This window comes from Talpa occidentalis, unplaced genomic scaffold, assembly GCF_014898055.3.
Source record: "Talpa occidentalis isolate TD23 unplaced genomic scaffold, MPIMG_talOcc4v2.1 talOcc4.10, whole genome shotgun sequence".
Lineage (NCBI taxonomy): Eukaryota > Metazoa > Chordata > Mammalia > Eulipotyphla > Talpidae > Talpa > Talpa occidentalis.
In genome coordinates this window covers 12,769,172-13,027,141 of record NW_023600993.1, presented here as the reverse complement: position 1 = coordinate 13,027,141, position 257,970 = coordinate 12,769,172, and the positions used below count along the sequence as shown (strand labels likewise).

The following is a 257,970-nucleotide window of genomic DNA, read 5'->3' as shown; positions in this document are numbered from 1 at the left end:
CTTGCATCTAGCTAAAGATTAGAAGTTCCATTCTTAAGGAGCAGAGAATGGGCAGTAAGGATGCTGGGAAGATGAAATAAGCTCAATAATGTAAGTTATCCAGCACAGGAGCTTCCTGGCACTTAGTGTGTGCTAGATAAACACTTGTCATAGATCTCTCTATCCCTCTTTTACAAGTTTCCTGGCAAAACATTCCACTTTGGTCATATCTACTTTTATATATGGACAAAAAGCTGATCAAGCACTTTGCTTTTGAAGCTCTGATTTCAGTCTAAGATTTTGTAATAGGAAGGATTTTTTTTTCAATATACCCCTAATGTTTTTAAGTTCCTTGCTGTCCCTGAAGATTTCTTAGTAAAGGGATGGCCTTGCTTCTTCCTGTTGTAATCCTTGGCTCTCTACTCTCGCCATAATGTGCTTAAGGCTCATCTCAGAAGGCAGATAGAAATGATGTCAGTATCAGTGTGATAACTGGGGAAACAAACTCCATATTCACCTTTCCATGGTCTTGCTATCACTGTGGATGTTCAAGCCACTTTCCAAAAGACAGAGAAGGGTCTTCCATGTACAAGCCCCAAGAGCTCAGGCAAGTTGTTTCCCTGCCTATGCCTTGGTTTGAGAATCTTGAAAAGGAGGCAGTGAGGACGAAATGGAAGGTCTGATGGAAGGAACCTCTCAGCAGGCAGCTGGGTACATTGTAAGTCCACCACAAAGGGTGCCTCTTACTTGTTTATTTTTCTACCCAGAAGAATATCAGGCTTAGACGGAGATTTTTATTAAGGCTTTAAGTTCATGACATTTTAGCTTTTGTTATAAGGAAAGAAAATAAGTACTTAGCAAGATTGTCCATAGCAATTTTATTCATAATGGGCCCAAACTGCAAACAGCCCAGCTCATCAACAAAAGAGTGGATCAACTGTCACACAAAGACTCAGCCAGCACAAGCAATGAGCAGCTAACAGATAGAGCAAGGAGGGGTGAATCTCCAGGCCACTATGCTGAGTGAAAAGAAGCCAGACACAAAAGAGGCTGATATGTATGATTGCCACACATTGGTGACAAAATTAATCTATGGTAGAAAAAGTAACAGAGTAGTTGCTGCTCCTGGAGAGTGGAGGCAAGGAATGAGCAAGAAGGGATTTGAGGGAACTTTCTGGAATGATGGTAATATTCTATATCTGGATGCATTTTGGGATATATTTGTTAGAGCTAATCTAACGACACACTTGAGATGTACACTTTTCATTGAATGAAAGTCTTTTTTTTAACATTTATTTATTTATGTATACAAGAGCTGGGGTACAGGCCAGAGGTGCGGGGGGTGAGAGGATTCACCAGAGACAGACTGGGGAACAGAACAGGGAGATCTACTGAAATACACTGCTGAGGGGAGCAGCAAGTGAGACAGGAGAGGTCTGCTACGCTATGTGGGTTGCTTCCTGGCTAGCCAGGGATCGAACTCGTGCTGCAGAGGTTGCAGATAGCTTCATAGGTTGTATCTTAACTCCTTGTGCCACCAGGGAGGCTCACATTGAATGAAAGCCTTAACCACAGAATGGAAAAGAGATACAGCAATGATTGGATTCTAGTTAATGATATGCATGCTGAGATATTCTGTTTAATGATATGCCTCCTGGAGTGTTTAGGGGTGAAGAGTACATGTGTACAGGTAGGTCCTCTGAGTGGCGCTTATGCCATGATAGGGGAACCTTCGAGAATGAGCTTCAGGCCTTTATCAAAGGCTCAGGAGAGCTCCATGGCTCCTCCACCACATGAGGTCAATGAGAAGGTGTCAGCTCTCAGCCAGGAGGCAGGCCCTTACCAGCCACAACACCGAATCTGCTGGCACCACGATCCCAGACTTCCAGACTCCAGAACTGTAAATCGAAGTAACTTTCAATGTTTATAAACCTCTGGCCCTGTGACATCGTGTTAGAGCAGCCCGATGGACATCTCAAGGAAGGCGGTCCATCCGGGCCATGCAGAGAGGAATGAAAGCAAGTCCTACAGCCCAACAGAATGAAGCTCCTCTCCTGAATTGGCAAGGAAGTTGATCTGACTTAGAGAACAGTTGGAGTCAGGAGGTCTCGGTTCTAGACTGTGTCCCAGTTGGGAGACTGGGCAAGCCCCCAGGCCTTCTGGGTGTAACCAGGGGTTAGTCTAAGTGGTCAAACTGACACAGAATGATAGAGGTGAGATGGGCTTCAGAAGGCTTAGTGCATGTCTTTGGTTGAACAGATAAAGAAACTGAAGCCCAGAAATTTCAAGTAACTCACCAGTTCACACAGCACTTGCAATAGCACAGATGGGAACTGGAATGTAGGGCTCCCATTTCAGCCCATTTCCATCGGATCAGGCTGTCACCCTGGTTCCTTCTAGAACAGTATTTTGGTACATAAAGTAATCATGGTGGAGAGACAAACACATACAATTCATCTTAGAGGTTTTTAAATGGCCTCTTAAAAAAGGACAGGAAATAATTACAGAAATTGCAATTGCTTAACAGGAATACTTGCATGTGCTGATATTTCTGAGTGTTTAAAAAATCTTACTAGCTCAATATAAGTACAGGAAGCATTTTCCCTCTGGCAAACATTCTCTAAATTCCAAATAAATGGCATTTGCATTATTGGGTGTTTGTCCAACCTCTTAATTAATTAAAACCCTCAGGTACAATGACTAGAAATTCAACTAAGCCAGCTTGAACATAAAAAGAAATTTATGACTGACAAAAATGGAAGTCTACTCACAGTTGGATTCAGAGACTTAATATTGTAATTTGTTCTTTCTCTTTTGCCCTCGAAAGTGTGCACACCTGTGTGGTTATCTCCTAAAAGATGGGCTCTTTCCACATGATGGGAAGATGTTTGCTAACATCCCATTTTCAGCTCCACCCAAAATGATAAGACTTCTCTTCCTCCAACTCTAAATTAAAATTCTGGGGAGTAATTCTGGTCCTGCCATGATCACCTGCAGCCTAGTCATTGGGACCAGGCGATCAGGTTATGATGAAAATGACTGGGCCTAGGTCACATACCTACACCCATGGCCGGGACATTCTTCTCCTGGGGTCTGCAGTGCACTGGAACCTGATGATTGAGTGTGAAAGAAGCTTCCTCAAACCAAGGTAGAGTCAAACGTGAATGTGAGTATGAGAGACAAGCCATCAGCCTAAGTCCCAGGCAATGACTTCACTCCAGTAAACGCACTGGTGTATTTACTTGTCCACACCACATTCACAGCTTTGTGTTTGCGGCACCATGGATCTGGCTGATTTAACTCCCATGCTCAACCCTTGCCTGTAATTGCCTTTCAGCTGGAGGTGCCTGTTACACAATTCTCGCCAATAAGATACAAAAGCATGTTTAGCTTGTGGTTCTCGGGATGGCACATACTTCCCAGACATAGATAACACTTTTATCCTCTTCCTTCTTCTTTCTGACGATTTGCAGCAGCCATATTGCAACCAAAACGAATCATGAGCTGCAAACCAGGGCCAGGAGCTATTGCCTTGAGACTTTTTGTTATGGAAGAAAAACTCTCCCCCTATTTGCTTAAACCACTTAAGTCAGGTTGTTTGATCCTTGCAGCCAAAATATTTCTAATTGATAAAATAGGTAAATCAGATTCACATGCAGCCATTAATAAAATCTTAAAAGTTACAGAATTTGGTATAGGTCTATGTCTCTGAGAGTTTTCCACTATCAACCTTTCCCAACTTGGGGGAAGGTGAAGAAGACACAGTTCTTTTACCCAGAGGAAGTTTACAATTAAATAGAGCTTAAAATTTAGGCCAATGTTGAACAAAGAATTCCTTCTCATGTTTAATTCCCCATTGCTGCAATTAAGCCCATTTGCTTTTTATTTCATCCTCAGTAGAACTCAAGAATGCTAGCTACCATTTTTTTAAAATAGGGACGATGACTTAATTAAAATACTTGTCTGTGTGTGTGGTTTAGTTTGTTTTCCCTGATTAATTAACACCAATTTCTTTGACTCTCTTCCTAGATCTTATTTTTTATTTCAAACTTCTAATCTTCATATAGATATGATCCCACAAAATCTACAGCTGGAGTTTTTAAGAACTACATATCTCTGGTATATCTAGAAAATAGAGTCATAATGACTTTTTGGCTCCCTACCTTCAAACACCAGCAACCCCCAGCAAAAGCCCCACGGCCTCTCCTGAGTGATTGTCTTCATGGGCATGACTCTGCCTCCAATTTCTGGAATCAAGATTGTCCCTGGACAGAGGAGTTGGATACAACCTTGGCCCAGGGACACCAGACTCTGAATGGAGCCCATGGGCCTGCCATGGGCCAGCTCAGTCTTGTTGTTCACGGTGAAGAGCATTGCTGAACTTGTTCACGGTAACAGCATTCACCACTTGGTCTGGAATTTTCTTTGTTAGGGTATTTTCCCTGTCTTGTCCCCCTTCTTTTGCTAATAGTTCCCTAATTTTCCTGTGGCATTGTCCCTCCTTTATTACCAATCCTTGTTGTTCTAGTGAAATTGATTCCATCTTGAGACCCCAGGGGAGCATTAGCTCACTCCTGCCAATCAGAGCAGCACATCATTTTGGCCATAGTGGTTATTTTCAGAAACAACCAAATCAAGCTACTCAAAGCTGATAACACTCAGTGATGGGACTTTTGTAAGAATTATTAGGAAAAGAAAGATCCTTTTCCATAGGGCTTGCTGAGAGGAAAGGATATGTACCTGGAACTGCTGGCAGACATCAGCCATCTTGCCACCAAAAGGGACAAACCTTCTAAGAACTGAGCCCACAAAAAGGCAGGAGGAGTTGATGGAGAGAGAAAGCCTGACTTTGGAGATACTGTTTGGGCCCTGAATCCACCCTGGATCATCACTAATACTGACTTTCTCGTTTCATAGATCCAATATATTTCCTTTGCTTATGCCAGTTTAAGTGAATTTACTGCCCTGACCCTATGTGTCTTCTGGCTGAATCCCAAAATCATATTTGGATCACCTTGTAATGCCATAAGTACACCTCCTGCTAACCCTGCAATGTCTCCCACCCTGAAGATTGACCTCCAGGACCTACTTGTTCTCATAGAAATCAGCCCTTGAGTGTTGTCTCATATTCCCATTGTGGCAAAGGCCCTTGCACCCCACCCCAGTAGTTCTTTTACTGGCTGCTGCCTAAATGCTCATATGGCCTACTTGCCTGAGATAGGTCCATGGGCAACTAGAATTGCCTCTCTGTAGAGTACAGGGGATTTACGAGCCCTCTCCTGGGCTGATGTTAGACTCCACTCGAAACCACAACCCTGCTGCTTCCCTACTCTTTAATAAATGACTTGCACAAGGATTTCTACTTCTCGCTCTGCTTCCAGGGACCCCAACCTGTGGCATATTGTAATTGCCAAAGATGGCAGCCACGGTGTCTTTCCTCCCATATGCTCTTCTTACAACGTGACTTCTCTCCTGTTTTCCCCTTGAATTTGGATGGATGTGACTGTTTTTAGTACAGTCTGATGAAAGTGAAACTGTGTAACTCTGAAGCTAAGTCCTAAAAAGCAGTGGAGCTTCTGCCTCACTCCTGGGAATACTGTCTCCAGAGGGAAAGACAGACAGAGAGAGCGAGAGAGAGAGAGAGAGACAGACAGACAGACAGACAGACACATACATTCAGACAGACAGACAGAAAGACAGAGACAGAGACAGGCTAGCCTCAGCTCTCCCACCCTCCTGGTCCCAGCTCCAACAGCCATCTGATTATAACCACATGAGCCAGCCTGAGCCAGAACCACCCAGCCAAGTCCTTCCCAAACCCCAGTTCCATAGAAACAATGAGAGATTTAAGAGATGATTCTTAATCATTCTAAGCCAATACATTTGAAGCCTTCCTTTTATTGTTCAGAGATAGAATCTGGAATACAACCTAAGACATCACTGCTTTGCCTTCATCCAAATGCATTTTTCAGCAAGCTTTTCCTTGGTCCTTCTTGGCAGCTCACACAAGCCAGGTTCTGGCAACATCTGTTCATAGTCTTGCTGGCAAATACACTTGGAAAAGCTGTGGCTTTCCAGGTTTCCACCATCTGGAAGTGGGACAACACCAGCATTTGTGGGTTGTCATTGTCGTTCCACCAGTGCCGGGAGGGTGTTTGTCCGGGTGGTGACAGTCTGCTGGTTGTGTGGTCAGGCAGATGAATCAGGGTCTGTGTTTTCCCTCCTGAACACATTTTACTTGTAGTATTAATAATGCTTTCTGGGAAATCCCCAGATGTCAGCGTCTGAAGCAGCTGCTAATTGTATCTTGGTTTTTGTTTAAGTAAAAATGCTAATTAAAGTTTCTTCTAAGTGTCATAATGAGAACCAAAAATAGGACCTCGAGATAAGGTAAGCTAGGAGTTCTCAGAAAGCAGCAGGAATGCTTTCTGTCATGGCCCCTTTGTGGGCAAAGGGCTCTCTCTCCAAATTACCAGGCGACTGATGAGTTTTAACCACAAGTCCTGCAAAGTGTGCACTAGGCCACGTCTGTGCATGCGTATATGTGTGTGTGGAGTGTTTTAAATGGGATTTTTCTTGCATATTTCAACTAATATTTTTTAACTACAAAAAGGAGCATCTAAAAAAATCTCTTACAAGTCTCATTTTTGAAAAGAAAATATGGTCACATTGGTATCCGCCCAGAGGACACTCCCTGATCACTTTGGCATAGTTTGTTTCGTGATGGGGCAAGTGGGAAGGCAAGAGGGACATGAGACCGGGGGATTTTCACTGCAGATAATCCCCTTTGCACTGAAGAAAACAATCTGTAAGTCACTGAAATGTCAAGGCTTATGTTCGTTGCTCATTTTCCTTGGTAGTTGTAGAGAACCAGGCACTCAGCAGTGTGATGTCTGGGGGAGGTGGCGGCCTCCAGCTGGAGACAGAGGGTCCTGCCTGAACAGTTTCAGATGGATCCTTTCCTTCCCTTCCTTTTTTCCTTCCTTTGTTTGTTTCGGGGTGACATAACAAGTCACCCCAAACCCAGTAGGTTAAAACCACCACCATTTTGTTATTTCTCATGATTTTTATGGGTCAGGATTTAGGGGAGGCTGGCTGGGTGGCTCTGACCTGGCTCTCTAGCAGGCTAGCAAGGCTGGGGCCCGGCTCGCTTGCTTTCTCTATTTGTGGGTCTCCAGTCCTCTCTGTGTCAGCCAGTTTGGGTTTCTTAAAATATGGCGTCCTCAGAGCAGCAGCACTCTTTGCATGTTGGTGTGGTAGGTGAATGCTTCCTGGGGGAACTCCCGCTGCCTGGGTGAAAGCGCATTCTCTGCTAGTCAGAGGATTCACATGACTTCACTCTTGCCGCATTCTCTGGTGACAGAGGTGTGACAAACTGCCATGATAAAAAAGAGGGAAATGAGACTCCGCCTTTTGATGAGGGAATCACCAGTTTCTAGAAGAGCCGGTGGGGCAAAAGATAGTGTTATGGGCAAACTTTGGAAGATACAATTACCCACACTGCCTCAGTCTGGGTCCACAGACTGTTCCCATCTACTCTGTAAGCAAACCAGAAGCCTTTTATAATTTTTTTTACACCTTAAGATAACCAAAGCCCATCTCTCTGGTATGCAACAAGAACTCACCAGGCACTCGACTCTTAAAATGAAGTTTACTTCTAGACTCTTGGTTGGAGCCTGTAACTAGGATTCAAAAAAGTGGAGAGGAAAAGTAGCTTTGGGATCAGTTACCTGCGTTAAGATAATCAGGTCTGGATAATGACCTTGAGAGGAAAGGAAGGATGAGCATAAAGTCATGCCTTGTATCTTGACTCACGAGCTGTCTTTTCAAGAAGTGATAACCCCTGTAAAATACTGACAATTCCTTACTAATAGCAGTAGCAAAGACACTTGATGCTAATGCCTAGAGAAGAAGGCAGATGTTTCAGTCTGGCTAATCGCCATCCAGCTGTTGCATAGCAGAGGCTGGGTGCCAACACCAGGATTTAGGCCTCTTCAAAAGTCTTTCATGAGCCGTCAGCCTAACTCTCGATACTTGGGCCTGGAAACACTAGAGCGGAGAGAACAGCCTTCAATGATGATTGACAGAGAGCTCTGTTCCAAAGCCTCCATTTCAGCTGAGTAGGGAGATGACTGACAATAAGAAGGAGGAAACTGGGCCTTAGCCACTAACATTTAAGCCCTCTAAATGCATTTCAAAAAGGGATGGGAGAGCAAAATGAGTTAGGAGGATGGAAAGAGCAGAACTGGCAAGAAATGTCACTAATCCAGTGTATAGAAGTGTTAGCTCTTGATATGAATGGAGCCACGGTGTGACTGTTTAAAGCCCCTCAAAATTCACTGTTGAAATCCTAGCCCCAAAGAGGTAGGGTCTTGAGAAATGATTAAATCATGTGGGTGGAGCCCTCATGAATGGGATTAGTGCCCTTATATAATAAGTCCCAGAGAGCAACCTTGTTCCTCCCGACATGAGGTTATAGTGAAGAGATGGTTGACTAGGAAGTGAGCCCCACCACACACTGAGTCTGTTATTGCCAAGATTTTGGATTTCTCAGCCTCTAGAACTGTAAGAAATGAATGTGGTACCCAATCTGTGGTACTTTGTTATAGCAGCCTGCGTGGACTAAGAAAAATGGAGTTCATGGTAAGAATAAAACTTATGCTATGTTTCTAAATAATATTTCAGAGGGAAATCAAAGGGGCAGAAACTTCTTCTCAGTCAATTTCAGGATTGGCCCCAGCAATTCTAGAGCTGTGCATAAGTTTTAGGGGGCTCACATTGTGCCAAAGCGTGAGCAGGATTTAGCTCCCCTGATCTATGTCACTGACACCCAGGATGGCAGCCAAGGGGAACTCTTTGCATTGTCTAGTTGTGACTGTTGTTTCACCACCCTTGGCTGTGCTATCCCTAAGATCTGCTACAAGGCTCCCAATCTCTTGGCTCACTCCTCTGCTTCTTTCAGAACAGGAGAGTATTTTTGCTGCTTCACTGCTGCCTGGGAATCTTTGTGGGACTATTTACAGCCCTTTTCACTTCTCTGCTTTCCTCAGGAGCTGTTCTATTTCTTGCATAGTATGTTATGGTCCAGGGAAGCTGGAGGCGTCCTCAAGCCCATCTGCCCAGACATGCTGGGTACACCCTAGTTCTGCTTGGGGAAAGAGACACACTTCCCCTCTGTATTTGGGTTTCCCCGAGGCTATCTCTGTTTTCTATTATACAATCCATCATTATTTTCATTTTTATTTAAGATATTACTTTTATCATTTTCAGCTGGTTCCTTCTTATGGTTTCTGCTTCTCCACTATGATACCCTATCTGTTCCTTCATTACACATATATTTCCTTTTATATTTTCAAGCATAGTTATAATAGCTGCCTTAGCACTCTAATCTTATTTCAACCTGGCTCATCCTGTGGCCAGTCTCTATTGCTCTAATTTTTCTCTTAGATACAAGTTACATTTTCCTTTTTTAAAATATCTAGTACTGTTGGATTGTATTGTGGACCATAGTGAATGATACATTATCAAGACCCTGGATTCTGCTATGTTACTCTCAGGAATATCGATTTTTAAAAAATGTTTGTTGAACTAGAATTCCAAACTCAGTCTCCCTTGCCCTTTGCAGGGAACACTGTCTAGAGTCTAGCTCAGGGGTTAGTCTGAGGTTAGCACATATTTCATACGCAATTTAGTGATTCTCATCTATGACTCACTTCTGACATTCTGACCCTGCCCCCCTCCCCACCACAACATTCTAGCCGTTGGGGTCACTCTGATTCTTTAGTGGGACAACTGTGGGTTTCTGACCAAGTTGAGTCGCCATGTGAGGCATTTGATAGCCTGCCTTCAGTTGAAAAACCACAGGAAAACGGGAAACCCACCCACAGATGATTCAATTGACTCCCTTCTAATTTCTGCCTATGTTTAATTGATTTCCGCTGGCTTCGGAGAGGTGCCTTTTGGATTTTGTCTAGATTTTACCTGCAGGAGAGCTGGATGGTTCAATACAAGCTCCTTTACCTTGTCGCGAGGGGAATTTGCAGCTGGCTTTTGAACAAACTGGAGCAGGTTCACTTCCACTTACTCACATTCTCTTCACTTACCTTTCCCTCTACAGTCTGGGTAACTTACATGCTCTAAGAGACTTTTTTTCTAGCTCTAATTTTTTTTTTTACTCTAAAATTTGAGTTCCCTGAGGGATCTGAAATTCAAAAGCCCATGTTTTTGAGACATGCAAGACTTCCCTTAGACTTTCTGCTGAAACAACCCTTCCCTGAGCTACAGATGCCAAATAGTTTAGTTGATTCTCAAAGAAGAGGGGAGAGATAGGAAATACTGGGATTCTAAAGGCATCAATTAATATTTTGAGAGACTAATTCCTCCATATTAGGCATAACACTTATGTGGAGGGGTTATTTTGTTGTAGTTTGGTATGAGATTGATTTTATCCGATATTTCAATCAATCAGGTATTCAAGCCTTCTTTCATTTAATGCTTGACTCATTAAAAAATATGTACAGAGTGATTATGATTTGTCAGGTCCTGTGCAAGTTACTAATTATGGAATGAAAATTTGTGCTTATTTAAAAAAATTCAGGTATCTGCAAATATTAAGGTGGGAGGCATAGGCTGCCTAGAATTAAATTCCATCTATTCTTTTGAGACAAGTTGGAGCAATTCTAACTCTGAAATTTTGACACGGTCTTGGATAGTGAAGAAAGCACAAAATTTGGAGTCAAAAAGGTCAAGATTAGGTTCCATTTCACCATTTATTACCTGTATCACCTTGGGAAGAATTCTCAAATTCTCTGGGCTCATTTTTAATATTGGAAAACTGATGAATAAACACTTCAACATTAAATGAATCAGTAAGTCTAGTTCACGCCTTTTTGGACAATGAGTTTTCTAACTGGACAGCTTGACAATTACTAGGTTTCCCGGTTAGCAAGGAAAAGGTTCTTCTGACCAGAACTCTCCTTTGTCCTTCCAGCTCCCAGGCAGGTTCATGTCATCTTCCATATATTGGATTGATTCTCATAGGAAATATAAATCAGGAGAGGTATTATGCCACAGAAACAAAGAATTTATAGTCTCTGGGCTTAAAAATGAGTCATTTCTTGTTCATGTTAACACAGTTACAGGTTAGATGGAAGGCTCAGCTTCTCCTCATCATTCCTGGTTCTAGACTAATAAGCAGCACCATATGGAATGTTCCCAGTGGCCTGGCAGTAGGGAAGAAAGAACTCTGGAGGGTCTCCTGCTGACAAGAAGTTGCCATGGAAACAATAAACATTACTTATGCTCAATGTAGTGGCCAGAACTAGTCAGAGAACCTCTCTAAACCACAAGGAACCAGGAAGAGCAGTTCAACCATGGGACCAAAGGGGAGCACCAGAAATATCTGGGGAACAGCATCGATGGTCACCCTAGTCTTGCCTTGGCTGTCATCAAGGGAGTTCATGCCAATGTCAGAGGGAAGGATGAATAGCATCTTTCCTTCCTCTACTTTCCAGGATTTGTTGTCCAGTTGTCTGCAGGGTACCCAAATGTTCTGGATGGATGGTTCTCGCTTGAGTAGAGGGTGGTGGGTTTCTGAATTATGACTCTGGTCCGTCCCTGCTTCTTACCAGTTGCTTCCTACTGACGTATCTCCTCTGATCTCTCTCCTTCCCTTGTTCCAGCCTGGCAGTCTGGGTCTAGTCTTGAAGGGTACGTGTGTATGTATGGATATTGGGGGACTAGGAGAGTGTAGGGAAATGTGAGTGGGGACAATGGTTTCCCTTGACTTCATATTTTTCCACTATGTTTTTCATTTATATTTGCACTTTGACTTTTGAAACCCCAAAGCCAAAAATTTAACTGATTTTCTCCTGGTAATGTCATGATAACTCTCTCTTGTGGCAAATACGTCTTCTCTAGTTGTCTAAATTGATGAGACAAGGGTTGGCATAGTGTAACAAGGAATAAGTGGGGGAAGGGGGAGGATAGCAGTGAAAGGGAAATCATAATAAAATATGATCCCACCATTTCTTGATTTATTTTCATAATCTTTTTTTTTTTAAATATCTAGATAACCAGTGAAGAATTATGGAGGTGGGCAGCTTTTGGTGAAGCCAGAAGGGAAACTGCAAACAATAATGTGTTTTACATAAAATGCCTGAAATTCAGGTTCTTCATGCTTCTTTGCTCCAGAGAGCAAATTCGATCTCAGCCACAGGAGGGCCCCTGCTCCCCTAAACTGCCTAACAGACTAGAAATTTAAAATAAAATAAGGAGTGGATTAAGTAGCAGAATATACAAAGTAGTGAGCAGACCTTTTTGATAGTGGCATGAATGGAGCATTTGGCGTTTATCCACTGTTTTCTTAAATTGGCGGTGCCAATGAGTGACATGTGCCAAGTATTGGATAAAAGTCCCTGGTCCTGGCCAATCAATGCACGCATATAAAGCATCCTAACAAGCTCCCTGCTCTCGCCCCAATTCACACTCCTGCACCACTGAGGGAGTTGCTGGGCATATCTAGACACTGGCGGGAGTGTGCCCTGCCCCAGTGTGAGAGCTTAGCTTCACCAAGAACAAACAGCAGAGGCTCTGAGGCGCAGAACTGGGAGCTCTGCCACCATCCCTCTCTGTAGGAACGAGCTTGCCCCATATGGGGCCAGCACCCCGCCGCCTCTGGGGCTGGCCAAAATGTAATCTCACAGTAGCTGCAAACCCATCTGAAATATGAACTGTGATGATAAAGATGAATAATTCCTATGCTTCCAGTTTACCAACCTCTCCCTTCAGCGCTGAAATGTTATGCTCAGCTGTCCTGTATAAGATCTGGATTTTGTGGTCCCGTAAATAAGCAATTAGCACAGTAGCTCTTCAGATTTCACAGCTTTTGATGGGTCCATTTTCTCCCTTAAGATGTTACTGCACTCTACAGAATAGTGGGGACTGAGTTATTTGGAGCTGAGTTAGGAGCAGGGGGCGCTGAGTGAGGTAAAATAGGGGGTAGGAAGAAGGTGAGCAGAATAGGGGAGCTGACATTCTCCTTCCCGCCAAGCCTCAGCTGGCCTGGGATGCTGCAAAATTGCTCCGGCTGCTGGTACCCATGGCCCTAATCATCTCCAGAGTGGGGCGTTGCTTCTGAGGCCAAGAGAGAGATTGCTCCAGCGGGGGGCTCCTTTAACTGAGCTTTTATAAGAATTGTACATTCTGGCCACAGCTGCTTCTTACGCTTGCCTAGGCTGGCTTAACTCCTCTCCTTTCCACGGGGGGCGTGAGGAGAACCGGCTTCCCCATTAACTTGGGGCCTGCGTTTTATCGACTGCGAACACTCAGGATCCCGGTTCTGGGGCCATCTGTGACCTGTCGTGCTGTAATAGCTTGGTTTTCCCCGTGTTCGACTCCCTCCCCAAGTACTTAGTGTTAAATCATAGGGGGAGGAAGTGTGAGCAGAGGAAAAACAGCACTATTACATGACCCCCGATGAGACCGCTGTGATAGAATTAAAAGCTGCCGCCCTAGGACATTCTAACAGATGACATTGTGAGGTTGCCAAGGTAACCCACCAGGATACAGTTCCAGCATCTTTGGGGTTGATGCCGAGTAGGCGAGGTCAGTTAGCAGTGAGGCCCAGCTGTCCAGGGTCTGTCCCCTGGTTGGCCAGTCCATGGCGGCCAAGTGGAAAATTGAGGCTGAGCTTTTCATAACACAAAAGCACCCAGTGTTGGCTCTTCAGTGGACATTCAGGTGACAGAATCAGAATACTCCAAATAATTGTTCGTTGTAGGTTTTAAAAGCCTTAAAAGGTCTAAATGCTAATGACTCATCCATTCATTCCATAAATGTTTACTGAACATCTACTATTGAGGATCTGGGGAGAAAGATAAGAAATTCAGATCCAAGCAGGGAGACGAGACCCTTAAGATATTTCTACACTATTTGTACTCAGGAAAATGCTGAGTGGCAGAAAATGGAAATAATCAGAATAACTTGTTAACCCCAAGGACCTGGTGTTAAAGAAAAACAAATTTGCAAAAATTTTATGTTGTGGAAATGATTTGTTTGAAAGAAATCAACCTCACCCCCCTTTTCTCTGTATCGGCTTTCAAATACTCTGTTTGAACTGCTGATTAACATCTATACATAATATTTTCTTTTTCTACTGGAAGGGTCAGAAAGATTTCAGTTGGGCCTGGCCAGCCCTCAGGTACATAAAAAGATCCTTCCGTTTTGGCCTCTCAGGCGGGTGTTCAAAACTGTGGGTGGGCGCTGGATACTCTTCCACACAAGCTCAAGCTACATCTGATCTGAGCCCGAACTTGGGCAGTCACCTGGGCTAGTTTTGTTCCCCCAGATGGCAAGCCAGGCAGGAGAGAGTGGGGCAGGACAAGGGGATGGTGGTGATTGGTGCCAGCAGCACTGGGGTGGGAAGGGAAAGTGACAAAACACAAAAACAGAACCAGGGGGGGGGGAAGGAACACAGACCTAGTCATGGAAGAAGACAACGAGGAAGACCCTCTCCGAGAAGCTGTGGTAACAAGAAGAATTCTGAAAACCAAATAGCTTTATTTATTTATTTATTTATTTTTTTACCTCCTGGCTGGGTCTATGTGTGTGGATTATGAGTACCAGAAGGACCTCATTAAAACACTGTTGGGGTGGAAACCCCTCCCTCCACCCTGTGAGCTCCCATCCCAGGACCCCTCTCCTTGCCTAGCCAGGAAATGTCAGCAACTATCAGATAATTTCAGCTGCCTTTTTTTATTAGCCTTATGATAGCATTAGTAACAATAACGATCATCCCAGCTAAGTGGGAGCGCTTTCTGGACACTTCTCATAGGAGACACGTGAGGAAAGGCTGCTTAACAACGGAGGAAACAGGCCCAAGCAGTTAAGTCAGTACCCGGGTCACACAGGGCGCCCCATGGAGGCCAGGAGGCCGGTTCTGACCGCGGGCGCCACAGTTCCTGCGGGTGCCCCTACTCTGTGATTCGGCGATATTGACACGATTTCAGGAGCATCTTTTATGACGGGCCTCCTGCAGCACAAAACGCAACCGTGGTTTGGCGCCTTTTTTTAAATGTTATTTTCTCCACAGGCAGCCTGAAGTGGCAGGGAAGGTGGCTCCCAGATCTCACACCTGGCCACCCAAACTAGGTAGGTGTCCACCTTTGTGGCAAGGAGATGGTGCTACCCCTTTCCGCGAACACAAACTCCCAGGAAGATCCTGCAGGCATCACCTCAGACGCCTGACGGCCCACCTGTGGCAGGGCCTGGCTCTCGCTCAACGGCCCTTCCACCCCTACCCAACAGCACTTCAGTGCCATCCCTGTGGCACCTCAGCTCAGAACTGGGGGTCCCAACCCCCCCCACACACACACACACACTCCTGACGCACATCAGCTTGGTCAGGAGGGGTCGGGAGGGCGGGTCCCCGAGCCTCGGCCCCGCGCCCAGGGGCCGCGAGGGTCGCCCGCGTGGAGGCGCCGGCGCGGGGCGCAGAGGGGGCGCCGGGCGCGGAGGGGGCGCGGGGCGGGCGCGCGGCTCGCGCGGCGGCTGTGAGGGGCCGCGCGGCTTCCCCCGAAGATGCCGCGCAGCATATTTCGCCCATGAGTTCAGAGGAAGAGGAAGTGTAGCCGGCGGACGCGCGGCGGCCGCGGGGGCGCGTCGGGGCTGGAGCCGGAGCGCGCCGGTCGCAGGGCGCAGCGAGCGGGAGCGCGGCGGCCGCAGGCTCCGCGGAGGGACCGACGCGCCCATCGCCCGAGGACGGACCTACGGCCGCGAGGCGCCGCCGCCCCCCGCCCCGCCCCCGCCCCCGGCCGGCGCCCACGCCCTCCCCGCGCCGCCGCCTCTGCATGGCCCAAACTTTCCTCCCGGGACGGAACGCGCTGTCTCCGGGAGCCCGCGCCCGCGCCTTCTCCTCAGCCGGCCGGGAACGGTAGGTGGGCGCGCGGCTGCACCTGGGGTGTCGCGGGCGGGCCCCCTCCGTTTGGCTCCGCGGACCGGGACCCGGGCGCGCCGGGGAGCCCCGCGCGGCGCCTTCCTGCGGGTAGCCGGAGCTGGGGCGAGCTTCCCGGGCGCCCCGGCCGCCGCGCACCCCACCTTCCTGCCCCTCCTCCTGGCGCGGCTCAGCGGGGGTCGGGACTCGATCTTTCGGACGCCGCGGTCTTGGGTCAACTTTTTTGAAAAACAAAACCAAACCCCAAAACCACGCTTGCCGCGCGGTGGGGAGGACCCCGGAGCGGTCTTTTGGGGGCCGTGAGCTCTGCCTGCTGGGAGGTGCCAAGCGAGGAAGCGGAGGGGAACTTGGAGGCTACAGGTGGGTCGAGGGCGCTGCTGGGGAGTCCTCGGCAAAGCCCCGGGCGGGCTGCCCACGGAGCCCAGCGTTCTGGGGGCGCCGGGCTCTAGCGGGGTGGGTGGGGTGAGGCGGCACCGCTGCCCGTTCCGTGCGCCCTGGGAGGTGGGTTTGTTCCCAGGGCAGAGGGTGCGCGCTTGGAGGCAGCGCCGCCGCCGCTGGAGGCACAGACTCGTGGCGCGGAGAGCCCCTGGCACTGCCACCGGGCATCTTCCCCTCTGGCAGGGGGTGTCTGCACCGGTCCTAACCCACGTTCCCAGGCTCAGAGGACGCCAGGGTGGGTTTGGGGTGGCGCGCGGTGGGGGTGGCGGATATTTTGGGAAGCCCGCTGGGCAGGAATGCACCCCCGCCCGCTGATGCCCTTCACCTAGGGTATCGCTGCCTTTGCCAGTGCAAACCGCGTGGAGGCCGAGGTGCTAGACCCAGGCGCGCTCCCTGCTGCCTCCTGTTTGTTGGTGCTCGTCTACCCAGTGTGCTGTGGGTGGTCTCCAGGGACGCTGGGTGGTGTCAGTGAGTTTGTTAGGGGGCTTAAAAACAAGCAAAAAGTATTTAAGAAAAAAAAAAGCCTGGCACAAATCCCTAGATTTGAGTGGCTGCCCTAGTTTCCAGCAACAGTCCCTTCTTGTAATTGGTACAGCTGTTTTCAGATGCTGGGCTGGCAGTCTGGCAAGGCATCTTCCAGCCCCTGCCATCGTGTCATCTCAGGATAAGTGAGGCCCTGCCAGGAAGGAAGGAGGGTGCGTCATGTGAGCGACCTCTGGGCCTGTGGGCAGGGCGGGCAGTGCACCCCACGTGTCCCTGGCCCCTGGGATTCCTAATTTGTGCCTCTAAACGGCTCAATTCCCTGCAAAATTCAAGTGACCCCAGATGTCATCAAACTGCATAAAGGGGGTTAAGCAACAAGCTGTTTGGGGCTCTTTGGTGCGTGTGTGCTAACCTCAATGAAATCACTTTAACCTCAGACAAGCGCTGCATCCTCTTTTGCCATCAGTGGGGTTTCTGGCCCAACTGAGTAATTCAAGCCCCAGAGCTGGGCAAGTCATTCTCTGCTGTATTTGTCTATCAAGTCACTGGGTTGTCTGTTTTTTCTTTGTCTGTTTTTTGCCTGCATGGACAGGGGGCAAGTGGCATAAAATGTTGTGCCCTTGGCTATTAGATTTGGTGCAGGCGCTGAAAGGGAATAAATTGGGAATACAAGTCAGTGAGTTCTTTTTCTCCCTCTTGAGCAGGAATTTTTGGCTTCCATTCAAATGATTGCTTTGTCTGTAGGGAAACAGGCAGAAAATCTTTGGCGTGAGTGATGTGAGTTCCTGTAAAGCTACTTGTGTTCTTCCAATCTTCACTTTTCAGCAGAATTGAAACTGTGTGGGCCCATGACTTGGTGGACCTGGGTGTTTCCTAAATTTCTAACTCGGTGGGCTAAAGAGAGGGCACTGTGACTCTCCTCCCTACTCATGACATTTTCAAAAATAGAGAAAGTTGCAAAAACAGTGACCACCCAGATACCCTCACCCAGAGTCTAGAATTCTCCTGTATTGGCTTTATAACACATCCATCCATTTACTCACTCCTCTACCCACCCAACTTACTGTTTTGTGCATTTTAGAGTAAGTTACAGACATTAATAAACACACATTTTATTATTGGAGAGTTCAGTGTATGTTCATGGTTTTCTTAAGGTAAAATTTATACACACAGAGTGAAATGCATACATCTTGAGAGTATCATTTGCATAATGTTTTGACAGGTGCTTACACCTGCATAACTCTAGCCTCTATGAAGACAGAGAAGATTGCCATGCCCTAGAAAGTCCCCTCATCTCCATTCTCAGTGGCTTCCTCCCCCACCGACCACTGCTGATCTGATTGTGTCTCACTTTAGGACGGTTTAGCCTTTTCCTGAACCTCACGTAAGTGCAGTTCTACTGTGCATGTTGAGCTTCTTTCATTTAGCATGTTTGTGAGATTCATCCATGTCAGACATATAAGCAATTCTGTCTTTTTTTTAATTATGTAGACTATCTCTACATCGTGGCTGGTCTGTTTACATACTCCCCTGTGGAGGACACATCCGCAGTTAGTCCCCGTTTTAGGTGCATGGTGAATGAAGTTGCTGTGAATATTTGTGTACAAGTCTTCCCGAGGATGTAAGTTCTCATTTCTCATGAGGGAATTCCTAGGAGTGGAATTGCTGGGCCACAGGAGAAAAGGATGTGAACTTTATAAGGCCAGACCTTTTCCCAACACAGTTAGGCCACTGCACATGCCCCCCGGCAGAGAACATGTGTGTGAGATTCCAAGGCTACAACCCTATTTTCCTGTGTCAAAGTCAAGAGTTTGATTTGAGCAATGTTCTTCTGAGGCCAGAGGGACCAGAAATTGGAGGACCTAAGATGAAGTTGAGTCAAATGTTTTCAAAAGTGGAGGAGCTATGACATTTCTTTGACTCTGCCTCTAAATGGGTTTCTACTTAACCTATTGCTGATGATCACAGGAAATGTTTTATTTTTAGAGAGCTTCAGAGCAAGGAATTCCATAGGGGAATGTACCCTTAGTTGTGAAAGAAGATTGAGTGTTTTTTGCATAAGGAAAAATAACCCCGAGGCCCCATAGAATTCCGCTAAACTTCCACTAAGAACCCCCTGAGGGATTGCTGGTGTATTGCTGGCGTATTGGCCTAGTGGATATGAACTTGGTAGAGATTCCCATCAGCTTCCACCGGCTCGGGCAGCGGGCTGTTGGAAGGGTTGTGTTTGCTTTTTCAGGCCGATCAGTCGCAGCTTTCTGAAAGTCTGAGAACAGCCTTCCTGTTAAAGTGATTTGGCCTGTCAGTGAGTAACGCAGGCTGTCAACACCCTGCTCATTGACCTGGCTGAGAAAATGGGCCTGGCCCCTCACACCTGAGTCCATCTCTTGGCTGGCAGCCCAGCTGGTGCTGAGCCAGGAAACCAGAACTGAAACCCCCGCTCATGAGGGACCTCAGGGTGAATTTCTCCATCTCACTCGGATGTCTCAGGGGACTGAGTTTGCAGAGATCAGATGACAGGTGGTGTAGTCTCAAGATGTGGCTTTGGGTAGGGACTTTCTCATCCGCCAGCCTAGTACAGTGCCTGCTGCAGAGCACTTGTGTCTCATGGTGCCCATCTGGGTGACTGCCTCTCCGGAGGTTGACATTGAGAGCTGTGATGTTGGGACCCCAAGGCGTATTTCCCTCCAAGCCACTTGGAGGGAAATATGGGAAATAGGTTTCCAATGTTTGGGTCCAAGGAAAACTTTGCTAACTGTAAACTTTCATTGGAGTAACACCTTTCTTATCTTACACAGATTCTACTATTATTATTAATGAAATAACAATTAGAGCCACCACTTCCTGCTCTTTGCCAGACACTTTACCTGCATTCTCTGAATTCAATCCTTGGGAGAGACAAGTACTGTTAATACCTGCACTTTAGCCTTGAGGAGTCCCAGGCTAAAGTAACTTGCCCTAAATCCACATTTTCATGTTTCCTAGACATTAAGGAGGGAGGCGGTGACATCCTGACTCCCCAAGTGCAGATGCTGTCTACAAACACATACTTCCGCATACACGAAGTCGTCATATAGTAGAAACGTGAACTCCATTGGCAGAAGAAGTTGCAAGAAATAACACAGTGGAGTGCCTTTCTTTAGTCCTTTTTTCCTTCTCTCTTAAGCTTTCTGCCTTTGAGGCTGCTGGGGCCTGGAGAGAGATACTAACTTAGGTGATGATGTAAGATATTACTGGTTGATTATGATTGTCATTTTACAGTAGGGAAGAAAGACCTTGCCAGCTTGGGTTTGGTGTCTGAGTTGAGCTGTCCAGCACAGTAGCCACTAGTTACACGTGGCTATTACCATGTAAATGCCACCGGATTAGAATGAAATGAAATTGAAAATTCAGTTTCGGTCTCACTTGCCGCTTTTCAAATGCTCGACAGCCACATGTGGTTATTGGCTCCAGATCGGAAGGCAGCTTGTTTTCATCATGGCTGGAAGTTCTGTTTGATAGTGCTGCTCTAAAGTAAGCATTTCTCTTTTTTCCTTCTGTTTAAGAAGTGGTGACATACCTAGCCGAGGCTTTGGCTATTTTTCACTGACAAAGAGATAAATTTAGCCAGACATGTCTTTTATATTTACTTTTTAAAGGTGTGTGCGCGCGCGCCAGTGTATGCTGTGATCCTTCTCATTCACATTCAGCTTTTGACATACATTTGAGTTTCCCTTTTTTCCTTGTTCCCCAAAGGGGCTTTCATGATTATCATTGCATATTTTACCAAGATGCTTTCTTTGAAAAGAATGGTACAGCAGGCAAGCTATGGCCACTGCTTGAGCCCTGTTAATTCCTTGCTCTCCAAGTAAGAATTTGGTTCAGCTTTTAAATATGCATTTGTGTGACTTACTCCCTACCTGGGCTGAATTCAGGAAGAAAAATAGCTCTCAGCAGGGCAGAACCTAAGAACTAGAAAATCAGGTCACATTCTATGTGTGATGGCTACTTGCCAAGTCTGGGATGGAGGAGACACCGTTTGGGGTACTTCAAGGCTTCCTTTGGGGATTTTCCTGGGTCTGGCCTGCCCCTTGGTGGTCGGAGTGCTGGAAGCTTCCTAATTACACAGGATGTTGGGGATGGCACCGTGGCTCTGCCCTCTTCTGTGGGGTACACTGCTTTGGTTTTGGGTTCAGAGGATATGGGAAGCCAGCTCTCAGGTGTCAGCAGGGAAGAGAGACCCGCCACAGGTGCCAAGTCAGCATGAGCTCGGCATGTTTGATATTGACCCACTCTTAGGCTACTTGAAGAGCCAGCTGTACTTCACGGACAACTTTCTTTGGCTTTTACACCCTTGGTGGTTCCATAGGCAACCCCCTAGTTTGTCAGCATTTATTCTCTGCAGAGGCTTATTGGCTTCCTTTCTAGGTGTGTGTGCATGTGTGTTTTGAAATTCCCTACTTTACATTTCACCCCAAGGAAATACTTCCTAAGGAGTCCTTCAAATTTTGTGGAATGACTCCCAAAGTCCTCAGATTTGGAGAAACTGCATTAATGGACCTTCTCCCTAAAGTCGGATAAGAAGAGATTAGTTTAATCACAGACTGTGGTGAATGGACTGTGACATATCACGTGTTACCAAATTTAAAAAAAAATAAATAAAAGGTACAAGAAATCAGACTGTTTATTTAAATATTTCTTTATTTTAGAGGGACCATTTGGGATTTTTTTCTCAGTGTCTTAGGACACCTTATAAGTTCTTTTCAATGTGGTGTCATCATGGCTCAAAGTGGGTAAAAAGGAATTTTTATAATAAATAGCAAGTAATATGAAGAATACTAATAATGTTAGAATTTGTACTGCTCTTCTATGTACTTTTAGGCCCTGTTCGTAACTTATGTAATACAAACCTTACACGTAGAGTCTGCAGTTATCCCCATTTTATGGTGGAGAAAACTGAGTTTCCATGGCTTCCTTGAGGTCACGTCGTTAGGAAGTAGGAGCGCCAGCACACAACCCGGGATTCTGACTGCAGGGCCTGTACACAAACCGCCCCCACCCCACAGCTATTCTGTGAAGAATGTGAACTTGGCAGTGGCAGGCAGATAGTTCAGAGGCGCTTTCCCATCCTCTGCCAGACACTGGGCAGTGCACAGCGTGAGTGGTCCACCGAGCCACGTTCCGGCTGTGATGTCACATCTTGTGAAGCTGGAGTTTGAGTGGTTTCTGAGAAAATCGTTGTGGATTGGGAAACGAGAGTGATGGTGCCAGTGATGGCATCCATGATGCCAAGCGTGCGGACTTGAGCAGTGGCCGACAGAGGCACACAGCCCGCACGTGAGGACGGCAGCTGAAGAATGGAGGAGAAAATCGTTCTTTCAGTTTATATGCTCGGTTTTTCCAAAAGACTGCTTAGTTGTTTGGCCATAATTGTTAGCTAGTTTGGACCTGAATACTAAATCAATGGAATTGTAGAGAATGTGTTGAGCCTCGGGGTGCTGTGAAAAAAAAAATGAAAGATGTGCTGAGATGATAAGGAGAATCTCAGAATCTATATATTGCGGGTGAGAAGGGTATGAGGGCTGCGTCCCCAAAGTCATATTTCCTCAGAAGTAAAAGCTGTGAAGCAATTTAAGTAAAATGTAAGCGTTTGTTCAATCTGGGTAGCGGGTTACAGGGTCACCTCATGTTCTATCCTTATCCATATGTTTGAGGTGGTTTATAAGGAAAATAGTTTTAAGAGAGTGACACAGGAGAGCTAGGGATAGAACTATGGGGGTACCTGAGTTTCGGAGGGCAGCAGGCAGCCTGGGAAGGAGACTGCTGAGGTACGTTGTGATTTAAGACATGTGGAGTGTGGACCCAAGCAGGTCAGCAGGACCGTGTTCTTCTAGACGGGGGACCGGAACCCTGGATAAGAGGCTCCAAGAGCTCCTGGGCCCCACTGAGGCCTGGGTGTCAGGAGACTGGAAAGGGTTAGGAAAGGGGATTGTCCCTTGAGTGTTGTTCTCAGCCCTGCCTGCCAGGTAGAATCATAAACGGGGGTTTGAAAAAATACTAATGCTTGGGTTCCACCCCCAAAGCCTGGGCAGCAGGACACTTACACAGTTTTCCAGACAGTTACAAAGCAACCAAGACTGAGAAATGCTGCCACAGCCCAGTGCTTCTCAGACTTCACAGGGATTCAGACTTGAATGAACCACCTGGTTGAAGTGTAGATTCTGATTCAGCAGGTCTGGGGTCGGGCCTGGAAGTCTCCCTGGAGATGCCAGTGCTGCTGGTCTGAAAACCCCACTTGGAGCTGGAAAGGAGCTGTTTGGAGTTCAGGGTGGTTGTGACGAGACCAGTGGAAGGGCAGAAACAGAGTCTGGACCAGACATCTGCCGAGACGCGGGTGGGGTGAGTTGTAAGCAAGTGTTTTCTTTTGATAATGTAAACACATCTTGAATTCCTTATCTTTCACTGTGTAACAGATTACTCCACAACTTGGCAGCTTAAAACAGCAATAAACATTTATTATCTCACCGGGTTTCTGTGGGTTGGAATTCCAGAAGTAGCTTAGCTGGGCGGTTCTGATTCAGGGCTTCCTTGCATTTGTGGTCAAGATGGTGGCCGAGCTGAAGACCCTGCTGGGGGAGCAGGATCTGCTTCCACATGGGTGTGGAATCAGTGCTGGCTGTTGGGTGGGGGCCTCAGTTTCCTGCCTTGGGACTGCTCGATAGGGCCCTGGGTGTCATCCTGACGTGGATCACCTGGCAGTCCCCAGGGCGAGTGATCCAGGAGATGGTAAGGTAGAAGCCACATGTCTCCATCAACCCAACTGTGGCAAGTACAAGAAAGGGAAGACCAGTCTCTGCTTTCAGAGAAACTCAAGGTGAATGGAGGAAAAAGATGTTGAACAAATACGTGTGCTACAGCAAGGCTGACTATTCTGGAAGTCTGGCCAGAAGTAGGACCTTCAGAGAAAATCAGTTACACACAAAAGCAAGCACATCTTGGGAGAGCTGGTTCCAGAAGAAGTTGATCAGCAGTGGGACAGGATGTCCTGGGTCATTTTAAGTGCTGAAGCTTTCAAATTTTTATTCTAAAAGTATTTCTAACTTGTTTCTGAAATGTTTCCCAAGATGCCCATGAAACACTGGAAAACCAAAGAGGACACTTCCTTAAATGGTTGTGTTTTGGCAAGGGTTTCTAAAGAGAACAACTGATGAAAGGTTCGTTTTTACTATCAGCTAGCATGCACGCATTTAAATAATGGGGGCAATAAATGTAGTTATATTTTCAAATACAAATTAGTTTCATTAAGAGTGAGCCCTCATTTACCACACTTGTCGCTAATCTGAGGCAGACTGCAAAGCTAATTTTAACAATTGCCAACAGCTCATGATAAGCAACCAGAGTTGGGACAATTATATGGAATGATGCTGGATCAGCTGGCAAACTCATTTTGTGTTTCTACGTTCCAGTCCCATATTTGAATACTTGAGCATGTTTATTGTATCATTCAGGCACCCACAGTAGAGACTCATCATCCAAACTAAGGATTTTTACCTGATAGGGACATTGTTTTCAACCCTGGAAATAGCAATGAAAATTTGAAAATTCAGTCAACTTTTCAGCTGGTGTCAAATCTTGATATCCCACAAGCTTCATCTAAAACAGACAACCAAAGATAACTAAAATTTATCCACTGAAAGTGTTCCTGATTAAATACCAAAGAAAGAACAATCAGCAGGAAACAGTCTTGTGTGGTGCCACTTCTTTCAAGTGTCTTATGGGTATATCTGTCTCTAAAACTCCACCTTCTTTTTTAAGTGGCAGGACATCGGCCACATGGTCACAGAACAGTACAGGGCCCCTCCCCACCCCTTGGTCCAGGCCTTTTGCAAGAATCTGATGTAAGCAAGAGTTGGGAACCTTGCATAGTAAACAGTAACATTACAAAATGCTATGAAAGAAATTAAATCATACTAAAGTGTTAGTGGCTACTAGGAGCATAGTTTGTTGCCTTTCCTATGGAGATACTTGTGATTTCAAAGGACCTGATAGAGGATGATGCTAATTTCAAAAGGAATCAGTCTCTCATGCTAGAACTTCCTTAACAGGATAGCAGGAGTGGGGGAATTTTTGAGGAAGAGGTTTTTTCTTAGAGCCCCCCCCAACATTTGGTCCTTCATAAGGAGGTAGAAAAATGAGTGACTTGAGCCTCCGTGTTATTTTTAGTTCTTCTTATCTCCAGGTTACCTGTGCCCCAACACTTAGGAGCCTCACTGTCCACTTCTCTTCTACTTTGCCCTAACGGATGCCAGTCAGCTTGCTTTTTGGCAGTTAAATATGCAGCCGCTGTACCTATCAGCTATTATATCTGCAGAACTACACAGTATTTTACAAGTAATCAGTTCATGCAGATTGCACATAAATCATGTCTGCTTGGTCCTTTGGACACTAATGTTCCCTTATTAAGGCATAAGTGAGCCTTCATGTTCTCATCCATCCTTCCAGGTTTTTTTTTTAATTACTGAAAAGTATAGCCTGCTCGTCAGCACACTCCCACCCATTGCTTTTTTGAGACTTACTTTGTTTTTCTGATGCTTGCCAAATTGCCTTAGGAAGCTGGGTACCTTGTGAATGGATTGAGCCAAAGGAAATTCTTATCTCTAAAAGGAAGCGGTCACCACATTTCTGTTTGTGATATTCTTGGCCAGTTAATATTTCTGTGAAACATTTCTGATGGCAGCGCTGGTACCCCAGAGAGGAGGGAAGAATTGGTCTTGCTCAGTGCACAAAAGGAAAATATCTTTCAGTGAAGTCTGGGCACTGGATAAAAAGACATTTCATGAATGTCATTTTGCCTAAATAAACAGAAGAATCTTCATTATCTTTAGTCCCCTGAAAGTCTGGAAGCTCAGCCACCCCCTTGTGCACGTTATTTTAACATTCCTCCATCTTTTCCTTCAAACTCTAGCTTGAAATCTTCACTCTAAGATGTGTAGATGATGTCTAGCTCCAGTTTCTCTGGCCCTGCTAATCATGTTCAGCCAGTTTTCATTTTGCTCAAAAATGACTGAGAGTGTAGCAGCATAATATTATTTCCTGTGGCTGGGTCTGGAGAAAAATAAAAGGGGGACTTTTAGATAAGGTGTATGGAAATACCGCCATCTACTTTTAGAGATGTTTTTGAATATACATTTCTATCTCAATAATTACTGTTGAGAGTAGAGAGGACTTTGGAGTTTAGAAATTGTAACAACAACTATTATTCTCTCTTAGCAACCACAGACAGGACGAAACAGCTCTCTCTCTCTCTCTTTTTTTTTTCAATCGGGCTGACACTATAATGCACCATATTGCTTTTCAGATCCCATTTTTAAATCATCTGTACAGATTATAGTGGGACTGAGGACTCTCGGGTATTATTTTCCTCAGATGGGGAAAAAGAGACATAAAACAGGTATGCTCGGAGTATCACTTAACATCACAGGATGGCTGGGTGATGGCATCATACAGACAGGGACGTGGCCTGAGAAGAAACACCCACACGCTGGTCTGGCCTCAGGGCTAGATGCACACTCTACTCTAGATTCAATAAAGGCCAAGAAAATGATAGGGTCTCTTATATGATGCTGTTTGGAAACAAAATCTGAGGGAAAAAACTAACCCCCCACCCTCCTTACCTTTTTCCCCTTTTCCTGGCAGCTTCTGAAATGGGTTGTGGATTGAACAAGTTAGAGAAACGCGATGACAAGAGGCCTGGAAATATCTACTCGACCTTGAAGAGGCCTCAGGTCGAAACCAAGACAGATGTGTCCTATGAGTATCGCTTCCTGGAGTTCACAACCCTGAGTGCTGGTGAGTAAGGGCCGCCCCAGTTCTGTGAGGGGGAGCTGGGACCCCACTCCCAAGGTGGTTCTACCTGGGCAGGGTCTGTAGGGGGCCACCGAATCCCTGCTGGTGGATCCCTAAAGTATTTCTTGGGGAAGCAGGGGGAGACCAAAAAGGATGGATGTGTCGACAAGGGCTGCATGTAAAATCCAGATTTTTATGTGAAACCTTTCACTTTTTGAAAGCTAGCAATGATTTAAAATGATGACAAATGAAAACCGAATAGTATACCTTGGTATACCTTGCGGGGGGTTGGGGGCGCTGGGTGTGGCCCAGGCCCACAACCTGCAGACTCGGTTTCATAAAAAGCCATGTGGGAAAGGAAAATGGGCCTTATCTCTTATGCTGAACCCAGCCCCAGCCCCTTCCTCCTGGGCTTGCTGGCTGCTGGCGTCCTTGGGGAATATTGTCATCACCATCCTCTTACCACACTGATTTGACACCTCAGTCATGTGACCAGGCCTCCTTCTCACCCTTTTCATCAGCCAGGGCTATTAAAACTACACCCCAAAATGTTTATTTTGTCGCTAATGCATCATGAACAAATCCCAACGCAAAATTATTTGGAGCCTTTGGTCATCATCATTTGTTCGATGAATATTTGTGTGCCCATGATTTTCAAGGCATTCTAGAATTAGATGTTCAATCTGGATTGTTAGGAGGCTGAGATCATGAGGGAATTCTTTTTCTCTTTTTGATTTTTTTTTTTTTTTTGCATTGGGGCTATATTTCTTTTGTTATTAGAAAGGGTAATTTTTGTTCATCAAAACCTTGATGAATTTTGCCCCTCTCTGTTTTCCCCACGCTTCATTGCCCATGTCGCCTGAATGACTTCTCTCTGCTGCCTTGTGCTCCAGTTACAGCACCTACAGGTTTGATTGAATGACCTTATGTTTCCTGATGGAATGTTAGGGTAACACTGGAAAAATCCTAACTGCTTTACCTTTTTCTTTTTTTTTTCTAAAGATTTATTTTTATGCAAGAGCTGGGGTACTGGGCAGAGGCGCAGGAGGGTGAGAGGTTTCACCAGCAACAGAGTAGGGAGCAGAACAGGCAGACTGATGAAATACACTGCTGAGAGGAGCAGCGTGTGCAACAGGAGGGGTCTGCTGCGCCATGTAGGAATCTCCCTGGCTGGCCAGGCATCGAACCCATGCTGCAGAGGCTGCAGACAGCTTCACAGAGCTGCACTCAACCCGCTGTGCCACCGGGGAGGTCCTGCTCTCCCTGTTTCTATCCTTGCCACCTACAGATCACTTAGCTCCTCTGCTTCAAGCCCTGCTGTGGTGCCCTTACATCCAAGTGGCGCCAACTTACCTCTGCCCTCATCTTCCCTCCATTTGTCCTCCATATTCTGCCACTTCATCCTTGCTATTTCTTGAACCCCAGGCTGCCTCAGGACCTTTGCACTGCCTGTTCCCTCTGCCTGGAAGTCCTCCAAGATATATACCCCTTGGCTCAAATCCTTAACCCCTTCCCTATGGGACCTTCCTTGTATATCCATTTAAAATTTCTACCTACCCCCCAACTCCCCACCCCTTTCCGCTCTTCATTTTCTCCATAGCACTTCTTACCATCTAATGTGTTTTCTGTTTTGCTTATTGTTATTTATTTTCTTGTTTGTTGTCTGCCTTCCTGTGTGAGAAGATAGAAACCCTTCTAACGAGCACAGGATAGTGCCATGTGTTTTCTCCTCTGCTGTCTCCTATGTGCTTAGAACAATGCCTGGCACATAATAGATAATAAATATTGTTGATTGAATACTATATATTTATATATCCTCCGTTTTGCAACTTAACTTTGCATAGTAAAGCATGCACCCAGTTTTTCCATGTGTTCCAAAGATAATGATTTAATGGCTGTATATGATTTAATCACCCAACATACCATAATTTATTGGATCTTTAAACTCTTTTGGCCTTTGGGCTGTTATAAGCAATGGTGTACATAAATCTTTGTGTTCATTTCTGATTCTTTCCCCAGGAATTACTGAGTTGAAAGATACTATGTCAGGACTCTTGATAAACTGCTGAATTGCCCTCTAGATGGGGCCCATTTGTGTAAAACACGAATCTGATTGAGCCAAACCCTTTGGGTCTCTGGACAAATGATGTGGAGGTTCCAGCTGGCGCTCAGGGCTTTCCTCAGCTTGGCTTTGTGCTTCCCGGATACTCCCCACCCTGTCCCCTGGAGCACAGTGTGCGTGGCCCCTGGCGTCACCTGCTCCTCCCCTGGGGTCCTCCCTGCCCAGTGTCCCCACTTCAGCGCAGGCCCCTCCTCTGTCCCGGGCCTCACAGAATTCCACCCCCATCACTGTGAAATGGCTCCTCCTTGACATCCGTCACATCCTGTTTTCTGCAAATTCCTCTTTTCTGCACATCTATGATTTGTCCATAACCATCCTCATGACACTTTTATTGCATCATCTATTAAACTTATTGGTACTTACTTGAGGGCTTACCAAGCCTTGTTCATCTTTCTGTTCATGCTTCCTAGCTGAGAATAGCGCGTTCTGAATAGTTGGATTCGAATAAACCTTCAAAGTAAACATTGTGTAGGCTTACTTGTTCCCCTGGGGGCCACCCCAGTTTCCAAACTGGAGCCAACATATGTGAAGAGCCTTCTGTGTGCCAAGCTCTGTTCTGGACCATCATATTCCTGATCTCATTTTCTCCCTAATTTTTTGACTTTACCACAGTATTATTGAGGTATACTATACTCTATACTCTAGTTACTCACAGTCTTCCAACTCATGAAACCATCATCAAGAGAGAGGACAGATCCATCACCCTCAAAAGTTTCTTCATGCTCCTTTGCAATCCCACTTAATTCAGCCCTCTTTCCCCAGATAATGCTTTCTGACACCTTTTTTTGCCCCTCATTTTGCTTTCTAGAATTTCTATAAATGGAATCAGATAATATATACTCTTTTTTTTTCCCCTCCACTCAGCCTATTTATTTTGAGACTCGCTTTTGTCATCTGGTGTGTCAGTAGCTTATTCCTGTTTTGTTGCTGAGTTGTAGTTCATTGTATGGTCAGACCACGGTTTCTTTCCCATTCACCTGTTGATGGTCATCTGAGTAATTTCCGGTTTTTGACTCTCACATTGTTGTAGATGTTCATCTTTGTGTGCTTCTTATGTCATCTTGTCCTCACAGTAACTCAGAGAGGTCTTTCCCTTTCTCAGATGAGGAAATGGAAGCTCGGAGAAGTTAAGTAACTTTGGTAATAAGGCAGTGCTTGGAAGTGACTGGGGCAGAATTTGAACCCAGATCTCTTAGGCATCAAAGTTCTTGTGCTTTATAAAGTGCGAGGTGCTAGACAAATAGGCATTACCTCCAGTTAGAATATTCTTGTTAGAAAACTTGTTCTTCATCACACAGAGGGACTTTAGAATATTCCTCTTCCATAAGGTTTTGACCAGAGAAGATTTTTAAAAGCATTGAATATGCTTATTTTTCTATACAGAAAATGCTCATCTTACTCTTTAACAAATTTCAGCTTGGGGAAAAGGTATTGACCACTTCCACCTGGTGGCTTAGGTGGGAAGGGATCACATGCATTAAATCAGAGGTGGCACCATTTTATTAGCCCCTGGCTTGAAGCTCACTGCCACTGCAGATGCTACTGGAACATGCAGCCTCACTTGCAGGGCTGGCAGAGGCAGAAAGCAGCAGGAATCCCACAGTGTGGCACAGAAGCTGCCAAAAATCTCAGTTTGGGGTGATTTGAGTGGGTCTTAAATTTTCAATTAACTCTGGTCACTGAAGAATGAACCTGCCCTTTCATGGGTTTCATTGCAGACAGAGGCCCATAAAGCATCACAATTTCTGCAAAACGGCACCTCATTATCCCTTTTATGTGTGCATTTTGCCAACTCCTCTGTGCCAGGCCACTCTGACATCACTTGAAAGCTACCTGCAGCAGCTCCATGGGAAGCAACTGTGTTTTTCACATGCTTGGTATGGGAATTGTTGGTCCCGTGAGGCTTGGTCCTTGCTTCAATTATCTAGGCCTGTGCTGTCCAGCCACAAGACTGTTTCCATGTAATAATTCCTTAGAATTAAGTAAAATAAAAGGTTCAGGTCCTCTGTCATACTAGTCACACTTCAGTGGCCACCTGGGCTGGTGGTCACTAGGTAGGACCGTCATCCAGGGAAGTTCTCTGGACAGCTCTGCTCTCATCTGTTTTCAAGGGCAGACCACGGAGTTTCAGGTCAGAATCTGCATCTATAATTCAGAATAATGTGTCATTTTGTCCTGAGAGTTTGCCCTTGGGTTCTCACTGAGACCAGAGGGCGACAGTTCATTGATTCCACAGTATTTATTGAATGTCAGCCTGGGGCTGGAAGGTGTGACCCAGACAGGAGATGATCCTGGCTGTCTTAGCTTGAGCTGCCATGATATGGGGCCACATGGCTGGGCTCTGTGACACTTCTCTTCCTGCGTCCTCACCAAGGGGAGGAACAGAGCAAGAGATCTTTCTGTTCTTAGGATGCTCATTCGGTGGGTTAGGGACCCACCCTTATGACCTCATTTAACCTCAATTACTCCCTTCCTCCAAATATAGTCGCATAGGGTATTAGGATTTTACAGTTGAATTTTGAAAGGACATAATTCAGCTTCTAAGGCACTGGTCTATTCCACTTGTCTAGAATGATTCAGAATCTCTTATGGCAACCAGGTGATTGTTGTGCTTGATGCTAGATTGATGGTTGTAGAGGGGATGTGGTTACACCCCCTCCCCATCTTGTTGGGGAAGGGGGCCATGAAAGAGAAAGAAGGCTTGTGATCTGTAGGTGAACTTGGTATTAGCCAGGCAAGGGATGGGCAAATATGTGGGTGGAAGGAGATCTTTACAGGCAAAGGAGACAGCCTATGGGAGAGACCAGAATCCAGAGCAACATTGCATATATGAGAGGTCGTGGGAAGTTCCCTTTGGTTTGGAAAGTGACTTTTGGGAGAAGTTAGTGGGAACCAGATAAGTAATGGTCTTAGCTCTTGAACTGTGGAGTACAGACTCTCAAGAGCACTGAAGGTTTTTAAGGTGGGGAGAGGATGGGTGATATGATATCATTTACTTTCTGAAAAGACTGCCCTGGGTTCAAAATGAGGAAGGATGGAAGGGGTAAAACTTACGGAGAGGAAATAGTGTAGAAGCTATTGCAGTTAAGGGATGAAGATAGCATCATCCAAGGTAGTGGCAGTGAGGACAGGAGAAGTGGATATTATCAGGAGAGGTTAGGAGGTCATCTTGGGGACTGACTGGTAGATTAAGGACAGCAGATGGTTGAGGAGGTGGGTTTTCTGGGTCCTGGAAGGCTGGCGTGAGGGTCACACAGCGGATCCTCTGATGCTGCTCTAAGGCATTTTCAAATAATGCTCTCACTCAATCTTCCAACTAACCCTGGGAACCAGAGAAAAGGTATTATTTTTCTCTTGGAAGAGAAAATTGCCTTGACAGGTAGTAAGTACTAAGTAGGACCAGAATCCAGGATTTTTCTAGTGAATACAAAAGAGAGCTCAGTGCCAACCTGTCACTCCTACTGAATGGTATCTTGGTGTATTTGTTTAAATAACTTTATTGAGGTGCAATTTATATACAATAAAGTATACACAGATTTTAAGCGTATGCGTTGATGAGTTTTGATAAATGTAAACACTTGTGCAACAACACCACAGTCAAGTCATAGAACTTCCCTGTCATTCCAGAAATTTCCCTCATGCCTCTCCCTCCCCTTGCCCAGACAATTGCTGATCTGCTTTCCATCATCGTGGATTAGTTTTGCTTCTTTTAGGATCACCTCTGAATGGGATCCCACAGCATGTATTGTCCTGTGTCTGACTTCTCTGACTCAACCTCACGCCCGTGTGGTTGGTCTGTGCTGGTGTTTGTACCAGGAGCTCCCCCTCCGTTCTGTGTAGCCGTTTGGATGAGCCACCACATGTGATTCATTGTCCTGTTCAATATCCGGGCTGTTCCCAGTTTGTGGCCATTATGAAAACCACTGCTATGAACCTTTATGAAAAACTCTTCTGCAGACACAAGTTCGCATTTCTTTGGGGTAGATATGTGGATGGGATTGCTGGGTTGTTTGGTAAATGTGTGTTCATCTTTGTAAGAAACTGCCCAAGTGATTGCTGAAGGAGTCAGACCCTTTGACCCTTTCTGCAACAATGTGTGAGTTAATGGCTTCATTTTTTTTTTTTACCTGAGAAAACGTTTGCATTATTGGAGCTACAATTATTTAGCATCTAGTGTTGTATTAATCCACTTTAAACCAACTAACAACAGTCTCATGAAGGGGGTAGAGTTATCACATCCATGGTATAAAGGAATAGAGATCTTGAGTTGGGAGAAGTCATAAAACTAACTTGCCCTCCACCCCAACCTGCCGGGTGATTCTAGCAACTCCCCATCCAGGGGCTGAGCTTGGGGATCTCTTGGCTCCTGCATCTCCCATGCACAGTCAGGTTGACAATAAATCAGAGGGCTTCACCAGGCCCAAGTTGGAAAGTGTCTTATGCCCCATTGCATGTCTCCACCAAGCTTCTCTTGTGCCTCTTAAATACTTGCTTAAGAAACATTCCCAGCACACATGTTACAATTTCTAGGGTCAATTCCCATCACCACATTTTTAAAATTCCCATCTTTGTGGTTTTCCTGTCTTAAGAGGTCTTTAAGAACTGACCTTTGGGATTTTTTAACTTTAACACAGAGCTGACCAGGCTCCTACTTGGGTTTTGGCTGCCAGCATGTTAGCCTTAAGCTCTGTATATGAATTTTGGGTGGTCGTGATAACACAGGGGGACAGTCCTTATCCCAAACATGCGTGTCATGCAGTAACTCACTGAAGGGTCCAGTTTAACTTAATTTCCAGCCTGGAGAGCCTTGGCCCTGAACACTGCAGAAGCAGCTAATAATCATGGGTGACTGAAGTTGTCCCTTCACCTCTCTTTATAGGTAGGGAAAAGATTTAAAAAGATGGGCCATAATTTATCCTAAGGTCTAAAAATTTACAGATTCAAGTCGTGGAGACTAATCACTCGTTTTCAGTCCTGGCACTTCAGCCGATGTGATGTCAGAGTTCACGAGTGGAGGTGAGTTAGGCATACTCCTCGGTATCACCCCAAGTTACGGTCATCTCCAGAGAAAGGCTTTAGAGCTAATCCTGTCTTTAAAGCTGCGGTTCTCAACCTGAGGGTGAGTCAGAACCAGGTGGAGGGCTCTTTGAAACACAGAATCCCAGTCCCAGCACCTGAGTTTCTGACTCATTATGTGGGGGGCAAGAATTTCCATATATTCCCACATGTTGCTGATATTGCTGGTGTGGAGATGACGCTTTGAGAAGCTTCAAAGACCAAATGGAGGGCATATTCCTTTCACCTCAGTAGAGATGGCAGGAAAAAAGACACTGGCATGAATTTTTAAGTATAAAATAAATTCAGTACTTACACACCTACCTATATGTTGGGATGGACTCATAAGTTATTTCCTTGAAGAGACTTGTAATCAATTGAGAAGGACAGGCCATATCTCTAAAGCACAGAGCATACCAGCTGGCACGGTGGTTCTCACACTTAGAAAATTCCCGTGTCTGTTTTGTGTTTCTTCAAGCACAGGCCTGCAGTCCCTCATGCTCTGGGCTACCCTGGTCCTGCCCCCAACGTGTGACAGGCTCATCACCTGTCTGCTACCACTGATGGTGAAGTGGTACCCGTCCCCTTAGCCACAGGCCATACAACTTGCCCTTGTATAGTAAAAATGAATTTTTCTAATCTCTTGCATCTGGGTTGTTACCTGAACATTTCTCACTTCTAACACTCCACCCAAAGCTAAAATTAAATTAAAAAGTGTCACATTTAGTGGGGAAAAAATACCTTGCCCAGACTGTACCTCTGACCAGTTAAGGCCCCCAGGGAGGCGGGGGATGCCCGTGTGCAGCCCTGCTGGAGACCAGTAACCAGGCATTTGTGCAGTACCAGGGGTTTGGGGTCAACATGGGGACCCCACCTGGTGACCCTCGGGTAGGTCACAGTCTCCTGAGGGTTTGTACCTTTGGGCTAAGTGCGTCACCTGTGGGTCACCTTCCACCCCCCGGGAGGGGTTTCTTTACCCAGAGTGCTGAGTGCATGTGACATGACCTGGCATAGCTGGTCAGAGGCCTGGCATTCGGCAGGCTGTAAGGACCAGCCATGCTGAGGGCTGAGCCTCAGGGAAGGCCTGGTGGAGGCAGGCAAAGCTTTTCTTGGACCTGGAAGGAGAGGGAAGACCCAGATCAAAATTGGGGGACTATGGGGGCAAGGAAAGTGCCAAAGCTGAGGGGTGAGGACAGATCTGGAGTTCCATTTCAGGAAGTGTCAGCAGGTTCCTGGTGACTATTGTGGTCCTGGGAGGGACCCAGTCTGAGAAGTGTTGACTCTGCTGATGGACCACCCCTTAAGTTTTGAAGGTGCGCTGTGTCAACAGGGTGTCTCCCAGGGACAGCCGGGCTTCACTTATAACTGGGATAGGGAGGACTCAGGCAAGGAGGGTGTTTGTGGCTGCTGGTGGAGACTGACTGCCCAAGAACTAACCCAATGGTTTGCATTTCTTAGTATTAGCAGCACCACCACCTGGGAACTAGCTGGAAAGGCAAAATCTGGGGCCCATCCCCAGACCAAGAGAACCACACCCTCCAGGAGTAGGGAACTCTCCAGGCTATGCTCTAACAAGCCCATTGGGTGACTCTGGTGTTGCCAGAGTTTGGGCACAACTGGTCTAACAGGCACCAGGGAACGCGGAGCACCCCGAGGGCAGATACAGTGGGGACGAGAGGCTGTGTGGATAGGAATGAGTCTGCAAAGCGGTTGGCAGGCTCAGATGAAGGATAAGGAATGAGAGGTGGGTTTAGGGGACAGTTTCTTGCTGTTAACAGGTTTGCAGCCAATGCTCTGGGGTCTGCTGACACCTCCATCTTGATTCAGGGGCCTTGGCTGGTGAATGTTGTGCCCTTCCCACTTAGCCAGGGCAAGGGGGGGCGTCACCTGGCTCTGCCCAGCACACCCCGGACATATTGGGGATCCAGTTACATCCCCAGCTTCCAGATAAGCCTTTATTTTCAGTTACACACTCATTGTGTGGCGCTCTAGCGGCTGTGCCTTAGAAGCAGGCCTACAGGCGGTGCCCGGCACTTACACGGCACTTACAGGCTCGGCCTCTTGGCCTATCTTCTGGAAACTTTTGCTTGATGGGATCTCTCTACTTCTGTTCCTTCCATCTCCATTGCCCTTGTCTCATCTTTTGCCTTGCCAGGCTGACCAGGCCCCATAGAAATGACCTAGAGTTAACCACCTAGAACAAGTGTTAATGGGCTGAGCTTGCATCTGTGATTTATCAGAGAGTTGGCCTGGAGTGACACCTGCCTGCCCGTTGCCTGCAGGTGTGCGACCCCATTACAAAGAAACCCAATGTAGGAATCTATGGAAAGAAAGGAAAAGAATGGGGGAAGGGGGTGGTTATTTGCATTACAGGAGGATTCTTAGTTTAAAGTGGTTTTCACCATGGGGTCCCTTTAGATGGCGCCTCAAGTGCCCTGAAGTGTTTGTTTTGCCATCCTTAATGAGGTATTTATTTTCTCTTTCTGAATATGATACCTGCAGCTTTAGAACATAACATTCATCTATAACATTTGTGGCTCTTCAGCAGAATTGAATGTAAAGTCACGGATGTTGATAGCATTTTTTTCTCAGATTAAAACAACCAACCAACTAACCTTGGAACAAGATGGCAGAAGCCACATAGGAGGTGGGTAATGAAGGCAGGCCCCAAGCATCTTAATAATGTTACAGCATAAAGCAGGGGGTCCCCTGGTCTGAGTTTAGGGATGACTTCTCAGCTCTCCCAAATCTCAAGGTCAGCCCAAAGGAACAGTCTCCCTCTAGAGCCCTTAATCCTATCAGCAGAAGGGCGGTTCTGGTCTTGTGCCCTGTCTTGGGTTACAGAGGACCACACCCCACCCCAGATGCGGAGGTCTGACAAAGGCAGGGGCTGAATGATAATGATGAAAATATTATTGTTAATAGCAGCAACTGTAATAATAGCTGATGTGCCGGGCACCATGCTGAGGGTAAATTAAGACTCTCAGGTTCTTGATTTCACAGATAGGGAAGGAGTCTCAGAGAGTTTACCCAGCACACCCATGGTCACACAGCAAATACGTGAGGAGGCTAGAATCAGATGTCAGACCTGCCTTCTTCAGAACCTTTGCTCTCAGACAGTGTTAACTGTGCCAAAGGTCTCTCAGAGACAGCTTCAAGATTTGCTTGGTTCTGATCTGTCATTTGAAGACCCCAAATATGACAGCCCTCCCTTTGATTGAGACCTCTTGTGGGGAGAATTTACCTATGTGCTTGGTGAGTCCTAGGTGATGGGGATGAAAATGACAACTGAGAGGTGTGCTGTATGGGTGGCCACATAATCATTTCAACCCTCTAGTTGATTTTCAGTCCTTTTAGAAATGGGGCGGCTCAGTCTAGGGGGCCCTGATTACACTGAGGCTGGCACTTGAACTACATTGGTCCTGTGTGTTGGGTGGCTGCCCAGCCCCCACAATGGCTGTTGGGTGGAAATCACATTAAGGCACCCTACCCGCCATGTTGGGGACCACTTTTGTCATGAATGTTGGTTAATGGCCCACTGGGGTGTGGTGTAGGCCTCCATTTGTTGCTGGTTTTGAAATGGGGCCATTGACCTCTAGCTCAGATTTAGAAGGCTGAGTCTGAACTTGGGTACATGTGGACGTCTGCCACTTAGTCCCAGCTCCTCTGTCACTCTGCCACTCTTGGCGCCTGTCCTGTGCTGACTGTAGACTTCTCTACTGAAAATAGTGCTGGGGGTTGAGGACATTTTTCTTTCCTAGAAAATCGCTCCTTGCTCCTCTAGGTAGCACTGACTTCTGTGAAACCATCTGTTCCTTCCCATATAATTTCCAGGCTATTAGATTAAACCATTTTTTCCTGACCCACTTTTGGCTTCTGTTTCCTTTCACTGTTCATTAATAAATCGTGTAGCAGAGTTTTCATGGAGTGTGTGCATGTGTATATATTTATTTAATTTCAGTTTGGGCAACAGCAATTGTTGGGTGCTGTGAATTGATTTAATTTCCTCCCCGTCTTTCATTTTGTTTTCAGTTTCTGTAATTGATAAGAGTTGGTTGTGTATTCTTGTTTTTTAAGACTCATGAAAGGAAGTCAGTGGCATGAGTTATGAGTTGAGGTTCTGATTGGGAGGGGTGCTAAAACCAGACCCTGTTTTTAAACAGAAAATGCAAAGAATGGTAAGGAAATAGGTTTCCATAAAGCATGTGTCACAGCTGATAACTCTGCTTTTACAGTTTGTGGGGATTTTTGAAGATAAATGAGATAATCTGTGTGACATGGCTTTAAGCTTTTCTTAGCAGAACTGCTATATCCATCTTCTGTTTTGTTGCATTTGATAATACAACCAAGTATGCCCTTAGTGCTAATGTTGTTGTTAAATATTCACTAATGGAGGTAATAAGATTAGATCTAAGAGGAAATGGCATTTTCTTAACAAAAACTCTTTTTGCTCTTTTCCCAGCTATTCCACATCCAGACCAAACAATGACACTTAATCTTGTGTGAAAATGGACTCAGGTGTGTGTGTGTGTGTGTGTGTGTGTGTGTGTGTGTTTGTAGGTGGTAAATTTCAGCAACTTAACACTGCCTTTGGTAAAATGAAATTCCTTGGTGATGACTGTTATCTGTCAAAGCAAAACCAAATTATTTTTCTGCAGGGATTCATAAAAGCAACACTGCAGTCATGGTAATAATTTCCATCTTAATTTGGTTAAGACACAACAGAAAACAAGTGAATGCTCTATGCACCCTACAAATGGTCATTATTAGCGGTATTGCTCCCAAGAGTTTTTCTAAAGGGTCATTATCCATACTTTGGCCAGACCTCACTTGTGCTGCAGAAGAAAGGAAAGCTGGTGAATTTTTTCCATAATATTTTTAAAAGCACTTTTGGTGTGAAAAGGTAGGTGATTCTGGCTTCAAGGTGCAGGTCACAACCACAACGTCTAGAAAGTCCTTTCCTCTCCTCTGTGTCGCACATCTGCCTTTAACTGGTCTTCATTTTCAGGTCAGATCTCTTGACAAATAAAAATTACATAGGCAGTGGGTACCTGCTACACTTAGCAGATGAGATTTTTTTCCATTCTATTGCACTTTTCAGGTGCATCCATGTAATTTATTAGGAGGAGGCTCTGTATTATTTTGACAGCCTTATTGGGCCCTCTGAAAAGAGGAAGAGGATTATTACAGTCGGGCATCCCAGGTGTAAACTCAGAGCTGCTCGGTAAGCATGAGTACAATATGGCACCATATGGAATACATGTTACTTTTGATGCAAGATTGGTAATATATTCCAAAGGGAGCTGGCATACTTGGTGGGGTCATCTTTTCTGAATGGAGAAAGCAGTCTTGTCTGACAGGGTTATTCAACAAAATTAATTCATTGGATATTTATTGATTGCCTGCCCTTTCTCAGGCTCCAGACTGGGCATGCAAAGGTAAACAAGATGGTGAGGGCTCTCAAGGTAGGAACCAGTGTCTAAACCATTTGTTTCATCCAATTCTAAAGTTAATACCCTTGACCATTGTCTGTTTCCCGTGCCTTGGAGCCAGTCCAGTGTAGAGTCTGTGTGTTACCCTGCCTTGACTTTGCATGGTTTATCTTTGACATGGTGGGTCCTGTGTGGCTGGAGATTTGTCTGCTGTTTGGTAGGTACAGGGAGGCCTTGGAAATCCTAGACTGGTCTGGTCCTTGGGCCCACCAGACTGTAGCTTGGAAACCCCCTGGGTCAGTATAACAATCAGCCCAGCTCCCTGGGAGTGAGGGACTGTGATGGGCTGCTCACCCCCACAGGCAGAGCTTTGGGGGGTCTTAACAGATGCATCCAAGTGCCCTGGCCCTGTGCTCCCAGGATTTCAGTCCCAGGGGCTGTTTTGGTGAGAAATGATTTGTTCGGCTACAGTGAGATGAAACTTCTGAACAAAAAGTTACTGCTACATCTTCTGGGCTGAGATAATGCCAGAAAGATGAGTAGCCACGGGGAGAAGAGGGGCAGAAAGGGCTTTGCAGATTGCTTTGCTTATTCCCCGAACTGGGCCCAGCTGCTCCTCCCTTACCGCTGTTTTCTTGCCAATCTGGAAACTGTCAATGAAAACAAAAACTTGGTCGTATTTCTTCTACTGGGTAGTTTCTTACTGTGGACTTCAGAGAAATGAATTAGACCAAAATAACAAAAATCCAAGAAAGCTTATCTTTTCTCCTTATCTTACCCTTTACTTTCTTTACTAGTGACTGAGAAGTCAGAAGTGGCTAAAGGCAGTGGTGGGGGCCAGTGCCCCAGAGAGGGGAGCCAGCCAAGCTGGGGGAATGATGGACGGATGTCGGAGCTGGGAGCCAAGTTAACTGGGGTAACTTGAAACCCAAGTTTTTTGTGCTTCTTAGATATGTGATATTGAGCAGCCTGTGGGCATCCCCTTGGTGGCCCTGGTGACCCCCAGGGGTCATCAGCCCTGCCCCTGAGTGTGGGTGGGCCTAGTGATTTGCTTCTAGCGAAGACAAGGCAGCAAAGTGTTGGGATGCAGTTACACAGAGATGGTGGCTTCCATCTTGGATTTCCTCTTATCCTCTTGCTCAGTCCCTTTGAGGGACACCAGCTGCCATTGGGCTGTGCCTGCCCAACGGAGAGACCCCCAAGGCACGGAGCTAAGGGGGTCTTCTGCTCGGTTCTCGTCCGGCAGTGCTGGGTGACCCGAGTCCTGGCATACCACATGCAGTAGCTGGGAAGTGGGCCCTTCCCCCAGGTTCCTGTGGCCCTGCCAGATGCCTGATGCCACAGCGTGGAGAGGCCTTGAGCCAGCAGCCTTGAACCAGCTCAGCTGCTGGCTTCCTGATACACAGAAACTGTGAGGTCATAGATATTCGTTGTTTTAAGATGCTAGGTTTTGGGGTAATTTTTCACACACAATCGGATAGCTGATATAGGCAGTTAAAAGTCTTGTTATAAGCCTTGCCCCACTGCCAGAGGCAGCATGGTGGAATGTTTGAGAGAACAGACTCTTGAGCCTGACTTCAAATCCCAGCTCTGCCACTTATTAGCTGTGTGACCGTGGGAACGTCACTTAACCTCTCTGTGCCTCAGTTTCTTCCTCTGTAAATGGAAGATGTAGTTCTTGACTTCCAGCCTATGTATTCCAGGAAGATGAGCCAGAAAGGAGGTGGAAATGGGATTTAGTTGGCACAATCCACGGTTTTTGCTCAGTGGGTAGGAAGAAGGGGCCACATTAGTTGTGTTTGTGACTCTCTCAAGCCTCTTAAACTCCTATATTAGGAGGCTCCCAGGGGAGAGGGGTGTTGCAGGGGAAGGGACAGCCAGCACCCCACACCTGAGGGATGGGTGTGCTCAGACACCACCAACTCGAGGGATTCCCTGCAGCGCTCTGCTAGTCTGGAAGCAAAGCACCATTGCCTATTGTTTCCATCATCATCCCATCTCCAGACCACGAGCTGTGTCCTTAGCAGCTCTCTGTCATTTCATGCCACAGGCCTTGCTGAGCAGAATGCATCTCTTCTCAAGACTAAATTATATGTTTAAGAAAAGCCTTCTGCTTCGACCAGTTATTCATCAACTGATGGAAATTGCTATGCCTGGCTTCCCACTGCGGAAGTCAAGATTTGTGACATTTAAACATATTGATGAAATGCAAATGTCCTGTGGTTCGCCTTCCACAAGGCCCGGCCCCCAGATAAATAAATGGCAGAGATGGAGTTCTAAGGGATGGGCCTCTAAAGCCTGCTGTTAAACTTCACCGGGTGCCAGCAGCGGGTACCTGGGCAGTAGAAATGCGGTTCAGCTCTTCCCAAATGACCCAAAAGGCCTATTGTGGGCTGTTTACTTACAGATACAGCTAGATTGTTTCTCTCTCCCTTTAAAAAAAAAACAAAAACAAAATTAGGTTTATCTAATTTAGTTCCACTACTCTAAAAATAAACATCAAATTTTTACCAAGGGAAAGAAAAATATAAATGCTACTGGCTCAATTTTTGAGAGTTTTGTGTCTTCTGCTGTTTGCACTTTCTGTCCTCTCTAGCAAGAAAATAAAATTGCATTCGATTGACATGTTCTCCTGCTGGGAGCCCAAGATATATTACACCCTTTCTGTGTGTTCCTGCTTGTGATGAAACGTTGGAAAATCTCTGACAACCTTAAAGGAGATACGCGCTGGCAATTTATCCAGCATCAGAAGGAATAGAATAATTTACTCATTTTTCCGCATTAAAGAAACACCATCAGAGTTGGGGCATCTGATGCCTTGTGAACATGAGGGCACTTAATGGAGAGGCCATTAATAATTTACCTTAATAATGTAATAGTTGCCATTTTTGTGACCAAAAATATGTTTCAACTCCTGCTTTATGGATGAAAAGTAGGATCAATTAATATTGAGTGATGGCAGCCTCCCTGCGGAGAGAAAATGGGAAATCTTGGTGTCGTCATCCGCCTTGTGACTAAGAAATCGCTTTTCTTAATTGTATGGAACAGAGAAACCCAGAGGGATGTAATTCATTTCTCTCCAGCTTGCGATGTAAATTGAAAGTAAAGAAAAATAACCATATGCCAGAGAGGGGACATGAAGGCAGCTGCTGGGCTTTGTCTGACTTGCAGGGTTGGCTGGAAGCAAGGGGACCGCTTTCCACTGTGGTGGAGTCTCCTTGGACGATGACTTTGCTGCCAGGACCTCTGGTGTCACGTGACCACGGTGCACTCTGATGGCATTGTGGAGCCTGGAAGACTCTGCTCCCAGATCTTCTGCTCATTCTCCCCCTCATGTATCTGCTTAAATGCCTCTGTCTCTGGGAGCCACTATCCTGCCTAGTACAGCCCCATTCACTTCCAGCCTTTACTTCCTGCCTTATTCATGGAACTTGTCATCATCTGAAATCATACCATTTTATGGCTTTGTTGTTATTTATGGTGTCCCCCAGCCATACGCTATGGTCCACAAAGGCATGACTTTGCTTTGCTCACTGCTAAGCTCTCTGAGCCTGAGCGCTGGGGGCACTTGTTGAATGGATGGATAGATAGGTGGTTGGGTGGATGGATGGTTGGATGGGTAGATGGATAATGTAAAGCTCCATTATGTAGGATAATTGAAAAACTCCTGCATGCTCACACCAGCATTCTTTATAGGATATTGACTTCAAGCAGTCTGAGCTGATCCTGAGAAAGTAGTTTGGTGTCATGTCCTTATATAGCTGTGCCAAGAGTGGAAGGTCCAGAAATAACCCTCCTATTGTCATCATTCCAGACCTTCTGTAATATGATCTCAGGAACCCGTATGTCCTCACAGGTCCTACTTTGTTCACTGCCTTCTTCCTCGTTGGAGCTTATGCATGTTGAGGATAAAGGCCATTTCTAGCTCATTGGTTGCTCTGTCCTCAGCATCTACCTCTGAACTATATGAGCTACTTCTGGGAGTATGGGAAGGTGCTGGAGGTTGGGACCAGCTGCAATCAGAAGTTTTTTTCCCCCTCTCTGGCCATCTAATCTTCTCTTAGAGCCCCCTCTGACAGGACCAGCGGGAAGTCAGCTGAGGCAGGAGGAATGAAGTTTGCAGAGTCCTCCCTGAGATTCATTTTATGGCAACAGTCCAGTTTCCCCTTAGAAATCCAGCTCACTTGCCCTTAGCAATCCAGCACAGTAACCACCTGCTTTGCCTTTTATTTCTTTTTTTTTTTTATAAAGATTTTTTTTTATAGAGGCATGTTTTATTTATTTATTTGTTTGTTTGTCTTGTCCATACAAGCACTGGGTACAGTCAGAAGCGCGGGAGGGTGAGAGGATTCACCAGAGCCAGAGCGGGGAGCAGAGCAGGCAGAAGGACCGAAGTACACTGCTGAGGGGAGCAGCGGGCGGCAGGAGAGGTCTGCGAGCCATGTGGGACCCTCCTCCGGTGGCCGGGGAGCAGCCGGGGATTGAACGCGCTGCAGAGGCTGCAGGCAGCGTCGCAACCCAGCGCTCAACTGCTGCGCCATCGGGGAGGCCCGCCTTTTATTTCTGTAGCATCCTTAATCCAAAATGGCCATGGGCAACCTCAACTTACAGTTCATTGAAACCTTTGTGGTGTGGTCACTGGAAACACTCGCCCCTTGGAAACCGAGACCTCCGAGCCAGTAGATCCCGAAGTCATTCAGCTAAGTCAGATGCAGAGGGCAGAGAAGCCAGCCCCCTTGCACCTCTGGTTGTACCCTGTGTGTTCATAGGGTGGAAGAAATAGAACTGATTCCATTTATGTTCTTTCCTAAAAGAGTGAACTCCAGCTTGTCAGAATGTTGTCCCCTAACTGGCTCCATGGGGAGTGTTGGCCCATCAGATGGTGCTTTTTAAGAAATGTGCAGAATTTTGCAAACACACTGGTGACAGAGGCTCTTGTAACGTGAACATTGCCTTTGTGCTGAATCGGTGGCTTCAGAATTGCTTTGGGTGAGGTGCACTCTTTGCTCTACTTCTTGGATACATAAAAATAGCCATTGGGTTCCCCTCAACTCCAGGCTATTGTCCCCAGCTTCGCTTATCACCCCGGGGGTGTGCTGGCATCTTGCTCGTGACCTCAGGATCAGCCTGTGTTTATGTTGGAAGGAGAAGGTGAATAGTGGCACCATTAACTGATTAATCAGTGACGATTTATCAGTCCTTCACCCTGCACGTCAGGGAAAATTGCTGGTGGAGTGATTAAAAACGTGGGCTTTGGTGGACATGCACCTGTGTGAGGCCTGCAGACCTGCCGGAGACCTGTCTCTCCTTCACTCTGTGACCTCCTCTGGGTGTCCTAGTGCCTCTGGGTCTCAGTTCCTTATCTGTAAAATGGCAGCATTGTCCCTGAAGGGTCAGAATTGAATGAAGTCAGATAAGGCATTACTTGGGTCCACCTGTAGATAAGGCTCCATAAATGGGAGCTGTTTTTATTATATCAAATGCAAAGAGGAGGTGGGCCTCCCTGGTGGCGAAAGGGGTAAGTCTCAGCACTCTGAAGCTAGCAGCAGCCACTACAGCACGAGTTTGATCCCTGGCCAGGGAGGCAACCCACACGGTACAGCAGACATCGCCTGCTGCTCACCTGCTGCTCCCCTCAGCAGTGTATTTCAGTCATTCCATCTGTTCTGCTCCCCACTCTGTCTCTGGTGAATCCTCTCACCACCCCCACCCCGCACCTCTGGCCTACACCCCAGGTCTTGTATGCATAAATAAATAAAAATAAATCTTTCATATGCAAAGAAGAGGTATATAAGAATTGTATCCATGAGGGTTTGACAGAATATACTGCTGAGGACTGGAGTGTACAGATGTGAGACTGAAAGTAGCACAGATGGGATTTGAACCTGGTTGCCAAGCTCCAGAAGCTGTGCCCTTGACTGCTTCCCAAACAACTAGAATTTTTCTCTCATACCCAGGGTAGGTACCTGTGGGGTAGGGATGCTGTTATTTTTGAGCTTATTTGGACATGGAGTAGCAGAGGAGCTCAAGGATTGTTAGTGGCCTGTTGCCAAAGGAAACTCCACCTTTATGGCTGCTGTCGGATGTGGCTTGGGCAAGGCTGAGGGATGGGTGCACCGAGGGGGTCTCTTGCCAGCATAGAAATGGTTTCTTGCCTGCCTTCAGGGGTCAGCCACAGGGAGGGGAAGCGTCCACATCCTCCTCTGACTGCGTCTAATTATGAGGCATTTTTGTCTCCATTATTAAGATTTAATTGCTCCATTGTGTTGGGGCTTCGGAGCCTCTTACAAGTCATCTTTCACCACGATTGGTGATAACTGGCCCAGCTTGAATTGGCTTCAGCTAGTGGCAATTTCCTTACCATTTTAAATCTGAGATCTGATTTTAGCCTTCTATTTTTTCCAAGTAGAGTTTTCTTTTTTTAATTTTTTTTTTAACTCAAGTGCTGGCTTGAATGTGAGGAAATCCTTCAGCCTTTTTCTCTACCCCATTGCTCCACTTGGGGTGGGGCATGTGTTCAGCATCTAATCTAAAGATAGTAAAGACATGGAAAAAATTCTGCAAGGGTTCTAGTGACTTAGGATGGAAAACAGCACCCAAATGTTGGGGGAGAGGGAGTGTATCCCTCTTGTTCTGTCAGTGATCTTAGGATCTGAGGCTGGATCACAGATGGGGGCATAGCTGACAGTTCTGCGGTGTAGACAGATAGCATCTAAAGCAAAGCTGCTTATCATGAGAAACTAGAGAGAACACAGTCTATCAAAAATTAACGACAGCAAGGATTTGAAAAATCCTAAAGATAAGTTTCCAAATGAAAAAGATAAAAAGCTTGTCGCCTGAAAGGGAATGAGGTATGAGCCACATAAATTAAGCCGACAGAATTTCTAGAAAGCGAAAAGTGTGCTGAGGCATCGCCAACTGTGGAATACCAATATCTCTCATCCTGTAACCGTTCCAGGGCCTATAGTCTTCGTATCGATGTTCCTGTGTTTTGAGTAAGCACTTCCTGAACGCGCCTGTCTCCGAGTCTGGCGGGCTTGATTTATGAAGAATGGACAGGTTGGCTGAGGAATTAATTTGGGGTTAGTACAAGTCAACCTGCTTCTCCCAGCTTTGCCCCCACCAGGTGTTGGGTGTTGCTGACAGGTGGGCGGGGTGGCGAGGGAGGGACAAAGGCCTGACAACTTCCTTTCGCTGTGGGTCCCTGTGCCGCCACCGATGTGGCTTGCCGTGGACATGAGCTCCTTCTCTGTCTCCTTCCTTCCTTCATCTGAGCATGTTTCCATTGCTTTTACCTCCTGTAGGTTTTGATGTTCCTGAGCTGCTAGGAGCCTTATGAATTTCCAGCTTCCCTTCTGTGACTTTGTGCTGTTTGTCTCTCTCAACAACTCACCTCTGTGCTTTTCTCTGCCCCGTCTTTAGCCCTGGACATTCTTGAGGTGCAGGCCTGCCCCCCCTTCTCTTACAGAAGCCTCACCCGGGCAAAAAGTGGCTGGGGTGTTGGGGTGCAGAAAGGAGCCAGGGTGTCTGAGCAGAGGGCTTGGCAGTGAGGCTGGGTAGCAGGGCCCAGCCCCGCCTGGGGGTCCTGTGAGGGTGGAGGTGGCATTTCCTATGAGGTATGTGGTCAGCCACTGCAGCCACCTGAGCTTACCTGTGTGCGGGATGGCTGAGTTTGGGGGCTGCACGGCCTCTGCATGAGTGAGGTGTTACTGACCTTTCACTGTTTGTTCCCTAAAGTGGAAAAATCAGTATGCTGTGATTTCTCATTTTCTCCCACTTGCTATTTCCAGTGCCACCCTATTCACTTGATTCTTCTTTCCACCATCTTTCTATTCATCACTTGGTCACATTCTTGCCACGGTTCCCTGGTCTGGATCTTTAGCTCAGAAGTGGACTATGGGGACCTCCTTCTTGCCGAACTCTCTCTCCTCCAGCTCCTTGTTCGTGCATCCTACCACATGCCTCAGTGCGGCTGCTAACATCATCTCCACACCCACCAGCTAAGAATCGAACTTCAGGTCTTACGCTTCCTCCCTTCCTCTGTACTCATTACTGTCTCTTGACCTGTGTAGACATTCATACTCTAGATATATAAATCTTTGGTTCTCTTTTACTGTGTTACCAACAGCCCTGCAGTTTCTCTGGAGGCTGTCGATTGACAGGGCTCAGGAGGGTGATTCTTCTGCCTCACATGGTGTCAGCTGGGCCGTCGGCTAGAACACTCAACCAAATGGCTCCATTCACGTGTCTGCCGTTGACACTGGCTGTGGGCCAGGCATCTTTGTGCTGGTCCCTGTGGTCTCATTCTGCCTATGTGTCTCATGTCTCAGTAGCCTGACTTGCCCTTGATCCCGGAAGTGTTAACGTGGAAGCCACCATGTTTCTAGGCTTAGGCCTGGAAAAGGCATGGCGTCGCTTGGTCATAAGTCCCAAGACAAGGCTACATTCAGCAGGAGGGAAGTAAACGCAACCTCTTAATGGGAAGAGTGGCATGCGCCTGGAGGGATGAGAGGGACTGGTTTAGGCCATTTTTTTGATCCACATATCAGTTAGTGGGTCTGCTGTATAGTGGTTGTATAAGAACAGAGGTATCTTTTCTTCATTCACTCCAAACTTGCTGAACAATATATCCTGGGAGAATTTATTATGCAAAGGAGGATATGGCCTTTTTCTGAGATGGCCTCCAGAAAAGGGAAATGTACCTCCAACAGGCCACAACAATCCTCATTCGTCTGAGCCTTTCTTCTGGACTGGCATCTCCCTCTGACCAGCCAAGATGAACTCCATTTTTATCTGGCTTCTCATCATTTGTCTGTTTGAAAAAATAACTAGGTGGTTTTTTTATTAATATTCACGATATTTTCTAAAGAGATACGTGTTTTTGACCAATTTTTAAAGCTTTTGATATATGGGGATTTTTGACCATCCTCACTTTGATAGTCTTTGCTTAGTAATTAAGATATCCATTTAAATGCTCATCTGGGGCCTCCTTGGTGGCAGTTGAGCACCACACTGTGAAGCTGTGCGCAGCCTCTGCAGTGCAGGTTTGATCCCAGCCGGCCGGTGAGAATCCCACATGGTGCAGCAGACCTCTCCTGTCTCGTCCACTGCTCCCTTCAGCAGTGTATTTCGTCAGTCTGCCTGTTCTGTTCCCCACTCTGTCTCTGGTGAATCCTCTCACCCTCCCGCACATCTGGCCTATACCCCGGTTCTTGTATAAAAATAAATAAAAAATCTTTTAAAAAAATGATAAAATAAATGCTCATGTGTCACAGGGCATAAATTCCATGCCCTGTTGTGATGTTAATTCTTCAACTACATCCTAAGTTCCTTGGGCTCAGATACTTGTTTTCGTGTTTCATAGTATTGTGTTTTGTAAGAGCCGTTCATGTTTTCAGCTGTGAGAGAGAGAGAGTGTGTGTGTATGTATACACACTTACTTACCTCAGTGTAACCCCTGCTTGTGGAGCTTGAATTCTTGATGGATAAACAGGGGATATGTTTCTGAAATTCTTAGATAACAAGGTGGAAGAAACTCCCACCTATCAAGAGGGTTCGTTGCTGAGAGGGGTTGGTGCTTTAACCACATATGGATTTGAGGTCAAACTTGAGGTCAGAAGGAAGGGATGGAATGGTTCTCTGGAAACTGCCTTCTTTGTGGCATTTATCTGTGAGCAGAGAGAATCCTCTGCCTTTCTTTATGGGCTCTGGGTGGGAAATTTGGAGTAGACAGTCTCTTTCACCTTTCTAATTCAGTAATTTTTGCAATATTTTTACTATTATAAGAAATAACTATAGCAATTTTATAGGCATTGCATCTGTAAAGTAAAAAATACTGTGACTCTTTTCATGTTAAATTCTGAAGCAGAAATGTGGTCTCAAGGGGGGCCTTGCTCTTCTGCCAGTTGAGGTCGTGGGCTGGCACATTTTGAAGGGGTGCTCCGGTGCCAGAGCAGAGCAGACAGGCACAGAGTGGCTGAAAAGAGAGTTGAGGGAGACACACAGGCTGTGAAGTGTCGTGTGTGCTGCTTTCAGGCCACTGGTCTCTAAAAATGGGCACTCGGGAGCCATGGAGGAATTTAGAGCATGAATGACAGGAAGGGGTTGGACATGCAAGTCGCTCATGTGGAAATGGGGGCTACACTTGGCTTTTGCTTTTCTTTCCCTGAACAACTCAAAACCCCGGGAGAAGCAGACTTGGGAGTCTGTCAGGGCGACCTGGAAAGCCAGCTTGCTTTCCTTTTGTAAATTTTCCCTTGCTGTTTGTTTCCCTTGCTTCTTGCAGGGGTTGCCTTCCCCTCAGTTACACCTGGCTTGGCCCACTCATGCCACAAACCCATTCTCGCTGGGAAAATGGGGCACCATAGTTGGCAAGATGGAGCCACACCCTGCTCAGCCTTATTTCCTATTGTTGTGAAATAATGAAGAGTAGAGAAAGATGAATAGAGACAGTGGTGAGTAGAGAAAGATGAGCTGCCCCAACACGTCTTTACATGTGTGTGGCAGTTTTGGTGATTTCACGACTCTGAAAATTTTAGCCTCCATATTGACATGGGTGCTAAATTGCACTGTTCATCAGATTGTACAGTTTTATTAAAAAGAAGCAAATGTCCATGCATTTATATTAATCATGGTGTGCGTGTGTGTCCGTCCGTCCATGTCCCTGACCCTGTCCTTCTGAGCTGCCATCCTCTCTGTTCGGGGTATTTTTTTCCTCCAGCTCAAGGACTCAAGGAACTGTCTCCATGAAAGTTTTCAGCCATCAAATGGCTAAAAATTGAACAAATCGTTCAGGGTTCTTTTCATTGTTCTGCTTTAATGATCATTTTCTGAACAACATCAACAAAGCCCTATGAAATAGTAGGACTTTCTTTCCTCCAAGCATCCTTGAATACTTGTCTTCTTTCTTCCAGCAGATTTCCAAGGTGAAATTACTGAATTTTCCAAAGGGCCCTTAATTGTGTTTTCCTTGGGCTCCTCCTTTTTCCATACAAGGACTGTCTGGTTCCAGCTCTTCCCTCTGTTATTGTGTTAATCTTAAAAGATTATCATAAATCATTGGGATAGGAAGCAAATTAGAAGAGTGGAGAGGTGCCTGGAATAAGAATCAGGGGGCCTGAGAGAGTCAGTCTTCCTTCTAAAGGTAACTTTCAAATCATTAAATATGCCTGGGCCTCAATTTCCTCCATACCAAGGAGGGGCTGGCAGACTTTTTCTGTGAAAGAAAAGCTAGCAGATATTTTGGGCTGTCCTCAACTACTCAGTTGTGCCACTGTAATGTAAAAACAGCCCTAGACAACATGTAAGTGAATGGGTGTGGCTGTGTACTAATAAAAATTTACAAAAAACAGGCTGTGTGCTGCACTTGACCTGTAGGCCATAATTTGCCCATCCCTGGTCTAAAAGTAATACTTGAGTGTTAATCCATCAAGTAATAAATACTGTGCTGCTTTTCCCCATAGGCTTATAAGGGGAAAATTAAATATTGTAGTTCAAGCACTTTGAAAAATATTAAGGAAGGATTTCTGCTTCTGGGCAAGATTGAGTTGTGTGAGTTTGAGGCAAACTAATGACTCCAAAGAACAAGAAAAGCCATATAAAATAACAACAAAGGAGTGTTTTTTTTTATGAAAGCATCTGAAACCAGACATCAAACCAGTGAGAACTAGGGGGACTGAGATGTTGGGACAGAGGAAAGCCTTGAGGAGTGAGCTGATGACCTGCGCCTGCTTTGTCACTGGAGTATTTCTGGCTCTGAGTGCTGGGGAGAGAATGCAATCAAGGCTCTGTCTGAGGGAGGGATTGCAGGTCTGGGAAAAAGAAGCAAGCAGAGTTTTCGGTGGTCTCATGAGACTGGACTGCAGAGACAAAATTGAGGGCATGTGGACCTTCAAACACAGTAAGTTTTCCTGTCAAGACAGTTACTAAATTCTGACACTGCACGGGATGAGAGGAGCAAAGATTCATCAGAAAACCTCTATTAAAAATAGAGCTCCATATAATCTAGTTATTTTACTTCTAGGTATCTATCTGAAAAGTATAAAAAATCACAGATCTGAAGAGATATAAGACCCCCTTGTTTATTGCAACAGCATTTATAGAAAGCAAGAGTTAGAAACAGCCTCAGTGGCCAATGACAGATGATTGAATAAAGAAGTGTGGTATATATGTGCAGTGGAATACTACGCAGCTGTAAAAGAAAGATGATCTCTTGTATTTGTGACAACATGGATGGACCTAGAGGAAATTATGCTTAGTGAAATAAGTCAGAGAAAGACAAACATCAGATGATTTCACGCATATGTAGTAAAGAAACCAAACAAATGAATTAAATCAAAAACAAGATTTTAGACTATAAGACTAAATTAGTAGTTCATAGAAAAGAAGGCAGAAGAGGGAGTGGGGAAGTTGGGGGTGCGGGGACAACAGAATGAAAGCCGTTGAGAAGCAGAGGAAATGTTCAGCAGTCTTGGTGCTGAGAAGGTGAAGACTGAAGTTCAGAACCTGCTCTGAGAGGTTGGGAGGGAGGGGTTGGGAGGGAGGGAGTCTGTATACCAGACTCTTCAGTCCAAAGTCCCAGAGGCCAAGTCCTAGAAACGGGTAAACCAGGAGTAATTTGGGCCTTGCTCCAGTCCCTCATGGGTTCCTGTGATCAACTCTATCCCCACCTCTATCTGCCAAGTGGGAGAAAGGGTGAGCCGTTTCTTGAGGAGGAGACAGCGTCAGAAATCTCTGATATTAATAAAAATTCCTAGGCAACCAGGTAACCAAAAAAAGCAAGAGAGAAACAAATCATAGAAACAGACGTTAGGTAATCTGGAATTAGCTAGTTATAATTAATATTCCTTACATGAAAAAAATAGAGGACAAGATGGAAAATTTCAGTAGAGAACTGGAATCAAAGAAGAATCGATGAATGCTCTAGTAGTAGAGAAAAATATGAAATTTAGAACTCAATAGATTAGGTTAAAAGATCTTGTGTAGCAGAAAACAAAAAATAACGAATTAGAGGAAAGGTTAATGGAAATAACTCAAAATGAAGTATAAAGAGAAGAAAATGTAATTTACAGAAGGGAACATAAGAGACAATTGGGACATAATGAAAAGTCTAGGATACATATATGCAACTATATATGTACATACATTAATTTATAGGTATACACACATTAATACATGCCTAATGAATCTACTTCCTTGAGTCCCCTTCTACAACTGAATCTGTTGATTCATCATCTGTTATATTTTCCTGTTTTTCTACTTTTGTCAAACTCAATGCATAACACCATTCCCCACTTTCAGGTCCCCTTACCTTCAACCTTGTCTTTGTTGACATCATCACGGTGCAGTTTAAGGGACAAGCAAGAACTGTATCCCTTAATGTGATATATTGGTTTCTACTACAACTGTTAACAAATTTGATGGCATAAAGCAACAGAAATTGACTCCCTGGCAGTTCTGGAGGCCAGAAGTCTGAAATCAAGGTGTCAGCCAGACCACACTCCTGCCAGAGACTCAGGGGGAAAAAATCTCACTTCTAGCTTCCGGCGGCTATCCACATTCTGTGCCTGTGGCTGCATCTCTCTGTGCTCTCTCTCTGCACTGCCTTCTGCTCTGGCTTTGTGTCCTCTCCCTCTCTCTTTAAAGGCTATGTGATCAGTTTTGGGCAACACCTGCATAATCCAGGATAAAGTCCTCCTTCACTTAACCACCTCCTTTATCTTATGAGGAAATACTCACAGGTTCAGGGGACTAGGATGTGGACATAACTTCTGAGGGACCACCATCGAGCCCGTTAAAGGTGGTGATGTTGTCATGATAATGTCAAATACATAAAAGTGCTGGAACTTGCCATGAACTGAGCGAATGTATCCCATGCATTATCTCACTTAGTTCTGGCCCCAACTCGGTAAGGTGGAAGGTACATCACTGCCACCTTTGTACAGATGAAGACTCAAGTCTTCATGGAGGCAAGTACTTGCAAGGTCAAGTGGTTGAGCCAGGATTTGAATCAAGCATTTGGGTTTTGGAACGCCTTCCCTCAACTGCTGTGAGTCAATAAGCTGGATTTCGGGTTGCTCTGATGCTGGTAGCTGATTTTTAGACCTCTGGCCATGGTGGTACTTTCTAGCTCAAAGATTTTATGGTCGTACGAGTTTTTGTCAGGAAATACAAACCTTCAAACCTGCATTACTAAGAGTGTAACAAATTTTTATCCTGCAGATAATGGAACAAATTAGCTTATACATTTTGATATTTGCTGATGGTGGAAGTGTTCTGGAAGGAAAAATTACTTCTGGACTCACAGGCCACATCTAAGTGAGTTGAGGTAATTACTCAGATTATTTAGACGCTGCCTGTCAGATAATTGAGGCAAATGGGGTTATTAATTTGAAGTAGCCAGGTAATTGGGTCTGCTTCCCTTTGATAATGTAAACATGGTCATATTGTATAATTGTATAATTGGCTAAAAGGGCTCTATTCCTCTTGAAGCTTCTGCTATTGTCTGTGCCTGGCCATTGGGTTATAGTGTATTATATTATTACACACAAACCTTGGGTACTTAGCTTGGGTTTCCTAGTGAAAAAAGTATATAAAAAAATATATATATATATATTTGTGTGAGTGTGTGTGTAATGTATGTGTTTGTGTGTGTATGTGTATATATATGTATACCCACGTGTGTGTGTGTGTGTGTGTGTGTGTGTATAAATGGGAATATATAGGGAGTATTTTTAAATGTATGATTGCTTATAATTCATGGGAAGAGTTTTAAAGAAATAAGTGCCTCCAAGGCAAACCACCATAGAGTTTATTTGAGGGGATTGGCTCCCCTTAACAAGAGGTTTCTTTTACTGAGTCCAACTATAATGTCTGGATTTAAATCTTCCAGGAAACTCATTAGAGTAGAACTTAATCCTTGTCAAAGATGGTCAAAGGAAAATTAGGTTCAGTTCATTAGCTTCTTCCTAAACCTCGCCTAATGGGGTCCCTGTTGTGGTTTTGCTGTTGGGCCACATAATTCAGTGGTGCTCGTCTCCCTGGCACTGGTCCATGGTGTTACTGAAGCTGCACTGCTCCAGGGCCCCCGGGACCTTCCACCTTACTTTCCCAAATGATGGAATAATGTGTTCTGAGGCCTCTACATTTCATGTGGGGGCCCAGCCTGCTGTGTCTGTCATTTTGCTGAAGAAGTCTGGCCTTTCAGGATTAGGAGCTGCTTTATGAAGCGTAAGAGATTCTGGAGTGGAGGGAGGGCCACGTCATAGCTGCAGTGGCCACATGTGTCAGTTGTTCTGAAGCCATCTAGTTCCAAGATATTCTTTCTGGTTTTAGACCTTCCATCCTGAATTTTGGTTTGGAACATGAGGCCCAAGTGATGTCTACTCACAAGCCACTCACGTTCATTATTTGTGTAAGTGACCTCTGAGTGGCTATTTCTCCCTTCGCCAAAGAGAAAGGAGAAACTGGGAAGAAATTCAGGCTAAAAATATGTACTCCCCACCCAGCCTCTGATTGAAATGGGAAGCTTTCACTTGGCCAGTACTGTTGACAGTTGATACCACTGAACCGATTATCCTATTTCCTGCCTCTGTTTGTCTGCCCAGATGTGGTCTGAAGAGTCTGAGGGGCTGTTCCAACCAACTGGGCTCAGCACATTCAGATGAAAGGTCCACCTGTACCTCTCAAAGTCTCCCCTCTGGATTATGTGTTTATTTATAAACTGATGGGGCCTCAGGGAAAGAAAAAAAAGAGAACAGGAATTTGTTCCTAAAATGAAAACCAAATATGGTTAATATAAAATCTCTTCATGTGCAATTCATCCCGCCAGCCTCCAATAATCATACCAATATCAAAGTAACACAGAGTAGATAAAAATCACATGAGAAAAAAAGAAAATGAGATATTTCTGGTGTTTTGTACGGTCAGGATTATCCACAGAATCTACTCCTTCAGTGTATATTTTATATACGACATTATCTGATTCGTATATAATATTCATGTGAGATTTCTGGATCGCCTCTAACTCATCAAAATTCCAACCAAAGCTGCGTCCACGGACAGTGGTGAAATAAGCCAATCATTTGGAAAAAACATGCTCAAAAACATCTTGGCTCTAGTTATCTGAGAAGAAAAAGATCACATGTAATTTTCTTGGTTTTCCATTTAGTTTGCAAATGTCAATAGCTCAGTTGTAGAATCAGGAAAATGATAACCCTCTTTCAAAACCTGTTAAATATGTACAAATCTTAGTGTTTACTTTTTTCTATATACAAATACAAATTTGATACAAATCAAGGCCATCAATTAATATCTAATGTTCATTTATCATCTTTTTTCTGTATCGTGATAATAATCATTGGGGCGAGAATTTTTAAGAAAAAAATTTTTTAGAAGATGTATTTATTCATGCATACAAGAACCAGGGTATAGGCCAGATGTGCAGGAAGGTGAGAGGATTCACCAGAGACAGAGTGGGGAACAGAACAGGCAGACTGAACAAAATATACTGCTGAGAGGAGCAGTGGGAGAGACAGGAGAGGTCTGCTGCTCCATCGGGTATCTTTCTGGCTGGCGGGGATTGAACTGGCGCTGCAGAGGCTGCAGACAGCTTCACAGCGCTGGGCTCAACCACCTGTGCCACCAGGGAGGCCCTTAAGAAAAATTTAAAGAAAATTTTAAATGTAGATTTGAGTCTGGTTTTCCTTTTTACATATGTAAGAGTTCAGATGTCAAGAATACTTCGTGACTGATAAGTTCTTTCTGGTTCTGTTAAACCTGAATTTGTTCCATAAAAACGAAGTCATACTGATACTTCATTTTAGAGAATTCAGCTAAGCTTCCTAATTTCAGTTTACTTGTCAGAATTTTCTACTTCAGTCTGCTTTAAAAAAAAATAATAAGTGAACAAACTCACTCCATTGAGCAAAAAATTTCCACTCTGGCTGCAGAGACCCTCCACAAGGGACTAAATGAAGGTTACAGCAAGTATCCATGACTTGAGAATGATTTTGGCTTCTTCGTGCTTTTTGGTTGTTTTTTGTAAGTCTTAAGATTTTAGTTGCTGGAATTTGACATCTAAATAAGAGCCTTGATGTGTAAAATAGAATGTAGGGGCTGTGACATGCTTGTCATTATAGATTTTGGGAGGACAGTTTATGATTGTCAAAGACAGAAAAACTCCATGGGGATTTGTCATTGAAGAGCTGGTGCAATGGGAAGCTGTAGGAGGTGGATTTCTTGTGGGTCAACAGAATAATGGTTGCAGGGGGAGCAGAGGGGAGGGGATGTTTTCCAAATGTCTGTGAGGACAATGTTTTCACCTTCCCTCCCGGGCTAAAGACCCTACTACCTGCAGCCCAGGACCTGAGCATGTCTAGGCTTTGATGGGACAGTAGGATTCTGCTGTGTCAATTTCCATGCCTGTCCCACCCACTGGAAGTTCCTATTTGAGCCACCTACCTTATCTGGCTTCTTTTATCTCTCTGGCACTTGGAACAAGCCTGGCACATGGTAGGTAGTCATTAAATGTCTGCTGCATTGAGTCTTCCTGGCAAAAAAAAAAAAATCTTTTTGAAAGAATTATTTGTATGTTCAGCTCAGTCCCTACACCACTGTGAGAGCAACAGTTTAATTTTAGTTTCAGATAGCATTTATCATTTTTAATCAGAGGGACTGAAATAAAAAATTCAAATTTAGTTATTTAAAATTCATAGAACTAAATAATGGGCTTTGGGGGGGTAAGTTTGGAGTGCTTACACTTCTGAAGTTTGAGCTTGAAGCTACTGTGACACTCTCAAGGCACCTGGCATATCATAAAGTGTAATAATAACTGGCATTTTTGAGTACTCACTGTATTTTATACATTTAACCCTTTTCATATCTATAGAGATCCCAGCAGGTAAGTGCTGCTGTTATCCTTGTCTCTACTTGGGGAAGCAAAAACATTCAGAAATTCATAACCCACTCCACTTCACAAACTCTCCAGTGATCAAGCGAGGATGTGAACCCTGGAAGTCCCACTCCAAAGCCTGTACCCTTAACCACTAGGCTAAACCATCCCCCTCTGGGTGGTCTGTAAACATGCACTTTATTGAAGGGACTGTTTATCCAGCCAGGGAGACATTGCACAACCCTGCATAGAAGAAACAAGGCATCTGTACTAGTGGAGACCAGAAAGCAAATGTGGTGAACCATAAAAGATTAAAGAGTCAGTTTCCTGCCATCTCCCAGAAGATTCCACATAATACTCACTGAAGTTCTTATAGGGCTAGTATCAGTGGTTTCATAAACTTTTTGCTGACACATAATACACAGGGTGTTTTGTTTGCATGATAGGAGTGATTCTTGAGGCCGTTCCCATCTCATAGATATCTCTCTGCCCCCGAAACATGACTCAGAGTGTGGTCTGGGGGCCCTTGGAAGTTCCCCAGAGCAAAACTGTTTTCAAAATAATACGCAGATCTGTATTGGCTGTTTTCAATTTGATTTGCTCCCAAGGACACAGTGGGGGTTTCCAGAGGCCACATGAGGTAGATGGCATCAGCTCTAATGAATGTGGGCTTGGTTATTCTTTCAAAAGTGCCTTAGTTTTAAGTTTGTTGACATAATAAATATCGATAGATAAAACCCACATAATCAAAAGCTCTTGGAGAGTCCTCCATAATTTTTAAGAGTGAAAGTGGTTCTGAGACTACTGTTGCTCAGTTTGGTCCATCTTTACTATCTTTTTATAATAAATTTATTCCAAATATACCTGAGTTTGCAATCCCTGCCAATGACTAGGAAGTTAGGTGGGGTGAAATACACCTTTGCAATATAAACCACTTTTCTCTTGGAGATACTTGGCATCTTTTGGGGCAATCCCCAAAGCCCTGAGCAACTTATTTCCTATTCTTTTTACCTTGGTTTTGCAAGGTTTGGGTCTTCAGGCTAACTTACAGAGCATTATTTTGGAAAGAACAGCCCTCGTTACAGTAATTGTTAATAAGGCAGCCTGCTGGGTGCCAGAATCCATTTTTCTCTGTGATCAAAACTGAGCTGCATTCAATTCTCCTTCCTGACATTTCCTCCACTCTGCTTTGAGGTTTTAAGAATTAGTTGTTCACAGATTAAGTGCCCTTAATCAGCTCCTCTCCTATTACAATAGAAAGTTTTTCTCATGTTCAGCAGAGGACTTGATTTTCATTTGCTATCCATGATCGCAGCATAGTAAGTGGTATCCCAAGAAATTTCATGAAGAGGAATGATAATGCAGAGACGGGGTGGAGGTAGTGGGGGATGTGGAGCTAATTGATTAGTTTAGAATCTTCGAATTTCCATGAGGAATGGAGGAGCCCAATTTGCCTCTCTCCTCCTTGGCTTGGGGTTCTCACAGATTGTCTGATGTTTCATTATCATCTTGACAGAACAGCTGATGTATAATTCTGTTGAAAAGGATATCCGTTGTGTTACTGCCATGTGCATGTATTACTTTGTGATTAGATTATTTTGACTCTATCAGTTGATTATCTGAGAGCTGGTGCGTGAGCTCAGAGCAGAGCTCCCCTGTCTGGGTTCTGAATTGTTAGGGTCACTGCTTCTTTGAGCACAGTGGACAGTGGACTCCTTCTTTGCCAATCGGACATACTGGGCTTTGGGGACCATAAATGACATGTCAGTGTCCCCTCCTCCTCAAACACTTGGATCAAATGCTTCCTTCTTCAGAATCTTCCTAATCCTTACATATGGCCAGCTTGGTTGGCTTCTATCTATCAACACTGCATCCTAGCCTGGTTAATTTGCACATTTGTTGTTCTGGGGCTTTTGTTCTCCTGCCCCCAACCTGTTTATGGCATCTCTTCCCAGGGGGTTTGAAAACACCCGGCTGCTAGTGTGAGGATTGTCACCTACTCACTCAAGTCCCAGGCGAACAAATTGTGTTCATTTGCCAGAAGACCTCTTTGGTGTCACCCACCCCCTAAAAATCACGTCATTCTCCTAGGTATTGTTAAAATCACCACAGAACACATTTTCCTCACAAACACGCACCCCCTGAACAAACCTGGAAGGTTCCATGTGGCTGATTCTGCAGCTGCTTTCTAATCTCAGCAGTGTCCCAACTGTTCTGGCCTGCGGGCCTGGAGGTGGCTGTCACTGGCACAAGCAGACAGAGCCTAGAGGCCACAGGAGTTTCCCCTGTGCCGTCTTCATGGTCAGCCTGCAAGTCCATTTCTCTAGATGAGCCTGGGATCCCAATGGAGGCAACAAGGTGGAAGAGATATCTCTGTACGTGCTTCACCTTTTTTAAATCACATATTCCTCTGCTAAGTATTTATTGATACAGTGGAGGCAGGTGGTAAGGAGGCCAAAATGAGCAAGACAAGTCCCTGCCTACCTGGAACAGGGAGGGGTACCCTAGGGCCCCCAAACTTGCACGCTCTGGTCCAGCCACCTGTGTGCTCAAAGACAAAGCATACTTTGGTGTAAAAGAACTTTAATGAGATTAATGTGCAGGGCCTCCCCAGTGGCGCAGTGGTTGAGCACTGGATTGCGAAGCTGCCCGCAGCCTCTGCAGCGCCAGTTCGATCCCCAGCCTCCGGACGGGGGTCCCATATGGTGGGCAGACGTCTCCTGCCTCCCGCTGCTCCCCTCAGCAGTGTATTTCGTCAGTCTGCCTGTTCTGTTCCCCACTCTGGCTCTGGTGAATTCTCTCACCCTCCCATGCTTCTGACTGTACCCAGTGCTTGTGTAAATAAATAAATAAATCTTTAAAAAAAAGAGAGAGAGAGATTAATGTGCATACAGAGAGAAGAGAAGAAAGGGTAATAGTTTCCCAGTAAAATGCTCAAAGTTACCCATCCCCTTGTGGGTCAATGCCCAGCTACACAGGGTCGGCCCAGAGTGAGGCCACAGAGGCCTGAAATCTTGCCACAGGTCTGAGGCAGCTTCTGGAGGGGAACCTTAGGAAGGGGGCAGTAGGGGCCAGGCCAGTCTGGAACAAAAGAAGCAAAATCAAAGTAGAAATCAAGATAATGGCTGCCACTGTCAGCCTCCCACATGTCTCGCACCCACATCTCTTCCAAGTCCCCCAAGTCTCGGGTGCAAGTCCCAAGCAGAGAAGCAAGCCGACCCTTCTTCTCCTCGGTCTCACCTCAGCTCACCTGGACACTCAGCTCCACCCATCGGTCCCAGGAGCTAATCCCAGGAGCCTCTGTGTCATGGAGGCAGGGGCAGGTAGCTCTCCCTCTTATGGAGGTGCCTCCACTGCAGAAGGAGGGTGTAAGTTGAGGGCTTGGGCCCCTCTTGGTTGTGACGCTATAAACCACGGGGAAATGCAGCAGGCGGCCCTGGTGTTAGAAATAGGACCAGGCTTTGTTTAAAACACACTGGATTTTGATGACTGGTGAGTTTGTAGTTGGAGATTCTTCTGAACCAACTGCAGATGTGGGTCTGAAGTCAGGGATGGAGACTTAGGAGTGTGGGCACATGGAATGGTCAGGAAGGATGTGGGGTTGGAGCCGTGGAGGGCATGAGATGCGTTCTGGGTTTGTAATTCTTCCTAGGCCATTTAGCGTGGCAATCAAAGAATCTCAGGCAAGGTAGCTTTTTTGATGTTGGGGCCCATGACTCTGTATTGTGATTCTCTCCAGCAGTACCCACAGAGTATGGTCCAGGAGGGGAGGAGCCTTAGTATCCCCTTCTGTAAAATGTGGTTCCCTTTCCAACTCGAAAGTTCCAACAGCATGTGTTTTGAATTGCCGACAACATGTAATATTAGGCAAGAACACAAGGAATCTATGATCTAAACTTGAATACAATAGGGGAAAAAGTAAGATATCTCAATAGCTGTAGGGGAAAGGAGGTCCTGGATATTTAGTTCTTGCTTTTATGGGCCAGTTGGCCCTACTCAGACAGATGCTATGTTCCCGGACCTGTGCTCTTGGGCAGAGGTAGCTCCAGCACAGACTGTCACCATAGTTGGAAATCTAGTTCAAAGCATGAGGTTATCTTAAGGGTCAGTGGCATTCCCCTTAACTGTGGAGGGTGTCTTAAAAATAAAGGCATTAGCCCCATTTTTTCCTAGTGTACTGAGTAATCTAGAAGTCTTAACGTTCTTCAAGTTTTGACCACATACAATTTAAACACTTTGAAACACCTGGAAAAATATTCATCATCCCTTTTACAAGGTAGGTGCAGACCAAACCCACAATGATATATCACTTCACCCCATGAGAAAGGCACATATTAAAAAGATCCCCAACAAGAAGTTCTGGAGAGGATGTGGAGAAAGGTGTAGTTAGAAATGGAAATACCCAATGACTCGGCAATCCCTTTTGTGGTGATATGGACAAAGAACATGAGACCATCAGTTCAAAAAAATTATGTGCTGTATTTATTACAGCATTATTTACAATATCTGGGAATGGAAGCTGCTTAGCTGCCCCAAGGGAGGATGTGATTAAGAAGATGTGGTTTATGCACACAATGGAATGCTATTCCAACATACGGAGAGATGAGATGTTGACAGTTATAGCAAAATGGAAGGAGTTGGAGGGAATTATGTGTAGTAAAGCAAGCCAGTGTGACAAATAGAAATATTAGACATTCATGTAGCAGATTATTCAACAAAGCTAAATACTTTTATAAAAACTAGCAGGCGTTAATAAATGAGGCGAGGTCTCTAAGATTAAGAGAGGGGAGAGGGAAAAAAGGTCAAAGGTGTAACAAAGGACTAAGATCTCATAGAAAATCTTACCACAAATCTGTAAGAAAAAGTCAAAGTGGATTATGGAAAACCAGGCAACAGGAATCTTAGCTGTAGAGTCAGAAATATATGATAGATGTTCTCTGTAAAAGGATTCTCACCTTATGATTTATTTTAGAAGTTCAGAATAAAGCCACAGGATCATTTTTCACCTATTGGATTAGTAATGTAGGCTCCAGGCAAGATCTCACTCCAGAGTGGACTGTGAATTGTTGAGGCTAGTCTTGCAATCCCTACGAAGACTTGAGCCTACATGGATATACCCTCATAGGTTTTTTAAAAAGCATTATCAGTGATTACCCCAGGAAAGCAGAGGGGAATGAGGAAACTTTGTTTTCTACCAGGAGTAGCTCACTCTGGCCATTGTCCAGTTTTTTTGTAGGGGCCTGCCGTGATACCCTATCAGCCTTCTGACCTTGACCTTTGACCTCTGCCTGAGGAGCCAGAAGCCTAGGGTCAAGGAGAAGGTCAACTGCATGTTGTTTATATTTGCTCCCCTGAATTCCATTGGCCCCCGCGATATAAATGTCTTTGACTAACAGTGCTAAAATTTCAACTCGAAAATTGGATTTGTTTTTAAACCATTGCTTTATTTTCTTGTCATAGCCTGAAATTAAGTAAGTCTGGTCTCTGGTGGCTATTTATAACCACTGTGTAGCTATTCTTGTTCTGGTTCTCCCAGGATAGACGTTTATGCAGTAAACATGTTGCACGCATTCATGCTGTATTTTTTATCCAAACACGATCACGCTAGGAATTCATTGAAGAAATAAACGTTATGTTTTTAAGAAAGGCTTTGTTTGCCTTGCTGTGATCAGCCTTTCAAGAAAATACTGATGTAAGCAGTTGGCTACAGATGGAACTTAAATGAAGCACAGAGCCTGGGAGGCACACAGCCGAAACCAGAGGACAGTACAGGGTGGTTTTTAAGAGTCATTTTGTTTGGATAATTCCCTCAAACTCCTTCCATTTTGCTGTAAATGTCAACGTTTCATCTCTCCTTATGGTTGAATAGATATCCCATTGGGGCATGGTAAGAAGAGCACTGAATGGCGAGTCTGGGTCTTGTGGAGTCCCAATTCTCATGTAGGCTTGTGTCTGTATTGTTTCATCCCTGTGGACACCATTTGACAATCTTTAAGAGGACTGACTTCAGGAATTAAAGGGACCTGACAGTGTAGAGGGTAAGAGCATAGGCTCTGAATGCTTGAGTTTGAATCTTGGGTCCCCCACTTACAGGCTGTGCAACCTGGGAAAGTTACTCAACCTCTCTGATGAAATGTTTCCACATCTTTAAAAGGGAGATAATACTAGTACATAGCTCAAGGACTGTTTGAAAATTAAAGGAAAATGATTATTTCTGTAGTACTTCTGTCATCCTCACCCTCATCATCCTCTTTAAAGACTCTTTCAGCTATAAAATTCTTTGACACAGCGAGTCTTAGAAATGCAGATTAAAAACCAATATTTAAATGTTAAAACAATCAGTGAAGAAGCATATGATGGGTGGGGAAGGTCCAGCAACGAAATTGTCAGCTAATAGTTGAGTTGTCTCCAGCCTGACTTCAGCCTGACTGCATTTCTCCACTCACACACGCCTCATGCTAAATCCCAGGCATTTTTTCCACTCCTCATTACTGAACTCTCCGGGAACGCTGGCCGCTCCCTCGTTGTCACATTTGAGACCATAATTGGTCAGTAAATCAAAAAAGTTGGTGTAAACAGGGCCTCATTCCAAAAAAGTATATAGAAAGCGTATATAGTCATATATACATCTTAAACATTTTATTTAGCATAAAACACATAAATTTACATTCATTTGCCTATCTTTTTAGCTGTAGAGCTGTGGTCTTTGGTATTGTTTTTATTGATTAAATAAATATCTGCATCATCTTTTTGCATCAGCCCATAATACATCATCTAAACTTTTCATTTAAAAGCTTTTAAGATGGAGCGAGACCTTCGATGCTCGCCAGGCAATCTGAGTATGACATTGTGCATTTAACCATTTCCTTTCCTTTTGTCTTTCATTATTTCCTCTCGCTCAAGCTCCTTGATGGGTATTGCTTCCAGCTGCTCTCTCTTGCAGAATCTTTGGTTTCTTGGACGCCACCCTTGTTCATCACTCTTATTCACCACTCACTCTTATTTCAGTTTATGTTCTGTTTGACCAGTTCAACTGGCACACGCAGATTTGGGACTGTATCCAGCTAGCTTTTCATCAGCCTGTGACCCGACTGTGGAGCAGAAAGTCATGGGTGTCTTAGAGAGCTCCCTCCTAGCCTTGGGGTCCTGCATGTCATGGGGCATGCCGGAGGCATATCCCGGAGGCATGAAGGGCTTTGGTTAATCAAGTGCACTAGGTATAGGAGGTCATTTTCAAGTCTTTCTGCTATTCTCCTCTCCTTGGCTTCTCTACAAACACCCCCTACCTCTCTGGCTGCTCCTCTGCCCACTTGGCAGGTCTGTCCATCTTGACTTGGCCACTCAGTGTCAAGGGCTTGATACACGGTTCTCTTTGCATATTCTTTCATAGTGAAAACTTATCCATGCCCATAATTGCAAGGAGCATTTATGCTCAGATGATTCTCAGGTTTGTATTTCTGACTCAGATCTCCTGAAGTGCAGACCCTGTACTCAAGGGCCTACCTAACGCTCCCTCTCCAATGTCATAGAAACCCCTTGCCATCATCACCATCCATTCCAGTCTGCGCACACTGGAGCCTTAGAAGCTATTCTTACCATCTCTCTTTTTCATCTCCTAGCTATTTGTTTGGCTTTGTTTTCTTATAGGGATAAAAGCAGAAAGAGATTTGAAAATAATGTCTCCTAAGAGAAAGCAAAATAACACCTTCTCTGGCTGATGTGGAACAGATACAAAGTCTGTGTTTTTTGCTTTTTTGTTTTTAGGGTTTGTTAAATTTATTTTTCCTATCCGGGGTTAAGAGTACCTGTCCCATCTCTGGAGCAGGTCGAGACAGCTCTCAATCTACCTGGGGTTATTTAGGGATACTGCTTGTGGAAGTCACTTGAGGCATCACAGATACGGAAAATGTTAACCTGAACAGACTGTGGGTGGAGTTCAGGTCTTATAGCACTGTGGTGCAGAAGGTTCTGGGAGGGGCATCTCAAACCCTGGGAAGTAGAGGCCTTGGGTCCCCAACCTGCCTGTCTTTCCTTTCTGTGGCCACCACCACTCTGTGCCTGGGTGTGGCAAGACAGTTACCCATTCAGTCTCTTCTTTCTTTGTAGTAGTTAAGAGTTACAAACTTTGGGGCCTCCCTGGTGGCACAAGGGTTAAAGTCTCAGACCTATCAAGCTCTTGCCAGCCACTGTGGCACAAGTTCAATTCTTGGCCAGAGAGGTAACCCACATGGTGCAGCAGATCTCTTCTGTCTCACCCACCGCTCCCCTCAGAAGTGTATTTCAGTAGATCCGCCCGTTCTGCTCCCTGCTTTGTCTCTGGTGAATCCTCATACCCGCCCCCACACACACCACTGGCCTACACCCCAGTTCTTGTATGCATAAATAAATAAATCTTTTAAAAAAAAAAGAGTTACAAACTTTTAGGACTCATTTTATCATTTTAAATGTTATAGCTGAAACGCTCCCAGGTAGGGTTACAGGCAGGACAGGCTTAAGGGAGGAAAACAATTACGATATAAGCCCTTGTTAGTGATAGCGGAGGAATTTTGGAGATGTGGGTAAGAAAGGAGAGTAGAGATGCTGAAATGATTACTGGGTGTTTGTCTCTTCATAGAGGTCTTTTCTTCTTGGCCAAATTTTGTAAATTTGGAGTGAGTTTGAGACAGGCATGGAGACTGTTCAGGATGGAGATGTCTGTTGCCTTCCTCTTTACTTTCCCCTCATCATAGCCTCTTCCTGGTCTGCCATGTGCTCAAAGCTCTAAATGTGTTCCCCCCAGGGTTCCTTTTTCTGTCTGAATCATTTCTTCTCTTACTCCTTTGGAATGTGTCTTTTGTATTTCATGGGGCCCTTCTGCTGTGCTTTTCCTGCTGATTCCTCTTAAAGACGTGCCCTTTTCTAGAACTGGCTCTCCAGGATTCTCTAGTCCCATGGCAGACGCTCCCTCACCCCTTCCTCCTCATACCCTTCTCTGTAAGTGCATTTGACTCTTGAACAATGCAGGGCAGGGGTGCGGCCCCCTCCCCCACCCACGTGAAGTCTGCTTCTCATAAGCTTAACAATATAGTCATTCCTTGGTATCTGAGGGGGAATGGATTCAGGACCCTGGAGTCTGCTAAGTCCTCGGATGCTCAGGTCCCTTGTATAGCTTCGGGTTCCCTTCCTGAAAAATATTCCAATATAAGTGGAACCTCCCGTTTCAAGCCTGTGGTATTCAAGGGCCAATTGTGTCACAGAAAGCTCTGGTGGAGACTGCCACAAAGTACATAGGCAGTGTCTTCAACCTGCCTTAGACCTCATTAATGTTTCTGCATCCTGATATTCTGGGTCTCCTTTTGGTTCACATTCAGAAATGAATAAAAATTAAAAGAGAGTTGTAGGGGGAAAAAATGCAGTCTTAGGCTAAGAAATTAAGGTCATATATAAATATAGCTGTAATGCTAGGAGGTTTCAGGACATAAGAATCTGCTAATGGACGTGAAGCTCTGTCATGCCTGGTAATAAGTTAGAGGTGATCAGGGCTCTCAGTAATAGTAACGCTGACAATAATAATTTCAGCAGCTCCATATATGGAAGAATTATGGGGTCCAGGCCCAGTTCTTATGCTGTGTACCTCATGTCACTCAATCATCATGTCAGCTCAGTGAGATAGACGACACTTAACTGACAGACAAAATTGAGGCCCATAAGGGTTCATATCTCATCCAAAGCCATACAGTTAGTTTGGGGTGTCTCTGAAATTTGAACCCAAGTAATCTGGCTCCAGAGCTGGAATCCTGGCCACACACCACCCATCTCTGCCTGCACCAGCTTTGCTACCTCACCAGCTTTAGCCCTGTCATTCCATTCCAGATTTCTAGTCTCTATATCCCTTGATAGGATTTGTATTACTGAGAATTAAGGCAGACTACACTGCAATTATTTTAAAGGGATAATCACAGTCAGTTCTTACTTACAGGGTTACCATGAAGCCCCCATCCCACCCCATCCCCAAAGCAACCAAGCAAGGAGGCATAGAAGGGGAGATAGCTCAGTGAAGTCAAGTATTGCAGATGGGGATGTATTTATTAAGTGTAGGAGGGGGGCTTGTTTCTGGAATGTAACATAAATCAGCTGAAAAATCCAGTACAAAGTACTTCTAGGTGCATAGCAAAACAGACCCACTATCTATTGATGTTTCTGATGTGAATAATCTTGGTGTTGATGCCGACTGGCTGGTTGCCTCTGGCAGTTATTTCCACATTGGCCAGAGTGGGTGGGAGTCAGGGAGAGGTGTGACTCGGGAGGGCGTTTTCGAGCTGCAAGCAGGAGTAGGGGCAGAAAAAGCTCGAGAACACTTTTGTTCCAGAGAGGTAAACACTTCAGACGTTGGTGTGATTGTGTTACTAGAGATGCAGGGTCTTGGGGATCAAAACAACACAGGTGATGGAGTGAGAGTTCGACTTCTCCCTCTAATTTGGAATGTGACAGCTAGCGAAAGGAGAGGTTACTGATTTGATTCCACTGTAAATATTTTGGCAGCTTTTCCCCATTCTTGAGTATTGTAGGTTTATTTTAGGAAAAGGATTGACCTTACAGCTGTAGCTAACTGATGCTTAGGAAGGAATTAAGTTAGTATCTTAATAAAGGTAGAGACAAGATCATAGTTTTTTGGGATGGAAGTAAAATGTATCTATTTAAAACAAAACATTCTGGGACAGACCTGCTCCATAGAAATATAGTATGAGCCATGGATAAAATTTAAAATGTTCTGGCAGCCCCATTAAAGAAATAAAAATAGGTAAATTAATTTTAAGGGTCTATTTTTTTTAACCCAGTATATTCAAAGTATCATTTCAACATGTCATTAATGCACAATTATTAGAGCGTGATTACATATGAAGTTGCCGAAACGCTGCGTGTTATGTCACACTTAGAGCAGACAGTTCAAGCACTCAGTAGTCACAGGTAGCTCACGGTAGGGAAGGAAAGGGAGAAAGAAACAAGGAAGATGGAAATGGCAGAGAAAGACTAGAGATGCCTTAAGCGCCCATAGATGCCTACTGGATGCTCATTAACAGTCTCAAATGCCAAACTTCCTGGTGGTCCATTTCAACAAATGATCATTGGCAACTCTGGAAAGTCCTTCTCCTGCCTGGTTCAGCTCCATCTTTCCCTTCTTATGCCTACTACCATTGATAGATGGCATTTTGCTCGCTGTAAATACAAACATTTTTTAAACCACACTTCTTCCCTGTGTGATTATTCTGAATGATATCCCTGGGCCATTGGCTCTCACCTAATTATTCTACTTAATCTCTAGTTTTTCTTCTCTTTCTACTGGATGCTTGAGAAGGCAGCTGGGAGGGACATACTGATTTATTTATTTATACAAGAACCAGGGTACAGGCCAGATGTGCAGGATGGTGAAAGGATTCACCAGAGACAGAGTGGGGAACAGAACAGGCAGACTGACGAAATACACTGCCAAGGGGAGCAGTGGGCGAGAGGAGAGGTCTCGCTGGCCAGCCAGGATTGAACTCTCGCTTCAGAGGCTGTGGATTGCTTCACAGTGTAGTGCTCATCCGCCTGCGCCACCAGAGAGGCCTGGGGGCCCGTTTTTAGAGTGAGCACCAAAATGTCTCTTAAACTCTGCCACCCCAGGCCCCATAGACCCCCACTTCTGACATGGGCAAAAAAGTAAACAGGAGCGTGTTGATGACAATTTTGCATGCAAATTGCTTAGTGGAGCCCGGAGTTACTCGACATGTGTGTATGATTTTCTATTTCCATGCACCAATTTGGGAGTTTGCGCATGAACACAGTAATTGTTCATGCAAAGCTGAAAATGCAGGTGCACAAGCCTATTTTAGAGCATGAGAACTGTCTGGTCCTGTTCTGATTCCACTGAGCTCTGTTGAACTTTTTGTGATGTCAGACATATAAGAATATTAGTTATTAAAATGCATTTTACAATTGGTGGGACTTTGGTAAGTCTTATGAATGATTTATGTGACTGTGCCAAGCATATGTTGTGTCTCTAGCGAGGAAAAGGAGAATATAGTGACTCTGCTGATGTGGACGTGCTGGCGTGCCGGAGCCTTTGAACCCATGGGTGGGCTTCCCTGTAGGCAAAAGTTTCCCTGTAGGCAAAACCCCCAGAGAGTGGAATTCACTTTTTCATAAGCTCCTGAAACTTGACATGTACCTGGCGAATTTTTATGCTTTCCAACAGTTTCCAGAGCACATTATTTTATATTATTAGACTCAGAAATTTTAAAAGACTCTCCTGAGTAAGATCTTTATTTTGATAGCAATGTGAAACTGCTCTAAAGGTGACAACCCCTAGGATATGTACTCAGGATCAAAAGAAATTGTAATATATCTATTGAATGTATATTTCTCTGCAAAAAAAAATCACGTGGCATGGATAGGGATATATAATAACTCTCGTACGGGGAAGGGGGTGTTTATTAATTGTAAACAATAATACAATCTACCATTTTGATTTTTTCTTTTAATTTTTTTCAGCAACTACATAAACTACCACTAAAATCGATCATATTGCACTGTTTAATGGAACTGTAATTACTTGACAAATAAAATAGAAAAATTAAATATAAAAAAGCACAAAAAATGCTTCTTTGTTTCCTCTGTGGAGGTCAGAGTGATGCGTCCTTAGGCCTCAGGACAGCACACTTTTGGGAAGACTTTTTTTTTTCCAGTTCAGTTTGGGATTCAGATTCCCAATCACTTTTTATATATTCTCAAGGTCTCTGTCCTGTCATTATTTGACCATCTCTGCAAAGTGAAAATTTTACCTTTTTCCTTGTCGTATCAACCTTTGATGTTTTCCGGTGGGAGATTTTCACCTTTGTGTGTTGTATGCCTCTTAACAGCTTCTTTTTAATTCCTGCCACTCTGTAGCTCCTGCTCACACCTGAGGTGTACGCAGAGGTGAAAGGTTGAGCAGCAGGTGTACGGCAGGCACATTTGGTTAAAAGAAGCTTTCCTAGAGTGGAGGGTGGGAATGGTTGCTCAAGGACGTGAATGTATTCAATGCCATTGCCTGTGCACTTAACAGGAGTTAAGATGCAAATTTCACGTTAGGTATATTTCACTACCAAAAAAGGTCTCCAAGAGCCCTCTGAGTTTCACACGGGCTGATGGTTTTCTAGAACCCAGAATCATTGCTTCATCTTGGTCTCAAACTAATCTGCTTTGTGGGAACCTCAAGAATCATCATCCTCAGAGTAGGTACAGGTGACAGTGTGTGATGGACTTTCTTTGATGAAAAAAGTGCTGGTTCCCTCATTACATGGGCGCAACTGTCAGTGGGGAATGTCTTCTTTAAAGAGAGTTTTTCTTAAGCCTTCTCCAGGCACTCAGGGTAGCACTTGTTGATAAATAAGCCCAGCACGGGCTCTGTTCTGGTGGAGTTTAGCTAGTGGGAAAGACAGAAAAAGTAAATGGACAGTTTGTATAATTAAAAGTTGTGCTCGGTTCTATGAAAGACACGATTGGTAAGTGATAGCACAGAACACTGATAGCTGTTCAACAGAAGTATATTGGGAGCCACATCGGGACATTTACATTTTCTAGTAGCCACATTTAACACAGGTAAAAAGCTGACAGGAAACCTGCACTCCCATGTTCACTGCAGCACTATTTACAATAACCAAACTGTGGAAAATACCTAAGTGCCCCCAAACAGTTGAGTGGATCAAGAAGATATGGTATACATTACTCAGCAATCAAAAAAGATAAACTCCTGCCATTTACAGATACGTAGTTGGAGCTGGAAGGGATTATGCTAAGTGAAATAAGCCAGAAGGAGAAAGACATGGGATGGTGTTGCTTATATATGGAATATGGAGAAACCAAAGGTTCAGATAAAGCCAAACTCAAAAACTCATTCTTGAATGTTGACCATAGAACAAGGTGGGAGGGGGGCATGGAGGACTCTGGAGGTGGACTATGGGTGTGTTGGTGGTGGTAGCACTATGGTAATGCCACCAGAAGGAGCACAGCCTTTAGTTCCACAATACAAGCAATGACATAAACCAATATTATCTCAGTAAAATTTAATAAAAAAAAGATCAGGTTAAAAAGAACAGGTGGAATATAATATATTTATTCCTAATACCACCAAAATATTGTTCAATATGTTATCAATATTTTAAAAACTTCTTAAATATTTTATATATTTTTTTTGTTTCATGCTCTGTAAGTCTCTGAAAACCTGGTATATATTTTACCCTTATGGTACATTCAGTGTGGACTAGTCATGTTTCAAGTGCTGAGTATTTTCAGTACTGATTACTTTTATGCAGAATCTTGACACTTTATCATAGAAACCCATATAAGGTCCCATTTACATTCTAAATAATTTAATTTACCTGGTTTTTGTACATATTCATTAGTGGCTGGTCTTTTATGCAATCAGTTTATTGTCCTCTCAAAATCAAAAGAATTACCAGGAGCATTAGCTACCATGCTCGCCTAGGAAAATAGCATGAAATATTGATAACCAGCTTCCCTTCTGACTCATGTTAAACTCTTGTTGGATTTGGTGTGGATGAGTTTGGCTAGAGAGTCTGAGGACTGGGTGATCATCTGTGTCTTCTCTCTAAAAAGTCCTTTTAAGTGTAGGGAATATTTTATTAATAACCTGGGTTCCATTTCTAGCTGGTTGTGTTTAATATTTGAGTACACCATTGCAAATCTGAGCAGCATGGGGGCCTGGTATTTCTTTATAAGCTGTCTTGATGAATCTTAGCTTGTGTCTTTTCTGATAAAATGGGCTGGTGAGGTGTGAGGAGAAATAATGTCATTTTTGGGATTTGATCAATGTGTACAGTCAGTGGGAATTATTCATGCAGTCTCCTTATAAATAACACCTAGACGCTGACTTTTTTTACAGTGCCATCTTGTGCATGTGTGATTCAGCAGCTACGTGACCTTCTGAAATGACAACGAGGCTCCCTCCACCCCTGCCCGTTGTCATGGCAGTCTGGTGGCCGGTATGGTGGCCTGTGTCTTAATTCATGTGATGAACCATCTGTTGCTTTTCCAATTATTCCCTGATTGACCTGTAGAATCTTAGGTTTCCATAAGCCTAACAAGTACTTTTAATCTTCCTGAGATTTCCCCTTTGAGTCTATCATTTATTTAGTTAAATTAAGAATTGTCATTAGAGCTTTGTGTGAAGGGTGAGTGAAGCTTGTGCACATGTTAAGGTGTGAAGTTGACCCCCAAATCATATAGTTATGTATGTGAAGGCATAATAAAGTTTTATTTAAAAAAAATTAAGGGATTTTGTTTTATGGAGGCAGATAGGTGGCTGTCGGGGTGGGGAGGGAAATGGAGGGATAATTGCTTATTAGTGGGTATGGGGTTTCCTTTGGAGATAATGAACGAGATCCCACTCCTACCCAACCCATGAGGCAGCAGCTGTCTGCAGCACAGAGCAAGCTCATAAACAGATGAGGGGTCAAGAGGGTGAGGTGCATGTACACAATGGAATATTACTCAGTGATCAAAAAAAAATAAACTCATGCCATTTGCAGCATCATGGATGGAGCTGGAAGGGGTTATGCTAAGCCAAATAAGTGAGAAGGAAAAAGAAAAATATCAGATGGTTTCACTTATAGGAGGAATATAGGAAAACTGAACAGCAGGTCAGGAAAGAGATAAAACTTGCAGGCAAACTATAGATCTGAGGCATATGGCAGGGGAAGGGGAGAGAGGGGTCAAAACGGGCTGGAAGAGCACAAGGGACTGTGGTGACAGTTAATGGGTGCTGTGGTGGTGGGAGCACTAGGGGGACTACACCTGAGGGGAGAAATCAAATATTATACAAAAATGAACAGCGATGTAAGAAGAAAAAAAAAGAGCAATTCATGGGCATCATTCCCTTTTAAAGGCTCCCAAAATGACCTCTCACTCCACTCCCTTCCTAGCAGCCCCAGTGTGAGGACTTCAGGGGATGGGATTTGGCCCTTCATCCTAATGGGGAAAATCAGCCTGGTTTGTGCCCAGCCCAGAAGGCCACGCTGGCCCTGTCCCGAGGGCCTGGGGCACAGAGCTCAACCACCCCAGGTCACTCGGTCATGTCCACAGATTTAGAAGTGACACATACAGAAGACAATGGCTGCAAACATGATTTTAAAAATTGAATTCCTACTCCTTACCTATACCGTGGAAAACCCTGCTTTGAAAAATGATGGATTTTAGTGTTTTTCAGAATTGGATTGATTGCAAAGCCCAGGCAGCTGGATGTTGTAGAAACAGGGGCCTCCAAGGAACCTACGAGAGACAAAAGATTGGGTTGAACAGTGTCATTAGCAGCTTCACCTGTGAGGGAAATTAGGGCGGGAGATGGTGTCTCTCTCTGATGTTGAGTCCTGGGTATTGACAGAACCATTAGCAGATGTAATTAGAAAAGCAAAGTCCAACTTTGAATAATTAGGTTAAAGTCACGCATGATTGCTGGGGGACACAACAGAAGCTGGGACTGTTCCCTGTTCCCTTAGCCCTTCTAGAGAGTGGAGGGAAATGGGCAGTGGCTCACTCAGAGCTTGCTTTCTGGTGCTAGAAGCTGGCACTTTCCCAATAATAAAGTTTGAAGAGGCAAAGACATTGCTTTGGCTCCTCTGCAGATGTCTGAAGGGCTTCATTTTCTGGGAACAAATGGACTGTGCATTGTTTTTGCTAAACAAAACGTCGTCATAGCAAAGACAAAATCTACTTTATCCCAGGAGTGTTAAGAAATGTGTGGTTTTTGTAGATTATTCCTACCCCCCCCAACTGCGTTTTCATTCCTTTCTTTTGCTTTGCTTTTCATTCTTTTTTTTCACTCTTGGCATACTGGTTTATTTATTTATACGAAGTTAGTTTCTGAAACGAAAGCAGAATGCTTGTTTCGAAAGATCGTTGGACTCTCGTGCCATCCAAAATATCTTTCTGATAGAATTTTCTATATTTTTATGTTTTATGAGAAAAAGGGATTTCCCAGTTTTAGAACACAATGATGTGGTTGTAAAGTCCTTGTTCTTCTCCACATCACTGTGGAGAAGGCAGGAGGCAGGGGAGAGCAGTCCAGTACCTGCTGATGTAGTCTCGAAGTGTGGTGTCAGGTGTGATGATGTGGGAAGGAATGGAATCTAAGGCTCTTTACTTACTGACACTCATACCATGCCTGGTGGCACAAGAAAGGGGGTGGTGCCAGGGAGACAAAGAGGGTAGGGCACCCACACCCTACATTTAACAAATGTCCCATCCAGCCTACAACCTGCTAGGTCTTGGCTTTGGGACATATGGGGTTGAAAATAAAATTGGAATAACTTGCCAAGACTAGGAGAGTTTCTACAAAGTCCAAGATTTCTTGAAGGTAAGAATTAGAAGTTCTGGGGCCTCCCCAGTGGCACAGCGGGTTGAGCGCAGCACTGTGAAGCTGTCCACAGCCTCTGCAGCTCGGGTTCGATTTCCGGCTGGCCAGGGAGATATCCACATGGCTCAGCAGACCTCTCCTGTCTTGCCCACTGCTCCCCTCAGCAGTGTATTTCAGTCCTTCTGCCCGTTCTGCTCCCCACTCTGTCTTTGGTAAATCCTCTCAGCCTCCCGTGCCTCTGGCCTGTACTCCAGCTCTTGTATAAAAATAAATAAATCTTAAAAAAAAAAAAAAAGAATTAGAAGTTCTGGACCCACTGGACCCAGGCTAGGATGACTAGATGAAGTGGGGCTTGGGTGTTCATTTTGGCTGTACTTGACTTTATCCTTCGGGTACCTGCAGACCCCAGGTACCCACCAGCACCTCTGCCAGATCATGAGATGAGAGGCAGCTCCTGCCAGGTTGGTGGGGGATGCCACTGGAGACTGGGCAAATGGAGACTGGGCTTTGCCCCACGTAGGATAAGGTCCCTCTGCAGGATGAAGCCACAGCATTCTGAGGGGAGCAGGAGGGCATTCAGGCCAGACCTGGGCTTTCAGACCAACCTCTGTGGATAAAGACTACAGGACATGACCTATTGGAAGTCGGGGGAAAAAATGTGACCTTCATGTGGAACGCGGGCCCTGGCTCTGGCATTCTTCAGACCAGAGATTAACCTTGGCCAACACTGCGTCATCGGTGCCCCGCATCTTCAGAAGGTGCAGTTGCAATTAGAGATGTTAAGTGTGATGAGGTGGTTTATGTGGCTCAGGCTGTAGTGCAGTTCCAGTAAAAGGCCAGGAAACCAAAGCAACTTCAAATTAGGCACACTGTAGGCCTCTTCCTGCCATGTACCACTGGAGACAGGAACCCATGGTCCCTAGAGATAACTTCTTTTTTTTTCCCTCTAATTATTTTATATAATTTCTTTGTAAACATTTTTTACTGAAGTCATGTTGCATCATGACATCATCTGCGTTTCAAGTGTGCCTCATTACAGAAGCATCTGTCCACATGACATTAAGGTCACCCCTGAAAATGGAATCTTCTGCAGTTTTCCCCTTTTTTCTGATTGTTTCATCCCCTTCTAATTTGATCTTAGAGTTTAAAATCTTATTTTGTTTATTTAGTTCATTCATTTGTTTGGTTTCCTTATCTACCATATATGGGTGAAATCATACAGTGTTTGTCTTTCTCCCTCTGACTTATTTTACTAACATAATCCTCTTAAGGTCCAACCATGTTATTGCACATGGCAGGATTTCATCATTCTTTTCATGGCTGAGTAGTATTCCACTGGGTACGCTGACCACATCTTCTTTATCCAGCCCCCTGTCTTTGGGCTCTTGGGTTGTTTCCAGCTCTTGGCTATTGTGAACAGTGCAGCAGTGAACTTGGGGGTGCAGATATCTTAATCACATATACTTTCTTAAATATCCCTTTTCTTCTCTCCCACCACTACTCAGACTTCTCTTCCCTAGAACTCCCCTGGGAAGCCCCCAGAAATTCCAGGGAACAGGCAGAGCAGCAGAATCCCAGAAGGAGTGGTTTTCATTTGGCCCTAGTGGCAACAGATTATTTCCTTGCCTCTCTTTCCATCTCCCCCCACACACACACTTGTGGTTGTTCCTTAATCTTATTTTGGCCCTGGTTTGGGGGGACTCTCAGTTCACCTGGACAACATTTGTTGTGTGTAATCAATGTTGCTTTAGAATTAGAAACTAGTACCTTAGTCTTCACATTTAAATCTTAAAATCATTGCATTTTAAAGCTGGAAACTCCTTTCAGAATTGCCTCTTCAGGGTCTTCGTTTTATAAATGAGGGACCCAAGAGATGGGGTGGGAATGATATGACTTGCCCTAGGTTACATCACTTATAGATGAGATCAAGTGATGCAAAACAACAATCAAGGAGAGTTACTCTGCTAGGTGGGGTGAAAAGTAGACCATGGACCTGCCTTTGGTCTGCCCACCCAAACAGATAAGTCATCCCTTCATTTATTTTTCTAGTAATAATAAGGGAGGGGACTTGCTCAGTTTCCAAGAACAAGGTGGTTCTTTAAAGGTTATGGTTCAAATCGAAACAGGAAATTAAGGTTTTTAATCATATTTACAATAGGAACCTGGTTGTTTGGTTTTTTATTATTGTGATAAGATGGTTGAATTCATTTTTATTTGTTTTCTAAGCATGAAGCCAAACTTACTTCGACAGCATGCATACCCAAAATTAAAGCCATAAAGTTGCTGAGTTTTGACAGGCGGTACATCTTTAGATTTTAAAATAAAAATTTTAAAGGTATTATGTTTTATTCAGGAAGCATTTAACTCTACAGTGGTTGATTGACTAATATTTTTAGTGCATTGATTGGGGTGCCTGGTGGGTCAGGGGTGTGGGGGGGCAATGGGAAGCATTTAATGGCCCTAGCATCATCTTGTCATTACCATCTGCAACTACCAGCCCCAGCCAGCTGCCAATACCACTGAGTGTGATCATTTTGAACTTTATCAATTGCACTTTCCATTTGGTATTTACTACCACTTCATGAGGGAAGACAGGCTGATGTTATTATCTCCATTTTATATAGGACACTAACTTCACGTACTCAGGATCAGCTGTACTGAGGAATGTTTTAGACTATTAACTCTAATACATAATAATAATCACTCTTAACTATAGTGAGCCTGTATTAGCATCCCAAACACACTGACTCCTTTTATATTGTTTTCATTGTAGTGTGACACGTAAGAGGAAACAAATATAAATTACAAAAATCTTAGTGAAGAGTAAGAGTTTGAATAACTTGAAACATTTACAAAATATTGAACCACAGAGACTGGTTGAGTTGTAGTCTTATATTCCAGGATTCACAGAGGCTTTTTATATACAGTTTTATCAAAGAAAAACGGACCTTAGTGATGCAGAGTATTTTTAGGTTTAATCAGTATTGTGAAATTACTCTTCAGAAAGGATTACACTCCTGCCCAAAGTCCATTTTTTTTAATTAAAGTGTGATGTATACATTTTCTAATATAACAGCCAGCGTCTCCACTGCTTGAGTTGCTCTGTAGTCTTATGACAGCAGAGGAAACCTAACCCCTGATTGCCTTGACATAACCTGAGTGCACATTTGCTGCTGGCATTTGCGGGGTCCTGGAGCCGAGGGCAAGAAGAGATGGGCACTAGGGTGAGGCAACATCTAAGAAGATTCAGGAACAGTGCCCTGCCCAAACACCTGGGACTTGATGCCAACAGAAAATCAGTCATCCCTCTCCTGTCTTGATGAAAATTTCTGATATTTTGTTCATCATGAACTTTTTGTATTAATTCCTTTTTTAAAAAACATAGGCATTGAATATTTACTGATCTTGGTTACTGTTTCATGCCCTTCAAATTTAGCACTGGGGCAAGTGTTTCCTTCCCTTGCCCACCCTAGACTCCCTCCTCATTTTCCCTGGGGTGCGCTTGTAGGGGGCACCATCCGCCCTCATAAGCCAGACCAGAAGTCTGCCCATAGCGGCTCTGTAGCTGTCAGGGCAGGGACCTGCAGGGTCTTGGCTGTGTGAATTTGGGGCGTGGGTCACAGGTGGGTGCAAAGCCTTAGATCCATGGGTTCTTTGCCAGTGGAGGGGAGCATGGTTAGAGAGCCAGTCGGAGCCCTCTTGGAAGTAGTTCTCAGCCTCAGATTCTAGATATTAATCTCGAAGGCCAGGGTGGGACCCAAGAGTATCTATTTCTAGAGTTCCCAGGTGCTGCTGGGCCAAGTTGCATGCAGGAGGACCCCTGCTTTGCAGTACTGGGTGTAGGGCAGGAGCGCTTTGAATCTAAGGAGCCTCTTGGGAGACCCCTTGCCAGGTTTCTGTGAGAGGGGATGGGAGGGAGGGAGCATTCTTTACCAAAGGTACCTTTAGGCTTTTTGTCCAGAAGCTTATCCAGAAGGTGTCCATTCAAGGGAAAGATTGCATGCTTTTGTGCTGTGCTGGCCCATCTCATATTTGTCGCTGTTATTGATGGGGAGTTCTCCAGAAGACCGGATACTTGGAGTGAATCATTGTTATAGATTTTTGTCCTGTAAGTTTCCTGCCTGATGTATGGAAATGAGAGCTACATTATGTGATGTTAAGTAATATTCTTAAGTAGCCCTAGATTCTGCTAAGTTTGTGTTTTTTAAAATCACACATTATTTAAAAAATACATGAATAACTTCCCAATCATAATGTTTTTACATCTATAAAGAAGGAAATTAAAATACTTCCTCAGCACTGCACCCAGATGGTCCCTGTTGATGGTAATAATACTCAAAGTACAAAATAAAAACTGGCTTTCCACTCATCTCTCTCTTCTCCAGTCACTCTCCAATATTATTTTTATGGTTTCTTCCAGAAAAAAAGTTTTAGTCTGTGTCTCTCTATACTTCTAATTTTTTTGTATGAGAGTATCATATGATCAGCACTGTTGTACATCTTGGCCTTTAGCTTCATAATGTAACAAATTTATCTTGTTTTTCTTAATGGGCCATAAGATCCACTATTGGGGTGTCCCAGTGTTTAGCTAGTCCTCTAATAAGAGCTCTTTGGTTCCAGATTTTTGCTAATTCAGTCAACCCTGGAGTGACCCTCTTTGTCCATATATTGTTAAAAATATCCATGATCCAGTCATAGCTTAATACCCTATAGTAAGGTGCTAGACAAAGGTGGTCATCCCCCCAGAAAGGGTCACCCCAGCAACCACAATAAACATACTTGTTTCCCCACCATTCTTGCCATGGTGAATATCAATAAAAAAAAAGTCTATTATTGCAATAGTAATCAATATAATATAACTAGGAAAAGCATGATTAATATGTAGTTTCAAGGTGAAGAAAATTTTATCATGCTCTAGAGAGACCCAAAATTAAGCTCAAATAACCAAAAATTATGCTGTATTATTGAATAGGAACTTGCAGTGTGATGAAAATATCCATTCTCCCTCTGCTAAGCTACAATTTGAATAGAATTCAGTAAAAAATATCAACAAGATCTCCCCCCTTTTAGGGGGGAATTTGATGGGCTAATTTTAAGGATCTTGTGGGAAAACAAATAAGAATATACAGGAAGATTCAGGAAAATAAAGAGGAGTCTGAGAACATTCAGGAAATAACCTGGCCAGATATCAAAACAGATATAAAACTAAAATTGTTAAAATAGGTTAATGTATCACATTATATTTACATCACATTGTGCTTAAATGTATGAAGAATATAGTATTTGTTGGCATGGAGGTGGCACTGAGGTGGCATCTCAAATCAAGGAGGCAAAATGGGTAAACCTGGAGGGAGGATGTTGAATTCATATTGCATAAACCCCAAAGGGATCAAAGATTTACAAGCAAAAAACGAAATATGTACTGCTAGGAATCACAGGAGAATTGTTTATAATCTCAGCTCTCTCTGCTAATTGTTTATAATCTCAGCTCTCTCTCTCTCTCTCTCAGCTCTCTCTGCTCAAATAAAAATTGAGACACCACTGATGACAAGATTGATCAATTGAGCTACATAAAAAAAATTCCTTATGGTGAAACCCACCTTGTGGAAAATAAAAAGACAAACAAAAATTGGGGAAAGATATTTGCAACTAATACCACAAATGAGAACTCATCTTCCTACTATATAAAGAGTGCCTATAAACCAATAGAAAAAAGGACCAAAACAATAGAAAACTAGGCAAAGATTATGAACACTCAACAGAAAAGGCAACCCAGACAGCATTAAAACACGAAATTTTTTTTAAAGATTTATTTATTTTACATAAGAACCGGGGTACAGGCCAGATGTGCGGGAGGGTGAGAGGATTCACCAGAGAAAGAGTGGGGAGCAGAATAGGCAGACTGATGAAATATACTGCTGAGGGGAGCAGCGGGCTAGACAGGAGAGGTCTGCCGCACCATGTGGGACCCTCGCTGGCCGGCCGGGATCGAACCGGCGCTGCAGACTGTGGACAGCTTCACAGCACGGCACTCAACCACCTGCCCCACCAGGGGAGGCCCTAAAACACAAAATGTTTAATACAAAATAAAACAGGGTACACAATAAGAACAAATATAAAATACCACCTCATAGGGATCATTGTTTCATGATGAGATTCTCCAGGGCATGGGAAAGAAATGTCAGCAGCCTTGATGGAAGCTAAATCCAGACTACTCTAAGGAGGAAATCTGGCCAGTCTGAAAAATTGCAATGTGTTGCCCTTTAGCCCAGCAACTCCACACTAGGAATGAATTCTTTTAAATATACTGTCCATACACACATGTGAAATTGTGTAGGGATCATGTCTTTCCTTGCAGCATAACCTATGAAAGCAGAAGTAAGAATAATCTGTGGTTCATCCCACAAAGATACACTACATCTGTGGAAAGACAGCAGAACTCTGCGTCCTGCTTCTGATGGTCTCTAAAAATGTATACAATTGATTGATAAAAATTGATGAAAAGCCAGGTGCATGACTCTGTGCTACCATTTGTATAAAAAGGAAGGGAGGTATGTAGATTTATCTGCTTGTGTATGAATCCAGTGATTGTTCATATGTTTTCAAGAAAATTAAAAAGGATAATATGGATTGCCTGGGATAGGGCAGGGAAGTCAACTTTACATTGTACATATATTTGTACCTGTGGACTTCTGTATCTAGTCTACAATTCTCAAAAAAAACTTTTATGCAAATTTTAAAAGTCAGTAACTGAAAAATATTTATTGGATTTGATATGCGTAATTTTAATGTTGAGTTACTTGAGTGTCTTTTTGATATTGACTAATCTTTTATGTTTCTTAGGCAGTAGCCTTCCCATTTTTCTTTTTCTTTTCTTTTCTTTTTTTTTTTTTTTTTGAGCAATTTCTTTGCAAAGTAATGAAATGACCTATTTGTGTCCCAGTTTGTCTTTTGACTTTGTTTACACCGCTTTTTGCCACCTGGCAATTCTATATTTGCATGTTGTGGTGTCTCCTCTACTTTCTGTTCTTATTTCTTTTTTAAGGGGGCGGGGATGACGTCCAGAGAAGATTGACTCTAGATTTTAAAAATTCCAACTATCAATGCCTTTGGATATGTTGAAAAAATAACTTGCTGTTTATATGTTCTCTTTGAAAACAGTAGATAAAACTTGAACAAGCTCAATTTTAGCAAGAGGTGACCTGACCATCTCTTCGTGGGCAGGGGAGAGAGACTTGCATGGGCCAGGGTGGCGGTTTTGATGGCCTCTGACCAGTCTCTCCTCTCTCCACTCCCAGCGGAGCTCCCTCGCTCCTCAGCGGTGAGGCTGGCCTCCCTGCGAGACCTGCCCGCCCAGCTCCTGGAGTTATACCAGCAAGGCTTCTCCCTGGTGACTCTGCACCCCTTTGTGCAGCCAACCCAAGAGCGGAAGAAGACGCCTCTGGAACACATCTTCAGAGCCATCCTGATCAAGAAAACTGACAAGTAAGGCTGTGTGGGCGGCTGGTCCACATTGTGAGGTGGTTAGTGTGTGTAGAATGGAGGAGGGGAGGGCGAGGACTGGGGGGATTGTGTGTGTTTGCAGTGTGCACGCTATTCCTGTGGTCTCCTCCCTGGGCCAGATAAGGCAAGTGTTAGACAGCCAGGTTCATAGAATCATGCAGCTGCAGAAGTAGACAGCTCTAGTTCACATCTTTCCTTCCTTTAATTTACTGGATTAAACTCCAGAAGAGACCTCGGAAGGTGTACTCCTAGAACGATGGAGCTAATTGAAGCAGAATCCTGTTCATCTGGAAGGCACAACTGGAGAATATACGACTCTTCTAGAAGATTATATGCAAACGTAATGCTTTCCTCCAAACTCTGGAAATCCTTGAACATTGTGAACCCACCCTAAGTTCTGTTGGTCATTTGGGAGGGAAAACCAACCCCTCCTGAAGCAAATGCTGTCATTGATTGGTTGTTGATTTTGCTTTTTAAAGCTTAGAGGGTGGGCCTCCCTGGTGGCGCAGCTGTTGAGTGCTGGGTTGCGAAGCTGCCTGCAGCCTCTGTGGTGCCGGTTCAATCCCGGGCTGCTCCCTGGCCACCGGAGGAGGGTCCCGCATGGCGCGCAGACCTCTCCTGCCGCCTGCTGCTCCCCTCAGCAGTGTCCTTCGGTCCTTCTGCCTGTTCTGCTCCCCGCTCTGGCTCTGGTGAATTCTCTCACCCTCCTGCGCTTCTGACTATACCCAGTGCTTGTATGTATAAATAAATAAATAAATTTTAAAAAATAAATAAATAAAGCTTAGAGGGTATTTTCCAGTAATAGCATCTGAATGCTTACTCATATTTTTATTGGGCCTAATTAGGAAAGGAGAGGTGGATATTGGTTTCTCAGTAGGAGCAATAGTCACTTTAAATGATTCATTTTCAAACAGTGAAGGTGGGATAGGAAGCAGAATGTTTTTTCTGCTCTCATAAATATAAAAATTGAAATAAAGTCTGGCAAAGGAAATCAGATGTGTCCTTCAGCCAAACTATCATGGGAGGGATATTTTAAAGGGAGCCCTCACTTTGGGGAACAGTTAGTTATAAGCCAGTAATGGAGCTGGGATGTTTAATAGGCTCTTCACTTCCACTGAGGACAGGCTCTGAGCTAATGGACTTACTTCCCAGAAGAGGAAAATGGCTCAAGAAGAATGAGATACTGGCTTGAGGGGGAGTTTTCAAGAGAATGAAGATGGCCTTCCCTGTGGGTCTGTATTCATACGTCCAGAGTGCCTGGCCTGCCAGCCTGGATGACCTTAACAATCACCCCAGTTCCTTGATGGGCAGATACAGAGAAAGAAATACCTTGAGGAGGCCTCCTGGTGGCCTAGGGGCTGTCTCAGCACTATCACACTATCACTGCTAAGTCCTGAGTTTGATCCCCAGCCAGGGAGCTAACCCACATATGGTGCAGCAGACCTCTCTTTTCTTGCCTGCTGCTCCCCTTAGCAGTATATTTCAGTAAATCTGTCTGTTCTGCTCCCCACTCAGTCTCTGATGAATCCTCTGAACCTCTGTACCTCTTGCCTATACCTCAGTTCTTCTACACACACACACACACACACACACACACACACACACAGAAATTCCTTGGATTTAACTTTGTCCTGGGTCTTTAAATAGTGCCCTGACCCAAGATTTTTAAAGGAAGTTGTAAAATCTTAGTAGTTTATTAAATATTTTAATAGGAATGATAATTAACCAAGTATGTCATAAGAATGGTAATTTGCCATTATCTTGGCAAAAATAACCAAGAAATTAACCTCCTCTTCTATTCCCCATTAGTACTGGGTGGGAGAAGTGGTGGTGGTAGGAAGCAGAGTCATTATCCAATAATTTTAAGGTGCAGGCATGTTCTTTCGTAGCAAATACAATAACTATGTATTTGCATCGGGAGGAAAAGATCCGACACTATTCAAAATAAACAGAACCCACAGAATGTTTTCTGAATCAGCTGGGAGTTTAAGTAGTAGAAATGGAGCAGAGGAAGTCTTATGTGATTAATTTTTAATATGGACAGTTAAAATGACATTTTTCACAAAGTCTGCCAAAGTTCTGACAGCTGTAGCTGCTTTTAAATGAAATGATTTAGCTCTCAAAAAGGAAGTAAATGCCTGGTTAATGTTTTCTAAGTAGACCACATGCAAAGAGATGTAACTGAACTCTCTCAATTACTGGGATTATTGGGATTAGTCCCAATCAAGTTCACTAGCAAGAAGCAGCCTGGGATCACTCATTGAAACTTGAAGAATAACCTTAAGGTAATTAATAGGTGAACATATGTTTTTAGTAAGTAACTGGTTGTGGGGACTGCAGGAAGACCAGGGAAAAGGACTGAACCAGACAAGCTTGCAGTTACCCATTCACTCATTCATTCAGTTGTTTGCAAATCTCACCAAGCTTGTACTCTGTAAGGTTTGAGCTTAGCACTTTACTGGGTGAGTAAGAAGAGGGGGCAGGTGCCAGGGTCCATAGCACATGAAGCATGCCATCCAGATCCCTAGAGTTTAATTGAGAAAAGAAGGTATGCCCCTCCTTTCACAGTTGTTTGGAAACTGGAACCATCACCTTTTTTCTGGAGGGGCAGCCAAGGAAATGTTTCTGGAAAAAAGAACTTTTAACTTGGGCCTGATTTCTTTGGAGGCAAACAGAAGAATGATGCACATGATTCTTACAATGAAGTGTTTTTTAGTGGAGTTGGATAATTTAAAAACATCATTGACAGTCTAGCCAGATTATTAATGAGTTATTCCAAAAGCTCAGTGCAATAATATTCCACAGAGCTCTTTTTCCCATTGTGACAAATTTCTGTTAAATCCACAAAAAAAAAAAAAAATTCCTGATCTTTTCTTTTGAAAATTCTGATAACTGCTATTTCATTTTAAGATGGCAGGGCAAACCACACATCCAACTATAAATTGTTCTCAATCTTAAGTGTGTTGCATTTAGTCAAAGTCAGTTACTTTGAAAACTGACTCCAGGATGAATAGCAGAATATGAGATACTTAGTGAATAAGTAAAAAGAGAGTTTTTCTTCCTTCTCTCAACACTTTCCTTGGAACATTTAGTGATTTTTAACAGACTATAGAGTTGCACTCACTCTGAATTCTAAGTACAGTTAAGTTGTCCTTCATTTTTTTTTTCCTGGGCACTTTTCTTTAGAACAATTTGCTAAAGATCTCAAAGATCTCAAAACTTGATGGCTAAGAGAAGTCAGTTATTAAAATGTCACTTCTGATGTTTCGTGGTGTGGATTTAATTCTAGGTCGTTTTGTGGTTGTAGACCTAAGTGCAGAAATGCATTGTGTTGTTCCATTTTTCATCGTTGAATTGTCATCATTCACACATAGAGCTGATGGAGGGTGTCGTTGGTGTGTTTTTCATCACTAATGGGCTGAAGCCATTTGGGTTCAGGACCCTCAATAATGTCTGGTACAGTCCAGGGAACTGGGACATTTGTGGACTCTGTTGACATAGGGTGGGATCGGGGGGTGGGACGCAGAGAGGGGCTGCCGCTAATGCAGAGGGGGCTCTGAAACGCATGTAGAAGGTGGAAAATGTATTTAATCAAACTACCCTTGAAAAATCTCTTTAGCTACCATGAGTGTGAAACGGGAGCCTCTCTTTACCTGTCCCAGGTGTGTTTTCCTTCAAAACTTGATCACAGATTGTGGTTTCCAACAGGGAGCGGTTCTTGCTTCCACAGGGAAGTAGGTTGGTTCAGTTTGCGGGGAGCGTGGTTAGAATTACACCCAGGGAGGTGAGATGCTTGTACCTAGGGAGGCGTGTGTGTGAACTGAGACTGCGGGAACAGGATTTCCACGCCTCCCTTCACACTTGGATTCCGGGACACATCTGCCTGTGGAGTAGTGTAACTGGCATAGTTTTAAGTGGTAAAACGTCTTCCCTTTTAGTTGAATTTTTCTCAGATAAACACATGTGATATAACTTCACTATATAACCATGACTCTAAAGAGCTCCTGACTCTCTTCTTTGGGATATGAAGTCTGGGGTCTGGTTTTTATCTCTAAGTTCTTAATGGTAGTACTTTACTAAGAGAGGCTTCCTGGCCGCATGTGATCTATGTATGGAGTGGTGGGTGGATCTGAACAGAGGAACAAGTAGTAGGAGGGACCTCCCAGGCAGGGGGAGTGCCCCAAGGGGGTCTGAGCCCCCCCAGATGATAAGGGGTGACTGGAACTTGAGGTCCAGAGGGAAAGGGAGTGGATGAGGTCTCTGATGTTCAGACAAAGGAGTCTGAGGTTTATCCTGAAGCCAATGGGGAACCATTGCAATGGTTTGGTTTTGTTTTAGTGATGCAATTATTCTTAGAAGTGCTAGTTTTCAAAAGCTCAAGAGGGGAAGAAAATGGAAGCAGAGGAAACATGATGTTAGTTCTGGTGGGAGATGATGGTCGCTAAAGTAGGTTGTAGGAGGAAGGTGAGGAAGAGATAGATGTGAGAGATGTGTTTGATAGAAGGAAATATTGCACTTGACGTTTAACTGCAGAGGGACAGCATGGAAGAAGAGAGAAACGAAAATATGGGTGAGCTTTTTACTCTGGCTGAGATTAACTGGAAGAGGGAGGGGTAAGGCTGGGGAAGGGAATGTATCTGGTGGGGTTCTCCTAGATGCAGAACCTGAAAGGGGGATTCTTCAGACCATGGAGAGACACTTCAGGGAGTGCCTAGGAGTAGGGATTTGCAATGAAGGGGAGCCAGCCAGGGTGCAGTCTCAGCCTCAGCCTGGGTCTGCAGGGGGCATGTCCATCTGGAGGCTGGGGACTGGCTTCCTCACTCCAAGAAGTACCAAGAGGCCACTGGTCATAAGCCCTCCCAGACAACGCCAGATCTAGGGTGTATCCCCGGCAGGAGGACTGCAGAGCGTGCAGATGCGGGGGGTCACACAGAGGTGAGGGGCAGGGACAGCGATGCATAGCTGAGGAATGAGCAACAACAGTTTGAGGTGTTTGCAGCAGTTGCCCGTGGCAGGGTGTCCGGTGGGAGCTGTCCATAGGGCAGCCAGGAGCTGAGCGAGCAGTATGAGCTGGGGGAGCCAGCGGGGTGCCTTGGGGGGCTGAGGTGAATCCATGTTGCTAACTGAGCTCAGGCTGCCATGGATTCTCATTTTCCATACCAGACGCTTCTGGTAAATCTTAGGAGAGGTGCACTGGCTCATTGGGAGCTGTGCTGAAAGTGAGGTGCTTCATTCCAAATTGACCATATGCTTGGAGTGTGCGAAGTTTTTCCTCTTAGACGGCATCAGCAAGATGCGCTCCCGAGTCTCCTGAGCTGCACAGATTGCAGAGTGAGTCAGCTCCGGCCACCCAGTGTCAAGTGATGCAGAGAGAGACGCTTTTTTTTTTTTGGCATTTTGCTGTTTTGTTTCCAGGAAAGCAAGTCTCAGCGCTCAGCCTCTCCCCTCACTTGGGGCTGGGAATCTGAAATCCAGAAACCTTTGTCTTGATCCTAAAACAGGCCTTGGGTCAGATGTGGCGGGGCCCGGCTCCTGGAGTGGGGACTCAGGCGTGGCCAGCCAGTGCCTGAACTTGGTCCCCGTGTTGCCCTGTGTCGCCAGGTCTTGTACTTCTTTATATTTTTTTCCAAGAAAAGCTAGACATCTGAATTTTTATATGAAAATTTCTCTTCTGTAAGCATTGCCTCACTTTTCAAAATAACATTGTGTAGCCCTCGCCCACCCTCTGGCTGCCGTCTGATTTCTGCAAGACCCTTAATTCAGGGGATCTAATCATCGGCCCTTTCAGCTGCTAACTTCTCTGGTTTTTATATGTCTGCCCCCCTCCGTCCCCCTCGCTAAATCTTCCTCTCTCTTTGGATTCCCATTATGTTTTTTTAAGCAACAATGTATTTTATTTTTTATTATTTTTTCTAGTTTATATATGTATATATGTATTTATATCATTGTTCATTTTTGTACAGTCTTTGCATTCTCCTCTCTGGTGTAGTCCCCACAGAATTCCCGCCGCCACTTCACCAGTGCACCATCACCATAGTCCCTTGGGCTCTTCGCTCCCCTACTTTGATCCCTCTCCCTACCTTCTTAGAGTGCCTCATGCTGAGTAAGTATTGCTTAATAGAATTTTCCTGAATGGAATGGAATAAAACCATACCCTGGCATTTTGCTGCCATCATTCACCAGAGGACCATCCATCCATTGCAAGATGGAGCTGTCTTGGGCATCTTGTTAGTGCCCACAGCATGGGCCCATGTAGCAGAACATGCACACCCATGCACACACACACAAACGCATACATCTACACACACAAACACATACACCCGCAGAAAATGCTTTCATTGCCTCAGTAATTTGCCACAGGGTACACATTTTATTTTTCCTTCTCTTTTTTTCCCTTTCTTTTTAAAACACATTCAAAGCATGGCCTTCAAAGGAAGAAAATCTTTATGGACTTTTAAGTGGAGTACAAATGCCTTACATTGCTTTTTTTTTCCCACTAGCCACAAGATAACATGAACATTTTCTTTGGCATTTGAAAAGGGCAAAATTGGGAAAGTGCAAAATCATATAGGTGCTAAAATGAAAATTCTTTTCAAAATTATAGTCAAAAGTGTCCTCTTTAAGTGGCCTTATGTCTGTTCATGTCTAATTTTTACCAATTACTTGAACTCTTGGGAGAATTATAGGGCTTCCAGAAAAAGGCTTCATAATTAAAAGAAATACACAGGGGGGTGGGAGTGCCTACGGGGGTGTGCCCTAGAAAACACTCACACCCGAGGCTGGGGTTCAGCCCTGGAGTGTGCTGATTGCCGGATTCACACACGGGGCAGAAAAGTAACGCCGGTGCAGGGCTGTGATTGACGTGCTACAGGGATGGGGAGCCGCAGGAGTAGGCTTATTCCCAGAGAGCAGAATCGAAAAAGACGGATGCAGAGCTCTTGCTCTATATCAGAATAGGGAATAAAGTGTGTGTTTCGCACCGAGGTTGTTATTTTGGATTCTTCGGATATAGGAAGGGCCCCTGTTCCCTGCTCAAAGCTGCCCCTTAATGCTGGCGTGGAATCAGCCTTCATCAGTTTTCTCACGCTGGCGGAGGTGTTTGGAGGACTTGATTAGCCCTCCTGGGCTGCCACCCCGGCCCCCGTGGAGCTGTCCAGCGCACTGAAGACTATCTTAATTTATTCCTCCTATTTTTCCATCTCACTCCGGAGTGACACCCATTCCTGGTGTGTTGAAGTTTCAGGATTCACTGTTAATTATTGTGTTTGCACTTTCCAATCTAATATGCCGGCATAAAGGCACATTCTCTTGGGGAAAGAGAGTTTTTTTCCAATCCACACCCCTAAATGGCTTGCCTTGTTACACCCCTTCTCTCCCTCCAAAGTGTCGCCTTTTTCCCAGCGGAGAGAACAAGAGTCTAGCATTGTTTGCGTGAGTGCTCATCTCCCCCTGCTTTCTAACTGCCCTTGATTGCCTGTGTCTTTCCGTACATTTTATTTTTTATTTTTTTCCCTCTCCTCTGAGAGAGAGCATTAGCATACCAGTGATTTCCAATCTTCCCCAGAAGTAGTTTGGGATGGCAGAGAACAGACAGCAGGTACCCAAAACACAGAGGCACTGCACTGAATTTCTTTGTAATCTCCAGTTTACCTTAAAGCGTATGCAGACGCTATCGTACCAAGAAATGTCTGTGTTGGTTTTAAATAAAATAAATAAAGCGCCCCCCCCACATGAATATGCAACCTTTCAACAATAAAGGGATCCTAGGAGACCTCTTCCGTGGCATCGCAGGTGGACTCTTGTGACACTTGCTATTTTGAGGGCCACGGATCCACAATGTAGGTAATTTAGTTGCTAATTATTTTACCCAAGTGTTAGCTGTTTGTGTTTATATGCTCGCCCATGTTTAAGTTAGGAACTCTGAATATTCCTGGCAAAGGCTCTTTTGTCTTTTCTCTGTCAATCAGGTAACTTAGATTGTGTGTGTTTTTCAAGGAAGGAAAGATATAATGGGCATTTCCAGTGATGGAAGCTGCAAAAGATGAGTACTAATTGAATTTTGCAGTCTTAGCTATGAATGCCATTGCAGGTGAGAAACAACTTTCAGAGCAATGTAAGTACATTATTAGTGTTTTCAGTGTACTTGAGATTTAGATATAATGATTATCTCCATAATCTATCTAGCTGTTTTCTATAATTTTTTAAATGCTTGAAAGATGGAACCATTAAATGTTATAAATATGATTTAGTGGAGTACATCAATTTCATTTGCTTCCTATTCATCCACCATGAGTTGGAACTTACAATGGCTACAAAGACTTAAAAACCAAATTAGTAACTCATATTCATATAACACCTGTTTCTGAGGGTCTGAGAGCACTTTTTCTTCATTCCTGTATGGGTAGAATATTATAATTTATTCTCATTATGTCTTCATGATTTGTTTTTGTTGTTAATATTTGCTGACAATATTAGTATGTGTTCTGCAGAGTTTTCAGAATTCGCTTTTGTAGCCGAAAGTTCCCCTTATCCTCAACCTCCCATTTTCTATCCTGGTACAATTGGGTGGGACGTGTGGGGAGGGTGAGAGAGAGTGTGTGATGAATATGGGGTTGAAATTCCATCTTGTGGCTTCTGGCTCAGAAATATGCCCTCTCTGAACTTTTGGGCCCTGGAGCTTACTGAAGTGTCTTTAGAGAATGCCTAGAGTCCTGTGAGTGATTTGCAAACAGCCAGGCTGTGGGACCAGAGGTCTATTACCCCCAAACTGGTTTCAGGACAAAGACCCGCCGTTGCAAACCATCTACAGCCTCCCAGACAGTTCCATTCGACAGAGTTTTTTGTCAAGGTCCAAAGTAAACACTTCTGTGAAATGATAGTTCTAAAACCATCAGTGCGCTGTATTCCCTCTGCTCCCTAAAAGCGAAAGCAAAATGTATTTTCTAGGTGTCTTATGTTTTCTAAGGCAGTCACCTTTGTTAGCGAGAATGAGATGCACACAACCCCTATTCAAGGTGGATTTATAACTTATCTAACATGTTGAAATTTTCATTCTCAAACTTCTAGTGCTTAAGTCTCCCATATGTCGAGCAACCTGGCTCTTACTGGGAGTAAAAACACCCACTTTTCTTCTGAAAGATATTTGTGTGTTTGCAAGTACTTCTTAATATGACAAATAATATAAGCCTATGGCTATTTGTAGTGATAGCCATAACAGCTTCATTGATTGCTGTTGCTGGTCTGAGTCTTTGCTCATTGCTCTATAATGTACATTCTCTTTATTCCTGAAAGCCAAGATGAAGAAACAAGCCTCAGAGCAGTGAGTTGTGCAGGATCCCACCTTTGATGAGTGGAGGAGGTAGGGTTCACCTTAGGAATCCCACTGCTAACACTGCTCCTCTCTAATTTTACCTTTAGGGTTAGGGGTTGGCTTCCATTTAGGGTAGGAGTCCTCAACCCACATGGTTTCTCAACTATTGATATTGGGACTAAATAAGTCTGTATGGGAGAGCAGCCTGTGCATTGTAGAATATTTGGCCCATCCCTGATATCTATCACTAGATCCCAAATAGCCCCCACCCTCCAGAATGACAATTAAAAATGTCTCTAGACATTTCAAAATGCTGAGACAGGCAAACCTGCCCCCAGATGAGAGCCACTAGGTTAGCAATAGGGTGTGAGGTAGGGGTTTACCTTTATTTTCTTCCTGATAGCTCCCTTTACCAATAGCATTTATTACATTAACTTAAATTTGCCACTGAGTGAAATGGCACTTTTATTGTAGTTTGGAGATATATACCCTCGTTATTAGTATTGGTTCTTTCTTGTTCTCTTGACCTACTTCTTGATCTGTGCTAATGCCATGCTATTTGGATCACACTAAGTTTGTAGTGTATAGTCACATCTAGGTAGGCACTATTTATCTTGTTTGGGATCGTGGCAATTTTGTACATTGATTTTTCCATGTAAAGTCTAAAGCAATTTCCTCTAGCTCCCAATAAACCCTGCTGAAATTGTAATTACATTTACATACTAATTTGAGAAGACTTTTTGCCATGTGTTTTCTAGAATATAGAGTTCAGTATTAATGTCAGAAATCAAATGTTATTTTAGGGCTTTTTGACCATTCTGAAAATTCATGTACTGTCTGGATCAGTGGTTACCCAAAGGGTGTAGGAGAACTTAGACTTCTGTTTATAATTATGCCACTGAAAATGAGGAGAGAAATGACATGTTGCTAATATTTAGCTTTCAGGTTGAAGGTGGCTCCTGGCTTGGGACATATGTCAGGGGTTCATATGCAGTAGGGGGGTCCTCAAGATGACTGGACTCAGAGGAACCATTTCAATTAGATCTCAATAAAATGGGTTTGTGATTTTTTTGTGTAGTTTTAATAAATTAACTCTCATGAAAGATACATATGGTTTAAAAATTTCCTATAAAGTGATTGCAGATTGAAGAGAATACCAATCATATAAATGTAAAAATCCTTCTCTCTCTCTCACACACACACACACACACACACGCACACACACACACACACACACACTCACACAGAGGAAGTGGCCACACTGACCCATGCTTCACTGTACGTAAGAGCTTTGTTAGTGGTATTAAAAAATAATCCTTACCTGTTCAGATCTTACCAAAGAAATTTGGACGCATTAAGGAGACATTCTGAAATGTGGATTTACTTCCACGATTGTTAACAGTGAAGCTCATTCTAAGTGTATATTATGCCTCCAAATATTAATAATATGAATTTATTGTGATCATACTTTTAATACCACTTCTGTTTTCTGGGTATTGTTTGGTAACTTTGGGAGAAGCCGGGATAGTAGCACTCTGGAGCTGATTCCTGACTGGGGTGTGCCATCTAAAACAGTTTGGAAGCTACTGGTTCAGGAAGCTTTTCGGTCACACTGCTGTTTCCTGCAGCAGCTACCATCCTGCTACTCAAAGTAGCCTTCATACACCAGCTCCACCTGTGTCAGAGCTCCTTAGAAATGCAGATCCCAGGTTCCACCTAGACCTGCAGAATCAGAACCTGCATTTAACAAGATCCAGGTGACCTGTGTGCACACTAAACTTGGAAAACAGAGTTAAAAGTTCTTGGCTCCACGGAGCCATTTAAATCTAAATTGATTAAAATAAAATTAAAAATTCATTTCCTCAGTTGCATTAGCCACATTTTTGGGTGTTCTGTAGCATCCTGTGGGGAGCTGCCAACGTAGTAGCCAGTGAAAATATAGAATATTTAACTCAGTCAGAGGGTGTAGGTAGAAAGATCTAGAAAAGAAGGAAACAGCAAGCGAACTTCATTTGGAACATATACCCTATATGCAGGTAGAGAAGAGACTTTCTGATACTCAAGTCAACATGCGTCTTCTGTGTGTTATTCCTGTTATTTGTGTGTGCAGATAATGTAAGTTTTCTAAGCCAGTAAATACTGTGCACAAACATCAGTGTGATGTTTGAGATAAACTATTACGAATTACACACTGTTACCAATAGTAACCCTCTCCATAGCATTCAAAACAATTGAGGAGCATTGCGGATTCCAGGGAAAGTAGAACCCTGTCCCAGATCCCATTCCTGCAGGTTGCTCTTTTTAGAAGCTCAGTGGGGGGTGGGGAGAGATGTTTTCACAGCTCCATGACACAGGCACTGTTGGGGTAAAGTTGTTTGTTTTCTTCTGTCTTCTGAGGTTGGCGGTGCCTTCTGGTGTCTCACAGCCACTGATGGTTGGTAGGGAGCTGGCCCTGACTCGACACAGCAGACAGGGTGTGGCAAGATTTCTCTAGAATAAATAGCAGCATTGGATGGTCAGATGCCCTTGGTGACTTGTACCCACCTGGCGGCATGCAGCCCTCCGAGGAATGTGTAGTTGGAGTGTCATTTGCCTATCTCCCCATCATTTCCAGAACATTCCAGGTGATCCCAAACCATTACGAGAAGAGAAGAAGTGATAAGTGTCTCTTGTGCATATTTGTGGTGAACGAAGAAGGGAAAATCAGAAGAAAGGACAGTGGCTCACCTATGAGCTATTCTTTCTCTTCCTACTTCAGAACTCACCTGTTGGACTCTATATTAGGTCCTTTATCTAAAAATTCACCAGGATTTGTTTCTTGACTTGCTCCCATCGCCAGATCAAGCATTTTTTAAACTTTACTCTTTGGGGAAACTTTTCATTCCAAGAGCCTCGTTTTTTTGGGGGGAGGGGGTGACATTTGGTTCATTTTGCAAATAGGAGGTTATGAAAAATTTTGGAAAGCTTCTCATTATTTTGAGGGCATCTCTGGGAAGCAGCAGTTTATCTGTCTACCCAACCCCCTCACCCCAATCTACCACCAATTGCAGAGACAAGAAATACCTAAAATCTCTCTTCCTTCCACCCACTACCTCTACAAATATCATAGCTCAGCTCTCACTTCTGCTCTCCCAAAATAGTCTTAATATCCCCTCTTCCTGTGTCATACATCTTCCTAAAATCTGTATCTTTTATCTAAGGCCATCTATGACTCCCCTGTAGGGACGGGCTCAGGTCTCAAGCTGATTCCCACTTCATTGCTCCCAACCTTCATTAGGCTCCTGTTTATTGATCGCAGTAAATTATAATAAGCACCCCTCACCTTTATGTCTCTTACCAGGCTGACCTATTTATTATTTCCATCCCGTAACTCACACTTTTCCTCCATCTTGAGCTATACTAGGTTCAGCTCTCTGTGGTGGGGATGTCCTTTCACCCGTGGACTCCATGAGTAATCTTCCCATGGTTTCAGAGGCTCTGCTCACATGCTCTGGCTTTTAAAGAATTTCCCTCATCCCTGTTACTGGAAATAACTGAACTCTCGTCACACTTCTGTTTCTGTGGGATGTACTTCTTGTTGACTCCAGGTTCCTTGATGTCGAGATCTAACTCCGTGCCTTCTACGCACTCATGGTCAAGAAGACAGTGAATAGATGCAGGAAAGGAGACATCTTTTCATTGTCATTAATTCCAGATAAGCTCATGAACCTGGAATAGTCTTCCTTTCCTTCCACTGACAGATCTCTTTCAGATTTGTAGCTAACTTGCCTCCTACCCTCCTGAAAAAGAAAAAAAATCTTTCTTCTGATCCTTCAATTTAAACCTAGTATTGCCCTGGGGAAAAGATCTTAAAATCCCTTCCTGTTTCCCAGAGGTAGAGAATTTGTTTCTGTCACTTGACATTGAGTCATTTTTTTCTCCTACTTGGAGAAGTGCCTAGTAATCTAAGTGTGTGTTTGTCACCATTTCTTTCTGATTATTCTTAAATGAAGCAAAAATAGACTTTTTGACGAATGGTACATTCTTCTCCTTTTCAGATCTCAAACTATGCCTGGTGTCCTGGGAAAAAGAAGATGTTTAAACTAATGGTCTTTGAAGCTATTTAAGGGATTTATGAGTTGAAGTGAGATGTTACATGCTTATGACTTAAAAGGAGTGTGTATGATGATTTTCATTCACATGTTTATTATCTTAAAGGAGAGTTTATTATAGTTTTTTGACAGACATTTGGGTTTTTAGTAGTCTGATTCTGTATCGACCCACAAGACCAAAATGGTTATTCAACTTTCTGCTTCGCATTTGTCAGAATAATTTGAGGATTAGCCGTTTAGCCTGCCATCTTTTGAATATTTAAAACATTCATAAGTGGTACAGTATTTGTTTGAAAAATATTCTTTTAATGGCTTAGAAAAGAGTCATACCTCCCACCACTGTGAGAGCAGATTGGGGTGGGGAATGCACTGGCCGTGTTTGCATGGGTAGGGGGAGTACCCAGGAAAAGAATTTGATGCGTCATCACCAGGAATGAAATATCAGGGTTGGGTTTATGGGTTAGTTATTCTGCTGATGATCCAGTCAGAGCAGGTCTTCATTCTTGCCTCTTCCCTGACATCCTGCCTTCTGCGGCTCAGCCTGGAACTTGGTGTGTGTACCCAGATGGCTGATTGCCAGATTTAGTCCCATCCATGTTGGCCTACATAATGGTAAAACACTTCATTGAGAGCCAAAAATTGGCAGTATGCCCAACGCAAAAACATGAATGATTTCTTTAAAACAATGAGAAGATTTGGGGGCCCTGAACTGGAGTTCCTACTAATGAAGTGGGATACAAACTACCCAGTGTACATGTTTCTCCATATCCCAGTCTTGTCCCCAGTACTGCAGTGCCAGGACTAGTATTTGACATCACTGTTGTGACTTTTCTCATGAAGACAAGTTTCTGCAGAAATGGGAACATTGAAAGGGAGTCTGATAAGACTGTATTTGAGGCAAAATAGCAGTGGACCTTCCTCTTATTAGACTTGAAGACAATGCCTGTATTTTTTTAATGAAAACAAAGTTTCTAGATTTTTTTTTCCCCTTTGGTCAAAAATATCCTTTCACTGATTGTGGGCCTTTGAATTTGCCACCCTGGTTTGACCTTCTGACCCTGGGGCTGTGGGGAGGTGGGAGCTGTGGGGTGTGGGGGTGGGGCGTGCGTGGGTGGCCACACAACCCTCAGCATCGGGATGCTTATACAGGCACAGCTCTGGGTTTGCAGTCTTTATGAATATTGAGGTTTGTGTGTGAGTAATGAGGTCAGTGTGACACAGAATAGGTGGCCTTTTATTATGAGCTTAAGCAGCACTGACATCTGTGGCCAATAGTGTTGACATCTGAGGTATTTTAGCACATGGGCTCCCGGCTCTTCAGCCTGCAGTCAGAAAAGGTTTGTGCACAAATACTGAGTATCTAAATGTGTGTGTTTGACAAATATTTAACATTTTTTTGTGCTTATTGGCTTGGGCCCAAGTCCCATTGGTAAGGGGCCTAATGAGCACAGACCATGAGGGCTGATGAGAAGGTTCTGGAGACTGAGAGAGGGAATGGATGCACTCCATGGAGGAGGTGCTTCAATGATACTGAACTACATGCTTAGAAATGGTTCAAATGCTAAATCCTGAGTCAGGTATATTTTACCACAATAAAAAATTTTTTCAAAGTGAGGAAATGAAAAAGTTTGAAATACTTTTGAGTTTTTCTGACCGAAAGAGAAATAGAGATACTGCCTTTATTTCTGTTCCTTTTTCTTGGAGGTTTGTCTTTTTCTGAGGATAAAGGTCAAACCAAGGTTGGCAAACTCAAAGCCGCAATCAGTGAAAGAGAATATTTTTTGACCAAAGGGGAAAAAACAATCTAGAAAGTTCGTTCTCATTTTAAAAATAGAGGTGTTGTCTTCAAGTCCTAGGATATGATTGGTCTCTTCAAATTGTTGTTTCTGTGTTTTTTCTCTCTCTTATCTCCTGGGAGAATCTCCATGCCGGTGGCGGATACAGCACCCCCTACCAAGGCCTTGGTCCATTGCTCCGCTCAGTAGCATCACTTGGCAGTTTCAAATGTCCCTTTCCCCAGGCCTTACTTACGCCCATTAGGTCAGAATCTGTGCCAGCCCCCAAGTGCTTCCAAGGTAGAACTTCTCTGTTAACACCCTCTTAGGGCTTTGCCTATCATTCATACCACAGTCTTCACTGTGGTCTGAGGGGTCTGAGTTGTCTGGCTCCCCATCAGCTCTCTGGCTTTTCATTTCTTCCTCCCCTGCCCTTTGTGCACTGAGCTCCAGCCCCACTCTGCATGAGCTCAGCTTAGGGCTTTTGCATTGGCTGTTCCCTCTGCCTGGAAGCTTTTATCCTGGAGACCAGCCTGGCCAAATCTCTCACCTCCTATAGATCTTTATTCTAAACGTCACCTTCTCAATGAGGCCTCACTGACCAACTATATTAAACTGCAGGCCCGCCCCCCATTCTCTGTACCATGCTCTATTTCTTTTTTCTTTAAAGTTAACCATTATTATATACTCTTGTATGTTTATTGTTTATTGTTGGCCCCTCGCCACCAGATTATAAGTGTCACGAGGGCAGGATTTTGCCACTGCTGTTGGATTTATGCAAAGAATAGTGTGTGGCACACAGTAGTAATGTGTTTGGCTTCGTGGAGTGAATGAGCAATGATGAACTGTGAAGAGCACTAGAAAGGGAGAGAATAAACTCACAGATGACAGTAATAGATCAGCAGCAGCCAATAATTGTTGAGCCCAAAATCCTTGCCACACTCTGGGCTGAGGGCATGATGGGCATTTGTCTTATGTAGTCTTTACAGTAATGCTATGAGATAGTTACTCAGAACATTCCCATTTAACAGACATAGAAAGTTTAAATAAAGAGCCAAAGGCACATAACCAGTTAATGACCCATGTCTTCTTAGCTCCAGAACCTGCAACCTTTAATCAATAAATCTAGAGGAGGGCCTCTCCGGTGGCACAGCCGGTTGAACGCAGCGCTGTGAAGGTGTCTGCAGCCTCTGCAGCACCGATTTGATTCCCAGCCGGCTAGGAAGATTCCCACATGGTGGGGCAGACCTCTCCTGTCTCACCCACTGCTCCCCTCAGCAGTGTACTTCGGTCCATCTGCCTGTTCTGTTTCCCACTCTGTCTCTGGTGAGTGCTCGCACCTCTAGCCTGTACCCCAGTTCTTGTATAAAAATAAATAATAATAAATATTCCAAAAAATTAAATCTAAAAAAATAAATAAATAAATCTAGAGGAAATTATAGAGTGGGGTAAGCAGGAAAGTGGGGGAGCACGTTTCACTGTTCACAATGCTTTTCCCAGAGCGCCTGCATTTAATCTCAGAGTATTTGGTGTTCCTTTCCACATAAGGGAGGCTTTTGCTGGCAGTTAACTTCATCTCCAGGAATGCATTCTGTTCCCTCTCTTGTCTTTCTGTTTAAATCCAAATCTTGTCCTTTCCAGAAGTGGAAACCATCTGGGCTTTCAGGGGAAGTTTGGTGTTTTCCCATATGTTTTTCCAGGATGAAGCAAGGATGTGGCCTTTGGGAAATCATAAGTGGTATTTTCCCTCCTTCCCAGGAGGGTGACAAATTTGGGGAGTTCCAGTTACTGCTGCTTCTTTGGGAACTTGCTTGATTGTGGATGGTCTGTTCCCTTCTACTGTAGTTCCTTGCAGCTCCTAGGCCTCTTCTAGGGGATGTTTGTCTATCCTTGACTGCAGGGGCTGGAACACTGACTGCCTGATAGAAGCTGGTTTCAGGTGTCTGACTGCATCTTATGGGTCCAGCCACCACTGAGAGGCTTGTTTGAGTTTATAGCTGCCTTGTCTCCTTTCTCAGTAACTGCATTAATTTTCTATACTCTGTATTAAATTCCCACAAATGTGGTGCCTTAGAACAATATCCATTTATTGCCTCAATTTCAGTAGCTTATGTGAGTTCTCTGCCCCCATTTCATCAGGCCATGGGGTTGTGGTCTCACCAGAAGCTCAACTGAGGAAAGATCTGCTTCCATTCTTGCTTTGCATTTGGCCAAATCCATCTCTTTGCAGCTGTAGAACTGAGATCCCTTATTCTTGTGGCCATTGGCCAGGGGAGTCTCTAGCTATAGTGTATGAAGCTGGAATCTTAGAGTGTAAAGTAGTCATTGTTCCTGTCCCACCCAGGGGAGGCATGTGCAAAAGCATGAACTCTAGGAGGTAGAGATCCCGGGGGGAGAGGGGTCACCTTAGGGTATATTCACCACAGTAGCCATGTTTACTACCCCACATCCCATACCCCCAAAACTCCTACAGGCAGCCTTATTTATAGGTAAGCGCTGCTGTGGATTTGATGATGTTTTTCATAGGGTTGGTAGCAGGGAGAGGGCCTCTTATGTGACTGTGCCTTCACCCAGCTCTCACCCTGCATCCTCATGGAGTGCAAACTTCAACAATCAAGCAGCCAGCTCTGTCTTCAGAGGATTCAGGGGTCTTTACCACTTTCTCTCCCTTTCAATCATTCGTCAGTGCTACAGTCCTTTCATTTAAAAATGGATACGTAGTTCTTAAAGGGGAGGAGGAATCTCATTTATTTCCCCAATATGCATTGGAGCTCTTCCAAGAGACCATAGACCGAGATGTGATTTTTTCATGGTTCATCTAGAAAATTTGTAATAATGCCCATTTTTGTTGATCTTTTGTGCTCCTTTCAGTTCAGATGTAACTGAGCTAATTATCTGATGAAATGAACCAGAGCTGCCTTCCTTTGCCTAGGACTTCTTATTCCAGAACCAAAGGTGGTAGTTATTCAAACTTGTACTAATGATTATTTCTTATGAGTCTGGACTCTTAAGTTGCTTCTAGACAGATTCATCTTCCCTCCATGTGTTTTATGGGCATCTTACTGGACACAGTGTTCACTTATGTAAAATGATTACTCTTTTTCAACCTAACCATTTAAAATCTCAGTGGGCACTTATGAATAATCTCACACAGTCTGGCAGTAGTCTCCATGGGACAGCACAGCTGGGATTTCGCATTTGAGAACTCTCTTTCACCCATCCCTGTCTTTATTGTTTGAGCTCCCACACGATGATGTACTTATAGCGATATGTCTTGACCAAGTCTTTTCTTTCAGAAGTCTGGAATCTTCTGCTTTAGTTCTTATTAATATCTCTTTGTTAGGGGTAGGGGGGAGTGAAAACATGGTGACAAAATGAAAACATGAGTCTAGTCTCTGGGAAAGTTTTCTTTTTAACTCTATTTATTGAGGTAACATTGGTTCACATCACACCCACCACCAAGGCACCGCTGGTCGGTCCTCTCCCCTAGGCCATCAAGACTCTGCTCCCTTTACCCCCACCTCTTTCATCCCCTTCTGGTAACCTCAAATCGACAGTCAGATTTCTAGGGTTTGTTTTTATCTCTCCCTTTGCTTTTTCTGGTGAAGTTTCGAGGCAAGAAGACTGGGGTTTAGCACAGGTTTATTTGTTTATAATTAGTTTACTCCATCTTGACCAGTTGAAAGCAGTTAAAAAATTCAAAAACACATGACTCAGTCCCTACTCCTGAAAGGATGTGTTGGAAGGAGAGATGAAATTAAAGCATGCTTACTCCGTCAAAATTACACACCTGGGGAGAACCAAATCCTCTTTAATTTTTCACTTTTGAATTTCATGTAAATCATACCCAGATGGTTCATGGTAGCATAAATTGCTTTTAATGATATAAAAGAGTCTTAGAAATTCATTTAAAAAATATGTGTGTCTCAATAGTTCAGTGTGAAACTTTAAGAATTTTCTGGCTAGAGCAAGCTCACGGAGGGACTGGCAGAACCATCCCTGGTAGAGCTATTCATAGGTGCCTGGCAGGGCCTGCTCAGCCCTCCCCAGTGGAGGGGGGCTGTGTTGTGGTGTGAGTCCTGGACAGAGCCCAGGGCCCTGGCCCCTAAGTCTGAGGAATAGCCCCCAGAAGAGAGACTGGCCTGTGGACCCTTAACTGCAACCGTGCTTCCTCTTGCCAGACACCTGACTCAGCCAGTGGGTCACCTGCACATTCTCACAGCCCCGTAGCTGCCAGAATTTCCTCAGGCCCATGTTGGTGTCCTACGGGAACCCCTCACAGGAACAGCACAAAGTGGTGGAATGTCCTTCTGAGACCATTTGCCTCTGGGTCTCCTGGCTGGTCACAGTGCTGTGGGGAGGGGAGAGCCTCCCACACCCACACAAGAGGTGGCACATCCCAGCTCAGACTGTGTTCACCTCAGACAGCCCTTTACATCCACTCTTTTCCCAGAATTCTCCTCAAGTTGGCTTATACATTTTTTTGTAGATCAAAATTTATTTATTTAACTATTTTTTTTGTTTTGTTTTGTTTTTTTGAATATTTATTTATTTATTTATACAAGCACTGGGTATAGTCAGAAGCACGGGAGGGTGAGAGAATTCACCAGAGCCAGAGCGGGGAGCAGAACAGGCAGACTGGCGAAGTACACTGCTGAGGGGAGCAGCGGGCAGCAGGAGAGGTCTGTGCACCATGTGGGACCCTCGCCCAGCGGCCGGGGATTGAGCCGGCGCTGTAGAGGCCGCGGGCAGCTTCGCAACCCAGCACTCAACCGCTGCGCCACCAGGGAGCCCCCTTTTTTTGTTTTTTAATGCATCTTTCATTTTGATAGGTTTTATAGGGTTGGTCTCTGTGCATGTTGACCCCTTTAAAGTCTTTTAAAAATTAATTATTAGTGTTCAAAGTCATGTAGGGATATAATCTCTTCAAAGAAAGTGAAATACAATGAGAGATACAGTGTAAGTCACCTTGGGACACCACCCCATCCCCCACAAAAATGGTTCCTACACAGACCCTCTCCCCCTCTGTCCCCAGAGGTAATTGCTGTGTGGTTTGGTGTGTGTTTTGCTGGTTCTTTTTCTCTGTCCAGGCAAATCGAAACCAGTGGGATATCTTCATTATTGGAGTATGTGTGTTTGTGCGTGTGTGTGTCTGGTGTGAGGGAGGGATATATGAGTGTGTGTGTATGAGTAAGGGGTATGTGAGTGTGTATGTGTGAATGTATGTGAGTGGTTTAATGTATAAGCCATGTTGTGCCAAACCTCTCATTTTATACTGATATGTTTTAACTGCTGGTATGTCTAGGAGGTCTCTCCATGATGCAAATTTCCTGGTATTACTTGAGTTGTTTACCATAAAATTAATTTCCAGCAGGACATTTTTTGGCACTTACTTTCAGGAAAGAATTAGGGTTCCATTAAACACCAATGATTTTTTTTGTGTGTGTATTATGCAATGTTAACTTGTGTGTATCTGCTTTTTCTCCTCTCTTCAGATCTCAGAAAACTGATCTTCACAATGAAGGCTATATCTTGGAACTCGATTGCTCTTCCTCCTTGAGCCTCCTGGCAGGCCAGAAAATCATCCCAGAGTTTGTTAAGGAGGTGAGCCCTGCAGTCAGATGGGACTGAATGATTGAATGGGTTTGTAGAGCTTTCTCCTGAGTGAACATGCCGGGGCTGCCTCAGGACAGATCACTCCACTCCACAGGCCTGGGCGGGAGGCAGCGCCTCCTTTGGCCCGGGGGCCTTGAGCAGCCCCCTCCCACATATCGCTTGCACTGGAATTGACTCTGGAACCAGGTGTTCCCACTGCCTCCCAGGCTGGTGGGACTCCGGACTCTGTCTTTTAAGGCTTGTATGGTATTAATAGCTACGGGCCTTCCCGCCCACTGCCAGAGCTGTTCTCAAAAGCTTAAGGTGGTATGAACCCCCTAAATCCCACCTTCTACTTGTCCTGTGGGTCTTAATTTCCACAAGCCCACTTCCTTCCCTAGTGTGAGAGCACACCAGAGTCCTGTGGCCACTGGCATGTGATTATACCGGGGAAAACTGCCTAAGTACAGGGCATTCGTTTTCTGCCCAGAAATGGGTCTGATTTTGAACGTCTCTTCATGCCATATGAGGTTTTCTGCTGATTGTAGCATCCACTTGAGTTTCAGTAGAGCGACATATACCACAGAAGGAATGTCCTTGCCCAAACTGGGGCTAATTTCATGGCTAAATGTTTACCTCGTTCTCCCTTACCCCCTCTTGCAGGGGTGATTATAGTCTGCCTGAGACCCAATCAGTCAATTAGTGGATTCATTAGTAGCCATCATGGACTGTCAGCGTTCAGCCAGAAATAGCGCTCAGTGCCGGGTTACAGAGAATAAAATAGCCGTGCCCCCTGCCCTCCCGTCCTCACAGTGTGATGAGTGTGAATGAGCGTGATGAGCTGCCCCAGGAAGAGCCGGCTGGGAAGCCAGGGATGCTGTGTGGTGTGGGCATCCGGGAGGTGCTGGAGCTGAGACGAAAGGACGAGGAAGACTCTTTGGCCATGGGCTTATGCTGGAACAGGGTGGGGACCTGAGGGGCTTCTGGGAAGAGAGGGAGGGGCTGTAGGGGGGAGGGGAGAGGACCAGGACTCAGCCGTTAAAGCAGTGAGGGGAGGGGTTGAGAACAATTTTGCAAGAGAGGGAAAGCATTAGTGTGTCCTTTTAACACCCCAATTCTTTATTGCTTGTCTTGCCCCCTGCCTTCCCCTTGGGTTGAGTATTTGTTCGGGCCCAACAAGGCCTTGGGAATGACCACCCGTTTTGGGGGCGCAGGGTAGACTAGGAATCAGATGGACTCTTAGGCACAAATTTCAAATAATCTTACTAGGACGATGGAGACTTTCTATCCTGGTAAAATTTAGCTCATTACTTAAGAAATGAAGGGAGAGTGGTTTTTGCTCACACGTGTGTAAGCCTGAGAACACAGGGGTTGATATAACCTGTACAGGCGTCTCTATGAATAGGGCCATCTTCTCTGGATTGCTGCACTTCAAATATTCTAATACATCGGATGAGAACTGGCCAGAGGTAGAATTTGCGCCATGATCTGAGAAGCAGGGTGTAATTGAGACTCAGATGCTTGGAATATTTAGGGGAAAGTGGGAAAGATGGGGACATGAGCCTCTGCCCATGCTTCAGCTCAGCTCTTGTACAGACATGTCATTTGACACGTTTGTCTTAACCAAACCCCCTCACTGCATGACTGACCCCTAACCTTGTGCCCACGTTGAGCCTGAAGGAGACAGCAGGCTGGATAGTGGACGCTTGGATGCCGTGTGTTATGGTGTGTGTTGGTGGGCATTTATCCAACAGAGGAGTTATTGTTTGTGTGCCCTAAAGGACTTCAGCCAGTTTTGTATTTAACTTTTACTCCTGTCCCACTGTTCTCCTCCTTCCATGCGCACACCGATTGTGAGGACCACAGGAGTGTCCCAGGAAGAAATATACTGATACTGTGTGTGTGTGTGTGTGTGTGTGTGTGTGTGTGTGTGTACATTGGTATCCGAGGGTTCCTTCAATATTTAGTAGAATTAGTCATTGACACTGGCCGGTTCTGTGTTTGTATAAAAATCCTTTAATAGACATGTTGAAAACCATATACTTCCCAACCTACTGTGGCCCCTGCTGCCCCTGCCATAGTCCTGGCTACCAGCACAGTGATTGCATCAGGCAGATGAGACACCTCACACGCCAGCTCAGCCCTGAGGACGTCTGACCCCAAAGTTGTCTGCAAGCGTGTATCCAGCGCTCCCGCCACTGTTCCTTTCCCGTTCATGGTCAGTGTCAGCAGGGTGGAGGAAAGTTTCCCACCTTGGACAACCCTGGTGCTGAGTTTGCACCGACAGTCACCCCTGCCCTGTCTATCATGGATGAGAGCCGGACTTGGAAGGACCCAGCATGCCTGGTGTCTGTGCCAGCGATGGCTTTAGTTTCCCAGCTGGTGGCCATGACAACCAGGAGAAGAGAGTCTCAGAGATGGGACAGGACCCCCCAGCCCTGTCCCTCTTCTCTGTTGTGGGACGTGGTTTCTGGAGCAAATGCCACATCCACATGCAGAGAGCAGAGGGGAATGGGGTGCCCCTCGGTAGAATCAACAGCTAGTCCCCCCGATGGCAGGATTTGACACATGTGTAAATTTTTCTGTCATCACACAGGTAAAGGACCACAGGAGCTTCCCGGCAAGAAATATACTAAAAGCCATTTGTATTTTTTTAGCAAATATTTAATGAGTAGCTCGCTTCCTATTGAAAGTGTATATGTAGCGTGACACTTGTTAATTGCCATTCACTTAGGCCAGAATGAAGCTGTGCCACTGGCGGCTACGGCTTGCCGTCATTACTTTTTATCTGGGTCATTATTTTGTGTGAAATAATGGCTCCTGTTCCTATGACAAGTAGATCCGTCTTACGATGAGATGGTAATTAACTCATTTTGTCATTGTACCATCATGGGGGGAAGCGCATATTCTTCTCTGCATATTGGAATAAAACACAGAGCGATTAGATTTTTTTCCCTATAAGAACAATGTCCCGGTCTTATTTTTCTACCGCATGTTTTAAATGAGCAGACCCTTTGGAGAGAGAACGCGGATAGAAGGAAGGAGAGGAGATTGCATTCGGTTTCGCTAGCAGGAAAAATAGTCATTTGTATCTGTGCATGAAAAATTAGCTGAAGATGCCACAATTTGCTGCCTCCCTCCATCTTCATTCATCCCGGAGGGCAGAGGGGCCTTTATAAAGATGATTCTGTTTTGTTCTTCTTTCATCATGGTCTAATGATTTACGGAGCACTTTGGCCCGTCAAATTAAATCTGGGCTACTGCCTTGGGTTTTTCCCTCTGGTTTCCTGCTGTGCGCCATCCCACCGGCCCTTTATGGAAATTATGTATTATGGACCGCAGAGCGCTTAAAATGCAGATTTATGGGCAGACTTGGAGAGAATGTGTTTTCCAAGTCCTAGAAGCGAATGCTCCGGGGACGGGAGTCAGGCAGCTGCAGGAGCGGAGCCCCGTCTCTACTCCCTCGGGACAGGGGTTCAGCCTGCCACGTGCTTCCGGAGCCCGTCTTGCGTGGCTGGTGGATTTGTGGGGCCCCTCGGAATTTCCTGTTCTTCAGGGTTCCCAGAGGACTGTCCCGAAGACAGCGTGATAGAGAATGAAAAGCCTGCGTGTTCATTTCCCAGTGACTTTATGTGCTCTGGCACTTCTTGGGAAAGTTGCTCATATGTTTGGAACAACATTTCTGTGTAGTTTTCAGTAGCTCTGGTCGGCGCTTCCGTTTCAGAGGCCGCACTGGCGGTGGTGTCTCCCTCTCGACGGTGGGCGGCTGAGCTCAGAGGGCACAAGGTTTGGGAGGAAATGGAAAATTGTGTGGCCAGGTGGCCAGAGGAAGGTTTTGGGGGAGGGTGGTGTAGAAAAAGACTCTTGAAAAGTGAGGAATGGAGAAGCAGGGACCGGGTGGACAGTGGGCTCAGGGGTAAACAGGAGCCTGGAATGAAGGCTCAAGGGCGAGAACGCGCCTGTGGGCCCGGAGAGCAGGATGGACAAGGGAGAAGGACACTGCTCCTGGAAAGCCGGGCTCTTCTCACTGCAGGAAAGCGAGTGAGCTCACGGGGTCAGGCATGTTTCCTGCAGAGATGCAGGGAGTGGGGTGGCCTGGGACAGGGACATAGAAATGCAAAAATAAAATTAATTAAAAAGGGCAAAGGGTCAGACAGATGCAAACTAATAACAAACCCGGAAAGTCTGACTGTAGCATGGAGGTCGCCGAGGGGCAGGTGGGCGGCCCAGTGGACGGTGGTGGGGGACTCCGGTGGCAGGTATGATGTGGTGACATCCACCCGCATCTCTGCATCATCTGCAGTGTTGTGATCCAGTGTCGCCTCAATAAAGGAGAGAAGCAGCAGCAGAAGGGGACCGGCTAGCATTTGAAAATCTCTGACTCCTTTGAAGGAAACAATATCTCAAATCCCCAGGATTCTGAAACTTTGCCTGTGGTATATAAATGACTCATCATTTACTTTCTGGCTGATTGTTGAGTATTCAGAACCTCATTTCTACAAGTGCCTCGCAGAGAGTCTAATTTTAATTAGCACAAGGCGCCGATTCAGAGTGAAAGGGAAATTATGTTAAAAAGGCTTCCCTTTCCTCCCTGCACACCCATCTACCCCCAAACCAAGAGGATGGCGACATTTTCAAAAAGGCAGATCTGGAGGGAGCAGAGGAAGGAGTGTGTGGTTCTGGCAATGAGTGTGCCCTCGGTGTGGAAATGTGAGCTGGGTCTGGGCAGACCCGAGGCTGAGGACGAGGCATGAGGCACGTCTGGAGGGTGCGGTGTCCTGTTCTCTGATGTGTCTCCAGCACTTAATAGCTATTTGTTGAGAGAATGAATGAATGAAAAAGAAACACAGGGGAAGGATCATTAAGACTGTGCCATAGAGGGGAGGGAGGAACTGGAGGTCGCTGAAGTGCGCGGTAGGTCACTTGTAAGAACAAGGGACAACAGATGATAGACAGCAGAACTGGGTCCTGCTGGGTGACCCACAGAGGGGGACAGGACAGCCGCTCTTTTGAGGTGGGAGGAGAGAAAGGGGGTGTCTTAGATGTTCATAGTGGAGGAAGTACATGGGGCCACTGCCTCGGGGCCTCTGTTTGCTTATAAAACGCCTCTCCCACCCCGCCTGTCTTGCTCCTCTGACCTCTGCTGTTTTCACTGGCACACTGTCTCCTGCTCTGTCCAGAGAGGTTAGCTGAAGTTAATTTGAGCCTGAGGGGAAGGAGGGGGCCGGTGCTTGTCTTGGCCAAGACCCAGTACTAGCGAGCCAGACTGTGTTCTTATTTCTTTGGGGAGATCTCTAAGGCCCCTGTGTATACTGTCTGGGGTACCTTAGTGAGCCAGTGCTGTCCCATAGTCTTCTGTCCAGAGGACACAGCCACAGAGGGGACATTCACATGATGGGGTCTAAGCACAAATGGGTATAAACTCTGGGACCATGACCCCGGCTGGCCGTGGGAGAAGGGCGTGTGGGCCGTGAAGAAGTGGTGTTTGCACCCAGGTCTGCGGGGAAAACAGGAGGGGGAGCCTGGAGGTGAAAGGGCCTCAAAGAGCATGGACAGGAGCCAGGAGGTGGGACCGAGCATACTTGGTCTGAACAAGAAAGAGGTAGGAGTCCACTGTGACTGGACCCCAGAGAATGGGACATTGAGAGCGTGTGTGAGGAGGGAAAGCTGGTTAGACTTTCAAGTCCAGGGCCCACGGCAGGCTCAGGATTTTGGTCTCCATCCTAAAGGCACTGGAAGAGAATGTTACCTAATTTACATTTTGGAAAGGATGGAATGGCTGCAGGGTGGCGCCTGGATGGGGAGAGGAGCGGACACAGGCAGGACCCTGTCGCCATGAGGGTCTTGGATGACAGTTAGTGCAGCTTAGGCGGTGGCATCAGGCTGATGGAGGTGAGAGGTGGGTGGATTTCAGCACCGTCACCCAGCTCACGGGGCTGGCCTAGGGAGCAGATAACAGGGCAGGAGGGAGGGACCACACAAGTGAGGCTCCTGTAGCCAGCTGAAAGGGGGCCTCTGCTGAATGAGAAAGACTGTGGAATAGGCCATCCTATCTGTGGTCCAGGAGCTCAGGGCTGGGCTGGACACTGCAGCTGACAAATGGCTGTTGAAACTGGTGGTGGATGAAGCCACCAAGGAAGGGAGGTGCAGAGAAGGTCTTGCACAGGGCACGGGGTGATCAGTGAGGTGGGGGGCGGGGGGGTCGTCAACCCAGTTGGTGCCCTGAAGACTGAACGCCAAAAGTAGCCGTCGCTGGTGTCCCCACTGGCTGCCTCCGTGGAAGCTGTTTTGGTCACCTCTTCCCTCTCAGCGCATGTTTTTATAAGGCTGGATCCAAAATGTCTTTGGGTCATAATTAAAAACCACTGCCCTTAACCCTGCTGAACTTGTGTGTTCCTGTGGAATTCCTAGGATGGTCCGACGTGTTGTTTTTAAGCTTTCAACTTTAAGATGTTTGTTTTCTTTCTGCGGGCTTGCTGAGTAATCTTCACTGTTCTCCTTCATGTCATATTTTATTAAACAACTGAATCTTAATATCTGATTGGGGGGCTAGAACTTGTGCATGTAAGACATTGAAGTTTTATGTAATTTTTGGCCCTCAGAGCATCTGCCATAGGAGATAATAATAAAGGAACTTGTGGTTCAATCAGAGAAAATATTCCCTTGGGACGGCTAAGAAAGGCGTCTCAGTGTACACAGTCGTTGGTGCTGCGGGTAGCTTGCGTCTGTTAGGCCTGCTTTTTGTTGTGGTCTCTGCAGAGAAATTACCCCATATTCAAAGAATTAGAAACTATTATGGAGATGGGGGAGTAGGCAAAAGCCTGGGGGGAAACAGAGAGTGAACGGGAAGGGGGTGGTCCTGTGTGCCCAAGAATGGTTTGTTCCAGGAAGAAGTGGGCCTGGGCCTAACGCTGTCTCTGGGGAATCTCTTTCCTCCTTGCTGGGTGGGTTTTGTGCCTTTGGGAAGGTGATGTCTCCTCCACCCCCACCTGGCAGGAGGTTGGTGTGCTAAGGTTCCTGTTGCTTTGCCTGAGCCGGGCATTTGGGGATGCCTGAAGGTGAGTGACGGGGGGGTGACTCCTTCCCCAGGACATGCTGTGGCCGTGGGCACCTGCAATGTATCTTGCTCCCAAGAAACAGGCCCAGGAGTCATGGATAGACAAACCAGGGCAACCATGGGATTCCAGCCCTGTTGCCTCTGAGCCTCCGAGCCATGCTTACAGTACACAGAATGTTCCTTTTGATGGACGGTGAAGCCAGACACCTCTGGGGACGTGTCCCCTCCATAAGCAGCTCCTCAGAAGATGAAATTCTGTAGTGGGATGTTGGGGAAACCCTCCTGGGTCATGATGCACCTTCCAGGAGTCGAGATTCTGAAAAACTGTAGAGAGAAACCTGCTTACCTAGTTTATTTTAACTCAGCATTTCTGAAGTATCAGTGAAGAACTTTGCCCTTGCTTCTCTTCCCCAAATTCCTGTTTATATCATGGACCTGACTTTGGAAAATGCAGACGTCAGCCAGAATCCCCGGGACCCCTTGCCAGCCATAAGCAGTTACACGTGGGGCTTGGGGGGGACCATGTCCTCTGTTTTTTACAGTGGGTTCCTAAAACTGTCCCCAACTGTGCAGAACTGCCATAGTTATGTACAAGTCAAGGCCTTTCTTGTATTTTTTTTTGTTACACTAAAACAAGTCTTTCTGTGCAGACACTCAGTGTAACTGCCTTTCCTAATCCTCCAGAACCTTTCATGGAGAGGAGATTTGGAGCAGAGCAATTTAAAACCCCCTCTTCTCTTTTGTCATCTCGAAAGACTCGTGCTCAGCGCCTCTGTCATTCTTCTTGCTTCTTTAATAACAGATGTAGCAATCTTGTAACATGTAGTCAGCAGAAAGTAGGTCAGTGGATTTGTTGACAGCTATGGAGTGGTAGATAGCGTTCGCGCTGGTGCCCAGGCCGGTCCAGGCTTATCTGACCACGGGTTCTTGGATGCCCTGACACACCTCAGGCCCCACCCAGGTGACCTCTGCCATCCTTGTTAATCAGCTTTTCATATATATATATATATATATATATATATATATATATATATATATATATATAAGTTTTGCCAGCTTTGATTTCTCATTCTTTTATCTCTCCCCTTTGCTGATCAAAGGTGGCATTTTATTCTTTGGCAGTGCTGTCCAATAGAAATATAATTTGAGCCTGCTGTGTAACTTAAAATTTTCTAGTAGCCGTGTTAAAAAAATAAGGGTGAAATTAATTTTAGTAATATATTTTATTTAATCCAATATTTCATCTGTTAACTTTCAACATATAATATTTTACTTTTTTTTAAACAAACCAAATCTTTGAAATCTAGTGTGTCTTTTACACTGTATCACATATCAGTTTGCACACTAAATTTTTAGCAAAGTGACATTTATACAAATAAAGTTGAGTTTAACCAAAAGATATATTACACTGCAGCAGTTTTTAAATGTAAATTAAGATTTAAAATTTTGTCCAGGTGGCTAGTGGGCACTGTCCTGGACAGCTTCCTTTCACAGCATTCATTTATTTTAACAGTTTTCAATTTTTCATGTTTTCTAAGTTGACAGGACGTATTTGTGAGGACGATTCTTGTCAATCACAAGGAGCAAGGAACAGCATCCAGCCTGCTGGAGACAAGTGCAGAAATTTGCCCTGTGAAACGATCCAAAAGACAGTTTGGGGCCAACTTTCCTCTAAAACTCTTTAGGAATATATTTGGAGTAATTAAATTTCTGTTAATATGAATTATTGATTATATATGCATTCTTTTAAATAATAGAAAAGTATATAAATTTGGAAATAGTGCTTTTCCTGCGTTCACATTTCATGGAATGATTCTGTTCCTACACTCTGTGCACTGTCCCCTTCGTGGGTCTTTCTCATCACCTGAGTGACCTTCAGGGGCATTAACACAGGTTTCAGGCTCATCATATTTAATTTCATGCCCACTGTTTGGAATTCGGCACTTTTAAATTCATGAATGAGGCTATGGCTAGAAACTCAGTCCTGAGTCTTGACTGCTCATTCATGTAACATTAGGATAGGTTTTGTTTTGTTGTTTTTTTTAATCCAGCTTATATATGATCGAGAAATCCCTGTAATGCATCCTTTTACAAAATTGCTCTTTGGAAAAAGAAAAGTCTCTTTTTAATAAAGATAACACAAAGCAGGAGAGTGCACAGATCCTAAGGGTCCAGGTCAGCAAGCTTGTCCCAAATGTGCGCCCCTGGTAACCAGCACCCAGCTCAGAGCCCTCCCTGCAGCCACATCGGTCACCTCCAAGGTGGCCTCTTTCTGATTTCTGCAACCAAAGGTTAGCTTCACCTGGTGTTGAACTTCACATAAATGAGATCTTTTATAAATGGTATCGTTGACTCAACACTGCCTGTGAATGTCACGTGACTGTTGTCCGTTCAGTGTCTTTTGTGTGTACAACCCCTACCTTGCTTTTTAAATGTGAATTTTAAGAAATTGCTTACTGCAGCACCCACAGTTTTGTTGCAAGATATAGGAAGTACTTTGAATTGCTCATAAATGGGTTTCCCTCCTTTTCAAAAATCAAGCCCATCAGATTGGGATTCTGTCAACCTCCCCCACCAGCCTCAATGAAGGGTTTCCCCTGCAAGCATGCTGCCCTTCAAAAAGGAGTGACAGAGCCCTTGGGTTGTGACACTTTGAAAAAGGCCATGTGTGTATCCAGCAGTTCCCTCTTTGCTGAGAGAGAACCGTGGAGGGGAAAGGCAGGTGATATCAGGTCCCAGAGCACAGGGGGTGAGCGTACGTGGGGCTGCCTGGGAATCTACCTGTCACATGAGGCAGTCACATCCCAGGAGATGACTGTAACGGACCTTCTGCCCCCTGATAACAGTGTGGCTGATTTTTGCACCTCCTTCAGGGCTTTGCCCAAGTTTGGCTTCTCGCTGTGCCACCCACCCTGCCCATCCAGGTCTTAGGGGCAGCAGACCCCCTGCCACGCCCACCCAACCATTCCCTGGACAATTTCCCTTTTGCCTATAGCTCTTTCTGCCTCCTAAGAGACATTACCATTTTTACTTATCTCTTATGTTTAGTTTCTTGACTTTTCCATGTTAAGAAAGGTGTCTGTCCTCATGTCATAGATGCTTTGTGAACATTTGTGGGATGAAAGTGCGACAGTGTGTGGCTGGCTGAGGCTTGCGAGGTTGCAGAATTGCTTAAGAACAGATGCTGGCAGAGGTGAGGCAGGGACCATAAAGTCCTGAATAGAGAGGCACTTGCACATTTCCTGTACCCTCCTGGCAGTCACGGTCACAGTGACTTTCAGGTTTTTGGGTGGTGGGAACGTGTTGAGTTAGCCTTCCCTGAAGGTGAGTCCTAAGGGGTATGTGTCCCCCAACGTCTACCTGGACATGTTTACAAATATGGGACTTGATGTTATCACCAGGAAAGTTTCCGAAGCACATGTCTTCATAGAGATACATGTATGTATTTTTAGGAGCTGGAACATGTTTTGAGTGCTAATTATGCACTGTCAGTGCACACATGTGGCAGCTGACGTGTTTACAGCGCAGGTTGAACTCTCCCATCTGTGATGTTCAGAGGTGCTGAGCTCTCCCACTCCGTGAGACTCCTGTCTGCCGGATTTGTCTGGGATCCAGCAAGGATAATGAGTGTGGGAATTTGGACGAACCTTGAGGCATGTGGGGGTGGGGTGTCTCATCTGAGGAATGGAGTTCGTCCTGACAGGCAGTTAAGCTGCCTGCTGTACCTCCCCCCTGAACTGGAAGGTTTCACTTTTATTGCCTGAGATTATGTGGAATCTTCTCTGAGGGTTTTGAGAGCTTGTGGCAGCATTTCAACCTGGTAAGGTTTTCCCCTTTTATGCCTTTGGGAGAATTCCCACTGGATGCGCTGGATCCGGCTAGGATCAGCCTGAGGTCTAGAAATGCCTTGGGGGCTGGAGGCAGGAGAAGATGTACCTTAACGCCAAGTACTCATTTACTGAGCTGGGCCTCCTCAAAGAGAACTCTGAAACACTAAAAGCCCTCTTCCAGAATTTTCTCCTGATTCCAGTAAAGTAAACCTGCTACTTAACTAATAACCGAGGCAGTCATTTAAGTAGGGCACTTTGCTTCCTTGAATTCTTGGTTTTCTCTTCTGTAGAATGAGGCCTTTTGCCATGAATAATCTCTAAAATTGCTACAGTTCTAATATTCTGTGACTTGATGGTTTTGGATGATTTCCTCCCTGTTATCAAAGGTTTATATTACTAGTTCAGGTTTATGCTGGTAGCATGCTCAATTTTAGCACCATATGCTCTCAGTTGGTGAATTTTACTAAGCACATCTTAGTTTTCCCTCTGCTCCCCATCCAGTAAATCAGTGCTTGTTGATTGGTTTCTATTTTTGTGTCCTCTTTGACTAATAGCTGTAGTTGGAGTTCATTGTAAGGGCAATTGTTCTGAGCAAGTTTTTCTTTACTGTTTTAAGGTCGAAAATAAATATTGCCTTCTGACACTGCAATGGAAAAAAATAGTGAAGAAAATCTCAACTAAATCACTTACTAATTCAATCACTTTTTAAGTGCTTAAAAAACTGAAAAGTAGGTTGATCACCATTATGTGGGTGCTGTTAAAATCTTAAATATGTATGTCTGGACAAAGGACCCAAGTATTCTAATAGATAATTGTTATAAATCTAACCTAAGCAATAGGACAACATAGATTTTTTTTTCACATAGAAGAACTGGGGTATAGGTGAGAGGTGCAGGGGGGTGAGAGGATTCACCAGAGACATAGTGGGGAGCGGAACAGGTAGATCCACCAAAACACACTGCTGAGGGGAGCAGTGGGCGAGACAGGAGAGGTCTGCTGCACCTTATGTGGGTCAGCTCCCTGGCTGGGGATCAAACTCAGCCCTTAGCACTGAGACTTAACTCCTAGGCCAGCAGGGAGGCCCAACACAACATAGTTTAAACCATCTACACCATCTGATAAATGCTTTCCAATTTGTATCTTCATTCTGTTAGTTTGATGGGAGCATTCCTAGCTTGACAAGGTACTGGGGAAATGTGGGCAGTGGTAATGTTATTGTCAGGACGGCTGGGGTATTCAATGGGTGGGGTTAGTAGGGATGTTTTTTCCAGGTTTGTTGAGATAGAAATGAACAATAACATTGTGTGTGTGTGTGTAAAGTGTATAATGTGAAGATTACGTATATGTGTATATTGTGAAATGATTACCACAAGATTAGTAAGATTAGTTAGCAATCTCTAGTAACTGTGGTGGATATATGTGTGTGTGGTAAAATCATCTACTCTCTTAGAAAATTTCAATTATGCAATACAGTGTTGTTAACTAGACACCATGCTATATATTTAACTGTCCGGAGCTTGTTCATCTGAAAATTGAAAGTGTGGACCCTTTTTTATTTAAAGATTTATTTATGCTTATAAGAGCTGGGGTACAGGCCAGAGATGCAGGAGGTGAGTGAGAGGATCCACCAGAGACAGAGCGGGGAGCAGAACAGGCAGATTGACCAAAATACACTGCTGAGGGGAGCAGTGGGCGAGGCAGGAGAGGTCTGCTGCACTGTGTGGGTTTCTCCCTGGCCTGCAGGGATCAAACTCATGCTGCAGAGGCTGCAGACTGCTTCACAGCGCTGCGCCCAACCCCCTGCGCCACCAGGGAAGCCCGAAAATGTGGACCCTTTGAGCAACATCTCCTCATTCTTCCCTCCCCCCTAGTCCCTGGTAACCATCATTCTACTCTCTGCTTCTGTGAGTGAGACTTTTCTCAGATTTCACATATAACTGGGCATTCATACAATATTTGTCTTTCTCTGACTTATTTCATTTAGCACAATGCCTCCAGATCCATCCATGGCATTGCCAATGGCAAAATTTCCTTCTTTCTTTAGAGCTGAATAATATTCCATTGTATACATACGGTCACATGTTGTTCAACAATGGGGATATATTCTGAAATATGTCCCTATGTAGTTTTGTTGCTGTGTGAACATCAAATGTAATTACACAAACCTAGGTGTAATTAGCCTCTCAATTTGTGATGATGCATCCAAACTGCAGGGACAAGCAAGTACTCTGAGGTAAGCACTGGCTTACCTAAGTGGTCTAGCCTACTACCCACCTCAGCTACGTGGTGCTTCCCATTGGGATCACCTTAAATGTGGTCTGTCATTGACTAAAACATCATCAGATGACACAAGATTGTGGACACCACATTTTCTCTAAGTAGGGATATTATTGGCGGTGGTGATAGGGATGTAATTGGTGGGGTTATAAGGCTGTTACTGGGAGAACACAAATAAAGGCACTTTTAGAAAGAAATCGTCAGAAGAAAAAGGGTTGGAAAATGGAGGATACAGGGAATAGATGTCAGCAAAAAAAAAAAAAAAAATACCTGAAGAGATGGAAAAACTTTAAAGAAAATATTTAATATATTCTTGGTAGAAGTGAAGTTAGCTTTTGGTGGAGCTATTCCACATTCACGTGCTGTAAAACTTTACTTCAGTGACTTCTCATTTTGAGTGAGAGATGTAGTTGCTTCTCTGACTAACTTCTGAGGCGCTCCCCAGAGGGTGGTGAAGATTCCCTTCACGATGCCTTAGGAACAACACTGGATCATTTCCCTAAGCTTCAGGCACGGGGGTTTCTGTGACCCTTTCTGATTATGATGCTGTCTGGGAATGTGGGCGCTTGAATAGGAAAACATCATCATTAATTCATGTTCTGCATGTTTGTAACGTGTGGTAAACAAGAACTGAACCTCAGTTTGCCTACAAGTTTGCTCAGTGGATTGATAATGGGAGGCAGGCTACAGGGACAGTGCTTACCTCAGAGGACCTGCTTGTCCCTGCAGTTTGGATGCATCATCACAAATTGAGAGGCTAATTGCAAACTGTTCTTACCTCTTCATTAGAGCAGGTCTCCTTGGAAGTATGTGTGTTATTCTTGTGTACATTTCTGCATATTTGAGAGTGCTGCTAACTATTTTTTAGGAAGGGTTGTGGATTTTACTCTAAGAAACTACTGCTGTCTGGTGTCTTCCCATGGGTATGAATTAGTGAGGACTACAGTATATTTTAGGAGGATGTCTATTGCTTTGTTACAAACCACCCCAAAACAATGGTTTAAAATAACAACCATCATTTATTTTGCTCATAAATGTACAGCTTGGGCAGAACTTGCCAGAGGCAGCTAGTCTCTGCTCACACATTATCAGTTGGGATGGCTTGTTAGTAACTGGGGGGGTGGAGGGACAGGGTTGGCACTCCACTTTCAAGATGGCACCCTCTCATGGCAAATTAGAGTCCTTTCCATAGGCTAGTTAGCTTCCTCAAAATATGATGAGTAGATTCTAAGAGCAAGCATCCCAAGGAAACAAGGCATGGAAGTTCATGAATTTTTTTGGACCAGATCTCAAAAGTCACATAGCTTTCTCTTCACTGTACTCATTGGTTGAGACCACCACAAAGGCCCTCAAGCAGAGGGAGGTAGATTCCACCCTTTGACGGGGAAGTATAAAGTTCTAGAAGATCTGGCAAGATGTAAAATATTGTTATGACCATCTTAGGAAAACAGTCAGCCATGTACATGAATCAGACACGATCTGTCCATTTTTAGTTCATCTTATTGGGAGGGAGCTTTGAGAACATGCAGGACTAGTAGAATACATAAAAAATAAAAATGAAAGCCAAAAAGTGAAAATAAGGTGAGTATGGAAAAGAAAAATCATTGGACATTGAAAATAATCTTCAAGTGTAATTCTTAACAGTTGGAAATGCCAAGTCTTCCTTCCCCAAAACACCCTGGTTGTTACACAATGAGATCACATATCTCCATGAGATCTGAAATGCTCTCAAATCATTTCCATCTTCCAGAAAAAGCATCCCAGGCTTCTCCAGGGTATTTACAAAAAAACAATAAAACATTCATTTCTCTAGCACATTGTAATGAAAACCATCCCCTAGTACTTAGTTTAACTGCTCTGTTTATCATGGGAGTTTGAAATGCCATTTATGACCATGTTATATTTTTGTTGGTCTACAGTCATGGGAATAGAAAAGGGGTTTTAACCAAGGGTTAAAACCAGAATAGCACTGGTCCAACCGCATCAGCTCAACATTTTGTTAAAGTGCCTTTCATTAATGTTTTGGAAGCCTATGTAAATCAGGGAACGGTGGAGAGAAAAAAAGTCATGAATTCTGATGTTAAAGCAGTGTGGTGTGAAGGGAAACATCTGCTCCTGGTTAAAGCTCTTTAAACTTATGTTCTTTTGCCTTAATCATTTTACTGTGGTGCTGAATTTTGAGTTCCATGAAGACTCTAAAACTGGTTTTCCAGAACATTCCCAGGCAGTTTTAATAAGTCCTTGAGGTACTTTGTCCTGAACTTGTAATTGCAGGGTTAGTGGTATCACCAGAATTAAAAATTGAGATTATCAACTTCAGCAGCTCCAGGATTGTGGATTCTAGCTGGATGGTGTTGTTTTTTTTTTTTTTTTTATTCTTAGGAAATGCATTGTCTCATCTTAGTACTTTTATGAAAGAAGGCACAGTGAAATGCCCAGTTATGAGGCTTTTTTTTATGTTGGTAAGAAGTACTGATATTAACAAATTGTCTATGGGTGTGTATTTTTTTTCCCTGAGGGGAATACTGACCTGGTTTGTTATGAGATAAATTGGAAGTCCAGGCACTGCAAATAATTTTATTTGAACAGTGTTGCCTTTTTGAGAAGTACCTTTAGACTTGCAACCCCTTCATTTCTCTAGGTTTTTAATTTTTAATTTTTCTCTTTCTCTTCTCCCCACCCCCATTAAAATGATACAAATTGCAAAGAAGTGCAGATTTTCTAAATCTTAAATGAGTGTATTTGTAAAACATTATTGGCCCCATAGTTTCTCCTTTGGGAGTAACCTCAGATTCTGCAAACTCAGTCTCTTACCCATTCATTCCTTTTATCAGCATTAATTGAACACTTAGTAGGTACCAGGAATATATAAGATGTGTTATATACCTGTGTTAGTAGGTACCAGGAATATATAAGATGCTGAGAACATAGCAGGAAACAAACTAGCATTTCTGCCCTCATGGAGTGCTCATTCAAGTTGGAAACAGATTAGTAAGAGAATTTGTGGAAAAAATGAATGAAAATTAAACAAAGAGGTATGCTGGTGGATGCCTAAGTGATCATTTCAGACTGGGATTTCAGGGAAGGTATAAATAGAAAGAGGGGCCGTGATCCAGTCATGAGGGGATTGCATGGAATAGCATCTCAAACAGTGGGATCTGCAAGCCAAGTGCTAAGACCCCTAATGGGAATGAATTTAGAAAGGTGAAGGAGTAAAGGTTTGTGAAGGTGGAGAGCAGTAAACATCACACAGGGGAGCAAAAAACTGCTGCCCCCAAATAGGCCTTTTTGACAAAAGGTTGATTTTGTGGGAGGGTTCTGAAGGCTGAGTGGAAGTTTCTTTTGAAAAAGATACTTACGGGCCTCCCCGGTGGCGCAGAGGTTGAGCGCTGGCTTGCGAAGCTGCTCGCAGCCTCTGTGGCGCCGGTTCGATCCCCGGCTGCTCCCAGGCCACCGGAGGAGGGTCCCACATGGCGCGCGGACCTCTCCTGCCGCCCGCTGCTCCCCTCAGCAGTGTACTTCGGTCCTTCTGCCTGCTCTGCTCCCCGCTCTGGCTCTGGTGAATTCTCTCACCCTCCCGCGCTTCTGACTGTACCCAGTGCATGTATAAACGAAAACAAACAAAGAAAGAAAGAAAGAAAGAAAACATGCCTCTATAAAAAAAAAAAAGAAAAGAAAAAGATACTTACGCGTAAACTTTGTACCCAAAGACCTCATCTTCTTACCACTTTTCGGTGGAGAAGGCAGAACTTAATCTACATACCTTTGTCTACTGTGCCTTCCCCATAACCTCCCTTACCGATCTTTCCTGTCCTCTTTCAGAGTCCTTCTGTTTTAGCTAAACTATTTAAGATGGTCATGGAGGGCGTGTGGGTGAGTCACTCATGCTGGGGATAGCATGTAGAAGAGGTATCCAAGTTGTTATTAGGCTTCTTTTTTGGCTGTTTCTCTTATCAATCTTCTAATGCTTCTTTGATTATTTGCCAGCCTAGACGAATTCAAGGGACACGGAATGATTTCTTTTGCTCGCTGATATCAGTGTGGAGTGAGGGAAAGGAGTGTGTACGAGGAAGGCTAAAACAGTGGCCGGGGTAGATGGGAGGATTGCAGGAGAGCCAGCAGGGTGGCCACTAGCGATCTAGACAGAAGACCCGGAGCCTTTCTTGTGACCCTGAGTGGATGGAGTGGATTGGACATTGATGGCAGAGGCCAGGCAGAGAATGCCAGGGCTGTACGTGTACAGCAGGGAGGGGATGAAGAAGACCACATGCTGTACAGGGAAGCTTTAGCAAGAGCAGTCTCCTGCACCTTTGTAAGTAGCTCTCCGGGTCTTCGCTGTGGTCTTGTTTAACTGGTATGTCTCGGCTTGCTCGGTCAGTCCCAGCACATGCTTGTCGTCAGAGCATAATTATTGATAGTTTCAGCATCTGTTCTCTGAAGTGCCCCTGCTTGGGTGATAGTTTTGTTGTTTAGCACAGCAGAGTCCTGTGGTGTCTCACCTTTTCCTCAGCAGATAGCTGGCTCTATTATAGGTCTCCCATCCACCTCTCACATCCTTTCCCATGGCTGCTGTGGCACCTGTGACCTCTCCCACCAGCTCTGCAGCTACTCCCAGGCACCCAGCCACGCTCTCTGCCTCCCACCGGCTCACTTCCATGGCTGCCTGCCCCACAGCAGTGCACACCACATCCTGTGCAGAGATGCATTTTCCCAGGATAGGCCTGATTATGTCACTGCTGTTCGGAAACCATGATGACATCTCATTGTTCATGGACCAAAGAGTCCAGACTCTAAAAGAGTCAAGATTCAACAGCATACTTCAAGATTTAGCCCTGGTTAGTATCCTCACAGGGTCCCTGGAACTTGGTCCTTGTTTGTGTTACTGGGTTAACCTGGTCCTTGTTTGTTACCGTCCTGTTGTTGAAAACCTGACTAGTTAGGATGTGCTTTCCTTTGTGGAGGTGGTGGTTGGGGCCAGGGGGAGCTCGTGGGGGGGAAATAAACATGAGATCAGGTAAAGCCCCTGAAACCTGGGCTAGAAAACCTCCCAGTCCAGCCAATATCCTGTTTCTATGCCATGCACCCCACCCTGGTGATCAGCCGTAAAATCAGGACCCCCGTGTGTCTCAGGGCAGTTTCTGCCCCTTTCCTGCTGTGTGATCCCCAGTAAATGTTCCTCACTTGAAGTCATTTATTGGCTGTTTCAAAACTTGTGTGGGATAAACTGATGAAAGCCAGACGGAGACCCTGCAGAATCAGTGAAAGCATTTCACGATATTAAATCTTGGGGTATATTCTAGCAAATGCAATGCTGGGCAGGGTTGATAGGTGGGAATGTGGACTCTGGCACCAAACTGCCCAGGTTTGAATCTGGCCTTCCATTGCTTGCTGTGTGACCTTGGGCACGTCGCCCCGTCTCTCTGTGCCACCATTTTCTGATCTGTAATATTGTGCAATATTGCGATTTAGAATAAGAAATAATATTTGGTCTTTGTTCCTGTTTCTGGCACAGCTCCTAAATCTCTCGAGATTTACGAAGTGAGAGCAGTAAAAGCGCCTTCTTTGTGTTAATGGCATGCCAAGAGAGCCAGTCTTGTGATTGGAGAGTTGAAACTTTCAGTCCTACCCCTTGACATCAGGGAAAGGAGAGAGACTGAAGGGTGAATCCATCACCAATGGCTAATGATTTAATTAATCATGCCTGTGTAATGAAGTTTCCATGAAAACCCAAAAGGACGGGGTTCGGAGTGTATCCAGGCTGGTGAACACATGGGGAGGCGGGCAGAATGCCCTTCTGGACGGATCTGGGGTCTCTGCGTTTCCCCATGTCTTGCCCTCTGCATCTCTTTCATCTGGCTGTTCCTGAGTTGCACCTCTTCTATTAACACAGTGATCTAGTAACTAAAGCATTTCTCTGGGTTCTGGGAGCCACTCTAGCAAATGACGGGGGCCCAGGAGGGAGGGCTTTGGAACCTGCAGTCTGTGGTTGGTCAGCAGCACAGGAGAGGTGGAGGGATCAGGCTTGTAAGACTGTGGGATCTGATAGGTCTGGGAGGATAATGTCAGAATTGTGGTGGTTGTAAGATATCCAGCTGGTGTCAGAAAATTGCTTGTTGGTGTATTGGAAGCCCCCATTTGCCCCCACCACAGTGGGATTATGGGCTAGAATCTTTACATGAGGATTAAAAACAAATACATATTGTTTTTGTTATTTTAAGGATTAAATGAGCTAATCCATGTAAAGTCCTTAAAACAGTGTTTGGCACTTGGTAACTCCCAGTAAGTGGAGGCTCTTGTGATTGTGGATGTCGGGTGAGCACACTAGACATTCACTCTTCTCAAAGTGACTTACATTTCCTTATCTCTCTGCCTTTACTACCCTTGTTCCTATGGGAGCCTTCCCCCAGCCCACGTCTGTATGTCCATGCGTTCACCTGTAGGCAAGGTTATTTTACCAACTATGGATTTAGGCAGCCACAAGACAAGCCAACCATGAAGTCTAGTACACATCCTTAGACTCAGCCTGGAGCGTATGATGAAAGTCTCTGGCCTCCCTGATAGTGCACGGGGTTAAGCACCACACTGTGAAGCAATCCGCAGCCTCTGCAGCACGAGTTTGACCCCCGGCGAGCCAGGGAGATACCCTTATGGCGCAGCAGACCTCTCCTGACTCGCCCGCTGCTCCCCTCAGGAGTGTTTCAGTCAGTCTGCCTGTTCTGTTCCCCACTCTGTCTCTGGTGAATCCTCTTACCCCCTGCATCTCTGGCCTGTACCCCAGCTCTTGTATGCATAAATAAATAAATATTTTAAAAAAATGCTTAGCTGACATAACATTTTGAGATTTGATTTTCCCGTTTCCTCTGGGTGTGCTCTGGTATTTAGTGGACGCCTGGGGGTCTTGCAGCCGTGGCGAGTTCTCCTGCCAGGTCTTTCCCTCTGTGCTCCTACCTGGATGAGGACAACTCTCCTGAGCTTTGGCCTTTGCTCCAGGATCCTGGCTTGAGTGCAGGTCACCGCACACGTGCTCAGTTCTGCTGGACACATGCTGAGGGGGGCCGGGGACTTGCAGGGCCAGTGAAAGTCTGCCAGAGGCGACACTGTCTGCTTCCATGCATCCCCCTCCTTCCTGTGCACCTCCTACCTGGGTGTCCATCAACTGTGCCAGCTGCTCCTTGTAGTGGAATCATTGAGGCTTGGACAGTGATTCCAGAAAGTAGGCTCAAAACAGGCCTCAATTAAACTGCATATAAAGCTGGGAGGAAAAAAAAAATAAAATCGTAAGCAGACTTGATAAGATATACCAAGAGTGAGTGAGGTAGAAGAATTGTCCGTACAGATAAAATACCTTAGAGGACCGATGCAGGAACCTCTTAGACCAAAGCTTATCCACCTCATTGTAATAGGTAGGAACTTGCTCACTTCATGTTTGGCGTTGCCATATAGAAACATAACTTAGAGTCTCTTCTTCGTTTTTAATACTTAGGAGAACTAAATACATTTCACATTTTATTTCACAATCACATGATTTTTTTATTTATATATATTTTTACATCACTGTTCATTTTTAAACAATGTTTGCTTCCCCCCGCCCCCTCAGGTGTAGTCCCCATAGTTTCCTTCCCCAAGGCACCTGTGCACCATCACCTCAGTCCCCTGTGCTCCTCCCTCCCTCCCTCTGACCCCTCTCCCTCCTCCTCCCCTGCAGGATCACATCAGATGATGTATTTACACAATAAATATTTAAATATTTATTTTGTCCGCCCTAAAAGTCCTCATCTCTGATAGCTGCTTTGTTCCCACAATCCAGTGATGATTTCTGTGGGAACCCCCGGACCTTGGCCAAAGCGGATTCACCCAAAAATGCACAACAGACCTAAGCTGGGCCATTCACCAATCAGACCCCTTCCCTGGCATCTTTGACTGTGTATTATCAGGAAGTTTGGACAGTCTGTCTCCAGGGGCTGAACTATATGCAGGAAAACTCAGAAGTTGGCAATGACCATGTTTTCTGCCACATGGCAAAAATTGGCACTGGATAAGAAAGATTGATGCTAACAAAGAAGGGACAAATCTTGGAGAAAGTGTCCCAATAGAGCTAGAGACTTCAGGTCTCCATAAGGTCCAGCTTTGGCCCTGCCCTGCTGACTCCTTGGCTGCTCTTTGAGGTGCCAGGCTGGTGCTCCCCATAGAAAGGCCTTTTCTTGGTCACTTCCCTTTTGCATCTTGAATTTTGAATTTTGTTATCTGCTGAGGATCTTTTTGGGTTGGTTTCCAGGAGGTACCAAAAGCTGGTTGACTATGTTTGGAGGAAGGGAGTTAAGAGCACGCTCTCTTAGCCCTGCTGATTTCTAACCCCATGCACTACATTTTCAATACCTTGTAAGTAATAGGCACTGAGTTAAAAAACAGAGTCCGCATAGATAATGAAGACCAATAAACCTCCTGTCAGAAATGCCTTCCCTGACCAGGGCCACCAAAGGACCGTTCTGGCCCTCCCACCAGAATTCTGGACTCTCCCATTCCTTTTTGTTTGTAAGGGGGTTTACATTTCTCCAGCTCTTTTAGCATTTCCTAAGCCTCTCACAAATCATCCCACTAGAAGAGAAGAATAAAGGAGCACCTTTGCCCTCTGCCTCTGCCCTGCACGAATTTAAAGGCAGCAATTGCCCCTCACAGTAAGCATAGACAGTGTGAGAAGGGTAGAACATGTTACCCTTTCAGAGCTTTCCAAGTACCCCTGGAGTTAGATTAACACACATTAAACCCAAAGGGCAGGAATAGTGTCTGCTGGGCTGGGTGTTTTTTCCCCAGTGCCTAGTGCCCAACACGTAGTAGCTGTTGAGGAAGTAGTAAGGGAATGAATCAGAGGCTATTACTGTTTCCATCTTAGAGCTGAGACAACAGACCCAGATCCAGCAACGGAGTTGACCAGTAATGCAGCTAACGAGTGGCCAGGCTGGGTCCATACCAGAGCCTCCCAATCATTAGAAGAGAAAAACCACAACACCAAAAAGTCTACAGGATCTTTCCTTGCAGGCCCATAAATGACCACAACCACAGCAGCCCTTGGTGAAGGTTTCAGTTCCTGAAACTGTGTGTCCACACGTCAGAGCTCCAGGCAGCTGAGCCTTGAGGCAAAACCCATGGCATTTTTGAAACCCCCCTTTCAGAAAGCTGTCCAAGAGCTTAGATGGCAAAATATGAGAAAGGTTACATGTATGTGATAAAATATCATGTTATGTCTATGATAAAGACTCGTGTGAAACTGTGCAACCCAGAATAGCATTTCTTGACATACAGTACATGCTTCTGTTTGCAGGTTCCCTGTGGGTGCTATGGGTCTCCAAAGATTATAAAGGGAAGCAGCCACAGATTGGTGGCCCCTAATTTGTGAGGGAGGGTCAGTATGGGTCGTGTGTGTGCGTGCGCACGCACGCATGGCATGTCTTGGCTATCTCCACGTAGTCTATGCCTCTGAAATCATTGTTGAAAAATGATATTCAGCATTTCATGTGACTTGTCATGCTTTATAGTAACAATATTCAATAGAATTTTCTGTGATGATGGAAATGTTTCCTATTGACATTTTCCAATACTGTGGTCACGAGGCACACGTGGCTGTTGAACACTGGCGATGTGGACACCAAGGGCTGAAGAATTGAATTCTTCATTTCCTTTCATTTAAATAAATTTAAATCTAAATAACCATGCTTGGCTAGTGGCTACCCTATGGCCCAGCACAACTCTGTATTTCCAAAAACTCAGTGAAGTTTCTGATTCCCAACATTAATTGACTCATTAATTACAGGCAGTCCATCAAGTTCACTGTCGGTTGGAAAGTGTCTATAATTTGTAGAAAAGGAATCTATCAGTTAAAGATTTTATTTCCCTTACCTCAAAATGTGGTGGGGGAATTTCCTCTCCTGGGACCCAAGTGACTGTCACCCTTCTTGTTGGACATCAGTGCCTGCCCTGGGACCTTGAATCAACACCACATTAAGTCCTAGGGGCCAGTTTCTGTGGGGGCACATTCACTCTCACTGCCTTTTGGGAACTCTTAGTCATCTCTCCATTTCACTCCAAGTCAGCTTTACATCTGGAGACCTCAGTCAGCCTGCCCTGTGCTGTCTTAATCCTCTTTCTCCCTTTACCTGCTTCCCTCCTGTGTTAGGCATGTTGTGCCAGAGGAACACTGCTAATAGGATTGTCTGTCCATCTGTCCATCCACCCACCCACCCATCCATCCATTTGCCCAACCACCCACCAACCCAGCCAGCCATCTATCTGTGATCTATTGAGATTGAGATGAGTTTATTTTAAGAAATTGGCTCATATCTTTGTGGGAGCTGGCAAGTCCAAAATTCACAGGGCTGTCCAACTCTAATAATTAGAGTGATGTTGTAGTCTTGAATCTAAAGGTTGAAAATGCAGACAGATTTGCTGTGTTGTTAGGAAGCAGAATTCCTTCTTCATAAAAACCTCCATCCTTGCTCTTAAAGCCTTTCACAGATTGGATAAGGCCCACTCACCTTATGGAGGGTTTACTTTAATATGACTTAACCGTAGCTGTTAATCACATCTAAATAACACCTTTACAGCAATATGAGACCCAGGTTGACCAAACTAGGCACCAGTGTTTAGTTGACACCTGAAATTAACCAGGACTGCTTTTTTATTAGATTCAGACAAATGGTCTTAGACTGTACTGACCCTTTACCCATATATCTCATGGCCTTAGATGCTCCAATTCCTGTTGACCAGCAGGAGCCTTTTCTGCTCCTTTTCTTATGTGACATACAACTTTCATTTTTATTAAATCCAACCCTTGTCCCATCTCTTCTTAACCAGTTTCATCCTGACTAATATATATACTCTAAAACACAAATTCCTGTACTATACAAAAGATATATTTACACTCATTATTAGCAGCATGGTATGCATTTTGGAAGTTGAGTGACAGGCAATATGTTCTAGATTTTCTGGACTATCCAATGTCATGTTGTTATTTTTAATGTTTCTTTAAACATTTAATTAAAATGTATAATTTTATAGTGTCATTTTTATAGTTGAGACCTATAGAAATAATTTTTTAAAGAAAAAAATAAATCTTTTTCACATTATGAACCCTCATTTTAAGTTGAGAAAATATAGTTATCATTTCATTTAATTTTATTCATTATAGAGCAGTTAAATAAAGTCTTGGATCAGTTGAAAATATCCTTATTTAACCCGTGGGGGGCTGAATCCAGCAATTATTACTCCTTTACATGTTGGGGTGGGGTAGCTGCTACATACAACAGAAATGAGAAAACATGGGTAAGGGTGTATTTCAGCTTAAACTAGCACCCATCTGGGCATCTGGCACATGTCGTATTGCATAAGGTGGGAAGTGTGGTATCTTTGAAAGAGTGTAGGTTGGATTTGGGCTACTTAGATCTGGGCTTTGCCTGTGATTAACCCTGTGAAGTTTAACCCGTCATGTAACTCACAGAACCAATTTCCTCTCCTATGAAGTATTACTTGGAGGCGTAAGATAATGCATATTAAAATCCTTTATACAGGAGTGGTACAATGGTGACAATTTTTGTGACTAACCACAATTGTTAGAGACATTTTGGGGGCTGCATGTCTGTGGGGAACTCCATCACCAAGGCAACCTGCATATTCATGATTTGACCTTCCATGTTGACTTGACTCCATGCTCAGGAAGACCTGGGGTGGCATGATACAGTGGTGGTGTCTGTTATTGGCCCATATGTCATGTCCAGATAATAAGGAACCAAAGTAGATTCATCTGAGATGTATGGAAACAGGGAGGATTCCAGAGACACTGTGGGATAAGTCTGGAAGGATCTGGTGGGCAGATGCACAGGGTTAGAGAAAGGGATGAGCTAAGGATAACGCTTTGGGCTCCAGGTTGAGGGTGAGGTTTGATGGTGGACCCATCAGTTGTAGTTATTGGTCTTACCGGTCTGAACCCCAAGGGAAGTCAGGGCTGGAAAGGGCAAATTTGGGAATAATTGATTGGGGCCTGAATCTGTGTGGGTACAGGAGGTCACCGTGGGGACAGAGTGAGGAGAGCTGGTGGCCGAGGGTGAACCCTGATGAACACCTTCAGAGCCCGCCATTAGGATGCATGTGAGTGTTGCTCAGTTGAAGTTATGAATGAATAAATGAGTGATTTTGAAACAAGTAGGGTTTGGTTTGAGAAACACAGTCCAAACATCATGAAAGGTAGAGATGAGAGTGCCTACACGAGATTAAGGTAGAAAAATAGCACTGTCAAGGCCCCTAGGGGCTAGCCAAATATTGATCTTCAAAACTTTAAATGTGGTTCTTCTGGTTAAAAAGGATTACTCCTCCTTTCTGGTAAACAATTTGGCAGCCTGTACCAGGCCTTTGAAAAGTTAATATCCCTTGACCCATTAATTCTGCTTCCAGGAATGCACCCGAAGGAAGTAAACAGAGCTACAGACAAAGATTTATGAACAAAGATATTTCATCGTCCCAAGACGTGAATTTCCTTGCAAGGCTTGGGGTGGGAGGCAGTGGGGTGGAGCTTTGGCATCTTTTAAAAAGTTAAATACTATGCAGTACTATGGTGCTGGATACAAAAACTTTCATTGACATTTAAAATAAAAGATGAACATTCAGAGAAATCTGTGCTTTGCCCTCAGACTCCCACTCTCTGGTCCTGGTGCGCACGTTGGGGATTATGCTTCCCTGCAGGGTGGTGAAATGGGAGCCTGTATTGGCATCGTACGCAATGACCTCTGTGATATGGCCCTTGTGATTTTCATCTCAACTTCCTGGTTTCTCAGGTCATGTTCGAGAAATATTTCTAGAAGTTTCAACACATCAGTCTTTTGCACACCGAGTTTTCCCACAATGATCCTCCCTTCTCTATACCTACACTGCCTTTCCTCCCTTTCTTTCCCTTATCTTGCAAACTCCTATTCATCCTTCAAAGCCTCCTGCAGATTTGATCCCCAAAGAGATGAGCAAAAAAGCATTTAATTGTTTAAGTCAAGGCACCCACTCTCCAGTTCTGCCACAATCCTCGTGTCTCCCTTTTGTTTATACAATTTCATCTGGTACAGAACTGACCTTCTGTGAGGAACTTCTCAACTCCCCTTTAGACAGAAATAATCACTTTCCTTGCTGTCATTTCTATACCTTTTCATCCATTCCTGTATTTCTCGCTCTCTTTGAGAAATTTCTGGAGTATTTGCTCTTTTTGATGATACAATGTGTGCTCATTAGACAAGTATTGAAATATTACAAATAGAAATATTATGTAACTGTGAGGCTTAGAATCCTGTTTTTATTATAAAATTATCAAATCGTATTATTGTTCCATGTCAGTATAATTATTTTTAAAGCCTGTTTATACTAATTGGCTGAAATGCTTGAAAGTTGAACTTCAGGTGCTATGTTGGTCTGAGCCAGTGTGGGGACTTAAAACATTTTTGTTGAATTCTGGAAATGAAAAATTAATCCATCTCCATCCTTACCTTCGAGGAGCACATTCTGGGAGAGGAGATATATATATATATATATTATATATATATTATATATATATAATATATATATATGCTTGCTCATTACTTAACTCATTCATTCATTCATTCATTCATGAGAAGGGTCCTTGTTGTTCGCCTACTATGCACCACCATCATTAGGGCACAGAACCACTGCCCTCCCGCACAGCGACGCTCAGACTTGAGGGTGCACTCACCTGGAGGGCTGGTTGAAACACAAGCCCCTGAGCCCCATTACCAGAGTTTCTGCTTCAGTTTCTGCTTAGTGGGGCCTGAGAATTTGCATTTCTCACAGCTTCCCAGGTGCTGCTGCTGCTGTGAATACAGCACCATCCTTTGAGACCCTCTGATGGATAAACCTAGAGGGAGTTACGCTCACTGAAACAAGCCAGACCGAGAACCCCTGGCATAGAGGATAAATGTGCAGTTCAGTGGGCCAAAGGGGGCATTTCCTGGCTTATGTCAAGGCCTCTCTGGTTCTTCAGGTCCCAGTGGGGAGCTAGGAGACTGCTGTTCTCAGAGTCCTGCTGGAGGACCCAGCAGTCTGCATTGCCACAGAAACCTGGGCCCAGGAGGAGAGCGGGTGGAGCAGTAATGACGGCCACTTACCTTCTCCGTCCCCCACCCCTTCACATGTAACATCCCACCTTAGAGCATCTGCAGAGAGGTGTGATTCCCCCCATTTTGGAGGTGAGAAAACCGAGGCATAGAAAGCTTATATACCATTCTCTGGTTCCCCAAGCCAGTGAGTCACACATATGGGGGGCCAACCCGGGCCTCTGCCCCTTCACACCTCACAAATCGAGGCTGGCCTTTGCCGAGCCCTCAGTGGGACCAGCTTTTCAAAATGCTTCAGTAGCCAGAGCTGCTTCCTGTGTGGTGAGACAGTAGTAGTGGGGGCCAGCGCAGGCAGGTGGTTCTGCCCCCCCAACCCCAGGGACAGCAGCAGGTGGGGAACTCGGCCTGGCAGTTTATTAGGGTGAAAGCCAGGCTGGAGTGTTGGGGGCTGAAGAGACGAATCTGTAGTCTGCAGTTTGGGGATGGGGGAAGTGGATAACTAATTGTCCTTCTTGCAGGAGCTGTTTCTGGAAATCATTAATATTTTCTCAAATGTCGAAATTTGTGAAAGTTTAATTTTCAGTTACTTGGACTTGAAGGCTTAGTGCACTGAGAATTTGCACAGTGTTCAAAACTAAATGAAAAGCCAGTCTTCCCAAACCCTGTGAGGAAGCCTGGCAGTGTCACTTCACAGTTAGGATGAAGGAAAAGCCAGCTCACTCCACTGCAGTGGGAACTTGAGAACGTTGAGCCGAAGTGGCTGGGTGCCATCTCTGACACGATTTAGAGTCTGTGGCAGAGCCCACATCCGTCAGATTACCTCCACTGTTCACTGTACTCCACTTAGAAGGATCCGCAAAGATCTGTGCTTTAACATGATACCTTCATTTCCTCCAGCATTAAGAATATATAAATGGTGTAAGAAAAACATCTCTTCAGTTTCTGTGAAGCTGAGGAAGACCCCTATTGCTCCATATCTGACAAGAGTCAGACAGCATAGTTCTGTTCTTTATTAACGAATTATGCTTCTCTCTTAGTGACCTGGCATGTCTCCTCAATGCATTTGAGGAGTATAAAATCCATCCCCTTGCTCTTTTTGCCTACGTTACTAGGAAGCTCAGAGGTAGATTTTTTTATGCCACCTAAGCTGCCCTTTGCCGAAGGTCCTTTGGTTAAGTATCTCCCTATTCTTTGCGGTTAAAGCCTTTATCACCTGTATCTTCTTGTAGAAGGTTTACAAAATAATTTCTGGAAACAGGTGGCCAACTATCACAGATGAATGAGTGAAAAATGAATTTGAGAATGGAAAGACTTTTTTTTTAGCCTTTGAAGAGTGAATTGGCATACCCTTGGCACCCATGTGCGTACATATGGACATATACATCTCCAAGAACGTATGTACTGATGCCTTGAGATCTGTTCACTTGGTCATGTGGTTAAAAGAATGAACTTGGGTGCCAGTCCTGTCTCTGAACTCACTGCATGCTCTGCCCTTAGAGAGAGTAGTTCCAGGCTGGTATTTCTCGTTAATTCCTAAATGACAGCAGCTAATCGCTGCAGAGGCCTCTGGATTTTCTGAGGTCATCCTCTTTGGGCTTGGTGGCTGAATCAAGGTCTCCTCCTGATTTTTTGTAAAGTGACTTGAGCAGAAAGTACCCTAAAGTCCCCTAGTCTGGGCTGGCTCTTGCTTGAATTGATTACATTGTTACTTTCCATATTTCTTTTACTTACAACTAATTAAATTCAAATGGCTGCGGACATTTTTAGGGAGAGAAGAGTTCAAGTTCCTCAGGGTTCCCTATGGCACTTAGTGCCCCCCACCTCTCTTTGGGGCTCAGGAAGTTACTTGTAACCTAAACTGGATGGGGATCAAGAATCTGCCCCATCTTGTGGGGCGGGGGGAGGGAAGCAGAGAAGGGGTCTTGGACTCTCTGGACTGCCCGGGGCCTGAGAGCCTGGAGGAGGTGGTATGGGTCACAGCTCCCTCCTTGGGGCGTGTTCCCATCAGCTTTTGTCCAGTGGTGACTTTCCCCACCTCTGCCCTTCTCTGCCAAAACAATTGTTTAAAAGAGGAAGTTCTCTGGGTCATAAAATGTCATCTGGTAGTTAGTATATGGTTATATGCTCAGACTGCATTATGCAGTCGTCTGATTGGCAGGAAGTAGGTGATTCATCAGAAAAGAAAATAACGAAAAAATAAACTCTTACAACATGAACTTCCTCTTTCCAACTGTTTGTTTCAGCTCATCCTTTGAGAACCTTTTTCCAGCCTCTTAAAAAACAGCAATAGGGATGAATGCAGTGTTGCAAAAGAGGTGATGCCAGCTCTTCACCGCCAAATGCTTTCTTTTTTAATCAGAAAGAATAGTTAAAAAAAAAATGAGCCCCCCACCCCGGTCAATGTCCCCAACCGGGCCAGGGTTGGGGGGTGCCTAGCCTTGAGTACATGGAGCCTCTGCCTGCTTGATAGAGTTTATGTGCAAACGGGTGAAATATCCTCACAGGCCAGCGAGGGGCTTGGAATATTGCACACACCCCCCTTGGATAGAGCACCCCTTGGATAGAGCACCCCTTTCACTTGGCTCCCTCCTCTTGTTTGTCTCCCTCTCAGATCCAGGAGGCAGCGAGTCGGGGCCTGAAGTTCGTCGGGGTCATCCCTCAGTACCACTGCCCTGTGGACAGCCACCCTCCCATGCCCTCTGCCAACAGCGTCCAGGATTCGAGGAAGGAGCCAGGCCGCAGTGGGAGCACAGAGAGCCTGGGCGCTGCTGACCGTGCTCCAGCAGGGACAGACGGAAACCCAGGAAGGGCTGGGCCTGCCGACCCAGCCAGCCTGCCTTCCGGAGAAAGGGATGGGGCAGGATTGTCACCCCGAGGAGTGAACCAGACTCTGGATGGACGGGATAGCGAACTCTCGGAAGTGCTTGAGGACCCAGTCTCGGCAAGTAAGTGTGCAGCTTAAAGGGAGGTTAGCAGCTTTTCCGTGACCCCAGGGCATTGCAGGAAAAGGAAGTGGAATTCGCTTGGCAGACACAGAGGTCCGGTCAAACGGGAGGGATGGTGTCGAGCTGCTTCCTGGTCTCCGGATGCTACTTACTGAAGCGGTGACTTCCAGGGAGAGCCAAACCTCATGAAACTGATTGGCAGTTGCTCACAGTGCCACCTTTGAAGTGAATTCTAGAATGTGAGTTATTTCCTCCCCGAGTTATTTCCTCCCCATGCTCCCACACTGCCCTCAAGTCCTTGCTGACTGACATACGGGGAGCGGTAAGGTACATTAAGGTACAGGGCATCCATGCAGGATGCCCGTTCTGCTTTGGCTCTGCTTATTTTGAATATCTACCTAAAGAAATAAATCAAGAAAGCCAGTGAGGACAAATTATGTGGGAAACTGGTGATTCAACTCAGGAGACTTGTCAGCAACCAGATTCTGGGGAGTTTATATTATTGACAGGTCAGTTCCGTGGTGAAAGCAGGTGCTAGAGAGAATGAGAGCTTCTTCTCCACACTGAAAGGGCCATTAAGGCATGTGTGTCAGGCTGGGGATTGTGGCTCACATGCTAACCACCACTTCTCAATACTTCCTTTATATCAGGGGCTGTGCCATTAAGCATTTTATGGGACTGATCACTCCATTCTCCCTATAGCACTGTGATGTGGGAAGCTCTGTTTTCACTGTCTATTTTACAGCTAAGTCAACTGAGGTTTAGAGAGAATATCTGTTGCCCAGGCTGGGCCTTGAGGATCTGACGTATGAACCCAGCAGGCTTAACCACCACCCCACATGTGGCTCTACTTCTATTTCCTGTGTAATATACAGTCATAGGCTGACAGGAATTACTGAGGCCCAGAGTTTATAGGTAGAGAAGTTTCTCTTCACCTCCCAGTAATTCCCTTTCCTGATCTTTCTTCAGGAAATCAAGTGATCCGCCCCTCCTCGCCCTGGGAGGTACAGAACTGTCAAGACTGATAGGAGAACCCCAGGCCTTAGGAGGCTTGTCTCTTTAGGCTTTTCTGGATGATCTTCCTGTTTAATGTTGTTGTTTATTTACTAATTCTTAAAATTAGCCTCTTATAAATGATGAGGAACAATTTATGCTTTGAGCATAGAAAAGCAGGTGAGATCGCCTCTTGTATTTTGTCAGTGCTTGCTGAAAAGAAAATTGTGGGATGGTTCATTCCAGGCACTTATGAGTGAATTCACTTAGTGGGAGAGATTGGAGCTGCCTCAATTCTGGAATCTACTAGGACTCTTGTTTAACAACCCTGATCCTTCTTAAATATGTACTGAAGCAGAGCTCTCCCTTTGTGGAAGACATCTTTTGGGGCGAATTCTGCTCCCTCTAGAGTAGCTGAGAGCACGTTTAGGCCTACTAATGCATGTCCATGTCTTATTCTAGAAGGCTTCGTCTTCTCATTGCTGTTGGGCTGGATTGTGGGCTTTGGCTCCTGAAAATGGAGACAGGCCTCCCACCTCCATAACCCAGAACGGAGGGAGGGTGAGGTTCAGGGCACACGGGGCCCCCCCGGAGAAAGGAGAGGCAGGAAGCTGGGAGGGTAGCAGCCAGACTCTATGTTGAGTTCTAGTTTGCCACATCTAGCTAGGCAGTCCTAGGCAAGACACCCTTCTGTGCCTCCGTTTCCTCTCCTGTAAAACAGAGAGAGGAGTAGGTTCTGGTGAAAAGGTTAGACACTCAGCACTTGACCCCTGTGTGTGAGCTGTGATGGTTGTGGTCCAAGCTCAATAGTCCCGACACTGACCTTCACTTCTGCATGGAACTATAGCTTTGGGAAAGGGTAAATATTGAGGTTCCCTTGGGAGTTTTCAGATCCTCCCTGTGTTCCAGAATCCACTTGTTTCCAAGACCCCTTGTGGACTTCCTGCCTTCTGTGGTTGACCCCAGGAAGAATTAACTGGGGTGACTTGTCCTAGGACCTCCCCCCACCAGTTGCTTCTGCTCACCTCAGTTTCCTGGAGGCTCCCACTTGCTCAGCACACAGAAACCCTTCAAACATCCAAAAAGCTTCTCGACCTGTATCCTGTTTCCTCAAGTGTGTGTAGTCTAATAGAAAGCCAGATCCTCCAGGGGAGAGTGGGTTAATGTGTGTGCCTGCAGGTGGTTGACCCAATAGTGGATGGAGATTTCGGCTGAGGAGGGTGTTTTGGTGCTTCCTCCCTCCCCTAATCTCACCAGATAGGCGACTCTTGCTGTTTTACTCATGCCAAGAGGCTGGCCCTTCACTCCCTGTGCAGGAGGCCGCAGGTCTGGCCTGTGGGCAGCTCACTATTATCCTTTATTCCTCCTTCTGTGGCAAGCACCAGTCTTTGTGGCAAGCACCAGCAGTTCCCTCTCAGCTAAGGCACACACAAGGGTGGCAGGTGAACTCGCGTGGCCTGGCGGGATGGCCGGCCGGCCGTGATGATTGAGGTCACCCTCTGAGAGGCCTCTAAGTTCTTCCTGTGTGTCCTCTCAACTCTGTCTCAGCAGTTTAGTGATAGAAAATGCTGTCATGCCCGTTTCACAGAAAAGGAGTGTCACCGCCCATGCCCGGGGCCCGTTCTGTTTTATCTCGTGGCCTGAACTGCAGCCTCCTGAAGGCTGGCCTTCCAGGGACCCTGTCCCCGGGGCCATGGCCCTCACCTGAAACGATTAGCTTCCCTCCTAATCTTTTTCCTGCGAAGTCTTGTGGTTTCCTTCCAGTCACCCCTACCTCTCAGTCCCCTCCCCCAGCTTCCCCTCCCTGCTGCTTGCTCAGCTCTCAGCTTGCCTTTCTCTGGGGCCCCCTAAGGAGAGTGAAGTGTTTTTACTCCTCTTTCTGCCAGGTGGGCTTAAATAGGCAATCACAGTAAGACAATTAAAAAGAATCCAGAGGGAGTCTCCCTCCCTCCTCCTTCTCCTCCTTTAATTTATTTCCTTTATAGGAGGCCTCGGGGAGCCGGTGGAGGCAGTGACTGCTGGGATGGGGCTCACCAGCCAGCTCTCCAGCCAGAAACAGGGCATCGTGCCTTCTCCCCACCCCAGTGGCTGCTCTGGGCCAGAGGGGATGCCCCCTTTCCACAGGGCGCCCTCGGGACGCACATCCAGTGGTTTTCTCTTTGCTCATGGGTTTGTCTCCCCGCCAGTGGGGTTTCCCGCTGGTGGACATCGGGCCGGGGCTGTGCAGAGATACCTGGCGTCCCTTCTCACTGCCCCCCACCTCATGGGAAACACCTTGGGGAGCATGACTGGCCCCTGTGTGGCCTTTCTGGATGCCTTTCTGTTGGGTGGGAGCATCCTTTGTTCGCGAGTAGTAAGCAGTGGGAAGGTCAGTGCAGGGAAAGGTGAGGAAGCCTCGAATGCGACGCCCCCACTTCTTTCCTGGCCCCAACATTCCCATCTTGTCCTTCCCTCAGCACCTCTGTTACTGCAACTGCGGTCAGAGAAGCGGGCCAGACAGGTTCATGCGAATTCATAGAGTCCTCACTGCCACCACAGTCATAATAACAAGCCTTCCACGTGCTGCCCTCCCAGCCCTGCGCCTGTGCCCTGGTGTGCGGGAGAGGCTCCCAGCCTTGCCAGCCAGTTTCTCAGCCAGGGACTTTACTCAGCAGGCCGCCTTGGCAGCTGGCTCTCTGGGGGAGGAGAGGAGGGGCCTCCCTGGCCTGGCTTTCCTGATGCATGGCCGCCTTCCCTCCCCTGGCCAGTATCCTCCCTCACAGGCCTCCGGGATAGCTCCACCCATGCCCACATCTGCCACCTGCCCCCCTCCCTGGCCTTCCGCTCAGTCCATTCTCAAACGGCCCTTGAACGCCCACCTGTGGTCAGCAGCTTTTGCCTTCTGTGTACTCACGAAATTAGCCTCTTGTTAGATTTGGGAAACAGCCCAGGATTTGGAGTTTGAACGACTCTTGGCTTTACCACTAACCAGTTTATGATTTCTGGGGGATCCACTTCAGACTGCTGGCACGGAATCCATGCGGCCCCTCCCATGGAGCTCGGGAGTGCCCGAGAGGTGGAGGAGGGGACTGGCCCGGGGAGCTCAGCGCCTGCTGCTGCTCTCATCCTTCCAGTGCGTACCCGTAGACTGCTGTGCCAGTGGAAGGCCCCACACTTTCCTGGCAGCCAGGCCTCCGCCAGGCCCAGAGGCCCCCTGCAGTTAGTACCCAAACCCAATGGGAGCCTGAAATAGCCTTCTCCGAGATTCTGGAGTCTGGACACACCCACGACCCTGTTGCCATTTGCCCACTGCTTTCCCAGTGCAAACTGTTCATCTTAGCTCTCCTTGTCCATGACCTCAGCCAACTTTGCCCTTCACCCAGTTGACTACCCAGCCAAGGTGGTTCCTTCCAACCCAGCTAACTTGCCAGCTTCCTCCTTCTCTCAGCCCAACCCTTGGAGCCCATGCCTCCAGCTGGACTGAACCCTCTTCCCTCAAGCCTTGGGACATCAAGACCCCACCTGCTACCTGCAAGTCACAGGTTCTCTGGACCGACCTACAGATGGGCCAGAGACTCCATCCTGTGCCCACTCCCAAGCATAGACCCTCAAGCAGGCATCTGCCTCCTTCCTCCTACTGTCGAGAGCTTGGCAAGACCTGGTGGCACCCCAGTAGGCCACATCCCCTATTTTTCTTCCCCTAGCTTCCTGTTCTGATTTAGATCAACTCTGTGCAGCTCCTGCCATGTTACAGAGACTTTTCTAGACACAAAGGATCTAAATGGCACAAGGCAGCCCCCCCCCCCCCCCCCCGTGTCAGGGGAAAGTGATAGACAGCGAGACAGAAATAGAAATCCAAGATAAGGCAGTCTGGATGCTCCTTGGGTGCCAGGCCCATCCAGTTCCTCAGAAGTTCTCAGAACATCCTCAAAAACAATACCTCCCTCCTCCTCCGGGACTTTCTGTCCCGCGTCTGGAAAAACCTTCCAGCTGGGGTCATTGCGGAGTCACAGAGCAGCTGAGAAAATTTAAACAAACTTGGGGCTTCTTTTTGGAATCCCTGGTGTCTGCTCGTGTGTGAGAATGTGTGTTTGAGAATCAGAGTATTAAAGCACCAGGGGCATCATTTTGGGACAGTTTCTCTTGGCTGGTTTCCAGATGAGCAGAGAGAGGAGCACAGCCAGGAGGAAGCGGGCAGAGGCGCTGGTCCTCTGAAATCAGTTTCTCCCTCTATTTCATTGCTCCTGATGCTTGGAGACTCTGGATTCCAACGGCACTTCCTTTTCCTTCCTGAAAAAATTTATTTCAGTTTCTGGCTTCAGTCCTGTGCCCGGGGAGGGCCTGATAGGAGAACCTGGGCACTGCCAGCCCCTCTACCTTGTCCCTCTTCGCTCCTCCCACCCCAGACTTCTTGCTTCTGCCCTTCTGCTTTTTCTGTTTCATGACACATTTGGGAAAGTTGTGTTCGAAACTGACCAAATGCATGGGGGAACCCTTGTATGTGATCACATAGTCACGTATTTTTGCTCTTTGGCTGCTTGTGGATTCCCCATGCACTTCCCCAAGCTGAAGCTGTGATTTCTTTCATATGCATTTGGCTGGACTGCAGCAACCATGCCGACTGGGGCTCAGGCCCATCCTGGGGTCACCTGAGACAGAGCCCCTCATCTCTGCCTGTGGGCATTCTCTTATGCACAGAAATAATCTTCTATCAGATAATCCAAGTAAGAATTCAAACCCAGGAACCAGTCCGACAGATCTGACTGTGAGAACTGTTCCAACATCATGCTTGAGTTTGGTTTGTATGCACAGGAACAGTGAGTCATTGATGTAAGCAGTGGAATTACTCTTGACAGGGAGGTGAGGGAGCTTCTGGTCCTAAGTTATTTTAACCTAAAGATGTGTTCATACTGTCTGTGTGCAGAGGAGGCAAAGGCTGGGATTCAGTGACTTCCCTGGTTTCTAAAGAATACGTTGTGGATGGAAAAAGACTAGGTACCCCTTGTTTAAATCTTTATCTGACTCTGCTTGTTAGGAGGGGCTGAACGCTGGGTGAGAGTTTAGCTGCTTCACTTTAGGTCCAGGCAAAGGGCTTAGCTCTCTTGCTTGCTGGACCAGGGAAGGCCATTCCCAGAACATTCTACTGTATGATCACATATGGAAGTGTGCCTGAGGCCTCAGGGAATCCATGTAGACTTCCACATAGCCCCCAGTCCCGGGGAATGAATGTTCAGACTTCTGGCCTCTCTGTGGGGTAACCTGAGGTGTGGTCCACACGGTGTCCCAGGGTCCCAGGATGGAGCCCCAGTTGCCATGGCGGCAACCCGCTCATTAACACCCTTCACTGACTTTCATCCCATCCCTACTTCCCATTCTTATTCCCTCACTCTTTCCAGGGATCGCTTCCCAATTAAACCACGTGTGACCAAAAGCTCGCAGGGCCTGCTTTTGCAGAAATCCAAATGAAGTGCGACTCCTTAAGCATTGTTCATCCTCTTGTCTTTAGTAGTAGCAGCAGCTTTTATTTGGAACCCTGGGGCCAGGATGGGAGATGCCGGATCATCTCACTCACCTCCTGGACCCCACAGCTCCAGCACTTGCCTCCTCTCCTTTACAAACCTTTCTCCTCGTGGCTCCACCCCTGAAGTTCGCATTTCAGAGCCGTGAAATCATTTGGTGTTATGATCACTGTGCACCAAGACCCGTTTTCTCATGTGAAAACATTCACTGGGCCCGGACTGAGCACGGTGATTATTGAATCGACCAAAGGTGGTTGCATAAATCCTCGGTGCCACTTGTAAGTAATTTCCTGATTGCTTCTGCCCAATGAGCTCCTTGAAGTGGCTCCTGTTAGGTGATGGTCTGGGGGGCCAGCCTTGCTCCTCAGCCTGCTCACACATAGCCTGTGAAAGGACTTCCTTCTTCCCACAATACAATCCCTGCATGAGATAATTTTAGAGGCTACATGGATGGACATATTTGGTGTTAAGGTGCCTTATCGTTGCCTTCTGTTTATGGCAAGTGGTAGTTGTTTCCCTATGGCCACAGGATACATTTTTACTCTTTAGATGCATTTATTTCAATAAAGTACGTCTGTTTTAAAAATCAATAATTCAGCTGGTATTTGGATACTAAATTGTTAAATCTTGAAATAGGGGCCATAGTGTCCCCGAATGTGGGTCTAGGCCAGGTGTCAACCATTGTTTATGACCTTTAAAATGTTTCTTTGAAAGAAGGGTGGGGATTTTCTTATTATCCAAATAGATACTTCTGGAAGCCAAAGCATATTCCTGATGAGGCTGTGCTAGCAAAGCTTCTTAAGCTGAGTGAGCTCTGACTGCTTGACTGAACGAGTCAAACAAAAATAGACCTTCAGACTTAGATTGCAATTCCAGGTATTCACTCCCAGAGGCCGATGCTGCTCGCCCATGGCCAGCAGCACGTACCACAGGCACAGGATGGTGGATGGTGGGGAGTATTGATTTTTGAAGACCCGAGTGATAAATGAAAGAATGGAAAGCTCAGCACTTCTCTCCCAGAGCCTGCCTGGCTTGTTTGAGCAACTTACCACTCCAGGCAGGGACCCTCATTTACGGGAACGTATTTATTTTTACCTATCAATGATGTATTTTTGATGCACTTGATTAAGTATTATGGGTTTGGCCCCAGGAAACACCACCACAGTTTATAAATAGTTCAGGGGGTGTACAAGGTTCCTGGAACTATAGCAGTATTTTGTTTTTTATGTACTTTATTTTTTTTTAAAGACCAACTCTGGCCCAAATATATCTGCTTTTTCTTCCAAAACACATCTTTATGTGAATTTCTAGAAATGTGCATACTGGGTCTTTCTCTCCGACACCTACCAGCACAAACAAATCCCAGATCACAGCTATTCATTATATCTCACATTCAAAACTGACACCCCCAACTCGAAGCTCGGCTTTAGAATCAGGTTTTATTATCTGGCAACGGTGCAAGTTAACAGTTTATCTTTGATGCTGTTTTTTCAGCCTTCTCAAAGATTCCACGAGACCCAGTGAGGCAGGATTTTATCATTATCTATCTGACTTCTCTCCCCACCCCATTTACAAACCCCACAGAAATGGAAATCTTCACCCTGTTCAACAAACCTAAGAGCCATCAAAAGTGCCGGCAGTACTACCCTGTCACCATTCCTCTCCGGGTCTCCAAGAATGGCCAGACGGTGAGCGGTCTGGACGCCAACTGGCTGGAGCACATGAGTGACCACTTCCGGAAAGGAGGCGTGCTGGTGAACGCGGTCTTCTACCTAGGAATCATCGATGGTATGGAAGACCCAGCCCCTGGGTGGCCCTTGTGACGTCTGCCTCTCCCTCTTGCCATCTTAACCCATCCGCAGAGCCTGCCCTATTCAGAAAGCTGTGCAGCTAATAAACATGCAGCCTTTGATTTGTAATTAACACATCTCGAGGAATGTTCCACAGAGCCCACAACCCGTGCCCCCACCCCCACCCCCAGGGACAGCCAGGTAGCATCTAAAATGACTGGGACAGGAGAATTGATTCAGTTTCCTTGATGGTGGCCTCCATCGGTGGTGCTTTTAAAGGCTTTTAAAAAGATGATTCCCCCGGTTTGTTAATTACCCCCTGGGATCATGCGTTCTGAAAGTGCAAATTGTTTGTAGACACTATTACAGTTTGAAGTAGCAGAGGCAGCACCTTGGAATTAAAAGCAGGGAATGAACTGAACAGCCTGTTTTCTGTAAGCTCTGTGGGAACATACACTGTTCCTGGATCTCCTGGCACCCAGTAATGGGCTATCTCTGGGGGGTGGTGCTCCTTGGAGTAACACTCTTGCTGTCAGCTGTGCTCAGGCAGAGTGCAAGTCGGCCCTCCATAGGAAAGTGTGCAGTGTCAAGAATGAGGTTCAGGTTCATGTGAAGGCAAGTCAAGTCACTGGGGTGCCTCAAGGCTGGGGGGCACTCTGGGGAGTGGAGCCAGCATGTGTGGGTCCCTAGGGCTGCTGTCACAGGATTCCTAAGCAAATGAAACGTAACACCAAATTTGCTGATCCCGGCAAATCCTGGCAGGGGGCATCGACAGCCCCACATCTTGGTGGTTAAGCAGTTTCTCTCCAAGAATTAGCAGAGTCAGGAACAGCATTTGGATTTGAATTTATGTGCAAGCCTTAAAATACCAGCAGACCTTAGAGGGGACATCAGTCTTAATTCTGGTAGTACATATTTGAAATCATCCAAAGCCTTGGAACTTGGCACAGCACAGACAGGTCTTAAGTTTGGATGCAAATTCTGTTACTATCTAAATGCCAGTATCAGTGTTAACATGTTATAGAATAGCAGCAAGTGTTGTACAGTGAGCAACACCATTTGTGAGAAGGATGACATCAGAAAGTTGATTGCTTATTAAGAATACATCCTTTAAAGCAGCAGCATCGAAATTTTCTGCAGTTACCAGAATGTTCTATATTTGTGCTGCCCAACACGGTAACCACCAGCCACACGTGGCCCTGACCACTAGAAATGTGGCTAGTATGATGGAAGAACTGACTTTTAAGATGTATTTAATTTGCATGAATTTAAATTTAAATAACCATATGTGGCCTGTGGCCAGTGTAGTTCTAGTTTCTAGCGTATCCATTTCAGCACCACTAATGAAGGGTCTGTTCTGTTCCCTGGAGACAAAGTGGGTAACTTCACTCTGCACAAGGGCACCTTCCCTGGTTGCCTGCAAAGTTCCCTGAAATGAAGGGTTGTCATGGGCTATTTTGAGAGGTACCGTGAAACACCAGTGGCAGACGTGCTTGGGCTGCCCTGACCCATTGGCATTAGGGAAGACCTGGGAGGAACCCTTTGCCTCCCCCCACCCCAGCTTCCTGCAGGAACACCCAGGGCATTTAGGGTTGTAGCAACAATAGCTCCTTATCTCCTCTTGATGTCCTTAGAGGCTGTCTGCTCATGCATAGTTTTCAGCTTCTCCCCGGCCAACTGATGGTTAGTTGTACTGACATCTCAGATGTGCAGGGAGGCACTGAGGTTGCAGCTACTCAGGCGGCCACTGGTCATTTCTCCCCCATAGAGGAATTAGGGCATCAAAAAAGAAGCTTTCTCTTTGGCCCTGTTGCCCAAGTGAGAACACCTTGAAAATCCACAATGCCACTCCAGTTCATTGTCTTTCTGGCTGCGTGGCTGTCAAGACTGACTTAACCTCCTTCACTCCTCTCCCTTACCCCATTCTCCAAATTGAGTCCCGAGACACAGATAATTTATATAGTTCTTAAGTTCAGGTTTAACTGGACTGTTTAAAATGCCGGTATAGCCTCCCCTGGCTTTGGTTACATTAACTCTAGCTTTTCTGCCTTGAAGACAGAACATGAAATTTCCCCTGGCAAGTGCAGCCATGAAGTCCCAAGTCCCCAATATCTCTCCTGCCGGCTTGGGGGTGGCTCAGAAATTCTCAGAATAAAGTCAGTTTAAGCCCACTCAAAATTCAAACACAAGGGAGAATGTGACTTGGGAGAACTACTCCATGGGTGCGGGCATTTCTGCTCTGGAAGAATCAAGATTTCCGTTGGCCAGGAGCAAAATACGCCTGTGTTCTTTTCCCAGAATTTAAAAAAAAGCACAAGCTCATCATATTTATAGAAGGAACCTATTTTTAATAAGATAATTAGTGTCCTTACAAATAAACCTGGCAGAGTTCAAAGCACATCTTTAAGCTGTTTGCCATCTGGCAAGAGACCAGTTTTGACTCTTAAATGGATACTTGTACTTGAAAGTATTTTCCATAGGGTCATAAAACTCAAGAGAACTTTGTCCTATAAACAAGGTGATGTTTTAGTCTGATTTAGTCAGTTAATCCTCAAGCTTCTGTGTGCAAGTCCTTACCCCCAGGACACAGGAACACTTGCCCAGCCTCCAGCGTGAGCTCCTGCTTGTGTCTCCAGCATTCCCTGTGAAGCCTTAGAATGATCTGTGTCTTTGGGCCAGGAGGCCACATCTTTGGGCCCTGGCACGCTTAAAGGCACAGGTGAAAGTGAAGCAAAATGATGATAAGGGACACCCCACAGTTACTAGCATCCGATGCTGGTCTAGCAGGTCAAACGGCAGCTCATTTCAACCCCCACAACTCAGTCAAGTGTGTGTGTTGTGCTCCTGTTTCAGCTGTAGAAACTGAGGCCCAGAGCAAGGCAGTCATTGCCAAGGTCACCAGCTACTAAGTGTCAAGAAAGTAATCAGAAGAAGGAAGGGTGAGGGCAGGGAAAAGGAACTTAGGGAGAGGGCCTCACTGGTGGCTCAGGGGGTTAAGACTCAGCCTATGAAGCTCTCCACAGCCACTGTAGCACGAGTTCAATCCCCAGCCAGGGAGCTGGCCACATGGAGCAGCAGACCTCTCCTGACTCACCCGCTGCCCCCTCAGCAGTGTATTTCAGTCAGTCTGCCTGTTCTGTTCCCCACTCTGTCTCTGGTGACTCCTCTCACCCCCCACACCTCTGGCCTGTACCCTAGTTCTTGTATGCATAAATAAATAAATCTTTTTTAAAAAAAAAAGGGAACTTAGGGAGAGCAGAAAAGGAGAGGAAGGAGTTGACTTAGTTTTGAGAGGGTGAGGCCCCCAGCAATGCCTTGAGGAGCCCTCAGGGAGGGGGAGGGGAGCTTCAGCATCATCCTTGGGGACTGGCAGGACTTGGGTCCCCAGTCAGGAGTGTGGATGGACGCAGGGGTTGGTCAGATGGCAGATACCTAGAACTGCGCCAGCCAATGAGACTGAGGCCAGAATCTAGGCTCCTGGAGGGTGGGAAAGGCTAGAAGGGGGAACCCTCTGCTGAGCTGGCTGCTGGTGAGGGCCTGGCGGGTATTAGGAGTCCAGGGTGAGGATGGGGTAAGGCTGAGTGTCACTGTGGGAGGACCCAACCCACCCGGGAGCCTGGTTTCAAACCACTGGCTGCCAGGCCTGCAGAATCCCAGCCGCCACCACCAGCTCTCCTGGCCTTGCCCTCTTCTCCCTCCTTCCCCCCCGACTGGGCCTTTGGCTCTCTCCCCTCCAGGCAAGTCCCTCATCTTTTTTCAGCCCTGTTTATTCAAATGTCTTCCATTCTTTCAGAAATGTTCTTTGCAGCAAGTTGTCCAAACCAAAACCCAGTTTAGCAACCGGCACTACAGGGGATGACCTTGTCCTCCTCTTCTAGGAGCAAGAGTGCTGTTTTCAGGCAGAGTGCAAGTTGGCCCTCCTTGGGGAAGTGTGATTTAACTTCTGTAGATTCCTTAGTCTCACCTGCTAGGAAGGAATGCTAGCCCCTGTAGAGTTGGGGCTGGCGGGGGGGCACACCGAGAAACAGAACACACCTGGGCCAGGCCTGCACAGCCAGCAAGCACCTTGCTCCTTCGCTGTCTGATCAGTAAAATGGCCCTGAGCTGGCAGGTCCACCTCTCTGTGACTGAAGAGGAGTCACAGCTCTGGAGTGCTCCCCCCTTCAGTTTGCAGAAGCCAGATGATGGGCCGAGGGCTAGAGCAGTGAGAGGAGAAGCAGACTGCAGACTTGCTCACTCTCTGGCTCTTGCCTGGGAGTCAGCTGTGGTTTGATTGGGAGGTGACCTGGCACCATTATCTGGGGTCACATGGACAGTGTTTCCTGCTGCCAAGGCATTACATGTGGGCACAATGACCTATGCAGTCATAGTTATGCCAATGGTGATGCCAGTCCTGGATCCAAGATGGCGCCGTGAGTGCCATGTAGCATCTGACAGGGAGAAGGGCCCCTCCAAGAGCCGCAAACACCTGTTGTGTCCACTGCCGCAGAGTGGACAGTGAAGTCAGTCTATGTCCATGTTTTTTTTTAAAGGAGAATAGTAATGTTTTGTTCAAGTCCCACAAGAGTAGAGCACATATGAGGAGCACTTGTCTTGGGGTGCATGTGCAGGCTAGATGTCAGAGAACATCCCTGAGGGGGACCCTGAAGGTGAACTTGCTAGACAGCCTAATGTCTCCAAGGCCACACGCAAAGAGCAGTTGCCTGGTAGAATTTACCTCTTGGGAGAAGAGGGTAAATCTCTTTCCACACCCTTCTTGTAAATCATAAGCTTGGAATGTTAAGGTGGCCTTTTGCCCAAAGACCAACATCAAATATTTATACTACACCAGGGCAAATGGCTTTCTGTGCACAGTAGGGAAGCATCTTTACTTTAATAAAAAATGCAGTGATAATGGAATGTTTTCCGTAGATGGAGGCGATTTAACCTTTTCACATCCAGACCCTTCACTCCAAGGTAGATCTATTTATACCCAGCTCAGTGCATATTACCATGAGGCTGAGTTGTGAAGGTAATAAGTAGATGGGGGTGGACGAGACCGTCAAAACAAGCTCTTTAAAAGCCCAGCTGTCTGCTATCTGTGGTTCATTGACTTCTTTGCTGTTACAGATGACCAAATTTTGACAGTGCTTCTAAACTTGCTTCATAGTTAAGTAGGTGAATCAGCACTCTGGAGTCAGAATAGCAGAGCAGTGGGCTGAGAGGCTGAAAGGCTGGAAGGCAGGCACTGGGTGAGCAGATGGTAAATAAGGATCTGGTTGGATCTGACTTTCTGCCTCTCCCCACAGACCACGCAGCCCCCTCCCAGGCCTGTGACCTGGGAAGAAAGAGGGAAAGTTAGCAGGACCTGGGAGACAAAGTCTGGGTGAGTGGCAGTGTCTCCCTTCTGGACCTCAGCACTGCTGGACACTGCTGTTGGCAGGCCTAACACTGGCATATTATCTATGTCAATTAGGGCACCTAATACTTAAAGCACATGATAGGTACATTCAAAGGGTTTAGAAGTTTTCTGTTGAGACTTTGTAAATTGGACATAACATGTTTTTGTAGAAGCTTCAAGGGAAGGTGTGCTGTGATGTCCTAAAGGAATCAAATATCTTCTGACTATAAGCATCCCCATTCAGCACTTGGGAAAGCCTTATCCAGAGGAGTTCCATAGGGCATCCTTACTGCAGCTGGAATTCCAGTTGGAACTGTATTACCCAGAATGTTAAAAGTGACCTGAACTAGAGGCTTCACAGCACTGTGAAGCTATCTTCAGCCTCTGCAGCACAGTTCAATCCCCGGCCAGGGAGGTGACCCACATGGCGCAGCAGACCTCTCCTGTCTCACCCGCTGCTCCCCTCAGCAGTGTATTTCAGTCGGTCTGACTGTTCTGTTCCCTGCTCTGTCTCTGGTGAATCCTCTTAACCACTACCACCCCCACACACCTATGGCCTGTACCACAGCTCTTGTATGCATAAATAAATAAATCTTTAAAAAAAAAAAAGTGAGTTGAACTATATGGTCCATGCTTGTCCTGGACCCCAAAATATCAATACTTGGTACATCTGAAGATCAGCTCTGTTTTTCCCTTGGTCCTTATGTAAAATGTCTCTTAGAAGGACCTTGAACAAACACTTGGGAGAATCTTTTTAGCAGAGCAGATGAGGCAAGGTTGGTACCTTTGCAAAGACTGATAACAGCATCTCAGTATAAGAAATAAATAAGACACTAAAGCATAGTGTTGATTTATCCCACAGGGATCTCACTTGGAATAGATTATTATGTTCAAGTTGGGATAATATTGGAATAAGACTGCTGTGCTCCAAGAATTGTCCTGACAGCCCTGATTTTTTGAGCTGGGCAGATAATCTCTATCGTTCTGGAATAGTCAGGAATACCCCCAGGCTAAGCACTGGTCTCCTGTGTCCCAGTCCAAGTTGGGCATCATAGTAGTCAGCTATTACTACAATCATGCTGTGTAACAAATGACCCCAGAACTCAGTGTCTGGAAACAGTAATTATTTGTTCTCATGGATTTGCTGGTTGGCTGGAGCAGCTCCCTGGAGGCAGCATTGCTGATGTCAGCTGGGCTTAAAAGTTTGGGGGTCCATTGACCTAAGCAAGCCTGCCGTGGGCAGCTCTGCTCTGTCGGTCTTTCATCTTCCTGGAACCAGCTGGCTCTTTGGGGCGTGGCCACAGAGACACAGATTATCTGCACAGTGTGCTTCTCAAACCTCTGTTTGCATCCTCCGTGTTATGATCCCACGGGTCATGGAAGTCACCTGGATAAGCCCCTCATTGGCAGGTCTCCCCACCGGTCATCTTAGGCTTGACTTTCTTCTCTCATGATTCTGCTGCTTCTCTGGTCCTGGCTGCCCCTCTTCCACTCTGCATTTTTATTCAACTATGTCCGTCCCTAGAATTCTCAAGCCCTGTAGACCCCTGGGGCTGGCTTGTGACATTTGTTCCTGTCTCTGCTCAGGGCAGAGCCCTACCCTGGACTCCTCTTTCAAAAGTAGCCAACCATTGCCTCCATCCTCACTCTGTCCCCTTCACCCACTCTGTATTCTTATAGCAATCATCGCCTCTGGCATTAAGCTGGTTTTCCTTCCCCCACTGAATGGTGAGCCCCGGGGCGGGGGGGGGGGGGGCAGCTCTGCCTCAGTCTTGCAGCTGCTAGAGCTACAGGGATCCCCCACCCAGAGTACCTGGCACCTCAGAGGTGCTCCTGAGTGCTAGGAGGAGTGAGTGAATGTCCAGAAATTTTCTGTGTGAGTTTGAAGGTTTTCAAATGAACCTCACTGCTCCTCCTTCTGAGCTCTCATATTCCATTTTCAGACTACTCCAGGAAGGTTCTTTTGATATATAGGACACGCATTCTAGGAATTTATTATAGAAATTTCTCAAATTTTCTCCCCCGACGTTTCTAAAGTCCTAGTTCTGCTTTCAAGATCCATGTAGAAAAGATAAAAGGAAAATTCATCTTTTGTGTTGAAATGTTTCGTTTGTGTTGTCCTCTTTGTTGTGTTGTCAAAGAGGAGTATGCAGAATCAACTCTTGTATTAACTTAGTAGAAACAAACCCCCCCAAATTGAATCATACATAGTTTATTATACTCATAGCTTTACTGGCATTTTATGCATTTGTTTGTTAATCTTTTTCACATAAAAATTCACAGGCATTGTACACTGTAGCCTTGTACCCTGTCTCTAAAGCATTTTTCTGAACCATTCAATTCCTATGTTGTTTTAGGGGACAGTGTGGCATTTCATTGTATGAAAATCTAATTTATTTAACTTGCATACAAGAACTGGGGTACAGGCCAGAGGTGTTGGGGGTGAGAGGATATACCAGAGACAGAGTGGGGAACAGAACAGGCAGACTGACTGAAATACACTGCTGAGGGGAGCAGCGGGCGAGACAGGAGAGGTCTGCTGCGCCATGTGGGTCACCTCTTGGCCGGGGATCGAACTCGTGCTGCAGTGGCTGCAGATAGCTTCGTAGTGCTGCGTCTTAACCCCTTGTGCCACTAGGGAGGTCCAAAAAGACTTTTTCTTCTCAAAAGTTGACAATATGACTAACTGGAGAGAGGTTGAAATTTTTTTTCAATATTTACTGGCTGTAGAGAGCAAGCGAGAGAGATAAGTGGGTGAAATAATGAATTAGCTGCTGGTTTCTATCCTTTGTGTGTTTCTAGTGGTATGTTGGTATTTTCAACTCTTGATTTGTAAAGCATTTTATATATAAAAAATATCAAGTTTAACCATATATTTTTGTTTGTTGTTTTTGTTATTGCAAATAATTTTCTCTTATTAAGGCCTTTTGGTTTTGTTTGTGAGGTCTGTTGGAAGACAGAAGCTAAAGATTGTAATGTATTTATAGGTCTCTATCCTTGTGATTTTTGGAAAATACTGACAGTTTCTGAACTCCACTGTGATTTGGAGAATGTTCTGAAATTGTTTCTCTTCCCTCCCTGGAAAAAAAAACAATCACATTATATGAGTGGTCCTTTTAAAACCAGAATAGTATAGCATTTTATGTGTTTTCGTCTGCTTGGGCTGCTGTAACAAATCCACAGATTGACTAGGTTTTTTTAACTACAGACATTTCTTTTCTCATGGTTCAGGAAGACCAGGATCAAAGTGAAGAGGCTGGAAAGTTCAGTTTCTTGAAAGAACTCTCTGACTCTCAGACAGCTGCCTCTCCCTATGTCCCCATGGAACTTTCCTCTGTGCAGGCGAGGGGAAGGGGCTCTGTTGTCTCTTCCTCTTCTTATAAAGACATTAGTGCTGTCAGATTAGGACCAGCCTACATGTCCTCATTGGGCCATATTTATCTCTAAAGCCTTTTCTCCAAATACAGTCCTTTTGGAGGCTGGAACTTCAGGATAGGAATTTGGAGGGACACGATTCAGCCGGTAAGTGTGATTGAGCAGTGATTTGTAGACTAGATCTAGGGACCAGGAGGCAGTCTCTGTTGCAAGTCCATTTCACAGATGAAAGGGGTCACCTTGCTTTTTGTGAGAGTGTGTGGACCCAAAACACCTGCTAAGTCCAAGCCTCTTCCCACAATCTCTAATCACAGTGAATCCAGGAGCCATTAACCAAAAAAAAGGAGGGGGGAATGTGTTTGCAGAAAGTGTTTCCCTTCATGTTTTCTGCAGGGGCGGAATTTCCTTTACACCTTCATTGCTTAAATGAGTTCTTGCATCATGTCCTATGTTGGGTGCGTGTGTGTTGAATTGTACAGAACTCAGACCCTGGTATATGGATGGGAAATATATCCAGAGGTAACTCATTTGGGAAAATTCCTCCTTCCCCCAGATTCTGCCTCTTGACAAGAGCTTCCTGAAGTGCTGTCTGCTCAGCAGCCCCTATCATGTGTACTTCTAAGAACCCACACATCCAGAATGCGTCTGACAAGCTTAGATCTGGGGTGTTATATATCTGTCCTCACTTAAAAAAAAAAAATCTCTTTCACCTAAATATAGTTTTCTTCTAAAAACTGTCTCTAAATGACTGTGTTTTACCCTGAATAAGTTCTCCCCAATGCATCCTGACGCTGGAGCGTGAAAAGGAAGGTAAACGCATGAAATCAAATGGTGATTGCTAACAATGAAATTTGGGCTCATAAAATCAAGGATATTATTCAAAACTGCGAGGTAAATTAGTCTCATTCATTCTGATGGGGCTAGACTCTATGGCTGTGTGTGCCTTCTTTAATTAACATGCTGAAAAGATGTTCTGATTGGGATTATTAATGAATGCAGTGAAAATTTTTGCTGCTTGTAAGTCTTCTGCCACAGACGGCTTACAACCCCCACCCCCTTCTCTTTCCACAGATTCCTTACACAGCTTGACAGATGGAGTATTCATCTTTGAGGCTGTTTCCACAGAAGATAGCAAAACCATGCAGGGCTACGATGCTATTGTTGTCGAACAATGGACTGTCCTGGAAGTAAGTGTGAGATTGGCAGGGCCTGGGCTTTTGTTTGGATAGGGAATGTTTTATCCGCTTGCTCCATCTGACCGAAGGCCTGCTCGGAGGTGGCTTTCCTCTGAAAGGCGGGGTCACCTGGGTAGACCCTGCAGGGGCTCCATTCGTCCTGCCATGCCCCCTCCTTGCTCCCTCCCTCCCCCCCCCCCCACTTAGAGAGGTGGGTTCCCACTCTCCTCTTTGTAAGAAAAGCACTGCTGGATCATGGGGTAGGAAAAGATTCTTCTTTAATTTGCATATAGCTAAAAATTCCACATGACATAAATGGGGGAAACTTTGAGTGACTTCATTGTTTCTGGAATTAGGCGCTGTGGCTCCCTTTGCCAGGTGTCCTTAGTAGGAATATGTGCACATGAACCCAATCTTCACATAAGCCGACAGGGTAAACACAGTGATGCCCCTATTTTGTGGATGAGGAAACTAAGGCACAGAGACGTTAGGACACTGGCCTGAGATTACCCATGGAGTCCTCAAAGATGTCTTTCAGAAATGCTGACCCACGAGACCACCAAATTACTGAGGACAGTGAATTCCTCAAGTTGTTTTCCACTGGGACTTTGGTGAAGAGCTGACTTATTTCTGAGTTTTAACTCGTGTGCCCCTTAAAGGCGTTTCTTCAGCTCTGGAAGCAGAAACGTTTTACACTAGTTTCTTGTCCATTCAACATCTGGGATATAAAGAGAGAAACTGTTTGAACACAGAGGACCTGATTCTAAGGCCCTGGCAGAACACTGAGTTGGCGTCACTTTGGAATGGGGGAAACTGCCAAACCCAGCTTTCTGAGCCAAGATAAGACAGATGTGGATGCAGCTCTTTCTAAGGAGGGAGGGGCACCAGGACTCACTGGACATCACTCCCTGGGGCCCTTCAGAACTGCAGCCCAGAGGTGACGTCCTCATCTTTCCACTGGGGGCATGCTGGGCACCCCAAGGGTACTGTTAGCCGCAAGCCTGAGGCAGTTCTGGGCAGGCTGAAGCTCAGCCTGCATCTGAGCAAGTGTGGCCACAAGTCCCTAGAAAAAACCATAGTAATGGAAACAGCAAGTGCAGGGACAGCGTGAGGCTGGCGAGGGTGGGGCTATGAGTTTACGTGTAAGGAAAGTCAAAGCAGATGAGGGCCGATGGCATCAGCTTCCACCAGTTACTCCTGCCTGACCATGGTCCCGAGGGACTGCCATACCTCTCACAAAGTGTGGTGCAAAGGCAGGGAGGCTCCGTGCAGAGACCCATGTGGGTGGTCACATCCCTGCTGGGGCCCCCGAATTTCTTCAACTTAAATGGAGACCCACCCCTGCACTGCAGCTCCAGGTGGTAGAGAACTAGGAGATGACAGGGGTGGAACTCAGAGATGACAAGGCCTGGTGGAAACAGGCCTGTGCTTGTGGCTGAGCAGCCCGCGCCCATCAACACCCAGTCTGCTCAGTAACACTTGACTAGCACAGCGACGATCCAGGGCTGCAGCGAAAACACAAGCCCGCACAGAAGCAATGGTATGCCACAGGGATGGGTGTAAAGTCTCTTGTTGTCTGCATGTTAAAATGCTTGTTAATGAAGGCTTTTCTGGTTTCCCCAGTGGAAGCTGACTCGATGGCATTGATCTAAAATCATTTAAAAAAAAGTGGTTCTCAGTGTGTGGTCCCAAGACCAGCAGCATCAACATTCCCTGGGAAGTTGTTATAAATGCAGATTCCTGGGCCCCGCCCAGACCTACTGAATAAGAAACTCGGGCTGGAACCCTGTGTCCGTGTTTTCACAAGTCCTCCGGGGTCTGTCGTGCCCAAGTTTAAGAACCAATGTCTAAAGGAACCATACTGTGCTCTGCCCCTCCCCACATGTCTGTGGTTGTGAGTTATGGGGTGAAAGGGGTGATGGCAAGAGTACCTCAATCGTGTATCTGTCTTTAATCTTTGAAATGAACTGTGACCTTGCTTGTAACTGCAGTGAGCACCTACTATATAAATCACAGAGAGAAAGAGAGAGAGAGAGAGAGAGAGAGAGAGAGAGAAGGTTACAAACAAATACAAGGGTGCTGTTTTTTTAATACAAAAATAGCTCAATATATGGGTTGAAAGTTAGGTTGGGAAAGACATTGAAACAGAAACTTGTCCCGGATGTGCCAATTGGTTTCCTTTAGGGTTACTTGTCAGCTTGCTTTCTTCCTCAGATATTTGAATATTTCCCCTCTTGACCTCTTATTTTTGTGCATTCATCTATTTGGTGACACTCATTTTGGATTCTCCTTCACATACACACTTCAAGAATATTTGGGATTTCCCCCAGAATCATGGACACAAAGTAGAATTTTAAAGACCTGGGGGGCCTAGTGATGCCCCCTAACTTTCAGAGCTGATCCCACGCATCCTGCCCTACTTAATATTCAGAGACAGATTCAGTCAGGTGGGGAACTTGAAATTGATGCTGGGGAATTTACACCATTGGAATTGGCAAGCACTAGAAATCAGGGATTCCTCCCCAATCACCCTGGAGAGCCAGTTGAAAGCACTTATCAGCACACCACTGCCGGTCATCTCCTCCTGTTAGGCACCCATGTCTCCAGCCTGAGACCTGTCTGAAAATGATTATATCATCCTGCATTTTGGGGTTTAACTCAGTTTGGCTTCTCTGAATGTTTCCTATATAGGGTGGCTTCTGTCTGATCACAGTGTCACTCTCACTCATGGAGAACACCATTTGTTTCATGGTCCTCAGGGATGCCCTGAGCATCTCTCCTTCTAGTGCCCCCATCCCCACCCCCCTGCAGTGGCTTCAAATGCCCCTATTGTTCCCCTAAACATATCCCATTCTTATCCCAAAAGAAATCACAGGAGGCTTAGAAAGATGCATTTCTGTAATGCAAATCCACTCTGGGGCACACCCCACCCCACCTGGCCCATAACCCTGTCCAACAGCAGGATCGGCCCACTTGCTCCTCACAAACGTCTACAAGCTTCTGGAACAATCTTTTGTTTCTCAAGGCCCCCACCCTTCTCTTTAACAATCCACACTAGGATTTGCCAGGAAGTGGCATCAATTTCTATGATTTCTAGAATTCACCACCTTCTGCTCTGACAAGGGAGCCAATATTTGTTCTTTTAAAACCATCTGGCATTTGTTTCATTGCCACAGTTTCTCCAAGATAATTATTTTGGTTCTGAGATCATAGCCTTTGGTGCCAAAGTCAGCAGTTCTCTGCCTTTTTTTCCTGTGATACAGAAGATTCTCCCTCGAATGATCATCTCCAGGAAAGGACCAGGGTTGGAGACCAGGCTATGATCCTCTCCTTTTCCAGCCCAAGCGATCCCAGCATAGAGGGGCTGCCAGGTGTCGGGATCACCTGAGACCTGCTCTGGCAGCTCTCAGCCCTTTGATCAAGCTCCTTATGTCCCACCTCTGCTCCAAGCGTGACACGCAATGTGCTGCATGGCAGGGCTGAGCAAGCACCTTTCCCTTAAAATCTCACTAGGCTTGATGCATTTTAAGTTGATTATTAAGAATTTTAAGCTTTGCTTTGGAGGGCAGGTTGCCAACATCTGTTAAAATTTTTAAGTGCCCTTAACTACCCATGACTCAGCAAGTCCCTACCTCACACCCATTCCTTCTAGAAAACAAAGGTATTTGTTCACAAAAGGCAGATGCAAGGACATTATTTCAGGATTATTAGTAATAAAAGAAAGCAAGCAATGCCCATGTCCAGCAGGGGCAGAGTGGGTAAATAAAGGGTGGTACCTCCGTAATATGGAGGTGGTCATTTTGCAGAAACAGACATGGACGGCACTCCAGGAAATGTTCAGTGAGAAAAAGGAGTTGTAGGGTGAGGCTGTGATGGTGAGTCTCAGGGGTCCACCTGGCTTGGCTGTGGTGTCTGTTTGTTTGGATAATCACTAGTCTAATTGCTGCTGTGAAGGTATTTTTTTAGCTGTGATTAACACTCAGTCAGTACTTGGAGGAAACAGATTGCTTATCCTACATACTGTGGGTGGGCCTCATCAAGTCAGCTGAGGGCCTGAAGAGTCAGCCTGCCTCTTCTTGGATCGCCAGACTCCACCATCACTTGAGCCAAGTCCTCAGAATAAAGCTTTCTATATAGGCATAAAGATATTAGATGTCGATACTAGGTAAAGATTGTGGGTATAGGTGTAGGGGTCTACTTGTATCTCTGTATCATCTCTATCTCTGTACTTTTATCCATATCAGTCTTTTTAGTTCTACTCCTCAAGAGAACCCTGACTGGTACAAACTGAGATGCCAATTATAGGGGGAAAGTCACAAAACAGCAGGATGGATTTTTATGGGGATGTATAAATACAGAACCTTGGTCTGGGAGGCCACCCATCCACATGAATCACGGTGACCGCATGGGAGTGGAAAATGGGAGGGACCATACCTGTAATCTCTCCACTTATAGGTGGGGAAGTTTTCATCTTACTTGGGTAACTAAAAAATAACTTTTTAGAAGATAACTAGTTAAATGAGTCTTCTCCCAGGTGTTTGATACACTTGTTTTCTTCTTATAGGAAAAAAATAAAACAGTAAAATGGGAGTTGAATAATTGCCCTCTTTGGTGTCTTTAACAATTTTTTGTTCAACTTCTTGCTACATACATGTAAGTGTTATATGTGTGTGTATTTAGTTGTGTATTCCTCGTCTCATTCTAGGGCTGATCTTTTTCTTCTTTTTGTGGGTTCACCTCACTTTGGTCACCATATCTAGAGGGCCAGGTACCCACTTCTGTACTTGCAGATCCACACTCATCAAGCTCTACAGACTCACTGATTTCCTTAGTCACCTGCACCGGCTATTCTAGATGACAGCTCCTCCTGGGGCAGCTTCCCTTCCAGCATCAATTGCCAAAGGGCCTTAGTGAACCTCCCCCTGCACTTTCATAGCCAAGTAAAGTGAATCAAACAGTAGGGGTCTTCCCACTCACTGAGTAGGAAGTCTGGAGGAACGTGGGGTGATGGCTGAGCTTTTTCAGAGGATTAAGGACATCATCTGGGACCTGAATTCTGATCCTCACATATCTGCTGGGTTTCTCCTCATGACCCTCGTCCCAAGGTGGCTGCAGCATCCAAGCATCTCTTGTGAACATGATGACAACTGGGAAAAATAGGGACATTTCCTTTTTTATTATTAAGTAAAACCTTTCCCAGACACTCCCAAGCAGGGTTTCCCTTGGGCCCCACTGGCCAGGCTTGGGTCCTACACCTACGTCATAGCAAGGGTCATGGTTGGCTGGGCCTACAGAGGGTGTCAGCTGGGGAGGCAGACAACAGTGACTGCACTGAATGGGGCTAGAGGATCACGGGTATTCTAAAGAAGACCAGGCTGGGAAGCAGCCCAGATGAATGAAGGAACAAATTGATTCTTAATCTGTGTCCTTTTTTTTTCCATGAACTCAGCTGTCCTGTTCTACAAAATTTAGCTATACAAGTTAGACCTTTACAAAAATTTATTCTACAAATAAATATTGCATTCCTACTGTGTGTCAGCCACTGTGAACACATGATAAATGGATGAAATTTGGTCAAGAAGGGTTGATTTCTTTAACTGGAGGGAAAGAGTGCAGTCATTAAAAATGAATGCCCACCCCCTGGCCTTTCCATGCCATCAGTAATTTCTCTTCGCTGCCAAGCTTCCTGAGGGGTGGTGGAAGGCCCTAAATCACCAGGAACTTTTTAAAGCTGATGGGAAGGAGAGAGGCAAGTATGTGTTCTGGTGGAGACCATAGGGCACGATGAATTTAGAGCCTTGTTCCCTGTGAAAAATTCATCATTTTCAGAATCTTGTGACAAATGCATTTTTTAAAAAGTGGTGTGCTTTTTAACAGTCACTGCAGGCCACAGAATGACAAGAGGGAGACTCTATTCAATGTGTGAGAAGGGGTTGCTCTTTTGGTTTTCCTGATGTGTTTAAGAGAATGGTAGGGTGGGGCGGACACACACACACACACACACACACAAACACACATTCACAAACAAACACACCCCTTATTATTTCACAGCTCCTGTAAGGTTGGAAATCCAGATGGGCTCAACTAGGTCTTCTACTTTGGGTCTTAGAAGGCTGAGATTAGGGCCTGGCGAGGCCATGCTCCTCTTTATAGACTCTGGGGAATGAATCTACTCCCAAGTTCATGCAGATTGTTGGCCAAATTCAGTTCCTTGTGGTCGGACAGCACCCTCATTTCCTTGCTGGCCCCACACAAGAGACTGTTCTTCATCCCTTCTCATGCTTTGTTTCTAGCAGGCCCCTTTTAGAACTTGGTGAGTGCTTAGGTTATCTGAAAATCATGGGTAAAGACAGAGAAAATGGTTCTCCAAGAACTCGGTTTTATTAAATCAGCGGATATTGGGGGTTGTAGGGTGTTTTTGTGGCTAAGTGATCATTCTTGGCCACTCATCTGATTTTATTTTTTTGAAATTCACATGACCAAGAGTTTGTGGTATTGAGAGGCTGCCCTCAGAAGAACCTTACTGGAGGGAGGGCTAGTTTGTGGGCCCTATGACACCATCAGGGACTTGCCCTCTCTCACACCATTTTCAGTGGCTTATGTAGAGGTCTAGAAGGGTGTGAGCCTGTGGAGACCCAAAACTTGGAGGCCAAGAAATAGACTGGGTGGCCATCAGGATCTAAAGAAGATAGATGTGATTGGATTCCACGGAACCATTCTAGTTAGGTGTGGGTGGAGAGTCAAGGGCATGTTTGCAACTGGGGAGTGGGGAAGAGTCAGGAAAACCCATCTACACAATGTCAACCACTGCTGTTTTTTGTGTATCTATGTTTTTACACGTGGGATTTCTAAATTAGACTTCAGTTATGTTTGTGGAAAGCATCCCACCACTTTAAAAAAGAAAAGAAAAGAAAAGAAACAAAGCAAGAAACCTTGAAAATGACTTATCTCATCCAGCTTCTTTTCTGAGTAGGTTTCCTCGACTTCTTGTAAAGCCCTTCTAATCTCATTATCTATTACTTTATCAATTGTAGGAACTAAACCAGTCCAATAAAATGTAATGGGATAGAGTATAAAAAAATCAATTGCACTTAGGTTTAAAATAGTTAATAGAATGGAGAATTACCTGATTTGACAGCAATTCTAATGAAAAAGCATTTAGTACAGGCAGGCCAACGGTGAGGCTACTACTCCCCTCAAAATGCTCCAAATGCCCTGGACTATGACAAAGTGGGGTTTTCCAGATCACACCTTGTGTTATGCTGTCCCACCACTTTTGTTCTCTCTTAGCCTCTGCTGAGACCCAGCTCTTCATGGCTCTTTGATGCCATCAGCTGGGTTTGCCCTCCCTTCTGGACGCTTCCCATGCCCCCACCTTACTGCAGAGTTATTTAACTTTTTTAACTACCTGCCCATATATAAATTCAGAGTATGCGTGAGGTCCCTTCATATGCCATCTCTTCCCTCCCATCACAACCCAGGGGTCCTGAAGTATGTGTTTCTCTTTTTTTTTAAATTCTCCCTCTGTCCTTTACATCCTCTATAATTTTGCCATCAACTGCAGTGGTTGATGAGAGACAGACAAACGGTGGGGGGTTTGGGGGGACACAGCAATGTAGAATATACCTAGAGTGGGCCTCCCTGGTGGCGCAAGAGGTTAAGCACCACACTATGAAACAATCCACAGCCTCTGCAGCATGATTTCAATCCCTGGCCGGCCAGGGAGAAACCCACATGGCGCAGCAGACCTCTCCTGAAACTCGCCCGCTGCTCCCCTCAGCAGTGTATTTCAGTCAGTCTGCCTGTTCTGCTCCCCACTCTGTCTCTGGTGAGTCCTCTTACCCCCCACATCTCCGGCCTGTACACCAGCTCTTGTATGCATAAATAAATAAATCTTTTAGAAAAAATAGACTATGCCTATAGATGTTGAAAACAGTTGGGCATATTTATCTTGGAGGAAGAGAAAACAAGGGCAATGAAGTAGCTGGCTCTGTGTCTGTGAAGGGCTAAACTGTGATTAAGCAGAGGCGTAGATGCTGTTTTCCTTCACGTGCAAGGGGCAGGCATGGTCCCTTTGGAGCATTTGTGTGGAACCCTTTCACCCCAGTAGAAGTAGCAGCGACCTGCGGCTGTCACTTCCCAGATGCCAATGCGTTTCAAATGATTTTGGCAACAAAAAGGAGTGAAGCACCAGAACATGCTACCAGATGCATGGATGAACCTTAAAAACCTTATGCTGACACGGGGCATTCCCATGATGGAAACAGCAATAAACAGGTGGACAGATGAAGGCCGGGAAGTGAGCAGTGTGGAGAAGTGATAAGGCAGGGGTCACAGGATTTCCTAGAGGACCCCAAATAGAGTTGGCAAATCTCTCTAAGGCCATTTTACTTTTCCTGACTTGGGTTTTCTCTCCGTCAGCTCTGCCTTTGATGGGTCACGGTCTGGAGGCTGATGGAACCCAGGAGAGCAGGCTGTACTGCTCTTGTCTCTGGGCTGTTGAGGAGAGGGCAGCTGGCGTGGGGGAGGAGCCCCTGGGGGGTCCTATCTACCACAGGTTGGATATTCCTGTTGGTAATTTCTAGCACCTCAGAAGGCCTATTAGAAAACCACTTTCAGGAAGCAGGGTCCTCAAAAGACATACTGTGGGATTAGAGCAACATCATTTAACTTGAGGGAGAGGGTAGCATGAGGAAAGGGGTTCAGAGAGAACTGGTTACCATAGCAACAGGATGCTGACAAATGGGTCACCATGAAGAGAATTGTGACGAAAGAGAACACGGAGCCAGTGCTGGCCTGAGAACATGGCACCTTGAATGCACTGCGTGGTGCAGTTGGGCAGGAGAAAGCCTGTTGAGTCGGGGGCTACACACATTAAAGGTCTTACTCTCTCAGGGGTGAACCCACGGTTGCTTTGTGGGGTTCTGTTGCTGCATTGCCCAGCAGCTGTGGAATAATCCTTTATTCCACTTCCTCCTCTGTTGCAATGATTTTGAACCAACCTTTGTTCAGGCACATCTTCTGAATTAGCATTTATGATTATTGGTAAGCGGTCAGGAACCTACACTAGATAAAGGTAAGAAGCTTGACATCATTTTAAGTTCTAGAGTTTTGGCTGATAGCCTCCCCCCACCACCTCAAACTAAATACCTTTTAATTACACACACAGACACACACACACACATCCCTCATAGGGAAGTTCCTTTGAAATCCTTTTTCTAGGTAGTAGATGAGATAAAAAACTAAGAAAGAAGGGTTAAAACTACAATCCCTCATCCATCTCAAATTGTCTAAAGAGAGTCATCAAATGGCAAATCCCATCTGCTGAGAAAGTCTCCTTTCCTCTCCCTCATCTAAGCAAGTGGAAGGGACTTGACAAGTCTCTGGATGGAGAAAATGCTTTTTGTTTAATTGTTATCAAACAAAGCTGTTTCCAAGTCTGCTGGAGAAGACGTGCTCGCCCCGGCTCTGAGGGTGTGCGCACGTCAGCTTCTGGGGAGCGAGCACCGTGCTGTCTCTGGGCGCTGTCACTGTTCGTGGTATTGCCGAGCAGCTGACAGGATGGAACAGCTTTGAGTTGCTTAACTGTTTGCACTCAGAACCGCAGCATCTGCCCGATGGAGACTCAGAGCGCCCCCAGCCAGTGCCCACTTCACCTTGGAACAGCCTTCCGTGTCCAGCATCATCCGGGAGCCTGTGTTGTAGCACACCTGGGAGCTTCTCCTCCTGCCCAGGCAGGTGATGACAACAGACAGCTCCATTCTGGCTAGGGCAGGCCGCCTCCTGTCCCCCCCCCCCCTCCCCGCTTCTGAGTTTGTGACTTCAGAGAAACCACACCAGCCAGGACCAGCCAACGCACTTGTCCTAGACTCCCGGGGAGTGTTATCTTGTGCATACAGGTTTGGTTTTCCTGCCAGCTTGGCATGCGTGGCCCTTGGGAGAAGCCAGGGCACTGTCTGGAGCGGGGAGGTTGCTCCTGTGGTTGGTTTTATCTCTGCCTCCCAGGGCATGCTGGGGGCAGTGCTGGCCTCACGCTGGGTTATCGTAGATTAGACTCCAGGGCTCCAGATGCCACGTGAGTGCACAGCCTGTCTGGCGGGGAGGAGACGAGGGCTAGGTGTGCCGGCCTGGAGTGTGGTGAGCTTGAGCAGCACAGACGGCTGCAGCTAGTGGCTGAGACTGTCTGATTCTCTCACATGGGCCAAGCGACTTGCACTGTGATTTTCTTCCTAGAGATTTGCCAGGGCCTTGGTTCTCCCTGCAGTGAGAGTGCGCTGTCAGCTCTTCCCTGGAATGAGGCATCCAAGAGCTTCAGGATTAAAGTAACAATCCTTACCTGCTGCTCCTGAGTCTGTGGGGCAGCTGCGGGCTGTGCTCATCTGGCCTGGGCCTGCCTCGGCCCCGCTGGGCTTTCCCCTGCTTCTGCATGAGCTCCATAGGCAGCTGACCGGTCCGGGGTGGCCTTGCCTGTGTGCTGGTGGGTGGAGGCACTTGTTTCTCCTCATGCCACAGCAGGCCCTGTAGCGCAGGCCTGGCTCCCTGAGCGCAAGGGCACGCAGCCCTCGAGCCTTAGGTTCAGACTCCCAGTGTCCTGGCCTCCGTTTTCTGTGGCCAGAGCGAGTCCTAATACCAGCCTGGCTTCACGGGCTGGAGAAAGGGACTGGACTCCATGGAGGGGCCACAGAGAGGCCCAGAGACTGGGAGGTAATAATTGAGACCATTTCTGCAAACGGTGTATCTCAAATAGTAATAAGAGTTGTTATTATGATTTTGATGGGCTCTGGAGTTCTCGCTCCGGAGAGGAAATCAGGCAAAGGAGTGAATTAACCAGCAGGGGTGGGGAGAGTCTTAGAACAGAAGCCTTCTACGAGCCGCACGTATTTTCATCTGCCCTCTTTTCTACATCAGAAAACTAAGCTTTTTTCTTTTTTTTTTTTAACGTATTCTCTTTGAATGTTCTGAAAGCCAAAGTTGTCTAAAATGAGCCGACTGCTTTCTCAGTCTATTATGTTGGCCTAATTACATATCAGCAAAATGTTTTTCGGGAGCATTGTGTGTAAAACAAAGAGCAAAACAACTTCTCCTGCAGCCCCAGAACCCTGCCCCTCCCCCTGGCTGGCAGAGGCTGTGGTCCAGCAGGAGGCCTGGGGTGGGGAGGGGGGCAGGCCGAGGGCCAGAAGGCTGGGCTCCTGCAGCCCTTTCCCCAGAGACTGCAGAAGGTCACTAGTCCCCTTCTCCCTCCAGCTCACTTCACGGTGCCTTCAAAGCACCCCTTCCCCCTCTAGGATTCCTGGGACAGGAAAAGAGAGTCCAGCACATGCCTTTGCTTCCCAGGTGCCCTGTGCAGAGCCAGGGCGCTTGAACATGGAGATGTTATAGGGCAGAGTGAGGGGCACCCCGGAACCCCCAAACCCGCCTGTTCTATATAGGGTCTGCCATCTGCCACATAGAGACACGCATACTCTTTTTTTTTAATTAAATATTTTATTTTATATAATTCTTACATCTTTTTTCATCTTTGCACAATGTATGCATTTTCATTTTGGTTATATTCCCCATACAATTGCACCCCCTCCTTATTTTGACTCTAGTCCTTCCTTTCCCCTCCCCTCCCTCCCCTCACCCCCAAGACACCCATACTCTTAGTGCTTAAGATTTTTCAGTGGAAAGGAACTTTAATACAATTAGAGTGCAATACAGGGGAAAGAATAGATAAAATAGTTTTCACACAAAACTTCCAAAGTTACCCATTTCCTTGTGGGTAAATGCCCAGCCAAATAGGGTTGGGCCAAAGGAGGGCCACTAAGGCCTGAAAGCTTGCACGAGTCTAAAGAACCTTCTGGCGGGGAACCTTGGGAAAAGGTAGGAGGAGTCAGACAAGTCTGGAAAGAAAAGAGCAAAATCAAAATAGAGATAAAAGGCTGCCATGTCAACCTCCCCATGGGTCCCTCACCCACATCTCTTTCAGATGTCTCCTGCCGTGTCCCCCAAGTCCCTGGTACAAGTCCAAGGCCAAGAAGCAGGTGCAGCTTCTTCACATGTCTCTGCTCTATGTGTCTCCTCCAGTCATCTCTTGATCTCCTGCTCCTTCTTCTTCCAGTCTCTTCTTAAGCTTTCCTCCTGCTCAGTTCCACCCTCCCTTAGGCGGGGCAGGGAACCTGGAGCCTCCCCTGTCCCTGGGGATTACCCTGTTGCAGAGATACACAATGAATAAGTGGAGGCCCGGTTGCCCTGCCGTTTAGGACACTGACAGACTCACTGAGTTTCCTGCAAGACTGCCCAGTGTGACGGCAGCCACTTTCCACTTGATACATAGAGGTGAGACGTTTCTTCTTGCCAGCTTGGCGCTCTCCTCCCCATCACATGAGGACAGGACTTGTACCTTCACCTTGAGCCATGGTGACCAAGGTCTCTGCTGAGCCCTGGCACAGCCATGCCAACCCCCAGATCTCCCATGAACCTGTTAGCATGCCCTGTGTGACCCTCACCACCAGCCATGCGTGAGGGTTTGCCATCTGCCACTTCCCTCCTGAAATGTCCTGGCCGTGGTCTCCCAAGACCTCCCTGTCCACTGACATGGTTTTTCAGGCTTTGTGTTGCTCACATTTTCTCTGGAGACTTTAAGGGAGAAATTTCTGCTTTGCCTTTTCAACTTCCAGGGGCCAAGCTGCTTCTATCCTCACAGGGCCTCCTCCGCACTCTTCTGAGACCCCTTTAGAAGGCATCGAACCCACTGGGATAACCTCCCCATTTCAAGATCCTTATCGCCATCACATCCTCGGCATCCCTTGTGCGTGCAAGGTGACATATCCCCAGGCTGCAGGATTAGCCAGGGGGAGTGGGTGACGGCATCTTTCCTATACGGTCCCTCCTAGCTGCCTCCTGGGCCTTTCCAGCCTGCTCAGACTCAGCATGTCTAAACTGGAAGTCCGTCCTGCTTCTTTTGTCCTTGCCCTGTAAGCCTTGACTCACAACCTGAGTGCCATTACCTGGGCCCCGAGCCACCACCGCAGGAACGACATGTTGTTTATGCACAAGTCCGGCTGATGTCACTCAGGGGGCCGTCAGTGTTTTACTAGTGCAGTCGGTTCTCCTGTGAATGATTTAGTCCATTTGTTCATTTTTTATAGAGGACCAGTTCCCAGAAGTGAGATTATTGGGCCAAAGGGTAAATGTATTTGTAATTTTGATAGATACTGTCAAACTGTTCTCTGCGGGGTCGGGTGAGCTTGCCCTACTGCCCGCCATGTATGAGAAGGCTCTCGTGTCGCCCCTCACACTGCCTTCTCAGCAAAGTGCGTGTCAGACGTGGGTTTTTACCAACAGGATAAGTGGAAATATGCTATCTCAGGGCACTTTTAATTTGCATTTCTCTTATTGTGAGATTTGGCATTTTTGCAAATGGCACTTAATGACCATTTGAATTTCCTTTTCTCTGACTCCCTTCTTATCCATTTTAAAATTTGGTTTCCTGGAGGTTTTAGTCAATTTTTAAGAACTCTTTTGTGTCTGGAATGTGAGCTACAGGTATGGTCCCATCATGTGTCTTTTGACAAAACCATTTGTCTTGTGTCAGACAGACAGGTGTTTATGTCACCAAACTCATTATTTTTACTCTATGACTTCTGGATTCTAAATGAGTTAGAAAGGCCTGCCAGTAGAATCTTTGAAATTAAAATAATAGAGCTGTGTTGAATGTGGGAGAGTTGGACATAGGCATCTATTTCTCTCCTCTGAAAAATTCCAGTGAAGTTATACTAAAGAAATGATGGGCGGATGGAGGGATGGACAGACAGATAGGCAGACAATCCTCATTATTCACAAGTGACACCAAAATCGATACTCAGTGCTTTCATGCTCTTTTGCTGCAAAAGGCTTGAGTCGCTGACAGTGTGTTCCCAGCAAGGTGAAGCTCTGCTTCTTATTTCAGCTCAATAACAATTGTCCTTTCTGCCGTCTACTTAGTGCCACACTTTTCACATTTTTATGCTTTTCGTTGGTGGTTTCACTCTTTTAAATGGCCTCCGAAGTGCAGTGCTGTGGGCTAGCTAGGGTTCCTAAGTGTGAGGAGGGTGTGACACTCCTCACAAATACATGTGTGAGTTTTGTTTGGACATGAGCTCTAGTGCTGTGGTGGTGAGTTCAAAGTCAGTGGGTCAACAGTATGTATTCAGCAAGGTTCAGTACTGATCAAAGATGTGATCAGAGGCTTGCAGGAGTCTAACCCTGTACCCCTCCTAGGATCAGTGGTTCAGTATTGAGTAGTTCAGTGTGGTGACATTAAGGGCGTATAACTCCTGTGAATAATGAAAATTGACTATAGGCAGGTAGGTAGGTAGATTAGATACATGCAACTACCAGATGATTGGAAGAAGAGAAAGTAGAAAATCCATGACTTCAGCAAATTTTTAGAAGATAGAAAGTGAATGGAGGAAAGCTAATTGACTTAGCAACATGGAGGAAACAGCCAACTTAATGTAGCGGGGAGCCATTTTCTCAAGCAGATCTTAAGAAAAGCTCTCATCCTCAAGCATGGCTCACATAGGATGGTGAGGAGTGAACTTTGGAGTCAAAACCAGGGCATTGAGTTAAAATCCTTATATATTATCAAAGGAACGAAACAGAACACTTTTCAGAGTGGTGGATCAGAATTCTGAGATGCCAAGTCCATTAGGTTGTTGGTCCTAAGAGTAAAGAAGACCCACCAACGCCCTCTGTGATACTCTGAACTTCAAAGGGAAGAACACCCTAGGATCTTACAAAACAACGGAACATGTTATGCTCAGAGTATTAGTAATCAAAATAGCTGCCGCAGTAGCAGTGCTGATATCTAGAAGCTCAAGGAGCAATGCTTTCAGATTGTAATAGAAAAATAGATTTCAGCCCAGACTCCCATACACACACTGTTAGTTAAGGGTGAAGACAAAAACATTTTTAGAAATGCAGGGGTTCAAATGAATTCCAGGGCATTGTTGCCTAGAGAACCGCTAGAGGATGTGCTCCAGCAAGATGAGGAGGAAACCAAGAAAGAAAAACAGCAGCCACAGAGGCAGGGAGGGAGAACCCAGGCTTGGCAAACAGCCAGAGTGGATTGAAGCAAGGGTACAGAAAGCTCCAAAAATGATGTCTCCAGTGGAGGAATATATTTAGGTACATCGGATGTTGATTGATGGGTAGAAAATAGTAGTGTTGGAACATCTGGAGTAAATTAGCAATGGGTTCATGTACTATCAAGCAGATGGGAAAAAAAAAATAGACATTACAATGAACTCCAGGAAAAGGAAAGGACGGTATGAAACAGAAGACAGGCTCATGGTACTTGATACTCCAATGAGTAATAAAGCTGTCCCTCGGTATCTGAGGGGGATTGGTTCCAATCCCCCCAAAGATACCCAAATCCTAGGATGCTCAAGTCCCTTGTATAAATCAGTGTGCATTTGCACATAACCTACAAACATCCTCCTGTGTGCCTGAATCATCCCTAGATGCCTTATGATACCGAATACAATGTAAATGCCATGTAAATAATTATTATAATATATTGCTTAGGGAATAAAAAGAAGAAAAAAGTCTGTGTATGTTCAGTACAGGCACAACCATAATAGGCTTAACTATATGGCACATATTTTTGATCTGGGGTTGGTTGACTTCAGTAGGCAGACCCCACAGATACAGAGGGATGACTATATTTGCTAAGTTGTAATAACACGAAGACCAACTTTTGGCTGAATTAAATTACACTCTGTTTGGGGCTTTAAGAAGGAGGAAGTAAGGCCTGTGTATGGAAACTTTAAACCTTTATTTCCCATGGTGGGAAATGCAGAGCTCTAAAATTGGTGGAGTAAAGAAGTGGTAGTATAAATACCCTGCCAAGAAGTGTCGGGCATTAGTGTGTGGGTAGCAGTTTTAAGAAGGATGTTCTGCAGGCCTCTCACTTCACACGCCCTCTCAGTGAAGGGCAGAGGGGGGCACACCGCCCAGCTGTGGCAGCTGGGGCAACAGAGACACACAGTCCCCAAATCACTTTTACCAGAAACAGATCTTCCCCGAGCTGACCCCGTCCACTTTGCTGCCATGGGAAAGTGAACTCCTCTCTGCACTTCCAGTCGTAGGAGCGCAGGATTTTCAACTGCTTTTCTCCCAGACGACTCCCACACAGTGAAATACAGGAAAGAAGAGCAAAGTGACATTCCGGGTACAAACTTTCTCATCGGACCAACATGTTACCATCTACTTATTTCCCTGCACGTAGGGTCTTTAAAAAAATGATGAAAAGGCAAATGCATTTCTCAGCAAGCTTTCCCTTCTGTTGTCCTCATTTTTGGAGGGTAAGGGAAGGTTGTGTTAGATGTCTGTTTCTTTAGTTGATTTGGGACCAGCAGAGAAATTAGAGGGAACAAGGCAAAAAAAAAAAGCCATCAATACAAATGAATTCCTTTTACACAAGTCAAAAACCACAGGACACGCTCCGTTTTTTTACCACTCCAGGTGTGATCAGAGATTACATATCCACACAGAAGAGTGGGGAGTTAATTAAAAGATTTTGCTCCTACTCCCAGGAAGAAACATCTCTTCATTTGATAAGCAGGCTGGCTTTGGAGTGCTGTTTGTGCTTTCTCTCCTCACTGGAGTGTCACAGAAAAGCAGATCAAAGAGAACCTTCCATCCAGTTAGGTTCCAACCAACTCTCTTCGTTAATGGACTTGAAAGCATCTTCCACCAACTGCATGGGGCTCATGTCAGAGCTTACAAATGCCATCTTCTCACTGAATTGGTAATCTGCAAGCCGGCTTTGATAGATGCTTCTGGAAAACCACATCTCGCATTAATTAAATCAAGACCAGCCCCAATAGTTGGAGCGGGAGAGTCTGGCAGAGTGTAACACCTCACCCCCTACCATTTGTAATTTACTTTTCAACTCACCATGTGACAGCCAGATATTAACACTGGCGAGTGAACCCTGGGCTCTCAAGCAGGGTTTGTGTTTTGTTGTGTTTTCCCTTTTCCTTTTAGTCTTTGCAATTCTGTACCCTCTGGCTGACATCCCCTACCCTGAGGGGAAAAAACTGTTTGGGAGAAATCCTGCTGTCTTTCTCTTTCAGATAGTGACAAAATGCAATAAAATCGAGCAAAAGAGAGGCAGCCCCGCACGGGCCTGTCTGAGCAGGCAGGTCAGGCTGCAGCAGGGATCGTCCATTGTCCTGCCGCTCAGGGTGCCCGCGAGAAAACCCAGCACAGTCGCCAATGAAAGGACACCATTCTGCCTCGCAGGGCTTTGTGAGGTGCCAAAGCTTGTCCCGGTTGCCATGACTACTGTCTGATTGTGGCAGGTTTGTCACCGTGCTTGATAAAGTGGGAAGGTTATTCTTGATAGACCCAAGTAATCATAACCTCGCAAGGCTTGAGAGTGTGGATTGAACATGTCCCCCCAGTCCTCTCTCTAATGGAGCATGCAGTGGTGGGGGGGTTCCCCAGATAAAACCACCAAAGTCTGGGGATGAGGGCCTTGCTCAGCATGAAGGACACGGGTCCTGCTGGTCTAGGAGGGAGGTCGCCATGTGCCCAGGAGGTCAGGCAGAGGGGGGGGTGTCGCTGGCCATCAGCTGTCTGCAGGCCATCTCTGGTCCGCAGGGGGTCCAGAATGCGGTCCCCCTCCCTAAATATATTGATTATGCTTAAAACCTCTGCCTTTTCTCTCTCTCTTCCTCCCTTCCTCCTTTTCCTTGCTGTCCCCCTTCTCTCTCCTCCTGCTCCCTCTGTTCCCTTCCCCTGCAGCTGCTTTCCTCATAGCTGGCCCTCTGCCTTTCTCCTCGCACGGAGATTGGTGGGGAAGGTTCTCTTTGAGGTAACGGCTGATAGAGCTAGGCACAGAATTGCAGTCTTTTCTTTCAACAGACGCCAGCGCCCAACTTGACTATCTAGAAAGTGCTTCTAAGACTCACCTGGGCGGGCTCCTCACCACACAGATCAAGGACCCCACCCCAGGGTGTCGAATTGGCTAGGTCTGGGGTGGATCCCAAGACTGAATTTCTAACAACTTCCCAGGTGCTGCCCATAGACCCATAGACCCGCTGACACAGACTGACTTATTTTCTACAGATGAGGAAACAAGCTCTGGAAGGAGGAATTAGTTGCATGGGGTTCACCTGACTCTGTCACTGCGTGGAGACCAGTGAGTGGTCAGGGCGGGAGCTTTGAAAGCCATCTGAAGAGGCAGCGCTGGTGTTCCCTAGTCCTTCATCCAGCCCCTACCCCAGGGCAGCCACGTGAGCCACCAGTTCTTCCCCGCTCAGGCCTCCAGCGGGAGTCAATCCCCAGGGATGGTCCACACCAAGGGATGCTGCTGGGTGAACGTGGGTTTAACCTTGGCACGCCAGGCCGGCTTGGTCTGCTGATCTGTACATGCCACGCTTCTCCTCCTTCCCCGGCTCTGCCTGTCAACCCTCTGCCCATCCGTGAGCCCCGGAACCCAGCCTAAACCCCAGCAGGCATCCTTCATCTGCTGCCTGTGGCCCTGCCAGGGGCATCACGTGTTCCAGGTGCTTGCACGTTTGTGCATGGACTGTGAGCTCCAACCATGGGGTCACGCTGCTGTTCACCTTTGAGCCTTCTGGGGCTCTGAGGCACTAGCTGAATGGATCTGCTTGGCCTCCTCGATTGGAAAGAATCTGGACACATGTTGAGATGTTCTGAAGCCAGTGACAGGGATTGAGCCCACCAGAGCCGGGGGCCAGCCACCTGGAGATGGGGCGTGCAGAGTCTCCCAGGCAGGGGTGGGGCTGCACTAGCAACCCCGGGCAGAGCCCAGAGTGGGAAATCAGGTCTGTGAGAAGCCCAGGGTGGGACCAGGACTGAGATTTTAACGTGAAAGGCTGGTCGTCTCCCCCGAGCTGTCTCCTGCACTGGAGCTCAAACACGGGTGGAATTCATTTACCTTTCTCCACCACAGCGCGTAACAGGTGAAGCCGTGTGTATGTGGTGTATGTGGAATGTGTGTGGTGTGTGTGTGTGTGTATGTGCTATGTGTATGTGGAATGTGTGTGGGGGGGATGTGTGTGTATGTGCTATGTGTATAGGGTGTGTGTGTGTGTTATGTGTGTGTGTGTGTTGCTCCTGTGGAGTGCGCGTGGTATGTGTATGGGTGTGTGTGTGTGTGTGTGTGTGTGTGTGTGTGTTGCTCCTGTGCTGGATGTAAATGCCCGCATCATTTGTCAACTGTAATTGAACTTCCCATGACACGCTCCAGAGTCCTCCGGAGCGGCCTGTGTCGTCACGTGCCTGAATCCATCTTTGAGGCGAGGGGTGATTATGCAGCTTCCGTGAAACTCACAGGAGGCTATTTGTCCAGACCAGAACGAAACAAAATGAAGGAATTAATCCTTTGGCTCTAATTCCTTGCCGACTGCTTAGACCGAGTCGGGGCCCAGAAAGAAATCCCATGTTGGCAGTTTGGCTCCAGACTCTTCGAGCATCACCGGAGCCAGAGCCGGGCCTCGGGCCGCAGGCCTCCCCCCCCTTCCCGCTGCAGCGGTTGGCGGGCTGAGCGGTCCCCTCTTGGGCACGCAGCGTGGACCTGGGGTCGCCGCCGCCCTCACAGTGGCTTTTCTCCACAGGGGGTGGAGGTGCAGACGGACTACGTGCCCCTGCTGAACTCGCTGGCGGCCTACGGCTGGCAGCTCACCTGTGTGCTGCCGACTCCTGTCATCAAGACCACCAGGTAACAATAAGTCATTTCACTCTTTTTACTGACATCCTGGGCTGGGCACAGGGCTGGTTAGTAACCGCTGCTGTACATACATGACCTGGTCGATCCTGTGAGGCCCATGTGGTCACATACACTCTCCAGCTAGCACATGTCACTGTCTCCCCTCAGGGGACTCCCCTGGCCCCCAGTTCTCACATGGGGAGCCTGGACCCATGAACCACTGCTGCCCAGTGTGTCCAAGATGAGCTACCTGGGCTGAGGGGACCTGCGGGTCTCAGATGTGAAAGAAATTCAGCACGTGCTCTGTGCCCTGTGCTGGCTTAGGTGCGTCCTTTGTATATAAAATCTTTAGTCTTCAAAAACTTCTGTGAGGTGGAATTTTTAAATTAGACCCATGTTACAGCTGAGGAGTCTGACCAGGAGGTTGAAGGGCTCAGTCAGGATCACGGTGCTGGCCAGGAGCCCTGAGGAGGGGCTATGAGCCCTGGAGTCTCGGCCTCGAAGTGACTCTCCTCGTAATTACATGTTCATATTCGCTCGTCCACTCAGCCCTGCCGTCCTTCCCTGAGCCCGTGGGCTCACCCCGGCCATAAGAATGCCAAAAGGCCTTCCATCTGGATATTGGTTGTGCTGCCTGAACTAGCTCTACCTGACCTATAGGTGTGTGAGTGCGGGTAGAATTCCCACTTTTCAGGTGAGGAGACTGAGGTCACACAGGTGCCATCACATGCCTGAGGCCACGTGCCGGAACATGGGAAACCTCCATCTGTGGAGTCAGGCCCTGCTCCTACGCCAGGCCGCCTGTTTGCTGACCTGAAGGGATGCCCCCTCCCGGGGGCCCTTGGAGCTCCTCTTCCCAGAGTCCTGCTGCCACTCAGCATTGCAGGGTGATGGACCGCATGAGGCAAGGCTGGAGATCTGGGGGACACCAGGCTAGAACACAGACGGGTGGGGAATCATGGCAACAGTCAGTGCCTTCTCTGGGCACCTCCACACACCCGTCTGGGCCCTCCTGGACAGCGGGACACAGTGGTCTGTGGACCTGCAGGAGCCAGTCTGCAGACACCGTTGGGCCCTGGGCCTCTGAGAGCCGCCATATTGTTTGCAAAACTTCTGTGAGCACAGGGTGATGCAGTCAAAAGAATCCTGAATTTGTGCCCCGAAGACCCAACCCAAGTCCTGATCTGCCACTCGCTAACTGTCCACCTTGGTCAAGTCATGTAGCCTCTTTGAGTCAGTCTTCTGGGCCATTAAATGGAGGCGTGCAGACTTCCCTCTCTGCTCCGAACAGGAGTCACAATGAGAATGTCTTCAGATGTGAAGCCCCAGCACCTTCTGAGCTAAATCCAGAGGGGCTAGCAGGTGTCTAGTCACACCTGCCTCCCTGTCCCCCTTAACTCTCTGCCCTCAGTGAACCTCATCTGGAGTGGAGCAGGTGTGGAAGCAGGCGGCTCTGGGTTCGGATCCTCGCTCATGCCTCCCGCCTGCCTGCTTGAGAGCTTCTGTTCCCGTCTGTCAAAACAGAAAAGTCCAATTCTGGCCCAGCCATGGTCCAGCCCAGCCCCAGAACAAAATCAGAAATGTTCTCCTCCACCTCCTTTGCCTCTGAGACTCTGCGTAGTAACGGGAGCCCCAGCATAGAAGGCATCTGCGAAAGAGATTTCAGAAAGTGGTCGGGCGGGTGGAGGCTGGGCCAAGGCTGTGCTCTCCTTTACAGCGCTTCTGTCATTTTGAGAGGAGGTTCCCCAAGGACCTGTCTTCATGGGAGATGCAACATTCGCTCCCAGTGCCAGAAAAGTGGGCAGCTCTTCCCGGAACCCCTCGCCCATAGGTCAATGCCAGTGCCCACCCGTCCTGCCCCCACAGGAGCCATGAGCCTGCGGCCAGCAGAGATGAATCTGACCCCAGCCCTGGAGCCCATGTGGCCAAGAGCCACACGCAGTGGAGTCCTGTGTGCAGCGGGATGTCCCTCCGCTCCTGTAAATGCTGACGGACTGGGCCAAGTGCTTCCCAAGGTCCTCATCTACCTGCCCATCTCAGGCCACCAGGCCCCGCCCCAGCCTCATTACCACAGCTAGATTTGGAAGAGGCCTGAAGATTCGCTGTTGAGATTCACTGAAGAATCCAATTTGTCATCATTTGGCTGAGATGCCAGCCAGCTGTTACTGCACATCAAGGGAAGGGGAGTTCGCAGCTACGAAGCTGACGCTGCAGGGACGCCCACAAAGCTTTTGCTGGGCCCCTGAAGTAGTCCCTGGAACAGCCCCCTTGGAGCAAGGTGGGGGTGGGGTCTTAGCTTCCCGACCCCTCTCGGTTGTGTGACTGCTTTCCTTTTCATGGGTGTGTGACCTTCGTGAAGTTAGGAATGGCGCGTCTGTGTGAGGTTTGGGGGTCCCTCAGGTGTAACCTAACTCACTCTCCGCTCTGTGTATGTTACAGGGAGGGGAATGTATCCACCAAGCAGATTGTCTTTCTTCAGAGACCGTGTCTACCTCAGAAAATCAAGAAAAAGGAATCCAAGGTAAGTGACCTTGTCTTTTCTGTTTTCCTTGGCAAGGCTTCGTCCTCACGGGATGACTTTTCTATAGCAGTTGGGTGTGCAGCCTGCTCTGACTTCTGAGGGCTCTCAGCACCCCAGGATCACCTGAGTTCCCCTGACAATCCCACCAGAAGCTGCCAGACAGGACAGGTGAAAGCACAGGAAGGCCTGGTGCGCTCAGGCCCTGCTGGCCAGGCCAGGAGCAAAGGAGAGAGGTTCTGGATACTGGAGGCGCCAGCTCTTCCCACCAGGCTGAAAATAGGGGTGCGAAGTCAGCTGCAGTCTGATGGGGGTGTAGGGCATGGCTTGAGCTCAGGGGCTCTGGCCCGCCTGTTGGATCCCTTGGGACGTCAAAGTCTCATGGTCTTGGCAGAGAGACCCAGCCAGCGTGCCTTGGGGACGTGCCCTGCCCCAGGGCTCTGAGTGACAGTGGCTGATGTTTCATAGGCCCGGTTGTCCTCCAGGTCCCTGGGGCCTCCCTCCCCTCGCTGGACCTCACGTCAGAGCATGCTGAGAGACGGAGGCTGTTCTCAGGATTTGTCCCATGGTCCTAAGTTGAGCCCACACCCTCTCCTGGTGTCAGATGATTTTGATGCTTTCCTGCAATTTCCCGCAGGGGGTTCCCCATTGCTCAGGAAGAGGTCAGTCAGCCGAGTGACTGCCAAAGCCCCAGCCAGGTGTCACCTGGAGCCAGCTTGCTCCCCCTTTGATGGCCAAGGCCACACTTGCCAGAAGCGGCTGCTGGACCTGCCCCTCTCCTACCTGGCACTATTCCCTGCCCCCACCCCTGCTTCCTCATGTTCTTCGGACATGGAGCCCAGATAGGAGCGCCTAGCAAGTGAACAGATTGGAGCAGCCCCTCGCCAGCCAACAAATCTGGAGGAAAGCGTGGCCCACTCGTGGGAGAAACGCCAAGGAAATGGCGCCTGGAAGCCAGATGGGGTGGGGTGCAGAGGAAGGGCTCTCTCCAAGCTCTGAGATGCTAATGTGACAGGTGACAGCACAGAGGACCAGAAGGCAGCCGCCAAATCCACCATTAACCACCAGGAGCAGTCAGCGCCCGCTGCAAGATAGATTGGCTTAGGCTGCTGTCACTTACAGCTTAGCGGACCCCCGAGTGTCCCAAACACCCGTCTGGGGGAAGGCCAGCCGCCGGCAGCCTGTTTTACTGTGGCTGGTTTGTTGAGTTCAGAGACTGCCCCTGGCACTGCTCAAGATACGGGTGCATGCCCCAGACTGGGCAGCCTGCCTTCCAGCTGTGGATGTGACCTCAGCTACAGCCAGGACAGTGTCCCTTGCTGGGGAACCGCCACAGGCCTGCCTCTCCTCTTGCTTTCTGAGATGTCTCCTTTCCAAACCTCAGGATCTGCAGTCCGGTCGCCTCATGAACAACTTGGGGTTTGGTAGTGTAGGGTAAATGAAGTTAGCGGGTTTTTCCGCCCTTACGCCACTAGCGTGGATGGCCAGGGCACCAGTGTCTTTGATTATGGACACCTGGGCCCAGGGGGCACAGGTGTGTGCATGTGTGGGTGTGTGCATGTTTAGGTGTGCATGTGTGGGTGTGCATGTGCAGATGTGCATGTGCAGGTGTGGGTGTGCAGGTGTGCGTGTACAGGTGTGCATGTGTGGGTGTGTGCATGTCTAGGTGTGCAGACGCTCGCACCTGTGCTTAGCGGTGATGGATAAAAGGGCGGCGTCACTCTGAGGTGAGACCACAAGACAAGACGAGACTGAGCAAGAGCGCAAAGACTCACCGAGGGCTGGGAGGCCTGCCAGCCTCCTGGACCCCATGCAGCTCGGCCAGCCCCCTGCTCACCCTGTGGGTGCTTGCACTACAAGCAGCACTGACAGCCTCACCCCTGACACAGTCAAAATCCACCTCCAACTTCTGACTCCTCAAAAACTTAACTCCTAAGAGCCTGTTGTCGGCCTATGGGTGATCCAGTGGACGAACATGTACTCCGCATGTCATGTGCATTATATACTGGATTCTCGCAGTAAAGTGAGCTAGAGAGAAAAACAGTAAGGAAATCAGGAAAATACATTTACAGCAGTGTGCTGCATTTATGAATTCCATCAATATTTTGTAAGAAATCCAAGTCATAGTGGCTCTGTGCAGTGCAGTTCCAGGGACCCATGTTCAAGGGTCACCTGTAGTTTCTGCTGTTTGTTAAAGACCCAGGTGTGTCCCCCGCTCAGAGGGGGCACGGAGGCCCGGCTGGTGAAGGAGGCAGGTGGACGATGGCAGGCAGGAAGAAGGAAGCCCTTCCTCGGACTGCAGCGCTGGGGCGGGGGAGTGTTGGCTGTTGGCTGCCGTCCTCTTTCCCAAGATGTTTCACGGCTAAACCCTGCCCAGGAGCTTTTTGTAGCTCGGGGTTATCAAATCGTGGCCTGTGGACGAGCAGGATCTGCCACATCTGGGAGTTTCTACCTCCCTCCCCAGACCCTTCAGAGTCAGAAACTCAGGTCAGGTGGATGGTCTGTTTGACAGAGGCCCCCAGGCAACTCTGACGCCCACTCGAGTATGAGCCTCATCTGAACTGGAGAATTTAGGCCCTTCCAGGCGCACCTGTGGGCCTCCCTTCACATTTTATCATCGATTTTTAAAAAAATGGGCCTGTCAGGAGCCTTCAGTGTAGTTGTTTGTTTTTAATAAGCCGAATCAAAGTATCTTTAATGGCAGTTAAATCTGGACTTCCATTAGCCCATCACTCAGCCTGATGATCAGACTCCTGACCTCGCAGATGCAGCTTAACATGGTAATGCCTGAAAGCTGGGGCTCTGCTGCCTGGGGCTGAGCCCTTCCAAAGTGTGGCCTCTCCCTTCACTTCTCTCCCTGCTTCCCTCTAGAACCAGAGCCTGAAGCCTGCCGCGCACCCAAATTGAGGGGTTGGAAATAGAACACAGAGTAAAGACACCTGTGTTTGAAGTCCACCTCTTTTGTTTTTTAGCTGTGTGACTTTGGGCAAGTTACTTAACCTCTCTGAACCTCTGTGATCATCTAGAAGATGGTGCTACTAATGCCTAGTGAAAGGATTGCTTGGGGATTGAGGGCCATGGGACACCTAGTCCCTGTGTGAGACATGCAGTTAGTACCTTAGCATGGTCTTGTTCTTCCCAAGACAAGTACTCTACATGTGGCCTACTTCATAGCTCAGAACGTTTAGCTTTCAGATTACACAGGCCCTGAGTTCTGGCCAATCCCACCTCCCTTTTTCAGCATCCATACTGACAGCCTTGGGACGCCTGTTAGTGTCTTGGCTGAAGTGGGCGCCATTTTGGGGAGGGGGCCGGGGGGCTTCTAAGGTGTGTAGAGAGACTCTGTTATCAGAAACTCATGGCTTGGTTGGTAGAAGCTTGAGCCAGCCCCAAAGGGAAGCCAGTCAGCTCCATGGGAGAGAATTCCAAAGAGGGTGACACATCAGCCATTATAGGTGAATTCATTTAGGGGTGCTCAGGGAGGCCAGAGTGAGCGAGGAAATGTGAAATCCTAGCCACAGCAGGCCCTGCACGCCCTTTTCTCTACTTCGATGGGATATTCAGATGGACCAGGCTTGTCCAAAAGAGTGTGCCATCAAGATTGCTGTGACGCAGGGAGGAGTCAGGCAAATGTTTTACTTGAGGGATAGATCTCTCCCACCCAAGGCTCTGCCAAGGTGGCAGCTTTTTAAAAATTTACACAGCAGATTTTGGTTCTTCCTAGCACAGCACTCAGAATTATTGACAGTGTGGTAAAGCCTTAATAAACCGTTTCCCGTGCATGGTGCCACTGCATTCCGGGCCCCCATCCAGCTAGCCAGCAACCTCCAGAGCTGAAGGCTGACCCCCACCCTCTCTCATCTCTAGTTCCAGTGGCGATTCTCCCGAGAAGAAATGCACAACAGGCAGATGAGGAAATCCAAAGGGAAACTCGGCGCCAGAGACAAGCGACAAGCAGAAGAAAACGAGAAGAACCTAGAAGACCAGTTTTCCAAAGCGGGAGACGTGGGCAACTGTGTGGCCAGCCGGCAGCAGGAGGATAGAACCTCGGAGGAGATGAGGGTGCCCAGCGGAGAGGTCACAGAAGAGAAACTGTGTCCCCCCGGCCAGCTGTGGGCGGAGGGCGGGACCGTGCACAACGGCCCAGCGTGCTCGGGGCACTTGGTTTCCGACCCCGGGGAGGGTACCTGGGAGGGCGCCCCCGAGGTAGGGCCTGTGGAGTCCACCGCGGCAGAAGACAACTGAGTCTTGGCCGTGGACCTGAAGGCTCCTGAGCTGGCAGACCCGAGGCACTGTGCCGGCAGCCGGGCCGGGGGCTGCCCGTGTCACCCTTTGGCTTGGCTTGACCTCTCCTTGTGAGCAAACCCAGGCCCTCCCAGGGCTGGGTCCCTGACAGTGTTAGTTTCCGCACATCCATTTGAAAGTGTCGTTCCCCCAGTGTTCAAGTGCAAGATGGTCCGGTTGTTTCTTCTAGACCCAGGGGAGGGTCTGCACCACCCAGTGCCTGTGTTCCCCGCCCCTCCCGACCTCCAGGGAGCATTCAGGCCAAATGCCTGGCTCAAACCAAGCTGGGGTCTGTTCCCACACCCCAGTGTCCATCGCCTGCTGCTCTCTGTAGCCGCATGGTGACTTGTCACAACCCCGGGAGCCCTGCCAGCTGCCCTTCTCCACCGAGACCGCTCAGACCCTGCTGCTTTGGCGAAGAAAGTGACATTGGGGAGGGGAGGCACCCCACCGCCTGGCTTTTCTCAACGTATTCCCATAGATACTGGTAATCTGGAAGTGAAGAGGTAATTCTGTTTGTGCACCTGCTCTTGCAGAATGTCCGAGAAAGTATTCTGTGTTAGTATTAATGCCAAAAATCATTTTTCAAAACACTTTATATCCAGCACATCCTATGAACACACGTTCTTTCTGTCATTTCAGGGTGAGCCGACTGGCTGGGAGTCCTTGTTATGTGCTATTTTAATCAGTGTGTCATTGGTCCAGTTGTTTCCCATGTCACGTGTTTATATTGTCCAGAAAGTATTGTGAAGGCTTTAAGTAGACGCAGCTGGCAAACCTGGAGAGAGAATGCCGATTGTCTTGACCAAAACAACAGCCTGTCTCTTCTCTTTCTTGTTTAGTTACTTAAAGCAATAAATCCGCTATCAGTTTAGTGCGGCGTGAGTATTTATTATGTCCCCACGAAAAGTCCCCACCTAATGTCAAAAGCAACTGACCCCACCTCCCCCGTTCCCTTCTGATAAGCCCTGGCAGTGTGATATTTGGGGAGAAGGAAACCAAGTGCCTTGGGAAACCCCTTTTCTTTTAAAGATTTATTTTATTTATACAAGAACCGAGGTACAGGCCAAATGTGCGGGAGGGTAAAAGGATTCACCAGAGAGAGCGCGGGGAACAGAGCAGGCAGACTGACGAAATACACGGCTGAGGGGAGCAGCGGGGGAGACAGGACAGGTCTGCCGCGCCATGTGGGTTGCTCCGAGGCCGGCGGGGATCAAACCGGAACTGCTGAGGCTGCTTCACAGCGCTGCGCTCAACCGCTTGCACCACCTTGGAGGCCCCCAAAAGCCCATTTTCTTGTCTGTTATTTATAGAAAGATGGGAAGTGAGATTCTGATGCCACTGGGGAAATCAGGGCATGGACACCCCTCACTGATGCCTGGGGTGATGCCCTGCGCCAATCTAAGTATGTCCCCAAGTTTTGAAGTTGATTATTTCATGAGGCAAGTCCTGTCCCTGTTTGTGAGTTTACTAAAAGGAACACATTTGTGGGGCCTCCCTGGTGGCGCAAGTGTTTAAGCACCGCACTATGAAGCAATCCGCAGCCTTTGCAGCATGAGTTCGATACCCGGCCGGCCAGGGAGCAACCCACATGGCGCAGCAGACCTCTCCTGTCTCGCCCGCTGCTCCCCTCAGCAGTGTTTTTGGTCAGTCTGCCTGTTCTGTTCCCTGCTCTGTCTCTGGTGAGTCCTCTCACCCCCTGCATCTCTGGTCTGTACCCCAGCTCTTGTATGCATAAATAAATAAATCTTTAAAAAAAAAACACATTTGTAATAGATTTTCAGAGCAGAATTGAAAAGCCTTGTGCAGATTTGGATGCACGTAGTATGGTTTATTCTTGATTTTTGAGCAAATTTGCCCCACCCAGCTCCTAGAGCTTCTCTAAAAAGATAGAAAGCTTTGTCCAAAGACACTATTTTAAAGTCACATTTCCACAGCCAGTGCTCTGTTTCTATCTAGGCAGCATTGTAATTTTAAAAGAACATTATCTGGTAGCCCCATATCTTAGAGGATCACAACTTTTCTAAAAACTATGCTAGTTAGCAGCAGGCTGGGACAAAACACCCTCACAGCCTGGAAAAGTATTCTATCTTAGGATACACCTTCAGGTGACCAGCCTGTGTTGGGTAGTATTATTTTTCGATAATTAAATGACATTGATGTTTGCTGTATTTGAGGGGGAGGAAGGTGACTAATCTGAATTCCTCAGGGAGTCTGGCCCAAGTGTCAGGCTAACAAATTGTTTCTGGAGGTCTTATTTTCTTCCCTCTGCTTTTCTGTTCCCCTGCTGATACCGGGCCAAAGTAGGGGCACAATATCTATCAAACAGGCTGCACTTAGAATCCCCAGGGAGTTTAAAAAAAAATCCCTCACACCCAGCCCCACCCCAGAGGCTGGGAAGGGTTCGTTTGGGGAGCTGCCTGGATTAGCACGATTTAGATTCCCTCGGGAGATTCTAAGGTGCAACGGAGACTGAGGAGCACCGGCCCCAGGAACACGAAGGACTTTCAAGCTGGTTCCTTGTGAAAGGACGTGTTTTTACACAGATGAAGACTTCTGCGAATGCACTAAGCGAGGGGCTCCTGGAGGAAACCCCACCATCCTGTGACTACTGCCCTGGTGAAAGACACCATTGGCACATGCGTGTGGTCTTTGGGACAGAAGATGTCACGGGGTTTAGAAGATCGGGGGGTGATCGGGTGACCTAAGTGGGGACCTAAGTGACTGCCACGACCACCCAGCAGCCCCAGTGGGGCTATTCCAGGATGTCAGAGGCGCCCAGGTATGGGGAAGCCAAGCCCAGCTTTGGGGGAGCACAGAGTGCTATGGAGGTTTTGGTGATTCTTCAGCCCATTGTTCGCCTGAGGAAGGTTATTAGATGGAAAAGATCTCCCAGGAACAGAAGAGCTGGTCCCTGCGGCTGTGTGAATTCTGATTCTTTGACCAGGAAATGTCTCCAAGACCCATTCTTGCCCTCCCGAGGAGCAGGAGAGGGCAGAGGACGAGTGTGGGGGAGGTTAGCCTCCTCAGGGCAGTCAGACAGAGGAAACCTTCTCAAACCTCCGTAGAGCAGGTGCGTTGCTCTCACAGGGGCGAGGCCACAGGTCAAAGCTCTGACATTCGCAGAGCCCAAGGACACGGGTGTCCCTGAGGCGATGGGCCTGCGGCTGCTCTCAGCTCCCGCGGCGGAGCGGCCCAGCCGGGCTTAGGATGGGCAGCTGGGTAGCAAGCTGACTGCACACAACCTCCGCGTGGAAGCAAACGCTGATTTCCTCACGTCTCCTGAGCACAGGCTCCTCATGTGTGCAATGGGGCTAATGACATCCGCCTGGTCGGGTGAATGAGATGTGTTAAGTGCCTGGTTCTTAGTGAGCGCGCTGTGGGTCAGTTCGTCACAGCGCTGGCAGGGGCTGAGTGTGGCAGGGACTTAGTGCTCCTGTGCCCGCTGCCCACGGGCTCCTAACTGCCCCGTCCCTCTTGCAGGTGCGGGCCCCGGGGTGGGGTCTGCTCCTCGGGATCTGAGCGGTGATGTAAAGGCCTGACGGTTGGACACCCCCCTGAAAGCCCAGCTCTCTCCAACTCCGGTGCCCTTGCACCGCTGACCCTTTGCCTTGGGAAGCTACTGAGATGCCGAGGTCGACCTGTGACCTGTGACCAAGGCAACCCCATCTCCCCTCATGCAAGCAGGATCATGTGCACCGTCTGCATTTATTTGCTTGTGGTTTGTAAGTAACCAAAAAAAGTAAGCATTATTCAGGGCAGTCCTTGTCTGAATTTTTTCAGATCTCCAGATTGCTCATCCTGCCCTGGAGGTTCATGCTGGACGGGACCAGCGTCAAGAGAGCATTAGGAGATGTTCTAATTCGGTTCTTATGAAGCACGTTTGATCAGGACGCTCATCTAAACAAATTCATCATGTCCGGGGCTGAACCACAAAGCATTTCAGGAACAGCTCTTAGCGCAGGGTTTATCGGCAGGAATCTGTTGCCCCAAACTCCTCAGTCACGGAAAGCACAGAGGCTGTGCTCACACCCCCGCGGGGCCCGGCGGGCCGCAGGGCCTCTGTCTCCTGGGCCCCTGTGTCCTGCTCCACAGGCCTCGAGCAGCAGGTGGCACGAGGCGAGGCGGGCGCGGGCTGGTGGGAGTGGGCAGCAGCCGGGAGGCGCTGGACACAGCCCCCCGCCCTGTCGTCTCAGCGGGACGGGCTGCGTGCAGCCTGCGTGAGCCGGGCAGGGCGGGCCGCTGCTCGGCTCCCCAGGGGAGCCCGGGTTTCCTGTACTTGGCTCCCGAGTTGGGAACAGGGAAGCCACGTGTGTGGACCGTTAGATCTAAGGTCGAGCCCCAGCAGGTCTTTGGCTGGGATTTCTGAGGGGGCCGTTGCCAGAGAAGGAAGCTAAGCGATGTTCACCGCAGGTTCCTGTTGATAGCGATCGTCCCTGCGGCGAGACTGAGAACACGACAGGCCGCTGGCGCGGACCCTGGCAGGTGCTGGCTTCCTGGCTGCTGCGAGGAAGCGTGGGTGGCCTGTTCCTCCCGCAGAGGCCGCTGGTAGGTGACCCCGCGTTTGTGGGGGCCTCAGAGATCGCGGGACTCGCTCTAGGGATGGTTAAATGACAGCTCCAGAGGGTACATATAACTGCAGGCTCCAGGAGAGGCGCAGGACGCCCTGAAGGCACAGGAGGGCTTTGCCTTGAAGTCAGAGTTCAGGCTAACCCTGACAGATGAGCGCTGGGGAGCTGAGCCAGACTGCCTGGAGAATCCTCTGCCAGGCGCCGGGTGTGAGGCCTGGGCAAGTGGCAGAACCCCCTGTGCCTCAGTTGCCTCATCTGTAAAATGGCGGTAATAACTGAGTGAGATGTACTGACACCTGTGCAAAGTGCTTGGAGTATGGTCTGTGCACAGCGGTGACGAGGAGTAAGAACTGAAAGGAAATGGAGTGCAGGCAGGTTTGCAGAGTGTGTGTGAGGGTGAGGGGGGCACAAAGCAGTAGCAGTGAGGTTACAGATGGGGTGGGCCCCCTGAACTCTGGTCCGCAGAGTTACGGTCATGGAAGGCCTGATGGGAAGTCATCCATCAGATTCAAGCAGGGCAGTGACACTGGGTTTGCCTTTTTAGATCTCACTGGCTGCTACACAAGACACGTGGTAGGGGGCCAACAGGAGTGCAGAGATGCAAGCTCGGCCAGGGCTTTAGTCCAGGTGGGGACTGCTGGTGGCTGGCACCTCGGTGGAGAGGGAGGCAGATTTAAGAGTCATTTTAGCACATTGATCAGGTTTTACAATTGATTGGAGAGTGACAGTACCAGCCATTCCAGAAACAGAGTATTGTCCTCAAAGGCATTACTCAGAGTCATAAATATTCCAGGGATACTGCCACTGTTTGGGATTTTTCTAGAACTTCTCTCATGGATTGTTGTCAGGGTTGAATTCGAATTCAATACTACTCTACAAAGTTACTGAAACCTAAGTCTTGAAATCTTTCTTCAGACTCAAAGAACTGCCTTTAGCTTTGGGGGAGAGAAGAGGATCACACAGGAAGGTCTGTGGTTGTGCCAAGGAAACTGTCTGTCTTGGGTCTGAGGGCTACAGCTTCAGTTCTGCCTCCAGATGATTCCACGGTGCTGCTAGCAGTCACAGCCATGCCTGCAGCTATGGGAGCTGTGCCCCCAAAACGGAGACACACGTTCCCTCCAGAGATGGCTCAACCACACTGATCCCACGCTGGCTGACTGGTGAGAACAGGTTTTCCCCTGTAAGTAATTTCATAAGACTTACACTTCTGTGCTTAAATGCAGGGCTCAGCAGGCATTATGCTCAGTATGACTTTGGATGTTTCTGCTCCCCTAAATAATATAAAGGATTAATGCCGGTATGAAATATATTTCACTTATCAGAATGTGTCCTGCGCTGGGCCTCTGTGTTCATGAACTGTCCGTCCTGGGAAACTCTCATTGATTTTTCAATGAAAAGAACAAAAAAAAAATCATCTCAAAAGGGCCACCAGCCAGCCTTCCAGTTTCTAAATTCACAAAATGCCTAATTAATAACTGTCTAAAACTAAGCTGGAGAACTACCAATTCAGCCCTGTCCAGTCCAGCCTCATAGGCAAATGCTGTCAGTTTTCTTTCTTATTAATGGTGAATCCACCCTTTCTCTTGGGCCCCAACTCCATGATTAAATCAGCAGCGTAGTCCCAAAGTCCTCTATATCAAAGCAAACTTTTCCCTTGCTTCAGTCCAAGGCAATTTCTCCTGATTCTGTCAACATTTGGGGATGCAAACAACAGTCCCTGCAACAATCAATCAAATACCTCAAGACAGTTGAGACTCTCCTTAGTCATTCCTCATCAGAACGGTCAACCTCAATTCCCCTCGATCTCTGAGGCCTGTTTTCCCTTCATGAAATTATAGAACGGGAAAGCGGCAAGTGGTTTTTAAATGCCTTGGTCTTATCTATTTGACAGATAAGAACAGCAGGTTAGAGAGACAGGAGCAGCGAGTCCCGTAGGAAGCAAGTTGTGGAAAAGGAACCTTTAGGTCTCCTGATGCCCGGAGCCAGGAACTTTCCATATTCTACCCAGCCAACCAATTTTTGTCTCATTCTCCAGTCTTCTTTCTAGGTCCCTAGAGTATCTAACAACAGAGAGGCCTAGTTGGATTAAAACAAAATAGCTTCTCATGAACTAAATGCTCCGGCAATGGGGTGTTCTGTAGAGCCCACCTGTGAGTGGAAGATTCTGGGACACGCCCAAGGCTGAGTCCATGGAGACAGGAAGGGATGAGACAGGCTAATGGGCTCCAGCAGGGATTTTAAAGAACTCAGAATAGATTGGATCCAGGTAGTTGCTCACCAACTAGGAATGTCTGGATTCCTGAACACAAAACATTTTAAAATGCATGTGGTTAGACGGTGGGTTAGTGGGTATCTTCATATGTCATCTCCACGCTTGCTGTGCAGGCGCGTGTTAGGAAAGACAAGACATCTGACTATTTCTCCAAGATGAGAACAGTATACTTCAAGTTTCATTTAAAATGAAATAACAGCTCTCAGGTTAAATTATCAACATGCGATCGTCTGCAATACCCAGGAATGAAGGAAATTGCTGTTTTTCCATCAGAAAGGAAACTACGCCCCCACCCCTCCCTGACAGAGTCACGTGACATCAGATATTGGTTGATGGTCGCTGCATGCATGCCCACATTTGCACTTGCACGCACCCATGTACACACACCTCGGCTATGCCTCCAGTCCTAACAATTCTCCTGGGCACTGTTTCGGGAGCCTGGGTACCTCTCCCACCACCCCCTCCTGCCCCTCCGCCCACAGGAACCACCACTCCAGTTTCACCCAGTCACCCAATGTCTGCAGTTTTCAACCAGTGACAGTTACAGAAAACTTTCTTTTCCCCAAAGCATTTCCACTTCAGTCTTATTGACAAGTTCACGGTATGCAACATACTTCTAGAAGATAGATTGTATCACTCTTTAGCTTCATAAAAAAAAAATAGTTCTGCAAAGTATTTAACTTGCTGAAGATAATCTCTACTTTATACTTTCCTATCTTCAAGTTTTGAGCACAGTTGACTGCACATAGTAGGTGCTCAATTAGTAAGAGTTAACTGATTTGTCATCCTCTAGAAGAAGTCAGCGTAAAGTCTTTTGAGAAGAGTCTCTGAAGGGTCTCATGGCACAAGAAGAAACACTATAAATGGACAATTGGTTATTATGTGCTTCCTCACATGACTGAAAGATATCACTCCACATATGACACAGTCTTGCGAAAACAATCTTGAATCCGAATCTAAAGCATTAGGTCTGTAGTCTTTCATTGGCATGACAAATATTTGTTAAGCACGTATTATGTATCATGTAACCTGCATGAAGGTTACAGGTTAGCTAGGACGTAAAAATTAGTTGTCCTCTTTGTCATTCAACAACCATGCCCCAGGACCAACCCTGAAAAAGCAACCAAATAAAAAGCAAAGCAGCAAGATTTGGACAAGACCCAGCCTGCCTGCCACCATCGGAGGCAGACTCAGTGGAGCACAGTGGTCCCCAGCACCTTCGCCCCAGACAAGATATGCCCCTACAGGCAGCACCGAGGCAGGCAGCCCAGACACAGAACAAAGAAAGAGCTTCATGGAAAAGTGAACAATTCGTCAGGATACACACTTAGGATATTTACTAACACTTCAGTCCCCCAAAGCCTTTTCCCTAACAATTTTCTTTTTTTTTTATCAATTTATTTATGCATATAAGAGCTGGGGTATAGGCCAGGGGTGCAGGGGTGAGAGCATTCACCAAACAGAGTGGGGAGCAGAACAGGTGGAGTGACTGAAGTACACTGCTGAGGGGAGCAGCGGGGAGACAGGAGAGGTCTGCTGTGCCATGTGGGTAGCTCCCAGGCCGGGAATCGAACTCGTGCTGCAGTGGCTGTGGACAGCTTCATAGTGCTGAGGCTTAAACCCCTTGCACTACCAGGGAGGACCCAATTCCTAACAATTTTCTATTTCCAAACCCAACTTTGAAGGTTCAAAGAAGCAAGGCTGCAGGCCACAGTAAAAGCTTACCATGACATTAAATACAAAGAATTTTCAAAGGCTTTGTGTTAGAAATTATGTTTATTGAACGGAGAGATACAGGTTACTGTCAAATAATTTAAAAATAAGCTCCATTTCATACGCAAAACTACCTTTCACATCATTAAGTGTAAGCATATATCATCTTTTTCCCTAATGGGAAAGAAAATCTGTATGACCAATTTGAGGCACATTCATGAGATAATCAAATAGTGATTAAAAAAATAAAGCCAATACAGTAAAAAATAGTTTCACTCAAGTCTGTCAGCTGGCTTTGCTTTTCTCATCCAGCTGGTCACTTAGTCTTATCAAATAAGATTGAACACAGGTTAAGTTCCCCTTGCCATGAGTCAGATAACATTTTCCGTCCAGGCTGGGCCTCAAATCTGGCTCCTTTCTACCTCTGCCTGCTCCCTACCACCACTTCTCAAAGCAAATGTGCTCTTTTGGAACATGGCTCTTTTCTAGTTGCTTGGAGAAGAAGTCTGTCATCGGAGGTGGGCCACAAATATAGAACAAAGTCTCTTTTGAAATATGATCTCTTATCTCCTTCTCTGTTATTCTTCCTTCTACCAAAAAAAACAGAATAAACATCAAATTAAGTCAGACATGTTTGTACTGAAGGCCTGACCACAACTCAGCGACAATGTTTATTTTTGGTAAGTCGAGCTCGGGGTGTCTTGCCATGTACATGGCTCTTGTTAGCATCTGGGGTCAGACTCAAGCAGAGAGTGCATCTAGAGGTTTCTTAAACTTAGAGCTGGCAAAGTGGGAGGTTCATCATAATGCCCTCTTCAGACAGGGCCAGCTAGCACACTAGTCCTCGCTAAAGATTCAAAACTGCCTTCAGCAAAGTAAATAAACTGGTTTATGAAAAATCCTTCCAAGCAGGAGAAACCATGAGTAATTTAAGTTACCATTCATGGCAAATGGAATCGCTTCAGTCAAAGCCGGAATATAAATTCTTTGTATGCATCCTATAGTGATGACGCAAATGTGGAAAATAAATTTTTAATACGGGCAGCAGGAAACCTGTGTATAGTAAGTCAGTCTGACTAAATCTCTCCTTCTTTCTCCATGATGAATCATCGCTCAATTCCCCAGGTAGTGGAATTCCCAGCCAAGCAACTCCCAACAATAAAACATCGACTCAACCCACTGGCAGGTCCCCCAAATACCTTGGAGGAGACAGTCACCATATCTTCGGGGGACTCACCAGTGATGTATGGCTTGAGTTCGGCGCTGATTTGTGTAGTCTGTTTTGTAACATGCAAACTGCATGCAATCTTCTGAGGAAATTCATTTACTAAATCGAGGATATTTTTCTGGAATGTCAAACATATTTGGTCACAAGACAATTTAAAAAAAAAACCAGAACAGATGTGCACAGCCACCGACGCGGACTCGACTCCCATTCCGCACACGTCTGCTGCTCCTGCTCTCCACTCAGAGGGATATTGTTTGCAGCCGAGCAGGCCAGAGCGTTCAGAGCACAGAGGGCTATTTGGCTTTAATTGAAATCTGAATATGCTAACAAGCATATTACTAACTCTCCGGGAGTTTTTTTCTTTTTCCCTTTTTCTCGCCTATTGGCAATTAGGCAGCAGTTTCACTGACCACAGTTGTGTCTTTTAACTGTTTCTGTTCTTTTGTTCATCTCTGCAGCTGCACACCCACCCAGAGTGAAAGCCTCTCCCTCACGTGGACTTAGTCTCCACAGATGCGACTGGGGGGGTTTCGGTGACCCAGCTGGGTCCAAACTATGGGGAGTCACCTACTCTTGGAACACAAGACCCCCACCCCCACCCCCGGCTCTTGACTCTTTAAGGAATCTCGGGGCTGTAGTGGCTTCTGTTCACTCACGTCTGGAGTCAAGCCCCCCAAGCGTGCCCTTATTCTGTCGCTTCTGGGGAGCCTCCTCCCCCCTCGTTGGTTTCATGGTCCTGGGTAAGCTGTGTTGGTTCATTCTCACTTCAACATGATTAAGCCTTGGCAGGTCTTTTGTTGAGAACTACTGCAGGCAGGACGGGACTGCGAGAAGAAAGTTCCCCGGACAGTGACTGCCATTCGCGGGGCTGCTCGGAGCAGACTCTGAAACGTCCCTTCCGCCCTTACCTGAAACAGGAGTTCGCTGGTGTCCCTGGCGCTGTAGAAGAGTCTCACCACTCCCATCTCACACCCCCTTCCTCCGTCCACCCACTCTCGGTGCAGATCTGCCCAATGCCGCAGGATGGAAAGCAGAGGGTTAATCCCGACGCCTCCTGCAATCAACACCAGGTTTCTAGAGGCATCTGCAGGCTGAGGGTCAAAGTAGAACTCTCCGCCCACTCTCACGGCAACTTCGGAGTCAAGTGCACACTGAGGCAGGAAAGAAGGCGTCCTTAGTGCAGGTCTTCTGCCCCCCGCTCCTCTCCCGTAAACCCGACTGCGTCCACCTCCCGCACTGGTGCCAGTATTTAGGGCTATTTTTACAGCTTGCTCTCAGTTTTCTCTGGGCCCTGGGAATTGCTCCCACTTGTCCATTATAGAGGCCATTTGCGACTCCGCCTCTGTGATCCCACTGCAGCCACTGGGGTATGAAGCATAGCAGACTCGCTTCAGTACGTCTGCCACCTGCTAACTTCTTAGGCGATGCCCTGGGTTGTGGAAGGTGCCAAGGGACTCACAGACAGTTCTGAAGTATGGGTTTCCTGAGTGGCACGCTGGTGTTCTGATCGAAGCCCCCGAGCTGACAGGCAGGAGGGGGCAACTGTCATTCCATGGAGGCTGCCCTGGGCTCGGCAGGGCTGAGGGGATTGGGCACTGTGGGCCTGTTCACGACAGCCTGCTTCCCCCCAGAGCAGCAAGAACAGGCAGCCAGAGGCTTCTGTTCCAAGGCACACCCCATCCAGGTACACCCCATCCAGGCAAAGCAACTACTAGCTGCTAAATGCACTGGTTCTCACACCCTGAAGGGATGTTGTGGAAATGGGCGGTGACACTTTTTTTATTGTCACAGGAATTTGGGGAACCCAATTGGCATTGAAAGGGCAGGAGATGTAAAATGTACAGGAATTTTGTGAGCCAGTTTCTGCATGGAGCTTGGCATCAGCCACAGGGGGAGTGTGCACTGCACAGAACTCAGGAGGGCGTGTCAGGGTGTTGACTCAGAGAGTGGGGTTAACAGCACCCCGTTACCTGTAATGCACAGACTTCTGAATGACCCAGGGGCCATCATATGGGTGGAAAATGCTTTGTAATGACATGAGACCAGACCCTAACTCGTTTTACAAAAGACTCACAGTGCTCTTTGCATGGATCTATAGTGTCTCAGTTTTCCAGAATGCCAGCACTATGGAGATTGTATTTTATTGTATTCAGAAGGTTTCCAAGCATGTTCACTGTTCTGGAAAACCATTTCCCAGTTGGTAACATGCCTAAAATTTGTATCATCTGCATCTTAAGTGTTTTCATGGAGATCCCAAGCTGAGGAACAGTCATCTGATTACTTCATGTATCAAAATACAGTCTTTGATCATGAATCATTTTTTCTCCTTTGCACAACATGTAAGCATTATGTTATCTTCAAAAATTTTTTTGTGTTGATTACACTAACTGTAGGGCAGTTCTAGAAAGGAAGCACTGGATCTGATAGGGTTCAGAAAGTGTTGAGAACCTGTTTGGAGAAAACTGTACTGATCTAGAAGCTAAAAGCTAGGTTTTAACCACAGCCCCTGTAACATCCACTCAGACCCTTAACTTCACCTTTTCTCTGCTGCTGCATCTGGAAAATGTGTAACCATACCATTCCCGCCCATCTTCCAAGCCTGACACCCTGGGGAGAGCGGAGGGATTCCCCGCTGCATCAGGCTCTAAGAGAGAGGGTATGTTGGTCATTGAGGCTGTGGTGTAAGAAAAAGCACCTGGAGTGACCGCTTCCTTCTTCCCTGGGACTAACAGAATATAGGAATAAAAAAATTTCTATTAAGAGCATAGGTTTGTTTGATTACATGTTCCCAACATAAATTAACTAAATGAACGTCCTCCTAAGAAGAACGGACTATGTGCTTTCTGAAGACCAAACATGGCAATCAACCTTGGCACCTTGCATGGCAGGTAAGCATTAAGGACTTTCTGACATGAATTTAATTCAGAAAAGTTAATCATAGAGAAAATCTAAGGAAAGGAAAATTATCTGAATTTACCATCGGGGTCCTTTTGGATAAAGAACTTTTAAGTGAATGGAAATCCTTTCTCTGAAGGAAAAGAAAAAGTCTGAACTTAACTATTTCAAATATGCAGGAGATTTTTGCATGATGGATGGTAAGTGGGTTTTCATTTCTAACAAAAGAAATTAGCAGCAAGGGAGCATTCTGCTAGGAATAAGTAAAATCTAGGAACCACGACACAGGCTACCCAAGCACTTTGAAATGCTCCTTCCTTTCAAGTCTTGAAGAGGGGATCTAAGACACAAGAGGCGCTGCCAAAGGATGACAATGGCTTTCATCCTGAGCCCTCCCCCACCCCTTGCCTGCCTGGAACTTCTCTCTCCAGAAAAGTCTAAGGGTAAATGAAAGAGAAGTTATTTCCTCCGGTGGTCATCTTCAGCACACAGAGAAATGACAACAAACCCAGCCTTTAGTTATTGCTTTTAGAAACCAGAGTTATCTCCAACCCTAAAGTTGGCAAGAAAATGTGCCCCAGGGAAAGATAATACTCAAGAAGTCTGTCGTCTCTTTAGTGACAAAGTAATCTTCAGTAGACTTATCTTCTAATTTGCTAGCATCTGGAAGGAATCAAAAGTCACTTTTGTCTTTTGTTGGTCAACAGAAATGACCAGTGTTGTGTGAACACAGGCCTCACGGTCCTTTCAGTATGACGTGGAAGCGAGCTAAGGACGTTACTTTCAGTTACTCCAAAATGTATCTCATTTGGGGATAGATTTTCTCCTTGTGAAGTAAACCACCTTTCCCCAGCAACTGGAGCTCGGCACACAATGGCTGTCCCGTCCCTACCCTTTGCCCTGACAGGAGCTCCAGCCAAAGCAGATAAAATAAAGGAAGACGTTTATGGCACTTCATCTCATGCCCCGGCGGAGCAGCCTGCTGCCACCCAGACACTCACGCGCCTCCATTGTCCACACTAATAGCTTAATAAGACCAATCCTCGGGAGGAAAATAGCCACCTGAGAACAGTTCCAAGAAAAATCTGACTTCATAAAGGCTGTTTGCAACTCCCACTGGGCAGAGTGGAGCAGGCGCTACAATTAGGACGTGCATTCAAGCGATGCCACTGGAGATTTTCCACCGCTCTAAGAGTAAGTTCCTTCATTAAAATGCCAATGAGGCATGACACCGAGCAGGGAGCCCACCGAGCAGAAGCAGGCCAGGGCACGTGGGGGCTGACAACTGAGGGGGCTTGGGGCACTGGGAGCAGGCTTGCTAAGCTCACTTGAAGTCTGAGGACACGTGGACTCTTGGCTGGTCCCATTCCCGTGGCATCTTTGAGAGACTCAGGGCGCAGTCTAGAGCCACAGCGATGGGTGGAAAACCCAAAGAGAATGCAAAAAAGGAATGGGGTGGCTGAGGCCTCATCAAAGGAGGGCCTGAGGAGGTCAGGGGGTGAAAATTTACAATGGAAATGTGAAGGCACACCTGGGGTTGCTCTGAACACACAGCTTGACATGCAAAGCACAAGAATATATATATGTATTTTATGCCCCTATTGATTTAAGGCTTTTTTAATCACCTTATCATAAACTTTTTTTCCTTTTGGTGTGCAGTTTATGAATTTTAACACAGGTAGATCTGTGCAAGCACAACTAAAGATACACAACAGTCCCATTACACTTAGATGTATACTCTATTTTAATTTTGAATATAAAGTGTGATTTTTTTTTCTTTTGGCATAGTTATGTACAATTGCTCTGGCACTATTTGTTGAGATTATCCTTTTTTCACTGATTTTCTTTAGCCTGTTTGTCAAAAATCAAATGACTGTGGGGTGTGTGTGTGTGTGTGTGCGCACACACACGCTTGTTTCTGAGCTCTTTATTCTGTTCCATTGATCTGTGTGTCTTGCTTCCCTCCCAGCATACTGTTTTGATTATTACAGCTTTATTTTAATCTGAATTTACTAATTCCTCCCTCTTTATTCTTCTTTTTCAAAATGGACCTAGCTATTCTACTTCTTCTGCCTCTCATACAAACCCTAGAGTTGGTTTATTTAGATCTACGAAAAGTCCTGCTGATATTTTGGCTGCTGTTAGCAAATACAGACTATCGATTTAAGAGAACTGACTTCTCTGCTGCATCTTCTCATCCATGGACATACTATATCTCTCCATTTATTCATGTCTTCTTGATTCTTTCATGCAATTGCGTGAATAGGGATTTTTTTTTTTTTGATCCTCTATTTTCACGAAGGTCCTACATCGTATGATGAGCCAAGAGAGTGTCCTAAAATAACGATTCACAACACAAAAGTGCGCTCCAGCCACTACAATGACATGTTGCTGCTACAGATATGGCTTATCTGTGTGAGCTGGTCCTCTGTGCGCTGTCTCCTAACAGAACCCAAGTGCATCTTGTTGGAACCTTTAATTTCACCTTGTTTTCACACTCTCGTGCAGACAAGGGTTATGCTGAGAATTCAGCTAAGATACTCCATGGTATTGCGGCCTCAGCACCCACTGTGTTGGCAAGCCACCTGTGGGGCCTTCTACTGACACTAGCCCCACACACGAGCTCGCTGCCTCATTAACAGCCTGCAGAGCCACAAGGAAACAGAAGTTCCAGAAGTGATTTCCCAATGACCTTGGTATAACCAGTTCCCTCTGACTCCAAAGTCTTTCTCTCGTGGGACCCTTAGATAAGACCCCATGGAGCCTACAAAAATCCTGCTTTTCTTGGTTTGAACTGACCAACCCTGCCTTAGTCTAAGGAATCCCAAAGTACTCCTCCCAAGGGCCCTCATGAAGGCATATACCCCACGTGCTGAATCTCTCTGCCTACACCCTGCCTTGACCTCCCCATGTGGCCCTCAGACAGGCAAGTATTTCCTCCAGGACCTGTGAGTAAAAGCCTCTATTTGAGTTTCTCTACTGGCTCTCCACTGTACACCCCGGGCTCTCTTAACAAATGTCCATTTAACACACTCACAAGAGGCTGTAAGCTTCTGCCTCCACCCCACTCCCCCGTGTTCTTGGTGGTGACCTATGACATCTGCTACTGGTGGTCTCTGGCCCCTTCTTAGTCCCACATGGCTCCTACATAAACTAACATTTCATTATGTAAAACATAATGGAATGTGTTTCTAAGTTGTGCTGAAAATGAAGTTTCTGTTTTCCTTTGTTGAGTTCTGATCATTTCCAGGAAAAGAAAGGAAGAAGCTCTATGTGAAGTCAGATTCGCACAGATGGTACATTCTAGAAGTGAAGATGGCAGCAAGAAGGAGACATGAATCAAAAGCTAAGAAAACAAGTGACTGATCTCCTCTGAGATCATTCCGTGTTGTCAGAGTTCCAGCAGGTAGGTAATGAGCAGCTTATGTAGGACTGTGTTCAGCCTGGGGGGGCAGCGTGAGTTATTAGCAGCAAATGTGGATTCCCTCTCAGATCCTGTGTGAAGAACTCTCCAGAGACTGAAATGGCACCACAGATTTAGCAGAACTCGGCTCTGGGCACCAGCAGTATGTAATCAGAGACTGTTTCCCCTCCAAGTGAGAGAACGATAGTGTGATTCTCTTTATTTAGGATGGTTGGGACAAGACAATTTGATTTAAAGATTTGCCATTTATGCATTAAGAGAGTCAATTTTCAAAAAGTTACATAAAAAGTAAAATGTTTAATCCTAAAGTGGTATTCAAATGAACAGAATTTGGTGACCTAGAAGATATTTCCAGATCCCAAAAGATCTTTGGGCCATCCTTAATGCATCAGAAGGATTCTGCTTCTTTGCCCTTTATGGAGTCTGCATTTGGGATATTGGCGGGGGGGGGGGGGTCTGTTTGCAAGCATGTGTGCCCTTTTCCCGCAAGTCTGGAGGTAAGTGTGCTGAACACAAATGTGGTGCAGGGCAGAGATGCCCAGATTCCCAAGTTTAAGCTGGCAATTTGCTCACCTGATTGTGAATCCAGAGGGAAGGAGGGTGGTTCGTGTATTTCACTGCCAGCTCTATCATTCTCTCTTGCTCCAGCAGTCTCGGGCTAGAGCATATTGAGAATCCACCAACCACAGAGACTCCTGGAATAAAGAAATCAATCCTGAAAGGAAGGACGAAATAAATAATTATTGTGGAAGTAATTTTAAAAGTGGGCAACAAAATAGGCAAAACTGACACACTTTTAGCCAGACTAAGAAAAGATTGAATTACTAAAGTCAAAAGTGAAAGGGGACAGCATCACCAATCTCACAAAAATGAAAAAGATTATACAGGAATATTATGAAAAACTGTAAGACCAAACATTACGAAGCTGATATGCAATGGGCATATTCCAAGAAAGACACAAACTGCCAAATGGGACTTAAGAAGAAACAAATTGTGAACAAGTCCATACTAAGTAAATGGAGTGAATTGGTCATTTTAAAGCCTCCTGCAAAAAAATCATAGGTCTAAAATCATCACTGGTAAGCCCTACAATTTAAGAAAAATTAATACTAATCCTTCACAAGCTCTCCAAACTCATTCTAGAAGGCCAGTAACACACTGATAAAGCTATCACAAGAATAGAAATGATTTCTCAATATCCCTTGTGACTATAGATTAAAAAAAACACCCAAGGAACAAAAGGTTGGTTTAACATCTGACAATCAATCAATGAGACTGCTTAGTAGAATAAAGGACAAAATCCGCACGATCATCTCAATAGACACAAAAGGCATTGGATAAAATTTAACAGCTTTACATAATAAATCTGGAGAAGCTGGAACCCTTCTACAATCCTGGTGGGATTGTAAAACGGCACAGCCACTTTGGTAGTGACTTAAAATGTTAAATGGTCACCATATGACCAACAATCTTACTCCTAAGTATAAACCCAAGAGAAATGAAAATATAGCTCCAAAGGAAACCCTGTACGCTAATGGTCATAGCACCCTAACTGATATAGACTACCAGTGGGAGCAATCTTAATCTTCACCAACCGATGCTGTGTAAACAAAATGTGGTGTGTCCACGCAATGGAATGACGTACTGATATTCCACTGATGAGCGCAACACAGATGGCTGCTGAAATTGCATTAGGCAAAAAAAGACAGTTGCAAAAAAAAAAGACCACATATTATATAATTCCATTGATACGACTTGTCCAGAATAAACAAGTCCATAAAGTCATAAAGTAGAACAGTGGTTGTTTAAGGGGGTGAGGGGCTGGGGAATGAATGATGGTTGGCATAAGGGATGGTGAGGATGTTTTAGAATTTGTCTGTTGTCGATGGCATACAGTTTTGTAAATATACTAAAAAAGCACTTGATTATAGACTTTAAATGGGTGAGTTTTATGATAAGTGTATCTGAAAAGCTTTTTAAAAGTGTAAAATAAAAAAGGCAACAAAAACTTTCACTGGCATTTGACGAAACTGGTGGACTTGGCCTTGGAAGTTCCCAAAGTCTTCGGTTTCCTTCTTTGCTTCTACCCACACTCCCATAGTCTAGAACTCTCCTAAGTTTCTTCAGTTATTCTATACCACAGTAACCCTTTTTTTTGGTGGGAATTCTAAGAAATGCAACAAACCTGGTTACATACCAATGGAAGAATTTATTAGAGCTGGAAAGCTTAAAAAATTCTCATCCCCATTTCTAAAAATGCATACATCCATCTAGATGCTGCTCAGCCATCAAAAGACTCAAAGTATCACTTTCCTGCCTTGTCTTCCTATCATGCAAAGCACACAATGTTCTACTGGCTTGATCTAAGCCCTTAGAAGATATTTTCCTCTGATCCTTGACCTCAAATATCCAGTCAATGTTTATAGTCTTAAAAAACCAGTCTGGACTAGAAATACTCCATTTCTGGTCGCTAGTTCCCTAGCCTATTTTTGCCTATATTCACTTGATACTTATCCATAAATACTTTAATTCCCCTTTAATTTCAGACAATATACAAATTTTAAAAGACCATGGGCAATATTTATCAACACGGGAGCGATAGACTATCACAGAGGAGGTACATAGCATCTCCACTGCTTCCATGTTTAAAAAAACAAGCAATGATCTACTTTTGTGGCTCCATCTCCTGAACTTTAGTGCCCTCTACTGCTTGATGTTGATCAAGATTGTTCTCGAAGGTGAGTGAAAGGGAATCTCTTCTCAAGTAACTTGGGAAAGCTACCTCCACCTTTAGAAAAAAGGACTCCGTTCAGTGCTACAGAAGAATTTGAATGGCACAGAAACCTCGTCTGAACGGAATTAAGAAATGGAATTTAATGGAATTGATAAAATACATACAATACATATTTAGTAAAACATCATATAAGAATTGAATTTTAAGCACATACTGGACTTGTACTCCTGGAGCCAAGAACTGAGACACTACTGCACCCCAGGGGTACCTGCAGAACTGAGAGGCGTGCTCAAGTCTGCAGGGAAGCATACATCTCACCTCTGTCACCCCGCAGGCAGCCCTGGGGCCAGAGAAGCAGCCCCCGGCGCCAGCACACAGCAGGTACACAAATGGGGGCCAGGTGGCAATGCTTCCCCAGGACATCCCAACACTCTACAGCACTGGGGCCCCCCCCTTCCTCATGCAAACACTGCAGACGACACCGAGTAGACAGGCCATGAAAAATCTGTCTGTGACAGAGACTGTGCTCGGCGCTGAGAGCTGTCTGGAAGGAGATGTACTTAGCATAGATTTCTTCTTAGCGCCAACATATGTGCTCCTGACTTTATCAGGAAAACATTAATAAAGCCACTGTTCTTTATTAGTATTAATTTTTAATGTATTTGCAGGGGCTGGGGTGAAGAGGAAAGCAGAGGCGGCAGCAGTCAATTCTCCCGAGCATGAAGAATTCAGAAAAACGTCGTACGTGTCTGAAGGTCACACAGCGCCCACCAGACCAGCGATGGAGCAGGACGGTCTGAACAGGGCCCAAGGAACATGCCCACCATTGTGGCCCTGCAGGAGGGCAGGGGGCAAGTCCTGTCCCTCTCATCTTGCTCCTCTGTTTCTGCCTGATGTTCTCTTAGAAGGGCCCAGAGTCACTTTCAAGCATAAAATCTTATGTTATCTTGCATTAAATAGAGACACACTTCTCTCTGTGAAACTCTGGCCTGGCCTCCTCTCAGGCGGTGTCCTGTGCACAGCCCAGGGTGAAGTCAGTATTGACTGCGGCCCCTTGGGGAGTAGACTTGCTGTCACCCCTCCTACCCTGCCTGCCACACTGCCAACCAGCGACTTCACTGCAGGGGACCCCTCCAAGGAACTCAACTGGAATCTGCCTGCTGAGCCTCGCTGGCACAGATGAGCTAAATGACTGAGTGAAACACTGGCAATAACAAAAAAGGAAGACAAACTAATAAAGCTAAGCCTTAAGCATCTTTTAAACACGTGACACAGCCCAAACAGAGGATGATTACTCTTCCCTGTGTAAGGCCATGGTCGCAGAAGCCCAGAGAAGGAAGGAAAATGCCCACATCACAGTCAGCAGGCAGAGAAGCAAGCTGGGGAGCCAGACTCCAAGGCATCCGGCATGTAAGCCTGGGCACCACATGGGCTTCAGGACCACTGGTGGCAGACTCCACCCCAAGGGTGTGTGTGTGTGTGTGTGTGTGTGTGCATGCGCCAATTTGCCAATTTTTCTAGGAATTCTGCAAAGGTCAAGAGCAGGATCACCGAGGACCTAGGTGCTCAGGGGAGGACCCAGCGGTAAGAGGAGCTCATGGGAGAAATGGTTCTAAGGGGTTTCTTCTTTTGGCCTCTCTCTCTGGACCGGATCGTCTGACCTCCTGGAAATAATCTCCGAGGACAGGAACCAGTCCCCGCCAGGAGCCCGGCAGAACACAGTAAGCACGGGTCTGGCCTATGCAGTGTCCACTGGGCACCTGAGCCCAAAACTCGGAGCACTGTTTAGAGGCAGGTCTGGAGCCTCCTCCTCAGAGTTTGACAGGTGGCAGAGGAGGCCACTGGCCAAGAGTTCAGAGGTGTGGGGTGATGGCCCCGTCTCCTCCGGGAACAGCAGGCCTCCCTGTGCTCAAGAGCGGCACTCTGCTCTGAGCAAACGGCCCAGCCGCCACATTCACGCTCCCTCTTTCCCTAGGCCTGTCCTTTTCCCCAAAGTGCCATGAGGAGGTGATCTGAGAGAGCTGGTGGGCAAGCCAGCTAGCAGCAGCACCAAAGGAGCTGAGCCCCCGACCTAAGGGCCGATCAGCACAAAGTCAAATTTCCACAGGCACTCAGAGTCCCAGAGCCATATCCCGGAGCATCAGGGGTGATGGCCTTCAAGAGGGAGAGGGTGCAGGTGCCAGGAATGTGCAAGAACCCACACCAGGCAAGGAGAGGGCCACCCCGAACCACCCACGATGATCACCCCCAAGTCTGCCCCCCAAAGCAGGAGACAGGTTCACAGGAGAACCAGAAGGAACATAGGTGAGGCCACCGTGTTCACTGGTGACACAGTGTCACCACCCCCGAGTTACTCCATCTTCAGGATCACAGCAGAGGCTGTCTCTGTATGTGTCGCTGGGGAATGAGGATTTTTTTTTTTCAGCTAGAGTCCCGCTTGCAGGCACCACGGGAGCAGCTTTATTAACCAAATGCACAGGCTTCTCGTAATCAGGACATGGGGTTGAAGCCAAGGCCCCAGTTGAAGGCGCAGAGATAGCGCTATGTACAGGACACAAATGCTCCCGCAGAAGGGAAATGTGGAAGAATAGACTGAGACAATCAAAGTTTCCACTTTTCCATCGAACGACTGCTAAACTATCTGTGCAGGGTAAAAATGTGGCCCACCCCCCTACAACAGCCCAAATGCATTTAATATGTATCACTGCACATGTGCAAAGATTGCAGTAAATTGCTTCACCAACGCAAATTATTGCAATCAGCATCTTGTTTCCTAGTTCTAAATTCAAAGGCAAACTATTAACACAAGACTGCTAACTCTTGCTATTATCACACTTGCTATTATCACACATCCCCCTTCTAACAAAACCACATTTCCAGATGGACTGCCAAAATTAGTCAAGTGACTCCTAAGAAACACTACCGAGACTGACATGCCAGAAATTCATTTAGAAATGAATGCTTTATTCAAATAAAGGAAACATTCACCCAAACACACCTTTCCTAGGGAAACACGAGCCGCCTTCTTTACAATTCCACTTGGGCTGCTGCTGGGCGAGGCTGCGTGCCGGCACGGTGGGGCAGCTGGGCTGCTGCTGTCACTGAGGCCACAGAGCCCAATGGGGCCGGTTCCTGAGAGGGGAGCCTGGGAGTCAATTCAGCAAGTATTTAAACTCAGCCCAGACCAGGTATGTGTGATGCAGGAATTCGGTGGAGGGAGGTCAGCTCTGATGTTAGCGGTTATTCCTCTTCTCAGCCTGCTGTTTGTTTACTCGATTTGACATAGACACGGATTTTTAAGAAGCCGATCAGTTCCAGCAACACATGACTCAAGCAGATTAGATTTCTGCGGTGCATTCTATTAGCGACCACTCCTGCAGAACAGAATCATCAGAGCTGTCTCCTGCACCCACCAGAACTAGCTGCTTCCCTTGAATGTAAAAACTCAAGGCAGCGATTTTCATATGACTCGAGGGGTCACCGGCTTAAACAGAGGTAGGTTCGGAGGTCAACAAAGGAATCAGATTCTCCCTGCCAGAAAAGCCTTCCCCCAAGTGGAGACGGTCTAGACCTGCTACCCTTGGAAGCCACGCTGGCCACAGAAGTCCTTTTTCCCAAAGGAAAAACAAGCCCTTCCATCTGACAGCACCTTCCTGAACACACACAACTTAGGAAACAGAAAAAGCACTCACCACTGGCCAGCTTTAAAGGAAAACCCTTTGTCAGCGATCAGCAGGCGGAGTCTCTTCACGGATGGGGACTCGTGGGCAACTCCACACACCTTGGCAGCCGCCACCACCTAGAGCCGAAAGATGAACTGTGGCTGAGGTTACTGTGTCCACGACGCCAGGAACAAAGCGAGGCTGTGAGGTATCTAAGGCTTTTTGAAATCTTCTAAAGTTATGCTTTTGAAAATTTTAAGCAAAGCTCACTTTGCTTGGAAATTCTCTCTACCACTAGGTGAACAAATTTTATCATCGAATTTTCGAGACTTGCTATCAGACTAATTTAATTTTCCTCTGCAGACAAAAACCACCTCTTAAAGGGGCCGCTTAGCAAGCGTTTATTTGAGTGTCACTCTGGTAAGTGCTTGGGGCCACGTCAACCACCTGCCTGGTGGCCAAATTCTCCATCAGGACCACAAAAAACTGAGACTCCCCCACCCCCCCCGAGGCCATGAGTCCATGCTTGTTCTGTGACTGCAGCGAGTCCTTGCTAAACTAATTTCAGAAACTACAAGTCAGCACCTAGGAACTTGGGGAGCAATTTCACAGAGTAATTGTTAATCTAATAATAGAAAACAAATTAGAATTGTAACTCTGTCTTTTTAGTATATTTAATGGTATTTATTTTTTTATTTGAACTTTTTCCCTTCATCACCTTCCCTTCTAGTCCCTTGTCTCTTTCCCTCCCTGCTCCCTATTAGCCTCAGAGCCCTCATGATGTTAATGTCCACCAGGTTTTGTAAGTATTTTACTATCAAATCTTCTGCCATGTAAATGTCCAGTATTTGTCACTCTGGCTTGCTTTATTACACACGATTCCCTCAAACGCCTTCCATTTTGGTGAAAATGGCTGCATTTCATCTCCCCTTATGGCTGAATAATAATTTCCCAGCGTGGATACACCACATCTTTTTGATCCAGGCGCTACAGATGGACATTTGGGCTGATTCCGTGTCCCAGCTGCTATGAATTGTGCTGCACCGTGATGGTTTTTTTCCTTATCTTTTCTAACTCATTTTTTGTTATATTTTACAAAAACAACAACAAAACAGCCCTTCCTTCCAGACAGCTTGAAAAGCACCATTCTAATGATGGATCTGATTTCTAGGAAACCCTGAAAAGGTCTGATTTAGGCAACCTTCGGTTAAGCACCATCCAGTACCCCTTAAGTTCAAAATGCCTGTCTTGCCTTTATTCTGCTCCTCTTGGCTCTGGTTTCTCTTCCGCCCTAAACCTGGGACACTTCTTCACCAAAGGGTGAAAAGAACACATGACTCCTTACCTTCTACTCCATTTAACTCCACCTCTGCAGCAAATCAAAATCAGCACCAAGTGCCCAAAACAGTTATTCTCCTTGGGGGCGTGGTTGCTTCCTGGCTCTCGAAAGGGTGCTGGGGAATCTGTGGAGGCCAGTGAACCCCCACGCTGGCATCAGCTCATACAGCCCTTTTCTCCGATAGGATTGGTCCAACCCAACTAGCAGGAGGCAATTCTTAACAATCCACTGGAAAGTTCTCCTGAAGAATGTTTGTCTCCCTCACCACCTCAAAACATCTCCTAAAATTGGCTGCCTCTCTCTCCGGCAAAATCCTTGCCTCCCCTTCTGTGTATTTGTGCCAGGTCTCACTTCCTCCTCTCCCTGAGAGCAAGCGGGGTGATTTTCCACCACTGTCTCTCTGTGCTTTTGACGCTAGTCCTGCTGATCTACTCTGAAACCCTGCCTCATCAGCCCCCACCACCCTTTCCTTCATACTCAACTTCCCTCTCTCTAGGCCTGTTTCATTAGACATGATGTCTAATGGCATTTGCCCACCTGAGCAACTAAGAACAAAATAGAAGGAAGCAGCATAACCTGGCTGTTCATAGCATGGAGGAATCAGCAGCTCAGCAGTGGGGTGACCTGGTATCTAATCCTGGTTCCAGCACTTACTACCAGCCATGTGACTCTGGTCTGGTTACTGAGTCCCTCAGGTGTAGAAGGAGAATAACGCCTACACCCCGAGAGTGGTGGGGAGGACTAGATAATACATGCAAAGCACTTATAACACTGCTGGCCCACAGTGAGTACTTGTCAGTTGTTTTACTGCAATAATGATAATTATTAGCATTTATTTGTTACATTATCTGTTACAGCCCATGAGTTTACTATTGTCCGGGCCACCATACCCACGCTGCCACGCAGGACCCCAGGAATAGCTGTCCGCCACCAAGAGGTCTGTTCTCGTGGGTGACAACAGGACTGTGCGCTGCGGTGGCTGTGTCCACAGCCTACTATTTTGCTCATATAAATGTAAAAGCCAGACTTGTCGTTATGCTCTTTGAGAAATCTTGCCTTTAATCCCTGCCTCTACTGACGCTTCCTTCCCAACAGCCTTTCCTAGTCCTGACGCTCTCCACAACCACAGGTATCTGGCTTCCCTCTGGCAACGTCTCCTTCCAAGGTTGGCTGGCATCTTCCTCAACAACCAAACTCAACGCCCAGTGTCAGTTCTCACTCTCCCTGATCTCTTTGAATTTGATTCTTTTACTTCTTTTCCACCCTGAAGTTTTCTCCGTGCCTGGGGCAGCCGACACTGAACTCCTGCCTCTGACTGGTCCTCCTCCTCCTGTACTGTTCCTCCTTCTCCCTCCCTCAATGGAAAAGCCCCTTGAATCTTTTTTTAAATGGCCACATTCCTCTCCTACCTCTGGGTTGGGCCTCAAGCATTCCCAAAGATACTAACCCACCTCCCTCACTAATCAGTATTTCCCTGCCAATCACAGGCTCACAATTACACTCCTGTGAGTAACAACAGCCAATGTCTAAGGCACGTTTGTCTCGAGTATATTCTGGGTGTTGGGTTAAATATTCAGTGCATTATCATTTAGGTGATAGGAGTAATCATATTACACCCCAAGAAATGGTGCTGTTATTTTCCATTCTGCAGATGAGGAAACTGAAAGGTTTAGTCACTTGCTCAAGATCACTAAGGAGTGGCTGAGTCAGGGTTCAAGCCCGGGTCCCAGCAAGAAACTCGTTTATGTGTACACTGAACCCACCATATTCATTCCTCCCACAAATACTTCTAGAGTATTCTTGACATTCCTTTCAATTCCCTAGATCAAGCTCAGAACCAACACATTGTAAGGTTCAGTAAGTTTGCAAAATGAGTAAAAAATTTAACAAAACTCAGTTAAAATTGGTTTCTAGAACTAAGGTTAAGAAGTCCAGAAACCTTTTGGTTGTTTACAAAGACAGGTGGAAAAAAAAAACTACAGAACTTTGGGATTAATTTTAAATCTGTAGGCGAGATCAAGGAAGGCAGGATTTCTTCAGCAGAACAGGTATCTTCCTTTGCCTCATTTTCTCAATATCTCATTACAAAGACAAGTAGTAATCATCAGAGGATTCACCATTACATCATTACTCTCATTTTTTAAGGTTTACAAAAAAGGTATTTATTTTATAAACATTCATTATTTTCTTTCAATGTAATAATCTGTAAAAATACAGTCAAGAGCTAGATTATCTCATTTGTAACAGTTTAACTGACATCAGTTAGATTCTTGAATGAAACTAGGTACATATAAACTTTAAACATGGCAATGATATATATATATATATATAGTATATGTACTACATCTAGTGTAGTATAGTGTATATATAGTGTATAGTATGTAGTATATAACATATAGTATATAGCATATATAGTATATAGCATATATATACTATATACACACTGTATTTTATATATACACACACACATATATACACACACACATATATACACACATACATATATACATACATACATATATACATGCGTATATATATATATATATATATATATACACACACACACACGCAGACACACACACCTCTTGCTACTAGTCCTGATAACACGGGCAACACTGCCAGAACTGGGAAACAGAGTACCCTGCAGAATGAGTGGTTTGCAAAGATATGCCTCCCTCTCACCACTCCATTTTATTTAATACAAATAATGTACACCACACAAAGATCTCTAGCAAAGTGGATTAAAAACATTAGCAAAATCTTTTTGAAGGCTGCATCTTTGTTTTATTCTGAAGCTAGTTTCACATAATTAAGATCTGTAATCATGGCCCTTGTTATAGGCCATTCTTTCTTTACTTTTATTGAATAAGCAGAACATGATGGAGAAACTATGTTTTACATTTGTACTTGCTCTTATACTTAATGGATCAAAAGATTTCCCAACTGAAACCTCAACTAGCCATGTCCTAAGTTAAAACACATGGCAGGAAATGAAGTTTTCCATAAAATAACATTTAGACTCTTCTACTGTTCAATAAAATAACAATACATTTGCCAACTTTTACTAGCTCATATTTTTAATGCTTTGACGGAGTCAGCATCTAAGAGGAAATTCCATCATACTGATTTTTAAGAGCTGGTTTTATGTGGGATATTTTGATGTTACTTCTGCAAAAATTTCTATTCCGGAAGCAGGTCTTTCTTTGGGAAACCTGGCTGCTGGCTGTGTCTGTTCACGCCCATTCATTCATTAGCTGGCTTACAATTTAAACAAAGCTAGGATGAGAGATGACTTGAAACAAAAATAAAGTTAGGGCAGAGGATTTCAGAGTTGAAGGACAACTTAGTCATTGTCAGGAACAGCACGTTATTTCACACATGAGGACACCCAGAGACACCAGAGACATTTAAATTGCGCAGAACACCAACCTGCTGAGGAGGAATTTGACTAAATGAAACTGGTTTTACTGAAATGATTTACTGACAAGGAAGGACCACAAAATCCTGTCAACTATAAAATTTTACTTCTCCAGTGACGTAGCCTGTCAAGTCTACATCCTGGCAAGCAAGGCCCACCTGGGCTGAATCTCCTCTGTGCCCTTTCCTGTCTTTACTTCACGAAGCACCTTCTCTCAGCCATCATCCCTCTCTCCCCCTCTGCGGGGGAACACAGGTGAGTGCTTGGCTATCCCGTCTCACGTTGGAAGAGCAGCAGCAAACACCTATATATAGTGCTCACCATGCATTACTTTACATACATTAATTCAATCAATCTTCACAACAACCCTAGAAGGCAGGTGTTTCATGAGAAAACTGAGGCCCCGCAGCCTCTAAGTGGCAAAGCAGTGATTTGATTCCCGACACCTGCCCTCTGTGCTTCGCGGCTTCTCAAATCAAACGCGAAACAAGCCTCTCCCTTAATCCAGCGATCATCACCCCTTTCTCTACTCCCATTCACGTAAAAATAGTTCATGAGTTATGTGTGGTCCTCGTCTGCTTTCCTGCCTTCTGTTCTCCCTGAGCAAGGTGCTAAAGCTGGTCTCTGATAAGCCCAGTGATGTCCTCACGGCAGAATTCAGCAGGACAGTGACTCCTGTAACTCAGGACTTCAAGACACTGATGCCCCCCCCCGCCTCACTGCTCACTCCCTCTCCTCTGCTGAACCCCCGCCATCCACCCCCCACTTCTGCTGAACCTCTAAATATGGACTCATCCCAGAGCTCAGTCCTGGCCCCTCCTTCTTTACCCTCTATCTTGCTTTTGAAACTCTTGGCACCTCCTAAGTGAGGAAAGCAGTAACGATATCTCTGCACGGCTGAAACTTTTTATTTCCAGCACAGCTTAAACTTTTTATTCCCAAATTCATATATCCATTTAACACAGAACTCTTTGTGTTCTCCCGCTTCTTCCTTTTCATGTTTGGGGAACATTTCAAATATACACAAAAGTAGTAAAAATAGCATAATGAATTCTCATGTACCCATGACCCAGGTTCAACAGCTGATTAAACTTGACAAAACTCGTAGCTCATCTTGTTTCATCTGCGGTTCCATCTCCCACCCACCCTCACACCTCAGACTTCTCCAAAATTGACTTCGTTATTCCCCTCCCCCGAACCTGTTCTTCTCCACCTTAGCCAACACACGCTACCATCGACATCCACTAAATTATTCAACCCCCAAAAGGAGGGGGCAGGTCACCGGGGGCACCAACCATGTGATTGGTTGGTCCATCCCCAGAATTTCAGGAAGAGAAGGGATGCAGGTTGAATCAACTGCCAGCCGACAAGCAAGCAGGCCTGTGTGGTGGAGCGCCTCTAGCAACCCAGAAGGATGGTTCCAGGAGCTTCCACGTTGGTGAATGCATGGAGATTTGAGGACACTGGGGTGCTCGGTGAGTAGCAGAGCTCTGTGCCTTTTTCCCAGACCTCCCCTGTGTGTCTCTACCATCTGGCTTTTCCTCAGTTGCACCCAGTGATCTAGTAAGTAAAATGTTTCTCTGAATTCTGTAAGCTGCTCTAGCAAACTTATTGGACTCAGGAGGAGGGTCTTGAGAACTCCAGATTCATAGCTGGTTGGTCAGAAGCACGGTGACAAGTAGACTTGAGACTGAAAGCTGGAGATGGGGGGTAGAGGAGTCTTGGGTGACAGCTTAAGCCTTACTGTGGGACCTGATGCTCTCAGGGCAGACAGTGTCAGAACTGAGTAGAACTGTAGGATACCCAGCCAGTGTCGGAGAACTGCTTGATGATATGGGAAGACGCACACACACGCACACACACACATGCACACACACGCATGCACGCACACACGCGCTACTGAACCCTTAAGGTAACAACATACATAAGGCATTTGTAAGATCATGCACGGGCTTCTACAAGAAGCAAACTAGCATAGCTGAAAAATAGTTAGTGGCTTTTCTAAAATCAATTAGGTGTGGAAAGCCAGTGTCTCCTGATAGGAGTCCCTTCCAGACTGAGGGCAAGAACCTTACTTACCATTTTCAAGACTGTAATCCCAGGACCTTCAGTGTCTGGCATCATTTCCAAACAAATGCTTGAGAATCAGTAATTGGAAGAATTTTTTCACTACCAAATTCTCCCATCCAATTGCTGGCTAGAGGCCATTTCACTCAGTGGGCCAACCCTCTGCAGAGGCCAAGCAGTGACCTCGCCGATGAAGTCATCTGAGCCTTGCCGGAACAACCGTTACTGCATTACAATATTTCTACTCTTATCTCCTTGACATTTCTAAGCCAGACTGCTTATTCTTTGATCCTTAAGAAAAACATGTGAACTTGAACACTGTCAAATGTCATTCAATTCAGAGCTGTTTCTGGCATCGGCATGACCCTCCTCCGCCCACAAGCTGGTTACATTTATAGTCCCCAAGAGGCATTAACATCATAATACGAACATTCAACAAGTTCTGTGGCAGGAACATGATGCCTAATGTGGAAGGGACATTTCGGGGTGGGGGTGTGCTCCGTTCTTCACCCACTCCAGGAGGGGCAGCAGGAATCAGACCTGGGCTGGAGCTTTCCTTGGGCCCTGAAGGAGCATAAGCTAACGCCTAGGTTCAGCCAGCCTCCTCTTTTGTACAATACAGAGCCTTCCTACCTTCAGGCTACCTCTCAGACTTGAACTGAAGAACAAATGACAGGTGGGGAGCTTTGTAAAAGATACTTGCTATTCAAATTAAAGGCAAGCATGGTAGAGGACGGGGAAGGTGGTGTGGTTTGGTTACAGCCCAACCTGTAGTGCTGTTCATTTTGACAAGTCCAAGGTTGCGCTGCTGCTCTATGGCTAGGAGCTGCATCTGAAGGGTTGGGGTGAACCCCTGATGACCTTACACCAGTGGGGTAGCCTCAGATATCACTTCGCTTTATCTCCCTCCTCCCAGATGTTGTTCCTTTAGGCAAAGAGCTGAAATGAGAAACCCGAGAGGAGGAGGAGGAGACTCAGAGTTGGAAATTCTTCTGCCAAGGTAATCCTGTGATAGAATTACCCCTATGACTTCTGGCTCCTGGGCATTAAAATTGTCAACTCTCCATCAAAAACACTACTTCTGTGTAGTGTACTTAAACTTAGCTCAAAATAAGGCCCAAAGTCCCAATGCTTTTTGTTCTGAGCAATTCTGAAGTGACTCAGGGATTGGCAACTATGATCCACAGAATTAGTCTGGGTGTTTTGGTAAAGCATGTTTTATTGGATCTAGCGATGCTGATTTGTTCATGTGCTGCCTGTGGCTGTCTTCACATGTCACAAAGAAAGAGTTTTATATCTGGAACTAAGATAGCAAGGCCCCGCAAGCCTAAAACACTATCTGGCCCTTTACAGAATTACCAAAACTGCTGTAAATCTACTTGCATCAAAATACAACAGAAGAGTGTGGAATAAACCACTCTTTCTTCAAAACAATCATTTTACTTTTTAAAAAGAAATCTTAACAGGGGCCTCCCCGGTAGCGCAGCGGTTGAGCGCTGGGTTGCGAAGCTGCCCGCAGCCTCTGCAGCGCTGGTTCGATCCCCGGCTGCCCCCCGGCCACTGGAGGAGGGTCCCACATGGCGCGCAGACCTCTCCTGCCGCCCACTGCTCTCCTTAGCAGTGTACCTTGGTCCTTCTGCCTGCTCTGCTCCCCGCTCTGGCTCTGGTGAATTCTCTCACCCTCCCGTGCTTCTGACTGTACCCAGTGCTTGTATAAATAAATAAATAAATCTTAAAAAAAAAAAAAAGAAACCTTAACAAATCTCCCACAGAACCAGCAGTTTTGTGTATTGAACAAATCAAAATAAAAAGTATTTTCAGAGTATCACCAGTGGGAAAGGCATATTTTCCCAAACACCCATAAATGTATTATGCTGAACTAATTTTCCACAGACTTCCCAAAAAAACATAAAACAATGACTTAAAGTTGACTCCAACAAACACACCACCCCTGGTCCCAGAACCATTTTCTGACAATAGAAATAGCTTGAAAGTAGGAGTCAAATATTCTTTTGCAAGAAAATGTATCCTACTATAGTCATAATAAAAATTAAACGAATGTGGCAATACAATTTCTGACCGTGTTTACAGAAATGTATAATCCTTCCTGTGTGAAATACATGGTTTTTTCCTACTATTAGTTTAAATATACTTATAACACTAAAGCTAAATGTCTGAATAAAATCAAAAAAGCAAAATCAAACATTCCACGACGTCCTTCAAAAGGGCCAAGCTCCTCATCTAGCGACTTCTCTGCAGACCAGTCCCAACCGTGCAGACCATGCAGCCTAGAACTTGCCGCAACCCAAAGGTACAAACCTCCTGTCGAACGACATTGGCGGTTCTCTCCAAGTGGTCAGTTTTCCTTTTGGATTTCACCATGCTTTAACAGAAAGTAAAATTAGGTTACTACGTAATCTCTTCCTACAATATAATTCACCTACTTTCCCCTGCGATGGCATGGCTGCCCAAAATACAATATGGATCCCAGACAAATGGCCGCCACCCAACTAAAGCTTGGGGATCTGCTGATGGCATGCCCCGCTGAGCGCCCCATTAAGGAATGTCCTCAGGAATGCGACGTGCCTCCCACGCCATCAGCCCGTCACCTCTTCGCAAATCAACCTCAAATGACACTGAGGACCGACGACTCACCTGGTTAGAAAAAGGTGGCGCCAAGCACTACGTGTCACCCAAGGGGAGTGAGAACAGACGGCACCGACAGAGCCTCTCAATAGCACAGGATTCACGATGGCAGCACAGGCCATGGCACTTCCTGGGGAAACATAAAAAGGAAAGTAAAAATATTTCCATGAAAAGTTGCACATAATGGACTCTTAGTCAACATTTGCCAAATGAAGGGCTGTGTCACTGTGGAGTAAGACATGGATATTTTTCTAACAATAAATTTATTATAATTAATTTATTCTGGGCCTTTGAGAGCTCAGAAAGATTAATATTCCCATAGATTTTTATTTCTTCTCAAGATAACTAAGGAAAGGACAGATATGGGAATATAGCATGTTAAATGTGGCCATTTGGGGTAGAGAAATATTTAAAAGTTGGCAGAGTGAATGCAATGGTAGAAATCAGTACTTTTCCTGATAGACTAATAGTTTTTAGAATTTGAAATATTGAGGAAATCTTTGTGTTCTGTTTTGTTTTATAACTTTCTATCCAAGTATAACATATACACAGCATCACTATGGTTAAGGGACCTACTTGCTATTTTTCTCTTCAGTAAATGAAAAAAGCTCTTTCACCTCAGGCGAGACTATGAAATTTTTCTCTCCTTTCAGTGTGCTAAACCAGAAATGGTTCATTGATTGTTGAACGAAAGAAAATGCAACTTAGAGTCCATGAGATTTTAATGTATGGCAGGTGGACTGACTGACACATACTATTTTGGTCCTGGTGTTACACTGAGACCTTGGGCTACACCCATTGGAACATGAACAGTGTACCCCACACAGAAAGTCTTACAAAGTTCCTGCAATGGCAGAGACAACATGTAAGAACACTACTTGGGAAACTATAACAATTTCAACTATCTTAGCTGTAGAAGGGAAGGCCTGTTATAATAACACCACCTCACAGCGAAGTCAACTTTTAACGATTCACTTTCCAGTCTTTCTCCTGTCTCCAATTTTGATTGTTTCTCTTACTGCTTCTGTTTTCATCTTTCTTGTCCTGACATTAACTCCTGCTACTTAGGATCCACCCCCTGAAACACCAGGCTAACAACTGGAATGATACAGTTGCATATCCTTTAAGGCCAGGTGCCCTGATAAAATTTGCGTGACATACAGTTAAAATAAATACAGAAACGCTGTTCTGCTCAATGTTTTTAGATAACTATTGCTAAAATAACTTGTCCTTGAAGAAAATACATCTTTTAGTGATTATGCTCTTTAAATGGTCTACTGCTTGACTGAACTGGAAAATAGAGAAATGTTAATTTTTAAAAGCTGTTCTCTGTAAAATTCTAAAATTTCCTAAGAAGCGTAACTATGATCAAGAGTGACACCTACTGGTAAGTGCAGGGCATTTTTATCAAAGTGTGTTCAAAGTACCTTCCAAAGCGCTAAGGTACTAAAACAAACACAAACTCAGCAACTCTCATTTAAAAGAAAGAAAAAGTCTAATGGTTTCATATATTTACTGTAAGTTTAAGTAACTACAGTCTTAAGTAATTTCTAAATCCATACAGAAAAGAATATTCTATCAATGTTTGTGTCCTCACAGGGCTCACCTCTTCAAAAAATAAATGATATTGTTGAAACAGAAAAAAATATAAAATGACACATCCATTTAAGGAGTATAACACAGATTAGATTAAGGCTTAAGAGGAACTATTCTGGTTTCTGCTCAGTCAGTACACTATTTATTTGCAGTGACAGGGGTATCAGGCATTTTGTGGCTCAGGAGGCACAACAAAGCAGCAGACCCAAGTCCCCTGCCATTGTAACGTTTTCCTTACAGTGTGGGGTACAGACACCAGTCAACAGGGAATGAGGGAGAGGGACATAGATTTCAACGAGTGTGAAAAAGGAAGTAAGATGCATGGGGTTGGGAAGGAATATCAGGAAGGTCCTCTCTCAAGAGTCATCTGGCTGAGGCCTGAAGAGGAGGAAAAGCAGTCAAGCAGACTTTAAGGGACAGCATTTGGGCCAAGGTCCAGTCACAGGAACAGGCCAGCTTGTGCAGGAAGCGCAGCCAGTATGAGCAGAGAGGGTTAGCTGAGAGGGGTCAGATGTGACGCAGAGCCACACACGTGGTGTGGCGAGGTCACAGATTATATTCTAAGCGCAATAGGAAGCAACTGAATGGTTTGAATGAATTTACTCTTCTTTTTTTAAGGAACAAGAGTTTGTCATTGGTTCATTTCTTGATGTGCAGTACTCCTCAATGGCATCGTTGGTCTGAGACTCTTTGCCATCATCCTGAACTACCACAAAACTCTAACCAGTGACTTTACCCGGTTTCCCTTCCCTGTCAATTTCCCACCCATTCCCTAGTTTCTGGTGGTTATCAGCCTTAAGTAGGCTGATTTGGTTCTGCACAAAGGCCTCCACTGATTGGACATACACAGGCTCATCAGAGTTGGATGCAAGTACTCCATGAGGCTTGGCCCTGAGGCTTTGATGGCTTCATGAATTCCATGTGCTATGCCAGAGAGGATGGGGGCTGTCTTTAGCACCTCCGGTACAACACACTAAAGTCCATTACACCTCCGGCAATGTTGCCTTCTCGGCTATGACGGTGGGTTATTGATGAAACCAAATCTGGAATGCATGCAACAGCCCTGATGTGCATTTTTAAAGGGCTGCTCATGCTGTTATGTGAAAAATGGATCATAAAGGGGCAAAAATTGAAGTAGGATGTCCAGTTAGGAGGTTCTAGTCTGAGATTAGACTAAAATAACAGCCACAGAAATGACAGAAGTAGAGGAACATGGAATACCTTTTGGGATTACAGCTCTATGGCTGATCGATTGGGTGAGGTGTATGATGTAAGTGAAAGAGAAAATCCAAGAAAACCTCAGTGATCATTAATGCACAGAAACCAAGTAAACTCAGAGAACTATCATGTCTTGTGTTGATTTAGACTCCTAGGTGACATGGACAAAGCAAGGGGACTCCTGTTTTTCACATTTGGCAAGGGGACCTAGTGAGACACTGGTTATAAGAGCACTTGACTTGGAATCTGTAGAACTGGGCTCAGTTCTGACTCCATCTTGCTTTAATGCGAATAGTATTGTTACACCCCCATAGAATCAGCTTGGACCAGAGCAGGCATCAACACTGCTCTCAAGACAAATAACCTTTTATTTGCATTTCACTTCAAGGCATACAGAAGCCCCATGGCAATAACTCTGCGTGCTGACGTCTTTCCTTTCACAAAGAAAAATCTGTGGTTCCTGTAAATATTAAATTGTTCTGGGCTTTGGGGTCAGACTGGCTCTTCATTTCCTAGGCGTGTGATTTCCTAGGTGTGCAGCCACCCAACTCTCTGTATCTCCATTTGAAGGCTAATAAAATGCAGTAACATGGAAACTCCTGGGAGTAATGGGAGAACGACACTGAGTGTAACATGCACACAGCAAACTAAATAAAAGGGGATGATGCTGTTACTGTTAAATAAATACACAGACTGTAGCTAACAATGCAGTAAGCCTGGCAACTGTGAGAAACCAGGGCACAATCTCTGCTTCCAGGTTTTGGTCCTGTCAGCAACACAAATTAAGACATTTAAAGATAATCTGGAGTGAGGAGGAGGAGGACAGGTACCTGAAGAGCCAAGTGCAGCCAGAACTACAGGCTAAGCGCCGCCCCGAGCGCAGGGTCACGCGGTCAATCAAAATTCCAGGGGCGCTTTCGTGGCCACTGGGGAGGCGGGGAGGGAGTGCGAGGTGGCCGAGCGGCTCCCCGCCGCCGCACAGGAAGGGCAGCAGAGTCCCCCTTTTTTCGCAGGCGTGGGGGGCGGGGTTGTTGTTCCCTAAGCCCACGCGGCCTCCAGCCAGGTCTGGTTAAGATCCCGCAGCCATCGCTGCTCTAAGCGCCCCGGCGCCGCGGCCGCACGCCCGGATCTGTCAGACCCGGCGAAACCCACCGCCGGCGCCCGAGAACTTCCGGTGTCCTTGCCGTGACGTAGCGACAGCGCGTGCGGGCTCCACATTCCATTGGTCGCTTCCGTCCAATGGGAGCACCGGCTTCAGTGTCTCCGCCCCCTAACTCACCCATCTCCATGACGACCGCTCCCCGGTCACCCATTTGACCCCTGACCCCAGCGTTGCGTCATTGTCTACGCGCCGGAAGTGGTCGCACCTTCGCCGGGACGTGGTGAGAGCGACCGGCTCTGGCCGGCGCATGAGGAGGTGGGCTGAGGTGGTGTGAGATTGAGGGGGTGACAGCCCTTTGAGGGCCCCAGCGACAATGGCGGTGTTTCACGACGAGGTAGAGATCGAGGACTTCCAATATGACGAGGACGCGGAGGCGTATTTCTACCCCTGCCCCTGTGGGGATAACTTCTGCATCACCAAGGTAACCTTGTAACAGGGTGGTCCCCAGGTTTGGGCTGCCCCTCTCCCTGCCCTGTAACTGTTAGGGGGGAAGGATGTCCTGAGCTAATCCCTTACAGGCTTTGTGGACGCCACCCCCACTCCAGACCAAAGCCATCAAGACATTGGGAAAGACAAATCCCGTCACCACCAAAGGGAGGGTGGCTGGGACCTGAGGGTGGGGTTAAGCAGCCAGGTTGGGTCTAAAATTCGGGGCTCCTGGCTCGCGGCCAGCTCTCAGAGCGCAATTTAGGATTCCAGATCTGCGGATCTGGTAGGACGCATTTAAAACTTTGTCTCCCACTTTTCTCCCTGAGCTGTACATTTCCTCATTTCCCCTTCCCTTGTAAATAAACCTTTTATTAACCTTTCGCGTGTGCCTGCAGTAGAGCATTGTTAAGTCCTCTTAAGCGCGCGGGTGAAGACCCACAGTCAGGCACCCCGTTTTGTATCGGGGCTGCCCTATAACATAACCTGAGGGGCCCGCGCAGCCGCTGGCCTCAGCCTGCGCTCTTTCGCTCCCCGGGGTTCCTTTCCTGGCTCCGTCGCTTCCCGGCTTCCTTTCCGTCCAGTTTCTGCTCAGGTGGGTACTCTGAGCTGCCAGAGGGCGCCAGGTCTTCCCTTTAGTTAGACCTGGCGGTGGCGGTGAGTGCTGGTCTTCCCCTCCCTCTGCTGCTTGGGTTCCTTCTTAACACGCTTCTTTGGAGAAAAGGACGCGTTTCTGTCTTGCCAAGGGTTTTGCGGCAACCGAGCTTAGTCAGCCTTCCTAGGCGTTTCCCCTCAGTGGCGTTTCCACACAACAGAGGGTCGGCTTTTCTCTTTCGGCTCACGCGTCTCTTGGGGGAGGGATGCCATGAAAAGGATTAGGAATAAATAGGGCGTGAGAATTCGGGTGAGGAGATGTTTTGCTAAGGAAAGACTATGCTGATGGGACGATGTTTGTTTTGTTGTAGGAAGATTTGGAGAATGGGGAAGACGTGGCCACGTGTCCTAGTTGCTCCCTCATCATAAAAGTGATTTATGACAAAGTAAGGAGTCGAATTTCAAAGGTGGGGGACGGGTTGCGGCAGTAGCAAGGACTTAGAAACCCCTAGTCTGTGATATGTAAGGAATGTTTCATAAACGTGTTAGATAGATGCTTTTTTTTTCCAAAACAAATTTTAAAAACCATTAATAAACAACTGTGGTGTAAATTAAACACAGCTTTTAGAAGTTCAGATTACTTTAGCTTTGAAAGGACAATTCACAAAAATGCTCGTTAGCTAATGAAAATTATTATTAAATAGGAAGTAAATAATTATGGAGGTTATATGACTGACGGTCTTTATTCCTCCTTTATTTAATAAATAATGTACATTGTTCAGTACTCCTAGGCTTATTTTGAAGACAATGATTATATATTTCTTATCTGACTTATTGTCAAACTCTGCAGTATCTTAATGGAAATGTAAGTCATAGTTGCAGTTTTCCCATTTCATTATTAGTTGAAAAAAAAATAAATGCTGTTTATTTATATACTGACCATCCCAATTTTTGACCAGTACTTTGAATGGAGACTTCATTATGGAGCTTAATCTTCTTTAAGAATGAAGTCTAAAATGAATATAGGAGTGGTGAGAATGAGGACTTAACCTCATGAGAGAAGGTTGCAGTTTTGAACAGAATGATCGCGGCAGCTTTATTGAGAGGCCTGTTTGAGCAAAAACTGGGAGCAGAGCAAAGAAGAGTGAGAGTGGTCCAAGATGAAATTTGTGGAGTAGGGCAGATCACAAAGGTGTTGGTGGGCCACTTGGGGGCTTCATCTTTTGGAATGAGAGGTTGGGGGGGTTGGGAGGTGTAGATGACAGCAACAGAGAATGATGATACTGTTTTTTGATGTATGAGTCACAGTTGGTTGGCTCTAGAGAAAGGAGGAAAACAGTGTTGAACGGGGCAGCCAGCTCTCCCTGTAATCTCAGAGGTGCTAGGACTCTGCAAACATAGAACCATCACTTTCGGTGATGTAAGGGATAGCGTCCTTGGGTGGTGGCCTCAGCTCCTCCTCGGCATTGTGGACATGTTGCCCGAATAGCTCTGTTGTGCAGAGCTGACTGCATTGTAGGTTGGTTGGCAGCATCCCTGGCCTCTACCCATTGGGTGCAGTTACCACCCCCTTTGCCATATACCCCCAGAGGAATAAAGCAAGCCCTCCCTATTCACTCTGCGAGCCACTGTGTTAGAGCAAGGCAGCACAGAGACATTGTAAAGAAGAGGTTGAGAATATGGAGTATTGTGCTAAAGATGGACCATAAATTTCAAACAGCACAGTGGGAGGGCTCCAGGTGCTGGGTGGGAATGAGAGAGGGATAGTGACAGATAGGGCTGGCCCATACAGGGTCCAGGTTGCAGGTGAAAGGTCATTGGGGAGGCCGAGGTTCTTGTGCTAGCTGACATAAGCCAGGCTAAATAATCAGAGATTGAATTACATGAACAAAATAGCTGACACTGCAGATTATCTACACTAGAAAACGTGTACAAACTATTCCTGTTAGTTGGAAGAAGTAATTATTTTGAAAAGGATAATTGAATGACCAAATATTGAAGTGGAAAAATTTTAGTACAGCTAGTAATGCATAAAGAAACTTACAAAGTGTGAGATGTCTGCAAATGTGATTTCTGAGACACGGATGCTGTGTAGTACAGAAAGACATGTTTGTTTATAAGACGGGGTGCCTTATATTAAGTATGAATTCAGGACTAAAAACAGACACACTTTTCAAATTGTTATTCCAGTGCTGACTCTGATTGTGAACAAGGATGAAGTGATAGAGCAGTAGAGAAACAGGATTGATTTTTGTAACAAAATGAAAGTTTTCGTGACACAGATAGCCGGTGATTAATGTCGTTTCTTGTTCTGTCTTAGGATCAGTTTATGTGTGGAGAAACAGTCCCAGCCCCTTCCACCAACAAAGAACTAGTTAAATGCTGAAGAAGGCTTTAGGGGTCACAACCCTACACAATTGGGAAAGCAAAGCCACAACTCTTCCTGGGGGCCGCCACTGTGAGGGGTGCTGTTCCCTCATCGGCACTTAAAGAAGTGACTCCACAACTTGCCTGGATTTCATGCTTACACCTTTGGATTGGAAGTGTTCTTATTGTCTATCTGAATTTAAAGGAAGAACATTTCTAATCAGTACTTCTTTCCTTCTGTTTGATCGTTTGTATATCCTATGCCTCATTATGTCATCTGATAACAGCATTATCTACCTCAGTCATTAGGATTCCTTATAAAAAGGGGATTTTATTTTTGACTTCGTAGGATTAGTAAAATTAGCCCTTTCTTTGACAGTTTAACTTTGCCGTTCAAAACTAGTTGCTTTGTCAGTTCTGCACTTCCGGTTCCCACATCAAGCCAGCTCCTCCGTCTTGCCCATTATTAGGATGCTCGCCTCCTGTGAAAACCTCTCATTTCTATTATACCACGTGCCCAGCTCTGGTCATGGTGTTAAAGAAATAAACATTTTGCTCACAGTTTCTCCACAATTGAAATTAGTAAGGGAGGAAAGTCCAAAAGTGCCTTGGTCAAAGAATATGGAGCTTCCCTACCAATCTTCTGCATATTCCTTGAAAACTGGGGCAGGATCAAAAGAAAAACTGCTAAAGGAGGTGAAATTGGTAACAGAATAAGAGCAAAACCTGCCAAATTAGTGAGTTAAATGCGTGAATGGTTTTGCCAGATCAGAACAAATAATATGTCTTATCTCTGGGTTCTTGTTTGTCTGTTTGTTTTTAAATTAGGCTAATGAAATTGCATTCCAGGTGAGGGTCAGTTCCTGTCTGCACTGTGTGCTGGGCATTGTCACAAACCCCAGTTACTCCTGCTAAAGGGTAGAGTGTCCACAACAACTCTTGTATTTGCTGAGGATGAGCAAATACATGAGCAAATGAGATGTCTGCTCTAAGTGAATATATCCCTGAGGGCACATCTAATAAGCCTGTGTACCTATAACCAGACCCCACATTCGCTCAGAGAAATATGACCCTGGAGAAAAGGGGATACATAAAGGCCATCAGTCTTCTGCTGCATGGCTAAGAGTAGCAAACATTAGAATCACGTGGAAATTCAGAAATTCCCTTTATGTACACAATTTTGTGCATATAATGTTAAAAAAAAAAATCACAGGTGGTTTTGGGAATAACTCCCACAATTAGAAAACCAGCTCGCCAGATTGTTATCATCCTTTGCCTGCAAAATGTGCTGCGTACATGCTTAAGGGGTTTAAATTAAAGCGAGTGCCCTTTGATGTGCCAGCAGCACAATTCCCTGCAACTGTTAGGCTGAGCCATAGTCAGCAATGGAGTGCCGGAGTGCTTGCTATGTTACATGAAGCATGACAGGGCGTACTCTTGATGTGGTGAGAAATCGTGACTCTTTGGAACACTGACACCCCAGAAATGGTCCACAGCTGTTTAGGAACCAGTGACTGCTGAGATGAACAGAGCAGGGTCCACGCGAGCGCTGGGAAGGAGAAACGAACAGCCCCCCACACAGAGGATGGTTTTGTAAGTAACTGTGACACATTAGCTTCCGCTGCTGCAGCTGATTTTCAAACAAGGACGCCCTTGATGGTCTAGGAGCACAGAAGAGTAGGAAGAGAAGTTACCCAAGTCCATCCCAGGTAAAAAGCATAAAGGCCGCTGGCAATCAGTGGTCTGTGATAAGCTGCCCTCGTGGGAATGATTTTGAGATCAAAGCAATCAAGTCACCAGGTTCACCTTTGGCCACAAAAGAACACATCAGGATTGAATACTCTGTGGAGCAAGAAGTAAAACCAGGATCTTTCAGCTATGTCTAGGGTTCTGGGGGATTTATGTGCCTTACTTAGCTCAACAGACATTTCAGAGCGCCTCTGAGAAATGGTCTGTAATGCAGGCTCTGTCTCATCCCCTGGTAATCTTGGAAAGGCCAGTGAATTCCTCATCTGTGTAACTAGGAGACTGGATCAGTGATATCTTTCAATTTCCGGCATCAAAAGTTGGAGAAGCTGAAGTCATTGAAACCTCCATGAACTTGAAACTAAATCATGATAAAGCGACTGTTCGTCAGTAACTTGATGTTACCACGCTTCTGGGCTTGGAAATGGTAAAGTCAGCTGTTGAAAGGACTTTGTATATACTTGAGATGCTCAGAAGCATTTTTCTTAGAAAGCACCCAATATTTTTGATAATTATATATATTAATTTATTACCAGAATAAATTATTGGCATGCTAAATAAAGTCTGATCGTTCAAATCCAATTGTTTTGATGTAATTTTTCTTCCCCTAAATGGCATTTTGTATTAAAAGGTTTTGATGGAATTTTATGAGGAGGAAATCTGTAGCCCGCTTTGGGGCATGGTAAGTAGTTTTTTGGTATGGAAAGTAGAACTTTGAAATAGGAAAACAGTTGAATAATTTGTTGGCCTCATAGGTTTGGGCTCAGGATATTTGTCTTTATTTGAAAAAAATAAATAAGGCTCTGAATCTGTGGCAGTAAGGCAAAGATAGTTGACTTTCTTAAAGTAGTTCAGTTTATTGCCAGGAAGAAAAGCTGATGATGAATGCTTGCAGCTCTGGTCAGGATACAAGTTGAATCTCAGTTCCTATACTGCGATCTTGGACAGCTAATAATCTTCCTGTAGCTCTGTCCTGGTCTGTGAAACGGGCCATAACAATACTTCTTTCTCAGGGGTGCTCTGGATTCATTCTGTCGGCGGGGGGTTGTGGAGTGCCTGCCGGAGGCTGGCACTGCTTGAAGAAGACAAGGGAGATCTGCCTTCAGGGAGCTTACATGCACCCAGAGGAGGGGATTGTTGGGACCCCCAAAGAAACAAGAGAGTAACTGGGGCAGGCGCCTTGACAGAGTAAACAGAAGGCGTTTTAGGTCTGGCACATTTTCTGAGATCTCAGACTGAGAAAACCTGTGAAAATGATTATGTGAACTAATGACAAAACGTGAAAACCAAAAGTTAACTCTTCTGTTTCCAAAAGGAACGCCACGTTGTTTTGAGCATGGACCGTCTTAGAATAAGTGTAAGAAGTGCTAAGCCCTGGAGAGCCAGCCCTCCCCCCTTACTGAGCCTCTCTGGGGGTGGGCTTTAACAAGGCCACCAGGGGCGCAGCGGTTGAGCGCTGGGCTGCGAAGCTGCCCGCAGCCTCTGCAGCACCGGTTCTATCCCCGGCCACCTGCGAGGGTCCCACATGGCGTGCAGACCTCTCCTGCCACGCCCGCTGCTCCCCTCAGCAGTGTGCTTCTGTTCTTCTACCTGTTCTGCTCCCCGCTCTGGCTCTGGTGAATTCTCTCGCCCTCCCACGCTTCTGTGCCCAGTGCTTGTATGTATAAATAAATAAATCTTTAAAAAAATAAAAAGGCCACCAGGTGATTCCCATGCAGCTATAGTTTGAGAACTGCTCTCTAGAACTGACTACAGACTTCACAGCATGTTGGAATCACCCGAGGAGCTTTAAAACAAGGGTGCCCTGAGAATCATTTCATTGGGCTGGAGGCAGCTTGGGAATCAAGATATTTAAAGAGTCTCCCTGGGTGATTCTGATACGCAGCCAAAGCAGAGAAAATTCCTTATCTCAAAGTAAAAAAGGATCTTTTTCTTAAAAAGACATGATCTGTGGGCCTTGCTAGAATTTACAGGTTTACATGGCAATGGGCTCAGCCGTGATGTAATCAGGGCTCAATCCCGAGAAGCAGAAAAACCATGCATGATAGAGATGAAGGATTTGCTCTAAGGGCTAGATCCATGTGGGCTGGGAGCTAGTGGCATCAAGCAGGCTATTACCTCCGATCTGAGCTTGAGCCTGAGGTAGCTATAGGTCAACCAAATAGGTAGTTGGAAAAGAAAACTTGGTGTAAACAAGAGAAAATACAAACTGGGACCTACATTTGTCTCTCACTGCTCCCAACCTCTACGCTTTTGATGACTTCGAGGGGGAGCTGGGTTCCTTCCCTGGGCTTGCATAGTAGTTGGTTTAGAACCAAACAAGTGGGCAGATCAGCAACAGTGTGCAGAAGTGCCCAGGTCCAACCTTCAGGGCATACCAAATATGTCTGCTGCCTTATTTCTGGCTTCTGAACCTTGCACAAAATTTCTCTATTTCCCTAGTGACCCATGCTAACCCAGGATCATACAGGGAAGAGAATTCTGAGGAATGTAGTCCTGTAGTCCCAGCTTACTTACAATATTGGGGGAGGCATAGCAGGGGCCGGACATGCTACTTGTTCTTAAACAGGCAAAGTCATGTATGTTGTCATTTATTTAGATCACACTTGATGTAGGTGTTATCCCCACGCTAACTGAAACTGAGTCTCTGCCTTTGTGTCTCTCAGGCATCAGTGCATTTCAAACCGCCCTGAAACTTGAAACTCTAGTCACTCTCTTAGCTGGGGACTGGCTGGGTGACTCCAAATCACAGGCTGGTGTGATCCCATGTCCCTCTGCCTCCTGACCGGGGGACTTGCCAAGACAGAGGTACCAGAGTCTGCCCACTTTCTCTTGGCCTAACACTTCATGTACTGACCTTCAAGTCAAGGGGACAGGGAATTACAATTCTCCATGAAGAAGGGTAGAAGAAAGAGAAAGGAGAGAGTATTTTTTTTAAAGTAATCCAATCAGCCACATTACCTGTAAGAGTTCGGATTTCAGTCTGATGCTTCTGACTCCAAATCCCACTTACTTTCTTCTGTGAGTGTGTTTAAATAATTGAAAGACTTTTCAAGTGATAAAATGGAAGTAGGGCCTCCGGTGGTGGCGCAGCGGTTGAGCGCTGGGCTGCGAAGCTGCCCACAGCCTCTGCAGCGTTGGTTTGATCCCCGGATGCGGGCGAGGGTCCCACATGGCGCGCAGACCTCTCCTGCCGCCCGCTGCTCCCCTCAGTAGTGTACTTGGGTCCTTCTGCCTGTTCTGTTCCCCGCTCTGGCTCTGGTGAATTCTCTCACCCTCCTGTGCTTCTGACTGTACCCAGTGCTTGTATAAATAAATTAATTAATTTAAAAAAAAATGGAAGCAGCTGAAACATTAAAACAAGTCAGCCACTCTCACCTTGCTGGCCGGACAGCAGACAACAGTCCTAAGGGATTGCTTTTTGCTACCATTGCATTTTGAGCTGAGCAAGGCTTTGGTGCAACAAAACTCTAGTAATAACAGGCTAATATTTCCAAAGTCTGCCATAAATAGCTATTTGAAGACATTTATTAGCTCCAATTATAGAGAAATATGGGCCCAAATGCTCCTAGGGTTTCATTAAAAGTGACAGACCTGTTTCCTGGTTGCTGGAACTTTGGGCTGAGTCACTCTGAGTATTTTCATTACAACTAAGTCCCCATTCATGGTGCCCAACTATTTGTCACCCAGACTTTCAAGTCAGGCAAGCAGTGTCCATTCAAGGCTGATGTCATCTGTTTGGCTGCAGCTGAAACCTTGACCTTTGGGCCTTGAACAGAATCTTCCAGATAGAAGTTCTCTATTCCAAGCAAAACGTGACTTGTCCCGCTGACTGAGCTGAGCACTCGCCACCCATGCTAAGATAGTGGGAAACTATGGGTGAAGCTAACAGGAAGCAGGGCTTTCCTTCCAGAAAAGTGTTAATATTATTAATAGTCACCCTTGAGGTGGATAAGCTGTATCATTCAATCAGTCAGTATGCTCCAAGCATTTTTTGTTTGTGAGTGCTAGACCTTAGGTCTGCAAGGGGGGATTTTAACAAATAGAATAGATTTCAGAGACTCTTCTAAGAACAGAAAGGAAATGCTTGTCACCAGTAAGTCACCCAAATGCTTGGCAGTTTCATGATTGGACACAGTTCTCTTTGCCAAATCCACCCAGCATCAATTTGAAGGAATCACTGTCTGGACACAAGGAGGCAAAAGGAGTGCCTGACCTTGACCAGATGGATCTGTTTATCTCACTTGCACACGTGCTCCTGCCCCATCTGTGGGCTCAGTAGGTCAGAGCCCTGGGCAAAGGGTGAAGACAGTACTGGGCGCTCTTCAGGCGTGGCCTCAGGCTGCAAAAGGGGGGGTTAGAAGTGACTTTTCAGTTCCCTCTCATGCTCTGTGCTGATGCAACTGTGAGCAGATGAAGGAATATTTCTACCCCCCTGAGGTTGTCCTGGCTTGCTTGACGGGGAAATCGCGAGATGACCACTGTTTCTGGGTGGGGGGTGGAGGGAAGGAGGAAAAGGAGCAGATGGGACCAGAACATGCCCCAGAATGATTGTGAACGGACAGGCCTGTGGGGGGAGCCAGAGCTGGACACTGCCATTGGCAGCCGAGCCCAGGCCAGCCTGCCCCTCGCTGGGCCCGTGTGCTGTCTCTCCCAGGGGGCAGCCTACTTTAAGTGACTGTGCCGGTGCTGACTTCTGCGGGACCTTCACTTCAAGGTCTGAGCAAACAGCCCGCTGTTAACTGGCCTCGGCGACATCCAGAGGCCCCTCGCAGGGCTCTTGTGTCCCGGGGCTGCCCTGTCCATGTGACAGCCGTTAGTGACGTGCCTTTTTAAATTTACATTTAACTTCACTCAGGTGGAATAAAATCAAGGCGGGGCCTCCTCAGTCACACGACCACATCGCAGGTTCCCCACGTCGCAGGTTCCCCGTGCGCGCGCAGCTGAGGTCTGTGGCTGCTGTGTTGGGTGGCTCAAGGAAGACCATGCCCATGGCACAGCACATCCTCTCGCAAGGCTCTTTCTAGAATGTGGCATGCGGGCGACATATAAATCACCTCTCCTGACCCCCCGCCTTCTTCTTATACCACCTTCCTGTCTTGGCTTGCATTTGAATGTCCCAGCAATATATTCCGAGGGGGCGAAAGGGGTGAGGCGTTTGCTATCAAACACCTGGGACTGAGTCTCAGCAACATTTGCTGCGTCTGTTTGTTTTGTTTCTGCATCAGTAAAATGAGGTCGAGACGCCGCCTCTCCACGCTGTGAAAGTCAGAGAGGATAATAAACAGGGATCCGCTGCTAGGGGCCGACAGGTCCCCACTGAGCAATGCGCGAAGAGACAAAGTTCTGCCAAAAAAGAGGTGGTCTGGGGACTGTGTTGGCAGGCTCTCAGAAGGGACTGTGAGAGCAAAATAACGACTTGGAGGAGGAAGCACCTGCCTTCTGCTTCCCTTTCCTACGGGTCTTCTTGGGAACGTGATAGGCCTGATCAGAGGCGATGTGGTTTTATAAGGCAAGTGTGCCCCTCTGCAGATGAGCTGGCGGGAGGGAGACGGGGCTGCTTTTCTGACCCAGCAACACCAACATATGAGCCCAGGAGAGAGCTGCTGCTCTGGCTCCCAGCGCCCATCAGGGGCACAGCCCAGGCTCACAGTGACCCTGTTCTGAGATTGCCCGGGAGGTGGTGGCCTCGATCTTGGCAGACTCACCTCTGACCCTTCAGATGCTACTTCCCCTTTAAAAGTACAAGAAATGAAAGTTCCACTTTGAATAGGTCAGTGCTTTTATACATGTTCCATCAAGGAAGACTTTGAGGCTCAGAGAAGCCAAGTAACCTGCCCGAGGTCACACAGCTGTTGGCAACATGGAGAACTGAGCTCGGGGGAGGGACTCTGCAGAGGGCCTGGCCATCAGCTCGTGGAAATGGGCCCTGGGCTCAGCCTTGCCTTTCCTCTCTCAGCATTTAAGTTACCAGCTCACTCCGCACGTCGATTGTAAAAGTGTGCTGCTAAATTATCAGAGCGTGTAAAATGGAAGCCCCGAGTCCATGCAGATTTTAACACTGCTGGTGCCTCTCCCATTAGAGAAAAGCATTTCATTTTCCAAATGAGGGAAATGAGAGTCATTACGTTGGATTTGTAGCTGGGGCCCGCCCCCATCCTTCCTGCGTGTGTTAAGGTTTTAATAACATCTGAGCCTTCATTTCTTGCTCACTGATAAAGCCATGTGATAACACTGAAATATATTGCAAGGGCTGAACAGTTCCACCAAATCACAAAAGTAGACGGATTTCAATGATGAGAATGTCCTTCTCAATGGAATTAGGATTCTGGATCCGCAGTCCATGTACCCAGAGCCAGTTTGTTCCTCAGAGAGCCTGTGTGCTGTCACTTGGCGGTAGTGACAGGCTGTCATTTTATGCAGAAACCATAGCCAGGAGGTAAAGATTCTGGGGCCCCAGAAAGTCAGGAAAGAGCACAGCCTGGAGCTACCAGGAGTCGGACAGTGGGGAGCTCTGGTCTGATCCTCTTTCCAAAGGAATCTGGAAGAATAAAGACAAGGGGGCAAACACAAATGTCCCATTGTTGGTGCCACTAAGCAAGCCTCAGGACTGCTGGGGCCTCACACCTCCTCTGACCCTTCACAGTGGACATGGCGCTGCCCAAGCTTCCAGCAAAAGCCAACCCCCTCCAACCCCGAGTTGTGCCTGAATGAGCCTCATTAGAAAATGGAGTTTCTTGAACTTTCTTGAAAGTCAGAAGTCTTCTAATCACGCATTGCTGGTCCTGCTCAGGTACATGCCATCGCTTACTGCTGTGCAGCTAATAATTCATGAAAGCAGACCTGATATTGAAATCAGGAAGTGGAATGAAGTTAAATGTTAATTTGTACAAGATTAATAAGGTCCAAGCGACAGTAACCTGGTACTGATGTAAACAATTTCTGTCTAACAGAAAATAAAGAACTCTCAAAGTTTTTATTGTCATGTAGACATAACCTTTAGTTTAAAATCATATTTCAACATTCTTTCTTTCGCTGATTATACCAGTGTTTCCCATACAGTGAACTAGCTTTAGTTCAATGATTCAAAATCACTATAACTTGAATGAGGGTCATCTTTTTTTTTTAAACTTTTTTGAAAACTGGATAGCGACAGTGTAGTTGTCAGCTTGTGGGGGTCTGCACGATGCTGCCTAGGAGGTCTGCCTAGGAGGGTGACCTGCATTCTCCAGCCCCTCACCGAGCACCTACCTTGTGCCTGGTGCTGGAATTCATGCCTGTGGCCAGAGAAAAGTTGCTTGCATGTTTCTTAAACCAAGAATTACACTGAGGGCCTCCCTGGTGGCACAGGTGGTTGAGCACAGCACTGTGACGCTGTCCCCAGCCTCTGCAGTGCAGGTTCAAATCCCAGCCGGCCAGGGAGATACCCACATGGCACAGCAGACCTCTCTTGTCTCGCCTACTGCTCCCCTCAGCAATGTTTTTCAACTCCTCTGCCTATTCTGCTCCCCGCTCTGTCTCTGGTGAATCCTCTCACCCTCCTACACCTCTGGCCTGTTCCCCAGTTCTTGTATAAATAAATAAATCTTTAAAAAAACAAAACAAAACAAAAAAAACAATTACACTGAAATGTTCTAGTAGCTAACGATGAATACATATAGCATCCAGGCTAATAATATCTGTGCTTGCTTCTTTCCTCAGGCCAGGGGTGTTTGAAATGGAATCGCCAGTGAGTCCACTGAGCCATCCAAGCAGGGTGATGTTTAAAAGGAAATAGTGGTTTTCTTTCTCTGAATCACTTCAGCCTCTGCATGGCCAGCTGCCTGGGGTCGGGGAGGGGTTGGGGGTATTGAGGGGGATGTTAAACTTTCCCAAACATCCTGGTACTATTTTTTTTTAATTTATAGGGTCATTGACTTTGTTGCTTTTTTTTTTCTCATAGGGTTGGGGGAGGGAGGGTGGGACACAGATAAGTCTGTTGGCTGCTCCAGTTTTCATCAATGCTCTGGGCCCTTGGAGCTCGGTGCTTTTAAGAGTGCTCTGGGCCGACCTGGTGCCTTTCCAGTTCCGCCACTAGATGGCGCAAGTGACTGGTCAGGGCGGCAGCAGCTCCGTGTGGAAGAAAGCAGCGGGGTTGAGAGGGAGCCTTCCTGGACTGGAATCCTTTGTTAGCTTTGTGACCTGGGACAAACCAGTTCCCATGCAGTGCACTGGGAATGATGAAACTCGCCTTGCAAGGCGATTGTAAGGATGAAATGACATGACACTTGCTAAGCCTCTTGCACGGGAAGAGACACGCTGACTATGTATAATAATATAATAGCTCTGTAGTCACAGCCCTTCTTTGTTCATTCATTCAGTGCACATTATTGACATATGTTCTGTGTTCTGGCTCCTAAAGACATCCTTAAGTATCCTGCAATATTGCAATGTGTCTTGCACACACACACACACACACACACACACACACACACACCAGTATTTACTGGAGTGGAAGGCTTACCCTCCACACTCCAGTGACAAATTCCTTCTTGTTCAAGTGCATTTATGTGTGAACAGACACATGGAGTGTGTAGCAATAGCAACCACAACAACGACACACAGTAAAGAACTCCTTTTATACTTTACTTTTCGTAGTGAAATTGCAGGTCACACAACTCACCAGACACAATTTCAGTTATTTCCTCTAACTTTTATCTAAATGATTTCACTCCTATAATCCTTCCATTTCCATTGTTCTTTGATAGAAATACTTTTCCTTTAACCTGCATGATGTTTTACTTTCCCTTCCAGAGTTAGGAGAATATCACTCTGTTCAGAATTACTCTTCCTTACCTGGCTCTGTTATATAGACAGGATATGTTTTCCCCATAAAACCAATTTAAAATCCTTTTAAAATCCAATTTAAAACGTGCAGACGTTTTCACTGGAGTAGGGACAGTGACGCTGGCTCAGGACAGCTCTGGGATTGCAGGCCAGCATGCCCTTAGCGGGGGTATGTGAGGGAGAGAGGCTAGGCTGGGCTGTGGGGCAGGTACGTGTAACACAGCTTTTTACCCCCAGCAATGGGGAAACACAGCAGCCATGTAGCCTCATAAGTCTCTCATAAAAGAAGGTAGCTTGTGGTTGTAGTTTTGTTTGGGTTCCCCGACAGCAGAGCCTGAGACAAGGATTTGCTGCAGGTGGTTGGTGTGATGTGTGGTGCTTGGGAAGTAGGAGTGTGCTGAGGAAGTGAGATGAGGAAGAAGGAAAAGCTGACACAGAGGCACATTATCAAACTGGCCATGGAGAGAAGATGGAGCTTCTTTCACCTGGAAGTTGGAGGATGGGCATCTATCTGCTGTCTGCTGCTTCCTACACCCTCCATGACTGACAGTTACCCTGGGGAGGGCTCACTGGCCCACCAAGCCAGTTGCTTGTTCTCTGACTGTGTAAACAACTCTGCCTTCAGAGAAGACCTCTTGTGGGGCTAAGGGATGGGAGCCACACAGCCCGTTCAGGAGCTGTGGCTGGGAGCAAAGGGGCCAGGGCCTGTGAGGGAGATTGGAGGAGACTTACTGTCACAGGAGAAGTTCTGCAACCCCAGCTGAGTGAGGTGCCATTGGCCCAGATGAGATTGTCTCCAGCTTATGTCCAGAAAACTAACCTCTGTGCAGAACCCAGTCTTAAGGTACAGGTCTGTCAAGGAAGTTGAGCTTCCAGAGATTCCCATGAGATCCTTATTCGATTTTGCACACTCTAAATGCCAATATAAGTCAAGGCATCTGTCCCTCCTTGGGAACAAGAAGTTTTCTCACTGTGTGACCCAGCTGTGCTGGCTTCTGGAAATCTCTGGTTTGCCCAATGGCATCAGGATGCCCAGCTGGACCACTGGGCACAGCCAGCGTATATCAACATGCTAGCCACACACAGCCAGCCTCAGACAGGCTCCAGCCCCATTTAAAGTTCTCCTGTGATAGTTGGATCCAGCAGCAGTTTGCAACACACTGAATACCTGTCACTTCCCCCTGACAGCCAGTCTCCATTTAGCTGAAGGATTTTGCGGTGGGAATGTTATCTCGGCTGCCAGTATCACACTTAGTCGCCATCAAAGGGATGGCAGGAAATGGATCGGCGGGCTCTGTCAGTTTCCTCCTGGCTGGTGTGGCTCAGAAGTTTAACAATGAGCTACGAGGCTGAGTCACTGAGCGGTAGAGAGAATCCATGCAAATCTCCAGCCACACTTAGAACTTCGGAGAGACAAAGAACTGTATCGGTTTGAGCCTCTTCTGTTCCTTGCCCCCTTGAGTTGGTTGTGGCCGTGAGTCATGTGGCTTGGCCCATAAGGGCACCTGTCACCCTAGGAGGTCACAGCGCCTGTTGCCTGGGAGACCTGAGAGAAACAGAGCCCCCCATTGGCTCTTTCCTGGCCTCTGTGGTTGGTAAGATCCACATTCAGGCAAGCTGTACACACAGGACCCAGAGGAGGAGTACTTAGCCCAGTCTGGGGACTTGGGGCACACTCTGGAGAGATGATGTTTGAACTGAGTCTTGCATCATAAGCAAGAGCAAGCTGGTAAAGAAGGGAAGGGCATTCTGGCAGAGGGAACAGCATGGCAAAAGCAGATCCCAGAGAATGAGTGTTATAATGGTACAGTGAGGGAAGTGGTGGGAGGTGATTGCAGAGGGTGGAGGCTGCACTTGGGACCCCAGGCATTATTCTCAACGTCACAAGGAGCCATGGAAGTGACTCCAGCTAGGGAGAACTCGAACTCGATCTCTTGGGCTCTAGTGTAGTTTGAGGAGTTTGAACAAGTAAATCTGAGGTTTAAAGTTGGTTGGAATCAAGACTAGGGAAACACCTGGGAGTTAGCAGAACTTAGGTGAAAGGTGACTTCACAAATATTTTAAGGGTCACTGGATGTTGGGCATGGCCCCATGCCAATTTTGGAAAAATAATTGTTATTTACAAAGTTAGGTCTCTGGTGCCCTACTTGGCAAATGTATCAAAAGGCACATTTGTTTTGCTTTCCTGGAATTGTTTTTGAAATACCTCTGCCTTCCCAGAAACCGAACTCTGTCTGAGTCTGTGTCGACATAATATGCAGTGAAGATGGTATTTTGCCATCTTCTGACTCATCAAGGTCACCCGAGATAAGAGTTCAGAAAACACATGAGTGAAGGATCTGGCAGGATCCTTGTTGCATAGTAGGCGTTCAGGAAATAGTGGCAGTTTTTAAACCTCTAAAGTGACCTAGGAATCCCAGTGTCTAGGATTCTTGTAATAAATTCGTATAATGAAGGAACATTATAATCTGCGTCGTAAGTGTATCATTCAGAAACTTAACTTTATGCTTGGCTGAGCTCCTAACACCCAACTATAAGAGATGAGAAGGTTTTCATCCTTCCAACTCGGCCCTCCTGGGTGCTGGCCAGATGCTTGACCTTCTGTGGCCATTGGCTGGACTATACTGGAAAAGACCAGAAACAAGGGGTTGGAGGATTTTGTCTTAAGGACCTGCCTTATGATAAAGCCTTGAGGAAATCCTTGAAAAGAAAGAAACCCTTCAGAGAAAGCCCCTTTGATGCTATCAGGTAGTGGCTTCTCCCACCCATGGGGAGCAAATGTGGCTCACAGGGATAGCTGCTGTCTCAGTCAAGATTTTGTAGATCTTCTTCTGAGTGGCCTGCCCTTTGCATCTCATAATGATAATAAAAGAGAAGTAGAGTCCAGTCTTGTCTGAGAGAGGAGTCAGCACCTGCCCCCCAAATGCAGACACTCACTGATCATCTGTCCATCAACCCCCACCTCCTTGGCTTGCAGAACCCCAGTTGTGTTCCAGGTGGCAGTGTGCCCAGCCCTTCCCCCTTTGCTGGGGTACTTTACTAGCCAGTTTCCCAGACTTCCTTGCTGCCCAAGGTGAGCATGTGATACGGTTCCAGCCAATGGGACAGAAGAGGAAGTCTGCTGAGTTGGGGGGGGTGGGTTGTTTCTGGGAAAGATCTTGCTTTCTCAATAGAGAAGCCAGCCTTGGACTTGGCACATGGACACTTGAAGGGGCATGATGGGCTGGCAGCCCCCAAAATAGGAGGCCCTCCGGGTCTGGCCTGCAAGCGTGTCCCGATGCCCATGTTGGTTTAGGAGCAAGAGGAGAGGGTTTGCTGGCTTAGTACAGCCCTGGCCCCAGACCTGCGCTTGGAAGACCTTTTGCTTAGCTCGACTCCTACTGTTTGTGGTTTGAAGTCTGGTGAATCAGAGTTTAGATAAATACACAGGGATGATTGCTCTTGTCCCCCACGAGAGCTTGTATCTGATTGTCCTCACATGCCAGACGCAAGAGAGTTGGGGCTGAGGAGGGACATGGAATGTATGCATTGCCCTTCATGGCAGTCTTCTCCATAAGGAGATAAAGAGCAGAGTATCAGATTCTGTGTGTTGGGGCAATTTAATCCCTTCAGCTTGGCTAAAGTGCTGAGAGCTGCTCTTGGCTCCTAGCAGCCCTCCCATCGCATGGCGCGCCTCTTGCAGCCTGCAGTCTCTCCAGGAAAGCCCTGCCTGCCCAGCCTCTGTTACTACTCAAGGGCCCCACAATGTGTATCCCCCAGCCCCTTCCCAAAAGGTGGTGGGTTACAGTGTCCATAGTTTATATTCTGATTTGTTTGTCTGATTTTTTGTTTTTCCTATTTCTTTCTAAAAAGGATTGGAGTCAGCTTCACCATAACGACATAAATGATTTCTAGCTCATCCCCCTCTTGTTTTTCTTTGCTTTTGATGTTTATAGTACAGAGACACTTTTTATGTTTTTCAAGCTCAACCTATTTTTGGTAATTTTCTCTCTGTTCCACAATAACAGAGTTGAGTACTGGTGACTGTGAGGCCTGCAAAGTCAAAAATATTTACTGTCCAATCCTTTCTAGAAAAAGTTTGCTAATCCCTACTCTAGTCTATAGTCTAATACATTTTTAAAAAATGATCTGACCCAAATGAGTTCTTCCTGGTTGGTGCTGTGTGGTGTGTAGCTAGAATTTGTGTTGATTCTTCTCTATACCAGTGACAACTGATTCCACTGAGTGCTGGGCCCAATGGCTTCTACCCAGCTACAAAGTCCTCTCTTTTCCCGATCTGTCCCCAAGGGGAGCTCAGCCCTGTCCCTTGATTCCATCCCCTAACACAGCAAACAAGTGTGGAGTCTTCGTTTTTCTTCAGTTTTTGGAAGTATGGAAGTCTTGGCTAAAAGTTCGGGGATGGAGGGATGATGGATATAAGGTAGACAACTTTATATTGAGGACTAGACAGAAAGTCTCTCCAGCAGCCCTAGATTGAAAGTTTACACAAACAGCCCAAACAGACCAGATTCATGTTTGAAAGTTCAAGTTTCTCCCATAAAATACATAGAAGGAAATATAGGCGAAACACTACATGATTTGCACATCAAAGACATCTTTACAGACACATCACCCAAAGCAGTGATAGTGAAGGCAAAGATCAACAGCTGGAACTACATCAAATTAAAGAGCTTCTGCACAGCAAAAGAGACAATAACCAAAACAAAGAAAAACCCCACCAACTGGGAGAACATTTTTGCACACAACACTGATGATAAAGGACTGATCACAAAAATCTGCAAAGAGCTGATGAGACTCAACAACAACAAAGAAAATAATCCAGTCAAAAAATGGGCAGAAGAGATAAAAAGAAACTTCTCTGAAGAGGAAATGCAAATGGCCAACAGGCATATGAAAAAATGTTCACCATCACTTGTCATCAGGGAAATGCAAATCAAAACTACCATGAGATACCATCTTACACCAGTGAGAATGGCACATATTAAAAAAACTAGCAACAACAAATGTTGGTGAGGTTGTGGAGAAAAAGGAACTCTTCTGCACTGTTGGTGGGAGTGCAAACTGGTCCAACCACTGTGGAAAGCTGTGTGGAGATTTCTGGACCTACTAAACATAGAGCTTCCATATGATCCAGTAATTCCACACCTAGGTATTTACCCAAAGGACACAGAAACATCAGTTCCAAAGAGCACCTGCACCCCTATGTTTATAGCAGCACTGTTTACAATAGCTAAGCTTTGGAAACAGCCCAAATGCCCAAAAATAGATGACTGGATCAAGAAGATGTGGCACATATATACCATGGAATATTACTCAGCATTCAAAAAAGATAAACACATGCAATTTGCAGTAACCTGGATGGCGCTGGAAGGGATCATGCTCAGTGAAATAAGCCAGAAAGAAAAAGAAAAATACCGGATGGTCTCACTCATAGCAGGAATCTAGAAAACTTAAATAAGGGACCAGGAAAATGAATAACTATAAGAAAGTGAAAATCAAAATCAACAAAAAACTATGAAACAGACACTTTTTGGAGGGTGGGGGGCGGGAGGGAGGGATTGGGGTCAGAATGGGGGGGTTGCAATTGTATGGGGAATATAAAAATAAAATTTATTATTTTAAAAAAAAATTAAAATTAAAATTTTAAAAAAAAAAGTTCAAGTTTCTCAACAGATCCCAACTGTTCAGCTAACTCACAGTCAACTAACATTCTAGAACCCATGACAAGGCTAAAACAGTTGTCTTCTTGCTCAGGAAGAAGATGAGGTCAACTTGGGCCTTAATGTAACTTTGAACTTTCACTTAAGTGTGACCAGATGGCATAACACCCTTTCCTTCATTGAGAGGCCTTCTGAAAAAGAGGTGCCAAGTTCACCCTCACACCTGAGTCTGCAGCATGGACACCGAGAACTCTGGACCCACCCACCTCCCTCTGGCCTTGTAACTGCAGGGCACTTCTGAAGGAGTCTGACTCCTAGTAGTGACATTTCTTTGCCCAAGATTTTCCCCATTGTCAAAGAAAGCTGCTTTATGACATGGGGCCAGGCGTGCCTTGGCAATCACTCCCTGAAGCAGCAATGACTGACAAGAGATGGAATATAAATACCACAGCTCCCTCACCTCCCAGTAAGGCAGCTGCCAGGAGCATGTTCTAATCCATTTCCCAGAGTTTTCTGCAAAGTTAGCTCTAATCACCCACCATGAGAGCTGGCTTGAATATGCAGCTTTCATTGTCTGCATTCCCGTTCCCATCCTACTGCTGATGCTTCTCAAACTCACCTTACACTTGCATTCAAATCTTTATCATAGTGTTCCTGAGAGGGAGTTCCACACCTGGCCTGGCCTGGCCCAGCCCCCCAAAAACTTCTATGTATGAGAGGCCCTATGCTCTTCAGATACCATGCATTGTTCATTTACAAGTAGTCCCACCCCATGCACCAGGCACCCCTTCATCCCTGAGTTGAAATCCCACCAAATTGCAAGGCTGGAGAAAAGACTTCTGAGCTGTTGGGTCCCAGGAGAAAGATTGACGAAGGGACGATACGCTCGGTCCTTATCCCAAGATAGGAAAAAGTTAGTAGATAGCCTGGAACAAGGAGGAGCGGAAGCAAGAGCTAGATTGGACATTTTGATGTACTGAATTTTCAAATATGAATTTGGTCTGTTCGGCCCAAGCTTGCAAGCTACCAATGTAGGGTTGAAGTGACCATGATGACTCAGATTTTAAGCCAAATAAAGTCAGGGAAACCGAAGTTGTGGTGATAGCCCATGGATTGGTGTTACATAGAGACTTTGGTGATGAGAAAACATAAATAGCCCAGACCTTGGAAAAAATGTCACACCCGCAAAGATCCTCAGTACTGAAACAATGCTAAGGACAGACCTCTATATCCAACCATGGAAAAGCAGGTTGAAACCCCAAGTAGATTGGAGATTGGAGGGACTATTATTAATAGAGAAAGAGCAGAGGGTTCTAGAATCCTATGAGTATCACTTCCTTGGCTGTTGTACTTCATTTGATTTGAAATACGCCTAAGTCAGAACTGGACCCACAGGGTTTTGGGCTTTAGCCAAAAGTAGTCACAAGCAAGTTATCTCTTGAAGAGTTTGTAACAGAAGAAGCTGAAATAGTGGAACTACTACATGGTGGAGTGCCCAGCGAGGCAGCCTATTGATGTGGTTGCCTTTGTCCAGCTCTGATAACTGGTCCTAGATCACTTGAAGGTCCACCTTTTTTTTTATGACCTCTCAGAAGTAAAGAGTTCCCCCTTCAAGATGAGCACAGTAACAAGATGTGCAAAAAGGGCCTCCCTGGTGGCGCAGCGGAGCACTGGGTTGCCAAGCTGCCCGCAGACTCTGCAGCGCCGGTTCGATCCCCGGCCACCAGGTGAGGGTCCCACATGGCGCGCAGACCTCTCCTGCCGCCCGCTGCTCCCCTCAGCAGTGTGTTTCGTCAGTCTGCCTGTTCTGTTCCCTGCTCTGGCTCTCGTGAATTCTCTTACCCTCCCGTGCTTCTGACTGGGCCCAGTGCTTGTATAAATAAATAAATAAATCTTTAAAAAAGGGGGGGCCTCCCCTGGTGGCGCAGCAGTTGAACGCTCGGCTGCGAAGATGCCCGCAGACTCTGCAGCGCCAGTTCGATCCCCGGCCACCAGGTGAGGGTCCCACATGGCGTGCAGACCTCTCCTGCAGCGCCCGCTGCTCCCCTCAGCAGTGTATTTCGTCAGTCTGCCTGTTCTGTTCCCTGCTCTGGCTCTGGTGAATTCTCTCACCCTCCCGCGCTTCTGACTGTGCCCATTGCCTTGTATGAATAAATAAATAAATCTTAAAAAAAAAAAAAAAAGATGTGCAGAAACATCAAGTCTGGGGCAGTGACAGCACCATCATCGTGGACCTGGGGAACTTTCTGATGTCTGTGAAAGTTGGAATACTGAGTTGGCTGTTGGGATCCATAGCATCAAGACCAAAGAGGGAGTAGATTGGTGTCCCTCCGGGGTTGACACCTGCTTTTGCTATTGTGACATAGCAGACTATTGGGCTCTAGCCTGTTGACTAAATATTTTCTCTACCTTCCCAATGGAAAACTGAATAATGATGTTGAACTTGAACCCAGTCTTAAAATCTGAACATTTTAGTAAAAATCAAACTTTTGAGAATCAAATTTTCCAACTGTCATGTTTCTCTGCTTTTAAATTGATTATTGTGGATAAATCAGAGCTGAGCCAAAGAGAGGGAATTTGAATACTTGGTTAAACTATGAGAAGGATGGATTTCTTTGAGAACAAAGTGGAGGCATCTGTTTTGTTTAAATTAAGGGTCTGTAAATACCAGCCAGGGATTGGGTTGACAGCCACTTCTGTAATAAACTAATAAATCATGGGGATGGTTAAGGAAGCAAGAAACACCACATTCTTGTTTTGTTCAACCAATTAAGCAATAAGCCATCTGGGTCCTTTTGTTAATTACTGTCAAACACAACTTATACAATTGAATTCAGCCTTTTATTTAATTATATTAATTTATTCCAGCAACTTTAAATACCCATCATGCCAATAATAAAGTTCATTTTTAAAAATCTTGTTTAATTTTTATTTTTCAACCTTTTATTAAGCTTTACAAGGTTTCCGTCTGAGAATTTTTAGTTTCCGCTCAACCTCAGGATGTTAGGGGAATGTGTTTTAAATATAGACAGGTCTGAACGAAGATGGTGGCTAAAATCTCTCTGCAGTACAAGTCTTTCTACATCAGCGTTGTCAAATAGAACTGTTGGCAATGATGGAATGTTCTCTATCTATGCTCTCCAGTTGAGTAGCCTCTGACAACTTGAAATGTGACTAGTTCAAATGAGGAGCTGAGTTTTAAAATTTATTTAATTTTAAGGAATTTACAATAGTATTAGTAATACTAATTACATAAATAGCCACATGTGGTCAGTGGCTACCATATTTGAATGAGACTAGAGTGAATTCTGAGGAAGAGGTGTGTCTCAGGCCATTGTCATGCAGAAGGGGAAGGAATGCATATTGATGATGAATGTAGTCTGGAAATCATCACTTCCTACCTAGTTTTTCTCATTTGAGACACACTGTGTTCTGAGACAGCATCTTTGAGGGGAGGATATTGAAGTAGATCACCTGGAGAGTGAAATGGGCACCCAGGAACTCCCATGCCGGGACTGGGTAGGCCAGGTCACAGCTAGGAGAGTGAGCTGCTAGCCTTGACTCTGCTCTTGTTGGGGTGTGGGTTCTCCCACAGTTGGAAATGTTCGACCTGTGGGAATATTTGGGACTCCTGGATAGTTCCTCTGTGGGCACATTTGGGACTCCTGGATAGTTCCTCTGTGGGCACATTTGGGACTCCTGGATAGTTCCTCTGGGCAGACTTATACTGCAGAGAGATGGTCCTGTCAGTGCTCATGGACATTTACACCAACTTCGCTTCCTGTCATAAAAATTTTGGCTCACATGACGACATTTCCCCTCAGGGAGGTTTGCCTCTTTGAAAAGGTTGCTATTTCTAATCTAGTCAATGCAAACACTGTAACAGGGCTTCGAGAGAGTTTCTCGACTGTGTCTACTTTTTTCCATGGGAAGGCTCAGTCTGAGCAGACCCTCCCAACACCAACAACTGGAGAGAAATACATTACATTAAAATCTGGTTGTGTTTAACCAAGCTAGAGAAGGGATAGTGCAGGGTGAGTGGAGGTAGAAAGTTCTGAGGAAATTCTCATGAACATGAAAATGTCTTATTCCAGGTCTATTGACTCAGCTGCAAGGCTGAGCTGGAGAATTGGGCCAGTGTTCATTTCTATCTTTTGTCTAGCCCTGCTTCTCTTTCAGTGGCTTTCTTTCCTTCTTCTGAGATATGACTCAATTGATGGACATGGTATTTGTCCAATGTTTTTGGAATGCCAGGTCTTTAAAGCCCTTCTTTACAGAGGCTGTGACCTGGTTGGTTGCACAGACAACTCAAGGTAGGGCCGTTAGAAATAAATGGATTGATTGGATTTGTGTATCCTGGACGGGCTACCAGGGAATGCCCAGGCCTCACTCCTTAGTCAGACATAAGAAGCAATTATTAAGTGCTCGGTGGAGAAAACGGAGAGAAACAAAGCATCTTCTATACTATTTGATCACTTGTCCATGATGAAAACAAGTCAATGAATCCATTTTTTTTTTCCATTTTCCTATTTAAAAACAACAGTCAGCAAAAGAAGTTGTGGGAAGGAAAGACTTTTCTGTATTTACTTGTGGAGTTTTCTTCTTTATTATCACCAGGAGCATAAATGCAGAAGTGTCCGTCCGCTTTGTGGAATATTCATGCTCTTTTAATTCCCTTGGGGTTGAACATTGATACCCAAATCTTCTTTTTCTTCTGATAACTACAGTCATCGCTCATCCACAGTGTTGACTTGGTCAAACTGCCATAGCTGGCTGGCTTTTCCGTCACACGGGCGCAAGTACAAATCTTTATTGTTTTCCTGCACAATAGCTTCCATACATTTCCCAGAAATAATGTGGACAAGCATTCCATTCTGAAAAGAGAGAAGAAAATGGGGGTGGGGTGGAAGGGAGGAACTCAGTTCCATGCAATAAGTCAGCAAAGAAGGATACCCCAAGATTTGTGCTAATTATTAAGAGAATAATACAGGTGATGTGACATGGCTGAGTAAAAAAATAGTATTTTGGTTAATACAAAATATAATAAAATATAATTTAGGTAGCTCAAAAGTTTAGGTAGCATTCAGAACCTTGGCGGGTATTTATTCAGTGATCTTTATTATAGATATGTAATTGTGCCATTTCTTAGAGAATTCTGGCTGGTAGAATGCCAGTATATAGAACATATTCAACCTTTTACTGTATTGGTGGCATTCAGTGTTCTCACTGATGTAAATTTCTGCTTTCAAAAGGATTTTTTTTAAAGATTTATTTATCTATACAAGAACTGGGGTACAGGCCAGATGTGCAGGAGGGTGAAAGGATTCACCGGAGACACAGCGCGGAACAGAACAGGCAGATTAACGAAAAACACTGCTGAGGGGAGCAGCGGGCGAGACAGGAGAGGTCTGCTGCGCCTTGTGGATCTCTCCCTGGCCAGCTCGATCGAACTCGCGCTGCAGAGGCTGCGGACAGCTTCACGGTGCGGCGCTCAACCACCTGCGCCACCAGGGAAGCCCTCAAAAGGATTGAATTTAATCTCTGCCCTCCTCAAGGATTCAGAGAAGGCCAGTCAGGCAAGTTTGCAAAACCAGACCTGCTTACTACTCAAAATCCACCACTTAGTACAATGTCAAAACCCACCAGATTAATAGTGAATTTAGCCATCCCCTTCTAAAGAAAAATTTGATTTCTTTACGTCAAGTTAAACAGCCTTATTTATATCTATCCATATCTGAATCTCTACTGGTGATGAAGGGGACCTTCATATTGCTCCTCAGACCTCACACCAAGGTGGTCAACTGCTTTTGTAACAAGTTCCGTGGTGCTGCTTGTAACCTGAGCTACTAAACTTCAAAACGAGACTGTCTTCGCTCTCTGCCACTCTCAAGGTAAGAGCTTTACAGAGAAGTGCCAAATACTACTTTTCAGATGTCGATGACCCCATTTTGCTGCTGGGTTGGTTGTAACCACTCCCTGATGCCTTCGTGCCGAGACGCTTGTTTCAACAACAGAGGCACAGGACTGGCTTATTTGGCTTAGTGCAGTGTCCTTGGAATGTACTTGTACAATGTACCTGACCTCTTGGAAGAGCCTAGGATGCAGCGCCAAATGCTTACCCCCTGAAAGTCCCAGTGCTGCTGATGGATGGCAGGGCCTTCCTTGGTGCAGTTCTGAAGAATCACCTGCTCTTGTTGGACATCGAAGCATAGGTGCTGCATGCCACCAAAGTGGATCTCCTTCCTGCCGGTGTGCTCCAGATGCTGCAGCAGAGGGAGACATTCCGAATGAGGCCAGTGCTTGGAAACTGGAGCCAATGACTCCAACTGTGTGTGAGTCGTCCTCTGGCAAGTGGAACAGATGGTCACCTGAGGCCATCAGGCCTGTCTGCTCCAAATTCCGCCTCTCTCCCCACCACACACACACACACACACCCCACACACATATACAGACACACAGACACACACTAGACATACGTAGACATTCATACCAACACACAGACATACATACACACACAAACACACACACACAGAGAAACAAGTAAATACAGGCACACAGTGAAATACACACACACGCACACACCAGGCTTCTGTGGGACCCTGAAGTGCCCATCCTGGGATAAAGTGTTGGCTCCTGTAGATCCCCATAAAATACCCAGGCAGGATTCCTTCAGCATCAGAGAACTTAAGTCTGAAGAGTACAATCATTAATCAGGTTTGGGGAACACTGCAAGTGGAACACCATTGTGGGGTCCCCTAGCCTCCTCAGTGCTTCTGTGCCTGCAGCCTCCACTTGAGGAACCTATCAGCTGGTCCAGATGCTTCAAAAATGGTGTCTGAGCACAGATTTTCCTTGACCTCCGATTATAGTCTTTAAATTTAAACGGGGAGCTTTTCCATGCACTTTGAGTTTCCAGGGTCTTTTAAAATTTTGGGTGGTCTAATACAAGATCTACTTTCCCATAAGAGAAAAAAAATATTCAGGTGTCAATGCAGCTAACCTTTGAGATGGTGCATCAGCTTCTGTCACAGCTCTCTCCTCCCGGGACTCATTTCCCTCAACTGCCTGATCCCTGAGACATCAGAGTTGCACCCCCTGGGCTAGCCACTCTCTAAGCTCAGTTTCCCCATCTGTCAGATGAAAGCATTGACTGAGGAGCCGCGCCATTTCCCTGGCACTAAGATGCGCATTCTCTGCCGATGGTCTGGGTCTGTGCCTGTCATGGGGCTGGGCGGGCACAGTAGGGAGGTCATCCAGTGGGGATCTCAGGCTGTCAAGGGACAGGCAGTCACTGAAAGGAGAGGCCACCAGAGGGAAGCATCACTGTAAAGACCCTGAGAGTGCTGAGCACCTACCTGCTGCCACCGGCTGTCACTGCACGGAGCCAGCACCACAGCGCAGCCCAGGAGCTCCCTGTCTGCCCGGCAGTCAGCACAGAAGCCGAGTCCAGTATTGTGGAGCTGAAAATGGAGGTGCACACCAGAGTGAGTCCCGCTTTCCACCCTGGGGCTCCCTCTGCCAGGTCCTGGTCTTCTCCTTCCCTCTCTGGAGTGGCGCCAAGGGGCCAGGTTCAGGCTCACAAAATGAATACACTTAAGCTGAAGCCAACGGTCCTAAGAAGCCTCTTGCAGGAGCCAGGAAGCTCTTGTCCTGTCATGGGCAACACAGCGCCTCCTTCAGGGCAGGCATGGAAGCCTCTGAGGCCCTGCTGAGCTTGGGCGGGAGGGTCAAGGTCACAGAAGAACATCCGAACCTGCAGTGCCTATCTTGGGAGGCCGCCCACCCTCCCCCGCCTCCCTGGGCCGCGCCTTGCCTTTCCAGAGAACCTGGGCCTGCGTTCAGATGGGTACAGCTCAGGGTAGATGTGGGCCAGAAACCAGTGGAATGTCCGGCAACCCAGTCTCCTTTGCAGCTGCTGGCGCTCTGTGCAGTCTGGCTGCTCCGCCTGGGAAGAAGACAGACGCAGTGCCCTGGAGGAAGACTGCTCGGCAGCAGACTCCTCGTGCCTCACGCCAGTGGGGGGATCGAGGCTGCTGGAGCTGAAGGATCAGGACAGAATAAGGGGACCACAGTTCTCAGGGCTGCAGACAGGGGTGGGGTAAGGCGGGGGCGGGGAGGTCATGTGTTGGGAGAAGAGGCCTGGACCAGAGAGGTGTGTGCCCAGCAGCCCGACAGGTGATGTCACTCCCTTACCACCCCATCTGGCCCTGAAGATCACACTATCTGTGCTAGGGTGACCTATACGGAAGTCAGCAAAATGGGACGGGGCTGTTCCTGGAAGGGGCTGCATTTAAGGACTAGTGTATGGGGGCGGGGGGCGGGGGGGCAGGAACATGAACCAGCAGGTAGGACCAATTCTAGTCATGTCAATTCTAGTCATGTCCTTACTTTTCTTTTGCAACTCACTCCCTCATGGGGCCTCCGTTTTCTATTTAATAGAATAAAAGGTTTGGATGAACACAAACAAGTACTTAAAAAGTTTCCCAGTCAGCAAATGGACGAGTAAACAGACTTTGCACAAAAGCAGACCAGTGGGGCCCATGAACAGCCAGTCGCCATTTCCCAGCTTCTGCCATGGCGCGGCGCCCAGCAGCCGCCCAGGCACTTGGAGGCGCGCAGACAATGGCAGTGAGGAGGCTGAAGCTCCATAAATAATTCACATGCTGCTTTCAGGCTGGCTTCAGCCCACACCCCCGTTATGGGTGCTCGCCTGGCGGAGCTTCCTCAGGTGCCCGGGAACTCAGGCTGCATTTAGCTCTGCTCTAAGAGCTCCTTTAAATGCTGCCTCTCTCAGCCTGGAACAAATGTCCTCCAAAAGCAAAGAGCAAATTCCAACCTGACAACCCAAGAGACAAAAAGAGATGTGTTGGCCAAAAGAAAGCCAAGAGATTAAAAATGGTTCTTCTGAATTCTAGACCTTCATTGCCCCTCCTGCGCTGAATGGATCAAGTCCTGCCCTCAAGGATTCCCCAACCCTCCCTTTCTTGTCTGAGTGGTGCCCGCAGCAGAGAGTCATGATGATGGGGGTACCCACCAGGGCACTTTCTGCACCAGGCATTCTTCTGTCAGCTTCTAATTCAATTAGAGCCACTAGTTTAATCCACCCACTAGTGAATTAAAAAAACTAGAGCTACTCGTTTAAACCTCCCCACAAGGAAGGTTATCACGTGTGGACGCAGAGGCACTGGCTTGTTGAGGAACTTTCACGACCATGCAACCAAAAAGCCAACATGGAAGCCCACTGTCTTATTCTGGGAGTCCACGGCTCCCCTGTTAGACACTCCAGCTTCCAGAGTGGTGTCTGGAGCTGACCACATCCGTCCACTTCCCAGGGATGGAGGAGGAGACTAAAGAACAAAGGTGCCGGCTGCGTTGGTCGTGCTCTGGTGAGAATTTTCCTTTCATTTCAGAGCCCAACTTGGAGTGACTAAGGGAGTTGGTGCCGCCCTGTGCCACCGTGGGAGTAAGGCCCAGGGCTGGTTCAGGCCTCAGGACTTACTGTAGGGCCCTGAGGCTCTGTGGGACTTGTTCTGGGAGCCCCAGTCTCGAAGGCCCTGGAGGGTGTTCCCACTAAGGGAACTGGGCCATCTAGCTTCTGAGACCTCACCCCGAGTGGGTGGAGTTTCTGGAAATTTGACTAGAAAATCAAGAAGCAGGTGGCAAATCCCTGAGGACTGGGGGTGGGGAGGAGGGCAAAGAAGACACTGGGGTTCCTCCACTGGGGAATTCCTGCCAGACTGTCCCTGCACTCAGGGCAAAGCCCCCTTCATGGCACAGGTAGGGGCTCAGTTAAGAGGCTCAGTCCTGCGGTGAGACCGCTCCCACAGCAGAGTGGCTGTGAGGGGTTATGAGCTGCCCTAGGGCTGTCATGGGGCCTGGAAACCTTGCTGTGGGCCCCCCTCCCTGCACTAACCTGCGCCTGACTCACCTGAGGTCACAAGTGTGTTCTGCTCTGTAAGGACTGAGCTGAGTATCAGCTGATCTGTTGAAAATCCACCCTTTGAGGACATTTGACGAGCTGTTTTAAATTTTCATTTCCCTGAGGCTTTTTTGGAATCCTTTATGTTTATTTTTATACCTGTATTTGTCTCAAGTCTTAGGTCATTTCACAACCTGGAATGCCTGACCTGGGATGAAGGGCCTCACAGACCTGCGGCTCCCGCCCCACAATGAAGGATCACACCCCATAGATGTCACCCCACAGACACCCCCCGGACTGGTCATGTGTCCGTGGAGATGCTGGGACAGACAGAAGACAAACTGTCAGGTAGAGGAGCCATTTGAGGGGGGAAACTCACGGGACACTGGAGCTAGAAGCTTCTATTTTCCCCTCAGGTGGGAGGCAAGGCCAGACTCCAGCTGGTGGCCCATGGGGCGCACGGAAGGCCGGCAGTGCTCTCCCCTTACCTTGCTCAGGGAGAAGGCCTCCGGGCTGTGCCTGTAGAAGGTGTCTTTGAAGGAGCCCAGCCAGGTCTCAGCAAGGCGAACCTTGTTCTGCAGGGCGGCCTCCTGGTCAAGGGTGGAGGGGGTGTCCTGACTGCGGTAGAGATGCCCCACGCGTGAGCAGGGGAGGATTTCCACTGAGCCACCACAGAGCCAGGCCTGCGATGAGGGGGACAGTGAGTTCCTCTGCCTCCACTCCCAGAGCTTGGGCAGCACTGCACCGCAGATGTGAGCACAGAGGGGAGAGGGAAGTAGCGTCTCCAGGTGAAGCAGAATTTCTAGGGCTGGGGTTCTGGGCAGGGGAGAGACAAGGGATGTCCTGGGATAGAACCAGGAGGGTGAGGGGGTCACACCATCCATACCCCAATGTGTCCCCCAACACATGCACAGATTGAGCGCATCTAGAAACATGGCCATGTGGGTCTGCACCCCTATTGTCTTTAAGCGGCTTCCTCAGGGAAAAAGGGGCGGGGGGGGGGGGGGGGGGCGGGGGGGGGAGCGGGTCAGAGAATTTCAAAAGCTCAAGAAGTCTCCTGCTGCAGAGGCACCGGAAGCTCTTTGTGTAGATAGCAAAGCAAGGGTTCCCTAAGCCTCCCCTTCACTGCTGCAGGAGGGGCCTCCCAGCTTCCCTGACTCTTCCACCTACTCCCAAATACCCAAAATTCATTTGACAGGAGCCCTTTCACCCCACACTTAAGGAATAAAGACGAAACTAGAAATATTCCGAGGATAAGCAGCCTGTGACGGGAAACACACGAGACTGAGATTCCCAAAGAGTATGCCAGGGTGCCCCAGGGGCCCAGATAATTTAAATGTTCAAGAGAAACAGTGACACCTTGCCAACTACATGCTCAGGGTAATTCACGGTTTCAGCATCTGATCCCTGTACTTCTGATCATGAATGTCTCTGTGGGGCTGGGTTTTCCAAGCTTGCTGCAATGACGAGGCAAGTATCATACTAAAAGCAACAAGCACCGAGGGTAATGTCCGCGCTGACCCAGTTTGAGAAGTTGCGTGCTGTCCAATAAGCTGAGCTGTCAGGACAAGTGTGTCAGTTGTCTGGCCCAAACCAGGCAATACACAGAAGCACTTAGTGTTGGATCTGGCCAGTGGGTACTATGAAAAATGGCTGAGATGCTAAGGGTGCTGTGAACTGTGAATGTACCAGAACTTCTGCTCTAAGTTTCATGGGAGTGAAAACCTGCCTTTTCCTGTGCACTTGATAGTCAAGCCCAGGAGGGAGGCTGGGGGTGCCATCAAGGTGGGCCACAGGGAAGGGGAGAAAAGGGATGGGAGGTCTGAATCCCTCATGTGATGACTTTATCGTGTGAGTCCTGAAGGACTAGCTGCCTCCCAGCTGCAGAGCCCACTGGGTCCCCCCTTGGTCCAGGACATACCTTGAGAGACAGCTCCAGGTTTTCTGCACCCTGTAGTGACATGAGCGGGTCATACGCTCCTGTGTTTTGGAAGTAATGCCGGTCAATGGCCACTACCCCGCCAGGCACCACGGGGCTCCTGGAGAGAGGAGACACTTCAGAACCAGCCTATAAGGGGAGTACTTTTTGGGGGGGTTGAGGCATGTGGGGAAGAGTATTGTTATCCCCAACTTACTAATGAGGAAACTGAGGTACAGATTCTGTAACTTGCTAGGAAACCAGTGGATCCATGATGGAGCCTGGGCTGTCCACATGGTCTATTCAGAGGGAGCAAAGGAAAAGCTGGTTCGTGATGGGGTCTCACCTGATGGGGCTAGTGGGGGACCGCAGGCCTTTCCTCTCACGCTCTGGCAAAGGCTCCCAGTGGAAGTCCAACTTCCAGTCTAGTACCCCGCGCTGCAGGTCCGTGGAGGGCTCATACCGGAAAGTCTTCCAGTCAATCACATCTATGACTGGAGACACCACCCGGCTCCTGGAGAGAATTGTGGAATCAACAAGGGAGACCCACCATTCACCTGTTGGGGGGTAGAGACGAAATCCATACAGGCACTGCCTGATAGGACAGCCACATGGCGTTATCAGCCCCTACAGGTATAGTCTGCCGTGTGAGTGATTTTTTCTGACTTCTCATGACTATCACTTCTAAAACCTGTGCCATGGAATGGATCAGGTCTGAGCTCACTGAGATGTGCTGCATTAAGAAGGCTTAGACGACAGAAATACAGAAAAATCTCAGTCATTTTTATATTGATTATAGGTTGACATGATAATATTTTGGACTTACTGGGGTTTGCTAAACACATTATTAAAATTAACTTCATCTTAAAAATTGTAATGTACCAATTTAGGGGGTCTCAACCCTGCTGTAGCATCCAGTACTTGTTCTTCCCTCTATCATGAAATTGGATTGGCTTGACAAATCAGGATTGCCAAGCCCCAGAAGTGACCCTGGCTTGTGTATGCACTTGGTGTCTACCAGCCCGCCTGCCTTTTTTTTTTTTTAAGATTTATTTATTTATGCATATAAGAACTGGGGTGTAGACCAGAGGTGCGGGGGGTGAGAGGATTCACCAGAGACAGAGTGGGGAGCAGAACAGGGAGATTGACTGAAGTACATTGCTGAGGGGAGCAGCGGGCGAGAGGAGAGGTCTGCTGGGCCATGTGGGTCAGCTCCCTGGCCGGCTGGGGATCGAACTTATGATGCAGTGGCTGGCCATAGCTTGGTAGCGCTGTCTTTAACCCCTGTGCCACCAGGGAGGCCCCTGACCTTCTTTTATTTGGTGCAGCTGGGATGTGACCTCAGAGACGTGTAGGAAATCTCACCTTGGAAACCTCACCTTTTAGCAAAACAGATAACCACTCAAATGTAGCTGCTCTCCATTTAGCCAGTATTGCTATCACATTATTTTTCTGATCTCTCATGACTATTCTAAGATCTGTGCCATGGAATGGATCAGGCCTGAGTGGATCAGGTGGCGGGAAGGTCCCCGAGAAGTGAGGTACCTGGAGGGGGAGCTGCCAGCCATGCTGTGTCTCCATTCCCGTCCATTTGCATCTCTGCTTCATGCATCTCAGAAGAGGGTAGGACTGGCACAGAGCCAGGCTGCATGGAGAGGGCCTGCCTGGCTCTGGGATTCAATTATCTGCTTTAATCTGTGACCTTAAGTGACTGATGCTGGCATGAGCAATCCTGGGTTAATATTTAGAGCAAGGGTCTTGATATACTTTTCCTGCCCCTTTCACCTCATTGCCTCTGGAAGGAAAGGGGGAAACACGTCCTGGAGGCCACTGTTTTGGGACGTGTTGCACTGACCTTTTCTGACCTTTTCAGAAAAGTGAAAGCGAGGAAGAAAAGAGGACACCCACTCCCTCTCCCAGGTCTCCACCGACTGTGGAATGAACTGAGCAGATGGCATGGCGTTGGCTATAGGAAAAGTATTTTGTGGAATTTCATAGTCGAGCCTAGAAGCCAGGTGGCTGAGTTCTGAAGAATCCCATGAAATGTGTGCCATCTTAGTAACCGTACCAGGGCCAGAGAGGGCATTGTATTCAGCATCCGCACAGATAGTGATAACGCTGGTAAGGGGTTACCCTCCCTTAGGGTATTTGTAACTTAACAGGAGCTGCCTGCTAGCTCGGAGTTTCTGTGTCTATAAAACAAAGAAGATGGACTGGAAGACCTCTGACCTCCCTTCCAAAAACCCAAAGAACCACTCTTGAGTGGTGGGAACATGAGTGACGAATGGCTAAGGCCATGGAGCGTTTTTCCTACGCCCATCTCTTGCTCCAGGCCCCCCGGGGTGAGTTACCTGTCACCAGCTATCCTGCTGAGGAGGGGCTCCAGCCAGCCCGGGTGGCACTCGCAGTGCGAGTCCATGAAGACCAGCACGTCCCCGGTGGCCCTGGTGGCCCCCAGCATCCGGGCCCTGACGGCGCCCAGCCTCTTGTTGCTCCTCAGCAGCTTCACCCCCTCCAGCCTGGCCACGTATTCGCTGAGAGCAGACTTGAGTTGTCCTGGAATGGACGGGGGATGGTCAGTGTAGACACAGAGGCCACCCAGTGAAGACCACCACGAGTTCATAGTCACAGCTCGCTCTTGGGCGCATTGCTGAGTACAAGGGGCCCGGGAACCCATACAATATTGTGGTGTGTCTGTGGCTAAGATGGAAGTTCCTCTCTGTTTGGAATGGGCCCAGATTCTCTCCAGTAAAAACTAGGAGCGGTGGTGTCATGAGCCAGGGTGGAGAGAACTTGCTGACTTTCTCTAAAGCAGCAGCGAGATCAAGGCAGACACTGTTAGACCCATCACCCCGCTGTCCCCTTCCCAGGCTTCCTGACAGACTCCTCCCGGGCTCGTCACTGGTGAGCTACCTGCTCCTGCGTGGTCCCCAGGAGCTCGCCTCCTGGGAAACTTGCCTAAAGCAGGTCCCGGTCTCGGCCTGGAAACCTCCTCTCCCTCAGATCAGCCCACCCCAGGGATCCTGGGGGAGCTGCAGCCACCTTGTTCGCTGAGGTCGTCCACGAGGATGATCTCCTTCAGGAAGGCCCTGGGAGCAGTGTCCAGGACGCTGTGCACGGTCCTCAGGAGGGTGGACCAGGCCTCGTCGTGGAAACAGAGGATGACGCTGGCCGTAGGCAGGCTGTCCCCGGGCCGCTGCTGCAGACACCTGCAGGAGAAGCAGGAACCCCGTGGGGAAGAGAAGGCCCAAGAAACATTCCCCGTCCTGTCACCCACTGTCTGGACCCTGGGGTGGGGGCTGCTCCCACCAGGTGGCTCTCCCCCAACAGCTCCCCTGTGGTTTCTTAAGCTTTCCAGGCACAGAGAGCCTGTGTCATGCCCCCAGAGTCCATCCACTGTGTCCCCATCCTCAGGCCTCAGAGCTTCTTCACGTTCCATAGCCCCTGCCTCTCTCACGGCAGATGTTCTCACGATAGGCTGGGCTGAGCTGTGAGGTGGGGAGAATGACCACGTGGCCAACCTCACAGAGCTGCCATGAGAAGAGTGCGGGGCGAGGGGCATAGTTCGTGTCCTATGTAGGGAACCGTCATCCCTTTGGGACCAGGGGTGCTGTTTCTGTATCCCTGCACCCACCACGGCGCCTGTGCTAGGTAAGCTTTACTGTTGTTACTGAAGATGGGACAAGAGCCGAGCATTGTGATGACAACGTGCCAGACCCTGGGCTGGTCCCTGACACCTGTGACTCCATGTTGGCACGAGACCCAGTCTGTGGGCTGGCCTGCTTTCCCCCCATTTTGCAGATAAGGCAATTGAGGCTCGGAGAGGAGGCCGGACTGACCAAAGGCCACACTGTCAGGAAGTGGCAGCCTGGGCTATTGTGTCTTCAAAGCCTACAGGTCCTGTCTGCTTCGTGGTTTCAGGCTGCGCACCGGGTGCAGGGCATTACCACTCCCTCCGTCTGGCTCCCCCTTCCTTCCCAGGTGAACAGCGTGTTCTGTGTGTGCCTCATGTTGGGGGTTGGAGAGTTCTGAGAGCGTCTTCAGCGGATGAATTATAGCAATGGCCAGATATGTGGAACCGTGTGCGGTTCACAATCATTCACAAAGGCATTTCCAAAGTGTGTCCTAGGCTGTAGCTGTTAAAACCATGTCCCTCCTCGGAGGGGCATTTCTCATTGAACAGGGGTCTTCTCAACCCCAGATCTCCAACACTGCAGGCGTCTGTGATGACGACCAAGCTGGCCTGGCCTCAGGACACGCCTCAGACAGAGTGTCCCCAAGTGGCGGATTAGCTGAGCGTCGCTGTGCCTACAAGAATCCTAATAAGGCATCACAGCCTCTTACGAAGGCCTGGAGGTGGGTGGGGACTGGTATGTACCAGGGGCTGAAGGAAAGATATTCTGAAAGATATTCCCCTTCTCTTGGCTTCATGTGATACTAATTGCAATTTTTTTTTATTTGATGTTGGGTCTTCACATCTTTTGAGGGAATAAAATAAGTGGTAGACAAACTGGAGAGCAAGAGGCGAGGGGCCCACACAAGGGGGTCTCCACACCTCAGATTCTTTCCAAGATGCACCTGGTGGTGTAGCTTCTCCCTACAATTCCTGTTGAGGCCTGGGCATGTGGTGAAGCTGTGTCCCAGAGGGGCCAGGGAGTGGTGGAGATGCCTAAGTGCACCTTTTCACTGTGAATTGCTTTGTCCTTCCACCAGTTAGCCAGCGACTGTTTCACTCTCGCTCACAGACGGCAGACACGTGTCTGAAAGCCACTCCCACCGCACTTGCCTCTCTCCAGAGTGGCAGCAGGGGGTGGGGATACAAAAAACCACGGACTTTAGAATCAATCAGCCTGACTTTGAATCCTGGCTCTGCTACTTATCCCCCCTAATTAGTCCATCCAGGGAGGCTGATGCCTTTCCCCAGCCCAGTAGGGCTGCCTGGAGTCCAAGGGGCCATCTTGGCCCGAGAGAGCAGCTCCGTGGGTACCAGCCTTCCCACTTCCCACTCCCAGATCAGGGAGCCCCGGGCTGTGTTTACACACAGCTCACGCCCTCTCGTCATGCGGCCTTGGGATCCCCCATGAACTTGGAAAACACACTTGGACTGTGACTGAAGAGTGAGTCACACGCTGCACAGATGGCCTGGCTGCGGCACAGGCTCCCCCCCACCAACCCGGCCTGGCCAGAGTAGAACGCTTCTGCTGCAGTCTCGACACCTGTTCTGGGGTTCTGAGCTCCAGCTCCTACCCAATCAGCAGAGCCCGGGTGGGTCTCCATAGCTCAGTCCAGAGCCCACCAGTGTAACTGTCTGCTGCCTGTCGACACCCCCAGTGCACCCCAAACTGCTCGGGGTCGGGGATCCACCTGCTCATCTTTAATGCTTGCTAAATAAATATTTGTTCCTGAAGGGAAGGACGACACACCTGGCCATCCAGGAGCTCCATGCGTGGGCCGAGAGGGAGCTGTGCTCAGTGAAACAAGCCAGACAAAAAAAGGTAAACACTGTATGTCACTCATGTTATGGAGAGAAAACAAACAGTGAACTAAATACAACAAAAATAAGCTTGTGGCCTAGAAGACCAATTAGAGGTTACCGGAAGGTAGGGGCCACGGCGGGGAGTTAGGGGGGAGGGCACATATTGGATAAGGGGGACAGTAGTGTGGTGAAGGACAGATTCAGACTTCTAGCAGTGAAATTAATGCAGTGTGTGAACACGTGGCTCCAAGGCTGTGCCTGACACGTACATGGTGTTATAATGCATGTTCTCGCGTTATCAAGTCTCCTGAATCTCCCACAGACCTCCTGAGTCTCACTGTCTTCCCTTGGGGGTCCTTGGAGGTGCACCTCCTGGGGTCCTGTGCACTGGCTGTTGCTCTGACCTCTGCAGAGCATCTCTGGTTGCACCGGCTCCCCCAGGCCCTGTGATAAGATGGGCAGGTGGCCAATTCCTTGGTCCCCAAGAATGCTGGGATGAACATCCCCTGTCAACCCATGTGTGCTCTCCCCATTTTATAGAGGGAAGGACTTGAAATGCTTCCAGCCCATGTGGCTTGCCCACAGCCCCCTCCAGTAAGCCGGTGAGGGGGGTGGTGCTTAGTGCAGCATGCTCTAGCAGGACTTTGGTGTCAGATGCACCTGGTCAGATCACCTGGTCCTTCCCCTTTGTGTGCCTCCATTTTCTCATCCATCAAATGAAGGTGCTAATACTATTTACCTCATGGGGTTGGCATGAAGAATAAGTGAAGGAAAGCCACTCAACAGAGTTCCCAGCACACAGTAAGTGCTCAATAAATGTTGGCTTTTCAGAGACTGCTCTTTGACTCTTCTACATCGGTGTTTTTCCATTCTGGGCTCGCATTATTAGTAATTTTCCTGGCATGTTCCCTTTTCAAAATGACCTTCAGCTATGGCTCTAGAAGTAATCAGAAAAGGTATGTGACTAGGACGGGGAACAAGCAACAGTTGGGGCAGGTTTGGGGGTGTTGCTGCAGGAGTTGGGGCCAGCTGGCTTCTCTGATTTAGGAATCTGGGGGGATTACTGCACCATCTGGAGCACAGAAGGCAGAGGCCCCTTCCTCGCTTTGGAGAGACTCCCTTGTGTGTCGTGGAGAGGTGTCAGGGCAGGGGAATCACCAGCAACTGCAGCGGGATGGGAGGGAGAATCTGGGGGCCAAGGCTGAGTGCACAGGATGCAAGGACTGGATAAGGCCAGGAGAGGGCGCTGCACGCCTCAGGACAGAGCAGGTGGTGGTCATGTGAGCCGTATCAGGTTGTGGGTGGGGTCTGTAGGGACTGAGGGTAGAGTCCCCCCATCCTGGAGATCTTTACTGCTAAAATCAAGACAGTACCAAGCAAACTGAGACGACTTGGTTCCCTGGCTGACTGTTTTGGAGAGGCAACCTCTGGAGTGGTACACACACACACACACACACACACACTGTACCCCCCTTACACACAGAAATGCAAGCACAAACAAGCAGTACATCACAACCCACAAGTCTGTATGTGCACAGTCCATGTGCTAACCACACCACATGCCCAATATACACAACATACACAGACACCTGTGTACTTCACACCACCCGCACAACACAGCATACCTGCACAACTCACATAGTACTTTTGTAACACACATAAAAATGTCCTCACACAGCACACACACAAGCACATCACATACAGCACAGCCACAGCACAATACACAGGCACACACTGTAACACACATATGCACAGTGTATATGATCGCTACACTACACGCACAACACAATACATGCCTGCACACACATGCAGCACCCACAACACACATGCACATAAGACAATACGTCACACAGCTCACACCTGTGCACATCACCCCACTACATTCCCAGGTACGAGGCACCATAGAACACTGTACACCCGTGCCACATGCAATGCACGCATATGCACCTCTGTTTAAGACACACGGCCACACAATGCACACACAAACACACAAGTACCCACACGGACATCTGCGCAGCATGCTTGCACAATGCAGACACATGCCACACACACCTCTTGTTTGAGACAATCTCTCTTTTTCGTAGAATAAGGATCCTCATGCTTGCTCTAGATCCAGGAAAAATGGATCAAAAGAATCTGAAAACTTTTTGTTTGCTTACTCAGCAATTATTTCTTTAATGTGTGCTGTGCCGGAATGCCAGAGGCAGCAGGCACGGAACAAACCGAGGAGTCAATGGCCACTTATCTTTGGTTGTAATGAGTGAGAAGAATTAAGATCCCAGAGGTCACAGACTACAGCAGGTGGACCTGGGAGTTTCCTGAGAAGAGCTTTCTAAGCCAAGACCAGGAGCCTGAGCAGGGTCGGGGCTGGCGCGGGAGTGAGGCTTGCGGGCACACCATCTCGGGCACGCGCCTGCATTTGTGGGACCCTGAGCGTGAGCTGCTGAGTAGCCAGGCTCACGGGAACCCATCAGCAATCCTGGGAGTTTGGCCTGGGAGCTCCCAACTCTACAGGAATCTTCTCACCTGGCAAGTTAGAGGGTGTGTTTTCTTCCCAAGAGCTCTGTGCTCTGTGAAGAGCAGAGGCTTGTGTGGAAGGAAACCAGGTCAGCCAAATGAACCAGCGCCAATGGCCCCTGGATGCGGGCAAGCAGGTCCCTCCTCTGGCATGAACTCATTTATTATTAAATCACGGGTCAGCCAGGGCACTGGCAGGGGAGGAATGTAGGGGTGTCCATGGTTGGCTAGCATCTCCCTGGGCACAGTCTCATGTACCCCTGTTGTTTAGCTTGCTTGCCAGAGGTCAAGCCACCAGCCAGCTTGGTCACATCAGCTCAGAACTGGAACTGGAGCTGAGAACTGGAACTGTCCCCTTGGTCTAAGGGACTAAGGTGGGTGGCACAGGCAGACTGAAGTGGTAGCTCAGGTAGACTGAAGCTTCTGCCTGGATTCAAATCCCTGCTTGGCACCTATTAGCTGTGTGACTTCAAGGAAGTCACTTGGCCTCTCTGTGCCTTATCTTCATACTGATAAAATAGGCATGACGGTAATACGAACACCCATCCTACAGTTGTAAGAACTTAATGAGTTAATGCCGGAAAAGCCCTTAAAGCCAGAGCCGCATACATGTTAGCTGAGTGGTATTTTGAACCCCTCCCCCAACCGCGCCCCCCCCCCCCAAAAAAAAAACCCCACTAACAATCTTCATATCAAGCTGTACTGGCCTCAGTGTTAGATCGGGAAATCCCTTGGAGACCACCTGTTCCAATCCCCTTGTGTTTATAGATAAAACTGTTTGACCCAATAACCCAGAGACAGGACAAGAACCACAGGATGGGAAAGGGAGGGGAGAAGTTAGGAGCCCCTCCTTTTCTGACTCTGCGAAAGGGGCTAGTTAACCACAGGCCCCTGGATCCCACCCAGGGCTTCTGACCCCGGGCTCTGCCCTGGGGTCTGAGACTCCACATTCTCAACAAGTTCCCAGGTGATGCTGCCGCTGCAGCTGCAAAAGGTGCTGGAGCGAAGCTTTGGAGGCGCTACCCTAAGAACAGTGAAAGCAGAAAGTCTGCACTCCCCTGTGCGGATCACACCCCAGTATGGGATGGGGGGGGCCGAGGGCCCTACTTACAGCGGATGCCGTACCTCCGGCAGCGCCCTCTGCAGAGGGATGCGGGCGCTGAGCGCCTGCTCGAGTCTGAGCGGGCTCAGCTCCTCTTCTTCAGACACGTCCCGGTAGTCATCCTCCTCAGCCCCCCAGTCCCTCTCTGGAGCCTCCTCGTCCAGCCTCCTGCTGGGCTGCTGGATGAGCCGGTAGCTGCCACCTCTCCGGCCCTGGCTCTGGTTCCTTCTGGCCCTGGGGTGGGGCACGACCACCAGGAGCTGATCCTCCCGCAGCGAGATGAAGGGCGGCAGGTCCTCCAGGGGGCTGTACTCTTGGTCATCCTCCAGTACCCACTCCTGGGATTCCCCGAAGTCCAGGCGGTACCCAGCTTCCGGGCTGTGCTCCATGACCTGGGCCGGCGGCAGGTGCTGGGGGTGCGGGGGAGGGTGCCGCATGGCCACCATCAGCAGCAAGCCCCCCAGCATCAGCAGGAGCAGCAGGAACTGCAGTCGGCACGGTCCATGCCTGCACGGTCTCCTTAGGCGCATGTCGCCGCGGGAGCTTGCCAAGTGCAACAGGTCATGTTCAAGTTTGCCTTCTCCTGCTGCAGGTTCCTTCACACTTGCAGCAGAACCCGGGCTCCTGGCTCCACCTGCAGGCTTCTCACCAGCCACTTAACCTGCTTCTTTCCCACCTCTGACATTTGCCAAGTGTGTGTAAGACAGGCTCCCACTGACAAAAAGCAAAGCACAGGACCCAGGTCCCCCTGAGTGGATTTCTTTAATTGCCTCCTGAAAGTTCATTCACAGGGACTTCAGGCCGAATTGTTTGGCTCCTCTTTACCCCGCTTTTCTCCTTGGGAAAAAAACAATCCTTCCATTCTGCTCAGGTGTTCAGTCCCCAGTTGGCGTCCCCCGAGGTGAGTGGCCCGGGGCTGTGTGACGCCTGGGGGGTCCTCATCCAGCAGAGCTGACGGTGTCTTCCTATGGATGCTTCAGGTCAGGCGGGATCTACAGATGTGCGCCGGCAGCAGTGCCTCATTTCCTCTCACACGCTGCTCCTGCAGCGCGTCCTCGCCAGACACTGCCGCCAAGCGCAGCCTTGCGCCTGGTCCTAATGCCCTCACTATTCCCAGGCTTTGCACAACCCGTGGAGCACAACTCCAGGGAAAACAAACGGCGTCACTGCCAAGACCAAACCCAAGCAGGAGCATCCCGGGATGAGAATTAGCTGTGCTCAGGAGGTGGGAGGGCGTATTCCCTCCTGGCTTCAGCGCCCCGTGTGCCGCAGGTGCCAGGAGCCAGCTGTCTCTGCACCCTCAGCCTCCCACAGGGATCTGGGAAGCTGGCCTGGGCTCCCCCTCTTTCCTGGGGACCTCTGTCGTTGTCCTTCTGGAAAGGAACAAAGCAGATAGAGGTGCTCTTATAGGCCCCTCTAGCCCACAAGTGCATCCGAAGGCCTACTGTGTGCTTGCTGGTGCATCAAGGCACAGGGGAGTGCTTGGTTCTTCATTGGGCTCCCTTCATTCAGCCAGGATATATTAATGAGCACCCACTGTGTGCCCAAGCACCGGCCCAGGTTGGGATGGAGCATCATCATTGTCCCCTGTCTACGCCAGTGTCCTCTCAAAGGCCCCTAGTCCCAAATGGCCTCCAGAACCTTCCTTGCAGAGGCCCGGCCACAGCTACCTGCTCTCCGAACGGAAGGCCTCCTCAGGTCACCGGCTTCCTGTGACGCACCCGTGCCTCTTTTGGGTGGTCTTGAGACAGCCTTGCCCCCACCAACCCACTTCTGCTCCCACAACCATGCTGGTTGGGCCCTAGTGTGTCTTGCCATTGCCCCGGGTGATGGCAGCACAGGCTGCTCTCTCTGGGGTTTCTGCCAATCACCTCCACATATGCTTTCTGCCCTGCGGGGAGAGGCTTAGGGCCTTTTTCAGGGTCTCACTGGGACCTAAGGTCTCTGTTCCTTTAACCATTCCTCTCCTGACCTAGGGGGCTTTAAAAAATACATTCAACATTTTTTTTAAATTCTCAAAGGGATGGTGGCAGCCATCATTGGTTCCCTTTTGTGGGTCCCCTGGCCCAGCTCTGTAGTCATTGGCAGGTAAAGGTGGACAGGTTGGGTGCATCAAGTGCGAGAAACCCCTGCCTGCCTGGGGGCATCTCTAGCCTCAGGAAGCTTACTCACCTTCAGGCAGAACTGCCAGAAGTGTTTGGAATTTAACTTCAAGGGCAACAGTCAATCATTGAGGAAGGGAAACTGGTACCTAAATGCTTCAATGAGATAATGGTGAGATAATGCTGAGATATGGTTCAGACTTGGTGAGATAATGCTGAGATATGGTTCCCCAAACCTGTGGGATTGCTACCCTGGGGTGGTAATCTGCTCATCGATAACCCCTACTCCCCACACTGGACCTTCTTGGGTTCCCTTCCCAAATAAACTACCTACCTCCAGGGTCTTCTCTAAAGAGTTGCTTGCAGGGCAACCAAATTAAGACCAAAATACAAATATTCTTAAATACTCACAAATCAATATAAACACTCATAAATCTCTTTTATTTCCATTGATGGAGTAATTAGTACAAGAAATAACTTCCTGTTGTATTCAGCAAAACTAGTTCTGTTCCTTTCTAAAGGTCTGACTATGACAAAGCTTCTTAGTCTATTCTCTGTGCAATAAAGCACACAAGTAGCCTCCCCCTTACCTAAGGCGTAAGTTTCACCAGGGCCTAAAATCACAGGTGGCACTGAACCCTATGTACACAATGTTTTTTTCCTATATATAAACCTAAAGTAAAATTTAATTTGTAAATTAAGCACAGGAAGAGATTAGCAAGTAATAATGTAATTAATAATAAATTAGAACAATTACAACAATTTACTATAATAAAGGTTATGTGAATGTGATCTCTATCTCAAAATATCTTACTTTATATATTTTCAGGCTAAAACCATGGAAAGTAAAACAGCAGATAAAGGTTTGTACTGTATCCATTAATCAGTATTCTCTTAGCTCTAAAGTCCTAAAAAGAGTGAAACATTCTTCTGTATGTTCTATATTATGCCTAGAATAATATCCTGAAAGATTAAAAAAAAAACTCTGTCTGATTATTAAGTCAACATGTCTTAAAAATTCAGTTAATTCCAGTGATTCTGCTGGTATTCAGGAATTGATTCTGTTGACCCAATTTCACTTTTTAAAAAAGTTTTTTTACAAGTTTTAAATTTTTGTTCTTTTATCTATTAAGTCAGGAGTATTTTAAAGAGGCACCATCTTTTCTTTTAAAAACAAAAGGTTTCACAAAATTGTTATACCAGGTGAATGTCAAACTGCGAGCAAGGTCATGAACACAAGGGCAGTCTGCTGGGTCCATCCCCATAGGGTTATAGGGCCACAAGAGGGCCCCTGATGCTGTGTCATATATACATATATGTGTGTGTTTGCACATGCATTATATATATATATATATATATATACACACACATACATATATATATAATTCTGGAAGTATAATTTCTAGCAAAATAAAATTGTGCATTAAAAAAATTAGAGCTATTGAAAAGTCTACAAGGAGGTTGTATAAATTTACACTCACTAATAAAATCTAAGAATGCCTGTTTCTCCATAACCTTACCAGTATAGCGTATTATTAACCTTTTAGACCTTTGTCTATCTCATAAGTGAAAAATGGTATTTCAGCAACAAGATCTCTAAGGTACCTAGCAAGAAATCTTGCACA

At 46.4% G+C, this 257,970-nt stretch overlaps 4 protein-coding genes across 9 annotated transcripts; 2 read left to right on the top strand and 2 right to left on the bottom strand.

The window, feature by feature from the left end:
• The first annotated feature begins 15,109 nt into the window (after positions 1-15,109).
• On the top strand, positions 15,110-178,736 carry RFTN1 (raftlin, lipid raft linker 1). 5 transcript variants are annotated; one of them, XM_037524760.2, is made up of 10 exons: positions 15,110-15,129; positions 26,528-26,680; positions 81,846-82,032; positions 102,722-102,830; positions 132,696-133,029; positions 141,105-141,308; positions 151,137-151,252; positions 170,854-170,957; positions 173,385-173,466; positions 177,331-178,736. In XM_037524760.2, the coding sequence occupies exons 2-10, from the start codon at positions 26,536-26,538 to the stop codon at positions 177,706-177,708; spliced, it is 1,659 nt and encodes a 552-aa protein (XP_037380657.1). In that variant the 5' UTR covers positions 15,110-15,129; positions 26,528-26,535; the 3' UTR covers positions 177,709-178,736. The 5 variants fall into 5 exon arrangements, with proteins under 5 accessions (XP_037380657.1, XP_037380668.1, XP_037380661.1 ...); XM_037524771.2 differs by lacking the exon at positions 15,110-15,129 and adding an exon at positions 15,804-15,910; XM_037524764.2 differs by lacking the exon at positions 15,110-15,129 and adding an exon at positions 16,176-16,291.
• A 7,846-nt stretch (positions 178,737-186,582) lies between these two features.
• On the bottom strand, positions 186,583-213,698 carry OXNAD1 (oxidoreductase NAD binding domain containing 1). Its single transcript, XM_037524758.2, has 8 exons — positions 213,361-213,698; positions 209,726-209,846; positions 209,390-209,453; positions 200,277-200,383; positions 194,424-194,565; positions 188,440-188,682; positions 187,541-187,649; positions 186,583-186,893 (listed from the first exon to the last, which is right to left on the bottom strand). The coding sequence occupies exons 2-8, from the start codon at positions 209,836-209,838 to the stop codon at positions 186,739-186,741; spliced, it is 933 nt and encodes a 310-aa protein (XP_037380655.1). The 5' UTR covers positions 209,839-209,846; positions 213,361-213,698; the 3' UTR covers positions 186,583-186,738.
• A 174-nt stretch (positions 213,699-213,872) lies between these two features.
• On the top strand, positions 213,873-220,257 carry DPH3 (diphthamide biosynthesis 3). Of its 2 annotated transcripts, XM_037524745.2 has the most exons (3): positions 213,873-214,113; positions 215,084-215,158; positions 217,033-220,256. In XM_037524745.2, exons 1-3 carry the CDS (start codon positions 214,006-214,008, stop codon positions 217,096-217,098), a joined length of 249 nt encoding a protein of 82 aa, XP_037380642.1. In that variant the 5' UTR covers positions 213,873-214,005; the 3' UTR covers positions 217,099-220,256. The 2 variants fall into 2 exon arrangements, with proteins under 2 accessions (XP_037380642.1, XP_037380649.1); XM_037524752.2 differs by lacking the exon at positions 215,084-215,158 and having other exon boundaries at positions 217,033-220,257.
• Positions 220,258-236,967: 16,710 nt separating this feature from the next.
• On the bottom strand, positions 236,968-255,305 carry GALNT15 (polypeptide N-acetylgalactosaminyltransferase 15). The gene is made up of 10 exons (XM_037524718.2): positions 254,253-255,305; positions 248,191-248,357; positions 247,500-247,704; positions 245,495-245,662; positions 245,152-245,269; positions 243,719-243,913; positions 241,125-241,256; positions 240,667-240,771; positions 239,431-239,574; positions 236,968-238,185 (listed from the first exon to the last, which is right to left on the bottom strand). The coding sequence occupies exons 1-10, from the start codon at positions 254,771-254,773 to the stop codon at positions 238,039-238,041; spliced, it is 1,902 nt and encodes a 633-aa protein (XP_037380615.1). The 5' UTR covers positions 254,774-255,305; the 3' UTR covers positions 236,968-238,038.
• Between the last annotated feature and the right edge of the window lie 2,665 nt (positions 255,306-257,970).

Coding starts and splice junctions, on each gene's coding strand:
- RFTN1 (XM_037524760.2), top strand. CDS start 26,536: ATGGGTTGTGGATTGAACAAGTTAGAGAAACGCGATGACAAGAGGCCT. Junction 82,033..102,721: donor CTGATCAAGAAAACTGACAA/GTAAGGCTGTGT, acceptor TCCTCTCTTCAG/ATCTCAGAAAACTGATCTTC. Junction 170,958..173,384: donor CCTGTCATCAAGACCACCAG/GTAACAATAAGT, acceptor TGTATGTTACAG/GGAGGGGAATGTATCCACCA.
- OXNAD1 (XM_037524758.2), bottom strand. CDS start 209,838: ATGGCCTGTGCTGCCATCGTGAATCCTGTGCTATTGAGAGGCTCTGTC. Junction 209,454..209,725: donor CGCCACCTTTTTCTAACCAG/GTGAGTCGTCGG, acceptor TTTCTGTTAAAG/CATGGTGAAATCCAAAAGGA. Junction 194,566..200,276: donor TCCTTTAAAGCTGGCCAGTG/GTGAGTGCTTTT, acceptor CCTTCCTTTCAG/GATTGATTTCTTTATTCCAG.
- DPH3 (XM_037524745.2), top strand. CDS start 214,006: ATGGCGGTGTTTCACGACGAGGTAGAGATCGAGGACTTCCAATATGAC. Junction 214,114..215,083: donor ATAACTTCTGCATCACCAAG/GTAACCTTGTAA, acceptor GTTTTGTTGTAG/GAAGATTTGGAGAATGGGGA. Junction 215,159..217,032: donor TAAAAGTGATTTATGACAAA/GTAAGGAGTCGA, acceptor GTTCTGTCTTAG/GATCAGTTTATGTGTGGAGA.
- GALNT15 (XM_037524718.2), bottom strand. CDS start 254,773: ATGCGCCTAAGGAGACCGTGCAGGCATGGACCGTGCCGACTGCAGTTC. Junction 247,705..248,190: donor GGACGACCTCAGCGAACAAG/GTGGCTGCAGCT, acceptor CGTCCATTCCAG/GACAACTCAAGTCTGCTCTC. Junction 245,663..247,499: donor AGCAGGATAGCTGGTGACAG/GTAACTCACCCC, acceptor AATTCTCTCCAG/GAGCCGGGTGGTGTCTCCAG.